The following is a 250,000-nucleotide window of genomic DNA, read 5'->3' on the forward strand; positions in this document are numbered from 1 at the left end:
CTGTACGCACGGAGGCCTTTAGAGTTAACTGGGATCTTGGATCTGGGGGGCTTGGATCCGACCACTTTAGAGTTAGCTGGGCTGGGCTTGGATCCGACCACTGAGCAGAGCATCTGTCGGAGGCTGAGGTGAAGTGATATGTATGGAAGCATATTTGTAGCATAATTCAAATGGCATTGCAATTTGCAATTCAATAAGACTTTGCTTTATGCGATTGACAATTCATTATGCAACTTAATAATGCAATAGATCACTCTATTCTCTCAATACTCAACACCTGCACACCAAAGGACCATCCTCCATCTGTGTAAGTCTAATGTGTGTGGACTTTACAAACACTGTCACTGGAGAAGATTTGAGACTGAACGAAAATATCTGACAAAAAGACAACTACCGTAATAACTCTCCGGGATGAGCATGCATTGTGCCATCTAGTGTGTAAAATTCAAGAATATTTCTTTTTACGTTGTCTTGCACAGGTAAGGAAAGACCATGGAAGAAGGTGTGATTGCAATAACAAAAGCCAAAAGGCACATTTACCCCAGCAAGATTTACAACAAGGCAAAAAACCAAACACAACCCTTTCTATATCATACATTTCTTATCCACTAACTTAAATTACGGAATTGCAATCAATACTGCCAATAACGGTCATTAGATATCATACAATCATGGAGGCTACAACAGTTTTACTAGCTGCAGTACATATAAATTCATAATAATGATGGATCTCCTGACAATTACATGCAACAATAATAAATACACAGTACCCAATGATACTCAGACACCCTGTAGTGATGGGAAAAATATCCATTAGGGAAACTCATTAACATAACAGTGCCCATGGCTAATTATTCTAATACAATGGTAGAATGAGACAAAAGAAGACTCACAGTATCTGCACTTCTCCGTCTGTGTTGACCAGGCAAGATCGTCTCAGTGATGCAGGTGTCTGTGATAGTGGTCCGCAGAATGTGTCAGCGATGCAGTCGTCGGTGATCCGGATCAGCTGAAAAGTCTCAGTGATGTTCCGTCTTTGATAGCAGTTAGCAGGATTGTGTCAGTAATGCAGGTGTCTGTGATAGTGGTTAGCAGGATTGTGTCAGCGATACAGGCGTCGGTGATCCCGATGGCTGAAAACTCTGAGCGATGCAGGAGTCTGTGATAGCGGTCTGGCTCGGTTCAGACTCAGAATGAGAGGGGGTCCCTGAGCTCTCAGAGGATGTGGAATATGCTTCACATTTACAGCAGTTGCCAAGGGACGGTTTCTACGGTGAGAGGGTGGGAGGGCCATTTGTGTCTCCTTGAGATCTTCAGCTGCCGTGGAAGCCTCTCAGAACGTGATACAGTACATCCCTACACTGTTCTTCTTATGTCTGCATCCTTATTTTATTTTGGAGGAAGAGTAGGCAGAGTATTGATGTCATCATTTCCACATTTTCATGCTTTTCCCCTTTAATTTGGATTGCAGGAAGTAAAATGTTAACAAAACAGGGATAAGGAGAAACTGGATAGAGAGAGAGAATAAGGGATGGAGAGGGAGAAGGAGAGAGAGAGGAGCACACAGAACCATGTCTGCTCGATACATACAGTAGGCCTATGTTCCTGTATCAAACAGGGCTTTACAGAACTGTCATACAAAAAGTAATGATATCACATAATAAATAAGCAATATGACATATATATGTTTTAGTTTTAGATCAGGTAGTGGTTCTGTAGTACGATGGACTCTGAGACATGAGAAACTACAAATTTGACTTGCTCCAATGTCGCAATAGAGTACATCATACTTTCATAAAATTATGCAATATACTCTACCTTGTCTGTGGATATAGTTATTTACTGGATAAACAAATAGCGTTCATGCGACAGAGGAAAAGTGCTTTATGTGTTGCTTTAATATGAAACAACTAAACCAAACCAATCAAATCACAAACAGCACTGATTGATGAGAGGATCACTCATTGGTTTCAGATAATATGCAATTATGTGTCTTTCCACTGCTTTTACCTTGGCAGTAATGACATTCACCGACAACCAACAATCAAAAATCAACTCTTGAGGTTAATCAGTTACCTTGAAGGAGGAGATGAGAAGGTCAGTTGATCACTCCTCTTAACTGAAGCACGGTTAGATTTGTTTTATAATTAATGTCAATGAAATTATTTGAAAAACAATTGTGTTGAACACAATTTGAATGTTGTCTACCGTACGTATTTCTAGGACTTTTAAAACACCTTTCAGTGTTAAAAGAACTGTATGTAAGAAATATGTTAAAATTAATCATAAAATGGCCCTGATATGTCACTAGAAGAAATCAAGATAATTTCAAATACTTAGGCCTACAGTATATCACTAACAGTAGTCTGGCCAGGACATTGTCATTTAAAAGTGAAGTTGCAGCCCTCACCTGATGATATTGTCATGTTATGTTTTGGTCTGATGCGCCGCCGCCCCATCAGTTTTATATGATAACCTCCTACACTTATCTACTAATCACGAGGTCAGTGTTTCGGCATCCGGGTTGCCAGCTCTGCTCTAGTTAGCACAGCTGCAGCTAGAAAGATGTCGTTTACGTAAAAAAAATGTCTGACGTTTTGAAAGTGATTGCAATACCAGTTTGGGCCACAATCTATGGTTCCTTTACAGTAATTGTTAGCATAAGTAGTAGCAATTGGATAATTGGTACCAGTGGAGGCTATTTATGTGGCCATCAATAGTAGGAAGAAGTACAGTGTCTGTTACTGTAAAAGTATTCACCACCGCCCCCCCAGGGATATTTCCAATTTTACTGTTTTTATAAATGAAATCTTGATCTCAATCTCAATTTGGTGTGCCATTTTTTACAATAATGTACAAATATTCCCTCTTTAATTTTACAGTTAAAGCAGATAATTAGCCTGACAAGCCCGACCCACATCAAGATGTAGGTCGCTGGGAACTCACCATAGGTAGGGGCTCAATCGGAGGGATGGGATAAATGATCATCTTGTTTTCAAGTAGCAGGATGGGGAATTCACGCTTAACAGTCACAACTATGGTCGCAGGTCAGTCGCCATTCACGATGTGATTGGCCTCATAAAAGTCTACTTTTTCCAGCTTGCAAGCCAACTGAGAGTTGCTAGACCATCCTGGCAGCATATTACTGTACATTTACTGCTGCAATAGGGTGCGTCTAGATTTCTAAGCTACAACATGGTAATTCGTTAGATAAGCGATTGCATAAATATTTACCCCCTTCAAGTCAGCGTTGAGTAGATACATTTGGCAGCAGTTAGCGTGGATACTGTAGGTCTCGTTTAGGCTTGCACATCTGCATTCTGCAGTTTTTCAGTGTGCAGGGGGCTGCACTGAAAACAATGTGATCTGATGTCTGTAAATGCTGAAAGGGGAGTGGGGAGCGTTCATCTCATGCCTACTGTACGCACGGAGGCCTTTAGAGTTAACTGGGATCTTGGATCTGGGGGGCTCGGATCTGACCACCAACTAGGCTAGTTAGTGCTGTCCAAATGTAGGTAGGGACGCATACTGAGGAGCAAGCTAACTCAGACGCTACTGGAAAGAAGGTAGCCTACTATCCAGCGTGCGTGCACGCTTGAATTTTGGACACAGCCAAAGTGTACTTTGATGCAGATTTGCAGACATTCTAGGGTGTCTGAAATTAAGCTTTATCGGATAAATAAATAAAACTAATTTGTAAAGTAAATGTAATTTATTAGCTAAATTCGATATATTAAGACATATTAAAACAACTGTCTATCTTTACCTGTCTTGAACAAGTCTCCCATGTCACAGGAGTTGCCCAACAGATGGCCCAGTCAGGTGGAAGCAGCTAACCAAGGACATTTAGGGCAAGAGAAACCCTACACTCAACAACTGAAAACCACCTGCCTGAACACACTTGTGTTCAGGAACTGCATATAGATTTGCGTATGCTAGCTAATGGACTTCTGAGTTCTGATCTATTAGACTTGTCAAATTACTGAGATATGGTTTGTAAATTGTGCATACATCCCCCTAGTTGATTAACATAATGCATTGCACTAGAGAGATGCAAACTCGGGTAAGACACGGGAGGGTGGGTAGCTATATCAAGGACAGTTGGTGCGGTAACCTTGCTGTGAGAGATGAAATGTGCAACCCTGACCTGGAGCTGCTGTGTGTTACTCTGCGGACACATTATCTGCCAAGAGAATTGGCCAACATATCTGTTTGTGTTGTTAATATTCCTTCAAGTGAGAACGCCAGCAGAGCAACTAAGGCAATCACAGACTGTGACCATGGTCATCTACAGACCAAACCTGACGTTCCCATGCTGATACTTGGCGATTTCAACCACTGCTGCCTGAATAAAACTCTACCCAGCTTCCATCAATATCTGAAGTGATGAAAACCGGGTGGGTGTAGGCTACCACACTTGACATATTGACGAAAGCCGGGTAGAGTTTTAGAGATTTAGAGTTCTAGAAACAGCAACATCCTCGATAAATTGCTATGACAATATCTGACGATGGCATATCAACAATAATGCACCTCACTCTGAAGCACCGTGAAAGTCCTGTTGCATATACCAGACTGCTTTTAGTTGATTTAGGTTCACCTGAAAGAGGTGGTCTGGGGTCCGGTTCGCTAGAAGCATACGTTCTAAAGAATCTGAATAATTTGTACTTTTGTCTTCTTCATGGCACGATCAGAGCCATATAGCTACATGTATGTATCTATATGGCTCTGGGCACGACCTTCTGCTGTGTTGCCAAGTGATATTTGCAAACAGAACCCCCATATTCTGGAAGTTCGTGTCTATAGCAGCATAGAGCTTATGACGCAAACGGACCAGGGTGCGCTGACAAACATGTAGTGTGAACAGAGACCAACTGAGTAACCTCACTCGGGTCCGGTCCAGTTAAACGGACCCAGTGTGAAAGCAACCTATGTGTATATTTAGCACACATGTGATCATGAGTCAGATCAGATGGCATTACTGTTTGCCGTTTCTCTCAGGGTTAATTATGTTGCTTTGTGTCCAGCACTGTAACACTCTTGTGTCTCCCCTATGACTCCATAGCACTGAGGGGCCTCATGAGTGTGGCAGCCAAGGATCATGGGAGCAAAAAATCCACATTGAAGGCAAGAGTGAGCAAGCTCACCCTGGCTGGGGTAATTAATTGCCCCTGGGCCTAGGGACTGAGAGAGAGGAAAATAAAAACTTCCCACACCCTTATCAGTAGACGGAGATGAGCCACAAACCGCACAACAAAAGCCAGTGAGGCAAAAAAACAGCAGCTGAAGTACCCTTGGGGGTAATTAGGGCTCTCAGGGAGTAGGGGGAAGGGGGGCAGGAAGGTAGATTACACACCAGCAGAGGGGGAAGACCAGAGATGGCTTTCTGAGATCAAAGTCATTTCAATCTAACCACTGGGCTGATCAAACGGCTCTGCATTCAGTTGATTCGGTTACACTATCTCCTCAAATTTTCTGGCCCGCGGGTTACATTGTGCTTCAGATAATACAGAGCGGTTACTGAAGTTGCGCAACTTGCCAAACATGGGCCCATCATTAAGAGAAGAAAAACCAAAAGCTGATGCATTAGCTCACCTTGGGTAATCAAAGACGCATGGGCGCAATCAGAAGAACAAACGCAGGCTATAGGCGGGGGTGGGGTGGGGGGGTAATATTCTCAAGTATATTTCAATAATAAAAGACACGGAGGAGCCAGATCTGAGAGAGGCTGAGATGGAGACATTAGCTTGATAATAAGCCTGCGACCAAATGGGGACGTCTGGGGACGGAAGACTCAAGCGGCAGGGGCTTTCATCTCCCCCCTCTGCTACGTCCAGCCTTTGTGTGGTTGTGGCCCTCGGACACATTTGCTGCCCGCGCGCCTTTCATTCGCACAATGTTTGAGAATGGAGAATTTTCCTCACTCACGCCAGCCAAATGTTAATTTAGGCTGAAATGCTGTTTCAATTTGCTTGTGCCTGCATCTGTCCTTTAGTTTACAACTAAAAAGAAAGAGGTTTCATTTACCGTAGGCGACAACCTCTGGCTTTGTGAACAGACCATGAATAGGCCCACAGCAGAACTGAACAGAACAGAAACTCTTGCAGTTTCTTATTTGTAATAGAAAAAAGTATTGAAGGTTTCCTTTTATTCATATTCATATCATTATGATTATTGATCTAATGTGTTTTTATTTTTATTATTATTTCTCTTTTTAGTTACTTTGGTCAGTTTATGCTGTGTGTAAATGTGTTTCTAAATTAAATATAGGCCTACTTACCTGTACTAAATTAAAAATAAAATAAAATAAATAAATGGTTCTGGAAAAAAAATCCTCGAAGTTAAGTCCTCACTTGGGTATAAAAACGTGTAATTACACATTTCATGTAGGTGCTTGCAAGACAATTCTTCTGTCGCACGGCTGCAAGGGTTTTGCAAAGCATCAGCGCTGCATGGCTCCCTCTGGTGTTCAATATAATACTACAAGTACAACCAAGCAACCAATAGTAGCTAACCACAGAAGGGCCAAACACAAAATTACTGTCTCATCTCTGCACCTGCTCCTGCACCTCTCACTGGGCCTGCTCCTCTCTCATGGAATTAGTGGTTGGCCCAATTTTCCATCATAAATCAGCTGTGTGTCATTTATTCAATTGTTTGTTTATTATCAGTTGAGATATATTGTTTTTGAACTGACATCATTGCAGAAGCAGAGGTTATTATACTGTATCTAAGGTTTGGAATATTGTGTTTGCGGGATGTTGTCTGTTAACATTCGTAAATAATAGAAAAACGATCCATAATTGTGTTGAGAGGTAGGCTATAGCTTAAGAAAATGTACTGGTGGTAGGCATTACTATGGAACGAAATGCGGTCAAGGTGTGTGTTTATGTTGGATTTTACAACGGCATCTAACGCGATTCAGCCAATCATAATCAAGGACTACTTTCCATTTTAGAATGAAAGGTAACACTCTGAAGTGTCATGTTTCAATTTTGATTGTACAGTATGTCAAGGGTTCTGATATGAAATGACTATACCAGAGACGGTTGAAATGTTGTATTTAAAGATCTTGACTTTGACTACACTAAATATGGAATAATTACACACAACAGGGCACCTTACAGGATATCCCTCATGTGTTCCCTGTGTTGCCAACACTGTTCAACATGCATCAAACCCCACCACCTCTTTTGGACAGATCTTCTGTGACTTGGACACCACAGCTACCCTGGCCCTGGGCATTAGTTTTATGGCCTTCTCACTGGTGTTCATAACCCTGACAGGGACTTTTCCACCTGCTGCCTTTCCGAGTGTGTTGGCAGCCAGAAGCCCCTTCTGGATGCTGATCTTTGGAGTGGCTTCCACCAGGAATGGCATTCCACTGTTGAAGGCACCAGCCTTCAATCACCTTCTCACTGTCAACACTGCCAACCAACGACGGACACTTGCCTCTGGTGGAGCAGCATTTTAATCCTCTTTGCATCCACACCCGGCAGAGAGGTCACTAGATCTTTGATGATGTTCATCCCCATAATGCCAGGGAGCCCATGTTTACATCTTTGCAACATCCAGATGGGTGTCTCTCAGTATGAAGATGCACCGCCGCTAAAGAGTGGTTCCAAAACACTCGGCATCTGCTTCAAGACAACCAAGGACCAGCATGTTCAGTCCATTGGCTCCACCCAATGGGTGGACTGTTCCTCCCCAAAGTGTTCTCTAAAGTGAGACTCTTTGATGGTGGTGACCTCAAACCCAGTGTCCCAAAGGCAGCTTGTCTTCACTCCAGAGATCATCAGGTCAACAGTCCAGCAGTGACCAAATGCATTTTGTTTCAGGAACTGGTCAGTCTGCCAGCCCACTCCTGACCATCGATTAACCAGGGGGCCTTGGTTCGCTCTCTGGTGGAGTATTCTGTGCACTGTCTGCCTCTCCTGGAGCATGTCTTTGCCGGGTGACTTGGCCATGACTGTTGACTGGTGTGACTCTCCACATGTGTAGCAGATGTACTGCCCTTCCTGGTCTCTTAATGGCTCTCTCTTTGGGTCACAAGGTGGTCGTCTGCTTCAGGGATCCATTGCAAAGGTGATGAGCAGTGTGCAAATAAAAATTCAACTTTCAGTGGAGGATACTGATGACAGCGAGGGAGAAATGTCTGATTGAATGAATGTTCTTTGGAGGAGACATTTGATGTTTGTGATGTGTACAAGGCCAGCCTGGCAACATGTTCTTGATATAATTTAGTTGCTTTCAGAAATCTGTGATAAAGTATTAACTTTGTCTATTTGATTAATTGGTGAGGGTTGATACAATTTGTTGCTCAGCCTACCATTTCAGCGGTGTGACCGTACCAGATTTTACAGTTATTATGTTCTCTGGAGGGATAATTTTTAGTATTTTTTAAATTGACATCATTGATTTGTATTTGAGAAGAGCTTTCATTTGATACCATACATGATGGGTTTTACACAGTAATGTGAGTCTAGTTCTTCTTTTATGGTCAACAAAAGGGGGCGTGGCAGATTATGTCATTAAAAACTTTTTTCTTTTTCATCTTTTTGATGGTCAAAGCTGATTCCTGCATGAGAAGAGCTTTAATTTGATACCATACATGATGGGTTTATATGTTAATGTATATTTAGACGACTTTCTATGATCAAAAAGGGGTGTGGCAGATGATGTCATTTTAAGGAAAATGCTAAAGGGTGCCGGAGCAGCACCCGTCAGATTCCGAAAGGACACCCCCTAAACTATCAATTTATGCAAAAAAATTGCATTAGTACCTTATGTCACACCTATCCTGGGGTTCTACCTGACTTATCACAATACTTTTATAAAATTAGCTCCCTAACATTATATCTAACATGACCTGTCACATAAACATTGTCTATGTCCATGCCATGGCAATGGCTGACATAGGCTACGAATACATTTTTATCAAAATAACGGGCCAATGATAGATCTGATCAGGTAGCATTTTAAATTGGCGATTTTTTATTTCTTTTTAGCCACAAGCTCCGTGACCCATCACTAAGATCAGTACCACAACCCACTTTTGGGTTCCAACCCACCAGTTAAGAAACACTGGCCTAAGCTATAAACTTTCCACAATGTCAATATTACATTAGGGTAGTAGACTATTTACAATACAACATAACAATACAACAGTGTCGGCTGAGTAGGTAGAATAGGCAGATATAAAAATGTGCCTATTACGTGATTCTACAATTGCAATAGGCTACTGGGTTTTGTGTGTGTAATAAGATAAATGGGCACTGGCAGATGCGATAGGTATATGTTTTCGTGTTAGCGCAAGCAGTAGCCTGTAGGGCTATTGTAAACTCACATGCTAAAAACAATAAGCCATGTAGCCTATACCTGCAAGCATGTTTGCTAGATTGCTTATATTTCTGAACCCTGATATTTCAAACTAGTGTGCTGCAAGTGCATCAAGAAATTTCTCGCCTTTTTCTCGGATTTTGGAGTGGCACCTGGGGTGGCAAATTGAATCTCAAGGGTGGCCTGTGCCACCCGGAGCCACCCCTCTGGCTACGCCCCTGCGAGACGCCTTTGTCCAAAGCAACGGTTGCCATCCTGATGTAGCCTAGGCCTACTGTGAAAACTCAAACCAGAGACGTTTGAATAAGGAAAGAGTATTTAAGGATCTTTGCTCAAATTTACCGGTAGGCCTACCAAAAAATTCAGGAAAACCAACAACATAGTGAGAATGTGGAAAATGAGGAGCCAATACCTTAGAAAAGGATTATTCATAAGAACATGTGCAGGTTTCATCTGTGTCTTGCACTCTTGCTGCATGATTCATGAATAGAATCTGAAGATGAGTGTTGCATTGTTCAGGCATCAGCCAAAGCAGAACAGGTAAATAACTTGAATGGTGTCGTCCCAAACATCCATTTCGAACAGTATAACAGAAATACAGTATTTCACTAACTTAACTTACAACTGGGTTTGCTTTATTTCATTTTCCATACATAACCACCCACCCCTTTACTGATACAACATAAATGAAGACAACAACCGAACACAGGAGAGGAATCTATATCATAGCCTTGTGGAGAGGGGTGGATTCTAAAGTTTAGAGGTCAGTTGCAACAGATCTATAGAGTTCAGGTGGTGAGATGGAGGTTCAGGTGGTGTGTGTAAGCTCTTGAACTGTAAAAGAAATGGACCATTTCACCATTTTGATTAGATCAGTTAATTTATTCCTCAACTTGACCAGCATGGAAATACAGAACAGAGAAGTCTTGTAGGAGAAAATCCTGAAAAGTCTTCAATTTCTTTATTGGAATTGAGACCATAGGTGCTACTTAACCCACCCCTTTGCTGTGAGAACATAGATGCATAAGGTCATGAAGACAAGAACCACACACAGGAGAGGAATCCATATCACAGGCTTGCAGAGAGGAGTGGAAGTCTTGAGGTCATCATCATACACTGTATTAAATAATCAGAAAGGGAAAATAAATGTCCCAGATTTAGAATTTTAGAACTCTTAACATAGCAATCTTTGTTAACAAAATATATTTGACCATTCCAACAGCAAATGGAATTTAGTGACGCCTGCCACACAATTTGGGAACCACTAAACTGGTGATATGACTGTAGTTCTTTTCAATTACTTGCCAATGTGGTCATTCTTTTTCATTCATGATGCAAAATATAAACATTAACTGTATCTGTATGGAACACAAACAAATTCAGATGTACTGTACCTCTAGTAGAGCTTCTCTGTGGAGATGTCAGTCTTGTGCAGTTAAAATGTAGCATGTAATTAGTGCAGCAGTAGAGCAGCAGATCAGCTTGTGTGATGCTCTTCAGCAGCAGAGCATGTGTATTGGCTACAGTGACCACAGGTGTCAGGCGCCCCTCATAGTCCTCTTTGGTGTAGTCACTCAGCAGTACCAGAACTTTGTCTTTGGCTTTAAACTTTAAATACAGTATTTTGACAGGGGTTTGGTGTGATTGCTGAGTAAACCATACAACCTCTTGAGTAGTTGGAATACCACATGGCAAAGTCACATGTTGTCCCATTTCAACAGCAGTTTCAGCTGCCTCAGCATGGGCAGTCACTGCAGCTATAGCACCTTTGAAATGGACAGTATAAAAATGAAACAAACATTATTTAGACTTACACTTTCACCTTCACCTCCACGTTCTAGCACTTTGTTAGCTCTTTGCAGTCTTATATTCCTCTACTCTCATCCTCTGGTAGTATTTACAGCATTGATGTAGAATATATTGAAGACCTCCTTTGCATGTAGGCCTATTGTTTCGTACCTAAGATCTCTGCTATTTAGCGTAAATGTTATTTTTTTGTAGGTCTGGATAAAAGATGGAGAAGTCTGCAGGATGAATAAATGTAAATGTGAAAGTATCTGGCAAAATATCCATTCCAATTCTGACTAATTGTCAAGATTTAGTGCAACTGCTTTTTTGTGTGGTTTGATTTAAGACCAGGATGCAGTAGCTGGAGGACCACGGCCATAGGTGGGGTTCCAATGGAGGAGATTATGGCAGATCAGATGCTGTATACTCGCTCCCTTTGGGAGAGGCTGCAACACTCTTCTCTCACTCATTACACATACAATTGCTTATCAAAGTTGAATTTTATCAATTTATTTCTTACACCAACTTTCCAAACTAATACCATAAGACATTACTTATCATTACAAAAAAATGCACTTACATATGATGGCAATAAGTAGCATTCTGCAGACCATCTCTTCATTCTGACAGCCAGTCCGGCTGTTGTCGTCATAAGTCAGTGTTCATTTCCTGTTCACAGTGGCAAGAGGAAAAGACACATTTAGACCACCATGCTCTCATAGACCATATATCCTCTGTGTGTACTTCACTTTTGATATCTCAAACCCATGGGATCTCAACATGCCCTCTTGGCATCTTTGGTTGTATTTTTTAATGTGTGGCGATGAATATATAGCCGAAATTTCTCATAAATACTTTTCTTTCTGTCAACAATGAATGCATGCATCCTTTTGCTTCTTAGTAGTAACTGTTCTGAATGGGGGACAATATCATGCAACACAATTTATGATCTTTAATCATTATTTATAATTTACATGGACAATGAAAAGGCAGCTAAATATAATTCATGCTGTCACCATTATGAACACCTTTATCTCCTTTTGTCCACTGTGCACTGTGAATAGGATATATTCTGCATTCCTCATGATTTAGCAAATTATTTTTTAACAAATGTGTACTTGTTGCATCATCCTCCTCCAATGTGTCTGTATTTTTTTCTCTCTTAATTCAAAGTGAAAAATAATAACAAGATAAGATAAATAAGATTCAAGCACTTCCTGGAACCTATTTGTGGGTTACATCTGTCACGCTAACCAGTGGCCACTGTGAAATAGAGAGTTGATGGTTTGGTGTTGGTTTGGTGGGTGTGGTCTTCATGTGCTTATAAGAAGGCAAGGTACTTTGTACAAGAACAAATTGTTGTGGTTTGATAGTTTGATGTCAATTCCTTTGTCATGTTTAATTATTTTTAATTGCAAAAACAGCAAGTCTGTCTTCTGTGAATTGTTCACAACAAACATGTAAATCAATTGCTACCTCTGATGTTCTTTGTGGTTTCAGCCCTTTTGTTTTTAAGTCTACTTGCTAACAGTATAGCTCTTATTGCATTACTTTTGGACATGTGAGGATGGAGAAAATGTTTTTTTCCCTTCACCACATAGTGACTCGTGAAACACAAACACTTCCTGGAACATGTTTGCCATGCAGGCCCATCACAATAACCTCAGTGGTCACTGAGAGCAGATAGCTGGTGGCCTGGCTGGTGAGTGTGGTCTACTGTGTGTACATAAATAGTTGCAAGACACTGTTGTGATGTATAATGCAAAACTTTATATGCACAATAGCTGTTGATGTTCAAGTAGCTGGAGTTGAAATGTAATTTGGCTAAACCAGTGTAAATAAACAGGTAAGTAAGTAAGTAGGTATCTACAGTATTTATATAGCGCATTTCTCATGCAACACAAAGTGCTCCACATACAAAACATAGACACACAAGACAAAAGATTCCGGATGGAGCAGAGTAAGCGTAACAAACAAATGAAAAACTAATAAAAGTACCAAATGAAATAAAAGAATAAAATACATTTAAATAAAATTAAAAAATAAAATGTGTCTAAAAAAATCAAGACATAACGTTCAACTTTATTAATTAAGTTGGAATCTTGCAGTCAACAACAAATAGTGGGTCTGGGCCCTTTTCCCATTTCTTTGTTCTGTGTGTAATGTGTTTGTGAGTGTAGCTTACACAGTGCAGAGACATAACATGGAATAAAAGGGGGACCACCGAATTCAGTCTAATGAAGGACCGACTAATAACACACTGTCAGTTATTTGATGATTAATTACATACCCCCTATAGTTGCTGGACAATATTTCGTATGCAATGTGATCAATGTTATAGTTGTCAGATCAACAACTTGTGACTCATTTGCACTCTAACTTCAATTGACATATCTCCCTATCCCACTCTCCACACACCCTCATGTCTCCTCCAGGCCAGCAGCACTTACACCTTCTACTCTGGCGCAGAACACATCGTTGCCCCACCAGAGAGTTGGTGAGTGCCACAAGGCTGTGACTTCAGGCATTGTTAAAGGGATGTTGCCCTTTTCAACAGTGGAAGCGTGGTTTAGGTAAATTATATCACAAAGTTGATAGAACATTTATCCCCATGCTCCATTCACCTGAGAGTTATTTTCATGATTTGTTTGCTTTGAAAATGGTGGATGGAATGGTACTCAATACCATACATTTAGTCAAAAGTGGATAAATGCTGTCCTCTGGTGGTGTTTCTTGTCCCGAACCATTCATGCAAAAATATTTATGGAGTCAATTTGAGAAATTGTTCAATAATGATAGAACTATTTACACTGTGTTCTATTTGAAAACACACCAGTTTTAGCATATCCATCTGACAGAAGTAGCTTTATAAACTTTATCAATAAGCACAGACAATATATCATACTGCATGCAAATGTAAAACAAATCTTTATTTGGGATTAGGTCACTCAAAAAATATTGTCACTCATTTAGTGAAAGTGTGATGTCAGGCCTGTAGTTACTCATAATAAATTAATAAATGAATGAGTTAGTGAGTGAGTGAATCAAGCTAGAAATCCAATTGATCGATGAATCATCATCATCAAGAAAATGAATAAATCAATGCAGTCAAAAGGGTGGCATGCCCAAATGCTGAACATCACAGTATGGCTGCATGAGATGACGGGTGGTGGTCCACAGGACATCCATACTGTCCAGGCCAGGGATGATGGAGCAGGAGGGTGTGGCCAAACTGAGGAGACTCAGGGGCAGCAGAACACCCAGTCCGACAGCAGCACCAACCCAGGCCCCTCTTTTAAAGCACCCCCAGGCCTCACCCAGCCAGCTGACACTTCAGTGAGGAGGCGGGGAGATGGACAAGGGAAAGACAAACAGAGGAACTACAACATCAATACGGACAGAACACTTTGGACACGTTTCAGAACAGTGTTTTAGATGGATGTCCACAACAGGAATCGCTACAGATGATGTCTACACCAAATTAAGACAATATTGTTCCTATATGAAATGTTAATGAAGTGTAAATAAATACATTGAATGTCACTGTTTACATTGACCCTAAAATGTACCTGTTCTCGCTGTGCTGTGCTCGCTCCACCTCCAAGGCCTTCAGTTCTGCCACATCTTCCAGATTGTCTAGGTTCTGAGGTGCATCCATGCTCTCCTAAGGATAAAAACGTAACTGGTATTTAGCAAATACTTTTATCCTAAGCGACACAGACTCAATTTAGTTGTTTTACAACTCACCAATCCAGGCATCATGCTGAACTCTTCGGCAAGAGAGAGAGGGTTTGCTGGGGCCAGAAAGAAAGTGCCGTCCAGGTTCAGGAAACTCCCCCCTGCAGCACTGATCACATAATAAAGATATTTGAGTTTATGTTTTATTGGCAGAGGTCAGGACATGTTAATGTGAACAACACTAAACGATACATACACAACTGCAGATTCCTTCTCGCTCTCCAGGTCCTTAATGTTACTTTTTAGTTGCTGAAAGTCAGAACAGAAATACAACAATATGAATTAGCATAGATGTTTTCATCGGTGTGATTTTAAAAAAAAGAAATAAAAAAAATGGTAGGAACAATAATAAGAATTTGAAAATAAGTAGTGAATACTTCTCCAGTTGTGTTGAGCTCCATTAAGGACGCTTTCTGCCGGTCAATCATGCAGTCTCTCTGAAATATAAACAACATGATGAGATTGAATGTAATTCTATTTATTTAACCATGCATGTAACTTCATCTACTGAACAACTATCATCAGAAATACCATGTTAGCTGTCAACGCTTACTTGCTGAATTATTTTATCTTTTTCGGCGACCTCCAATCTTGTCTCCTGCAGTTTTTCCTACACACAAAACATACACAATATGATTTACTTTACTTGACACTTCGGCAACATATTTCAATAACATGCATTCATATTGCCTTTCATGTCAACTGGTGGTGGTTTTCTTTTTTCAGTAAGTTTATCGCTTTTATATGTCAAATATGTGTAATATAATACAACATCTGAATAGCCATGATGAGAACAACAGTACCTCTAAAGTCTGCACGATCTTACTCAGATCTGTTACTTTTTTCTTGTCCGTTTCACTCTTAGGCAAAATAACAGATATCTGTTGCAGGAACATGGGAAGGGGTCAAGCATGTGGGAGGAGATGTAATGAAATTAAATAAAGAGCAAATTACTTACAAAAAAAAAAAAAACACAGAAAAAAATATTCCTTCGTGATACCTCATCGTTAATGGCTGCAATTTGGTCATTCGTGGTTTTGTTCTCCTTCTCCTGGTGGCAAAAAAAGAAGGGAAAAAAATACAGGTGTATTAATTCCACAGGTTCTAGCCAACGTGTTAGACAGATACAAAGATACAGTCTGTAGCAGTCCTCGCTGTAGATGGTTATGTAGTTTCTCACCAGCTCTCTGATACTGGCCATGAGGCTACGTGTGGCCCTCTCCTTCTCAGCAAGTGCAGCATGAATATCGTCCACGTCGTGCACTAACTTTTTTCCATCCAGAATGGACTGCTTCATACTGCACGTACCAGACAAATAATGGAAATCATTAGTGTTACTTTTCGTCATTACAAACATTCATGTTAAATGTTCAAATCAGTTTCACAGGAGTTTTCCGAAAGTATGACATTGCCATCACTGTCAATGGAGAAACATCTATGGTTTTGATGTAAGTGCACTGATTACCTTTTAATCTGGTCTTTCAGGGATTCATTTTCCAACTCCAGATGAGCATTAGAGTCCTCACTGGCATAAAGAGCCTTCTTCAGATCTCCATTAATCTGTATCTGGCGTGTCTTCCAGTGTAGGAGATCCACCAAGCGCACTTTCTCATCCACGTTCCTACAAATCCAAAGAATTTATAACAATAGTCATATGAACTTGTATTAACATTGGAATATATGTTTGAAAACATGTTTTTCATTAAACAGGCATACAGAATCCTACAGTTTCAAACTCACAGGTCTAGGGAGTTCCAGATGTCCTCCTCTTCACCATCCAGACTAGAAGAAAGGGCACCCTGGTCTTGAACAGGGCAGGCAGACATACTGTATTCCAAGGAATGTGTGTTAAAATGAAATAAGAATCTGAAGTATTCGAATAATTCTCAATTAAAGATCAAAAACTGAACTGATCTAAACGACCTCATCAATTTCTTAAATGATCTTAACGTTGTAGCCAAACAATGACAACCAGAGCCATATATATATCTGCCACTCCAAAATCCTAGTCATCTCTTTATATGGCTCTGATGACAACCATTAGACGTCATAGTACCAACCATTATGACGTTGGATGAGACGATTCGACCGGGAGTGAAAGTGACCATAGCCTGCACGACATCCCATAGACTATTTCTACATAAATAAATACACAACAAAATAAAATGAACCTACTACCAAGCCATATTGTGATTACAATATATCTATTACAACTTAATCTTAGCGGTACGCTGCCAACTGTCTTCTCTGAATAGCGTAGGGGAATTTTCTGTAGCCTAATAGCCCTAAACATAACAAAATACCTTAGGCTACATTTCAACCAGCGTTAAGTAGGCCTATCCTATAGCCACCAGGGAGCGTCAGGAGACTACTTTCCACCTTGCACGGTCAAGCAGTCGGATGACTTCATAACATTAGTGTAGGTATAGGCTAGTCTACACCTCGACTGCTACGTCTCCCTGAAAAACTGTAAACCATAGCCTATAGCGTTGGCTTCAGCGATGTAGATGATTTTTGAAGATATCTTCTCAATTAAATATTTTACCAAAAGTCCAGGCGTACAACACAGCTCCCGTTTTCTCTAAGTCTGTGAATGAGACTATAGGCGTATAGGGCCTACTCTTATTCTTAAATAGGCTTTGACAATTATAACCGCAACAACTAAAATGGAAAATTGGAGTGAATTAAGATCTTTCACCCAGCTAACAGGATCAACTTCACAATTTCCTTTTCTATTATTTGGCTTCATTCTCTCTTGAGCACTGCGCTCCTCTGATGATGGTTATGGGATTTTGCAGACGCCTTTGTCTAAAGCAACGGTTGCCATGATGTAGCCTACTGTGAAAACTCAAACCAGAGACGTTTGAAAAAGGAAAGAGTATTTAAGGATCTTTGCTCAAATTAACCGGTAGGCCTACCAAAAAATTCAGGAAAACCAACAACATGGTGAGAATGTGGAAAATGAGGAGCCAATACCTTAAAAAAGGATTGTTCATTAGAACATGTTGCATTGTTCAGGCCATCAGCCAATTGCCAAAGCAGAACAGATAAATAACTTGAATGGTGTCGTCCCAAACATCCATTTTGAACAGTATAACAGAAATACAGTAGGCCTATTTCACTAACTTACAACTGGGTTTGCTTTGTTATTTCATTCTCCATACATCACCCACCGCTTTACTGATACAACATAGATACATGAAGACAACAACCGAACACAGGAGAGGAATCCATATCACCTTGTGGAGAGGAGTGGATTCTAAAGTTTAGAGGTCTAAAGGTGCAACAGATCTATAGAGTTCAGGTGGTGAGGTGGAGGTTCAGGTGGTGTGTGTGAGCTCTTGAATTGTAAAAGAAATGGACCATTTCACCATTTTGATTAGATCAGTTCATTTATTCCTCAACTTGACCAACATGGAAATACAGAATAGAGAAGTCTTGTACAAGAAACTCCTGAGAAGTCTTCAATTTCTTTATTAGAATTAAGGCCATAGATGCTACTTAACCACCCAGCCCTTTGCCGAGAGAACATAGATGCACAAGGTCATGAAGACAAGAACCACACACAGGAGGGGAATCCATATCACAGGCTTGCAGAGAGGAGTGAACTCCAAAGTCTTGAGGTCATCATCCACTGTATAAAATAATCAGAAAGGGAAAATAAATGTCCCAGATTTAGAATTTTAGAACTCTTAACATAGCAATCTTTGATAACAAAATATATTTGACCATTCCAACAGCAAATGGAATTTAGTGACGCCTGCCACACAATTTGGGAACCACTGAACTGGTGATACAGTATGACTGCTGTTATGTTCAATTAGCCTACTTGACAGTGTGTTCATACTTTTTCATTCATAAAGCATAGGCCTAATGGAAGCAATATGGGAACCACTTCCCATTAATACACTGGTGATATGACTGTAGTTATTTTCAATTACTTGCCAATGTGGTCATACTTTTTCATTCATGATGCAAAATATAAACATTTATTTATGGAACACAAACAAATTCAGATGTTCTGTACCTGTAGAGCTTCTCTGTGGAGGTGTCAGCCTTGTGCAGTTTCCAAAATGTAGCATCTGATTAATGCAGCAGTAGAGCAGCAGATCAGCTTGTGTGATGTTCTTCAGCAGCAGAGCGTGTGTATTGGCTACAGTGACCACAGGTGTCAGGCGCCCCTCATAGTCCTCTTTGGTGTAGTCACTCAGCAGTACGGTAGCGTCGTCTTTGACTTTAAATGTTAAATTCAGTATTTTGACAGGGCTTTTGTATGATTGCTGAATAAACCACATAACCTCTTCTTCAGTTGAAATACCACAAGGTAAAGTCACATTTTGTCCCATCTCAACAGCAGTTTCAGCTGCCTCAGCTTGGGCAGACACTTGAATAGTACCTTTGAAATGGACAGAATAAAAAAAAACACTTTCACCTTCACCTCCTCTTTCTAGCACTTTGTTAGCTCTTTGTAGTCTTATATTCCTTTACTCTCATCCTCTGGTAGTATTTAGACCTTCTTTGCATTTTGTTTCGTACCTAAGATCTCCTCTACTCTAGCGTAAATGTTATTAACACATTTTGTAAGTCGCTTTGGATAAAAGTCCGCAGGACGAGTAAATGTAAATGTAAAAGTATCTTGCAAGATATGCAATTCTGGCTAATTGTCAAGATTTAGAGCAAATGCCTTGTAGTGTGGTTTGATTTAAGACCAGGATGCAGTAGCTGGAGGACCACGGCCATAGGTGGTGTTCCAATGGAGATTATGGCAGATCAGATGCTGTATACTCGCTCCCTTTGGGAGAGGCTGCAACACTTCATGACTATAATTAACTACAACTGCACTGTTTTGGAGGAATCCAAGGCTAAAACTATTCAGACATTTATTTTGAGGAAAGTACACATACGATTGCTTATCAAAGTTTAATTTTGTCTTATTATTTATAAAAGTATATGAAAAAAACTTCAGATACATCTTCAGCCATCAACTTCCCAAATGAATACCATAAGACATTACTTATCATTGTAAAAAAATGAACTTACATATGATGGCAATGAGTAGCATTCTGCAGACCATCTCTTCATTCTGACAGCCAGCCAGCCAGTCATATTTATCAAGTCAGTGTTCATTTCCTGTTCACAGTGGCAAGAGGAAAAGAAACATTTAGACCACCATGGCATACAGCATATGCTCTCTAGACCTATATCCTCTGTGTACTTCACTTTTGATATCTCAAACCCATGGGATCTCAGCATGCCCTCTTGGCATCTTTGGTTGTATTTTTTAATGTGTGAAGATGAATGTATAGCCGAAATTTCTTTTAAATACTTAGATATATTCACATGCTGTCACCATTATGAACACCTTTATCACCTTTTGTCCATGTGCACTGGTGAATAGGAAACGGAAACTAATTAATGGCAAAAGTTTAAACACTTATTAATGGGGTTTTCTTTTGATTTTTGGCTATTTTTCACATCACAGAACAGTTAGGAAGGTCAAAAGATATGAAATAACATATGGAGTTATGTAACTAAAAAAGTTGAAACAAAAGTAACATTTCATACATATCAGATTCTTCAAAGTTGCCACATTTTGCTTTGATGACAACATTGCACACCTTTGATCCTCTAACCAGCTTCAGTAATAATTGTTGTTGTCGTCCTCTTAGTTGTTGTGCAGTAAACAGCAGTTTTCTTGAAAAATCTAAAATATGTAGGCTAAATCTATTCTGTCATAGTGTGATGTCTTCAATGGTGATCTACACTGGAAGAAGTCAAAACAAAGAAAAACACAATGGATTTGTAGGTGTGTTCAAACTTTTAACTGGCACTGTACAGTATACCTCAAAACACTGTAGCCACATCATAGTCAAAATATCACTATATTCAATGTAAACACTTTTATAAAACAGAGCTATAGGCTACAGTACCTACTGTACTAGAAGAATGAGTTCCTGAAACATGTTGCTCCACCACAGGTAAACCACAGTGACTGCCTGCCTATACAAGCATTATTTTCATGTCAAGTAAAAAAAAACCCTTCTTAAACCTTCTTAGGACGTTAGTAAAATAATATACAGTCTACAGGATACAGTCTATTTCTTTCACTTGAATAGATAGCAATGTTCTACCTTTTCATTTACCAAAGAGCATACCTTTCTGAATTTAATTATATTGCTCAATGCAACCATCTTGCCTCAGCACGAGTTTCAGCTAATGACAGTCTGACTGATGATACAGATACAGTATACTGTATGTACAATGACTGGGTAGAAAATCTTAAAATCTCCGTCTGAATAATACAAAATGGTCTATCTGTAACTGGTTCCATATTTTATTAATTTAGCAATTAATATTAGTTTTCTATAGTTCTATAGTTCTTCTATATTCTGCATTCCTCATGATTTAGCAAATTATTTTTTAACAAATGTGTACTTGTTGCATCATCTTCCTCCAATGTGTCTGTATTTTTTTCTCTCTTAATTCAAAGTGAAAAATAATAATAAGATAAGATAAATAAGATTCAAGCACTTCCTGGAACCTATTTATGGGTTATATCTGTCACGCTAATCTAGTGGCCACTGTGAAATAGAGAGTTGATGGTTTGGTGGGTGTGGTTTTCATGTGCTTATAAAGAAGGCAAGGTACTTTTTGCAAGAACAAATTGTTGTGATTTGATAGTTTGATGTCAATTCCTTTGTCATGTTTAATTATTTTGAATTGCAAATAAGGGAAAGTCTGTCTTGAATTGTTCACAACAAACATGTAAATCAATTGCTACCTCTGATGTTCTTTGTGGTTTCAGCCCTTTTGTTTTTAAGTCTATTTGCTAACAGTAGCCTATAGCTCAGTCTTATTGCATTACTTATGGACATGTGAGGATGGAGGAAATGTTTCCCCTTCACCTCATAGTGAATCGTGAAACACAAACACTTCCTGGAACATGTTTGCATGCAGGCCCATCACAATAACCTCAGTGGTCACTGAGAGCAGATAGCTGGTGGCCTGGCTGGTGAGTGCGGTCTACTGTGTGTACAAAAATAGTTGCAAGACACTGTTGTGATGTATAATGCAAAACTTTATATGCACGATATCTGATGTTCAAGTAGCTGGAGTTGAAATGCCATTTGGCTAAACCAGTGTATATAAACAGGTAAGTAAGTAAGTAGGTATCTACAGTATTTATATAGCACATTTCTCATGCAACACAAAGTGCTCCACATACAAAACGTAGACACACAAGACAAAAGATTCCGGATGGAGCAGAGTAAGCGTAACAAACAAATGAAAAACGAATAAAAGTACAAAATAAAATAAAATAATAAAATACATTTAAATAAATAAAAAATAAAATATGTCTAAAAAAAATCAAGACATAACGTTCAACGTTATTAATTAAGTTAGAATCTTGCAGTCAACAACAAATAGTGGGTCTGGGCCCTTTTCCCATTTCTTTGTTCTGTGTGTAATGTGTTTGTGAGTGTAGCTACATAATGCAGAGACATAACATGGAATAAAAGGGGGGCCACTGAATTCAGTCTAATGAAGGACTGACTAATAACACACTGTCAGTTATTTGATGATTAATTACATACCCCCTAGTAGTTGCTGGACAGTATTTCATATGAAATGTGATCAATGTTATACTGTAGTTGTCCGATCAACAACTTGTGACTCATTTGCACTCTAACTTCAATTGACATATCTCCCTATCCCACTCTCCACACACCCTCATGTCTCCTCCAGGCCAGCAGCACTTACACCTTCTACTCTGGCGCAGAACACATCGTTGCCCCACCAGAGAGTTGGTGAGTGCCACAAGGCTGTGACTTCAGGCATTGTTAAAGGGATGTTGCCCTTTTCAACAGTGGAAGCGTGGTTTAGGTAAATTATATCACAAAGTTGATAGAACATTTATCCCCATGCTCCATTCACCTGAGAGTTATTTTCATGATTTGTTTGTTTTGAAAATGGTGGATGGAATGGTACTCAATGCCATACCTTTCTAGTCAAAAGTGGATAAATGCTGTCCTCTGGTGGTGTTTCTTGTCCCTGACCATTCATAAAAAAATATTTATGGAGATCTACTTTGAGAAATTGTTCAATAATGATAGAACTATTTACATTGTGTTCTATTTGAAAAGACACCAGTTTTAGCATATCCATCTGACAGAAGTAGCGTTTTAAACTTTATCAATAAGCACAGACAATATATCATACTGCATGCAAATGTAAAACAAACCTTTATTTGGGATTATGTCACTCAAAAAATATTGTCACTCATTTAGTCAAAGTATGATGTCAGGCCTGTAGTTACTCATAATAAATGAATTAATGAATGAGTTAGTGAGTGAGTGAATCAAGCTAGAAATCCATCAATTGATCGATGAATCATCATCATCAAGAAAATGAATAAATCAATGCAGTCAAAAGGGTGGCATGCCCAAATGCTGAACATCACAGTATGGCTGCATGATATGGCGGGTGGTGGTCCACAGGACATCCATACTGTCCAGGCCGGGGATGATGGAGCAGGAGGGTGTGGCCAAACTGAGGAGACTCAGGGGCAGCAGAACACCCAGTCCGACAGCAGCACCAACCCAGGCCCCTCTTTTAAAGCACCCCCAGGCCTCATCCAGCCAGCTGACACATCAGTGAGGAGCCGGGGAGATGGACAAGGGAAAGACAAACAGAGGAACGACAACATCAATACGGACAGAACACTTTGGACACGTTTCAGAACAGTGTTTTAGATGGATGTCAACAACAGGAATCTCTACAGAAGACGTCTATAGACAATATTGTTCCTATATGAAATGTCAATAAAATGAAAATACATCAATCTAATCTCACTGTTTGAGCTGACCCTAAAATGTACCTGTTCTCGCAGTGCTGTGCTCGCTCCACCTCCAAGGCCTTGAGCTCTGCAAGGTCTTTTTCTACCTCCTGCCGACTGATGTCTCCTGCCTCATCTTCCAGATTGTCTGGGTTCTGAGGTGCATCCATGCTCTCCTACGGATAAGAAAGTAACTGGTAGCAAATGCTTTTATTTTAAGCGACACAGACTCGTAAGGGGCCAACCAATTGTCAGGAGGTGAAACTATTGCTGCCTTTGCTCTGATGTTCAGATTCTGTTGTCATATACTTCCTCCTGTTGAATTAAACTGGCCCCTGCTTAAAAATGCACTCATGTCTTTATAGGGCTAGTAATGTGTTCTAAAGGTCCTGATGTCTGATATAAGACAGAAAGGATAAATTGTTGAAATCCATGATAATTATTACAATGAAACAAATACACAATTCATACACATTTGTGTAAAAAAACACCACTCCACTACAACTCACCAATCCAGGCACCATGCTGAACTCTTCGGCAAGAGAGAGAGGGTTTGCTGGAGCCAGGGAGAAAGTGCCGTCCAGGTTAAGGAAACTTCCCCCTGCGGCACTGATCACAAAATAAAGATATTTGAGTTTATTTTTATTGGTAGAGGTCAGGACATGTCAGGACAACACTAAAAAATACATACACAACTGCTAATTCCTTCTGGCTCTCCAGGTCCTTGATGTTATTTTTTAGTTGCTGAAAGTCAGAACAGAAATACAACAATATGAATTAGCATATGCTTTCATCGGAACAATAATTAGAATTTGAAAATAAGCAGTGAATACTTCTCCAGTTGTGTTGAGCTCCATTAAGGAAGCTTTCTGCCGGTCAATCATGCAGTCTCTCTGAAATATAAACAACAACATGATGAGATTGAATGTAATATTTATTTAACCATGCATGTAACTTAATCTACTGAACAACTATCATCAGGAATACCATGTTAGCTGTCAACGCTTACTTGTTGAATTATTTTATCTTTTTCGGCGACCTCCAATCTTGTCTCCTGCAGTTTTTCCTACACACAAAACATACACAATATGATTTACTTTACTTGACACTTTGGCAACATAATTCAATAACATGCATTCATATTGCCTTCCATGTCAACTGGTGGTGGTTTTCTTTTTTCAGTAAGTTTATCGCTTTTATATGTCAAATATGTGTAATATAATACAACATCTGAATAGCCAAGATGATGAGAACAACAGTACCTCTAAAGTCTGCACGATTTTACTCAGATCTGTTACTTTTTTCTTGTCCGTTTCACTCTTAGGCAAAATAACAGATATCTGTTGCAGGAACATGGGAAGGGGTCAAGCACGTGGGAGGAGATGTAATGAAATTAAATAAAGAGTAAATTACTTAAAAAAAAAAAAAAAAAAAACAGAAAAAAATATTCCTTCCTGATACCTCATCGTTAATGGCTGCAACTTGGTCATTCGTGGTTTTGTTCTCCTTCTCCTGGTGGCAAAAAAAGAAGGAAAAAAAATACTGGTGTATCAATTCCACAGGTTCTCACCAACGTGTTAGACAGATACAAAGATACAGTCTGTAGCAGTCCTCACTGTAGATGTTTATATAGTTTCTCACCAGCTCTCTGATACTGGCCATGAGGCTACGTGTGGCCCTCTCCTTCTCAGCAAGTGCAGCATGAATATCGTCCACGTCGTGCACTAACTTTTTTCCATCCAGAATGGACTGCTTCATACTGCACATACCAGACAAATAATGGAAATCATTAGTGCTACTTTTTGTCATCACAAACATTCATGTAAAATGTTCAAATCAGTTTCACAGGAGTTTTCCGAAAGCATGACATTGCCATCACTGTCAATGGTGAAACATCTATGGTTTTGATGTAAGTGAACTGATTACCTTTTAATCTGGTCTTTCAGGGATTCATTTTCCAACTCCAGATGAGCATTAGAGTCCTCACTAGCATAGAGAGCCTTCTTCAGATCTCCATTAATCTGTATCTGGCGAGTCTTCCATTGTAGAAGATCCACCAAGCGCATTTTTTCATCCACATTCCTACAAATCCAAAGAATTTATAACAATAGTCTTATGAACTTGTATTAACATTGGAATATATGTTTGAAAACATGTTCTTCATTGAACAGGCATACCAAATCCTACAGTTTCAAACTCACAGGTCTAGGGAGTTCCAGATGTCCTCCTCTTCACCATCCAGACTAGAAGAAAGGGCACCCTGGTCTTGAACAGGGCAGGCAGACATTATTCCAAGGACCAGATACTCTTTCAACAAATTAAAATGAAATCAGAATCTAAAGTATTAGAATAATTATCAACTAAAGATCAATCACTGAACTGATCTAAACGACCTCAACAATTTCTTAAATGATCTCAACAATGTAGCCAAACAATGACAACCATAGACTGTATAGTCTATGATGACGACCATTAGACGTCATAGTACCTACCATTATGACGTTGGATGAGACGATTTGACCGGGAGTGAAAGTGACCACAGCCTGCACAACATGACCACATACGGCCTACTGTAGCACATGACATCCCAGACTATTTCTACATAAATAAATACACAACAAAATGAACCAACTACCAAGCCATATTGTGATTATAATAGCCTATATATATTTTACAACTTCATTTCAGTGGTAGGCTGCCAATTGTCTTCTCTGAATAGCGAAGGGGAGTTTTCTATATGCTAAAAGCCCTAGCCTATAAACATAACCGGAAAATCCCTTACATTTTAACCAGCATTAAGTATCGCCACCAGGGAGCGTCAGGAGACTACTTTCCACCTTGCACGGTCTAGTAGTCGGATGACTTCATAACTACGTCTCCCTGAAAAATTGTAAACCATATGTAGCATTGGCTTCAGCGATGTAGATCATTTTTGAAGATATCCTCTCAGACATTTTTTTTGCATAGATTATTATATATATTACCATCGACTTTCAAAGGCTCTGCGAGACTTTAGTCTGACCAACAGCCTGTGCTATCACGGTTTCTTGCCAGCGTTGGTTGACCCGCCTCCTTTAAGTGCCTCGATTTGCTACTGGTAGATGTCAGAAAGCGGATTGCCGAGTTTAAACCAATAACAACACTCTTTCCTCTGCCTTGAACACGCCTCTACCCAGAGCCGTTGGAGCTGCTCAAAGTTAATTGGTTCTCGACCAAAGGGGGCAGTTCCGCAGATTTCGGGAACTCAGAAATCCTTCTCAATGAGCAGTTGACCAGACCAGCAGCAAAGCCTGAAGGCGTTGCGTCACTGGGAGGGCGTGCCAGGCTAATATAGGCCTATAATAAATTACCAAAAGTCCAGTCGTACAACACAGCTCCCGTTTCTCAAAGTCTGTGAATGAGATTCTTCATTCTTATCATAAGTAGCCTATGACAATTATAACAGCAACACTATAATGGAAAATTGGAGTGAATTAAAAGATCTTTCACCCAGCTAACAGGATCAACATCACAATTTCCTTTTCTATTATTTCGCTTCATTATCTTTTGAGCACTGCGCTCCTCTGATGATGGTTATGGGATTTTGCAGACGACTTTGTCCAAAGCAGGACGGTGATGATGTTGCCATCCTGATGTAGGCTAGGCTACTGTGAAAACTCAAACTAACCTATGAAGGCCTACCAAAAAAAACAGGAAAACCAACAACATGGTGAGAATGTGGAAAATGAGGAGCCAACACCTTGAAATAGGCATTTGCAGACATTTGCAGGTTTCATCTGTGTCTTGCGCTCTTGCTGCATGAATAGAATCTGAAGATGAGTGTTGCATTGTTCAGGCCATCAGCCAATTGCCAAAGCAGGACAGGTAAATAACTTGAATTGGTGTCGTCCCAAACATCCATTTTGAACAGTATAATAGAAATACAGTATTTCTTACAAATGGGTTTGCTAGTTTTGTTATTTCATTCTCCATACATAACCACCTACCCCTTTACTGATGCATCATAGATGCAGTACATGAAGACAACAACCGAACACAGGAGAGGAATCCATATCACAGCCTTGTGGAGAGGAGTGGATTCTAAAGTTTAGAGGTCTAAAGTTGCAACAGATCTATAGAGTTCAGGTGGTGAGGTGGAGGCTCAGGTGGTGTGTGTGAGCTCTTGAATTGTAAAAGAAATGGACCATTACACCATTTTGATTAGATCAGTTAATTTATTCCTCAACTTGACCAACATGGAAATACAGAATAGAGAAGTCTTGTAGGAGAAACTCCTGAGAAGTCTTCAATTTCTTTATTAGAATTGAGGCCATAGATGCTACTTAACCACCCAGCCCTTTGCCGAGAGAACATAGATGCATAAGGTCATGAAGACAAGAACCACACACAGGAGAGGAATCCATATCACAGGCTGGCAGAGGGAAGTGGACTCCAAAGTCTTGAGGTCATCATACACTGTATAAAATAATCAAGAAGGGAAAATAAAGGTCCCAGATTTAGAATTTGAATAATAAGAACTCTTTTTTTTTTTTTTTTTTAATGATAGTGAAGAGAGACAGGAAGTGAATGGGAGAGAGCGTTCGGGTGGGATCCGGAAAGGACCACGGGGCGGGAATTGAATCTGGGTCGCCGGCGTGCGGTGCAGGTGCCCCAGTCAGTCGCGCCACTGCCGGGGCTGAATGATAAGAACTCTTAACATAGCAATCTTTGATAACAAAATATATTGACCATTCCAACAGCAAATGGAATTTAGTGACGCCTGCAACAAAATTTGGTAACCACTAAACTGGTGATATGACTGCTGTTATGTTCAATTACTTGACAGTGTGTTCATACTTTTTCATTCATAAAGCAAAATGGAAGCAATGGGAACCACTCTGATAATACACTGGTGATATGACTGCAGTTATTCTCAATTGCTTACCAATGTGTTCATATTTTTCATTCATGATGCAAAATATAAACATTTATTTATGGAACACAAACAAATTCAGATGTTCTGTACCTGTAGAGCTTCTCTGTGGAGATGTCAGCCTTGTGCAGTTCCCAAAATGTAGCTTATGATTAATGCAGCAGTAGAGCAGCAGATCAGCTTGTGTGATGTTCTTCAGCAGCAGAGTGTGTGTATTGGCAGTGACCACAGGTGTCAGGCGCCCCTCATAGTCCTCTTTGGTGTAGTCACTCAGCAGTACCGGAACGTTGTCTTTGGCTTTAAACTTTAAATACAGTATTTTGACAGGGGTTTGGTGTGATTGCTGAGTAAACCACATAACCTCTTGAGTAGCTGGAATACCACATGGCAAAGTCACATTTTGTCCCATTTCAACAGCAGTTTCAGCTGCCTCAGCATGGGCAGTCACTGCAGCTATAGCACCTTTGAAATGGACAGTAGTAAAAAAAAAAAGAAAAACATTATTTAGGAGGTACACTTTCACCTTCACCTCCTCTTTCTAGCACTTTGTTAGCTCTTTGTAGTCTTATATTGCTGCACTCTCATCCTCTGGTATTTATAGCATTGATTTAGAAGAACTCCTTTGCATGTAGGCCTATTGTAAATACTAGCCTATAACACATTTTGTAAGTCGCTTTGGATAAAAGTCTGCAGGATGAATAAATATAAATGTAAAAGTATCTTGCAAGATATCCAATTCTGACTAATTGTCAAGATTTAGTGCAACTGCTTTTTTGTGTGGTTTGATTTAAGACCAGGATGCAGTAGCTGGAGGACCACGGCCATAAGGTGGGGTTCCAATGGACGAGATTATGGCAGATCAGATGCTGTATATACTCACTCCCTTTGGGAGAGGCTGCAACACTCTTCTCTCACTCATTACACATACGATTGCTTATCAAAGTTGAATTTTGTCAATTTGGAAAGTTGGTGTAAGAAATAAATGAATACCATAAGACATTACTTATCGTTACAAAAAAATGCACTTACATATGATGGCAATGAGTAGCATTCTGCAGACCATCTCTTCATTCTGACAGCCAGTCCGGCTGTTGTCGTCATAAGTCAGTGTTCATTTCCTGTTCACAGTGGCAAGAGGAAAAGACACATTTAGACCACCATGCTCTCATAGACCATATATCCTCTGTGTACTTCACTTTTGATATCTCAAACCCATGGGATCTCAGCATGCCCTCTTGGCATCTTTGGTTGTATTTTTTAATGTGTGACGATGAATATATAGCCGAAATTTCTCATAAATACTTTTCTTTCTGTCAACAATGAATGCATGCATCCTTTTGCTTCTCAGTAGTAACTGTTCTGAATGGGGGGCAACATCATGCAACAACATTTTTGATTATTTATAATTTACATGGACAATGAAAAGGCAAAGATAATTCATGCTGTCACCATTATGAACACCTTTATCACCTTTTGTCCATGTGCACTGGTGAATAGGAAACTGAAACTAATTCATGACAAAAGTTTGAACACCTATGAGTTTTCTTTTGAGTTTTGACAATTTTTCAGAACAGTAGGCCTAAGGAAGGTCAAAATATAACTATGAAATAACATGGAGTTATGTAAAGTAACTAAAAAATAGTAACTAAAAAAGTTGAAACAAAAGTAACATTTCATACATATCAGATTCTTCAAAGTTGCCACATTTTGCTTTGATGATAAGTTGCACACCGTTGATCTTATAACCAGCTTCAGTAATAATTGTTGTCGTCGTCCTCTTAGTAGTTGTTCAGTAAACAGTAGCTTGAAAAATCTAAAATATGTAGGCTAAATCTATTCTGTGTCATAGTGTGTAGTATTCTACACTGGAGGAAGTCAAAACAAAGAAAAAACAATGCATGTGTAGGTGTGTTCAAACTTTTAACTGGTACTAGCTCAAAACACTGTACATCATAGTCAATATATCAATGTACTATGTTCAATGTAAACACTTTAATAAAACAGAGCTATACCTACTAAGAATGAGTTCCTGTAACATGTTGCTCCACCACCCACAGTGACTGCCTGCCTATACAAGCGTTAATCTCATGTCAAGTCGAAAAGAAAAAAAACTAATGTCTTCTTCAAACCTTATCAGGAACTACATGGATATAGTAAAATGATATACAGTCTACAGTATACAGATTTCTTTCGCTTGAATAGATAGCAGTGTTCTACCTTTTCATGTACCAAAGAGCATGCCTTTATAAATGTAATTATCTTGCCCCCTTAAAAACAGCATGAGTTTCAACTTATGACACAGTCTGATGATCCTTGCAGATACAGTATATGTACTGTACAATGACTGGGTAACTGGTTCATATTTTATTAATTGTTTTTTTTTTTCTTCTTCTATATCCTGCAATCCTCACGATTTAGCGAATCAATGTTAACAAATGTGTAGGCCTACTTGTTGCATCATCTACTAATTCTATTAAAGACTGGCTAACAACAGCTACTCTTATTGCATTACTTATGGACATGTGAGGATGGAGAAAATGTTTCCCCTTCACCTCATAGTGAATCGTGAAACACAAACACTTCCTGGAACATGTTTGCCATGCAGGCCCATCACAGTAACCTCAGTGGTCACTGAGAGCAGATAGCTGGTGGCCTGGCTGGTGAGTGCGGTCTACTGTGTGTACAAAAATAGTTGCAAGACACTTGTGATGTATAATGCAAAACTTTTTATGCATGCACAATATCTGATGTTCAAGTAGCTGGAGTTAAAATGTCATTTGTAAACAGGTAAATCAGTGCCAGTGCCAATGCCAGTGTAAACAGGAAGTCAGTAAGTAGGTAAATCTTGTTTATAAAGCGCATTTCTCATTGGACGCAATACAAAGTGCTCCACGTACAAAACATTAACACACAAGACAAATGATGCTGGACGGAGCAGCGTGATCACCATGTGACACCAAGACATACAAGATAGGCAACAAACAAATGAAAAAATTATTAAAGTCAGTTATTTGATGATTAATTATTTGTACATATACGTATACCCCCTATCAATTGCTGGATAATATTTCATACAAGATGAAAATGTGATCATTGTTATTGTTGTCAGATCAACAACTTGTGACTCATTTACACTCTTGCTTCAATTGACAGATCTCCCTCCAGTCTCCACATGCCCTCATGTCTCCTCCAGACCTGCAGAACACCTTGTTGCCCCACCAGAGAGTTGGTGAGTGCCACAGGGCTGTGACTTCAGGCATTGTTAAAGGGATGTTGCCCTTTTCAACAGTGCAGCCCCATGGTTTAGGTAAATTATATAATTATATATATTATTTTAATTATTAGCCTGAGTGTTCCCATCCTGCCTTGTGCGGTGATTTCATTCACGCTGCTAAGGCAGTCTGGAAACTAACACCCAAATTATGGACAGACGCATTTGATAGACACCCATGGCGCCCAATGAATGGCATTTTTTCAGATACGAGAAAATCTCTCATTTGAGAAGTGGTAGGCGCTAGCCAGGCTATGAAGGAGAGGTGCAAACGCACACCAAAAATCGAGGTGCAGGAAACTGATATAAACTTATGGAGAGAGAGATGCCGCACACTCCGAGTTTCAACAGACTATTTATTATAAAAGCGGTAACGTTTCGGCCTACGGCCTTCTTCAGGTCGCATACGCGCTAGCCAGGCTAACAAATTATATGAAAAGTTGATAGAACATTCATCCCCATGCTCCATTCACCTGAGAGTTATTTTCATGTTTCGTCACACCTCCCAAAAAGAAAAAGGTGGATGGAATGGTATGGTACTCAATACTATACATTTGTGCTGTCAGTCAAAAACAGATAAATGCTGCCCTCCTGTGGTGAAATATGTAAATACAAAAAGAGCAGATATATATTAGTGCTGTCAAAAATAAAAAAAATATATTAACGCGTTAACGCAAAACAATTTTTAACGCCGTTATTTTTTTTTATCGCGAGATTAACGCTCTTCCTGACCTGTGAGAAGTTTTTTCATAAACTGCTGCGGCCGCGTTAGAAAAACAACAGGACCCGGCTGTAAACCAGAAGCAAAACAGTAAGCGCCCCCCACAATGCCACTGTTTAGATGTCCAGCTGAAGACGTTAAAATGGGCTGCTAACAAACTAATAAATGGAAAGTTAAGTTTTAAAACATTGCCAGGGTCAGTTGATAAGAGCAAAGTTATCTGCATGTACTGTCGCTGTGAACTTAGTTACTATCATAGCACGACTACTGTAGTTATTATTAGCCGCATTGAGAATTTGCACGAAACTTAGAAGACTAAGGTAGAGCAGGCGTTGGCAGACGCAGTTAGAATAGAATAGAATAGAATATATACTTCTTTGATGCCGTGAGGGAAATTCAGTTCTCTGCATTTAACCCAATTTAACCGAAATAGTGAACACACAGTGTCAGTGAGGTGAATCACACAACCCAGAGCAGTGAGCTGACAGTTGCGTTAACAGGAGATTAGCCTACTGGACTCGGTTATGAGAACTATCTCGAGGTAACGTGAGTGTATGTATAGAGACATATGTGTGTGTATGTGCGACATCCCTCTGGCTTCTCTCCTCTTCCTACTGCTGCGTTATCTGTCTTGTGCCTGTGTGTGCGCGCACGCATTCATGCACATTCGGTGTGTGTGTGTGTGTGTGTGTGTGTGTGTGTGAGAGTGAGTGTGTGTGCATTCGTGCACATTCGGTGTGTGTGTGTGTGTGTGTGTGTGTGTGTGTGTCAGAGATAGAGAGAGAGAGAGAAGAACTATGTTTGAATTAGGCTTGAATTAGGCTACAACAATTCAGAGCTTTGTTAACTATCTTGGGGTAACGTTAATGTGAGTGTATGTGTTTGTCTGTGTGCGACATCCCTCTGGCGCTTCTCTCCCCTTCCTACTGTAACTTTAGGCTAACGTTACCTGTCTTGTGCCTGCGTGCGTGCGTGTGAGTGTGTGTGTGTGTGTGTGTGAGAGAGAGAGAGAGAGAGAGAGAAGAACTATGTTTGAATTAGGCTTGAATTAGGTACAACAATTAAGAGCTAGCTTTTTTATGTTATTGCAGTATCTGAAGTTCTAGGAGGAGAGATGTTTGTTTCTTGCTCAGTGGTGCTGCCAGCATTGTGTCATCTGTCCCAATAGCCTACTTATTGACAGTATTACTACAGACATGAATGGCTGTAACACTATACTGTGGTTTGCAATAAAAAATAAAATAAAAAAATAAACATTTGCACAAAGCAAGCCTATCCACTTAAGTTTGATATGAGTATTAAAATGATAAATCAAGGGACATTTTGAACAGATAAAAATGTGCGATTAATCGCGAGTCTAGGACATTCATGAGATTAATCACGATTAATTTTTTTAATCGATTGACAGCACTAATATATATATTCTGAGAGAGTGAGACACAAAGAAACAAACATGACGACAAATAGAAAGACAAAGCATGCCAACAACCAGAGACAGAGGAACAGACACAGAGACACAAAAAGACATAATACGTGTATGGTTGACAGCCTATCGCTTAACTGAAATTCTAAAATATTTGTATTTTTAATAATCACAAAAGCCTATGGCTTGATAGTAGATTAATGTTATTTTGTAGTATGTAGGCCTATTTACTTATTTACAAAAAAAGGTCTTCATGTTGAGCTAGGATTTGTGGTCACTTTCGCTCGGTTTGTCTCAATTAACATCATAATGGTTGGTAGGCGACTACTTATGATGTCTAGGCCTAATTGTTGTCCTAGTTTGGAGATCATTTAAGAGATCGTTTAGATCAGTTCAGTTTTTTATTGTTACTTTACAATTCTTCTAGTTTTCCGATTAGATTAGATTTCATTTCAATTTGTTCTGAACCCTCTATGGTACGGTGTTGCCTGTAGGCAACATAGCCTATTTTGCCTTGTTGTAATAAAATGAGGCATCCCTTAAATAAGTTAATACCACTTTAAGAACTGGACAACTCAATACTAACCAATGGAAATGCAAAATAATGGTCACATGACTCACAGGCTGCTAGTTTGACACTTCTTTCAGCACATGCACACGTTTGGCTGGGTGTCATATTTTCACCCGAGAAAAGTGTGAATTTCACTTATTTCCCTCAAGTTTGCATCCTTCAAAAAAATGTACAGCCTTAATTGACAAGCATAGATGTATTTTCAATATTTTTTTTGTACATAAAATAATGTATATTTTAGAAAATAGCAAAAATCTGTATGTTGCCCACAGGCAACATCGTACCGTAATGGAATCACAGTAGGCCATACTTTATATAATTTAGGGGTTGGAGGGTGTTTTTTACTCATTGTAATGCTTTTTTCTACTTGTAATTTCAATAAATAGTCATTTAAAATAATATACATGATGATTTGAACATATTATAGTTTGATTATGATAGTGTTCCACAGTGGTACAATGTTGCCTGTGGGCAACGGGTGAAAATGATATGATACTTTTTTGCAAGAAATAGATAATATTATGGTGTAAAAACTACATAATTCTGCTTTTTATGTCTCTGGCTATATAAAAGTATGTTCTAAACAAATATGCCATATTCTTTTGTATAAGAAAACATTAATGTTTTCCATTATGGTACAATGTTGCCTACAGACAACATTTTTATAAAAACAAAATAAAAAATATTTTTAAAAAAATCTTCATTAATTTTGTTAAAGGTACATTATGTAGGATTTTAAGTGTTTTAGTACCTCAAGTCAACGTCTTCATTCATAAATAGATCCTCTTTGGTGTAAAATAACATATGCCAATGATCTGACTTGTCCTGCTGGCCGAAGAATTACTTCCCGGCATTTACATTGAAAGGGACGTTCACAGGAAGTCTTCCATGTCTTTCCGGTGTGCGAATTTACGAATCCTACCAGAGCCCCTTTAGGGAGAGCCGGTCCACTTCCTATTAACTCCATTGTACCGGATTGTTCCTGCAATCTGTTGAAATTCCGCTAGGGACGTTGCCGAGCAAGTGATAAATGAATTGTGGTCTATGGGGCTAAGCGGCTAGAACTCGTTTTTTTCACAGTTGACAACTTCATTTCTTAATGTACATTGTCGTAGTAGCTACCTGAGTATAGGTTTTCCACTGGAAATGAAATAAAAAGTCACTCATGTCCTTTCTGCTTTTCATAGGATGGGCCGTTTTCCCTGTAACATGCTAGCATTTAGCTCATGGATGCTCGCGACACTCGCGACCGATTACGACCGTCGTGAAGCTGAACCTTCTTTTAGGTCTATGGCCGTAAAGTGGTTCGCTTGTGTCACGTGACATGAAAACTTTGAAAGGGTTTTTAGGAATAACAACACATATTAAAAATTTTATTGGTCAGCTGATTGTCAAGTCAAGTTATCCTGCATCGCATGCATTAATGCAATTTTAGGAGAAAAAATAATATAACGACAAATGTGGTACTGGGGGGTTCAGCTCCATTGCTACCGATTCATTCATCACTTGCTCGCGATCGCCCTCTAGTTGCAGTACCATGCGGAAGTATTTCGCTAGTGGTCCTTCTCCCCTTATAGGCCAGTCAATCTAGCTCAAAAAAGGGCCAAACCTGTAACTAATTGCAATAGTAATGGTTCATACTTTTTATTGATCCTTAAACCCTCCTGCATCACATATTAAAAATCTACCCATTTATATTTAGTGGAACATGCTTTTATTCAAGGTCAAAGGTAGCAATTTCCAATGCATTTTGCCATTGGGATTTACTACAGGTGAAATGGGTAAAATTTTAAACTATAGATATCAAATTGAAAATGTCACAGTTGTTTACTCACATTAAGGCAAATATTTTTTGTATTGCAAGTTTTCTGAAATGTGATGTTTAGATATGCAAATGAGACCAGTTTTACCTAAATATGCAATAATTTGCATATATTTCTAGAAAACTAAATCTGAACAATAGGTACAGTCAGCTTCAAAATAATTGCTGCATTTTGCTTCTATATTGGATACCAAAAGCCTATGCAAAGGGAATATTAGATATTACTTCATTTCACCTCAGAAATGAGGAAATCAAGTCAAGTCAAAATCAATGCGTTTCAATGGAAGTACATTATAGAACAAATGATTGTCAATGATATGGTATGATGAAAGTATCTCAATGCATGCCTGCAAGCAGACCTGAGAGCCCGGCTCGAAAATTACAACAGTGAGCATGGCCGTGTCTGCGCAGACATGGAAGAGACCATGGATGGTCAAGTGGTTGTGGCCATCTGCACACCCCTAATGCAGCGAGTCCACACCAGAGTGCAGCAGAGTGGGGAGCTAATTTTTGTCGACTCCTCTGGGAACTGTGACCGGCAGAATCATCGCCTTTTCTTGGTCATCACCCATTCAGCTGCAGGGGGCCTGCCTCTTGGTGTGGTAATGACGACCTCGGAGAGCACAACCACCATAGCCACCGGGATGACACTGCTCAAAAATCTGCTCCCCCCTGGATCCTTCTTTGGGCATGTGGATGGTCCTCAGGCAGTTATGACCGATGACTGCTCAGCTCTTCGGCAGGCATTGCAGTCGGTCTTCCCGGGAGCTAGCCTAATCCTCTGCACGTTCCACCTCTTACAGGCTATGTGGAGATGGCTGTGGAACAGCCACCATCAAATCAAGAAAGAGCACCGCCAAGAGCTCATGAATGGCTTTCGAGATCTTGTGTACGCAAGTACAAAGGAAGACCTCTCTGCTGCATACACAAAGCTCACATCAAGTCCTGTGGCTGTGCTTTACAGAGGATTTTTGGCTCACCTGACTGGCATCTATGGGAGGCGTGCTGAGTGGGCACTATGCTTACGCTCCCACTTGCTGACCCGGGGCAACAACACGAACAATTATGTCGAGAGCGCGATGCGGATTGTCAAAGACAAGGTCCTGTACAGGTTGAAGGCCTACAACCTTACGCAGTTGGTGGATTTCATCACCAGTCGGTTTGAGGCCTACTACATCCGCCGCCTCACCGACTTCGCCAACAACAGGCTGGTCAAGCTTCAACCCAAGCCTCCCAGTCATGGTGACGTGGACTGCCAGAGGATTGTTCAGGTAATCATGGTTTCCTTCAGCACATGTTAACACTCCTTAATCACTCCTTAAGTAACATTTGATGTATTTTTGTCCTTGTCACCATGCTGTCATTTTTAGGAGGACGAGACCAATTTTTTGGTGCCAAGTGCCCAGGGTCCCAGCAACCTCTGGTACACCGTCAATACAGCACTTAACTGCTGTACCTGCCCTGTTGGTGTGACTGGTGCACCATGCAAGCACCAAAGTGCAGTTGCATCGACTTTTGGCTCAACTGAGACTTTCAATCTTCAGCGCACGCCACAGCTGAGGAGACTGTTTTATGAAATTGCATCAGGTAAGTGACAAGTGATCAAGACACATAATTGATTGTATAAATAAATATGTATGATAACGGACTGTGACGGAACTTAGAGAGCTACATTTATGCAATGTGTATCAACACATGTTGATGTCAAAATATGTGGTTGTATAAGTTGACAGGTCTTCATTATTTGTTTTAATATGTTCATGCAGGAGGGACTGTACCAGAGGACTGGTTTGAGACTTTGATATTTCAGCCTTCAGAGCCTTCTGTGGTAGGGTGCAGTGGTGCATCAACTGTGCCAAAGATCATGTCAGGTACAGTGGAATTATGTTTCACATAAAAATATGATGTACATAACAAATATCTAACAAATATCTAAGATATATGTTTTTTCCTGTTTGTCCCATAGATGATGAATCCAGCGAAGAGGAGGAAACAGCTCTCAACTCTTCAGCGGGACAAAGTAAATGTTAATCCCTCAACAGTGTCTTTTTTTTAATACTCATCAAATAATATAAATTCCATTGTACGAATTGCATACTTAACCCATTTAAACCCAATTTTTTCCCAGACATGTATGTATGTGTCTGTGTGTGTGTGTGTATGTATGTATGTATGTATGTGTGTGCATGTATGTATGTGTATGTATGTGTACTGTATGTGTGTTTAGGTATGTGTGTGTGAGTGAGTGTGTGTGTGTGTGTGTGTGTGTGTGTGTGTGTGTGTGTGTGTGTGTGTGCATGTCTGTGTATGTATGTGTGTGTATGTACTGTATGTGTGTGTGTGTGTGTGTGTGTGTGAGTGTGTATATCTGTGTGTGCATGTCTGTGTGTGTGTGCATGTATGTATGTGTGTGTATGTACAGTACTGTATGTGTGTGTAGGTGTGTGTGAGTGTGTATGACTGTGTGCATGTCTGTGTGTGTATGTATGTGTGTGTATGTACTGTGTGTGTCAAGTTGTTAGCTGCTTCTATGCTAATATTACGATAGTACGCTAATGTAAAAACAATATAAGCATGACAACGTAAGTCACTATGTTGCTCGAGGAGTAATTACTCATACATGATCATACAAATTATTCAAAGAACTTTAGAATAGCTTACATCATCACTGGAAAGAAAACTCGATGAAATGGTAGAGGACATCTTGAATGAATCTCGACCCATTCAACTTCCCGTAGATCTAGCCATCTTGCAACGCACATTTAAAAACGCGTGGCGCTAGAGCGTGCATGCAAAATCAAATTTAACCACTAGATGGGAGCAAAAACTACATAGTGTACGTTTAAAGTGACTATTTCTAAGGAGGAAAAACATAACAAAAAAAATCTTACCCCCCCAGATCATAATGCGTACCATAGAGGGTTAAAGAGCATCTGGTCAGTGACAGTTCCAGTTGGACACATGGGAAACATGTCTGCATGCTCTGTTCAAGACCAGGGTGCCCTTTCTTATGCCAGCAGCTCAAATCTGCTGTTTGATGAGAAGAAGTCTGCATCTAGCTCTGCTAAGATAGCTGAGGCGTGCTTTGGAGATGGAAGTGAAGGTAAGTATAGCACAAAGTAGCTCTTCAATACACAGTAATCTGTGAAAATGCTGTGTTTCTTTCTAAACTAAATATAGGCCTGTATGACACTTACTATGTTGACATACCGTTAGCTAAACTGTTTATGACAGTAATACATTGCTGTATTTACAGATATGAAATCCTCCATGGAAGATAGTCTGGATGGTGAAGAGGAGGACATCTGGAACTCCTCAGACCTGTGAGTTTGAAACTGTGGCATTCTATATTTATAAGCCACATTGTTCAAGTTCATGTGACAATTGTTAAAAAAAATATTTGAATTTGTAGGAATGTGGACGAGAAAGTTCGCTTGGTGGACCTTCTACACTTGAAGACTCACCAGGTAAAGGTGAATGCTGATCTGCAGAAGGCTCGGTATGCTAGTGAGGACTCAAATGCTCATCTGTAATTGGAAAACGAATCCCTGAAAGACCAGATTGAAAGGTAATCAGTGTACTTACATCAAAACCATAGATGGATAAAACTGTGGCATATTATATTTATAAGCCACATTGTTCAAGTTCATGTGACAATTGTTTAAAACATATTTGAATTTGTAGGAATGTGGACGAGAAAGTTTGCTTGGTGGACCTTCTACACTTGAAGACTCGCCAGGTAAAGGTGAATGCTGATCTGCAGAAGGCTCGGTATGCTAGTGAGGACTCAAATGCTCATCTGGAATTGGAAAACGAATCCCTGAAAGACCAGATTGAAAGGTAATCAGTGTACTTACATCAAAACCATAGATGTTTCACCATTGACAGTGATGGCAATGTCATGCTTTCTGAAAACTCCTGTGAAACTGATTTGAACATTTTACATTGAATGTAATGACAAAAGGTTATACTGATGATTTCCATTATTTGTCTGGTTCATGCCGTATGAAGCAGTCTGTTCTGGATGGAGAGAAGTTAGTGCACGACGTGGATGATATTCATGCTGCACTTGCTGAGAAGGAGAGGGCCACACGTAGCCTTATGGCCAGCATCAGAAAGCTGGTGAGAAACTACATGACCATCTACAGTGAGGACTGCTACAGACTAGGCTATATATCTTTGTATCTGTCTAGCAAGTTGGCTATAACCTATGGAATTAATACACTAGTATTTATTTTCTTTTTTGCCACCAGGAGGAGAACAAAACCATGAATGGCCAGATTGCAACCGTCAATGATGAGGTATCAGGAAGGAATATATTTTACTGTATTTAACTGTTATTTACTGTTTGTTTAATTTCATAACATCTCCTCCTGACCCCACATATCTGTTATTTTGCCCAAAAGAGAAATGGACAAGAAGAAAATAACAGATCTGAGTAAAATCGTGCAGACTTTAGAGGTATTGCTGTTGTTCTCATCATCTTGGCTATTCAGATGTTTTATTATATTATTTGACATATAAAAGCGATAAACTTACTGAAAGAAAAACCACCACCAGTTGGCATGGAAGGCAAGACTGTATGAATGCATCTTATTGAAATAGGTCACCGAAGTGTCAAGTAAAGTCAATTATATTGTGTTTGTTTTGAGTGTAGGAAAAACTGCAGGAGACGATATTGCAGGTCGCTGAAAAAAATGAAATAATTCAGCAAGTAAGCATTGACAGCTAACATATTCCTGATGATAGTTGTTCAGTAGTTACATGCATGGTTAAATAATTATATTCAGTCTAATGTTGTTTATATTTCAGAGAGACTGCATGATTGACAGTCATCATTGACATTCCTTAATGGAGCTCAACACAACTGGAGAAGTATTTCACTGTTTCTTTTTCTGTATTCACTGTATTAAAATTCTAATTATTATTCCTACAATTTCCTTCTTCTTTTTTTTTTTTTTTTTTAAATCACACTGATGAAAACATATAGGCTACTGTAATTCATATTGTTGTATTTCTGTTCTGACTTTCAGCAACTAAAAAGTAACATTACGTAAGGAACTGGAGAGCCAGAAGGAATTTGCAGTTGTGTATGTATCGTTTAGTGTTGAGTGTTGTTCACATTAACATGTCCTGACCACTGCTAATAAAAATAAACTCAAATATCTCTATTTTGTGATTAGTGCCGCAGGGGGAAGTTTCCTAAACCTGGACGGCACTTTCTTTCTGGCCCCAGAGAATCCTCTCTCTCTTGCCGAAAAGTTCAGCATGATGCCTGGTGAGTTGGAAAATAACTAAATCGTTTTTGTCAACAGGAAATGTGTATGAATTGTGTATTTGTTTCATTTTCATAATTGGCATGCATTTTATAAATTTATCTTTTCTGGCTTTAGAACACATTACTAGCCCTATAAAGACATGAGTGCATTTTAATCAGTAATAGGCCAGTTTAATTCAGCAGGAGGAAGTAGATGTCACGACAGAATCTGAGCATCAGAGCAAAGGCAGCAATAGCTTCACCTCCTGATAATTGGTCGGCCCATTGTGAGTCTGTGTCGCTTAGGATAAAAGCATTTGCTAAATACCAGTTACTTTTATATCCTTAGGAGAGCATGGATGCACCTCAGAACCCAGACAATCTGGAAGGTGAGGCAGAACTCAAGGCCTTGGAGGTGGAACAGGTACATTTTAGGGTCAGTGTAAACAGTGTCATCATGATATTACTGTAGATATAATGGGGTTGCATCTGTCTTACAAACCTAGGTGCTAGATTTGGTGGTCCCGTCTCTTACTGTTATATATTTGCTTTGAATTGATCGACTGTCTATCATAATTTGATAAGTTATTGAATTATTGCCCAGGCCTAACATAGGCTAACACACACACACTATTATTCTGAACCTGCTAATTGTAGACAGTCACCAAATACCATTCAGTAAAACGGAGTAGATGGAGTGTTGTAATGAGGCTTAAACACTTCTAACAAAATATAAATTACAACACCTTTTGTTATTACATGTGTTAGCACATAGGTGTCAAACTCAAGGCCCGCACTCGGTTTAGCCTGCCTGTGAAACGCATGATTGTTTGAAGTGCGTGTGCCTCTTTGAGAGGGGAATCGATGTAAGTTACTTTGATTTCAATTGATAGTTGTAAACTATGTGATACGTTTATGTCTACGTTTTAAAAGCATGTATAATTGTGTCCTATTATCCAAAAAAATTATCCAAATCCTTGCTAATCGAGCAAGTGATTGTTTGGCCAAAAGTGAAAGTACTGTAAGCCTATTCCGACCGAGAAGAGGTGCATTCAGATCAGGCAAGCAGAGGTAGGCTAGAAGTTTGTAGTAATTGCCCTGTTGCTTTGCATTTTCATTTCTATCTGCCGTTCCGCTCAGTTGATCGTCTTGGTCCGGATCTTTGTCCTTTTCTCTTTGTGGAATGTGAAGAACAGTTGTATGTAGGAGACCACATTTTGCGAAGGAAATCCGTTTTCTGCCAACTTTGCTCATGTGTCCAATACACAAACAGCCAAAACAGACGCCCTTCTCTCTTAAGAAGCCTATCTTCTCCACAACAGATGCATGTCCTCCTTGCAGACTCTACATGCTCCTTTCCTTTAGTTCCAGACTGAGTTTTGTGCATCACAGGAGCTACAGTGGTGGCAAAGCTGGTTCCCTTAATTCCAGAACGAGCTTGTGAATTAGGCTTGTTCACTCCTCTATTAGTCGTCAGTGATGGAGCGTCCTGTATGTTCCCAAGCACTGAGTTAGTTAGAACCCGCACTTGTTTCTCTATGAAAGTTGTGAGGTCAATGAACGTAGCTCTCCGCCACTTGTCTCGGAATTTGTAGGGTAACTTCGGTAACTTCATGGTTAGCATGTTAGCAGGTATGTCCAGCTCTTCCATAATCAGTGGCGCCTGCAGGCGTACGGCCGTACGCACTGTGCGTACCTTGAGACTACTCATCAAGGAGAGAAAATCACCCTTGTGCGTGTGTATTCACATCAAATTGGCCTACCATAACTTCCCAACTATGCACAGTATCCCATTAGCCGCATGCCATCAGGCTATTTACAATTTTCTATATGAGATTACGCACGCAGGCGCGCAACTAGGCTACTTGTTTTATTTTACTCGGCTATCTATTATGGTTATCAGAACACAATGTGACGCTAAATCACTAACTCAAATGCTCATCATGGATATCGCAAGTTCTTTTAAACAACGAAAAGAGAAAGAATGGAAGATGGAGGCAGGACAGAGGAGATTCCAGATGGGCAATAACAAGCTAGGTAGACAATTTGTGTGCTTGTCGGAACGTTAGACTAGCATTACAACACTGTTTAACACCAGACGTTAATGCTTGAACAAAACTAAACGTAACTTAGCAGTAACTTAGCTGTGTAACATTGTCCAAATGAGTATTGTATTGTATTATTGCATGTGGATGTTATACTATGTAGGCTACTTTTTTGCCGACCAATGCACATACCTAAAACCGAGAAACGGACAAATATTGTACAATATCAGAAAAATATTTTCGGGGGGGGGGGGGGGGGGGGGGGTTGATTGGTGTGCGTACCATAGCATTAATTCCTGCAGGCGCCCCTGTCCATAATATTACAACAACCACTGAGAAAAAGGCTAATCACAAAGAGCTTTTGAATCTTCATTCTTGATTGACAGCCATGATAGAGCTTTTTCCATGTATGCAATACTTTTGCTAGCATATCCTCTCTCAGACTCCATATGCTGGCAACATCTGATCAATTCTTTGGGGTGACCCCTTGTGTGCTGTTCCAAGAAACACAGTCTATCACTGTGGTTAGCGGTGTTCCTCTCCACACTGTTCTTGAAGGCCTTCACAAATGCATGATATTTTAATGGATCACCGTCAAAGGATTCCTCTCAGGTCTTCAATTTGCTTAGTAGGACCAAACGTTGTATAACGTAGTGCGTTACATAACTTGTTACCCCAAAAAGTTGTTCTGTTGTTCTTTGTAACGTATTACACACAACATTGATTATAATATGATTGGTGATTTGTAATGGATATAACATATTTATTGCATGTTCTGATTATTTCACAGTACCACAGCCAGCTGTCTCCACCAACATTGCACCTGCTCCCACCCTCCCTCCACTCCCAGCCTCATTACCCTCACCACTCCCACCCTACCCATCTAAGCAGGTGAGCCAATAATTTTGGCAATATAATGTTTAAACATGCATGAATGAAATCCAAAATAGAAAGAACACACAATATTAAATCATGACACTAGTGAATTGAAACAAATCTGAAATCATAACTTTGACATTATGTATGAATGATTTATAAATGAATTGTGTACAAATAGGGTACTTTGTACGTACAGACACATCAATTAATTTTTTTTTTCCTGACATGTTTAATTTACTCCTCAAATATTGCCTGAAGTGTGAACAATTTACATGCAGAATGGACTCCAAGCTGAAGAGACTGTCCTATACGAGGCAGTGGAAGAGGGCAAGGCGTGAACTGGCACAGATTACCAATGACCGCCTCCAGCTCAGCAGGTGTTGATACTGTGGCTGTTGCAGAGCCCGAGGTTCTGGGGTACCTATTGATGTGACCATGAGTGACATAACCGCAGATGAGGAAAATACGCTGAAGAGGTTTCTGCAGCAATGGGCCTTGACGCACCAAATTTCCCACATTGCCTCCTTGTAGGACTGAAGGCAAGGGGACGCCCAGAGCTGCCGTCAACAACCACAACCCGTTTGGCAACCCCAAAGGAGGTCGTATCTACACATACAGTGGGTACGGGTTGAGAATGCACCTTCTCCCGCGGGACTCCCGAAGAGATCCCGCAGGCCGTCAAGCCGATTTTTTTCGAGGCTAAGGCAATGTACCCAAACAACCACCAGGTGGCAGAAAGTTTCATCCCGCATTTCAAAATGATGAAGACCGCATATCCGTCAATAGTCGACTCCTTAATCTCATTTAATCATTACAATGAAGGTGATGACTGGCGAAATTATTCAAACGACGTTTCAATGAACCATTGTTGAAATGAATGAAAATGGTTATAGAAAATCGCCTACAGCCTAACGCCGACACAGCTGATTCTTTGATTGATTCTAAGCTGTTTTGATGTAGGGGATGGGTAAACTGGCGCGCTACAAACATGCTACCAATCAAATGTAATATTAGTAGGACTAGCCTACTTAGACACTTTAGTCATAGGCAACGTTGCCATGTTAATTTGGGCTAGAAGTGCTTGCTTGTGGTGGCGCTCCTGTCCGCTGCTTCTCCCGAATTGTGTGGCAAATTTTGCGCAATTGACCAAGCAACCGCGGACCGACAGAAAAAGAAAGCAAACGTTGCTGCGGAAATGCTTGCTAATTTGATGTGTTTAAACGTAGAGCCATACAATTAGGTGTGTCTGTTATTATGATAATTTTTGAGCATAACTGGTTGTCCATAGCTCAGTGACAGGTGTTAATAGCCTTGCCATAAGCACTGCTGCAGGTGCTTCTTTTATTATGCGGTTAGAGCATAAGCGCTTACTCATATAGACTATAACTCAGGGACAGGTGCAAAACCACCAACTGGGATGGATCGAAGGGCAAGCAAGCACTGCCACACAACGTGAAGGCCTTTGTGTTGTCAACACTAAGCAGAAAGTTTCCTACGATGGGGAGAAGTGGCCGCAAGGACTGCATCGATAAGATCAACGAATAGCCTACAGTAATGTTTTACAACCCAGCTGGTATCCGCTGTTCATTCCGACATATCCCCACTAGGCGGTAGGCCTAGGCCTATTTAACTTTTTTTTTTTTTCAAACAACGTGCCATTCCGACATGAGGTCATTAATAGGCTATTAATGTCATAACTATTAGGCTATCATTAGGCTTACTATGCATGGCTGTAGGCAGCTATGAGGACACTGAGATCTGGACCTCATCGGTTTTGAGAGCTGGAAATACATGTGTTTGCTAAATATCGGTTGTTGTGCATGTTGCGTTCGCGACTCGGAGAAGTGAAAGCAGTTCTGTAAAGACATTGCAAGTTTTCATGGCGATCATCTGCGCCGCGCCGCGCAGCTGTATCTGATTGTGAAAGCCGATTGGAAATACATAAGTTTAGAGCGAACGTTTCAACTATGTTTGCCATGGTAGACAAAAACACTCAAATAAAACAATAGCCTAACAAATAACTGCATGCGTAATGGACACGGCTCTATATCCTAAATAATTTTCGAGGTTCGCCATTTGGTAATATGACCTATCCTTACTGACAATATTTGGATTGGACAATTTAGATTGAGCACAACTAAAGTTGCACGAAGGCAAAATACAGTCCTAAAAGCCTATTCTATATAGCCTGGCCAATATTGTAGATGTGCAAAAGCAGCATTTGCGTGCGTGCTTGCCGGTGAGGTGTAGCCTACAAAAATGAGCATAACATCTGATTATTAAAGTATGGCTATAGGATATAGGCTAGAGAAGAGTTGGTTTAAAATTCAAGTGTAGTAAAAAAGTTTGTCCACATCCCCGGTCAAGGTGCAGAACAAGAGTAGGCTAAATCATAAAAAAATGGAAAAAGGTTCGCACACTTGAAATCCTTCTTTTTTGATTTGATTTTATTTTCTTTATCACAAAGGAATGACGTTTCGACCGTGTGGTCTTCTTCAGATTAAAATTCAAGTACGTGCGCTATTTAACCCCTCGAGACCGACTGCAGTCTGCTGACACAGCCAGCCGACTCTCCCAACCCATTCATTCGTTTTGGCCGATATAACCCATTCATTCGTTTTGTGCGTATATAGATTCCTGCATGCTGCATTACCGTGACCCTTAGCCTTGTGGATGATTTTTTCTCATTGGAATACAGCAGGACAGAATGCCTTTTATCTAACAAACGCAAAAGCTGAGATTGTTGGAAGGACTAGGCTACTCAACAAACTTGTTTTTCGTTTCTGGGAGATCTCGTTATCGTTTTGGATTGTCGGATTTTTACCTACTTATTGTTTGGACTTATGGACAATGAACTTTGAGGGGTGGTTGTTAGTGCTTTACAAAGCTTTGTGTTAATAAGTGTCGGTCCTCCTATCCTTCAGCTCACTGCGCGATGCAGTTGCGCATAGTGGCCAGCCACGAAGTCATTAACTGTTTACGACACAATACATGATATTTGTGTTTTTCGTTTCTTAGATTTAATGCATGTTTGACATGTAAACAGGCCTTCAGTCCGTTAACTTAAGGCCTTCTTTTGCATGGGGTAATAACCTAGGCTATTATGTGCGTAGTGGCTGCATACTCTTGATTATAATAAGAGGCAAATTGTTACAGGACAATTTAAACTGACTTCCCCAATGCTTCCCCGCAGCACATTACATTTTAATATAGGCGAATAAAGGATGAACAAAGTCTATGGACTTGCTATATTAAATCCAGTAGCCTAATAATTCTATGTGCCACGTCTTTTCACGATTTCGCAAGTGATGTAGTAGGCTACGTTTAAACATCGACAAACGTCTGTGAGACTACCCATTTCATGAAGAGCAATTGTCTTGTGCGATCATTCCCCCTCCCCCACACTTGTCTAACCAGTTCACTAGACATTATAGCCTACCTATATGTGGCATTGAGGACGATTGCCTCCCTTCCCCCTCTCTCTCGACAGACACTTCCTGACACTAGGGCTCGGGATCAAGACATCAAAACTTCGCGGGCACAGCCACATTGGCAGCTTCACTCCTTAGTTTAGCCTACTATGGATTACTATGGATTTACTCCCGCCTTTTAGTGTGTTCCTGTTACTTAGTTTTTGCCTTCTTGGTAGTATGTTGCTGTGTAGTGGGGTGTAACAGTGCAACCCACGATCGCAAGAGGAAAAGAATAAATCGCTACTATATTTCTGCTTCTTGTCTTGTGCATCTGAATGAATGGATATTACGTTCAGTGCGCTACCAAATGGCGGCGATATTCCTAGAATGCAAGGCGTGTGCCCGAGCCCTATTATGTAAATGTAAAAAATGTGTGTGTGTGTGTGTGTGTGTGTGTGTGCGCGCGCGCTGAACCACGAATTCACATATTAACTTTTCTTTTCAGCAGACATCGCAATCATAAAAAAATCGCAAAACTTTTTAATAAAATAATGCCTCTTGTCTTAATGGGTTCCGGAGGTTCGTAGAGTACGTTTTGAACCCCGGTCGCTGACGTATGATTAAGATGCCGCAACCAGTTACGCCACAGTTCGAGTGTCAATCTCTTCGCACTTAGCCAAGAAATATAAAGGATTCAGTCAGTCGAGTTCATTTATTCGCGGCATGCACTTGAAACGCCGATCAAAAGTTCTGACATGTTAAACTGACGAGTCATTAATTCACCACATGATAAAATGCTGTTATATTCAGTGCTTGAAGTGGGCCGGAACGCAGCGGAACGCAGTTCCGGAACTTCTGTATTTTCGTCTTTTGGGTTCCGCCACTTTTTTCAGCGTTCCGGTACTTACTGAAACTGATCCGACGCAGTGACAGTCACAGTGGCCCGAGAATAGACAATATCACAAGACCGATGAAAGACTACATTACCCACGAGCCACAACAGTGCCCTATCACAGTGTTTCTCAATCTACCGGGCCGCGAGAAGATTACCATCGGGCCGCCGGCAGACCCTCTCTGCCCTCTTCGAGACGCACCATGCGGCCGCGGCCGCACTCATTCTTCTCGGTCATATTGCTGCGCGAGAAAATCGCACAGAAATAACATGCATATCATATGAAACTGCAGAACCTGGCCTTTCCAATGGTACTAGCCGCTAGTTTCTATGATGAACGGTTCGCGAGATAATTAGCGTTGAAAATTACAGTTACCTACAAAAATGAATGGCACATTCAGTTCTGCGTCATACCCATTCTTCTCTGTGAAATATCTGACGATTTCGTTACTGCCCTATGGCAAACTACATATCAAAATAAACAGGAGATCCTACTGATTCCAACGGCGTATAGAATGCCTCTGTGTAATTAGCTATAATCACGAGAAATCCTTTTTGGAAATCACATCAAATTTCTGCATTTTTTCATACCTCTCCATATCCCCCACTTCAAAATAATTTCTTTTTCATATCAGAAGTTGTATTCAGACCCCTGTTTGTCATATAGCCATGGCAGATGCTTGAAATGCCATTTCAGGACCCAAAATAGCAATAGAAAGAACACTTACAGTCACACTTACCCACTTGTTCTGACTTTTGGCCAGTTATTGTTAATTAAATCAATGTAACAAGTAGGCCTATAGCCTATTTCACAGTTTTCTTCATCTGGGCCTTTAGCCCAAATGTTTCTGGTTCTAGGGCCCTTAGCCCAGTCTATTGTTAGGCCTACAAGTGGCTATACTGCACTGGTCTGGTTCGTGTTGTTTTAATGGTTTTCCATATTCCATTTGTTAATTAGAAAAAAGTAACCTAGGCCTAGGCTATAGGTTAGTCCTTGAGACTTGATTTTTTTTTTCACCGTGTCGGAAAATTAGAGTTCCTGCACTTATTTTTTCCCACTTCAAGCACTGGTTATATTGACGCACAGTAGCCCACGGTAGTCTATGTCTATCTCTGAATCAACATGAACATGCATAACGATATCCATATATTCTAAGTTGCTAGAAACTTCTTTTGCGGAGCTAGGCCTACTAGTCGATGGTTACAATGAATCACCCTCACTGCCCTATCGCATATCTGACCATTCATTGTTACAATGTTACAAAATGCGCGATCTTCTCCATGCATGTAGCCTACGGTTATAAGTAAAGTGACATGATAGGCATGTAGCCTAGGCCTATTAAAGATATTTCTGTTAAATACATTTTATTTTCAGTTGTCAAAAGTGGTGGGGACAAAATCTGTGATAAAGTGCTGGGTAAGCTATACCCTACGTCGCCGGTTAAAATGAACATGCATGCCTCCGTTTTAAAATAGCCTATAGGCCTACACATTTCTAAGTATTCCTAGCATAAATGTAGCCTAAATGTCCATCTTGTCCATCTCTTTCGTCTTCGCCTTGACAATAATAGCCTATTCACGGAAATGCGGTCTTGTAACCGTAATGAATTAATGAATTAATCTAAGGTTGTCTATCGAGTCTTTCAGGTTGAATTGAAGGCTTCTAAAACCATTTTCATTAATTTCAACAATGGTTTATTGAAACGTCGTTTGATTAGGCCTATAATTTCGCCAGTCATCACCTTCATTTTAATGATTAAATGAGACGGATTAAATGAGACGGATATGCGGAGCATTTCTCTCCCTCTCCATTGACCAAAACGTTGCTCTGGCATCTCTGCTGGACTGACTGAGTTATAGGCTACGTCGAGTGAGAGAGCCAGCTGTGAGGTACGCTGTAAAACATTCGAAAACTCTGCAATCTGACATGCCGAGCGTGATGTCTCTTTTCTCTGCTTGTCACCAGCGCGGTGTCTTCGGGTTTTTCCGTGTTTTCCGGTATGAGCCGAACCTTCATTTTATTAGGGCGGTCTTATGTTGCCCCCTTGCGGTTGCACTTTTAATTAAAGTCCCGATGCTTCGGGAGTCCCGATGTGCGGGAAAGAAAGGAGCATTCTCAACCCGTACCATCTGTACGTCGGGGATGGAGTAAATCCATTTTGGTTTCCGGAGTGGTCTCTAAGACCAACTTCAACACTATCCGGAAGATGTCCTAAGTGCCGCAACAACACTTGAGCTGTCCCTAAACACTGATGGATTGCCACTGTTTAAAAGCAGCAAGACCACTCTCTGGCCAGTTCTATGTGCAATCAACCTCACCCCAACCCGTGTCTTTCCTGTGACTGACAGCTGGTTCCTCCAAGTCAGCTGATCTGAACTTTTTAGAAGAAGGGGATATGGGTTGATGGTAGGGTAACTTACCCTGAGGTGAAAAACGTCATTCCAAGAGGCAATGGAACCAGAGAAGATGAGGGCCTTGCTGTTTCCCTATTCATTACAGTGCATGAAAATGCACTGTACTGTTCTTCCAAGGCTTCTTCTTCTTATTACAGTGCATGAAAATGCACTGTACTGTTCTTCCTAGACTTCTTATTATTATTCTGCTTACCACTTTTTCTGCCCGCAATTCCTCTTCAACCGTTTAACTTAGAAACTTCATTCAAACTCTGTAACGTAGGTCTTCTAATGGATCGGGTTGCTATAATTTTTAAACTTTGTAACTTTTATACTTTTTAAACTATAAATTAAAAACTATTAAAAATTACCCCATAGACTTAACATTGGCCTCTATGACATCACAATCGGGTCGTTGAGCAATTAGAATCTTATGCCAGGTGGCCAGCCCCACCTGCAGCAGCCCTCTCTCTCTCAGGCTATTAAGCAGACAATCTCTCTGTGAAGACTACATATCCTGTTAACTGTTTCCTCTGTCCACAACTGTTTCAAAATAAAAGTCCTCGCTGCAATAATACACTATTAAATCATTTTACCATTGAAACTACTCATCTATTGAACTGTTCAACGATTCCAACTGTCAGTTATCATCAACTATGCTTCCATTCAACTACATGAAACCTCCATGTACCTAGCAACCAACATAGCAACCATTAAAATTAAGCGTTTTTGACAGTTTCCATAGCAACCAACATGATTATACTTTCGTAACTTCTTTATTCCTGATAGTGGGCACCATGGATACCCTAGCAACTACTGTTTCAAAATAAAAGTCCTCACTAGCAAGTTAGCATTGTTAGCATTGTTAGCATAGTTAGCATTTTTAGCATAACTGCTAAAAATGATTAGCTAAGTTAGCTAATCAACCTGGTTAGCATTGTTAGCATAGTTAACATTGTTAGCATAGTTAGCATGTTTAGCACAACTGCTAAAATGATTAGCTAAGTTAGCTAATCAACCTGGTTAGCATTGTTAACATAGTTAGCAATGTTAGCATAGTTAGCATTTTTAGCATTACTGCTAGAAATTATCAGCTAAGTTAACTTATCAACCTGGTTAGCATTGTTAGCATAGTTAACATTTTAGAATACCTGTTAGAAATTATTAGTTAAGTTAGAACAGGAATGTTTAAGCTTTAAAATGTCTACCTTAACACTATCAACTCTCTTTAAACTATGCAACCACCATGTTTACCCTAGCTACACCTTAGTAGCCATATCTACATTTTTTGCATTTTCATGCACTGGTAATTCCTTGGAATTGCATTTCTAGTTAAACTTCTTCTTCTAACGCTCGCAATTCAGCTTCAACCGTTTAACGTAGAAACTTAATTCAAACTTTGTTGCGTAGGTCTTGCTTATGCCATATGTGCTTTATATTTTTCAACTTTGTAACTTTTATACTTTTTAAACTATTAGTTAAAAACTATTACCATTTCCCCCATAGACTTAACATTGCTCATTATGACATCACGGCAGCAATTAGAATGTTACGCCAGGTGGCCAGTCCAGGTGCAGCAGCTCTCTCTCTCTCTCTCAGGCTTAAATTGATTACACCTGTATCAACTGTCAGTTTCTCTGGCTTTAAGCATACAATCTCTCTGAAGACTACACATATCCTGTTAAACTGTTTCCTCTGTCCACAACTGTTTCAAAATAAAAGTCCTCACTGCAATAATACACTATTAAATCATTTAACCATTGAAACTACTCAACTATTGAACTATTCAACCATTCCAACTGTCAGTTATCATCAACTATGCCTCCAGTCAACTACATGAAACCTCCATGTACCTAGCAACCAACATAGCAACCATTAAAATTAAGCGTTTATGACCGTTTCCATAGCAACCAACATGATTATACTGCAGTAACTTCTTGTTTCCTGATAGTGGCCACAATGGATACCCTTGCAACAAATGTTTAAAAATAAAAGTCCTCACTAGCAAGTTAGCTAGTCAGCATGGTTAGCATAGTTAGCATAGTTAGCATTTTTTGCATAACTGCTAGAAATGATTGGCTAAGTTAGCTAATCAACCTGGTTAGCATTTTTAGCATATTTAGCATTGTTATCATAGTTAGCATTTTAACATAACTGCAAAAAATCATCAACTAAGTAAGCTAATCAACCTGGTTAGCATTGTTAGCAAATCTAACATTGTTAGCATTTTTGGCATTACTGCTAGAAATCATCGGTTAAGTTAGCTAATCAACCTGGTTAGCATTGTTAGTAAAGTTAGCATTGCTAGCATAATTAGCATTTTTAGCACAACTGCTAGAAATCATTAGCTAAGTTAGCTAATCAACATTTTAACATGAATAGAAATCATTAGTTAAGTTAGAACTGGAATGTTTCAGCTTTAAACTGTCTACCTTCATACTATCAACTCTCTGTAAACTACGCAACCACCATGTTTACCCTAGCTACACATTAGTAACCATATCTACATTATCTATCTTTTTTTGCATTTTCATGCACTGGTAATTCCTTGGAATTGCATTTCTAGTTATTATTATTCCGCTGATCAAATTCATTTTTTCTATTCAGCTTGAACCGTTTAACTTAGAAACTTCATTCAAACGTCGCAACGTAGGTCTTAAATAGGGGAAGGCTGCTAAGTATTTTTCAACTTTGTAACTTTTATACTTTTTAAACTATAAATTAAAAACTATTACAAATTTCCCCATAGACTTAACATTGGCCTCTATGACATCACAATCGGATCATTAAGCAATTAGAATCTTATGCCAGGTGGCCAGCCCCACCTGCAGCAGCTCTCTCTCTCTCTCAGGCTACATACGCTGGCTCTCTTAAGACTAGACAGTTAAATTGATTACACCTGTATCTGTATCCACTACTCTCAGTAGAGAGCTGTGTCTCTCCAGTCTACAAGAATATAAGGCACATTCCATCCAACTTTCTATCCATTCATCTTCTTCAGACCATTCACTCATCCACCCATTAAACTGTCTATCACCATCTATTAAACAATCTGCCTATCAACATCCATTAAACTCTCTGTCTATCAACATTAATTAGACTATCTACATTCAACTTTTAAATGATTTACTCTGTCTCAGGCTTTAAGCACACTCTCTCTTAAGACTAGCCAGTTAAATTGATTACACCTGTATCAACTACTCTCAGAGAGCTGTATCAGTGTCTCTCTTAACAAGAATATAAGGCACATTCCATCCAACCTTCTATCCATTCATCTTCTTCAGACCATTCACTCATCCACCCATTAAACTGTCAATCAATATCTATTAAACAATCTGCCTATCAACATCCATTAAACATTCTGTCTATCAACATTAATTAGACTATCTACATACGACTTTCAAAGTATTTACTGTGGGTGCCTCTCAAGCAGCGTTTATATGTCCTCCCTCGCTCCTCGATCCTCAATGATCTACATAAAGAAAGATAGAAGAAGGGCTAGACTATCCCATTGTTGCCGCTCCATCATTCTTTATGTAGATCAGTGAGGATCGAGGAGCGAGAGAGGACGCGTAAACGCTATATGAGAGGCACCTTCTGTCTCAGGCTTTAAGCATACAATCTTATTTAGACTACAGATTCTGTTTCACTACTTCCTCTGTCCACAACTGTTTCAAAATAAAGGTCCTCACTGCAATAATACACTATTAAATCATTTAACCATTGTAACTACTCAACTATTTAACTGTTCAACCATTCCAACTGTCAGTTATCAACTATGCCTCCAGTCAACTACACGAAACCTCCATGTACCTAGCAATCAACATACCAACCATTAAAATTAAGCGTTTATGACCGTTTCCATAGCAACCAACATGATTATGCTGCAGTAACTTCTTGCTTCCTGATAGTGGCCACCATGGATACCCTAGCAACAAATGTTTCAAAATAAAAGTCCTCACTAGCAAGTTAGCTGGTTAGCATGGTTAGCATAGTTAACATTGTTAGCATAGTTAGCATTTTTAGCATAACTGCAAAAAACATCTAACTAAGTTAGCTAATCAACCTGGTTAGCATTGTTAGCAATTTTAGCATTGTTAGCATTTTTAGCATTATTGCTAGAAATCATCAGTCAAGTTAGCTAATCAACCTGGTTAGCATTGTTAGTTTAAGTTAGCATTGTTACCATAGTTAGCATTGCTAGCATAGTTAACATTTTTAGCATAACTGCTAGAAATCATTAGCTAAGTTAGCTAATCAACCTGGTTAACACTGTGAGCATAGTTAGCATAGTTAACCTTTTTACCATTACTGCATGAAATCAGTAGCTAAGTTAACCAATCAACCTGGTTATCATTGTTACCATAGTTAACATTTTAACATGAATAGAAATCAGCAAATCAAAATGTTTCAGCTTTAAACTGTCTACCTTCACACTATCAACTCTCTGTAAACTATGCAACCACCATATTTACCCTAGCTACACCTTGGTAACCATATCTACATTATCTATCTATTTTTGCATTTCATGCACTGGTAATTCCTTGGAATTGCATTTCTAGTTAAACTTGATATTGACACGGTTAACAAGTTTCCAATGGATTACATGCATCAAGTCTGTTTAGAAATGATGCGGAAACTCCTAATTGCATGGTAGATGGGTCAGACTGTCAGCTATACAACTTCAAGAAGTGATTCAAAAACTGGATTCCATGAAGCAGAACATCAATAGGTGCTTCGTCAGGAAGCCACAGAGCCTGGAGGAGGGGGACAGGTGGAAGGCCACAGAATTACATCAATTTGCTCTTTACACATGCAAACTCGTCCTGAAAGGCATTCTGGACAATCAACTCTACAGCTATTTCATGTCTTTCATTGCGGTCCTCAGCATCTTCATATGTCCACAATTAGCTTTGACATACAATGGGTACAGCAAGCAGTTGATGACATTTTGTGATGAAGACGGCTGAGTTGTATGGCGCAAAGTTCATGGTATACAACATATATTTCATGGTCCACCTGGCAGATGAAGTAGCCCATTTTGGAAGCCTAGATAGTTGCAGTGCTTTCCCATTTGAAAGTTATTTGGGAAAACTGAAATGGCTCAGGACTGCAAGGAAACCACTTCATCAACTGGCGAAAAGGCTATCGGAAATGCAGCAGTAACAGCAGCAATTAATGTCAGAGCCAGCGCTGAGAAAAACGATAAGAAGGCCAAACAACTCATATGTTTTGGATGGGGACTAGGGGTGGGTGATATAGATATAAAATAATATCTAGACATTTTTTGTGATTTTGATGTGAACGATAATCAGTCGATATGTAGCGGCATCTGAGTGTACTTCACAGCCAGCCATTATGTGTTCGCTTGAATACTATTGTTAGTTGCACTGTTTACTGTATCGTTGTCTGATTATGTGCGCAGAGTAGCGCAAACTTTAATATAAATTACTTGACTTGTGAGTTAATGGTGAATAAAAGTTTTAAACCTATCCGTTGTGGGGGCGTTGTGGTGCGGCGGGCTGCAGCGCTTGTGCCGTGTACGGGTCCAGGTGCCCACGGAGACCTATCTGGGATCCGGCCAGCGGTCATGTCCCGATCCCACCCCATCTCTCTCTCCCACTTGTTTCCTGTCTGCCTTTTCACTGTCCTAGAAAGGCAAAAGGCCAAAAAACATACATTTCTCCCAATATTGTCAACTCTAAACTGGTGACCCCGACGACTGTTTGGACGGTAATCTTGAGTTTTTTTAAATGACGACTAACATCGGTGCACTTAAACTACCGGAGTTTTGGGAAGGACATGCCGCAGTGTGGTTCGCTCTAGTGTTGCTTTCGTCAACGAAAATTATGACTAAATATTGTCGTCAACAAACGAGACGAGACGCAACGTAAATGCTGGCCATGTGAGGATGACTATAATTAAATGTATAAGGCAATATCGTTGACGAATAAAAACGAGACTAAATGTGGTTTACAAAATAAAAACCATGCTAACATGTCTCTTCATTTTCGAAGACCAGAAGGACAGGAATTTTATAACATTATTTTGTGTCGTTTAGTCGTGTTATTATTTTGCAGTATTTTTGTTTCCTGCGTCTCACTTCAGGGGCGCATCAGGTTGCATGGTCTGATTATCATACCAGAGGACCAGCGTTTCTCGCGTGGGCCTGTTGGTCATATCCGGTGCTTCTGTCACTCATCTGATAATATTTGATCATGTAGCAAAGGAGCGGTAGATGTATAGCCTATCATTATCGCTAATAGAAGCTAAGAAATGCAGGCTACGTTCAGTCCGTTAGATTGGCAACTCTCAGTTCAACTTTGCACTAGGCTACTTATCTCACCTCCGCATGTAGATCTAATTCAGATGAAAATGTTAACAGGCAACTGCAGATTTGATTAGTGTGTAAGCTTCTGTCCAGCTGATGCTGTCATATAGCCTACAATAATAACATTATTCCACCGATCAGCAACGAAGTTCTAATCATAGACACATTTTTAATGGAACCTTGGCTTAGTAGGCTATCTAATGTTGTGTGGGAATTGCAAGAAAACTATTGAAAACAATTCCTTACCAACCACACAAGTGCACGTGTCGTTTATTTAAACGGTAGAAAAACTGTTAAAACGTAATTTAAAGTCCCACGCATTTAAAGGAATACGCCACCCAAAAATGAAATTAAGCTAGTCTCGGTCACCCCCAGAGTTAGAACAGTGAAAAAAACCCGGTTAAAATCCGTCCGGGCATTCTCCTGCTTTGGGAGCAGCGATTTTAGCTTTAGCTTAGCACAGTTGCTGTAGATGAAGGGTGTCAGTGAGCACGTCCTCCAAAAAAGTGACCGAGACGTCTACATTTTTTTCTAAATATATCTTGGGAGCCGTGTGTTCAAAACGAGTACAAATCATAATGCAAAATCGAATGAGACTATTACCTGGGCAGATCTTTACTTGGAACTATATTCAGCCTCATCGCCGGCGAAGCACCGCTAGCTAGGCGCAAAGTTCTCACGTAGCACCACTTGAATCCCATCCCGTGAAGTTCCAGTCGAATCTAGAAGTTGGGAATTTACAAGACTGCTACGTGAGAACTTTGCGCCTAGCTAGCGGTGCTTCGCCGGCGATGAGGCCATCTTAATGTGACAGTGCCTGTGCTGGCACTGTATTTTGATGGTGTGACCAACATGAGACCTGACTTTCGCCTTTCCCGAGCATCTTTCCATGCCCTGATGGGAGCCATAGGGAGGGACCAGGACCATGGATGGGGGGCCATCATCGAGGCCCTAGTTTTCCTCTTTTGGCTGGCGAGTGGCACCTCTTACCGGGTGGTGTCCAGGGCCTTCGACATGCCCCGGACCTCAGTGCACAGTGGGAAGATCATGGCCCTCTTCTCCACCGTCATCCACCACCCAACAACAGAAGAGCTTGTGGTCATCGGAGCAGGATTTGCTCGCCAGGCAGGGTCAGCAGTCTTCAGTCGGGTGGCTGGCAGCATCGACGGCTGCCACATCAGAGTGAAGCCCCCCTCCCAAGATGCAGCCTGTTACATCAACAGGAAGCTATTTTATTCTATACAGCTTCAGGCCGTTTGTGATCACACGGCAAAATACATAGACGTCTGTGTGGGGTTTACAGGCTCTGTGCATGATGCACGCGTGCTAAGAAACAGCCCGCTGTCCTACGAGAGGCAATACCCTCCACCCGGATACTGCCTAATAGGGGATGGTGGCTACCCCTGTCTCACACAACCCATTGCCCTCATGACACCTTACCGACAACCCCTCCGCAACCAAATGCAGGTGGCATTCAACAGCCGGCTGTCTAAGGTAGGGATGTTAACCAGTGACTGTTTGACCGATGGTTGACCGTATCCACGTCAACCGATCAAAGTTTTCGCTAGTCGGTTAAAAAGGGAAAAAAAACGATCTCTAAATTAGGCTATTATAGACAGTGGACTAAGTGCTACTACAGCTAGCCATCTCATCTTTTTTGTGTCAAGTTAACATACCTCACACTAAAATTGTCATAACTCGCCTGCTTGTAGGCTAGGCTACTTAATAAACCAATAAAAGCATTTGGCACGAGGTTTGAGCGCTCTGCCTTGGCTGACGCGTCTTTTGCAATCGAGGTGGGCTTAGATTTGGAAATACATTACATATACATTTCAGGAAGGGTCATCAATGGTAACAAATAAGGTAATGATGATGATCATTCTTTATTATTGTTAGCACTTCCTCAAACTAAGCGCCGTCTCTTCGGAGCTGTCATTTTCTTAAGTGAGCCGCGACAATTTCTTTTTCAAATTAGCTTCTAACGCTAGACAAACGTCTTTATTTGCAACACGATCACCTTGTACCCAAACCATTTCGAAACTATCTGTCCTCCACTTACTTGCAAGCTCCTTGGTTTGCGGGACTCATGATTCGCGCTGTAGGGGACTTTAAAAAAAGTGACGTGAGTGAAAGGACGGCGCCGCGGCTGTGTGTGAGCGGGGGACAGAGAGATGCGACAGAGTTGCGAAATTGCGTGGCTGTTATTTCAAATACAGCGTAGCATATTTTAAACGAATCGGTTAGCCGGTTTCAACCGGCTAATGGGGCTCGGTGGTCGGTCAAGAAAATTTGTAGTTTTCGCCATCCCTAGTCTAAGGCCAGGGTCGTCATCGAGAGGAGTTTTGGCATTATGAAGACCAGGTGGAGGGCCATCTTTTTGAAGGCCCTGGAGGTGGACATCCTCTTCGTCCCAGAAGTCATCACCTGCTGCACCATCCTCCATAACATTTGCCTCAGCAACGGCGACCTGCTGGAGCCAGAGGATGTGGATGGAGTGGCCGAGGACGAGGAAGAGGCAGCAGCAGGGGAGGAACCAGGGCCAAGAGGGGCAGCACCTCCAGGAGCCATCTGTGGTGCTGAGGAGAGGCAAAGAATGGCAACACAAATTTATGCGCCTGACCATTGACTAAGTGTGAATTAATTAAATTACATAGTCACTATAACCACCTTTTGTTGAGTATTTTCTTTGGGCATGGGTAAATTATAACAATAGAAATAAATTGAAGAAATTACTTACCAGCAACATTTAATGATTAATGATGATTTAATGATTCAATATGAAAGTATATAAAACATACTTAAAATGATATTTAAAACAATATTTATAAACAATATTTAAAATATTAGAAATGAATTAATATTAAACCATAGTAAAACAATATTTGTTAACCTCTCCAGGATGGCCAAGAACCTCTCCTCCCTGATGGCAGCCTCTCTGTCCCTCCTCTCATCCCTCTCTCTTAACTCGCACGCCAACCTCTGCTTCCTCTCAACAGCCTCGCTATGGCGTCTCTCTTCCCTCTTAAATAGCTCCTCAAAGCGTCCCTTCTCCCTTTCTTCTCTTTCAGCTGCCTCTCTCCTCTGTGCCTCCTCTCTCCTGTCTTCCCTCTCTCTCGCTTGTGCTACTTCTCTCCGGCGTGCCTCCTCTCTCCTGTCTTGTCTCTCTCTCTCTTCCTCCTGCATCCTCCTGAACTCCTCCTCGTCTCTGGCCTGCATCTCTCGAATAGTCTCCACAGCATCCACCCGCTTCCGCTTTGGGGTGGATGATGTGGAGACAGTTCCTGCTTCCTGTTCTTGCTGGGGAGGTACGGAGAGGGGTGTGACCACCACCGCATCATGGGAGGATGAGGCAATGAGGACACGGGGCGTAACTGAGGGCCTGGCCCCCAGTGCCTCATCCATCAGTGAATGCCACTTCCACGATGCGGCAGTGGCCTCACCCCCCTCCGTACTGACCCCAGTTGGGGGAGACTTCAGAAGCTGTGTACAAAGTACAGACAGGTAGTACAGACAGGAAGAAAACAGGGACAATGGTAAATCACTACAGCATCAGCAGAGCACTCTCTGCCAAAGTCATATGGGTCATTTACCCTATACACATTCCAGACAGTGTGACAGATCACACCAGATCACAACCAAAATGTAATCATTTGTTCCTTGTCCTAATTACCCATGTTGTCAGAAAGTTTCATCTAAATCAGTGCAGTGCTTTTTGAGTTATGTTGCTAATGCTACCAAACAAACAAATACAAGCAAAAACATAACCTACTTGACAGAAGTAATTACTATCGACCATTCTATGTGCTAATGGTGTTATAATAATAATAATAATAATAATAAAACGAACCATCAAGATAGATGGGCACACTAAACCAACCTTGTATTTCTGTTTCAAATTCTCCCACTTCTTGAGAAACAGGCCAGCCACCTTCCCCTGCAGCCCATTCTCTTCGATGAAGACTCTTTAAGAACAGTGATACAAAACTATTTAAATGCCAATGTAGAGGTCTTTTAAACATGTACAGGTTTGCCAAATTAATTTAAGGTAATCTGCAGCAACAATTTGTTTGATTCAACAGACAGGCTTACTCGTAACCAGTGACGGAGGAGTTTCGCCTCCCCGTGAAGAGGGCTTGGTTTGCAGGATCAGCTTCCTCGTATCCTCGTCTGTCACTAAAAAAAAATAATCGACATTGAAACGATGGAAACACACACACATGTGCGAGTACATTTCGGTGAAAAGATCGGGGTTTTTTTCGCAGGCTACCACTAACTAGTATCACTCGTAAACCGTGTAGGCTAACGTTACGTTTAACATTTACCACAGCGGTTGCATGACTTACAACGTGATCAAATTACTTGATAAAAAACAACAGTCACCTGACTGATCAAACTTTAAACCTTGGAAATATACTCACACACTTGCAAACCTATTAGTACAACTACATTCAGCGAAACGTTAACGTTACTTCATCACAGGTCACTAATATCATAGCTACCACTCGTTAGCCCTTTTCATTAGCGGTTGCATGTATCTTACAACACAGTCACATTAACGTCAAAGGTTAACAAACATGCATTAATCTACCTGCTTAGAGGACATTGTATGACAATGGGAAAATATCAAACAATTACTAGTAAATGTTTAATTAATCATCGCTGGTCGTTGTGCTAACCTATGCTGCTAACCGATACCATACACGGCAGTAGCAGTATCGGTCGTTGCACACAAATAAAACTAACAACATTTGCCAGCTGTGATCCACATTGCATTACTATGGTTTATTGTGGTTTGCAAATAAACTAGAGCAAAAACTTACATCTGTACGGTGCAGAAATAGCCGAAATAGCCGTCTCCATCTCTGTCGTTACACGGCTATCACTCGCCTCAGCCGCCATAGAGAGCCGAAGTCCCGCCCTTCTACTTCCGGTCTATGGGACCTATTTCACGATTTTTTATGCATGGGAGTCAATGGATAGCCTGGATGCCAGATCGAAGTTTAGCCCCGCCTCTATTTTTTTTCTGCAGGGAACTTCGGTCTGGCACTGCTCCGTTCAGCTGCTATTATTCGAGATACACTTCGGCTCGGACCAATCACATTTCACAGGGCGGGCTTTACGTGATGATTGACATATGAACAGCAGTGACGTTCACGGCTGCATGCGTCCTCGTTCAACGAGTTAGGTGTGAGACCATGTTCGCTTAGGTTGATTTTGATTGCAACAGAAACGCTATGGCTATGAATGCATAATTTGTTCATGCAGTTTGGCCTTTCGTTTATCTTAAGGCTGGCTTACATTGCACGATTTTGGTCTGTTTTAACAGTCGGCGACTAAATTTCCAAAATCGGGCGGAAATCTTGGGAGTTGTACTGAAATCGCAGCGCGCTCCCGTCATCTAAATCGTTTAGTGTAAGGTGCCAATCTTAGCGGTTTTAAGTCCGTCGGAGGCAGTCTTTTTCTAGTTTTGCCGTTACGACAATATCAAACATGTTTGATATTATCGGAAGTCTTTTCAGTCGTGGCTCATGCAAATAGTGACGTGAACATTAAAAACCAATAGTAACCTTGCGCGAACATGAAACAGGAAGGGGCAAAATAGGCGACAGCTGTAGCCTTTATGATTATTTGTTATTTCATTTCTTATAATTTATTAGTCGGTTGTTCTACGTGACAGAACAGCTCTATATCTGTTAGTGATGTCACACATCAAACAATGCTGCAGAAACGCGAAAAAATTACTTTGATATGAGTAGGCTATCATGTGATTTCCTGTGAATGATGACGTGTAGCCTATTGCACGATGGAAATAATTTGAAGGAATCTAGCAGCAGTCTTGTAAATAGTGACCCCAGTCTTTGCAAAATCCTAATCTGAGACTGGCCTGTGACTAGACTGTGACTAAAACCTCAATGAATTGTCTTTAGATGTGAGAGGGTCTGAGACTGTAGTTTTTCAAAAATCTTTACCAAATCTTTGCAAAGTCTGGCAATGTAAGGTAGGCTTTAGCTATTGAAACGGAGGTTTTATCACGGATTCGCACAACTATTTCTGAACACTTAGACCAACGAGGATATGTGGGAAAACTTCAGTTTCACTTTAACCCAGTTAAAACAGCATGTTTGGGTGATGTTGTTCCCGTTTGTTTAAAAATGTCTGTTTGCTCGTTGGGTTAACGACACACTTCCCCAGCTGTTCATTGCATATACAGTTTGAAGGAATTATTTTTAAAAACGAAGGAGGATGTTTTCAATAGCCTACCCTGCTACATATTTCTGTCTTAGATTTCGCAGATACTGACAGCCAATAACTTGTTCTGTTTGGTTTGGTCTATCCAATGAGTGCAGAGCTATCCCCCCGCACTGTATCGGTTGAATCACGCCCCATAATCGCAGCTGAATGGAGCAGTTTCAGACTCATATTCTGATAAGAATTGAGTATGACGTCGTCAGGCTAGTTAATGGAGAGATAACAATTATTTTTGGTCCCGTTCGAGTTGGACTGTGCATTTCACATATGATGTGTGGGAATTTAAAAGATAATTTTTCACATTAATAAAGTTCTGTTTTTCGTTAGACTTTAAAAGTTATGTAAGTTTTGTGCGAATCCCTTCAGTGGACTACATCTCTCGTCTCAAACGATGCACGTCACCAACTAGCAGACTAGCTGGCTAGTTAGCTAACTATTATGCTAGTTAACGGTTACATCTTGCTGCCAGCTAAGTCACTTAACAGTAGTGTTTGTACAGTCTATGAATGAAATACAACTTATCTGATGTGTTTAACCCTCTGACTCATGATATTTTCATCGGCAAGGGGGAAGCTCAAATAAGACCTGTTGCTGGCGCCCGTGGCTGTGAATTGGTCTAACGTCACTAACGCGACTGATGTGTTTGTAGTCGTTGGAAACACGATCTTTCACAATGTTGTAATTCACTAGTTCCGACATACTTTTCAAATGTCTTTACACGAAAAATTGTCATTAAAATTGACAAACATCATATGGGTAATTCAAGGCACAAGACAATCGGGACCAGAAAATAATTTATATTTCTCCATTGACTGCCATTAAAAAAAAATCCATAGATAGGTCCCATTGAGGCAAACGGAAGGGGCGGGACTTCGGCTCTCTATTATCGATGTTTTTGAAAAGTGGTGGTGGCTCCTCCTCTTCCGTTACGTTGCGAAAAACAGCGTCCACATCGTCCATGGAGTGCGAGAAGTGTCCATCACACCACACTTCGAATTTTGACCGTTAGAAGTGCACCATCCGGGTACTTGCGGCGCACTTCGTTTTGCTACTTTTGCTACTGGAACAGCACTACACACTCAACCGTTTTTTTGAAGTGCAGAAGTGCGGACATTGGAACACATTAGTTAATGGTGAAATAGCATCCACATTTACAGCATTCAATAGCCTAAGGAAAACTTGATCTTCAGTTAAATTGTTCTCAGAAAAGGAACAGCAGGTCTACAGAATATTCCAAATAGTCCTTTCATGGTGACAGGGGGAGACCAAACTCTGTAACATACCTGATTCCACTGTCAATGTTCAGTGCCTATGTAATATTTGTAATTTTTTAATCCATGAAAATTAACCAAAATGTATAATTTCCTATTAAAGGGTAGTTCAGAATTTTGGACATAGGACCTTTGGTTAGCCAGTGTGATATTTATCAGTGGAGACCGTTATCTGCACATTTCATCCAGTCCTATATAGGCGGTGGGCCGAGCCTCGATATTGTGCATTTCGTGATTTCCCATCCGCAGTGTACGATTTTTTTTGCTAATGACATTTTTAAAAATCCGCCAACCACTACGGACATTGTTTCCAACTTTGTTTCGCGCATATTTGATGAAGAAATCGTTTTAAATGCTCACCGTATTAAACAGGCAAATTCACTAGACTACTACAGAAATCCCATTGAAATCTGCTGCGTTCCCTTGACAACAGGAAGTAAACAACGTGGGATGGCACTTGCGTACCGCTCTCTTGAGATACTTCCATCATACCATATCATTGGCAATCATTTGTTCTATAATGTACTTCCATTGAAACGCATTGATTTTGACTTGACTTGATTTCCTCATTTCTGAGGTGATATGAAGTAATATCTAATATTCCCTTTGCATAGGCTTTTGGTATTCAATATAGAAGCAAAATGCAGCAATTATTTTGAAGCTGACTGTACCTATTGTTCAGATTTAGTTTTCTAGAAATATATGCAAATTATGGCATATTTAGGTAAAACTGGTCTCTAAATCTAAACATCACATTTCAGAAAACTTGCAATACAAAAAATCTTTGCCTTGTGAGTAAACAACTGTGAAAGTTTCAATTTGATATCTATAGTTTAAAATGTTACCCATTTCACCAGTAGTAAATCCCAATGGCAAAATGCATTGGAAATTGCTACCTTTGACCTTGAAAAAAATGTTCCACTAAATATAAATGGGTAGATTTTTTTATATGTTAATTAGATATACCTAGGGATCACAAAAAACTTGGAATGATTACTATTGCAATTAGTTATATGGGTCAAACGCTAGATTGACTGGCCTACTAGTCAGCCGCAGCTCATCGCAAACGAGCCTATGCTCTGCCATTGAACAGATGACGCATGCTGTTCTCAAATAGCATTGGGTGTAGGCCCTATTTGTTCCGCCTCTGTGCGAAACTGAAACTAAGGTGTTCAATTGCCTCAGTGGTAACCAAGAAGTAAGGGAGTAAAAAATTCAGCCTAGACTAACTCTTTATGGGTTAGATAGTCTACACCTAAAGAAGAAAAAGAAAAATGAAGCTGGCTGTGCTTATACTACTAGGCGTGTGTTGCTTCCACCAAACATCTGGAGGTTAGTTTGTTCTTTATGTCTCGTCTGTATAGCCTAAGGCAAAGTCTAGTTATCAAGATTAATCATAAAGGGATTTGCCAAAGGAACTAACGTACAGTAGTTTTTTTTTAAATCCAGTTTATTGAAACAATTAAGCTGATGGCAGAACCTATCTGGGCACATTTTCTGGTGATAGATAGGCTACATAGAAATTGATGCAGTGATATTAGGCTGTAGTAGAAATACAAAATGGCACGTAGGCTAGTCCTCGGCGTGTGGAAAGATTATTCTCTGAATAAGCAATACGAGAAGATGTGGTTTTTAATGTATAGGCCTACTAGCATTGTATTGTCATTGTGTGATGCCAATGGAAAACTTTCGGACACGGGATAAACAATTAGACTTACGGACTCCATATTCAGGAAATTAGGCTCTCTTCGTCTCGCTTTATCAATGGTATGGCTAACATTACGTGCTTGTTTGTTTGGTTAAGTTGGCCATGCCGAGGGGTATTTCACAAAAGCAGAATTAAGACATCCAAGTTGAGGGATAAAGCCAGGTTTGACATAGCGTTGTCATTCTTGCTAAACTCGTTTCACTAACGCCAATCCAGGATGAATAGGAGCGTCTATGACAAGCCAGGTGTAAGTTATTCGGGATGTGTGCGCGTTCTCGTTTCTCCCCCAAATAACTTACGGTTGGAATGAAAAAGACGTGAAAAATAGCGTGAACATCCGCGAATAAGTGAACATCCGCTTTTGATATAGACTAACAACGAGGTAAAGTTTTACTTTTTTGGAAGGGGAATCATGATTATTTCTGTTACATAGCGTGAGTAGTAGGCTAGGTAGGTGTGGCAGACCAACTGAATGCAAATGTACGTATGTACCCACGTGTGAGAGCAGGGGGGTATTTCACAAAACCATAGGTTATCCTGGATGAACATAGCCTTGACTTGGTTTCACAGAAGAGATCACATATAAGTTACCATGGGAATTTATACTTGGAAGCTAGCCTGCTCCCGACCAGGCTAACAGCCAAGCTAAGTTAATTCTAATGGTAATTGCATGATCTGATTGGTTCAGCTAGATGTCATTCAAATCAGACCTCCATGCGATTTTTTCAAAGAGCTGTATTCCATTTATATATTATTTGCTACTTGCATTTACTCGCAAAACACAGCAGAATGTCTGCCTAATACCATATGGATGTTATTTAAATTATGGTGGCCTTATAATTAATAACATACTCCTTGTTTGCTTATTTTTTGATGGACGTTTGATGAATAGCCTAGTAGTTTATTGGAAGTGGAGGGGACATTTTTCAAAGGTGTTTTCAACTAATTCGACAAATTAAGATATATAGTCATACTGTGTGCATCTTTGCGGTGGCAAAGCGCTTTCTTAATGACGTTGCGTGCCGAGACAAGGAAGCTCTCGCACGTGGGTGCATACGTACATTTGCATTCACTTGGTCTGCCACACCTACTCCCGCTATGTAACCAGTGTTGCCAACTATTTCAAATGGAAAGTAGCTAAAGCCAGCTCCAAAAGTCGCCAAATGTCGCTAGATGACGTCAAACGCTAATTTGCATATCAATTACGTCATTACGTCGTGCCCCCCCCCCCCCCCCCCCCCCAAAAAAAAAAAAAAAAAAAAACGTTGAGGGCCCTTTAATAATGTATGCCTGTTTGCTTTTCTCATAGGCTATACTCATACAGTAGACATTAGGCAACTTTAGAGCCCATTTCAAATATATTTTGTTTAATATGTTAATTGATAGGCTACACTTTACACTTCTGTAGGCTATAGGCTACTTTGCTATCTTGTCACATCAGAATGAAATTAAGCTACGTGGCTGAAAAGCAGTAATTTCCTACCTATTCCCTGCATCTGCTTTTCACTGATTGAAGCCTGATAACCTTCTGAGATTCACATAATGTTATAAAGTTATGGTTCCCGCTTCACTTATGGATACAATGTTTAATTGTGGCTCTATCACACGGTCAGCCTATCACTGAAAACAGATGTTGCGTGATCACTGTTTTATTTACTTTCATTTTGCGTCATATAGGCTATCACGCCAGTGAAGGCGCAATAATTAAATAAAATGGCAGGGGTTGGCCAGGATTAGCTGATAGATCTGTAGTCTAATGCTTGCTTGTAGTTCTTGGAAGGTATACTTTTGTCCGAGCTCAACTACTGCCTGCCGTTTGAGCGTCCAGAATCCAGACCGCTGTCTTGCATTTGTTGCCACTGAGCAGAGCAGCCACATACTCGTTTAAAGCACACGGCTGCGTGTAGAACGTCAGTCGTACCGAACGTGGTGGTGCACACAGCTGGGTATGGAGCGGGAGGGAGAGGCGGCCGGGGTCGGGAGAGGGAGGGAGGACGAGAGCTCAGAGCTACGTGAAGTGCAGTGACGACTCAGACAAGGAAGGGGAAAAGTCGCCAGACACACGAAAAAGTCGCCAGATTTGTTGTCAGTCGCTAGATAAGATTTTCAGTCGCCAGAGACGGCCAAAAGTCGCTAAATCTAGCGACAAAGTCGCTAAGTTGGCAACACTGTATGTAACAGAAATAATCATGATTCCCATCCAAAAAACTACAACTTTACCTCGTTGTTAGTCTATATCAAAAGCGGTTGTTCACTTTGTGTGCAAGACGCTATTTTTCGCGTCTTTTTTATTCCAACCGTGAGTTATTTGGAGGAGAAACGAGAACGCGCACACATACCGAATAACTTACACCTGGCTTGACCTAGCCGCCTCAACTCATCTGCGCTCAGCATTAGTGAAACGTGTTTTGCATGTTTACTTTGACCAGGCTTGGTCAACCGCGTGTGTCGTCACTTATCTTGGATCTACTTACTCTGGTTTTGTGAAATAGGCCCCTGATCCTTAGGTGCACTCGATATGTTAAGTCCTTAGACAACCCAGCTAACAATTTCTGGTTAGGAGAACGTTTTTAGAACGTTTTTTTCCTGGTTAGGAAAACGTTGCCTGAAAGTTGCGAAAGTTGCCACAAGGTTCCCCAGGAAAGTTTTCTTGACGAAAATACAACGTTTTTTTCTGGTTGTTTATTTTGGTTAGCAGAACGTTCTCCTACCCTTTAGGGAACTTTACTATATTTGGTTGCATTAATGTTCCCCTAACCTCCCAGCAACAAAGTGTAAAGGGGGAAAAAATATGTAGAATTATCGTGACATCGAGGCATGGCTCCGCCGTACACTTGCCGTCTGCGGCGACAGCCTATATGCAACCTGGGAGAGCGACCGTCTCTGATGACTAAGGCAATGACATTGGCTACCACACACATGTAAATTCACTCACCATTAGCTGCTTGCTGAACTGCGACGAATACGGCTTGTTACCATGAGTTTGTTTCAGCTAAGTATTTAAATGCGGTTAGGTCTAATACTTTCTTGTCTACGGTGTCTTTTCCTATAAGAAACGATTAGTCAGATCAAAACATAAGCAGAGCAGGCGCTAGCCTAACACACTGTTTCAACATTCAAAACAGGCTTTTTTTTATTGCATCGTATGCCATTAAAAGTCCTCGGTTCAGAATTATGATGGATTTTGGTTTATTTTGTTTTAAATTGGGACTGGGAATTGTGGGATAGGTTGAGTGAACAGCACAGTAACATCCTAGGCTATAACTTGGACTACGTGTTAATATAAAACAATTCTCCCCCGGGAACATTGTGCTGTTTAAGATGCAGTCTCAACGTTTGAGAAAGAATTCATTGGAGTCCTCATCATCATATTTTCATAACAAATAAAGCTTTAAAAACATGAATGCATTTCAGGTGCCACTCTAATCGATTATGGATTAATCCAAAACTATTCGTCAGATTAGTTAGCATGAAATCGTTGTGTGCCTGCCTGGGACTATGGCTAGCTAGCTCTTCCACCCGGTTTACCCTGTACAGTGTTTTTTAAAAGCCTGTTGGAACAAGTGCATGGAGAACGATGTGAAGAATGTGATTGATACCATACAGCCAGCCTACGTGAGTAACTTTATCTCTGTGTTATCCAAATGTCTTAAAGTTAGCGAGGTTGAGTCTGCTAAAACACCAACACCCCAGAACTCACGGACCCGAGATGGAAGTTTCTCAGCTTCTTCTCGCGCTGGCCCCTTTAGCTGACGGGCTGGCTCTGGTCGGCCGAATATCAATCCAACAGAGGGGGGAAGAATAGAATAGGGCTATATGTCGATTTTGCAACAAATTATTCCGACTTTGCAGTGTGGCTGCTGGCCGTGTTCAATTGGAAACTCATAGAAACTCTGGGGCGATTTTCATCAATCAACCCCACGCACATAACCAGAGAATACCGATATGGTTATACAAATAAGATACCTAAAAACAACTAAGTAGCAACGTTGTGTGAAAAGAGAAATGCAACCAGAATATAAAGTTTTTTTCTTTAGTTGTAATAACGTTCGGGAAACTTTGATAACCTGGAGCTAACGTTCTCTCCAGTGTATTAGATAGGGGTGCAACGGATCGAAAAAGTCACGGTTCGGATCGTTCCTCGGATCAAGAGTCACGGATCGGATCATTTTTCGGATCAGCAAAAAAAAAAAAAAAAAAACAAGACAAATAAACATAGTTTTATCTTTGACGGGATGTTGTAACGTGGCTCAAGCACTTTCAGCATGTGTTTAAAGTAGGCTAGTGTTGTCACGATACCAAAATTATTGTTTCGATACCGATACCAAGTCAAGAATGAGTTTTTTGATGCTTTTTCACAATTTTAGTTGATTTGGTGTTTAATCACCTTATATTGAATATTGTGTGCTCATTCACACCAGTGGCCATCCAAGATTCTGCTTGACCCTCCACACACAATCTGCATAATTACTAGTAGCTACAAATGTTTAGTCATTTGTGTACTGATTTAGCTATCTTTAATGTGGTGTGTAGGAGTGGGGCCGGACCATTGGTCCGACATCCCATTAGTCCGACATCCCATTCGTCCGAAAATGAACCATTCAATAGAGATACCATTAGTCCGACATCTCATTACTCCGAAAAAAAGAGAACCATTGGTCCGACGTCCCATTAGTCCGACCATACACAGTAGAGATGCATGGATACTGAAAGATGCAAAATTCGCGGAAAAGAGGAGACATCTTTTTTTGCAGCATTGTGTGTCTAACAACAGGTGGAAATGTGCTAGCCTGTTGTAACAATCAACCGTTTACCTTCGGCTGTGTTAATTAAACGCAGAAGGGCTTTTTTTAATGACTAAATATGAATGGCAATAAACAGATAATTCTGAGAATGAAGTAGGCTACAACGTAGACTACACATCTGAGTGCGTCTCTTGATTATAACAATGAAACAATGTCGCTTTCTTCGGTTTAACAGTAAAGGAAGACACACACCAAACAATAACCCAGGTCGTGCACAGCGGCGCTTTATATTCACACACAATTAAATGTCCCAAACAATCCCAAGCGTTGCAATTCCCCCTTTCATTCAGTCCCGAAAATAAACCTAAAAGTCCAAACTAAACGAAAGATGTCCTGTATTTTGCCAGGACCGCGCACAAGAGTCAATAATCCAATCCAGGAAAACTAAAGGGCCGCTGCCGACAAAACGTCCCGCAGCAATCAAAAAAATATAATGCTCAGAAAAAAGGGAAAACGCGATTGCTGTCTCTCTGCTAGACCAAGCAATATGAAAACACAGCAAAGCAATCGATCTCACCAAATCTGGTGAATGCACCAGCAGTAACCGAATTCGGCTTTTTCTCTTCGTGCGCCCTCTGTTTGGTAATGCAACGGTCCAAACTGCGCACAGCGTTTAACTAATGTGAAAGTACGTTTCCTCGGTATTGTTGTTAGTTTCAAACTCGAAGGAAAACATTTACAAACACTCGTTGCCGCAGCACTGAGTAGGCTAGGCCTACTGGCGCCACAGATTCAAAATCTCACACGCACTTGCTACCCTCTTCAGACCGCCCCCATCATAGCGCATTCGGGTAAGGTGCGCGGGTGCGCGTGCATATAAAAAAAATACATAGAAATAAGTAGGCTACATATACATACAATGATATTACATGAGAACAGAGTTATTATATGCAATTAAACAATGTAATATTTAAGAAATGGCACCTAAACCAATGTGGCAGTGTGTTGTGCGACATTTTGGGAAGCCAGGACTATGCACAAATTAAAACGAGTTTCTGGGGTGAAACTTTGAATTTAGTCAGACCTGTGTGATAGAAGAATATGGCAAGGCTCTATTTCTAGCTCATATCGAGAAGAACGCACGATGGAAATAACTGTGACTAACTGTGGATAACTTGTAGCCTAGAACATAAAGGTAAGAGTTCATTGTCCTATACGTTTAGCTATGTTGGAATGTAGGCTAATTTGTGGTTTTGTATACGACTGAAACACGTTTGCTTCGATGTTCGTTTGCAAAAATATAAAACACATCTCATGCTAGATGAAGTTCATCGCGGGATGTGAGCCTGGGTCACCTGCATGACAGTCACGCACCCATCCACTAGCCTATGTCCCTGCTATTGAAATCATACTACAAATAGCGTCACATCACTCTAACTGTAAACAGTGGTAGACGGAGTTTTTAGGAAATAGACCAAAGTCTGGATTTGTTTATGTATTGTATGGTCGGACTAATGAGATGTCGGACCAATGGGCTTCTTTTTTTCGGACCAATGGGATGTCGGACTAATGGGATCTCTGGTCAATGGTTCATTTTCGGACTAATGAGATGTCGGACTTATGGGATGTCGGACCAATGATACGGAACCGTAGGAGTGCGCATAGGAGGTGTGTGTAATTGAGTCCCTGTCGCTTTAAGAAATACGTGAGGGTAATTAGGCTTCAGTCTCTCACGGTTTTATTCTTGAGAAAATGAGTTGGATATAGTGCATGATGACAAGGATATGTCATTAGATAAAATACATGTTAATAAAACTAACAAGTCGAAGAAAATCTTTCTGGGATCATAAAAGAGATGAGTGTCTTGCAATGCTCCTTTATGATTTTAGTGAGCACAAGCTATCTCCAGATGTACAAGTTAGCCGAGGTTGCGTAGCTTATTGCTGACATTTAACCCAACAGTAGGCTAAGCCTAAATTACCTAAATATCATAGCATAGGTAGGTGCGCAACAAACTTGAGAAGTGTGCACAAACGAACTTGATATTAGGCTACTACTGTGTTGATGCTATGCAGCCACATCAGCACTTAAACTAACAGCCATGTATTGCTGGTTATGGCATGACCGCTAATAACGTGTGTGAGAGCAGAAAAGACGCGCAGGCAGGCTAGGGGAGCAGAGCAGGGAGGGACTAGAAGCATGCCTTGTGGACACGCATGTTACTTCAAAAGAACACACGGACATTATTATTAATAATAATTATACATCAATCCGCGGATCATGTGTGTGCCGAACCGAAGATACTGATCCGAACGGATCACGGATCAATGATGATCCGTTGCACCCCTAGTATTAGAAGGTTACTGATAAACTAACCACAGGAGAACCAGCGGCTAACGTTATTTGCTTGCTGGGATTCAACCAGAATATAAAGTTTTTTTTCTTTAGTTGTAAAAACGTTAGGGGAACGTTATTTGTTTTGACAACCTGGAGATAACGTTCTCTAAACGTTATTAGTAGGTTGCTGAAAAACGAACCATAGGGGAACCAAAAGCTAACGTTAGTGAAAGTTAGCAGAACGTTAATTGTTTGCTGGGAAGTCGGCTGCAAACGCATGCAGTCGAATGCAAACAGAAACGTAATTTGACTCATGTGCAGTGCATGCTGGTTAGACGTGTTGTTCGACTTGAAGAAAAGTTGTGAACATGTCACAAAAATGCGACCATGTCACGCCACTCAAAACTCGCGGGATGAAGACATATGGAGACGCCTGCAGTCAAATTCTGCATTTGCCTTTTCGTGTATGCAACCGGCTGCATCCATGACGTCAGTTCAAGAACTTGATAGGTCCGTTTGGAACAGGTTTGGAAGGAATCTCCCCATGACGATTATGATAGGGGTCTCGTTCTGCCTGCTTACCAAAGATTCTATAGCGGAGCAAAATGGATGCAGTTAACATTGTAGGATCAGCACAGCCAGCGTCTGGGATGACACCTGAGCTTGTCAAAAGTGATCCATCTTGTTCTGTTGCAGAATCTTTGCCCCTTACGTTAGAATGTACTGAAATGAACAGATATGGAAGGGATACCTTCTTATTTGTGATTTCTGGAACAGCGTAGGCTAGCCTACTGAAAAGGTTTTGATATTCTGCTATTTTATGCTGTTGGTTACATATACACGGAAAACACTTGATATTTAATTAATGTGCTACAATGCAGGCCTGTTAACTGTATGACAACAGTGTTTTATTTAAACTACTTCATATCAATTGATTTCGTCAGTCATCATGCTCATTTTAATGAGTAAGAATGAAAGTTAAATACTGTATTTAATGCACACAAATTCCGCGATATCTCCCGCGAGGTCTCATGCGAATCACGTCTGTCAAATTTGCAAAATCGTGTTCGGGACCATCTGCCTCTAAATCTTTCGCCCCTCCCGGTGACACTCAAGCTCTCGTTGACGTATGCAGCCAGCCGAAGTCAGCCGTTTCCGAACTCGAATGCACCTCTTGTCTCGGCACGCAACGTCATTAAGAAAGTGCTTGCCACCGCAAAGATGCACAAAGTACGCTTGAGAAGAATATCCTTAGGCTGGGATTATACTTGCCGTTAGACCAGCGTTTCTCAAACTGTGGGGCGCGCCCCACTAGTGGGGCGCAGAGACATGCCAGGTGGGGCGCGAGCTGACGTGAAAAACCGGAGATTTCCTTTTAATCTGTAGCCTGTGCCTTTCTTTATTGATAATTACGAGAATGCACCTCCATCTCACAAAACAAACACAAACAATGTAATCTAGACTCTTGTAGGCCTATCATTGACCAGATGAGAATGTCTGTCCTGGAACCATAGTCCGAAAAAAATGATTGATGTCGGATTTAATTGCAGCGGGAAAAAAAACCCTGTTTATGTTCGAGACGAGCGCAGTAAAATTGAAGGATATCTTGGCTATCTGTCCGACGACACAATTGCTGTTCTGCGATCTCGAAGAACAACTGCTTGACAAACGCAAACACTCATGTTTTGCCTTGCAAGTGGACAAGGCCACCACAAAGGTGGTTTAGTTATTGCTTATGTCCGCTTTGTTAACTTGACAGCGGGCGAAGATATTCTATTCTGCGAGTATGCCAAAAGTAGGGCCACTGCAGATGAACTATTCAACATTGATCTCAACAATTAGTCTACCTGGCAGAACAGGACATCAAATGGGAAAACTGTGAGGGACTTTGCTCGGTTGGCGCACAGACGATAGCAGGTAAAAGAAATGCTATCGTCGTGATAAAGAGGGTAGTGCCTGATGCGCCACAGACGGACTGTTTCATTCAGGGAAGCGCTCGCGTCAAGGCTTGACCTGAATAAGATTTTGAACGAGGTTGTGAGAGTGTTGAACTTCATTTATAACACAGTGGTAGCATATAGTTGGCCCTGTATTATTGGAAATCAGCTTTTTTTGAAGCAAGGATTGACACCTTGTCAATGACAAAAAATTGACGTTATTGGTCATTGATTTAGATTTTTATTTTCTCTATTTTTGAACTGATATTTATCTTTAGTAGCCTAACTGTTATTTGTTAGGCCTACTGATGTATATTTAGCAAGTGACGTTATAAATATGACAATTTTGAGCTTGACCTATACTTTCTATAGAGCGATGATGGACAGGTGGGGCTCGAGAAAGTCCCCTTGATCAAAGTGGAGAATGAAAGAAAAAGTTTGAGAACCACTGCGTTAGACCAAGAGTAGGCTAAGCGTATGCGCCCGTGTGCGACCTGCTGTGTCCTGTGTACAGACTCGCTGCAGCATTACGCACCCAACTGGAGGTCTTCACTAGGGGGAGACTATATAATAGTAATTCAGCTGTGGAAGTTGGCCATGTGCCATTGTTTACTCTCATGATTGCCCCCGTCGTTGATGTCGAGAATGCATCTTTCTTGCAGTCACTTTTTTGGCAATGATCGCCCCCTACTTTTTTGTCAGTATTGCATCTCGCGGATGCGTCATGTTCGCTTGCGACGACGTACACGACCGACGCACCAAACGACCGCAAAATAGACCTCTGAAGTTCGCCTACAATAAAGCCACCATTTTTGCCCAAATAAGGAGATCTGGTATCTTGAGATTTTTTCTATGGGAAAATAACATGGGGATTTTCAATTATCGCACCTGTTAAACTCTCGCGGGGATGATGACATTGGAAATGCAGACGATTTTCACTACACAGTTTTGTCCACTGCCGTCTAGTGGATACTGTGATCTTCAGTGGGTGAAGACGGCACACTTTGATCTTTGCTACCCCAGAGCTAACTTACCATGCAACTTGCCATAGGCAGTTAGCTTCAATTAACTCCCGGATCTCCTTATATGGGGAAAGATGGCAGCTTTGGCTCCTTTTTGTTGGCGAACTTCAGAGGTCTATACGCGAGGCAGCCATGATGCGAACACGAATGCGTTGTCTGCGGCAAGTCTAAACCTGCCTTAATTGTTCCAAATATAATATTTGTGAAGAGAGAAATTATGTTTGTAGATGAGGCACCATGAGACGGCCTGACGATGAAAGGAGGACATTTTGACAGGAATTTTATCAATATCATAGTTACATAAGAAGTTTAAGCCACCCAGATTTGAAAGAATATGGAACGGTATGATATGGAAGCATATGTGTTTCAAAATTCAAATGAGAATGCATTCTGCAATATGCAAAAGACATTACATTATGCAATTGCTAATTCATTATGCAATTGCTAATTCATTATGCAATTTAATATTACAATTTGCAATACTTTCTTTCAAAGTGCATTTTAATATACAAAGTGACAATGCAATCATGAAATCAATTTGATTTATTTTGGTTAAAAATGTGAATAAACATGGATTGAATTGCATTCCATTTTGCCATGGTACTTTAGTCTCAAAATTCAAATGGCAATTAATTTTGCATTTCAATTTTCAATATTCAGTTTCATAATTTAATTGTCAATTACTTTTGCAATTTAATGTTCAAAATTCAATGTAGAATTGAATTATTTATTTATTTATTTATTTTGAAAATGTTTTTTAAAAAATATTGAAAACATTTTGAATATTTTTTGGCAAAAAGTTTTGCCCGGTTTGCAGAAATAGCGCCCCTGTTATTGCATAGCACTTTGTTACGCTCTTTGTGTCTTAAAATTCAAATGGCAATGGCAAACGCGATTCCAAAACACATTGCAATCTGTCAGTCTCCCATCACCCATGGCGGGAACTACGTCACGTCCGTGTTTATCTCGCGTTTATCTCGTGTTTGTCTTCTCTTTAAGGCGGGTCTTGGGCAGGGCGGCTGACGGTCTCCAGGTAGATTAGAGAACGCAAAAGAGAAATTGGCGCTGACAGTAGTAAATTTGTAGCCTGGATGCCACTGGCACTGCTCCGTTCAGCTGCTACTATGTGAGATACAGATCTGTTCGGACCATGGAGGTATTATAAGAACTGGAGAAAGTGAACAAGTCCCGCCCCCATTCATTTCAATAGGAATGCTAGGCTAGTGAAAATTGCCAAAATTGAACGATTTTTTCAGGCTTCAACATGGCGTTTCAAGGGGCTTGTTTCCGGTGCCGTTTTACTTAGCCAATTAAGTGCCAGGTTACTGATTGATGTGGTGCAGAAGGAGAGCTCGTGCCCACACCAGAGAATGTCTAATAGGGGGAGAACGACCAATCGCTAAATACTTCCGCTTGGTACTGCAACTAGAGGGCGATCGCGAGCAAGTGGAGAATGAATGGAGTTTCTCCTAAAATCCACTTTTCTCTGGATATAATTTTTTGTGTAGAAATCGGAATATTGTATGCGAAAGGGGGGTCAAAGAAAATACACACAAAGAAAATAAGTCCCTTAATTGTTCTAAAAAGCCTTTCAAAGGTGTCAATGACGTCATTCATTAGCAGGATGCTAGTGTGTTATGGGCAACGACCAAGCCTGTGAGAAGCCAAAGGGCCATAAGTAATTGTTCATTCAACTTTCGACCTATAACCCATATTGAGCTTGCAGAAACTAAAATCCAATCTTCGATTTTTTAATGACAATCAGGTGAAACAGACCAATTTAGCCGTCTAGCCCCATAGACCCCCATTGTTTGATCACTTGCTTGTGATCGCCCCTAGTGGAACTGCAACAGGAACTGCAGGTACAATGGAGTTAATAGCGAGTGGACCGGCACTCCATAAATGGGCTCTGCCCACACTAAGCTTGTGCATGAGCTGAGAGTGGAACAGCCACCAATCAGCATGAGGAAAACGGCACCGGACATGATGTATTTCTGGAAAATGGCGACGAGGAAGTGCCTTGCTAATCGGTGAAGCTAATGAGTCAAATCCTGACCCCCTGGTGATTTCACACTAATGCTTGAATTGTGAAGTGTTTTGCAAGAGTGTGAAAAATTAGTGAATACAATGAAAAATAATGTATGCATTTGCAAGAGATCACTTAAGCTGTGCTTTTGAGGTGATGATGACAATGTGCATCCCCGTTTCATTAAGCAGGAAAAAGCAATTGAGGAGAACTGTAAATAGGCTTGAATAGGTCCTAATTGTGTTTATTATTTCAATGTTACCAAGGGGACAGACATGAGGAGTTATTTTATTCATGTGTATATCTATGTGACCCTGCAAAGTGAAACCAGTCGCTTTGGTAAAATTTACAAAATTAAGTTATTGTGCTCACATGAACGGCCATAAACTAAGCTTTCCAACAATATGTATATTGATGGTATTACACAAACTATCGCTAAGATAACCGCATCCAAAGTTGACCTGGTTCTTCCATCACAATATGCCACGAGGAGAAATCACCTTTTTAAGCGGCGTGGGCAATGGGAATGACTGCTAATGAATCTTCACCGGGTTTAGGAGTCGAAACGTATGTTTTTCTGTGAAATGAGTTCACGATATGAAACTGTAGACAGTATACTGTCAAATTATGCTACAAACGTGAAATTCAACATTTTAACCCGGAAGTTTGTTTATTGTGGATTTCCTAAAAATATCATTGAGCAAAGGCTGGCTGGTGAAGTGTTCTGATACCATTTTTCTTGTTTCTTCTTTAGCAATCCATTCCTTGAAATACTTCCTCACAGCTTCCCATGAAGTATCCAACTTTCCGGAGTTTGTAACTGTTGGGAAGGTGGATGAGGTTCAGTTTTATCGATATGACAGTATCCGTAAGCGAGGAGCAGGACTGGACTGGATTAGTAAAGACCCTCAGTACTGGGAACATGAGACTGCAACATCCCGGGACACAGAAGAGAGCTTCAAAAACAATGTCGCCGTAGCGATGAGTCGATTTAACCAAACTGGTGGTAAGTAATGAATAACTTAAAGTCTAAGTCCGGCAAAAAAAAAAAAAAAAAAATTCTGAAGAAGTATTTTTCATTGATCATGCAGTACAGAGCTAGCATGGGCAAGAGCTACAGCCCAAAATAGCAAAATACCTGGTTGGGTCAAAAATAAGGAAACTAGATGTTAGCATTAACACCATATTACATTACCACAGCAGACTACTGGGGCAGCCAATATCACACCTATTACTGACACACAGAGAGGAAGATAAGATAACATAAGCCACGCCTTGGGCAAGCAAAATAACAAAATAAAACAAATAGGCAAGAGCTACAAATTCATTAAATTCACAGGAGGCAAAGCAGATGAAGCGGCTGCAGAGTTCACGGAACTCAGGGATCTGAGTCAGTCTGTCACTTTATAGAAAATGGTATTGCTGCTAATGAATGACTAGCCACTTAGAAGCTAAATGGAGGGCGAAAGCAGAGAATGTCTAATAAGGGGAGAAGGACCACTAGCGAAATACTTCCGCATGGTACTGCAACTAGAGGGCGATCGCGAGCAAGTGATGAATTAATGGGTAGCAATGGAGCTGAACCCCCCAGTACCACATTTCTCGTTATACAATTTTTTCTCCTGAAATTGCATTAATGCATGCGATGCAGGATAACTTGACTTGACAATCAGCTGAACAATACAATTTTCAATATGTGTTGTTATTCCTAAAAACCCTTTCAAAGTTTTCATGTCACGTGACACAAGCGAACCACTTTACGGCCATACACCTAAAAGAAGGTTCAGCTTCACGACGGTCGTAATCGGTCGCGATTGTCGCGAGCATCCATGAGCTAAATGCTAGCATGTTACAGGGAAAACGGCCCATCCTATGAAAAGCAGAAAGGACATGAGTGACTTTTTATTTCATTTCCAGTGGAAAACCTATACTCAGGTAGCTACTACGACAATGTACATTAGGAAATGAAGTTGTCAACTGTGAAAAAAACGAGTTCTAGCCGCTTAGCCCCATAGACCACAATTCATGTATCACTTGCTCGGCAACGCCCCTAGCGGAATTTCAACAGATTGCATGAACAATCCGGTACAATGGAGTTAATAGGAAGTGGACCGGCTCTCCCTAAAGGGGCTCTGGCGAAAGGGAGAAGAGCTACGGTGGCAGCAGGGGGACAAACTTGATACAGCAGAGTCTGCCGGTTATTTGCATAGTTTTGTTTGATATTTTGTCATTCTAGAAAGGTAGCGGGAGGAATATTGTGGTCGTTGGCGCGCAAAACGGTGTAATTTACATCCAGGGAAAAGCTAGGATCAGTCAAATGGAAAACAATAAAGGAATAAATGAATATTACAAATAAAAAAACCATCGGAAATTTTGTACTACTATTTGAAGATGATTACACATTTTGAAAATAAAATACAGACATTTCCGCTTTTATTCTTTTAAAGGAACCGTATGTAGGACTTTGGCCAAAACGAGTACTGCAATTACTTTCAAAATACTGTAGAGCGGTGAATCGCCTCCCCCTCCCCTCTGAGTCACGGTTGCCAGCTAGCTGCAGCAGGAACGTATGGCTGCTAGCTTTCAATGGCAAGTGCTGTTTTCCTCAGCATAATGACAGAGAAATGAACTCACTCTGATAATATGCATTGCTAACGTTAGCAATGACTACTAGCTGCTTTTATTTCCCAAACAATTCCTTAGCCTACCTTTTCAATTCAATGACCCACCTCCTCCATATGGCCAACATAACGTTACTTTGCACGAACTTGCATAATTTGTTCAACTGCCATGAATAGGCTATTTAAAATGTCCATTTACAGTAGCCTACAAGTAAGTTAGCCAAACTGATGAATCTTTACCTGTCCAGGAGCAAATTAACAACACTGACGTCTGTCTTCAAATTCTTCTCCGTTTTCAGCCGTCTCAATCTCCTAAATCCTTGTTTTATTTAGACGTATTTCGGATTCATAACAAGGTCTTTTAGGTTCCATAACGGTAGACATTTTTTATCCAACACGTTTGTAGCTGCAGCAGTCTATGGTGGTAACTAGCATAGCTGGCAACCCGGATGGCGAAATAGTGATTCGTAGATACAGATGGTACGGGTTGAGAATGCTCCTTTCTTTCCCGCACATCGGGACTCCCGAAGCATCGGGAAAACTGCAACCGCAAGGGGGCAACATAGACCGCCCTAATAATATGAAGGTTCGGCTCATGGAAAAACCCGAGGACACCGCGCTGGTGACAAGCGGAGAAAAGAGACATGACGCTCGGCATGTTAGATTGCAGTTGCAGAGTTTTCTAATGTTTACAGCCTACCTCACAGCTCTCTCACTCGACGTAGCCTATAACTCAGTCAGTCCAGCAGAGATGCCAGAGCAACGTTTTGGTCAATGGAGAGGGAGAGAAATGCTCCGCATATCCGTCTCATTTAATCATTAAAATGAAAGTGATGACTGGCAAAATTAATCAAACAACGTTTCAATAAACCATTGTTGAAATGAATGAAAATGGTTTTAGAAACCTATAGGCCTATCAGAAGGAAATAGCCTTCAAATCAACCTGAAATAGGCTACTCGAAAGGCAACCTTAGATTAATTCATGAATTCATTAGGCTACGGTTACAAGACCACATTTCCGTGAATAGGCTATTATTGTCAATGTCAAGGCGAAGACGAAAGAGATGGACAAGATGGACATTTTGGCTACATTTACATGCTAGGAATACTTAGAAATGTGTATAGGCTATTTTAAAACGGAGGCATGTTCATTTTAACCGGCGACGCTGGGTAGCCTACATGTACCCAGCACTTGTTATCACAGATTTTGTCCCCACCACTTTTGACGACTGAAAATAAAATGTATTTAACAGAAATCTCTTTAATACATGCCTATGATTGTCACTTTACTTATAACCGTAGGCTACATGCATGGAGAAGATCGCGCATTTTGTAACATTGTAACAATGGATGGTCAGATATGCGATAGGGCAGTGAGGGTGATTCATTGTAACCATCGACTAGGAGGCCTAGCTCCGCAATATAAGTTTCTAGCAACGTATGTATCGTATGCATGTTCATGTTGATTCAGAGATAGGCATAGACTACCATAGGCTGCTGGGCGTCAAGCTATATGACAGCATTTTATCATGTGGTGAATTAATAACTAACGTCAGTTTAACATATCAGAACTTTTGATCGGCGTTTCAAGTCCATGGCGTGAATAAAGCGTGGCGGTGTTAACAATCGAGCTGTGGCGCAACTGGTTGGAGCATAAGCAAGGTACGTCAGCGACCGGGGTTCGAAACCCACTCGAAGAATCTCTCCGGAACTCATCAAGAGAAAAACTGTCGTTTTATTAAAAAAAGAAAGATTTTCTGTTTTGCGATTTTTTTTTCTGTTTGCGATGTCTGCTGAAAAGAAAAGTTAATAGCCTATGTGAATTCGTGGTTCAGCGCACACTCACGCACATTTTTACATTGACATAGTGTCGGGCTGTCTGTCGAGAGAGAAGAGGGAGAGGCAGTCGTCCTCAGTGCCACATATAGGTAGGCTATAATGTAGTGAACTGGTTAGACGAGTGTGGGGGAGGGGGCATGATCGCACAAGACAATTGCTCTTCAATGGATCTCACATACGGCTGTCGATTTTTAAATGTAGCCTAGGCCTACTACACCACTTGCGAAATCGGACGTGGCACATAGCCTAATTATTAGACTACTGGATTTAATATAGCAAATCCATGGACTTTGTTCATCCTATATATACAATAAGTATAAAATCCGACAATCCAAAACGATAACGAGATCTCCCAGAAACGAAAAACAAGTTTGTTGAGTAGCCTAGTCCTTCCAACAATCTCAGCTTTTGCGTTTGATAGATAAAAGGCATCCTGTCCTGCTGCATTCCAATGAGAAAAAAAACATCCAAGGTATAGGGTCACGGTAATGCTGAATGCATGAATCTCTCTTTCTCTCTCTCTCTCTCTCTCTCTCTCTCTCTCTCTCTCTCTCTCTCTCTCTCTCTCTCTCTCTCTCTCTCTCTCTCTCTCTCTCTCTCTCTCTCTCTCTCTCTATATATATATATATATATATATATATATATATATATACATATATATACATATAGACCTGGCTTAACAAAGTTTTGTGCGTTATAACTACATGATGTGCAAAAATCATAATCATAATCATAACTCAAATTCTTTTAAGATTCACTATGTAGTTTGAATGTAAAAGTCGTTCAGATTAATACAACGCACATGTCCACCAAATTTTGTTCATTTTCATGTATGTATGTGTCAACCACAACAGAAAACACACTAGGTGGCGCTATACTGTCCCTGAGCCACACCCTAGGCCAGAATTCTGTCTCTGAGTAGCCTTACCAATTCCACATGTAGCAGCCAAATTACAAGAGTTTTAGAGCATGCCAAGTTGGTTACATGGAGCGTAAGAGGATTCCACTATAATAATAATAATAATAATAATAATAATAATAAATATAGCTTCAAGCGGCGATGGTGGGCCCGAGCACCTGCGGTGCGGACCGGTTATATTTCGGAATCTAACAAAGCAACATGTACGTGTTGGTGGATATGTGCATGAGCAACACACATGCCCACCAGATTTGTTTAATTTTCGTGAATGTATGTGTCAACCACAACAGACAACACACTAGGTGGCGCTATAGAGTCCCTAAGCCACACCCTAGGCCAGAGCTCTGTCTCTGACTAGCAGTAGCAATAACACACAAGTCCACCAAATTTGGTTCATTTTCGTGAATGTATGTGTCAACCACAACAGACAATGCGCTGCTAGGTGGCGCTATAGAGTCCCGAAGCTACACCTTAGGCCAGAGTTCTGTCTCTGACTAGCAGTAGCCAAAACACACTAGTCCACCAAATTTGGTTCATTTTCGTGAATGTCTGTGTCAACCACAACAGACAACGCGCTGCTAGGTGGCACTATAGAGTCCCGAAGCCACACCTTAGGCCAGAGCTCTGTCTCTGAGTAGCGGTAGCAATTCCACATGTAGCTGCCAAATTACATCCAAATTATAACCTTTTTTCTGCCTATAACATCAACTTCCTGTTTCTTTAAAGGAATATGCCACCCCAAAATGAAATTAAGCCAGTCTCGGTCACCCCCAGAGTTAGAGCAGTGAAAAAAACCCGGTTAAAATCCGTCCGGGCATTGTCCTGCTTTGGGAGCAGCGTTTTTAGCTTTAGCTTAGCACAGTTGCAGTAAATGAAGGGTGTCAGTTAGCACGTCTTCCAAAAAAGTGACCAAAAACCAAGTACCAAAAGCCTATGCAAAGGGAATATTAGCTATCACTTCATATCACCTCAGAAATGAGGAAATCAAGTCAAGTCAAAATCAATGCGTTTCAATGGAAGTACATTATAGAACAAATGATTGTCAATGATATGGTATGATGGAAGTATCTCAATGCATGCCAAGTCACATAACTAAGATATTGACCTTTAGACAACATATCAAGTGAGTTGGCATGCACTAAGATACTTCCATCATACCATATCATTGACAATCATTTGTTCTATAATGTACTTCCATTGAAAAAATATTTGCCTTAATGTGAGTAAACAACTGTGAAAGTTTCAATTTGATATCTATAGTTTCAAATTTTACCCATTTCACCAGTAGTAAATCGCAATGGCAAAATGCATTGGAAATTGCTACCTTTGACCTTGAAAAAAAGTATGTTCCACTAAATATAAATGGGTAGATTTTTTATATGTTAATTAGATATACCTAGGGATCACAAAAAACTTGGAATGATTACATTGCAATTAGTTATGGGTCAAACGCTAGATTGACTGGCCTACATAACGTGTCGTGAACAATGATTTCTTTGGCTAATTATCACGTATTTGCCCACGTCTTTTACACTTATAAGACATTGAATTAAAAATTGCACTAAATTTGTGTGATTCTAATCGTTTAGCAGCATGAACCCCGCATGGCTCGCTCTCGCTTCCGCTTCCTTTGGTTGCGTGTCACAAGACAGTAATCAGCTGGAGCGAATTAATGACAAATTTCGCCACTAGACATGTGCAATCGATCAAAATGTTATTGTTGGCACATCAAGATTTGGACAGGTGTTCAGGAATTACATAAACTAAGGTTTATTATTGATGAAATGAAGCATACAGCTAAATTAGTCCGATGGGCTTAGGCCCACCTTGACATTCAACCGTAAAAAAATGTTTCGAGAGAAAAGCTTCTTTGGTCATATGAGAAACCCGGAAAGCATTCCAGCATTTTGCTGGGCGTAAATAGACACGCTGTTTCCCTACACACTGAAAGTAAATGGACGCTTAAGAGCGTGGCATTGTACACCAAAAGCATGAAATGCGTCAAATAACACGCCAAATGACTTAAGAAACCGGCATGACATTCTACGCCTTTTGGTGAGATCAGGCTGAATAAACAGTCCGTTGTTCCCCGGCGGCACCCCTCTACTGCTGGACAGTCAGAAGACAACAGAGAACACAGCAGCCACCAGTAACCAAACATACAAACACTTTACACAAAAGTTTGTGCACCAACTTTGTATAAATAAAATGCATAGTAAATAGTAAAGAACCAAGGTTCACCGGAGCAACTCAGATGTGAAGTTTAGATATTTATTTAATCAAGGTGCCAACATAGTGGACTAACGTTTCGACGTTTGCCACGTCTTCATCAGAGTCTAGACTGTTTGTCCTCTCCCGTTGACGCACCAGATAGTGATTCTCAGGAGTGCGGAGGACATTTTGTTTTTTCTGCATAGTAAATACTGTAGTCTTTGTATGCGTGTGTGTGAATGACATAATAGTCTGTGCCGACAGGGCGTTAGATATGTGCGGTCACACTCGGGACCGTCACAAGGCTCAAACTTCCATCTCAGAGTTTTGTGACTACACTGAGATTGTATGCATACAGGCGATGCAGACAGCATGAGCTGATGGTGGTTACACAGCGTCTGAATGAGAATTGGATCAGTGTGGAACTGTTGCAAATGATGAAGGTGGTGCTGATGTGTGATTGTTGATGAGTGTTCTAAAATCTTTCCTGCTATCCCATCTTAAGGTGTGCACACTGTCCAGAATATGTATGGCTGTCAGTGGAATGATGAGAGTGGCGTTACAGATGGATTTGATCAGTGGGGTTATGATGGCGAAGACTACGTCACTCTGGATCTGAAGAATGTGCAGTACATTGCTGTAACACCACAGGCTCTCATCGCAAAGCATCAGTTAGAGAATGACAGAGCTAGGATGGAATATGATAAAAACTACTTCACCCAGCAGTGCATTGAGTGGCTGAAGGATTATCTGCAGGATGGGAGCAGTATTCTGAAGAGGAAAGGTACAGCAGCACACAACACTGACAACTGCAGTTGCTGTACAGTGGGCAGGATTCCAATCATGTTGTTGGAACACATTACTCATTACCTCCACCAAGAGATGCCACCTTTTTAGAATCTAATCAAATATGTTTACTTTATTACAGTTTTTGCCCGTTGCTTGAACACTACAGACTAGAGATGCACCGATCGATCGGCCGCCGGTCGGAATCGGCCGATTTTCACGTGATCGGCCACGACCGGCGACCGGCCGGTCAGTCTGAGACATGCCGATTTTATGCCGGTCAAATGCACTCGCACGTACTTGTAACAACATCACACTCACACAGCTGAGTTTGCAAAGTTTGATGAAGCTAGGCCAACAGTCAGGGCTGGATAAAGCGCTAATACTGAGTTTTTCTATGCAGCGAACGCTGTGCTTTGCCATATTGCGTGGAATTTACTATACTAAGCTGTCACTTCAGGTTACAACGCTCATCAAAGCCTGTCCTTGCCGCTAATTGCGTGCCCACAGCTGAACCACAAGCGCTATCAATAGCGACATAGCCTTTACTCAACTTAAAGGGATAATCCGGAGTGAAATGCACTTTGGATCAATTTTTCGGACTATTGGGAGTACATACGTTGAGTTGACACCAAAATCATGTCATTCGGATGTATTTTGAGAAAGTTCGAGCTCACCGTTTTTAGCTAAAACTCGTTAGCCTGGAAGAGACTCGGGCATGTCCTTTCGCCGCTACAAAACGCTATTTTTATACCTCTTCTACTGTTCCAAACAACACTACACTTACGTGGTAGTGAGTAGAGGATCCCTAAAGCCAAACCGAAGTAGCCCCACGTCTTTATGTGGTCGGATAGAGAGTTCAGAATTAATTTAATCGAGTCCGTACCTTTCCGGAAATGTTAATAAAGTGTTGTTAAAACGTTGCTAGCTGCAGCTGCGACATTTCCGGAAAGGTACTGACTCGATTAAATTTATTCTGGACTCTCTATCCGACCACATAAAGACGTGGGGATACTTCGGTTTGGCTTTAGGGACCCTCTACTCACTACCACGTAAGTGTAGTGTTGTTTGGAACAGTAGAAGAGGTATAAAAATAGCGTTTTGTAGCGGCGAAAGGACATGCCCGAGTCACTTCCAGGCTAACGAGTTTTGGCTAAAAACGGTGAGCTCGAACTTTCTCAAAATACATCCGAATGACATGATTTTGGTGTCAACTCAACGTATGTACTCCCAATAGTCCGAAAAATTGATCTAAAGTGCATTTCACTCCGGATTATCCCTTTAAGGCGAGACACGGCAGGAATAAACATAGTTTTGCTTTGGTTTGCCAACTTATCATGTATTCTTTCACACTACTACAACAACTAAGTCCGATTTACACATTTAGAGGTTTATTTCATTACCTTTTGTCTGATCACGCCTATATATTTCTTCTAAATTCGCCAAAAGTTAGCATTCTAACGTGTCATAAACTACCGCGACCGTGATACAAAATATCATGCGTGGTGTCGTTGGAAAGCTGTGTTTCTCCTGCATGACGTTATGCCATCCAAATATGGACACTTCCTTAGTATCCGCAAGCAATCGCGAAAGTTCAAAGAAGAGTGTGGACTGAGAATGTGTCATTTGCTGTGTTTCAAGGCTTCTCAAAATTAGTTTTTTTTTGTTGTCATTTTCCAACATCTCAGCTAACTTCAGTTATCAGTATTCTGAAGATATTTACAGTTGGATATTGCATATGGATGTGAGAAGAAAATAAATAGTGTTCCTAGTGCATTTCTACATGTGTGAAATGAATGTCCCACACTGGGATTACTGCAGCTGAAGGAGACTTGAAGAAGAATATGTCTATTCACATTTTTCTACCAGCCATTGATAAGTTGATTACATTTCTAACATGTTGTATTAAAGAAAATATAGGCTAGAAAATAACTCTTTGTTTGTGCTGTAATGTGGTTAGAAGAAATTAAATCGGAATCGGCTAAAATCGGTATCGGCCGGTCAAAGTCGAGGAAAAATCGGAAATCGGAATCGGCCAAAAAATTGCAATCGGTGCATCTCTACTACAGACCCATGCTTAGACAAAAGTAACACAACTTGAAGTTTTGTTGCCATATCTCAAACACATGTACCTATACCTTAAACAAAAGTGCTGCTTTGCACTCTAGTTGCAATTCTGCAACACACTTACTCCTTTATGCAACACACTTGGTCCTGCATACTACTCTCTATGTCATACAAGACACTTAGTTCAAAAATTAAATCTCAGAGTACCATTTGTTAAACACATATATCCAAAATACAAAACACATTGGGTAATTGCAACCTCTCAAATAATAAAAATAATAATCTTTATTTATAGAGCGCTTTTCTAAACATAGTTTCAAAGTGCTTTACATATAAAATAAAAAACAGAACAAAAAAGAACACAAAAATGAAGTGACTAAAAACAATACAAACTAGATGTACCGCAAAGCGATACACAATATGACCGCCGCTCAGTCTTGCACATTCTCTCCGCAAATATCAATGCCGCTTTTGTTTCCATCGCCTACTCCATTCGCTATTGCAACTTTTATGTATGTAAATGTAGGGCTGAACGATTATGGAAAATAATCTAATTGCGATTTTTCTTGCCAATATTGCGATTGCGATGCGATATGGCATTATTTTTTAAGGTGTTTGTCTTGCGAATTTTTCAACAAAAACAAGCAGTAAATCATATAGTATGGGCAATAGGCTATATTAGATTAAAAATAAACAATTATTTCCTGGAAGTCATACCTCTGTTATGATGACAGGTGATGCATGAATTGATGGATGACATTTTTTTTAACTAGCTACTTCAATCACAATAGTAGGCCTATATTTTGAACTTTCAACCTTGTAGGCCTACACATCAGAACATAAACTACTAGCAACTAGTAGGCCTACAGGAAGCCTGGTGTAAAGATTAAAATGAAAGTCAGTAAGTCACACAAACATATGAAAATACTAATAGCCTAAATCTGTGGCTTATTATATAGTTTTTCAGATAATTCACTTTAATGAACGTGATCATGTTCTGCATACAGAAATTCCTGATATTCATGGCTGCACAGCACACTGAACTGACTATTCCAACTCCGTCTCTTTAATTCAGCTGTCTGGTTGAAGCCTCAAAATATTGTAAACAAAGTAGCATAGTTGGCTATCATAGTCTACTGGTTGGACGGGTCAGTTTCCCCACGTCTGTTTCAAGGTAGATAAATACTTTTTTCTCCTTGGGATAAGCCCTTTTGAGTCTTGAAGTTGGAAAACATCTGTATTGAGATGATCAGTCAATTTGAACGCAAGAGTTTTAGATGTCTGCAGCATGCTAATAATGATGCTAACCGGATTTTATATATAATTTAGCTAATCGTCTTCTATGCGTCATTGCTTTCACGATTGTGAATGTTTTATTTGGATTGAATGTGCATGTCGAGGGGCGGGTGTCCATTGAGCGCGAACGACAGAGAGAGAGAGGGAGGGAGAGGGAGAGAAAGCGGGCCAAGGAGAGGGGTTTGAATCTATACCGTTAGGTGAAGTTGCACGCAAAGTCTACAATGAACACTTGCGAAAGACATTCATGCTTTCACCTGAGCAGCGCAGGTGCACCAGCGCAACCTAGAATCTGTTTCAGTCGCACTCTTAAAAATGTTGGTTCAATGGTTCTATCGAGCAGCTTGCCGAGTTCACTCTCTGATAGACTGTTTCAAATAGTTGCTACTTTACGCTCTCATGTCACGTGACCAGAGGGTAATCGCAGCCTTTGCGGTTAGAAAATTGCACTTCATCATATCGCGATATTATCGCAAATGCAATATATCGTTCAGCCCTATAAATGAGTGTGTGCATGTGTGCGCTTGCTTTTGTGTATGAGTGCTTCTCTGTCTATGAGTGTGTGTGTCTGCTTGTGTGTGTGTTTTATGTGTTTCTATGTGTATATGTTCACGGTGTTCTCTGCTATCACTGTCACTCCAATATCAGATCACACACACACACGCTAGAGATGCGCGGATAGCAGTTACAGCCGCGGACTCCGCGGTTAAACCGCGGATCGGGCGGATGACCTTACGAAAAATAATATTTTAATTAGATTCGGGCGGGTGGCGGTTGAACCGATCAAATGAAAAAAATATATAGGCCTATAAGCTACATTGTTAAATACTGTTACTTACATCCGATAAAAACATGCACACTTTTCTCATCAGGCAGTAATTTGGTCTAGTTGTGTCAGTGCATGCTGCTTTGTTTACTATCAGAGATGGCAACGCCGCCAGTGAATGTGCGTGACAAACTCAGAGGTAACAACAAGTTTAAATTAAGTTGCCTATGGTAGCCTAGGCTATGTTTTCGTCTGCAGTGTGCAATAAGAAAGACGAAGTTTATAACTTGTATGTAAGGAAGGCCTGCTGATATGGATTGCACTGTCTGCCTGGAAAAGACGTGCACTCGTGCAATCAAAATTAACGGGAGTCTTCAGAACAGGCTCGTCCTTGTCGTCACCCTGACAAGCTGCATAGAGTTAATTGGCCTGTAATGCGAATGGCTTGTTGTTATTCTATTCGGACTTTCTTTCTTTTTGTATAAAGAATAAAGTGTAATTGCCATTAATAAGACTAAATAGCTGCATCTTTCTAGAACAAGAGCTTTCTCGCGTCGCATCAGCGTCTTGGATCACCCATAGACCTTTAAACAAATAGCGGATGGCGGGCGGGTGCGGTTCTGAAAAAAACATAAAAAACGTAGGTGCGGATGGATGGCGGACGGATGATGAGTTGTATGGTGCGGTTTCGGATAGAATAATAGTCCATCCGCGCATCTCTAACACACGCAGGCACACACTGACACACACACACACACGCATGTGTGCGAGTGCACACACACACATGCAGGCACACACTCAAACACACGCACACATACACACACACACACACACACACAGAATACACACAGAAAACACACAGACACAGAGAGAGAGAGAGAGAAAGAAAGAGAACACACACAGAATACACACAGAACATGCACATGCACACATATACACACATGCAAACACACACACGGGCACACAGAAACGCACCCATACACACACACAAACGCACACACGCACACACACACACACACACACTCACTTCTCAGCTCCGGTGGTCTTAGAAAACGTACTCAAAGATGTGTGTGTGTGTGTGTGTGCACTGTGTGAGTGTGTGTGTGTGCACACTGTGTGCATCTGTGTGTGTGTGTGTGTGACGGTGTGTGTGTGCATGCGTGTGGGCGTGTTTGTGCATGTGTTATGTACATGTGTGTGCTGGTGCGTGTGTGTGTAGGTATGTGTGTGTGTGTGTGTGACGGTGTGTGTGTGCATGCGTGTGGGCGTGTTTGTGCATGTGTTCTGTACATGTGTGTGCTGGTGCGTGTGTGTGTAGGTATGTGTCTGTGTGTGTGTGACGGTGTGTGTGTGCATGCGTGTGGGCGTGTTTGTGCACGTGTTATGTACATGTGTGTGCTGGTGCGTGTGTGTGTGTGTGTGCGTGTGTGTGTGCGCGTGCGTGTGTGTGTGTGTTCCTGCATGTTTGTGTGTGTGTGTGTGTGTGTGTGTGTGTGTGTGTGTGTATGACCGTAGCATCCAGCACCCAGAGCAACCATTCTCTTTTAAAACGTATATATTTGGAAACTAGTTCATTAAAGGTTTTTAATGGTGTCACTTATATATTTCTAGGACAAAAACTAGCAGAGATTGTGATGTGTGTTTGGAACAGTTTTTCAAATCCCCAGCAGGGGATTTAGACTCCAGAGGGTTAACACCACCATCTACAGGCCGATGGGTATACAGTCCTGAATGTACACATAAATCCATTTATTTTATAGCCCCCCATGTATGAAATTCCACAAAACTTGCCATATTCCCAGGGGGTGTCAGGTTAATCATACACATGAAATTTGGTGCAGTTCATAACATCTCATCTGAAGATAGGGGCAATTAAAGCAATATTACATTGCATTTTCAATTTTTACCATGGGGGTGCAAATCACAAATGACTGGTTATAAGCTAAGTTGATGCAAGCTCTTGAGACCAACATACCATAAACATTTTGTCATCCTCGGCGCCACGGTTCAGGTAGTTATGTAGGAAAAACTGTAATTTTTGGGCTTCGGGCGGGGGTGGAGTGACCCCCGGGGACGAAACGAAAATCGAGAAGTCTACTGGGGCTACATGCCCACCAAGTTTCATGTGCTCCGGTGTTACGGTGTCCCAGGAATCGTTGACGAAAAATGACGGGAAAAAAGAATAAAAAATGTAAAAATTAAAAACTTTGACAACAACTATATGACCGCTTCGCTAGCTATGCTAGCGGCGGTCATAATAATACCATATCAACATTGGCAAGAATAAAGAGAATGTTTTTTTTCTGCAATAATCAAAACACTACACAAGGCAAAACAAAACCAAACCAAAACTTAAATAAACTCCTCAAAAGCTTTACGGTACAGATGAGTTTTAAGGAGGGATTTAAAAGATGGAACAGTATCAGCTAACCTTATTTGCAAGCCGTGACTCAGGAATGGTCAATAAACCTTTGCCTGCAGACCTTAATGCGCGTGTAGGGCTATAGGGCACTAGCATATCAGAAATGTAAGATGTAAGATGGCCAGATGTGGCCCACACACAATAAGCGGACCCGTATTGCAGATCCGTACAACACAGAGCAAGCGGACCCGTGCCACACACAATAAACGGACCCGTATTGCAGATCCGTACCACACACAAGAAGCGGACCCATGCCACACACAATAAACGGAGCCGTATTGCAGATCCGTACCACACACAAGAAGCGGACCCGTACCACACACAAGAGGCGGACCCGTATTGCAGATCCGTACCACATATAAGAAGCGGACCCGTACCACACGCAATAAGCAGACCGGTATAGCAGATCCGTACCATACACAATAAGCGGACCCGTACCACACGCAATAAGCGGACCCGCATTGCAGATCCGTACCACCCACAATAAGCGGACCCGTACCACCCACAATAAGCGGATCCGTATTGCAAATCCGTACCACACACAATAAGCGGACCCGTATTGCAGATCTGTACCACACAAAAAAGCGGACCCATACAGGTTCACTTATTGTGTGTGGTACGGATCTGCTATACGGTTCCGCCTCTTGTGTGTGGTACGGGTCCGCTTATTGTGTGTGGTACGGATCTGCAATACGGTTCCGCCTCTTATGTGTGGCACGGGTCCGCTTATTGTGTGTGGTACGGATCTGCAATACGGTTCCGCCTCTTATGTGTGGCACGGGTCCGCTTATTGTGTATGGTACGGATCTGCAATACGGTTCCGCCTCTTGTGATGTGGTACGGGTCCGCTTATTGTGTGTGGTACGGATCTGCAATACAATATCATAAAAAGTAGACACTGATTAAAAGATGCACTTGCTTGTGCTACATTCTTATCAACGATCATTGAAAAACTACTTCCTCGTTTGGGGCAAAGCCATCGATATCTCAGCAAGTGACTACGCTTGCTCTCCGGTCCTGACAATGCAGCGGGCACAGAATGTAGCACAACTTAGCAAGTGCATCTTTTAATCAGTGTCTACGTTTTATTTTTTATAACGTAGCACAAATGTATTACATTCGTCAATGTCGACGTTTTTTCGGTTATAGTTTTGGATGTTAGTACAAACAACAATCCAGTGGGATGGGATCACGTCTCACCGAGTCTCGCAACAGAGTCCCTACCGGTGCAGCGAGAATATTTTCGCGGACCAAACGTTGATAAAACGCTGAGTAATCTTAAGTAAACAACTTTATTTGCTTAAAAATATGGTGTATTTGTGAAAAGAACGATGCACGTTCCTCGTTTGGGGCAAAGCCATCGATATCTCAGGACGTGATATACGCTTCGTTTCCGGTTCTGACAGTGAAGGGGCAAAGCCTCGAAGGCTTTGTGCAGGGGGTCTGACCGGTCTGACAGTGCAGGCTGCAGCTGGACGGTCGTGGTCAGACCAGGAGTGCCTGTGAGTGTGAATGAAACGATGTAGCCCTGTTAGTAGCCCTGTGTTAGCCCTGTCAGTAGCATATCTATGGTCGTTAATCTGGAGCAGTCCTCCGGCTGAGAGGAGCAAACGCTCCACCCAGATATGAGCTCCAAGGCCCTGGGCTGCCAGCTCCCTCAGCTCCCCTGGCTACCTGTGTGCTGTTTTTCACGCTTCACCCTGATACACGCTCCTGGAGTGGGTGGCGTACGGTCGGATCAAGGTCTCCGCACACACACACACACACACACGCGCGCCTGCCTCCCTCAGTAGCTGAGCGACTGTTTTTGTCCATCACCTCCAACAGTAGGCTACTGTCAGCGCCAATTTCTCTTTTGCGTTCTCTTCTCTACCTGGAGACCGTCACCCGCCCTGCCCAAGACCCGCCTTAAAGAGAAGACTGACCAATGAGAGATAAACACGGACGTGACGTAGTTCCCGCCATGGGTGATGGGAGACTGACAGATTGCAATGTGTTTTGGAATCGCGTTTGCCATTGCCATTTGAATTTTGAGACACAAAGAGCTTGACAAAGTGCTATGCAATAACGGGGGCGCTATTTCTGCAAACCGGGCAAAACTTTTTGCCAAAAAATATTCAAAATGTTTTCAATATTTAAAAAAAAAACTTTTTAAAAAAACAATTAATTAAAAATAAAACATAATTCAATTCTACATTGAATTTTGAACATTAAATTGCAAAAGTAATTGACAATTAAATGATGAAACTGAATATTGAAAATTGAAATGCAAAATGAATTGTCATTTGAATTTTGAGACTAAAGTACCATGGCAAAATGGAATGCAATTCAATCCATGTCTTTTCAAATTTTTAACCAAAATACATCAAATTGATGTGATGATTGCATTGCCACTTTGTATATTAAAATGCATTTTGAAAGAAAGTATTGCAAATTGTAATATTAAATTGCATAATGAATTGGCAATTGCTTAATGTAATGTCTTTTAGAATTGCATATTGCAGAATGCATTCTCATTTGAATTATGGAACTCATATGCTTCCCTAGGATCAGGTCCTTTATGCAGATCCGTGCCGAATGTTGTGGTAGATGTGGCCCTGTTCCGTCCCAGTGTAGTTTTGCTATCTGGGAAGATATGTCTTATTTTGGAGATATTCCTAAGTTGGTAAAAACAAGATTGCATAAGTTTTCTAATATGATGTTCAAAATTTAGATTGCCATCAAACCAGATGCGAAGATTTTTTGCAACAGTTCTGACTCTATCCTGTAGAGGACCTAAAAATGGCAAAATTTGATTCGCCATGTGCTGGGACCCAATGACTAGGATCTCTGTTTTGTTAGAATTTAGCTGGAGAAAGTTATTTGACATCCAGTTTTTGACATCACTAAAGCAGTCATTCAGTGAGCTAAGCCTACTAGGATCTGAGGGTCTAAGTGGAAGGTAAATTTGTGTATCGTCTGCAAAGAAGTGGAAAGACACTAGCCTGACTCTCGCCAGACCCTTGTAGTTCCGCCATGCTCCACCAGAGGCGTTTCGCTGAGCTCCACACAAGGGTCTGGACGCGAGGGCAATCCAAACCCCTGTGCCAGTGATCAAAAAATGAGCAACCAATCAGGAGCGCCGAAGCGAGTGTTTGATTCAAATAACAATGGCGGCACGCAGCGAGGAGTCTTGTGCTGACATTGATTCTGCTATTTCAACCGTTTTGTCGAATCTATCGAGTATTCATTCTTTAAAAGATTAACAGAGAATAGGTTTGAAGACATTTATTGGTGGCAAGGATGTTTTTACTCTTCTTCCGACCGGGTATGGCAAGAGCTTGAAGAAGCCTAGCACGTCATTCAAGATAACAGGCAAGTGGTTTATCAAATCACATGCGAGGATGTTTTACAAGGACCCGCCTTCAGAAATACATCTCCTATCGAGAAGTCCCAGATCCTTGTGTGAAGCAGACAGCGAACTACAGGATCTGGCGAAAGTCAGGTTAGAAAGACACACCATGTTTCAGGAAAATGTGACCAAGGGGGAGCATGTATAAGCTAAATAAAATAGGTCCCAAGACTGACCCCTGTGGTACACCATATTTACAGTTTTTCTCAAATGCTAAAACACATTTCACAAACGTTTCCTCCATGTTCCACAATGTCTAAACACAATACCCTTTTCTAAAGCTACATAAGCACAACCACACCTTCTCACTTCAAAACTCAAACTTTCACACCAAAAGAGCAGCTCGAAGTTTTCAAAAATGTAAACACTATACACATCATTACACACTACAGCAAAACAATTTAAAACACAATGCTCAGTTTGTGAGAAGGTTCTTTGTTTCATAACTGCCAATGCATATTTTTTAAAAAAAACTTTAGAGCAGGGGTCTCAAACTCAAATGAGCTGGGGGCCACTGTAACCAACATCAACTGGTTGGGGGGCCGCATAGGTTGCCCCTCCCCCCCCAAGTCTGTGGTTTACGAAGGTGTAAATACTGTATAGCCTACCTATCTAATCAGCATATGATGTCTGGATGACAACTACCTCGAATTATGCACATCACTGAATGTTGAACATATTTGAGCAGTTTTACTTTACTTTTTTGTCCTTTCCCCTACATAAGAAATTAACAGCTAAACAGTAAAATGCAACAACAGTAAACTATGGCTACGCCTACTAGGCTACTAACACAACGCTTTTGTATACAATGAAGTAGCCTGGTCAAATCAGTGCCTGTCAAGTGACTTTGTAGTTTTTCAGCTGTCTGTACGGGGTCCAGGACACTATCATCTCAATTACCACTGGCACCTCCATTATGTTGGGCAGAGGGTCGAAGCATGGTAGCCGCTAGAAAACACTGTTGTTCACTCAAAAGACGCACCTTCACAGACGCACCCAGATCACTGTCAATTACGATCGATCATAATCTCCAAAAGGCAGACATACTCCAGAATCAGATATGTGAATAACAGACCCAAGACCTCATGAAACGTGATTTTTTGTTTCAACATTTGATGTATTTCTGCTTCAGTTTGTGCAAAATTATGTCCTGCATGCATCGCTTTCGCGTCATTACAAACCGCACGTCTCCTGCGTGTAGTTTAATGAGGGGGCTAGTTCGTGAAAACGTTGCTTGAATCGAAACACTTGATGTCTAGCAGGTGGAGTCTAGGCTACAAATGAGACTTGTCACCGTACCTCCTGTCTGTTTTAACCCGTGTTGTTTATCGCATAAAAAAATACCCTCAAGGGGCGACTTAGGCATTATTATTTTGACAGAAAGTTGCGGGCTGGAACATGTTGCAAGTAAACAATTGCTAATTCGTGTTGTTGTCACGAGCCTGAGCTATGGTAGCGCAGCCATAGAGCCCAGCCCACGATTGTTACAAAATATAAAATGCCCAGATGCATGCGCGGGCCGCACTAACATTAAGCTTCGACTTCAGGCCGGGGGCCGCAAAATATCATCTCGCGGGCCGCGAGTTTGAGACCCCTGCTTTAGAGTAACGGATCTTTTCAGATCTCTGCAGAGGATTAGGCATTTGAAGAGTTCTTTTCCAAAACGCTATATCCACCATTTTAATGAATTTTCATAAATATATTTTTTCAATTTTGTTTTTCGAGTAATCTCAGTGAAACTGTATTGGTTATGTTTAGTTACAGTAATTTATCTTTACTCTATAAAAACAAAACAACTGCATTTTTATTGATATTACCTGAAACACACAATTACTGTAAATACAGTCACATGATTTGTTACTTTTTTCAAAAATGGATTTATAGCGTTTTGGAAAAGGGTTCTTCATTTAGAGTTGTGAGTTTCATATGAGTACAGAAAATTCTGCAAGTACACTACTGTAACACAACTCAATGCAAAAAACAGAATCTATTGCACACGACAGTACTCTTGAAAACATGATCAGGGTGTGAAGTTCTTTTATTTTCTTCATTCACACCACACACACACACACCACAGTCACTGTGCGCATTAGCAACAAGTGTCTTACATTTTGAGTCGTTGTGTGTAATAAATGACGCTAGGAGTGTTCATTGTGTTCAGTTATTGCTGACTGTGGCAAGCATTTTGCACCACATGAGCTTTCATTTGAGAATATGTTTTGCAACATGTGTTTTAGCAAGGAAAAATGTGCTTAGATTTATGAGAACGGAGGATTGTGTTTTGTGAATTGTGTCTTCATGTGAAATGTGTTTATGGTATTGAAAAATGATGGCTAGATTTAGTAAATGTGTTTAGACAACTGGTCATTTGGTTTAGAGGATTGGCTTTTGTGTTTTAGCATTTGAGAAAATATTGACAATTTTTTTTGACAAATAGGATGTGAACCATTGCAAAGCAGTACCAGATAATCCCACCCAATGCCTCAGCCTGTCTAACAGTATGCAGTGATCAATTGTGTCAAAGGCCGCACTAAGGTCCAGAAGTATTAGGACAGAGCCCAAGCCATCCTCAGCTATTCTTAAAAGGTCATTGGTAACTTTCAGTAGTGCAGTACAAATACACACCTTAACGCACTTACTTGCAAAACTGAACACCAATCGGCCATCTACAAAAAGCCCCCAGTTTTGCCATTGGAAATGGTGATGTGAATGGTATATTTCCCAGTGTTGTGTCATGTTTACGTGTGTTTAGAGCTTTGGCACAATGAGCAAAGTTTTGCAAAAGGTATTCAAGCAACGGGCAAAAACTGTAATGTACACATATGTATTCAAATAGTTCTTATATGTTGACAAACAGTATACCACTTCTTTTTCCTGCATTGCCACCATTTTTACGACTGTTCTCGATTCTCTTTATTTTTTTCAATCCTCTTTTCTTACTACCTTGTCTTCCCAGTCCCCCCTGAGGCCAGTCTCCTGCAAAAGGAGTCTGGAGTTATATGCCATGCCACAGGTTTCTACCCTGAGGGCGTGATGATCACCTGGAAGAGAGATGGAGAGGAGATGCTGGATGATGTGGATGTGGGGGAGACACTGCCCAATGAGGATGGAACCTTCCAGAAGAGAGTTGTGCTCACTGTGTCACCTGAAGAGTTGGAGAACAGGGAGTACACCTGTGAGGTGGCTCACAAGAGTGGAGAGACCATCATCTTGGTTGAATCTGAGATACAGCGCTACAGTAAGATCATTTCTGTTTTGATACAGAGATCAAAATTTCACATAAGCTAGTCACAACAAAGAAAGATAGAAACAGACATTACTATGGGTGCACCTATATATTTTTTTCAAAGTTCAAGTATTTACATTTATGTATCATGACCAGCATCTCACAAAATGTCACTTTGGTATGATATCACCATTTTAATTGCAGTCATAAACCTCCCATGAATGATGATCATAACTCACGATAAGCCTGTCCTCCTAAGTAAAGCAGCAAAAAAAACCCTTCAAACTCAACAAAATAACATTCACATATCATGTGTGTTGTTATAAAAGTGATGTGGCTCCTTTAAACAACTCCGTGCATAGAGCTGGGGTAGAAAGAAGGGAAGCATTTAGTGAAGCCAGGCTTTGAACTATTGGTCATCAAACAATAAAGTGAAGTGGGCGCAGATAATGCTGAGTACTTCGGTCTTGGAGCATCCTATTGTCATTCAACTATGGTCTGAAGCTGGAGAAGGAAAGGCTAAAATATTTCTTGCTCAAATGTACAAAATATAAACAAACATAACACTTGAGAACTTAACAGTCCCACCCTATCTGATTCCGGAACTAAGAATCCAGTTACAGTTTTTGCCCGTTGCTTGAACACTATAGACCCATGCTTAGACTAAAGTGTCACAACTTGAAGTTTTGTTGCAATATCTCAAACACATGTACCTATACCTTAAACAAAAGTGCTGCTTTGCACTCTAGTTTCAATTCTGCAACACACTTACTCCTTTATGCAACACACTTGGTCCTGCATACTACTCTCTATGTCATACATAGACACTTTGTTCAAAAATGAAATCTCAGAGTACCATTTGTTAAACACATATATCCAAAATACAAAACACATCGGGTAATTGCAACCTCTCAAATACACACCTGAACGCACTTACTTGCAAAACTGAACACCAATCAGCCATCTACAAAAAGCCCTCAGTTTTGCCATTGGAAATGGTGTTGTGAATGGTATATTTCCCAGTGTTGTGTCATGTTTACGTGTGTTTAGAGCGAAGTTTGGCGAAATGTATTCAAGCAAGGTGTTTTTAGTGTGTTCCTCCTGATCTGAAAGTGTATGCTTAATGATGCAAGTGTGTTCACTTTGTCACCAGAGTTACATTTTGACAAAGGATTGTTAGGTTTTGATAGCAGAGTTTAGGTACTGATAGTAGAGTTTCAATTTGACATAGATGTGAAAGGTATATTTCCTAGTGTTGCATTATGTTTACTTGTGTGTAGAGTTTTGCAAAATGTGTTCAAGCAACGGGCAAAAACTGTAATATAAATTCTTGATCGAAATCCTGTGGTACTGTTGTATTTATACAGAATGATCATGTCATTGTGTCCTTAAGGTCTCATTCTTGTTTTTCTTGCTATTCACAGACCTAGAATCATCTGTTCCTCTCGGTGCCATCATTGGTGTGGTTGTTGTGCTCATTGTCTTGATTGCCATTGTCTTGATTGCTGGGTTTGTGCTGAGAAAGAAAGAGAAGGGTGGTAAGTTTGATGATTTGTGGAGTTAGTTTAGGTACGAGTACAAGAGTACAACTTTACCCTGTAACATGTGAGCATGTGTAATGCAGGATTGTGTTTGTATTTAACAGTTTGTATGTAATTCGATTTATTAACATTTATTTTGTCTTTGTTTTGTTCTCTAGGCTTTATTCGTGCTAACAGTAAGTACCCCACAACTTTTATGGCTGTGAAGATATGGTAGCCTATTTGATACAGCCTTTTCAAAAGCCTTTGATTTTCCATTGATAAGATTGAGAACCTGCTTATCTTCTGTTAGGTCTGTCAGTGTGGCTCTTGTAGAGTTGCGTATCTCCTCTCAATTTACTCATTTCTAGTGTTATTATGAACACATGTCCACATTTCCCATTTTTATTTCTCAGATAATTTGCTAGCTTTGTGTTTTGTGTATGGGGGAAAAAAATAGTTATTTGAACTAAGGCAGACTTTTTCTGTTTGTAGCTGCTGACAGCCAGTCCCAGTTCTCAAATGAAAAAGCGTAAGGATCCAAACTGCTGGAGTTTGTCTTAATTTTTATTATAATAATTACTATTTATTTATTTTTAATTGTCTGTTGCCTGTCCTTATGTTAATTCCTTACATTTACTGTTATGTTCATATTTGCAGGAGATGAAGGGCAGATGGCAAAAGTAAAATGTTTTTGATCTGCTGATCAACATCCAAATCTTCAAAAACATTTAAAAAAAACAACTGCTGTACAGTTGCTATACAAAAAGATACTGGTATTTACCATTTATGTGGGATGTGGTATAATTTCTTTCCTCAGATGTGAATTTGCTGATCTGCACCTGATCAAGCCCTGATTATTAATATACAAATTCTTTGTCATGTAGTAGTTCATCATTCTGGATTTTGATCAATGTAAATGTAAGTTTTTGCTATTTGCTTTAAGCTTCTAATCATTACCAAATTGCATAATGCAAATTACTATGGGACATTTTGGCGGTTTCTGTTTGACTCTTGCTAGTTCACATCATGTGAATTATTTCTGATTTGTTCACTGACTTGGTTTATAAAGATAATTAAAGAAAGACGTGTCCTAAAAAAAGGCTGAAAATTCCTGTATTTAATGAGCACCACTTTTTTTAAACCCCTCTCCTCTCTTAAGGCTACCATATTATTTTCTAAAAAATGTAACACTGGGGCAGTACCCTGTGTTGTTGTCCGAAATTACAAAGGAATTACATTCCTTCCCACCATTGGAGACTTATTCATCGAAACAAACATATTTTTTTTGAAAGCAATGAAAAGAAAAACTGTTTTTGTTCTCTTATGGTCATGAATGGCTAGCACTCACATTTTTAAAACTCTACATATATATAATCCATGAGTAAGAGAACATGTTGAAAAAAAAATTGAGAAATTGGGTAAGTTTTAGTATTTCGAGGCTATGAGCCTTCAAAGTTGGCCAAAATGGCGTTTTTTCCTAATAATGCCACTTGTATTGCCTTTTTCCAAGGACAAGATGAAATGCAAATCCAACATTTCTTTTTTTCTGCAATAGTGTGGCACTTCGTAGACCATGTGAATGTGGTAGATCTGACCTGTCCATTTTAATATCCCCTCAGCACATGTCTGAAGAAAAAAGAAGAAAAAATGAAAAATTGTCTTGGCTGAAGAAGGTGTTGGTTTGGTTTTTATGAACCTCTTAGAAGGACAATATGGGGTGTAAACCCATTTTTCTGTTGGAGGGATCGGAATCCCATCCTGTAAACAGGATACAAATGTTATATCCCATTTTACTCTTTAGTGATCCCTTAAAATATGTCCAAAAGTTGTCAAAAATGGCCAAATGGATCAAGTCACACAAGGCTAAAAATGTAATATAAGACAGATGAGATACTAAGGGAGAACACTGAAATGTTTAACCCTGTTACGATGGCCTTTGAACCCACTGTGCCCCTAATATCCTGTGATAACCGGAAGTTGGTTTAAAATAGGAAATCAACTTTAAAAGGCTATATCTAGAGAACTGAAGGTAATAGAAATAAACATTAATTTCTTGCTTGATCCTCATGGTCGAATTATGTCTGCCGGAGCAAATCAGATTCAGTCTACGACCTTCCGTTCAAGAGTTATTCGCAAAAAAACTATTTCCCATTGAAACGAATGGGAAAAAACAAAAAACTGAAATTTGCTTGTGCAATAATTGCTCAGACAAGATTCAGTCATTCAGTGATTCTGCTGACAACAACCAAGTTTCAGTACAGCAGTGTTAAGGATATACACACACACAGAGAGAGAGGGAGAGAGTGATGGTTGTCATAGGTTTATTCTTTCATATTCATAACTTTATATATTTTGTTAATTATATAGCGGTATATATAGATCTGCATAATGTATTTGGAGGACAAACTCATTGTTGTGTTCCTCCAGTAAGGAGGACCAGGAGACAGGACAAGGCCAGTACTTAAAGGATGGCATTGTCTCTGACATTGGCCTTGCAGTATAAACGCCTCTAGCATGGGCATGATTACCAAACCTGTGGTGCATCAACCATCACTGAACTAGATGTCAAGTTCTTGAAGGAAATACCAGTGGATAACCAGTTTCTAACCGGTTCAAGGAACTAAAGTGAAAGCCAGAAACGATTATCATTTTGCTAGAAACATAAGCGAAACCAGAATTTTTCTGCCTAATGTCACTTGTGTTTGCATAGTGGATATAAATGAACAGGTAGAATTTACACCAATCACCAAAACCATAACATTATGTCTGTCTTCCTTAATACTGTGTAGGTGTCCCTTTTGCCATCAAAACCGGCCTGACTGGTCGAGGCATGGACTCCTACGACCTCTAAGGGGTGTGTCTACGTTGGACTCTATTTGCATTTCTTGAACCGGTTGAACACCTTGCTTTGCATGTACTAATATATCCAATTCCAGGAACAAATGAAGAGTTCTTTTCCAAAACGCTATATCCACCATTTTAATGCAAATAATTTTATTACATTTTGTTTTCTAATTTCAGTGGAACTTTAAATGGTTATGTTTAGTCGATTTATCTTTACTCAATCAAAACAAAACAACTGTATTTTTCTTGATATTACCTGAAATACACAATTAAATAACATGATTTTTTTATGTTTTAAAAAATGGATTTATAGCGTTTTGGAAAAGAGCTCTTCAAATATTTTGGTATAGCCTGAACAAAACCAAAAACAGAATCTTTTGTCATTTGAAATAATTATGACCCATTAATACTCATAATAATTTCCCCCTATTCTTTAACGCATCACAACAATTTTCTCCTTTGGTACGAAATGCACTTTTTGTATTCCTCTAAAAAGTCAAATATACAAATATACAAGTCAAAATATACCAGTCAAATAACTGGTATAGCCTACAACAAGCACACATACCGATATATAAAATATTATATATTATAATTCAGTTGTGCAAACTATGTATTCATGCCCAGTGTGTCATGTCCAGTTCTATGATTGACAGCAATGATAAACCGCTTATTTGTAGTATTTTCATCAAAAGTGCACTTTGTTCATTCTCAGTTACATTAATCTACAAAAGAGAATGAAGTACAACTACATCCAATAAGAGAGTACGAAGCACAACTACATCCAAGCTATGTTGGGTCTGGAACGTTGACTACCTTGTTCAGATGCAGGAAGAACAACTACTTACAAAAAGGACCACAGCATGGACTAACTTCAACCTCAATGTTCACTGCAGTAGCTCCCTCTGCAGGCCATACCCACTATTAGCAGCCTATACAAGTCAAATGTAATAATGTACTTACTACATAGTCTGTGATTTCAATAACAGAGGGCTTAATATTCAAACGTTGATATTCAAGTGAAGCAAATTAGTGAAGTTAAGTAGATCTATAGCACGCTGATAGCATGGTGCCTTTATTTACATATTTCCTATTTTCTTTGTTTTTTTGTTTGTTGGTTGTTGATTTGTTTTTTTGGGAGGGTGCCTCTAATTAAAATAGACAGTACACTGACAGGTAATGAGTGGGGGAGAGATAGGAGTGGTATCGGAAATGATCACAGGTTCTGGTAAAACTCAGGATCTATTTTTGAATAACACCCTAGTAGCATAGGTGTTAAATATGAGTTAATGGCTTAAAAAAGCTATTGGATAGCACTGTTTGCGCAACTAGCTAGTACACCTGCTCCACGATTGGGCCCAAGTGCCCATGGGACCCGGGTTCAAGCCATTTCCATGTCAAGTCCCACACCATTTCCCACTCTCTTCCTGTCTGTCTTTTCACTGCCCTATACAATAAAGGCAAAAAAAGAAAAAAGGAAGAAAAGTTGTAAATGCATATTCTGGTCTTATTCAAAACGATATATATTTGGTCCTAAACAAAACATTTACACTTGTTATCACCAACAGATACACCCTAGGTCAGGGATTCCCAAATGTTAAGACCCTGCTGGTCAGTCCTGGGGTTGCGCCCTCTGGTCTAATGCCTGTGTGGGCTCTGCACCTTGAATCTGTTTCCCTGATTTGCAGAGCAAGGACCCCATTGGTGTTTGGAGTAATGGGTGGTGCTATATAACGACCAGGAGGAATGGACGCGTTCTCTCTGGTCTTGGCTCTGCTCTTCGCTTGGGCCTGCTCTCTGCGCTCGATGGCTGCTCCTCTGGGGAGAGCCGCAACCCGTTGCCAGCTTGCACCTAGACGTCGCGTTTTTACACTCTTTGTTTGTTTTGTTTGATTACCCCTAGACACTTTGCATTACACTTTTCTTTATCATATACTGACTTTACCCTTTTAATGTTTCAATAAATATATTCTATTTAAACCTTTAGCTACAGTGTGGTCCCCATCCTTAATGTCACGGCTACCTTGAGCCCGGTGGTTGTGACACAAACTTTTTTGGCAGGTGACCCTATTTTGTTATCACAAAACGTTGGCAACTCCAATCATTGTTGTGAGAGATCATCTCATCTCTGCTGTTACATCCAGTTGAGAGCGGTATTTCAAATGTCCTAGGCTAAATGTTTGACTAACTCACCTGGTTGTTTTCCTTTGTTGTGAATGATGATCAAGCATTATTACCCATGATGATCTCATGCAAGATATCTAAGTTTATTTTTTACTTACCTAAATTGTAATGAAGGATCCCATTAGTTAACTTCTGTGTATAGTAATATCCCGTGAGGGAACTTTGGTCTCTGCAATTAGTGACACACACACACACACACCAGAGCAGTGAGCTGCCTGCCACAGCGATGCTCGGGGAGCAGTGAGGTGCCTTGTTCAAGGGTACTTCAGCCGTGGATGTGGATTTTCCCTTCTGGTCAGGGATCAAACCAGCAACCCTTTGGTTACAAGTCTGAATCCCTAACCAGTAGGCCATGGTTGCCCCTTACTTGGACATCTAACGTGTATACCTCATATGTAGATAGAGGGGTGGTGTAGGGATCCGCTATCTCACCCAAACCCTTGGATTTGCCTTCTATACTAAATAGGGCTTGATGGCTGTAGTGCCTTGTCAAATTCTACACTCGCACGTGCAACAGGATGTACCACAAATAGGAGAGTTCTTCTAACTTCTTTTTTTCTAGAAGAACAAGTGGCGGGCGTGATAACAAGAAAGCATTTACATACCCACAGAGCTCGGAGCAACTTCCTCTTTTTGGACTCTAGTAAGGTAAGAGCTCCAATTCTGCATATTGATACTCAAGCAACAAAACAAGGCTACTTTATTCAACTATCTTTTCAAATCTGTCTGTACTTAATTCAATTGTCTTTTAGGAACAGTATTTATATTGAAATGATCTAAATATAATTCTGATCGTGTAATGAAAGCAAATTAACTTACAAAGGGAAAGGAAAAATATGAAACATGATGAGCAGAAATCTACCATTTGTACTTTTGATTACATTGGACCAAAGTGTTGAAGACATTGCTTTCCTTTTTTTGATTAAAAAAAATCGTTCTTTCATTCTGAGATTATACTCAGTGGGTTAGCTCTGTAAATCAACAGGTAATAAATTGATACAGTTTATGCAACGTATAGGATTGTCAGTGGCCTGATATCCAATGTAGTGTGATGTACAGTGCAGTATTGGAACACATGCTAAAGTTGACTATAAAGAGGAATATAAAATCATCTCTTGGAAATTTATCTTAATGCCTTAATGAAAACTTGAGGGAAAAATCTATCCTTTAAGGACATCAATTTTCTTTGTGAATGAATAATGCATTGCAAATAAATAGATGTTTTCCTTAAAATACAGGGATCATAAGTATTGGAACCCCTGTTAGCCCTATGTGTTAAAATTCCCAAAGAAGCCGGCAGATTTTGATTTGCTTTATTATTTATCTGCTTTGAGGAAAGTCTGAAATATTAAGACAGCGGTCTGTTTTTCCCTATTTTTCTGCAAGTTGTGCATAGTTAGCAACATTGCTTTAGTGTGTTGACGATGTACATAATCTTCCTGCACTTGATAATATATTCATGACTTTTTGCATTTTGTCTTTGTCTGTGATTACTGTATACATTTTTACATGGGTTTCTTGTTAGAGCAGTGAATTTAAAGACTAAGTGATGATCTTCATCAAGACCTTCTTTTTCTTTCATCTCCTGCTCTTTGCAGTAGGTCAGTTGATATCCATTTATTTGTTTATTTGTTTTTCCTGAAATGTATGTGATTAGTATAACCTTTGACCAGCTAAGTTATTTTAAAAACTGATGTAAATATGCGAGTGGTCTTCGTGGACCACTTTGGACCACTGTCTTCATGGACCACTTTGGGGGAAATATTAAGTAATTCATATAAAAGGCCATGTAGACCTTTGTCTACTCTAATGAAGTCCATACCAGGTGAGAGAAGACTTGATATTATAAACATGATTGTACTTGGTGTGTTTTTCAGGCCAGCAGTTATACTCGGCATCACTGCCAGAGAGACTCTATGGCTTAGGGGGATTCTGTGTGGTGATTCCCTGTTCATTTGATATCCATGATTTTGAGAGCAAGCTGAACAACTCTGGGTCAATTCATGGATTGTGGATTAAAGGAGGACACCAAATTGATCAGTTCCCAGTGGTTTTCAATGGCACTGCTAACATAACCAGGTTGTTTGAGATAATAGAGATCACTGGAGATCTACATCAGAAGGATTGCACATCTATCTTCTACAGTACAACGTGAATCAAAGCCATGCAAATCAATACCACTTCAGAATGGAGACCATTGATGTATACTTTTAAGGAGTCATTTCATCTGATTGTCAGAGGTACCATAGGAGGTTCACCTATTGGGTTTTCTCAGTTATTGCTGCACTATTATATCATAACTTCAGAGTAACATACCTTGTAAGATAGAATGGTTGTATATGTAAGAGACCTGTTGAGTTGAACCAGCTGTGTAATCTGACTCGTTTTAATGCCAAAATGCAGTTGAATTTAAAGCCCCTCTCCCCAACAGATGCTCCAGGGCGTCCACAGCCATCAGAGTTGTCTGAGGTGTCAGAGGGGACATCAGTGAATGTGACCTGCACTGCTGCTGCTCCCTGTCCCTCTCAGCCTCCTACCATCACCTGGTCTCTTCCCACTGGGAACACACACACTCACATACAGCATAAGAAGAATGGCAAAAGATCCCTTTTGTCTCTTTTGAACTTCACTGCTTCCCGTAGTCACCACAAGAGAGGAATCTACTGTATGGCGTCTTACCCCAGACAGAACGGCGGCACTGTGAAAGTAAACAGTGTTGTGCAGATACTCACAGTCTTCTGTAAGATTTTGTTTTGTCACAGGCTCAGTATGTCTCAATTTTTCTGACATTAGAAGATGATTTTCTTCCAGACCCTTCAAGTGTTTCTGATATCATGTTTTTCTTTCCCCCAGTCTCTCCTGTGGAGGTCGTGGTCTCTGTGAGTCCTCCAGGCCCACCAGCAGAGGGCAGTAGTGTGACTCTGACCTGTAACAGCAGTGAGTGCAACCCTCCAGTGCAGAACTACACCTGGTTTAGAGGGGGCCAGCAGGGCCAGCACACACCTATAGGATCTGGACAAACCCTCACCTTCAATCTCAGCTCCAGTGATGAAGGACTGTACTACTGCAGGGCAGAGCACCCACAGGGGGGGAAGGACTCTGCTGCAGTGAGACTGGTGAATAAAGGTAAAGGTCTTTTCACTTAATTACTTTGACATATTAATGACATGAGTTCTGGTCAATGTCCAAAGAATCACATTTCCTGGTTCTTTTGAAAATATAATTTTTAAGGTTTTTTTACTTTACGTTTTACTTTTTTACTTTACGTTTTACTTTTTTACTTTACGTTTTACTTTTTTACTTTTTCATATTCTGTATTACCACCCTTTGATTAAATCAATGTTATTTCATTGTTAATCTTATCTGAAGTATTACTTAAATAAATGTTCTTTAAGAATCGTATGGTCTGCTGTATTTCCAAAGGTTTCCTGGCCGGAATCACTATAAAGTGTTTGGCAGCATTTCTGCTAACTGTCTTGGTTATTGGTTTTCAGAGGTAATTTTCTGCTGTTTTGTCATTATGGAATGGTTAAGACATGTTTTCAGAATATTACACAATTATCATTTTGCGAAAGGTTTTTTTTAGGGCAGTTATCATTTCATTGTGCAAATAAAAGAAAGTAATTGTTCATGAAAAATAGTCACTGTCTTTTTGAGTTTGCTCAGATATTGTTATAGCATGCTGGAATTTATATTGAAATACAATTTTGAACTGGAAAGACAGTATTAAAAACCGTTCAAAGTTTTTGCTTCCCTATGTCTTACTTACCAATTAACCTTTTATGTGTGTTTTTTAAGGTGGAAAAAGTCACATCAGGAAATAGAACCCGGTGATCATCGTCAGGTTGCTTAGCCTACTTTCTTTACTGAAAATAAGACCCTCTAAAATATAAGTCCTTATGGAGTTTTCAGGACTAATGACTGAGAGTGCAATATTTGCAGTCATTTTTCTGTTTCTGTGATAATGTGGCACACAAAACATTGTGACAGTCCCACAAACTGCAGTTCTTCTCAGTAAAAATGATGACATTTTAAATAATGATCCTAATGATTTTTAGCTTTTTCTTAAAACAGATCCAAGACCCAGGTGATCAACATGGATCCATTCATGTCTATGTTCCTCAACCTCCATCTGATCCCAATGAGGTTGACTATGAGGATCCAGAGAGGCCCTCATAACGGACACTGAGTCAGCGCAAAGAGCACCAACTGCACTGCAGGCCACTGAAGGTTGTCATCTCAGTTTTACAGTGCCACAGCATCAATGTCAAACTGGGTTTGACAGCTCTACTGCTTTTTAAGTACTCTATGCCTGGCTGTTGATTAATGATGAAGATACCTACAGTATAATTATCATAATATGTAGGCCTAACGACAATCATCCAAAGATCTAGATTAGTTCCGTGTAACACCAGCATCTGAGCATAATGTCACGCAGTGTCGTACAGGGTGATGTTTTAGAACACACCGTCAAAATGTGAAATTAGCCAGCGTTGATGTAGCACTTATCTTGTGTGCTTTTGCCTTTATTCAGATAGGACTTTGAAGAGTGACTGGAAGTGAGTGGGAGAGAGAGATGGGTTGGGAAAGGGAAAAGAGAGCAGCTCAGGTTTGAATCTTGGTTCCGGTGGGCACTTGGACCAGATTGTTGTATGGATGCTGTCGCCACTTTTATGTGCAGTGACGGGAGCCATACTGGCAGTAGCCAAGAAAGTTCCCAGGTGCCATCGTTGTGGCCTTGAGCAAGCCCCTTAACCCTTAGCTGCACCAGGGAGACCAGCCCTATAACTAATATCTGTAAGTCACCTTGAATTAAAGTGTGAGACAAAGTAAATAATGCATGACTGCATTTGCCAATTAGAATTCTTCTATGGCTTTCTATAAATTGCACTTATGCTGAGCAACTATAGCAACTGTTAGCAATTCATTGTATTATCCATTTGCTACTATTTGCAGTCTAGTTACTGTAGTAGGGTTGCCACTTGCCAGACAAGGCGCTTAGTTGACGCACTTATAGCCACTTGTGTTTACATTTGTGTCTAATGAAATAAAGTTTAAGCATAATGCTGTCTATGGTATTTATTTTTCACCACTGGTTTGTATTTCCAGTGTCCATGCATCTACAGATTGTCCTTCATAACACAACTACACAGAGTATCACTAGCAACACCTGTCACCTGCATGACTATTCCCTTTCAGTGCACCCACAACATAATAAAGTGACATCTAGTGGACCAATTAAACACTCACAAAATTAGACTAAAACGGCTCCTATGCTATCCTTACAGAGTACACTGATATGAAAATATGAGCATTTTAATGAAGTAGGCTACTTCTTCATGTGAAATACTTAATCAAAGTCCACATTGACTAGAATTTAACGACAAAGTGATAACTTCCTGGTATCCCCAGTGTCAGTGTGTCAGAGTCTGTGCTGTCAAAGCTAAAGTCTGCGTCATCACACAAGTCAAAGTCGAGTCCCGAAGACCAGGCCTCAAATCAGTCTGAGTCCGGCACTCAAGTATGCACTGTCCAAAGGGGCGTTAAACATAACACTCCCACGGGAGGCTTAAAAATATCTAAATGTAACAAGTTCACAGTCTTGACCGGGGGAAAAAATACCTTGAGAAAACTGACAGTTTAGATTGCGTTAGATTAGAAAAAAGGAAGTGAGTGAGGCTCTCAGCTTCGACTCTTGTGTGCTGCTGCAGCACCACTGGCGAAAGTCAGGTTAGGAAATGAGTAGGACAACTTGAAAAACAAACTTCAGTTAATGAAATGTGAGTAACACACTCTCCTAAATAAAACTAAAAGAGAAATTAGCATTTTAATGCACATGCAGACATGTTTGGAAACAAATACAGAGTTTGTTATCTTGCCTCTGCTCAAAAAGTACATATTACATTCAGACTTTTGGATGGACTGAACTTTATTATTTACACAGTGGATTGTTGGGACATCTTCCAATTGAGATGGTATAATCAGAAATTGTGTCAAAGAGCAAAAAAACAAGACCAAAATGTTTAGAATATGCTGAATCATCTCTGTGATTGTGAGGTGGAAGTGATTTGGCATTCTGCATTTTTTTAGTTCAGTGAAATTCCAGCTGATTTGGTTCTATATAGTTCCCCTTCAGGGAAACCTTAGGCAGAGGACAGCTGTGAGACTAGATATTTTAATATAGGCCTATGTTTTATGGGAGATTTTGTTATGTACCTTGCTTCTTTTTCTTTTTTTGAGAATGTTTGTGTGTTTATGTTTCCTTATAAATAATATGACGGCAAATGATTACCCAGCTGCATTCTACAGCCGTCGCTGCCGAAAAACATTTTGATGGTGAACCTCATGAAAGACCATGTTTAACTGCACTGTATTATTAAATGGGCCTTAAGGCCTTAATCACAGAAATGCATTAGTTAGAAAAGTTATGGTGCCAATGGTGATGGTGTTGAGATTTGCACATATTCATATCAGGCACATATTGTCATCTACTGTAGGGTTGCGTTTTAGGAAGTTTGCGAGTGCTTTTTGAGGAAACAAAATTGCCTTTTCTGTAAGCATTACAAAGAGGGAAACTTGTCTGCTGTGAAGTGATGGTGAGCATAGTCAGAAGAAAATCTGTTTGTCTGTAACTGATTTTTGCCATTTCTCCACAAGCTGTGTCCTGTTCAGATATGGGGATTCTTGAATTAATGCACATTATCTTTTTGGTATCAATTTATACACTCAGTATGTGTGTATCATTTGATGACTATATGTGTGTTTTTATCAATTTACAGATAAAAACAGATACAATGATTTTCTTCAATATCTTCTTTGTCTATAATCTCCTGTTAATAGCAGTAGGTGGGCAATTCATTTTTTATATTTGTGAAATTGTGATACATGCCATGTCATGTCCATGTGATCCATGTCCTGTCAGATTATTATTTTTTATAATATTTGTGATTCATGTCATGTTAGTACTGTTACTGTGACCATTCAAGTGATGGAAGAAGGCTTTTCAAATGAGACACTACTTTTGTCATTTCAGGAGAAGACGATACATACTCAGTGTCACTGCAAGACAAACTATATGTTTTTGCAGGATCTTGCGCACTGATTCCATGTACATTTAACATATCTGATTTTGAAAGTAAACTGAACAGATCTGGATCAATTTATGCCGCATGGATTAAAGGAGGGAGTCATTTCGGTAAGAATGGAAACCCTGTGGTTTTCAATGGTACTGACAACACCACCAGGTTGTTGGAGAGAATAGAAATCCTTGGAAATCTACGTCTGAAAGACTGCGCAACTGTTTTTTACAATGTCGATCGGAATCATGCGGACATATCAGAACTGAGATGGTCACATGGTAACATTCCTTATAGAGCCATTCAATCTGATTGTTGAAGGTAAGAGACATGTTAAGTTGTTTTCATACTGTATGATGCAGCTGATGTGATATTATATTATAGGCCTATTAGTTTATACAGCTCTTGAGAATACATGCAGAAAATTTCATTCATTTGAATGGACCTTCTCAACGTTCAGGGTCCAATAATCTTGAAAATTGCTGCAGCAAAGAAAGTTATGACTGCTGTCATTGGTGTTCTGTGCTTCCGCAAGTTGCTTGTTCAGTAATTGCAACTTCTTAAGTAAAAGTTAAAGCCAATTTTGGGAAAAAAAACTAGTGGGCCTTATATAATTCACAATCATGACACATTAAAAAAGAAACAGTTTAATGTATAAAGTGAGAAAACAATCAACCGGGGAAAAAAAATGTGCTATGCATTTGAATCCTCCAGATACTCCAGGGAGTCCACGGATATCAAAGTTGTCTGAGGTGTCAGAGGGTGCATCAGTGAATGTGACCTGCACTGCTGCTGCTCCCTGTCCCTCTCAGCCTCCTACCATCACCTGGTCTCTTCCCACTGGGAACACTCATACTCACATACAGCATGAGGAGAATGGTAAAAGATCCCTTGTGTCTTTTATTACCTTCACTGCTTCCCGTAGTCACTATGGGTGACAAATCTACTGCGCGGCTTCTTACCCCAGACAGAACCGGAGTAATGTGGAAGCAAACAGCACTGTGCAGTTACTCAGAGTCCAGTGTAAGGATTTTTTGCAATGTTCTCCTAAAGTAACATCGAATTGTTTCAACTTCTTGTTTGTAAACTATTATGCAGCTGTACTGTTATGAAAAGTGTTTTGAATGTATCGGAATGTTTTTCTTTCCCCCAGTCGCTCCTGTGGAGGTTGTGGCCTCTGTGAGTCCTCCAGGCCCACCAGCAGAGGGCAGTAGTGTGACTCTGACCTGTAACAGCAGTGAGTGCAACCCTCCAGTGCAGAGCTACACCTGGTTTAGAGGGGGCCAGCAGGGCCAGCACACACCTATAGCATCTGGACAAACCCTCACCTTCAATCTCAGCTCCAGTGATGAAGGACTGTACTACTGCAGAGCAGAACACCCACAGGGGGGAAAAGAGTCTGCTGCAGTGAGACTGATTACACAAGGTATTCCTGTTTAAACATTACACTGAACACAAATGTTAAACATTAAAATTCAATTTAAGAAAAAAAAAAGTATGTGAGCAGTATAGGAAGAGGAGGGGGAGAGATACTGATTGATACTGATTTTAGATGTAGGGTCTTTTTGAGAAGTCAATAGATTTGAAGTTGGTGGAGGAGCACTCATGGGGAGATTGAGGGGGGAGTTTGGGGGCATTGCTGTGAAGGTCCAGTCTCACAGGGTAGTCAGTCTACGAGGTGCGTTGGACAGTTGGTGATGGACTTAAAAGATAAAAACAAAAAAATAGAAAAGCACTCAGAGAACGCAGACCTCCGCCCGTAGTGTTCTTCCTAGGTTGTCATACATTTGAACCTAAACTATTCAGATCACCACCACGTGGCCATACCATGCCATTACATCACTAACCGAAAAACATAAACGGCTCAAGAATCCCGATATTGTTACGAATCACTCCCAAAATGTAATCGTCTCTTCCTTGGGTCATTTCTGACATTCCCTGAAAATGTCATCGAAATCTATCCATTACTTTTTGAGTTATCTTGCTAACAAACAGACAGACAGACAAACAAACGCCGGTCCCCGATGAAAACATAACCTCCTTGGCGGAAAAAACACTCAAGATTTCTGGTAACAGGTGAGGGCTGGACAAGTATGTATACAAATCAGTTGTAGGATATATTGCTTATAGTATAGTGCTTGCTTTAGATGTACCAAAACGTAAGAAATACAATGTACGCAAGTCATAATGTCCGTGCGGCTCAAGTCATTATAAAAGGGATGTTAACTTCACCTTTTTCCAGTGTCTGCACAAAATAAGGAGGAGAGGATTTTCGGTGTCTGAGCACATGTTTTGGTACAACTGAAGCGCTCATCTTCAGATGCATGTTGACATCGATGTCAATAAATAGGAAACTGATTTGCTGACTTGAGGTCAAGAATGGTTACAATTTCCTGTGTATTAGCCACATTGTGTATAAGCCGCAGGACAGTGTTATATGCAAGTTAAAAGAAACAAAACCATATACCACATTAACTGCCCTCGTGTATTAACCTCATAGCTGAAGAAATTTTGGTAAATCATTGTATAAGCTGCGGCTAGTTGGGAAATTATGGTACTGCACAGAGCCTGTTAGTGGATATTGGAGGATAAGCCAAAATGTACAGTGTGTTTAGTTGCTATGACCTGGATTGTAGTCTGCATCATAAAATGAAAACTACTACTGTACATGTATGTTGCTTTTATCTCTGTATCAAGGACTCACTTGAGAGTCAAGCGTTACATCCTAATATCCTTAACTTGACAGGTGTGGACAATGATAATAACGATCATGCCTGTGCACCACTCTTGGGATGTTGCACTTATAGTCATTCTGTGTTTATGTTCATGTACTATGTTTCAGAGGGAGGGAAGACACCTTTTATCCTAATCATTGGAGCAACAACAGGTGGATCCCTGGTAGTACTCTATTTGTTGTGATCGGTGTTATGAGGTGAATATTTTTAAAAGTCTGTATACTATTCCAATATCAGGTACTCTTTAAAGATAATATGCTGCAGTGGAATTGAATGGGTGAGGTTGTAATCATTATCAGTAAAGGAAATGTGTGATCAAATATGCAAAAAATGATGGTGAACATACAGTACATACTGTACCATTTTCTGTCACAACAGAACTATTGCTCTATGACTGACAGGGCCACAAGCAGTTGTTACAGTATCTACCATAATCTTCCCAATTAGCCGCGGCTTATACATTTATTTTACTAAATTTTTCCAGGTATGAGGTTACAGTTTTTTACGATTGTTTACACACTAAAATAATTTTTTTCACACAATTAGCAAAATGTTACTCCAAGGAGCAAAACACCTCCACAGATTTGCACAACATTACACACAATGTCTGCTTCACCCTTTTTGCAAAACATTACACACAGTGATTTGTAAAACTCTACACACATATCCACACCTTAGACACAGATAAGGATTGTGAGGTTACTTCCTTGTCATTACAAAGCCCCGGATTGCCAATGACTACACTAATGAATGAATTGGATAATCACATCCACCAGGTGTGTAAGCACACATGTGCAAAATTGAAAACGCAACACTCAGGTGTGCTATACAGTCTTGTTGCTTTTGCAGTAGTTGCTCTTCAGAGTCAAAGTGTATGTACTTTATGCAGTAGTTTTTGTTTGTCTACAGATTTTATTTGTTCAATTGATTTCATTGTTGGTTGATTACTGTAACTGCTTATGGTTAGAAATACTGTAAGTATTGAAAGAAATACTTGAAATATTCAGTCTACAGCAGTCTTCAGTGTTGTACAGTGCAAGTGCAAGTTTATAGACCTATTTATGTACACTTTCCCTATACTGTATGTCGAACTAATCATGAAGAATGTTGTGGGTTTGTCACACTATTTTTTGGACATCTAAATGATCCCTTACATAACAATGTCTGGGCAAAAATGTAGCACATGCTATTTCCAAATTTTTCTTTTTAGAAATGTGTTTTGCATTTATCACTGCAGTGTGAAACTGGCTGCAATAATGTCTGATCATTGAGGACTGTGTTTGTTAAATGACAACTAATAGCATTTTTACAAATATGTGTATATGTTTTGACTGAAGTGTGTATGTTTTGACTGAAGTGTGTATGTTTTGACTGAAGTGTTTCATTTTGCAAATAATCTAGGAATTATGCAAAATGAGTGTGGCGTTTGGATAGCTGTGCTTAAATTTTGTTAAAAAGAACTTGGTTTGAAAAATTGTGTGTAAACAATTGGAAAAAAACTGTAATACACAGGGACAGTTAATATATGGTATCAATATGGTTTTGTTTATTTCAAATTGCAGACAACACTGCCGAGGCTTACACAATGGCTAATACACAGGAAATTACTGTAGTAAACAAAACTACAAACCAGATAAGGGATTAATCTGGGATTATTGGTTATCATTGGTTATTGTATTATTAGTGGGCTTGCTGTAAAGCAAGGCCCACTATTGTTCTTCTTAAATTTTATAGGCCTACTTATTTATCCCCGTCCCATTTTTTTAAGACGCCTCTTCTCCTAGAGCGTTTGAGCTATCGACGCCGTTCCAACACTAAATAATCAGGCCCGATCCGGTGTAGCTTGGTTGTTAATGTCGGATGGCTGCTTTTTGTTTTTTTTTTTGGGGGGGGGGGGTTTGCAGCCTTATTTTTTAAGCATTGTTGACATAATAGACGTCATTAGCTAAGTTAGCTTATCAACCTGGTTAGCATAGCTAGCATGGTTAGCATAGTTAGCATTTTTTACAAAACTATTAGAAATCATCAGCAAAGTTAGCTGATGGGGCAGCCGTGGTGTACTGGTTAGCGCACCGGGCTTGTAGGCCCCGGTACAGTCCACGCACCCGACTTGTCGTGCGACATGTTGACGTCACGGGGAACGTTGTAACCACGTATACTTGCGCGTGGTAGTCGCGACACATTTTGCAGTATTCTCCTGAACAGAGGCACTGTAGCGACCACACTCAGGGTTTAAGTAATTAGTAATAATGTCTTTATTAGACAACCGTACAACATGTGGGCTACATACAGATGTATACTTCCTGGTAATCTCAAGTCTCGCGTGATCGCGGTATTTTAAAGTATCAACTTAAAACACTACATCTTCCCTCTTTTTAATATTGAAATTCCTACTAAAGTAAATCCATTAGAAAACATATGTGCATTTAAATTATTGCATTCTGACAGCATTAAAATATTCACTATCTAACAGTTGCATAACACATCAACCTTAATCATTTCAACATCATTTTAAAGATGCTTGACTTGAACTTCAAATAACAGAACATGTCTATTTCAAACAATACTATAATTTCCTTTTCCCTCTTTTTAAAGAAAAAACTTCAAGTAAACTGAATAAACAGTTCATTTAGACATGACATAATCCTTCTGCCAGACTGGTGGGGATCTGACTCTGGTCGAATGTGTTGGTGCAGGAATCACTTCAGGTTGAGCGGGTATTGGGCCAGTGTTCATGGGGCCTGGAGAGGATGCACAAGTGGGATTGGGGGGAGTGACTGGGACGGAATCTGCAATGGGAAGGGCTGAATCCGGGGTGGAATCAGGCGCAGCAGGGGCACTGTGGTGTGCAGACTTGCATGGAGCGGCACCATCAAACTTCTTCAGGTGAGCAGCATTTCTCATCCTGGGCGGGCCATTAGGTTGTTGGACTATGACTGCGTTTCCGTGCTTTCCAATCACTTCATAAGGTTGGGTTTCAAAGTTTGGATCCAATTTGTTAGTCTTGTGTAGATTCTTACAGAAAACTGTGTCTCCTGTTTCTATTCCTTGATCTTTGGCTCCTCTTCTCTGATTTGCAGCTATGTTACGTTTCAGCTTGTAAAGAGCGTCTTTGTCCTGAATTCCTTCAAACTCAGTAGACAATCCAGTGAAGCTGGGTAACTTGTCTCCAAGTTCTCGGTTCATGAGCAGCTTTGCGGGGGACACTCCTGTGGCTGTGTGGGGAGTGGTACGGTAGTGGAACAGAAAATTCTTCAATACTGTCTTCCAATCTTTCTGTTCAACCTTGGCTATTTTGACTGACTTCAGAATTGTTCTGTTGAAACGTTCAACTTCTCCGTTTGACTGAGGCCAATATGGTATTCCTTTCAGCTGTGTGATGCCATGAGTGGTGAGATATTCATGGAACTCTCTGGATGCGAACGGTTGTCCATTGTCGCTTCTCAAGTACTTTGGATATCCATGGGTCTGGAACATCATTTCAAGGGCATCAATGACATTTTTAGCACTTGTGACTCTCATGTACGCAACCTCAGGCCATCTGGAGAAGTAATCAATTACAGCAAGTAGGTAGTTCCCTTCAGAGATGCTTAGTAGATCGATAGCAAGGTACATCCAGGGTTGATCCGGTAGTAGTGTGCCCTCCAACTCTTCTGGTGGAGCGTTCTTTCCAACTACCTGACATGGATAACACTTCTTTACTCTCTTTTCTATCGTTTTGTCAATCTCGGGCCACCAGACCTTGGAACGCAGACGATTTTTAGTTCGCACGATTCCTTGGTGTCCTTCATGTCCTAACTCAAGTACCTGTTCTTGCAGCGCTTCGGGAATCACAATCCTACTGCCACGCATGACCATCTGTCCGGCTGTCCAGAGTTCATCCTTGACTGCTTGAAACACAGTGCCTTTGAAGTAGGTCCAGTCATTGGTGAGTATGGCATGACGAAGTTTAGAGATTGTTGGATCATCTTTTGAAGCGTGCTCGACTTCACGAGGAGTCAGTGCCTGAGGCACGGAGTCTTTGACGATGCTGTAGATGTAATCTTCAGTTTCCTTTTCTTCAGCTTTGTCCGAGTCACCAACGGGTTGACGGCTCAGGGGATCTGCCTTGTTGGTTTTGCCAGGAATATGAATGAGCTCGTATGTGAACTGCTGCAAATACAACAGCCACCTTTCCACTCTCGCTGAGGGAGGGTTTGAGTTAGACGACAACACCTTGATCAGAGCTTTGTGATCTGTCTGGATTTTGAATTCACATCCAATGAGGTATAGACTGAACTTGCGGCATGCCCAGAATACTCCAAGAGCTTCTCTTTCGAACTGAGAGTAGCGGGACTCAGTGGGTGTGAGTTTCCTACTGGCATAGTACACCGGCTTCCAGACACCATCAAGCTGTTGCTGTTCCAGTATTGCACCTAGGCCAACAGGTGAGGCATCGCACGTGATTCTGGTTGGTCTACCAAGGGTGTAATATACCATGACTGGAGCTTTAATTAATGCTTTCTTGAGCAGTTCAAATGCCTGTTGTTCATCTTCTCCCCATTTCCATTCAGCATCTTGCTTTGTAAGATCCCAGAGGGGAGCGGTTATGGTAGCAAACTGAGAGACGAATTTTGCACAGAACTGAGCCAAGCCGAGGAAACTGCGCATTTGTGAGGCGTCTGCTGGTGGAGGCGTGTGGACTATAGCCTTGACCTTCTCACCTGAGACCTTCAGGCCATCTTGCGACAGGATATGACCCATGTAGTTGATGGAGGTCATTTTGATCTGACACTTCTTTGCATTAATGGTCAGCCCTCGTTCAGCTAAGCGTTGCATCACTGTGGCTAGTCTTGAGTCGTGCTCTGCTTCTGTGCTACCAACCACTACTATGTCATCTGACATGTTGTATGCACCTGGGCAATCTTTGATGACTTGACTGATTATTTGTTGGAATTTCTCTGAGGCCATGTTCACCCCGAACACAAGTCTTTTGTATCTGTAGAGTCCTCCTGGTGCAGCAAATGTTGTGATTTCTCTGGAGTCTGGATGGAGTTCTACTTGATGATACGCCATGTTGAGGTCAACTTTTGTGAAGAATTTCCCTCCGGCCATTTCCTGAATGGTCTCTTCGATTGTAGGCACTGGGTGGCGCTCACGGATGATGGCTGCATTGGCTCTTCGCATATCAATGCATATTCTGACATCTCCAAGCCTACCGTCACCTTCTGGTCTTTTCTCAACAGCGACTAGCGGATTCACCCAATGAGCTGGTTCCGTTACTCGCTCAATGTTATCAAGTTCCACTAGCTCTTGTAATTTCTTCATAACAAGCTGTCTTCGATTGAATGGAATTCGACGTACTGGCTGGATGACTGGAGTGACGTTTGGATCTATTTTGAGTTTGAGCTGATAATTTTTAAGTTTTCCCAGCCCAGTGAAGACTTGTGGGTGCTTTGTGCGTAGATGTGACCATGTGTCAACTCCAGAACAACACAGAACATCCGCGTTAACGCCAACCCTCAAAAGTCCTAGCTCTTTGCTGGTTTTGCTACTTAATAGTGATGCCTGGGCTCGTGGCACTACGAAGAATGAAGCAGTGACGCGCCGTTCCGTACTAGGGACCTGTACCTCTAGCATGCAGTCACCCAAGAGTGAGAGAGGTTCTTTGCTGGCATATGGATACAGTTTAGCAGACGCAGGTTGAAGTTTAATTTCAGGTTTGGCCTCCTGTAGCCTTTTGAAGTCATCCTCTGACAGTGTGTTGTGTTGGGCGCCAGAGTCTATCACTAAGGGCAGAGTGACACCGTTCAGATGAAGGTTTATGGTGTCTTCTGTTTTTGATATTCTGAATAGGTAGAGATTGTCATTGGGGTCATCATCAGAGTCATCATTTTCCCTTTCTTCTACCCTACGTTGAGCTCCTCTACCTCTACCCTTACTTGCGCTCCGACCATCCTCACTGCGGCCTTGAGCTCTACCACGGCCCCTGTGGCTGTATGTGTCATTTTGCTTTGTCTTTGGTTTATCTCCATCTTTACGGAAGCAGAGATCATCAAAATGTCCTATTTTCCCACAGTGGCTGCATTGATGATTTTTAGATCGGATGCATTCACGGCCTATGTGTCCTTGGGCTCCGCATTTGTAACAGCCAGACAGTGATGTCGGTTGGAATTTTGCTTTTTGACTGATTTTATTGTGGATGCGGTTTGTATTTGACGTAGAGCCAAGAATGAGCGCTTCTTTGTGATGATACGTTCCAATAACTTGGATAAGGCGATCCAGTGTGAGATTATCGTCACGATACAGTTTCGCCTTCAGGTCTGAGTTTTCAATGTGTAGCAACACTTTATCTCTAACATGGTTATCAGACTCAGCTTCAAAGTTGCATGTCTTGACCACTACTTTAAGTCGAGTAATGAAATTGTTTACTGTTTCTCCAGCATTTGGCTCGGTTTCCCAGAATTTTGTGCGAGCTTTTGGTATATTTTCTTTCAATGCAAAAGTTTCGTCAAGAAGTTGAATGGCTACCTGATATACATCTCTTTCAGGCTCTTGGTCAGTACCCCTCTGATGGGCTTTTTTCTCATCGGTGAAATTTTTCCATATCTCACGCAGACCTTCTCCTCCTGTCAGTAAAAGCACAGCTCTCTTTTGAGCAGCATTCGTGACACCTGAGGCTATGATGTATATTTCTAACTCTGTCTTCCAGTTTTTCCATCTCTGATGCAGAGTTTCAGGTTCGCCAACAGTATCTAATGGTTTGGGTGGTGTTAATCCACCTAGCGCGACAGCCATTTTACTGTTAATAGAGTGCTAACGACCTTTTCAGTGGAGGCTATATTTAGAATGAATGACCGCTATCGTATTGGCTTGAAAGTCCGGGATATACATAACCTGACTTTCGCCAGATCCTGTAGTTCGCTGTCTGCTTCACACAAGGATCTGGGAGTTCTCAATAGGAGATGTATTTCTGAAGGCGGGTCCTTGTAAAACATCCTCGCATGTGATTTGATAAACCACTTGCCTGTTATCTTGAATGACGTGCTAGGCTTCTTCAAGTTCTTGCCAAACCCGGTCGGAAGAAGAGTAAAAACATCCTTGCCACCAATAAATGTCTTCAAAACTATTCTCTGAAAGAATGAATACTCGATAGATTCGACAAAACGGTTGAAATAGCAGAATCAATGTCAGCACAAGACTCCTCGCTGCGTGCCGCCATTGTTATTTGAATCAAACACTCGCTTCGGCGCTCCTGATTGGCTGCTCACTTTTTGATCACTGGCACAGGGGTTTGGATTGCCCTCGCGTCCAGACCCTTGTGTGGAGCTCAGCCTCTGGTGGAGCATGGCGGAACTACAAGGGTCTGGCGAGAGTCAGGCTAGGATATACACGCTCAACTTTAAATATTAAACGTTTTTGGTATATCACAGGAGAATAACAGTCACTTCCCTGAATGAGTGGCATCGGATTTCCAGCAAAGTTGTGAGTTTAGACGTCCTTTCTTTCCGAGGGAATTCTCACTGATTCACAGCTCCGACGTCTAATGATGCACGCTCCGGTCAACACTTGTTCTTTTCTTCTCACTCGGTTCGCCCACAGCTGAAAATGTCTCGTTTCCTTTTAAGTAGGTCTATGATTATTCAACTGTCGGGAACATCCTCGTCACCAGTTGTAGCGACCACACTCAGGGTTTAAGTAATTAGTAATAATGTCTTTATTAGACAACCGTACAACATGTGGGCTACATACAGATGTATACTTCCTGGTAATCTCAAGTCTCGCGTGATCGCGGTATTTTAAAGTATCAACTTAAAACACTACAGGCACCGTATCCATTGACGTTAATGGCAGTAGCAACTAGCTTCTTTGCTGATATTTCACTTAGCTTGCACAACTGAAGGATTAGCCGATTAGCCTACCATCTCGTTTATGAGATGAGTTTGTGTAATCTCCCTAAATGGAAAGAGAATTTTTTTTTTTAGGTCTAGCAGATATCCTTTGGTTGAAAATAAATCTCTTCCTTACCTTTTTCTGGAATGCTTATGTGCCTCGGTCCTAGTCATTTCCCCTAATTCCTCCTGTTGCAACTCTCACTGGTAACTTCGTTAACTTATCCAACGTAGTTCACGACTGTAAACAAATCAGTCATCCAAACGGCAACTCTCGCTGCAGCCTAGCCAAGTTAACTTCCCACTTCTCAAACTATTATTCAAACTTCATGACTACAGTCGTTTTAAAAATGAATGGGCTTATTTAAGATGTTGGATAGGCTATATGATAATGCCTGAATGTGGTTTATGTGGTTGATGACTGTAGAAGGACACTGGCTCCGTGAGCTTGGCTTCAATCTCTTCCTAGTTGTCGTGCGAGGTTGGCGCGCGCGGCTGATATCAAATGTTCGTTGCGCGACACGTCGCGCGCGGCTGAAATGTGGCTTGCGACACAGGAAATTACGTCATTTTGACGTCACATTGTCGCGCGACAGGTCGGGCGCGTCGAGTATACTTCTAGCTTAACCGGAGGGTTGCCGGTTCGATCCCCGACCAGTCCACCATGGCTGAAGTGCCCTTGAGCAAGGCACCTAACCCCTCACTGCTCCCCGAGCGCCGCTGGTTGGGCAGGCAGCTCACTGCTCTGGGTTGTGTGATTCACCTCACTGTGTGTTCACTGTGTGCTGTGTGTTCACTAATTCGGTTAAATTGGGTTAAATGCAGAGAACTGAATTTCCCTCACGGGATCAAAAAAGTATATATTCTATTCTATTCTATTCTATTCTATTCTAATCAACCTGGTTACCATTGTTATCTTAGATAGCATTGTTAACATAATTAACATTTTTAGCATAACTGCTAGAAATCATTAGCCAAGTTCGCTGATCAACCTGGTTAGCATAGTTAGCATTGTTAGCACAGTTAGCATTTTTGCAAGCCCACTCTTGCAGGTCCTCGGATATGCACATTTCTAGTTGGTTATTGGTCTTATTTATTCCAACCATGTAGCCTAGAAATCTAGACGCCCCTAGCGGCAGCAAATGTAATTTGGCTGGCGGGGCAGTCTAGGCACGATCCATTGAGGCAGGGAGCTGAGAACCCCCAGCACCAGCGGGCCAATCACAGGGCTTAACATAATGCGACCAGAAGTTGCGACGGTAACGCATCCTGTTATTTGAAAACAAGAAGATGATTCGTTTAGCGTTATCCTATTGCGTGGAGAGGGATGGTTACGCACCCTGCTGCTACTTGAAAACAAGAAGATGATTCGTTTAGCATTATCCTATTGCGGGGAGGGAATTTGAAAGACAACTGTTTATCCCACCCCTCCGATTGAGCACAGTCTACGGTGAGTGTCCAGACCCTACATCTTGATGTGGGTCTGGCTCGTCAGGCTACCAACCATGGGTCCTTTTGAGGAAAAACGAGAGCACTTACGTATCATGAACTGGACTGGTGTGAAACGTGTTCAGCTGGAATGACTAACTCTAGGACAATCCTTGCTATATCACTTATCTTAGATTTATTAATTCTACCTTTGTGAAATACCACTCAGATTGACAGTTGTTGTGTTGAATGTTATTTCAGATGGACCAAATCTACACGACCTCAAGAAGATGAACATAATTCTGAGTGTGAGGTATGTGCATATGATTTTGAATGCAAGTGAATAATGATGGAATAATTATAAATGAAGATCATTGTGTGTGTGTGATAAGTGATCATGACATGGTATATTGGTTTCTCTGGCACTTAGACCTCAGTTACATGTGATGAGGAAGGGCCTGCCCACACCAATGGACCCAAACCCTCAGAGGACCAGCAAGTGGAGATCCACTATGGCGAAATCAACCTCTCCAAACTGCCCCTCAGAGACACTCCCGAGGGGCAGAAGCAGGGACCAGGGCAGGAGACGGAGTACGCAGAGGTCCATTTGTCCAGCAGAGACGCCCCGGCTACTGGTCAGATAGGTCCAGACGACGCAGAAGAGCTTTATGCCAAAGTACAGAAGTAACTGCTATCACTCTATCTTGTTGATATCAATGACAAAGATTTAACCTTTCAGCTGGGGAGTTTGAGAGTTGAGCAGTCTATGAAAATTTTATTCCATGTTGAATCTGATTAACTCTACATTTACAACATTATTTTTACATCACACCTCTGTGACCATCGGTGGAATAGGATTTTGACAAATTTTGCAACCTGCTCTTCATGATCTTCTATCTGTCCATTCTGTAACCAGCCTGGACCATCCATTCCTCTCAACCTATTGCTTCAGATAATGTTGACCAAGATATCAACAATCTTTTGCAAGGGTTGCAAACTGTACCTTTATTTATATATTTCCTGTTTTCTGTGACTGATGGTTTGTTTTTTGGGGGTGCCTTTAATTAAAATAGAACTGAGGTCACTGACAGGAAATGGGTGAGAGAGATAAGAGTGGTATTGGAAATGATCACAGGTCACACAAACCAGGGTCTATTTTTGGATGACGCCTTTAGCATAGATGTTTTAGTTGCTTTAGATGCTTAGTTAATGGCTTTAAAAGCCATTGGACTGTGCTGTTGTGCAACTAGCTACAGCACCTGTTCCACAACTGGGACACATGGGGACCAGGTTCAAGCCATTTCCGGTCCCACACCGTGTCCCACTCAATTCCTGTCTGTCGTTTCACTGTCCTACAAAATAAAGGCAAAAAAAGACGAAAAGGAAAAAAAAGTTGTCAGTGTATATTCTGGTCTTCAAAACTTTACTGATTGATGTCACTTTGGTCACTAACTCAGAGGTTCTCAACCTTATTTTGGCATGGTGACCCTGTTTTGATGTCACAAAACGTTGGCAACCCAAATCATTCACAACATGTTGTGAGAGAGAGCGCATCTCTGTTATGTTGAGAACAGAATTTTCTCCAAATGTCCAGCAAGCGAAATGTTTGACTAACTCGCTTGGTTGTTTTACTTTGTTTTGAACGTTGATCAAGCATTATTGCCCATGATGATCTCAAGTGGGATGTCTGAGTTTATTTTTTCATAGCTAGATTGAAATGAATTCGATGAAAATGAAAATGGATCCGATTAGTCACTTATAGTCTTATCATGGAGTTTTCATATATTCTTTATTTATACACATATATATGTGTGTGTGTGTGTGTGTGTGTGTGTGTGTGTGAGAGAGAGAGAGAGAGAGTGTGTGTGTGTGTGTGTGTGTGTGTGTGTGTGTGTGTGTATGTGTGATGTACTGTCAATTGTAAGATACCAGTATCTTACCAATATCTCAGACTGAAACAACTAAGCTTTTATTGATGTCATTAGTTTTGTTGCTCTGATGTGACAAATGTTCTGTAATATGTTGTCATGAATTTTATGAACAAATTAAAGGTTGCTAAACATTTATGTGAAAATCCTTTATTGGTCATGCTGTCAACAGATGCATTCCTCATTATGTAGGTAGAGTGGTTGTGAAGGGATCAGCTAACTCACCCAAACCCTTGGGTTCGCCTACTGCAGAGCTAAGTACTCCTCTTGTCCTCCCCTGTACACCACCGCTCTCACCACTCAGCACTAAAAGATCTCACTTTTAGAATCTCATACCTGTTTGTGCCCCCTACGCCTAAATAGGGCTTGGGCCACACATCACTGGCGGCTTTAGCGCCTTGTCAAATTCTACAACCACATACAACAGAATATACCACTAATAGGGGAAGAGTTCTTCTTCTTTTTTTCTCGAACAAGTGACAGATGTGATGACTAGAAAGCTCATTTACATTCCCACAGAGCTAGGAGCAACTTCCTCTTTTTGGGCTCTAGTAAGGTAGGAGCTCCAATTCTGCATATTGATGATACTTAAGCAACAAAACAAGGCTACTTTACTCAACCATCTTTTAAAATCTGTCTGTTCTTTACTACTGCAATGAAGTCTATTCAATTTTAGGAACAAATTGTTCATTCAAATCATTCAAATATAACTTTTATCATATAAAGGCAAATTAACTTAGAAAGGGGATATTAAACAAGATAAGCAGAAATCTGTCGTGTACTTTTTCATTTGGATTCAAGCGTTGAAAACATTGTTTGCCTTTTTTAGAACAGAGAAAAATTGTTTCACTCTGAACTTATACTCAGTGGGTCAGCTCTGTAAATCATCAAGAAATAAGAAAAAAGGCATTATATATTATGTACGCATACTGTAGGATTGTCAGTGGCCTTATATCCGGTGTAGTGTGATGTACTATATATCCCCAGGGAAGAGGGTATTGCAGTTCCATTTGTGTGTGTGTGCATTTGTGTAGACTCATCTTCAAACATACTGGTCCCATCAACAGAATCATCCATTGGGGATAGTTAAAGTAGTCTATCAATTATCTACTTCTCACTTTCATACACTAGAGGGTCACCATATCTCAGTCTTTCATACACTTACTAACTACATGGGCATTGGTCTGCAGTCACTGCTCTTGTATGGTTTGACCTGGGGACAGGCTAGCACTTTTGCAATAAACTCAACTATGAGGCATTTTTTGGATATGTTGCAATATTTTGTTATAATTTCGTTCCACATGTAGATTGTCATTCAGTAGCCTTCCCAGTAATGATTACTTTAGTACTATGGTGTGACAAGGACAACTGGCAGGAAACTGAAAAGCACATCAACAGCTCAATCAAACACACAGAGAGAGAGAGAGAGGGAGAGAGAGAGAGAGGGAAAGAAGACCTTCACTGTCAGTAGCAAGCCCACTAAATAGATACTGTCAGCGTAATATACTGTATACTACTAACAAAAACGTAGGGATATCAGCTTTCAGGTCAAATTTATGGGAAATTTAAAGAGTTCAAGCTACAGTGGTATTACATCATGAAAGAAGGGCATTTACTGTAAGTAGAAGCATGCCATGATTTCCCCCATTTCAAACAATTTATTGAAACAAAGGCCACTATATCAGTGCCCTAAGCGAGTTGCTTTGTGGTGGCTGAAATTTAGAGGATGCAAAAAGTATCCTTGCTTGTAAACATGGTGTTGGTTGTAAACGTTTTCGTGGAAAAGAGAAAAGCAGTTTGCAGTAAAATAACTCATTTATTGGGTAAATATGGGTGCTCACAAATGTGGGTGGGATGTGCACAAACTTTTTTACTATAACTAAATTGTGTTACCTGAAAGTCGAATATCCCTGACTCTTTTGTGAGTATGTGTAAGTACTTTTTTCAGGGGACTGCACTATGGACTTGTTACATTTTTTCTAATTTGTAAACATGATGTGTGGCACAGTGTGCATGCCATGTTTGAAGTAGGAAGTGGCAGATCAGCACTGAAACCAGTCTACTGTTTGTGTGAGGAGAGGCTGAAATGTTCAGAGATCATGTTGTCTGTTTTTTCCCCGTTGCGCTGCAAGTTGTGCATAGTTATCAAAATCACTTTAGTGTGTTGGAATAAAAGGATGAAGTAGGCTACATGATATTCATGCTCTTAGTATGTTCATGACGACAGCATTTTGTCTTTGTCTGTGATTACTAATGCATTTTACATGGGTTTCCTGATAGAGTGCTGAAGTTAAAGACTAAGTGATGATTTTCCTCAAGACCTTCTTTTTCTTTCATCTCCTGTTCTTCGCAGTAGGTCAGTTTATATTTATTTATTTATTTATTTTCAATTTCCTGAAATGTTTGTAATTGACCTTTGACCAGTTAAATTCATTTAAAACCCGATGCCAATATGCAAGTGGTCTTCAACACTTTGGTGGAAATATTAATATAAAAGGCCATATAAAAATATAAATGTCTACTCAAATTAAGTCCATGTCAATTGTTTCGTTAGTGGAAAACTTAAGTATCTTAAGTAGTGGTTTTAAAAAAGGTGAAAGAAGATTTAATACTGACTTAATATTAAATCAATATTAAATATAAACATGACTGTACTTAATGTGTTTTTCAGGCCAGCACTCGGCATCACTGCCAGAGAGACTCTATGGCTTAGGGGGATTCTGTGTGTTGATTCCCTGTTCATTTGATACCCCTGATTTTGAAAGCAAACTGAACAACTCTGGGTCAGTTAATGGATTGTGGATTCAAGGAGGAACACAATTTGATAGGCTCCCAGTGGTTTTCAATGGCACTGCTAACAAAACCAGGTTGTTTGAGAGAATAGAGATCACTGGAGATCTACATCAGAAGGATTGCACAACTATCTTCTACAACGTGAATCAAAGCCATTCAGATAAATACCACTTCAGAATTGAGACCATTGAACTATATACGTTCCAGGAGTCATTTCATCTGATTGTTAAAGGTACTGAGGTTCACCTCTTGGGTTTTCTCAGTTATTGCTTAATAAGTAATCTTAATGACTTCAGAGTAACATTCACTCATGTAAGATGGAATAGTAGTGTTCAATGTAAGAGACCTCTTGAGTTGAGCCAACTGTGTAATCTTTCTCGTTTTACTGCCAAAATGAAAGTTACATTTAAAGCCCCTCTCCCCAACAGATACTCCAGGGAGTCCAAAGCTATCAGAGTTGTCTGAGGTGTCAGAGGGGACATCAGTGACTCTGACCTGCACTGCTCCTGCTCCCTGTCCCTCTCAGCCTCCCACCATCACCTGGTCTCTTCCCACTGGGAACACACACACTCACATACAGGATAAGAAGAATGGCAACAGATCCCTTGTGTCTTATTGGAACTTCACTGCTTCCCGTAGTCACCATGGGAGAGAAATCTACTGCACGGCTTCTTACACTAGACAGAACAGCAGCACTGTGGAAGCAAATAGCACTGTGCAGATACTCACAGTCTTGTGTAAGAATTTGTTTAGCCACTGGCTCAGTATGGTTAATAGTTTCGTAAGATGTCTCAAATGTTCTGATATACTAGAAGTTACATTTCTTCCATATAGGGCCTTCAAGTGTTTCTGATTTCTGATATATGTTATGCTCTCTCCCGCAGTCTCTCCTGTGGAGGTCGTGGTCTCTGTGAGTCCTCCAGCTCCACCAGCAGAGGGCAGTAGTGTGACTCTGACCTGTAACAGCAGTGAGTGCAACCCTCCAGTGCAGAGCTACACCTGGTTTAGAGGGGGCCAGCAGGGCCAGCACACACTTATAGCATCTGGACAAACCCTCACCTTCAATCTCAGCTCCAGTGATGAAGGACTGTACTACTGCAGGGCAGAACACCCACAGGGGGGAAAAGAGTCTGCTGCAGTGAGACTGGTGATTAAAGGTATCCTAAACACACACACAAACACATACACACACACACATTAAAGTGGGTTACCATTCACATATGCACACAAAGGACAATTTGCATCAACAACAGTTCAATAACAAAAGGTGACACAGACAAAAGCTAGGCTAAGAATCATACTCCACAGGGTTTTTTTGCATGAATATATGGCGGTAAATGCGGCAAAAACAACACGTAGCTACTCTCAAATGCCCAGTGAGTATATTAACAGGACAATGTAAACAAACTGTATTCTTAGTCTATGCTCAGAAACAATAAATTCTCTTCATTTCAGAGGATAAAAGGGATTTTTTCTTAACCATCGGATTGTCCGGAGGATCTCTGGCAATAGTAGTCCTGATGGCTGCGCTGATCATTTGTGCTAAGAGGTAGATCTTTCCCATCATATTTCTGTTGCTCTTGTTTAAAGTGCCTCCATGTTTTTAGATGTTTACCTTTGTCAAAGTATGTTGTTATTGCGATACATGTGTGTTTATGGGACACAATAATCAATATGGTACAGGTATTTGTTGTTGTTTGACATTTTTGTTTCATATTCTGTTCACATTCTGGTCACTGTCTGGGATATGCAAAAGTACATCAAAAATGTATTTTAGAATACAATATCAAAAACCCTGATTTTAAGTGTATCAAAATAAACTACAAAATATAGTGGCCTGATTTGATTAAGTAGAGTTTGAAAGCAACACCTTTGTCAACAGATCAACTGTGCTAACCTGAGTCTACGCAAATACTGTATCAGATGCACTCAAAAAGTCACAACTGAACTTGTCAAGCGGTATAAGCATGTATTGATACGTTCCTGACATTGTTAAATGCATGCCCATATTGTTTGATATTGCACTGTTTAACGCTTTGTATCAGAAAGAATCACAACCCTCTTAGTTGTAAGCGCTAAATGGTGTTATATTGACACCAAGGGGGATAAACATGCATTTTTCATCATGTTGCTTTAGGACATGTTGCTTTTGGGGCTGCAGGGCAATCACATAATCAGTTCCCTGTTCTCAAGAAACTGATGATTAAACTTATCAAGAAACTTGAGGTGTGGTTAGTGTGAGAGAGTGTGCCAGAGCAACCGCACGTTACTCATCCTGCACTGGATCATCTTCCTGAACCTCAATATTCTGATTACAACAAGTCTAAGCAAATTGCTAAGTCAGCAGCAGAGGCATTGTTTTGTACTTTAATGATCACCAAAAGTATTGGTTTTGCCAAAAATATTTGCCAGAATTTGTAAATTACGAAAATACCCATCTATACAGTATTTCGATACAAAATACAGAGCCATTTTCTTCAACCCAATAAAATTCAATTTATGAAATGCTATTTTGAACACGTGTATCCTAAATAGGCCCTACTGCACATCCCCGGTCACAGTTACAATGACTAAAATGCGCAGTTAAGTTAAATGATGACTTGCATAATAATGCATAATTACTGATGATAACCAAATTAAACATTGTGCTTGTGTATGTTTTCAGACATAACAAGTCAACATCAACTGAGGAGCAGACTTCTGAGAGCGAGGTGCAGTTGGTTATGCGTATATTTCCCATATAAATTAATAACAAAGGTCAAATAGTTGTTAATGTGGTTAGGCTGTATACAATTTGATATGAGAGCATCACTTTCCCTCCCTAAAGGACTTTTGGTAACACTTTACTTGAAGGTATCTACATAAGAGTGACATGATACTGTCATAACACATGAACCCTAACCCTAGCCCTAACTTGTCATGACAAAAACCGAATGACACTTAATGACAGCAGGGTTATGTCATAAATGTATATGACTTGTTTATAATGTTTATTATAATGTGGTTCTTGACAGTGTCAGGTCACTGTTATTTAGATACCTTCTAGTAAAGTGTAACTGGACTTTTCGTCATTACCCTTTTTTGTTTATGCACAAATACAAATGAAAGAGAAATGAACAACTTCAGCATTACAATGAGAAATGGACATACATGGTTCTACATAACATGCTATATTGGCCTCTCTTAGACCTCAGCTACGTGTGATAAGGAAGGGCCTGCACCCACTAACGGACCCAAACCCTCAGAGGAACAAGTGGAGATCCACTATGGGGAGATTGACTTCTCCAAACTGCCCCTCAGAGACACCTCCGAGGGGCAGAAACAGGGACCAGGGCAGGAGACGGAGTACGCAGAGGTCCATTTGTCCAGCAGAGACGCCACGGCTACTGGTCAAACAGGTCCAGACAAAGAAGAGCTTTATGCCAAAGTACAGAAGTAACTGAGAGTGCTCCAAATGAATGAATTAATCAACAGAAACTAGTTTGAGAAAATGCCATGTGTGCAGTAGAGCATGGAAACCCGACCGAAGCCCGACGGGAGCCGTCGGAACCCGACGGGTTCGGTCAGAGTCGGACAAATATTTAGAATTTATGTTCGGGCTCGGGTCGGACCCGGACACATCAGCGCGATAAGACATTTGAAATGTAAAATGAGAAACAACTTATTTCACTTGATGTTCGTTTTTGTGATAGGTTTGTAATAGATTATCCTGATTATCCTGATTCCTGATCCTAACAGCATAACATATTTCCTCTTGTGCGCAAGATTTTTCTATTGCATGCGACAACGAAACACGTAGGCTACAGTAAGTGCAGTTGTGAGCCGTGCTAAGATGGAAGACTGGATGGACTGTGCCCGGCCTCTTGTTAAACGTGTGCACTTCATGCTCATGGCTCCCCTTATATGTGCCGACGTTTCCGAATGTCTTTCAATTGATTGATACAATGAATCAGACTTTCCACACAAGCAATATCCACGTGTGTCATAGTAGGCTATGACTGTGAAAATAGTGTGAATTGAACTGTGTCGGGCCCGGTCGGACTCGGACACAAATATCTTAATGCTTGTCGGGTTCGGGTCGGATTCGATCACTGCGCTGTCGGGCTCGGGTCGGTCGCGGACAAAAAAAATCGGCCCGATCCACACTCTAGTGTGCAGGCCTTTGCCTTCTGCCATCTCCAGACTTTATATTTATGTTTTAAATTCTATCTCTGTGTAAAAATATATATATATACCATGAATTTAATATTTATATTTATATTTATTAATTGTGGGTATGTACAGCACATATATCCCCAATCCACACACACAGGTACAAATATCCAGCAGGATTCAGATAACCCACCCCAAACCATGTGTAACCATGGAACAGCTTTCATCCTCCTGATCAAACAACCAGTCACACAGCTCAAGGCATAATGCTTTTAGGCAAAGGAACAAATAAAACCCTGACAGAGATACCACCATGAACACTTGCACACAAGTCCACACTCATACAACTCAGTGAAATGAAGAGATGGCTGTCCATTCTTCAGTGAACAAAACATGAAATGCATCCTCCTATCCTGAGCATTCTGTGGAACCCCACAGTCTCATTGGATCAAGAGAACAGACCTATGTGGGACCATGGCTAGAATGGACACAGGGTTCCTTTCATTGTTTTAGCACTCACAGGGCTGCTTGGTTGGCAAGTGCTACAGTAAATTCCTTCACAACTGCCTCTTATGTGCAATATGTGTAGCCACACAGATAGCAGCAAACCAAGAATTCCACCACAAATGTTACTGGTAATGTTACTGGTAATCGTGCCATTATAGAGCTGCTTAACGTGTTTAAAAAAAGATTGAAAAAAATGTTAGTAGGCCTTACTACTAGGGCTGCACAACTTCGGGAAAATATTTACTGTAATAAGCTATTTTGCATTTACATTTACATTTACATATCAAACATATATTGAATTTATTGTGATGTGATTCGCAACATAATTTTTGAAGGACGAGCTGTGGTCAGATTTAAGAATTTCGCTTTAAATTTCGCTGCTTCTGATGGTGAGCATCCCTAGTGCATGAGAAGCTCAGTGCTCCTGCTAGGTTTTTTTGTTGTTGTTTGTTTGTATGATTGCTTCAAACATGTATTTGTACTCCGCTGACCAATGCGGATCCATGTGTTGGTAAGGGATTGTGTGGGATGGGGAGGTGGAGGGGGGGAGGGGGTTCAGGGAAAATTGGACCATTATTGACAAATGCTTTGTACACTTCCCTACGTTGAAAAATCAATAAACATTTTGCATTACAAAAGCACCTCGTAAACACACCAGCAAGACAAATAAGAGAAACATTTGCAATCTGGAAAAGACACGCTCAGAAATGTATGTATGTTTTTTTTTTTTATTAAATCAGTTTTGATAAAACAGTTCAGCATTTTCTTTGGTCCAGACACGTCAGTGTAGAATATGTGTAAACTTGCCATGCATTACTGATTCATTGAGAAATAGCTTTGGCTTAAAATAGTTTTAGTTTCTTGATTTTTAAAAACATTTAAAACTTCAACTAGGAATCATTTCATAGTGTGTGTGTTTCTTTATAAAGTGACTGATTCGCTCCCTGAGCCATCACAATGTGTTTCCTTTGCTTGCTGGCAACCCAGCAGACAAGGACAGACAGTCCAACAGCCCATAACCTCCAGCTAAACGCTCCCAGTCGTATGCGCTGCGCTGCTACAACCTTGTTACTCTTCCAAAGCCAAAAAACCCCACTTCAAAAACACTGTGGTTCTGACCTATTTGAGGATTTCAAGAGAATCCACTGATGAGAAATGACACGAGTAATTATTTAAAAGACTACGAGGTGGTAGATCCATGGAACACTTGTTTTCCCACAGATGTAGTGGGGCTGTGTTTGTAAACACCGGATGTCTCTTCTCTGTTAAGCTATGGTGAGGTGTCAGTAAGGCACTGCTCGGTTGCATTGGCTCTGCTTGATGAAATCCTCTTTGAGGGAATGACGGCCCAAACTTCTGCTCTCAGAATGAAGAGGTGGCTTAGCTTCTTTGGTCAGGAGCACAGGACGTTAGGTTATTTTTTTCTGCCACTCCATGACACTGTTACTCACACGCACAATTCACATTTTCGCCTCGGTCACGGAATGTCAAATTCACAGCCTCACATGTTCCTATTAGCCCCCCCCCCCCCCCCCAAAAAAAGATAAAAAAACTGATCATGTAGTAGCTTTTTCATTAACTTTAGTGTCCATTGTCTTGGCATTAGCCCACCCCCGACCCCCACCCCCACCCCCAACTCTGTATGATCTCAGTTAAACCATCTCATCCCTCCCTCTCCTCCACTTGTGCATCACTATCTATCTATCTATCTATCTATCTATCTTTCTATCTATCCCTCTCTCTCTCCTTCCCTGCTCAATCCCTCACCCTCTCCTCCAGTGCGTTGAGCTCCTCGCCCACCTGCGCGGGCAGGTCGGCGCCCACCTGCTGGGTGAAGTACGCCCGCAGCTCGTGCACCTCGCGCTGCCAGAAGGGCTTGGGCAGGTCGAACAGCGCGCCCATGTCCACCTTCCCGCCGAGCCCCTCCGTGCTGATGCCGCCGTCCTGGGGCACCCAGCCCACCATGCTCCGCTTGGCCGCCTCGTCGTCGCTCTGGCGCCCGCAGCGGCGGAAGATCCACTCCAGCACGCGGGCGTTCTCGCCGAATCCGGGCCACAGGAAGGCTCCGCTGGCCGGGTCCTTGCGGAACCAGTTGACGTGGAAGATCTTGGGCAGCTGCGTGGGGGCCTTGCGCGACTCCATGCTCAGCCAGTGGGCCAGGTAGTCGCCGAAGTTGTAGCCGAAGAAGGGGCGCATGGCGAAGGGGTCGTGCATGATGGACTTTCCTACAGGACAAGTAAGAAATGACACTGTAATTAACTTCAGTTCAATTATGTTATGTATACAGAAGCGTTAACCACGCATACTGGCATGGTGTGTGAATATATGGAATCATTTTTATAGGAAACACCTACAAGCATTTCTATCTCACACTGGCTATCTGTACAGCATATCTGGTAAACAGATGTAACAGACTGTGTTGTGCAGCAACAGTTCTAGCACAACCTACCACCCTCACAAAGTTGCCATGGCAAGAAGTAGTGCCCAAACCTTTATGCTCTGCTGCAGCTGTTGCCTCAGACCTCATAGCTGCCCCTACGAACACGCCATGGCGCCAGTTGAAGGACTCATAGACCAGGGGCACACCTACGGAGAGGGAGCAGCAATGATAAATAAAACATAAGAAATATCTTTGTGTGTGTGTGTGTGTGTGTGTGTGTGTGTGTGTGTGTGTGTGTGTGTGTGGGTGTGTGTGGGTGTGTGTGTGTGCGTGTGATCGCTTGTGTGTGTGTTAAAAGGGATACGACAGAAGGAGAATGACAGGAGTCACACATTCATGCTCAAGAGGAAGTTCAGAGAGATGACGGGGAAATTTCTCATCCTTCTGTTTCCCCATTCTATCTCATGCGATCAGAGGTCACAGAACATTTGCGGTACTGCTTTATCATAAAGAAACACTTTCAAGTTATATTTCGGGTGTATTGAAGGGAAAGGCTTTTGACACAAGTCTTCCAACCTGCTCTCCCTTTTCACATTTATTCTATTCAACGCCTCCATGGTCCCTAACGCCCACCTTCTGGTCTGCGGCCTCCAAAGATGATGGCATCGATGGGCACACCCTCGGCGCTCTCCCACAGGGGGTCGATGATGGGGCACTGACCAGCGGGGGCACAGAACCGGGAGTTGGGGTGGGCGCAGGGAGTGCCATCTCCTGTGGACGCGTGAGAGATGGGGGGGTCAGAGAAGAGGAGTACTACACAGAGAGTAACGAGTACTACTGAGCTGGGACACATAGTAGTGTAGAATAAACATGGCCGACACGTTTCAAATACACTGAACGAAAAAAAAAATCAAGTTCAACAACTGATTACAATTTGATTAATTGATTGATTAATGATATTTGGTGGTAAGAACACTGGTCATTTGTAGTTACAGATAAACTATTTTTTTTATGAACCATTTTATTGCACATTATTAAAACTATACCAATACGTAAACCTAAAATATATTACCCCGAGTACCCCAAAAATGCATTTGATTAAACAGTCAATTAGTTAGAGATAACAGAAAAAGTAGTCTTTTCATCAAAATGGAATCGAGATTTTTACACAGACAAATGAATGTTTCAATTACAGCTGATGCATGAAGGGTGTAGGGAAGAATGGTGAACTAGAGAGTTCCTGAGTCAATAGTCTAGTTAGATCAGCTTGCTCTCAATAAGCTTTTGTGTTTTTCAACTGAATCACTTCTTCCCTGAAACTGAACACTGAAAATGAAGAGTTCTGTGGGATGTGTAATGATTTTATAACATAACCATGTCCATTGTCTCACTTCTGCAAAATCTTTAGAGATATGACATTTGGAGAATTTCAACATCCAGTTTATGCATTTATGGGATGTGACTCTATGTGAAGTAAGACACATGTTGATGATTACCACTGGATATCCCATGGTTTATTGACATCAAAACGTTTAAAGCCTATCTGTGTAACTCATGTAAATGTAATCTATGTAAAAAAGGGTTAAATCTAGCACTCTTCAGATTCAATGTAGATTCATTACAAGGCTAATAAAAAGGCACAGATCCCAAACAAAGTAACCAAAAAGCCAAAGAAAGCTTTAGAGGCAGAGAAGGGCTATAACCTTTGTGGTGACAGACAGGGAAGTATGTATGTCAATAACTTCACCATATAAGTGCCAAATGTTGGTCCCCTAACTCTTGGGCACTGGTTACAGGTTTATGATAGCAATGTCTTACCGAACTTCCACGACTTCCCGTGCCAGTCTGTAACGCCGATACCAGGGGCAGGGGCGTCCAGGCCTTCCCACCAGACCCCTCCGTCACTGGTCTCACCCACATTGGTGAAGACCGTGTTTTTGGCAATGGTTGCCATGGCGTGGGGGTTGGTCTTCATGGAGGTGCCCGGAGCTACTCCAAAGAAACCGTTCTCTGGGTTAATGGCTCGGAGTTTTCCTGCGTGAGATGGCGGGAAAGATAATGGGGGAGAGACAGAGAAATGTAAACAGAAATTATGAAAAGGAAGTAGAAAAGGACGTCAATATGTCTGATAACCCCAAATCCCCCCCTCCCCCTCAAAAAAAGGAAGTGTTCTATTTCACTCAGAATTCATTTACTGAATATCCAGTAAGTTAGCATTAACTAAAATGTAAAGAAAGCCGGCTGGCAGTGCTTCTATTACTGACATTGAGCTGGCCAGAGCAGTTCATAGTTCAAAGGTCAGGCCTCAGATATATGTTTCTCGCTCCTCTGCTCACCTTGGCTGTCGAACTTCATCCAGGCAATGTCGTCCCCAACACACTCCACGGTCCATCCCGGCAGCGCCGGCTTCATCATGGCCAGATTGGTCTTCCCACAAGCGCTCGGGAACGCCGCCGCCACGTAGCGCTTCACTCCCTGAGGGTTGGTGATGCCCAGAATCTACAGGGACACGCAGGGGAAAACCAGAGAGAAGACGAGGTCATGAGCTCCCAACACAAGGTCACAGTCAAAGTCCCAATGAGTCATGGAGTACTGAGAGGGTTTCTCCCAGGGTAAGACATAACTAAACAGTCAGTAAGACATAACTAAAAAGGTCATGACCATGGCTCTGTCCTGTAATTTGCATCAGAGGAGATGACTGAATGGGACGTCATCCTGAACACTTCAATGTAACATTTTTCAAGAGCATCTTAACTGTAGACCAAAAAAGACAAAGTACTGAGAGCGCTACTAGGAGTAGTAAATAAATCTGTAGTATGTTCAAAACTGGTGCTCTTTTGAGGCCGGGCAAAAATTGAAGAAAGAAAAAGAAGGTCGGTCAAAGGCACTCAGTTAAGGAAAAATAAAGCCTTTAATAGTACATGGCAAGGACTAAAACATTGTTTTTAAACATGTTTTTAGTCCTTGCCATGTACTATTAAAGGCTTTATTTTTCCTTAACTGAGTGCCCTTGACCGACCTTCTTTTTCTTACAGCATCTTAACTGTCCTTAGCAAAGCTTTATAAACAACAGTGAACTTATATGATTCAATGGTTCAACGTTCTTTAAATAGCCAGTTTTTGAGAAGGCTGAAATCAGTTAAGCTCTTTCTTCTGGAAAGCCATGATTGTTACGTTCACTAGCTGCACAGAGACATTGGTGGCTGTTGTCACTGTTAGTCTCTCATTTAGCTGGCACTAAAATCTCTGTAACACTCTGGACTGTGCGAGGATGTGCTATTTTAGCTTGTGTTTCTGTCTGTGCTATTTAGCAAGCTCATTGTTGGCACAACACGGATATGAACTGGATCCCTTTGGACAGCAAAGTATTACATTTCTTCACAGCTGGTATATTTCCATAAAGTGAAATAGAAGCAATAGTGTTTCATCTATTCTTCCCAGGCTGTTTGTTAAGACACCTCCTGACAACAGAGCACAAGGCATTTCCTCTTCCAAAGACAGAAAGAAGTCTCCTGTGTTTGTTAACTTCTCTCACAGAATATTGTATGACTCACATTCTCATTATGATCACGGTATTCATACTGGTGATTATGTCTGTGCTCTTATGTTCTGTGCACAACATTCAAAAGTCTAATGTGCAAAGTCTATGAGCACATTCACTAAGAGATATCAAATCCCTGATCTAATCGTCAGAACAAGTTTCCAACCAAATATAAGGACACAACATAAAATATCAACAGCATATTCTGTATGGTTTAAATAAGACATGGAAATTCTGGATACGGCATAAACCGTTATTTTAAATATATAAATCTGATGTAACAGGAATAGGCAACTTCGCAATCGTGCATTTCCAGAATGTCATCATTAATCTTGCCCAACATTCAACTGCTATGGCATTTTCCAGGCATGTTCTCCCTCTAGTGGTCTACTGACAGAACTGCGCTTCAACCTTTGTTTTCAGCTTTCAAAAAACAACAAGAAGAGGGAGGTGTATGTACTGTATGACCGTCATATCTTCAGCTGGCAACCCCTTATCTCTGATGTCTGAGGCGATGTAGAGAACAAAGTGTGTATGTCTGCGTGAGCGTGGACGTGTGATAGGGCGCGTTCTCACTGGCATGTGCTCGACTGCTCTTTGTTCTATGGCTGTATGAGTACAATGCAAAATATGTCGCCATTTGTGTGTGTGTGTGTGTGTGTGTTTATGTGTGTGTGTGTGTGTGTGTGTGTGTGTGTGTGTGTGTGTGTGTGTGTGTGTGTGTGTGTGTGTGTGTGTGTGTGTGTTTGGGTGTGTTTCTCACCAACATGTGTTCGGCAAGCCAGCCCTCGTCTTTGGCGATGCGTGAGGCGATACGCAGGGCGAAGCACTTCTTCCCCAGCAGGGAATTTCCTCCGTAGCCACTTCCGAAGGACAGGATCTGCCTGGTGTCTGGGAGGTGGGAGATGAGCACCTTCTCGGGGTTACAAGGCCACGAGTTCACCAGTGGAGCTGAGACGGAAAGAGGATAAGAGAGGGGAGGGGGGGCAGTATGAGGTATATTGTTTATATATTCGTATGAAATGTAAACACTCACATCATCCTTGAGTCATTCACATCTCTTACTCTTCTCCTAGCATATTACAAGATTCTACAGCTGTAACTAAAATCATATAATAGGCAGACCTATAAATGATATATTATGGCCATTATATAGTATTGACTTTATTTCAGAGCATAGCAAGAATGTTGTAACAACCTACTGACTTTTTTATTATTATTAATTTATTTAAATGACATACAAAGATAAACAGTGACACAATCTACTGACTGCCATCCAATTCCCAGAAGAGAACAAACTGACGTCAGTACCTGTCAGAGGTAGGGGTCTGCCAAGTGAGTGCTGGCACCGCACAAACTCTGCCCCATCTGCCAACTTCTGCATGACGGGACTGCCCATGCGGGTCATGATACCCATGCTAGCTACCACGTACGGGGAGTCTGTGACCTGGACGCCAACCTTGGACAGCGAGGAGTTCACCGGACCCATGCTGAAGGGGATGACGTACATGGTCCTCCCTGCACACAGACAGACAGACAGACAGACAGACAAAAACAAGAAAGAGAGAAAGACAGGTTAGAAACACAGCAAGGCAGAGAAGCATCAGAGAATCATCAGAGAATTTAACTGTGGCATTATGTGTGTGAATGTGTGTGTGTGTGTCTGTGTATCTGTGTGTGTGCGTACATGCTATGAGTCTGACTGTATTGTGTATGTGTGTATGCTTTTGTGTGCTTGTGTGTGTGTGTTATTTACACCTACCTGAATGAATGTGTGTGAGGCTGACAGTAGAGTGTGTGAGTGTGTGTGTGTGTGTGTGTGTGTGTGTGTGTGTGTGTGTGTGTGAGCGTGAGCATCTCATTTGCACCCACCCGCCATGCAGCCAGGGAAGCGGTCCTTCCTGGCCTTCTGGAAGTCGCTCTCACTCATCCAGCTGCCCAGCTGGCTCTTGACCCCTCCACTGGGGATGGGGATGGTGTCGCGCTCCTGCTTAGTGACGATCACCGTCTTACTCTCCACACGAGCCACGTCGCGCGGGTCTGTGCGTGCCAGCCAGCTACACACACATAACGCACATATAACACACACATAACACACACATTACACACACATGACACACACATACCACACACATGACACACACATACACAAACACATGATGATGGGAAGTGCAAGGTGTAACTGTTGTAATGGACATAGACAGTATTTACTGACCATCACAAAACAAGCAGTTTAGTGTTTACAAAACAAAACGAAAACCAAATGACTACAACAAATTATGCATTATGAAAAACCTGGAATGACATACACATGCAAAATACCTTTATCCTATCTGAAAAGTGCAGCTGACATGCAGCGCCCCCTTGTGTTGGAAAACACGGATCATGTCATGACTCACCAGTTCTCATACTTGGGCAGCTTCTTGACCATGCCCTCTTTTTCCAGGCCTGCGTAAATGTCCTGAAGCTCCTCAGGCGACCCCGTCACCACATGAACCCTGGAGGGCTTGCACTCATCCACTGCCCCCTTCACAAACTCAGCCACCGCAGGGGGGAGGGAGGGGACGGAGGCCAGGGAGCGCACCCCCACGGCTGTCCCCGATCTGACAACAAACAAATGAATGAATTCATGAGTGAGTGAGTAAGTGAAGGAAGGAAGGAAGGAGGGAAGGAACGAATGAATGAATGAATGAATGAATGAACTAATGAACTAATGACTGACTGACTGACTGAATGAATGAATGAATGAATGAATGAACAAACAATATCATAACAATGCAATTGCTATTGTTATTATCGCGTGCATTGTGTGATTACACATTTTACATGTCTTGCTCAAGTAACAACATGGTGTTACTAACCTCATACCTAACCCAACACCTAAATAACCAAGACAGTGTGTGTTTCACTGCTGAAAAGGATACTAGAGAATATTTGAAATGTGGAGAAAATATAGTCGGCAATCGGTGAGAAAGGATGATTTTAGAGGAGGGTAAACTGCATCCTATGGGGAGGTTTATGTCATACAGACCAGGAAATGAATCAATATTTTTGTAAATCTCTTGAACGAAGACTTATAAGCTATGCCTTGAATGCATTATGCCCAGTCTCCAGAATGAGGCTTTTCAAGAGACACAGCATTCGAGGACAGGTGTTATTGAGACAATGACCTGAAGCTCACTCTGAACATGAGAGGTCTGGGGTCATTTTCTGACCTAATTCCCCTAAAAGGCCCGAAGGAAAGCCAGTCAAACTGGTATTTTAAGCAAATGTATGACAATTCTGCTAAAAGAAATTATCTGCTGGAAAGCCACATTAAAGCAAATGGCACACTTGAGACTTTGAGCTTGTTGAACTACACATTCTGCACTCTGAACCCTGAGGTATATGCTGGAGGGCTTAACCAGGAACTGAACAGAGTGATTCCAGGATCAGCTGAAATAGGATGCTGCTCCTTGAATGGACATGGTTTTCTTAAGGCTACAAAAGACTTAAGATGTTAAGAACTCTGGGAAAAGAGATCATTGAAGCTCCACTTAAGATGATTGATTTTAGGTTAGTATGTTGAACATTAACAAGCAATCAGCCCAGAGTGTTAAAACATAAGGGCCAAATTGTTCAGGGCAGTATTTAATATTTCAAATACAGTATTACATTTAAAGGCACTAACAATAAGTTGTCTCTATTGTCTATCGTCCAAATTGTTCAGTATGACCTGATATCCTCTAGCAGCTGTAAACTATATCCTGTTTGCTTTGTCCTGCAGTCAACACAGGCTACCAGGATCTGACTTGCCAACTACAGTACACTAACCCAACGTTCACTATCAACTCCGACATCCAGGCATTTGGAAAACTGGTTTGGTTGGTGTCATTCTTAGCTGCATTCTAAGTCAAAGGGTTTATTCATAAACAAATTTCAGAAAGAAAAAGAAAAAAACAAATAATTGAAAACACGTTTCCCTGTTCAGCTGGTCGTGTGGCAAATGTGTGACCACCAGTACTCCAGTAATATAGGGCAGCAAGATGTTCATTAAACGTTTTGGAAAGAAAGGTTGGCTCTGTGATGTGGCCATAGGTGGTCCTGTATGTGTTTTGCTGCCAAGAACAATTCTTGCATCACCTCTCGGATCACTAACAATGTAACCATGAGGTGAAATTGCTAAATCAACATATTTAATCATAAACCCACTGTAACAGAGGTCAGATTCATATCTAAATGATTAAAGCCAATGTCTTCCGCGCTCTTTCTAATAAACTGAAGCATTGAAAGGTAAAGGAGTGAAAACTTTCTCCCAACTTTCCTGGAAGTAGCCTATAGAAAAAGCAGAGAACAAAGTCCACACTAAAGAGTGGCCAGTCCTTTTTGTTTAGGTACTGAACAATCAGTCCAAAGCTTCAAAAAGTGCAGACAGGGTCATAAATTGGGCTGTGGCTCTCCACTAAGTAGCCCAGCACAGCACAGCATTATTGGTTAGGTGGTCAGTCATTTGACTTGACAGAGAATGTCTTCAATTACACAAAACGTGACTCGTATCCACAGTGGCTTGTGAGTAAAATTAGGGAGATATTTGAAAGGCGTGGGGGAGATGTATTTTCTCCTTTTTTAACTCTGCTATTGGTTGTTGTGTCTCACTGCTTTAATCCCTGACCTTTGACCTGTTCTTTTACCATCCTCCTATCTCATCATTCCTGTCTCGCCCATCCCCCCCAGCTCTTCACCACCCAGCCCAGTTCTATTATGAACCCTCTGACCACTGAGCTCAAAGCATGGACTTGGATGCAGTCTGTTGAACAACTCCATACCCTCAAGAATATATATATTTTCTTCTTCTGCATATCACTAGAATACCCTCTGATCCAATCATCTTGTCCATGAAACTGATGGCCCATACGGAATTTGTATCTACTTGCACATGCATGCTCACATTTCAGGAGATTTGTTCCAATATAGCTTGCAATTCCCTTGTGGCAATTCCCTGTGGAGTTTGGGGAACAGTATGGATATGCAGTAACAGAATGTTGCAGACAGAAGCACATAGCGTGAGAGCAGAGATAAGTCTGTAAATGTATCAACCATTCAACCCTTCTCTTTCTCTCTCTATTTCTCTCACTCTCTATTTCTCTCTCGAGTTTTGCTCCATTCCATCTCTCTTCAGTGTCCAAACACACCTCCAGATGGGCTGGCCAATCACGAGGTACAAAGCGCAAGCACACCCACTTGTCCCAAAATTGTACAAGTTCACAGTCTCTGTGGGCATATTGCAGAGATGTGTGCAACACTTGAACGCACACAGGTCTTGACAAGGCCATCACAAATTATGTGTACACCGCAGCTTAACCAATGTGTAATGAGAGTGGTTAGACATAATCATTTAGCAAGAATGCACTAAAAAACAAATACAGATTAAAAAACTCACAAGCACACACACAGAGGCTGTGTGAGGTTGTTGTCAGGAAAAAAAGAGGAGGAACTTGAGAGTGAATCAAAGTTTGCTTTTCATTACACATAATGTTATGGGGTTTCTGTGCTGACCCCACAAACAGACGTCACCATTGTGCAAACAAACTCACTAGCACGCGCGCACACACACACCAATCACACAACAAACACAATAGCAGAATGCAGTCAGAACATAGTCAGACCCCGACACCCCTCCCCAATACAGACAGCAGAATATTACTCTTTCCCAACTTTCATGACAACAAGTACAATGCACTGGCTTTGATTACATTACATTACATTAACCCATTTAGCTATTCAGATTTAATCTGAGTCTAATGGATGCCTCAGTCAGATAGAGTGCTCATCTACGCAGATCTCCTTTAAGAGATTGCACAGCTTCTTTCCAGCAACCAGAGCACTTGTGTGCTTGGTCATATCTATTGGCTATCAAATACAAGTCAGGGAAAAGGGCACAGAGGTTAACACTTGTTCCATTTTCCCTATTGGATTACCACAAGGTATCAGGTTGCAAAATTATATGCTATACAACACAGTATTCATTTCACGGTTGTTTGTGCTGCATCTGTGTCTTACTTTAAGGAATTAAGCACCCGGTGTAAAGCTTTAATACCAATGTCATACCAGAGTTTATGGTAAATACAGTATACAGTATATGGAAAACTAACTCAGATTCCACTATTGGTTTCCAGGCATCCACCCTCTCCAATGCAAACATACAAAGGAGCAATGTTCAACCCTGAGGTAGATATTCAGTCAGTTAAGCGAGACTCTGCTGGAGGCACCCTACACAACTGGATTGGTTTCCTATAGAACAGGTTTTTGGAAAAACACAATCAGAATGGAATGATAACGTGATAAAGCATATGACATGAACCTATTGCTGGCCAAGCTGCGCAAAGTGTACCAAATAATGTTATAGCGCCTATGAACACGAAGACCCATAATATGTCATTCAAAAAGTAAACAAAGAGAAGGATGTTTAACTAGGCCACATGCCAAGTGCAATCTCTTAAATAAGATAGTGTCTCGGAGTATTGTCTAGCACTGGAACAGTCTTTCAGGCTCCAAATTACCATTCAGGTTTGCAGGACAACAGTATTCCCAGCAGCAGCTTGTCTGAGCTTTGTAGTGACAGTCCCTACGTTCGTAGACAATGCAAACCTCTCAAGACTTATACGTTTACATCCTTACTGAGGCACTCTGGGTACGCCGTGTACATAAGGCTATGTACAATTTATTGCACGATCTGCTTGTACATCTCGTTCCACAGCCTACAATCCGGAAAAGAGCTGAGAAAAAGTTCAGTAACACATTTTGTATTTTAATACATACCTTCTCAGTACTCCAAATAGAAGGCACGACATCTTCGACGATGTGGTAGTAAACAAGATACCAAGAATCCAAAAGTATCCAGTGGTTATTAAAAAAACGGATGCTGCAATGTATTATGGAGTGCGTCGTCCAGAGCCAATCACTTCTCACATCTGATTGGTCTCGTGGACAGAGGTCTTAAGTTGAGGTAACTGATGTACGCGTAAAGAGAACCTTGCTCTTTCGTAGCAGCAACACGTGTAACTTATCTAGAGTACGCACACCTACTGTCTTAATTCTAGACAACAAGCGACCCTCTTCCCTCTTCCGTCAGCGCAAATGAAGATTCCAAACCAACAACGCCAACAGCTGTATTAATATACGCTAAATAATTCCACTCTATATTAATTTTACCGAGATTGGTGGATTACCACATTGGTGGATTGTTGTCTATGATTATAGCCTATTCACTGACACTGTCGGCACATCCGTTTAGGCTCAACAGGTCTGCAGAAACCTAACTAAACACAAAGCTAAGACAACCTCACGAATACCTGTAAGGCGAGAAATAAGTACAAACATTAAACTTATGCGCGCAAAATTCTAAATACTAATTTCGATCAGTTCCACATCTTACACCTTTCGCTCTCCTGCAACTAACAATACTGGCTTGCCACCGGCTGATGCAAGTCCTGTTCCTTTATTCACGGTAGAATACTCTGTAACATTGTCGCTGCATTGGTTGCTGTTGCAGCTGATGGTCCTGCCTCAGAAATCAATGAGGTCCTGTTAAAGTCCAAGATGGGATGGTTCGAAGGTTAGGATGGCATCCCCTGAGTAGTAGCCTACGGAGTATGACGACGCAGTGCCAAGTCAGCAGATGTGGTTGTGAAAAGTTAGAAGTTTGGCCAGGAAGTCAAGGAAGCTTCCAGTGACGTTATGACCATGGGGGCACTCCTCAACACCGCTGAGCCAAATTACTTGTTGCTACAGTATGTAGCCTACTTAGGTTATAGCCTAAATTAAATGATAGCCCACATAGTTGCTTTTAACGATCCGGTCTAACGTCAACTGTTTTTTTTACTGCTAACATACATGTTCACTGTGTTTCACGTGTTATTTCAAGGCAGTGGTGTCTAATGCATACAATACCAACCAAAACTCAACAGTAAAATCAATAGGCGGACTAGTTTATTGCGTTAAGCACAGACAGGGTTTGGGATCATTCATAGTCATATTGTAAACTGACTTCCATAACAAAGTGTGTATGTATGTAGGAGGAGCATGTGTGTGCAGTGTGTGTGTGTGTGTGTGTGTGTGTGTGTGTGTGTGTGTGTGTGTGTGTGTGTGTGTGTGTGTGTGTGTGAGTGTGTGTGTGAGTGTGTGTGTGTGTGTGTGTGTGTGTGTGTGTGTGTGTGTGTGTGTGTGTGTGTGTGTGTGTGTGTGTGTGTGTGTGTGTGTGTGTGTGTGGAGAGAGAGAGAGGGGGGAAGAAAAATAAAGGAGTAGGACATTGAAAGATAAGACTAGTACATCACACAACTGGTTAAACTTCAGCCTGTTGAAGATGATAAACCATGGTCTGAAACCATGCAATCCAGCCACGTGTTGGCACAGACATTTTCTGAAAACAAGCTGTAGCCTATATAGTTACTTTCCAGATCTGAAAACATTTTAAATACTCATGCATGTGTTTTATGCTGGAAAACCCTTATTTTCTGAAAACATTTCTGTTTTTATGATGTTCTGCAGAAATGGCCATAATAAGCCTATAGGCCACATAAAATATATCTTAATTGGGGCTGGCTGCATGAAGAATTCCAAGTCCTAATACTTGGCTCTGATTCTATTCTTTAGGCATTTGTGCGTTTAGGTTGAAATGAAATGTCCTATCACTTTGCCACCTCCTTGTTTGCCAGCTTTAGTACTGTTGAACATTTGCACAGTGTTCAGACCTATGTATCATTTTATTTAAAAAAAAAAACATTACATCTCTTTTGCATGTATAATTCTAAAGTTTTCTGCCCTAAGATTTTTTTAGATTTTTCTATTTGTTAGAATTTCCATATGTCTCCTGTTATGTTGCACCGCCTCACTTGTTTTTCGTTCTGCACAGCTATACTTTTGCAGAGCGGCCTTTGCCCCATGGACTTTGTTAGGAGACTAAAGCTCTATCAGTGCCACAATGTGATCGTCAGGAATACATTACCAAATCAATAAATAACTGATGGTCCAAGAACCTCGGGTTGACTTTTGAACAGTCGGTGCAAAGAAATGGAATAAAAGCACTACAGTGATCAACAAATAGTGTACAAGTACAGATTGTCAGACTGATTTTCATCCAAATAATCCAGTCAGTGTTAGAGCTACATGGGTAATTTTCCACGCTCTCCTCTGAGGAGGTTCAGAATGTGTCACTGAATTCCTCTGAGCAGTGCAAAATGTCACTTTAGTGTTTATCAAACAGCTAGTCCAACTGTCTAATTGGCCTAGTTCAATCTCCTTCTGTCTTGCAAGTAAAAAAATATGATCCTATTTCAACTCATGTTCCCAATGTCATGGCTCTGCAATAATTTGGGATAATTAGTCTAACCCCAAAATGGTCAGCCAAGTGTTAGACTTTAATATACAGACGTGCAATACAGATGATTACTAAACCCTTGTGTGTCTGACACATGGAGAGTGAGGGACCCTGCATACACTCAAACTTGAAACCAAGTATATCAAGCCCTTCCACAGTCTAAATAATGCTGGAGGTGTTACCCTGTGAGTAAAGTCATTGCACTGATTGAAGCTGAATCTGCTGTGTGATTAGATTATGCCACCTTAGTGGGACATTACTTGTCTTTTCCACTGATGTCCAAATAGCAGATGAAAACAAATAATCTGATATGCTGTGATTTGTTTGTTGACAGTTTAAGGAGGTTTCTTTGCTTGTTAGAGAGTTTGGAGTGTTTACTGTGAGTGATGCCAGTGCTCTTTGTGTCCCTGTTTGCCTTTGGTGGAACTTGTACCCATTCTATCAGAAGGGTTGATTGAAAGTTCAATCCATCAGCATCTATCTAACAATGCCACTGCTTGCAAAAATCATGGGAGGAGACGATTTTTCTTGAAGAGGCTGATATAGCCTGGAAATCCAGACCACATCTAGAAAGATTTAGGGGCTGGCTATGAGTAAATGAAAATGGCCCAGCTCGAGGGGTGGCACCAAGATTTGAAAATATCACTGCATGCAATTGGATAACACTACGACCATTGTTTACTGACTGATTCTGGACTTCGACGTAGTAGAGCTCTCATCTGTTTAGCTTGCTTCTGGCCCACCAGATACACCGATGTGATTGGTGCAGCTCAGTTCGAATGGCATGGGTTATGAGCATCATTGCTGATTGCCAGAGTGACTTGGTAAGCAAATTCAAATTGTGCTCTCACGAGAACTCTGGATTTTCAGGATAGATCATGCAATCTCGCATGTTTATTTTACCCAATGAAAGCTCTTCTACCACCTACTGGTTTTATTGGACATTGCACATGAATGACGGCGGTGTGGTTTGAGAAAGAGAATCATTCGATCCTATATAGAATAAGGCCGCAATCATATAGCCTACTTTGAGGCATATTTCCCACAGCAAGGACGTGGTGGTAATAACATCCATGATTACAAAACTGGTAAAAACAGGTTTTGTTTTTAGAGGGTTACAACCCACTTCTGTACACATTACTGTAGGTTTGGGTGTTGCCATTTCTGAAGAAATAAAGACACAATGACTAATTCTCAAACTCATTGACTCATCATCTCTGTCATGTCATCTACCAAACTAGATCCAACAACTGGCTCACTCTTAGGGTCCCTAGTGTGCACTCAGAGCTTGGCAAAGCTGCATTTCTTTTCGATGCCCCTAGTACCTGGAACGCTCTGCAACAAACCTTAAAGCTAGAAATATTGCCTTCTGCTACTGTTTTTAAGCAATTGGTTTCACATCTCTGTTCTACAAATTGCAACTGTTTTTAGTTTCTAGTTTATTTACTTATTTTACTTATTTTATTTTCATTTACATATTTGTTTTATTCATTTTTAAAATATGTATATATATGTATATATATATTTTGAAATGATATTTTTAGCATTTTTAAATGTGTTATGTTCCTTCTCTTTTATTATTATTATTATTATTATCAATGCACGACCTTTCCCTGTAAACTCGTCGTCATTGTAAATGAGGGAAACCTCAATGCCTTACGAGTATAAATAAAGGTTTGAAATGAAATGAAATGAAATGTGCATGAGTCAGTCATATAGAAGTGACAAATGTCAGACACAATTAAACACACCAAAAAAAAACCACACACACACACACACACACACACACACACACACACACACACACTTGGGAGGTAATAATATTGTAGCTGGAAAGGGATGTAATAACACCAAGCAAAACCCAATCAACGTTAACTGCTGTATATGCAACATTTAATTATAATTAACTTTCCTGCAAGTGCTTAGGTGTCATCATAAAGATAAAGATTGTTTGTAGCCTGTCTACGTTATATGTATTTGTCTCTTGTTCTTTGCGTCTTATTCATCAGCATTATTCATCACGGTGGTCACTGCAAGCAAAGTTGTGCTTTGAGAATCACGGAATGGAGCCTTTCTCATATCATTTGAGCTGTCATTTTTCCTTTGTAAGTCTTAACAAAGTTTTAAAAGCTTTTAAGAGAAAATGTTTAGTAAACAACGTTAAGTGTGATTATAGTGTTCAGTAACATAAAAAGCTTTGTGAATATGGGCACACACACGGACTCTGGCTTGAATGTGATGACACTGTTTCTGTCATAACTACACACATGCACACTTAAGGCCTTAAGTGTTGGCATTTCTGAGAAAAACCAACAAGAAATCAGCAGGTTTACTCATGGATAATCCAAGGTGATGCGCAGGTCCCAGTAAATGTTTTCATGCAGGTAGGGTGTGGTATATATAGATTGTGTAATGCCCTGTATGCTTGTAGTAATTCTACACTGGAACTGAAATTGTGGAGACAAATAATAGGCTATATTGCTAAATGTACCAAACAAGACTTAATTGGATGAAGACGGAACAAACATGTTTAGTGAAAGTCAATTTGCAAAATGCACTAGGGCTTTCAAAAGATTACCATTGATTGATTTGCCATTCAGGTCAGAAATGACTAGTTGTCCATTCCCATCATGCAAGAAACCTTTGTATTGATAATATTTCTAATGTAGGCCTATTCAGTTTGGTGCAGAGAAAGAACACACTCATGATGATGCCACTTGGGCAGTGATAGAGGCTAACTCCCAATCTCTCCCCTAAACCCTAACCCCTAAGCCATGAACCCTCATACTTAACTGACATCAGCGGTAAGTGATCAAGTTGGCAGGGGTGTAAGGGTTCAAAATAACAGGAATGGGGCAGCACCTGCAACCTATAAATTGACAACATAAAAACAATATGTTACAAACACGTTTCCATTTCCATTTTATGACGTTTACCGATTTTTTAAAGCTTCTAGACTCTCTCTATTATTAAATAACACAATGGCAACTTGCCTACACTTGGCACACAGAAGTCAATCAAAGGTGCTCCACACCAACACGACCAAAAGGGATGGGTTAGCAGTAGGCCTACTTCACTAAGAAAAGCACACAAGGAGGGGAGTAGCGACCACTAAAGGGAGTTCCCCCAAACGGACAGCCTGAACTGATACAAACATCCAGACAGGGATGCCACAAGCAGAAGCAGCAGGACCAAATGGGGAAAAACTGGAGCCACCCGAACCAGCTTCACCAGCACCCACTGGGATGTTGCCGGTAGAGGACACACATGGACACACAAACACACATGGAGACACACACGGACACGGACAGACACACACAGACATGGATGTGGACACACGCACGGATACAGACAAGCGGACACACACAGACGTGGATGTGGACACACACATGGACACGGACAGGTGGACACACGGTCGACCACACAGACACACACACATGGACACTGGACACACACACACACACACACACACACACACACACACACACACACACACACACACACACACACACACACACACACACACACACACATTAATTAGGCTAATTAGACATCAATTAGAATCACTTTTTCAATTATGGCTTGTTGTGCTGCCATTAAGCGACTGAATTTTTTTTTTCCATTGCAAGTCATCTTTTCCCATATACTGTAGGCTACCTTGCTACCTCCACTTTATTATTTAACTTCATATCATTTTCTTAAATAGTTGTTCGTGGATAAATGTTACTTCATAAGAATTCACTCTCTTTATGGGCCTCTCCCTTGGCTGTATGCCTTGACGTCCCCCCTCATAGACCCCTTCAATGTTTAATCATCCAGAGCCTAGGTTAGGTGCGCGCACAGCATGGCGCGCGCAGCTAAGAGACCGGCGGCATGTTAAGCTATTATGTTAACCTCGGATTCCAATAGCAACGTATAGGAAATTCATTTTTGTATTTCTTTAGAAGTCTCAGATATAAAGTTATTCTCTGTCAAAGTGACGCCAAAATGAATGAGGGTCAGTGGAATGCTAGAGGCAGGTGGTGCTTTCCAGATGTTCGCTTACCCCTTGGTGAATGTAGGTTGCACAGTGGGTTTGGCTTATTGAGTTGGACCAATCAACGTAGACCTATAGCATAGGAGAAAAGACCTTGCCCTGAGGTGGGAGCTGAAAGGAATTACGGTCATCTGTCTGGTGAGAATGCAAAAGAAGGGCTTTCTCTGCAAAAATCCCTTTGGTGCGAAACGGACTATTATCGCTAGGCTATGCGTGGCATTGCAACAAGTTGCTCTTTTCTCTTTCTCACAGCCTTGTTTTCAAAGTAGCCTACAACCTAAACATGTCTGAACATCCGACCGCAATGTGCAACATTGTAGCCTACATGTCTTACTAATGGCTGCAAGTAGCCTAAGTTGGATGCGAACGTATTTTGACAAGCAAGGTTTAACTGTTGATGGCATTTGAAATGATAAACAGGAGGCTATCCTACAATTCCCAGTGTGCTGTGCAATAGCCGGAATTAAAATAAAGACAGTCGGGAAGTCCCATAATCGTTTAGTTTACTTTCATTTTCGCTTCTTTTGCTGAGTAACTGCAGCGTATTTCGTAGCCTGTGCGAATAACGTGGTGATATAACTTGCAAGAAAGGTCTGTTGTATATTGCATGTCTATTAATGATCAAAAGTTTACATACTTTATCTACAACATATTTCTTGTGTAACCAAATTAGCCACACTTTCGCATTGTTACAATGACGTCCATGGACATGAGCCCCGCGTCGAAGAAACAGGTAAGACATTTTAGGAACGTGGATCCAAGTTTTAACAGCTCTATGATATTAAGTGTAACAAGTTAGAGAACTTTGTAAACTAAATAAAGTGAGTGGGGATAGCGTTTGCATGCAGAAACCTGACCCTGACTGACTCTGAACTCGGCCTAGGCCTAGTGACCGTACTAAAACATTGTGCCATCAAAAGGAAATGCTAAACATTCTATCTCATCCCAGGTTGACAGCTTTTGCAAGAAGCTCACCTCAGAGGTAAGTCAAGCTATTAGCCTGTGTAGCTATCTGCTCAAATGTTCTGTGTCTGTGCTGACGTCAGTCTGTTGTATTCATTTGTATTATATATATATATTCTAGGCAGAACAGCTGGTCACAACATTCTTCCCTCAAAAAATTGCAGAGATGGATGCCCTATTGAAGGTAAAAATGAAAGACCCATGCCACTGCAGTGTGTTTCCAAAGTAGCATGCATGTATTTGTACACTAATGCTACTTGAACTCATTTTTTTAAAAAATCTCTTCTGGAGGGAAAGTGCTGGGAACATTAAGGGATTAATAACCTCGAGTCTATACACATCTCCTAATGATAGCCTGTCAATTGTTGGTTCTTTTCAGTCTTCTCTCAGTCTGGAAGACATGACGGCGCTGAAGGCTCCCCTTGACATCCCAATTCCAGACCCAGCCAAGGAGGAACTCAAGAGAAAGAAGAAAGAGGAGGTCACTGAAACACAATTTCATTCAGATCCCTGTATTTAGTTCCATTCACTTTCATAAGCGAGTTGTGTAAACTCTAAAAGCGCTAACGTCCAGACATTCTAAACATTTAAGCACATTTTAGCATGTTTCCGTTCTCTATTTGTTACACACTCCATTCAATAGGTTTTATTGCATTTGCAGAAAGAGGCCAAGGAAGGCAAGAAAGACAAGGACAAGGACAGTGACAAAGAGGATGAAGATGGTATTTAAAATAGTGAAATACTCCAAGGCCCTTACAGACACAGATTGGCATAAATGAATAATTTCTAGATTTGCTTTTTTAGTATTCCTTAACCATATCGTCAGTGACTTGGAGATGGTTGTCATGTAATATAAACAACATCTGATTTCAAGTATTGTTCATCATTATCATCGATATCAACAAATGTTTCTTTGGCGCTGTACTTGACCTCTGACCTGTCTGTTGTAGCTGGTCCTACCTGTGGTCCCATTGGCTGCAATGAGAGGCTGGAGGCTCTGCTGAAGGAGATTAAGCCTCACATCCAGACCCTGAAGGAGAAACTGAACACGGTAACGTCACAACATGGCTCTGCCTTATTAGTATTAGAGGGCTGCAATGAACACACACACACACACACACACACACACACACACACACACAGCCTCTTATTCACACAGTTCTGTCATTCCCACTTACTATGTTTAGTTTGGGAACGTGGACGCATTCAAATTAAGGTGCAGGAGCCAAAAAGTCAACGATCCAACATGAAGAAGAAGGTCTGCACACTTGCTCTCCGTACATTGCATTTATTTGAGTTAAAATGACGTTAAAGAGCTGAAGAGTCGAAACGTCACTTTAACTCAAATCAATTAAATACACAGAGAGTAAGTGTGCAGGCCTTCCTCTTTATTTCCACCTAAACTATGCTCGTAATGTTTGTAGCTGAACATTTTACCTCTGTGGTCATCATGCCAATATTCCTCTCTGTTTCTCGTAGGTGTCAATGTGGGTACAACTTCAGATCCCCAGGATTGAGGATGGGAATAACTTTGGCGTGGCAGTTCAGGTTAGCCTATCATGTATTTATAGAAATGGCAGAATAATTCAGATACAGAACTGATTGCCATTGCCTTGATCAGTCTGAACATTGAACAGAATATTGCATTGCCTTGAGTCTGTGTGTACAGGCATGATACATTTATTGTGTTCCAAATCAGTTGATTTGATTGAAGTAAACTGAACTGTCATAGTTGGAAATTAGATTTAAATGTCATTAACATATATTTCTTATCATCCAAATGTTCTTGGTAGAGTCTAAAAAGCCACATATATTGATAAATGGTACAGATACATTATAGTTCATCATTTTCACTTGAAATATATTGCATTTTCCCTTCATATTAAGTCTATTTCATTATGGATGTTTGGTAAATGTGCAATGATTTCAGGAAAAAGTGTTTGAGCTGCTGACCAACACTCGGACCAAGATTGAGGGATTCCAGACACAGATTTCAAAGTAAGTCTGACAAAGCCACCCATTACCTCTGTGTAGAAAAATCTGAAATCTGATATCAATCTGAATCTGACATCTGAAATTGATCTAAATCTGAAGTAAATTACTGTAATTGAAAACTCTTCAGAGTGAATAAGCTCAATTCGGCCACCACAGACAGCATATATGGACATCATGTTGTCATGTTGTGAATGTATATGATGCAATGTTTTGTTCTCTATAGGTACTACAGTGAGAGGGGTGATGCAGTGGCCAAAGCCTCCAAACAAGCACATGTGGTGAGTTGTTCTATTACAAAAATATGTATGGCCTGAGAAAGTCTTGTTTCTAAGTAATTGTCGTGTTTTTTATTCTATTTAGTCTATAAGTAATATTGTTCAGCTTGTTTCATTTTACAATAAACGGTTAATTTAAATGTCAATGTAATGTTCCCTGATGTCACTGTAAGTCACTTTGACCAAAAATGTCATTTAAATGTTAGCAACTTAAACATGTGTGTATGTGGGATTCATGGATGTCAACACCATTACATGAACACCACACATGAAGCGGTTATAAACTAGCACAGCGACTAAGTTAATGAGTTGTAATGCTATCACATTGGAGAATAGAGGACAGCAAGCAACTTTAGGTGGGTTTACATGGACACAGTTAACCCGTTTAGAACCTGATTCATGCCATAATCAGAAGAAATCAGAGGAACTTCGATCTAACTGAGAAAAAAAGTGTGTATGCAGGGGAGGCTACTGAAAACATAAGAAGCGCCGTTGAATGCCATAGCCATGCCAATGAGTGTTCCACTACTCAACCCCTTTTTGTTCCATCTTCCCTGACAGGGAGACTACAGGCAGCTTGTTCATGACCTGGACCAGTACCAGTACGGCGAGCTTCGCATTGTTGTTCTGGAGATCCGCAACACATATGTGAGTTCAAATGAAGTAGCTTTGGCTTGTAGCCTAAGATCAGATGCATATTTGGATTGATTCTGTAATGAGTGCTGATTCTGATTGAGTTGTGTTCTGAACTCAGGCTGTGTTGTATGACATCATCAACAAGAACTACGACAAAATCAAGAAACCCAGGGGAGACTGCAAAGCTCTCATCTACTGAGGGAAGGAGAACAAGCCACACACACACCTTTTTACACTGGCAGTGAAACATACCTTCTTATGTGTCGTTTTGTGATGCCATTTGATCCTTTTAGCTGTGAGAAAGTGCTCATAGTCATTTTCAGTTTCAGAAACCACTGTGCTGTATTCGAATGCTTTAATGCCATTTACAAAATAAAACAGTTATTATATTACTCTTGGTTTTGTGATCTTATATTATTCTGTTGATTCTGTTAATAATATTGTTCTGTTGTCATGATCAGTTCAGTTTTATTGGTGCTGGGAATCTCCACAATCTTCCCTGTAAAGACTGATTCCTGTTTCACACTCATGTACAGTATGTACATCCTGGAGATTTTTCTCAGTGTCCCTGCCATTTTAAAAGTCTGTCAGGTATAGTAACCATTTTAAAAACCTAAGCTAAACAACTCCCATTAGTAAAACCTGTCTCCATGTCCATTCTTCACTTCTCCTTTTCGTTCTGTTGGAGCTACTAGTCCACTGGTGGGCCCTCCCGGACTGCACCAGCTTGGTTCCAATCGAAACCAACCCCGGTAGAGCACTCTCCAGGCCAGGCAGCCTAGAGCTCCCCCTATTAGCTGGGAGTGGAACTGCGAGAAGTGAGCCAGCAGGCAGAGGAGCAGAAAGACCCACAGTCCAAGCAGGGAGGCGCAGAGCAGGAAGAGCAGCCGGAGGGGGGCTCCCGGGGAGCGCACGCACCGGCCAAAGGCAGACGCCTCTTCCAGCAGCAGCAGGCTGCACAGGCACAGCAGAAGGGCCTCCTGGGATACATCGCAGCCGCGCCACTGGAACCCGGCGCGCAGGCAGCTCATCTTACTCTCCCCGTCCCGGAGCAGCAGTCTCGAGCCTTCCCCAGGAGATGTGGCCTCCGTGCAGGCTTTCAGAGCGGTGCCGAGAGGCTCGAAGCAGCTGCCAGAGGCGTCTTCCAGGGAGGTTAAGAGCCAGCGCAGGCCCAGCCACACAGCACTGGCTGCAGCCAGCCGACTGAGGTGACGGAGGGAGAGAGAGAGGGAACGGCGGAGAGAAAAGGAGAGCAGGAACGTGAAGGATCCAGCGAGCACGCAGGTCCAGCCCCAACCGGAACTCAGGAACATTCTAATTGGAGGCAATAAGGAGTCAAGTCAAGACAAGGGACTCGCTCTCACTCACAAAATATGAGGCCCAAAGGTATCAGTTTTTAGGCCCAAAGGTATCAGTTATTAACATGGTGGAAAGAACAGACAGACAGGGTCACAAATAATTGCAATCACTGTGACATAAAAAAACAAAGCATCTCTTTTTGTTTAATAAAGATCAGACTCATAAAACAGTCTTTCTACATCAAAACACACTGTCCCCCTCACACACACACTCACACTCACATGTCATCCACATCTCACCTGTAGAGGTAGTGGTTCTTGTTAGCGAACACACTGTACTTGGAGGCCCACATTCTCAGGGCAGGCCCAGACAGCAGCAGGAAGGAGAGCACCAGGTGGAAGTGGCGTCTGAAGGAGCCGTGGCTGAGGAATGCGGCCGTGAGGTCGCTCACCACCGTCAGGGTGGAGTGGGCGAACGAGACCGCCGGATGGTTCTGGAGGACATCCGCAGCCTTCCTGAGCCCACCGCGAGACATCTTTCCAGTGGTCTCCTCCCAGGTCCTCTCTTCTCAGAGGTCAATGATCCAGGGCCAGTGTCCAGTGAGAGAGAATCCACACTCTCTGTGTTACTGACAGTTTGGGTTGATGTGGTCCATCTAGAGGTCCTCTCAAAATAACTCCTCTACAGAGTCTTAATAGTAAAGCTGTGAGGTGTCAAATCAAATGGCTTGTTCTAAAGCGATTGGCTGGTAATACTGTGCTCCCTGTTTTTCCTGCTCTGTTTTCCTCTCTCGCTCTTCCTCTCTTCTCTGTCTGTTCAACTTCAACAGTCAACTGTGAGTGAGTGTGGTCTCATGCAGTGACACCCATCCCCACGTTTATGCGCCCCCCCCCCCTGCCTAAAGCCACACCCTCCACTGTGCCTCAGGCATGAAACCTTGGGGGGAACTGTTTCACTGTTTTTTGTTTTCTTCTGCCTGTCTATCAAGATGTTTCGAATTTTGTTTCGGCAGCATATCAGAACGTTTTTTCAATATCTTGCCTTCACTGTTAAGTCTCATTTCCATTTCTGGAAACATTCTAATCTGGATTGGTATGTGGGTTTTTTTTCAATTAGGGTACCAGCAGATGTGTACAGTATTTCATCACAGTCACTGAGCAAAACTAGGTCAAAGACAAAGCATGCTGTTTTATTTAACTCAGATTAGATCTCCCTTTTTTGGAATATTTTCTTTTGTTTTATTACAAGGCAAACAACTTCACTGATCATATATGATACCGATCAGCTGAGCCAGCTTTTCAACATCAACAATCAAGGCAGGCCGAACAGCCTATGAATTAATAGATCATTTAATCTTGCACAAGAGTGATTTCCACAGGCAACAAGCACAAGGACTGCATTGTTCTGTCTGTTGACAGGTAAGAATGCAGGCTTCAAGAAAAACATCCCAAACCAGTTTTGAGATTTTCTGTGGATGTCAGTGGCCAAACAAACTAGGTTAACGGCTCTACACTGCAGTTGACATGATGTAATGTTTTGTGAGCTTTGTGAATGCCTCTCTCAGTCAGCACTTCACTGAAATGAATAGGGGGGTGACAGAATACTGAATTAACACTCCGATGCCCCTTTTTAGTCTGGTCTCTGATGTTTTACAAACATTACACATTTCACTCGTTCTTAGTTGACTGGAGTTCAAAAGTGCTGATTTGGCACCCTTTTGCAACATTTTTATGGCTACAGATCTGTTGTTTCAGTTGGTTGAAAACTGTTACTCTGTGCACTCTTAAATACGTAACAGTGGCATCTTAAATTAGAATAGCATCTTATCTTTCCCACTGGAGTCAGAGTGCCGTAACTATCAACACAGTTTAGTTTACCTAATGTTTTGTGTCAGGGGAATTTACTTGTTCAAACTGTGCCAGGCACACAACAGGCCAGCCATTTCTCTGTCAGTAAGAAATCCTGTAGTTCATATTTCAGCCACTAGGGAGCAAACTAAATATTATGAAAAACGGCCAGAGGCCAAACAAACAAACAAACAAATAAACAAACAAACAATAGCAGCACGTCTATTCATCCGCTTCAAAAGAGGACTGGTTTGCTCGAACTCTGCAGGGTCCAGTCAAATGACAATGAGTCAGAGAGAGGCTGGCCTGACCCCCTAATCCTCCAGCTTTGTCTCTGGTGCTCTCATTCTCTCCCTACCCTGAGCAGCGGCAGATAGGCTGCGCTATCAGTGGCTAATTTTAGAGCGCTAACCACATTCCTCTCAGCGCCTTGCCCTTTGGTCTTCATGTGGTCACTCTCAGCCTGGCCGTTCGGGGGCGGATGGGGTGTTGGGGGCAGAAGCAGGGTAGGGGCTGTTCTGCCTAATGAAATGATTGGCTAGAGTCCATGCCTGAGCAAATGGCAACCAATCAGGAAATTACGCTCATGCTTGTTTGAGACTCTTACCACTAGACTAGAGTATCACAACCTGTCCTGGAAAGTGAGTGATGACGTATCATTATTTATTTTTCAGGTGATTTTTAACTCGGCCTAAAGGTTTTGTCCTAGCCCACCTCCAGCTTTGCCCACAACACCACAACATGATCTGCCCTGCATCTGTTATCTGCTACTGCTATTATGGGGATATTTCTCTGACCTGATGTAGTTGCACAGGTAATAAAATGACCAAGGAGTCTTAACCAGGAAAATATATCTACCTTCCATGTCTTTTACGGTCAGTTTCCCGTAAATTGAATAAACCTGGTCCTAAACTACAAAGAAACTTAAATGAACATCTCCATTTAAAACAATGTATAGTCTAGGACTAAGTGTAATCCATGTTTGAGAAATTAAACATTAAAGTCGGCTTCAGAATATTTCAGGATTCCAGTCACCAGAACCATGGGGTATGCATTTGAACTAGTTACACTGAAGCCATGCCATTAAACAAATTAAACAAGTTAACATTTTCATAAAATAGAATAGACACCAGATTTAGTTTATGTGGGATTTTAATAATTACTGAAAAAAAAAAGAATTTAGTGAGAATGACCCAAAACACACTGACAGACAGGCAGGCTCACCATATACACAAATTACTGTGTATATGCACATACATATGTTCTCTGATCCTTTCATTCACACACACACACACACACACACACACACACACACACACACACACACACGCACACACACGCACGCACACACACGCACACACACGCACACACACACACACACACACACACACACACACACACACACACACACACACATACAGACATTTCCCTGTGACCAGCTTATCTCTTCACAAAAAAAAAAGACAATCAAATCTTTTGGCTGAGAATGTGAATACTAGATTACAAATTTATCAACATTTCAACATTAATCCCAATAAAATATTTTACATGATCATAGAATTGACCCTAACACCCCAACCCCCTGCCATGTGATCATGTTTTTTTCTACCTTTTTAAAAACATCTTACTCTTGCTTTTTAACTGTTAATGCCTTTCTTCAAAAAGCACCTTGTTGGAACGCCCGAGCCCACCCCATGATCCCACCCTTCCTAAAGGAAAAGGAAACCTGAACAGCCAACAGACTCCGGCCATTAAAAAAAAAACAACCTTTGCATTAACTACACACTCAGTTGCGCTGACTGAGAAAGATCTACTAAAACAGAACTGAAAACACATCGCTCCTCAACTCCTACTGATAAACTACTCTGTGGTCCGTCCACAGCATGGCTGTTATTGATTTTGAAGTGACGTTCTTGTAAGAAATAACATGGAATAGTTGAACTTATGGATCTAACACTTGCCAGAAAACAAAACAGCAACAAGTAGAGTCCTGTATTGTGTTGGAGCTTATTCTTTCCGGGTCATGCTGCCTCGCGCTGGGGCGGCAGCTCAGACGCAACAAAAGCTTTGTCCTAAAACTCCTCTGCACCTCTGCATCTTCCCTCGTTTTTTTCTCTCCCTCTTTCTTTTCCTTTCTCTCTCTCTCTCTCTCTCTCTCTCTCTCTCTCTCTCTCTCTCTCTCTCTCTCTATCTCACTCTCGATCCCGGTCTCTTTCTCTCTCCTCGTCCAGAGGGTGTGTCTGCCTGTGCTCCCACAGCCGAACTGCTCCATCCCACTGCAGAGGGAAAAAGAGAGAGAGAGAGAGAGAAAGAAAGAGAAAAAGAGAGAATTAGGGGTGAAGGATAAGAGAGAGGGAGAGATTGAAGAATAAGACTCATAAAACACAACAAGGTTTAACGTTCTAAAAATGATCCCTGACAATAACGATCTTCATGTCGTCGTTATTGTAGTTTATGTGTGGACATTGTCATTCCTATTAGTTAGAGTGATATCTTTTTTGCTGTTGCCGTTATCTTTATATCTATAGTTATCATTCGTCATATAGATAAAAAGAGATGCAGAGGAACAGACAAAGAAACAACACAAAGATCAACAGAGACGAAGCAACTGTAAGGAGAGGACAAACAGACAGGCATTTGAATGGAGGCACACAAACCACATAAAACCACAGAGGGAGACATGCAGACAGACAGATGGAGGCAGGGAGAGACAGAGAGAGACTTACGGAGCTGCTGACGATGTTCTCCTGGTAGGGATGCCAGCTCACATCTCTCACACATGCGTCATGGCCTGAGAGTTTGGACACGATGGTGCCGGTCAGGACATCATAGACTGGGGGAGAAGGACACAGGGACAACAGAGGATATCAGCGTGCCATCAGCGTTCATACTTATGTTTATCTCTTCATCACCTCCACCAAGGATTTGATTGATTGTTTGTTTGTTTGCTTGTTTGTTTGCTTGTTTGTTTGTCTGTCTGTTTGTTAGCAAGATGACTCAAAAAGTTATGGATGGATTTCGATTAAATTTTCAGGAAAGCAAAGGTCTGAAATGACCCAAGGAAGAAACCATTAAATTCTGGGAGTGATCCGGATGACCATCTTGATCCAGGAGGTGGTTATGTTTTCAGTTGGCGGAGGTCTGCGCTCTTGGAGTACTTTTCTAATTCATTCATGCATTGCTTCCTTCAGCCATTTATTCACATGCTCATACTGTTCTGTTGATGTATTCATTTAATCGAATAGGGACCCTTACAAAGGCTGCTCCACACACATACACATGCACACACACAGGCGCCCTCACACACACACACACACGTGCACGCAAACAAGCGCGCGCGCGCACACACACACACACACACACACACACACACACGCATACACATGCGCACACACACAGAGTTCACTGCCCCTGTTGTTCTGTCATGAACAATGTGATGAGAGAAGGGCGGAGGCCCCCTAATTAGCTGCACCTGGGCCTCATTAATCTTTAGGACGAAGCAGGAGCGCTGCCTAATAGCCTTCATAGCATAATCACCAGCAGCTATGTGTGTGTGCGTGTGTGCTCGCCTGTGTGTGTGTGTGAGTGAGAGTATATATTTGAACATGCGCGCACGTTGTGTGTGTGTGTGTGTGTGTGTATGTGTGCGCGTGTGGTTAGGGCATTAGTGTGTGTTTCTGATTTCTGTTGGGTTAGTTGTTAAATTCCCCCTGGCTGTCTTTGGCCCCTGGTTCAGAAGCTGCACACGCTATGCTCTAAGGCTTGGAATAACAAGAAACAAACAGGCCATTTTGTGTTGGCCAGGGCCTCTACATTTAAAACATAGCAGTTGAAATGATAAATGCTTATTTACAAAGTTGAAAGTATAAGGTATTGTATTTTGGTCAAGGCTATTTCAACCAGTGCTTAAGCTTTGTCAAAGAGTCAAGCTTTATATAACTGAGGGCCATCAAGCAAGCATGTAGAAGTAAACTGCTGAATCAATTAAGGTCTTAAGCTTCATTAGATCGCAGACCATCTTGTACAGAACACACACACACACACTCTTTGATGGATTCTGTCAAACAGATGACCTTCCTGGTGGAGCAGCTGTACACACACAGACACACAGACACACACACACACACAGAGACACACACACAGACACACACACACACGTTCTTGCCTGTAAAGCAGCTGTATATAAACTACACACACAAACACATGGAGACTAACATCGACACAACAGAGTGATACACACACATGCTTACATGCACTCCCATACACAGACTTTCTTTATACACCACTACCCACCTACACTACCTAAAATGTATTTATGTTGTGCCAATAAAGCTCTATTGAACTAGCCCTTTTCAGAACAAACAGATTAATTAAAAATGCAGCACTTCGTCAAAAAATCTTTGTCAAGTTTCCTGAGGTTTAGGATAGAACATGTAGACAAAGCCACTCATATAACGGCACAGTCCACAGGAAGGACAGGAACAGGAAGACATTTTACCCTGCCAATTAAGGCCTCATTAACATCAACGAGGCCGGACACCTGGGCACTGTGAAATGGGCTTATTGAATTGAATCGAGAGTGAGGGAGAGCGAGAGTGAGGGAGAGCGAGAGAGAGAGAGAGAGAGAGAGAGAGAGAGAAAGAGAGAGAGCGCGAGAGACTCACTGATGATCTTGCCGGTGGAGCAGCCGGTGTAGATGTACTTCTGTCCGGTGCTGAACTCGGGCGAGAAGCGGCACCGGATGAGTGTGTGCAGCACGCCGTGGCCCCGGTACGTCATCACCGACGTGTCGCCCGACAGTTTGTGCCTCTTCAGGGCTGCGGCAGGAGCCAGGCAGGCAGACAGAGCGAAAGGAAGAGGGGAGGAGAGAGGGAATAAAGAAGAAGGATGAAGTGAAAAAAAGAAGAAAAGAAAGAATAGAGAAGAGGAGGGGAAGAGGGGAGAGGAGGAGACAAAGTGTGAAGAACAACAAGTCAGTTATAGAAAAGCACTGCTGGATTCAATTGACACATTGAATACTCCTACACCCAAACACTGATCAATTTCATATGAACAGCAACACATACATACAGGTAATTACACTCTAATTACCACACACACACACACAAAATAAATGTATAATATCCACCTTATTCATTAAACCGGAAATCCATCCAGTTTTCATCCTCTGTCCAATCTGTTTACATTATAACTTAGTGCACTCTCAGCAGGCTAACTAGAATATGCTTCAACTTACATTTCTTCCGAAATGTTGACAATTCTGTACTCAATATGTACATTCTAAATAATGTATGACTGACAGATTTTTTTTTCATTTCCTTTGACATGGCTTATAATATCTCACATTAAAATCAATACAAGGTAGATTCTGCCGGAAACAGAACACCGGATTTCTGAATACTGAGGTGTCACGGTGATGCTGATTGTTGGTTAAGGAATATCGTGGATAATAAATTATTAAAAAGGGGGGTGGTAAGCCACAGTCAGTTACCCCAAACAAGATGCACCTGGGCCTCCAAAGTAATTATGTTGCCCTGGCAACCTATTGAGGCCCAGGTGAGGATCATTTCAATTCCTGGGGGATTTTCAATTCAGAACACAGACAGGGTAAAAAAAGAGAGAGTGTGTGAAAGAGAACAGATCTAGAACCAGCCTCTTCTCTTGTGCTAGGGGGTTGTTTTATGTCTGCTGGAGGACTTGATGCTTCAAACTGGCAAGCTGAGGAGTTTTGTTTAATCTTTAACAGGATTCTGTTCTGCAGGCTTAAGTTCCCACTTGGCCCTGAACTGTGCCGTATTCTCTCCCTTGATTGTGCCACAATGCTTAATACATACTCAGACCCTTGTTGCAAACCAACATAATTCCATCCTCAGAGCTGCTAGTTGCTTACATGTTCTACACACACATACATACACACACATACACACACACACACACACACACACACACACACACACACACAGTCTTGTGGATGTTACCTTTTTGGGGGACCTGCTGCCAGCGGTAGTCCCAGTTCTGCTGTGTGACCGCCAGCCGAGAAGCAGCCAGACCCTCCTTAGGGGAGAACTTCCTTATATCCCAGAGCTTGATGGACTGGTCTTTAGAGTTACTGATCAGGTAGCGTGCATCGCCCTGAAGGGAAAAAAACACCACACACACACACACACACAGACAAGGATATATGTACATTTCATTAACAAGATTGATACATGGAAATAGTGTCAGATAACATCGCCCTGCCAACACATCTGAGAACATTCTCATTTCACAGATTAGATTAATGAATACAGACAGACAGACAGACAGACAGAGACAAAGAACAGCTATGATAGACTGGTCCTAAGAGTTACTGATTATATAACATGGAGCCCACCTGTAAACACACCTAAGAACACGGCCATGTCATAAACTACCCCACTACACTGAAACCAACACACAAGAAAATGACCGGTTCTAAATTATTCTTCGAGTTCCTTATCAGGCAAGGAACATCTGCTTCATAACCTCCAGTATGCCATATCTATGTTATGCATTACATAGACATATTCCTGGACATGCATTACACAGTAACAGGCATAAAAAGTCCGACCATATGGGTCAGTAGAGCTCCTGACCTAGTGTCAGGCATATCACCTACTGTACCAATCACTCAAGATAACACGCCATCATAACACTCCACAAAGGCCAACGTCAATGCAATAGCCTTGTAAGGTCAGACTGGTCCCTCGAGTGATGGATCACATTTATGAATACAACCGTTGAACACATGGGAGACTCTGTTCATTTAGCAGAGATATGGAATGAATAGAAAACGCTGTTCGACACTGGATCGGCCCCCAGGAGGAAACGGACCATTAATTTAACTGACATACCAGACAGCATGCTTGTCAAAAGGACACAATGTCATAACAGGCTAATTAGTCGCACTTTATTAATGGCATACATTAACTCAGCTGAATGGATAATATGGGATCTGCCTGTAGCTCTACACACACACACACACACACACACACACACACACACTCACATTGAGAAATGGCACGGCAAGTCGCAGCAAGCTAGCCAGAGGCCGCACACACACGATCCCTTAATTTCACACATTCATTTAATTAAGTGCAACGTAATGTAATGTAAGCGCCTGGAGTTGAGAGCAGGGCGTCGGTTACATAAAGCCACTTTGCCGACTCATTAAGGTTTTGAAATTCAATAGGAGTGATATGATGACGACGAGGGTTGCTCATTAGCCCGCTGCTAATAGGTGTGGACTTTACACCTCATTTTGTCTTTGTGTGTGTGCCATTGTCTCTGGGCCCTGGGCCTCTCAAGGCAGCTCAATCTGGGAGTGACTTGTAGAATATCCACTCACTTACAACAAAGTGCTCAATATAGTGGATAACTATATGGTGGGTACTCACTATGTGTTTATGTTTATGGTATTAAGTAGATGCTTCTGTCCAAGGTGATTTGGAATATCACTTCTTAAAGAGGTTGGTTTGAATGGGCTTGTAAAGCTTGAAAGCTTGAGTGTAGGCTATCTCTCGCCAAAAATCCCACAGTCACTGACAATTAAAAAGCCTTAAATTTAGGTAGGCTTTCGCGTTGCGACAGCAAGTGTCTTCATTGGAGCATTTGACTTAGAATATATACAGAAAACATTATTAGTTCAAAATTACACTAGTAACATTGGAGTGATAGAGTGCACTATATAGTGAATGAGTGGATGTTTTGAACACCGAGTGGATCTGACCCTACATGGGAAAAGAGGACACGGGAGGGCTGCCCCTGCTGATGCCTGCTCTGCTAGCCGCGTTCAGGAGGTGACCTGATGGAGATCCCATGTGGGAATCGGAGCACCAGGCCATGAGCCAGTCAATAGCTTTCAGTGTTTGAAGAGAGATTAAACAGAAGCAAGCTGAGCTCTGACTCTATCAATTCAACAGCTACAGGCTGCCCTGAGTTCAGTCCATGTATTAGTACATGGAGTACATGTACAGGTCAGTGTCAGTGTGTGAATATAAATTAGCTGCATATCAGATTTTATCCTTCGAGTTGTCATGGAATTTGCTTTGGGTGAAGGTCTTAATAATAGGTCTTAATATTTGGACAATTACAGACATGAACAACAGGAGGCCAGATATGGACAATTAGGAGTCCAGATATGGCATGTTGTGCATTCTTCACAACAGCTCCCACACAGTCCTACTCTTCAGCCTGGGTAATCCCAGCATACCCTGCTATTACCTTAGCTGCATGCGAGAGTGATCAGAGGTCTGTGTCCAGCCAGCTGGGCACACCGAGACTGAATCGGTGGGGGTCGGTTAGTCAATGATTTAACACGGGCCACAGAGACTTCAACACTGAGTACATGAGCTGTATTGAACGAGTGAGTATACTATGACTGTAGGGGGGGTTTCAAACTGAGTTTCGCAGCGGGGAGTGTCTATACAGTTCATTGTGTGATTAGCTGAGAAATCTATATGGTAAAAGAGAAAACCTCATCAGATGATGCGTGGAGAAATGTTAAGGGCTGTGTGTAGGGCATAAGGGAAGTGAAAAGATAACATTTCCTAACATTTTTGGCCACTGTGTGTACTTTATACTTTTAGCAAACATAGTCATTGTTGGCTTCTAAATCTTAGAAGGCTTGGTCTATGGCTGAATTCCGACACAGTGCCTAAGAACTCTAAGCCCTGTTTGCATGCGTGCGGCGTCACCTTGCTGTGGATGAAGGTGATCCCGTCGCGGTGTCCAGCCAGGTGACCCACGGGCTGAGGGCGGTCCTCGCGGAGCGTGCGCCTGTCCCACACCTTGCAGAGTGCGTCGTCGCTCCCTGAGAAGAGCAGCTGTGACGAGCTGTCGGCAAACGCCACCGCGTTCACATCGTCCTCGTGAGCGTCGATCTACGACGAGTAGGTGGGGAGTCGATGGTGAATGATGAGAGGTAGTAAAAGGTGGGATTGAGTAACTGAGTAATTTGGTATGCTACGGGTGACACATCGCCAGGAGAATCTTGCGGTCTTGCCAAGGAGGTTAATTAAAGACTTTTAACATTTCTAGCCTACATACAGAATAATAGCAAAAGTGTAGACCTAACATTAAAAATAAAACACATCAAATTAAATATTACATGCCTCTTAGTGAAAAAAAATCTAAGACTATTTGGTATTTATGGCTCTCCCAGCTAAAAAGGTTCCTTTCCCTACATTACACTGTCATGGGAAAGAGGAAATGGGACACAGTAGTAGTGTGGAAGTGACACTGAACGCACACACACACACACACACACACCAAAGTGTCTGTGCCCTGTGGAAACAGCAGACACACACACACATGCAACAAAAAAATGCATGCACACACTGACCTTCAACGTCCGTTTGTTCTGTTCACGGTCAAAAACATACAGGCACCCATCATTTGCCCTGAAGAAGAAGAGGGATACCGACAGAGAAGGGGTTATGACAGGGGGAAGAGAGAGAGAAAGAGAGAGAGAGGGAGAGAGAGACATATTTATATAATTAATATATATATATATATATATATATATTATATATATATATATATATATATATATATATAATTTATATAGCTTCATGTGCCTTAAAACAGATTAAAAAAGATAGCATCTGCATGATATGATAATGCTTTCAGCATTTTCACCCTACAGTTTTCATTGAACTGATTTGCGTGTAATTCTTGCAAGGAGGACGAAACCCTGGTTTGTCTGCACTTCTTTACGCCCCAGGGTATTCTTGGTGGGGCAAGGAGCCATTATGCAATACCCATCAAAAGAGGACAGTGATTGGTGACTATTAAAGCCACATAAATCTATTTGTGGCGGCAAAAATTATACTTGGGCTGGGGCGGGGCTTTTCTAGGTTCAAATTTGTGGGGAGCAGCCGTTCACATTTCAACAGAGATCAGCAGGAGCTGAGGTTGATCTGCTCACCCTCCGAGAATCTCCTTCCCATCTACAGATGCGGTGAGAGAAAAGACACAGAACCTCCTTTCGTCTGGACTGAGAGGGGAGAAAAAGAGAGAGAGAGACAGACAGAGAGAGACAGAGAAAGACAGACAGAGAGAGAGACAGAGAGAGAGACAGAGAAAGAGAGAGAGAGAGAAATAAGAGCATTAAGCCAACTCAGATTGATATCTTCACCTACAACAGTTTCCTCTATAGTTGAACTGGGGCAGAAAAAACAAACACACAAATGATCTGCGACTCAGATTCTTTTCTTGGCGCCTCAGCAGGGGTGTGGTCGGCATGGAATTGATCCAACTGCCAAATTAAAAACAGAGACTTTGGAGGGTAAAATAAAACCCTTCCATGACTGCCGACACAAGAGGACCAGCACTACACAGTACGCACACACAAAGCCTGTCTGTCTGCCGTGCTTGCACAACGACACACAGATAGTGTCCTGATTCACGAGCACAGGATGCATGAGGTGCCAAGAAAACTGACAGCTACAGATACAATTAATGGCGTTGAAAGGCTCGTCATCACTAAAACATGCGTGTGTGTGTCTAACAGACATGCCACTTATGGGGTACAGATGGAGGTTATGATGAGTGTGGAGATGGCTCTAAGCTATCACAGAACCACACACACACAGTGGAAACCAGAGAGGTAGCTGAGCTGGCAGTGTTGGGGGTTCTTTACCTGATCCGCAATGCTAAAATGTACTATGAGGGGGGGTAACACTAACTTGAGGTCCAGGGCGGTGTGAGATTCGCTGTCGCCATCTATACTGCACACGTGGACTGAAGGAGATAGAGACGAGAGAGAGAAACACAAGGCATGTCAGTCAGGTTCGGCAAGCACAGTCAGGGGTAGGTTTTTTTTGGCAGCACTGTGAAACAACAGGAAGCACATCAAATGGTAGCCAGTAGAATTGTAGACTCAAGACAGATGGACTGGGGTTGAACAGTTGGTAGAAGACACCAGTCAGCTGTTTGTGGTTACTCCGGGGTTGCTGCAATGTAGTCGAAACAGCAGTGATAGAATAAAACACACACACACACACACACACACAGAGCAACATATGGCTTGGGATTCTGCTGTGTCTCAATGCAACCTTGATGCCTGAAAATTTGCACACCTGCATACACATGGCATTGAGGTGAGGAAACTAAACATATGAAGTTGAGGAATACACTTGCACGCACAGCGCACGCACACACACACGTACCTGTCTTACTGTAGTCAGACCAGTAGACTATACAAACACACGCAGACACACACATACACACAGGCATACACATTCACCTACACAAGTGCAGCTGTAGTGACAGTTCGATACAGTTGTCAGACCACTGGAATAGAGCGCAGCACACACACACAAACTCACAGATATACATGCACACACATGCATACGCATTCACACACACACACACACACACACGTGCATGCACAAATGCCACGCGCACACACGGCGTGTACGCACACACACACACACACACACACACACACACGTCCTTTCTTACTGTAGTCGGACCAGCTGGAGTAGAGCACGCTGCGGGAGTCGGGGGTGAAGCAGACGTCCAGCACGCTCCAGCCCACGTCCCGCGCCTTGACCGTCCTCTTCAGAGAGAAACGCCCCCTACTGGTGTCGTACAGACGGATGTTCTGATCTGTGGCAGCCAGAGGTAAAAGGTCAGAGAGCTCAGAGGTCATAAACACGAGGACGTCCAACAGCTCGTTTATTTCATCTATCAAAATGAAGAAGGTAATGGCTTGATTAAGGCTAACAATACACCTCGTCATAAAAGGTGGGGCTTGTGTTGACAAACAGGTTCAAATGATTTGACTATCATGCAAGTCCAACAGGAAGTCAAAGTTATTTTTTCAGCTTCATAACAAATTCCCAGAAATGAGTGCTGGTCAGTGAAGCATGTGCAGGTGCGGTTGTTGAGTGCCCTGGCTCCCTGGTGAATCCAGTTTTCGTTGCAAATGGACATATTACCTTGACAAGCAGAGAGGAACATGTTTCCATCGTTGCTGTATAGCCCGCAGAAGGCTTTCTGCTGATATGTGTCCTTGAAGGCAACATGATTCGGCAGGAAACTGGAAAATAAAACAGAATGTTATGTCTGACCTTCGCCATACAGTACACTCAAGCAACTTTACTAACTTTTCAGTGATTACTCTCTGACAGTGTATTGATATATTGTTTATGAACGGCTTCTATGAGTTACTTATTGCATAATCTAACTTCAATAGAAATGACTGATCAGGTCATTTCTTTATCGGTGAAGGACCTAATAATTATTGGACAGATAAAGCAGGTCAGTTGCAGGGCGGTAACGGGCTACTTGCTCTAAAGGCTCTAAGTGCTGTTGTTTGTTTTCCCGTGGAGCGTTAACTACAGCAGTGTTTTTCAACCTTTTTCGAGCCAAGGCACACTTTTGTCATTGAAAAAATCCCGAGGCACACCACCAGCCGAAAATTTTCAATAAAATGAAATTTTATGGAAAATGAAATTAAATAAAAATCTGTAGCCCGCATTAACGATAACAAGTCATTCTTGTCAAAGTGTCTTGAATAGGAATCAAATGAACACAAAGAAAATGATGTCTATTCACTCTTTTTTAGACCACTTATAATAATATGATAAACTTATGATAATTTCCCACGGCACACCTAACAATGTGTCACGGCACACTAGTGTGCCACGGCACAGTGGTTGAAAAACACTGAACTACAGTATATTGTAACTGCATCTTTTGTTATATTTTGTTCCTTAAATCTTCACTCCGACACAGAGTATCTTGTCTGCCCAATAATAAAAATGTTAACGTGCACAAATCCTTCTTTATCATAATGTGCTGACTCACTAGGTGCAACACCCAACCGGGTCCGTGTAGACACTAATTACATTAGGAATAGCGGCAGGTTCAAACACACCTGGCTCCGCCGGAAATCATATGAGCGTATTAGAGCCTTTCATGCAAGCAGCCCACTAGTACACTCACTGTGATCGAATGCGACTGCACTCCCCATGAGAGAAACTGGAACCTCGACACCGGCCCTGTTCCCTCTGCAACCAGACAACACACCGTCAGACGGATGAGCAGTCCACAGACCAAAGAGAAAGATCACAACCAGTAAATAGAATAAGCAGGCAATGGTATAGTTTACTGTTTTAAGGGCAGTTCATACTGAAACCGTTCCTCACTGTTGAGCTCTAGGAGATGCCACCGCCAAGAAATGCAGTTGCCAAACTGTCAGCTCTAAATCATGTTTAGAAACCACCACAGTAATACAAAAAAAAAACAACAACAACAAAAAACAAGTCAAGACCTTTCTAAATATGGTGGAGCTCAAGAATGTGCCTTTAAGTACATACAAAAAGACAAAGTGGGACCCAGAATAGGTTTCTAAAAAAGGCGGGTTCCCAAGTGGTGGCTTTTTTTAATGAATTTGCACTTAGTCGTACTTGGACCCAGTCAAAGACTGCTTGTAAACTATTGTGGACTCCAGTGGACCAGATATTTTCATTAATCTGAAGCATGCCCATTATAGTGTGACAATGGTAGTCGTTTTGAGACCAACATATAAAACTTAAAGCATCACTGTCATCCAAGTTTCAATTTTGTAGTCCCGGCACTCTTGAGTTCTCCAATTTCCAGGTGTTTTCCATCACAGAAAAATCACAAAATTCCAGGTGTTCCAGGACGCACCGGAGCCCTCAAACATATACAGCTTGAAACACCATTGTTAACTTGTCAACATTAGACTGAGTTCGAACATACGCCAAAGGACACTACCAGTAAAAATTACATTTAAAAATCTTACTGTGAAGTAATTACAGTCATACTGCCCATCGTGTTTAGGCACTCCTTGGTACTCACCTGTGTCAGCATGTGCGTGAAGCTGTGTCTCCCTTTAAGGCTGGACGAGGCTGTGGCCAGCAGAATCTGAGTGCGAATCTCACTCCGGTCCACATCCTGGGTGTCAGGTTGGGAGTCCACTGATCAGGAAGAGAAACCATTTCGTTCAGTTGGCAAATCAGCAGCCATATATACTGGTATGCACAAAATATGTATGGGACACAAGAGCACAGCAGGTCATGTCTTTGTTTGTTGCTTGAGCAAAATCCAAACGTAGTAGAGCAACTGTGTTTGGATTCCACTCAACCATCAGTTATAACCCAGCCAGCTACTACTTTGGAAACTAATTAAAATGTTCTGAATTGGAGTAACAAAAAATCTATCCACAAGTTTATCAGACCCAGGATTTCTTAGTAAAAAAAGAAGAAAGAAATGTTATGCAACAAACAACGAGTATCACTGAATAAAATATCCTTCGAAACTCCTTCTCTGTCATCAGCACTGTTGTTAGTAGGTTATTACCAGGGGGATTGTAGCGGTCTCCGAGGCGACCTTCCCAGGCCCCGTCGCTGTCCTCATCCGAGTCGGAATAGGACTGGACAAGCTGCAGGCCTGTTGCTCCACTTCCATGGACCAGTCTGACCTGGCCCCTGAGGAGTGAAAACGGTGGTCAAAAGTCAGCCTCAGGTGACAAAGTTTCAACCACATCCATAAGAAAAAAAACATTAACTTTTTTTTATAAACAATGGGCTTTTTTTAGATTACAATGTAAATCAGTAGATGGTAAATTCAAGCAAATACTTAGTACCGTATGTATTTACTTATATGTTATTAACATTACAAGGACTATTACAAATGCTTGTATCTTCAGTTGAAAAACTGATCAATTAGGCCCTAGTGCATTTGTGCAGGCTGTACCTTCTCAGTAAGTAAGCCAGCACTTGAGCTAAGTCGACGTCCTCCTCAGCAGCTGACTGTCTTTCTGTCTGCCTTTCAGCTGGTCTGCGGTTCCTTTGATTCGAGTTCTGGTTAGATTCTGGTTCTGGTTCTGGTTCAGACTGGTCTGGGTTTCCGCTAGAACCCCGACCGGACATCCCAGAACTGGACTGCGAGCCCATAGGCCGATAGCCTGAAAAATGATATGAAACATGTTTTGACGTATGGTCACATTTGTTTTGACGCAAGACTCTAATGTCTTGCTTTGTGAAAAGTAACCGCCTTCATAATTATCCCAGGTGACCGTTTAATCGATAAACTGGGCATGACTTTGGCAAATAGGCCTATTGTCGTGCTTTTGTAAGGTAGGCTATGTTGATTGTGAGAGTCAACTACAACCACGCCTCCGCGTGTAGTCGTTTCATAAGTACATGATTTCAGACAAATCAGACAAATGCATTTTCATTAACTAATGGCGAAATACAACGGTGTCGAGCAATGGTAATAATATAACAATGTCAATGGATAGTGACAAAATGAAAAATCGCAGGGGTAAATCCCAGTTTCATGTGGTATGGACTATGGAGATGTCGACGAGTAGACTATTGCAACAACATTCGGGTTGTTTAGAGTAGCCTAATGAAACGGCATGCTTGTTTATCTACCACTGTCACAATGGAACATTTCATGGATGCCATATGCTTGGCAAGTATGCAAGTTATTTTGCTCGGATAGATTTATCAGGTGCAAACAAGGATTATTACTGTACGAATAACAAATCATAAACCAGCTAGCAGGAGAGCTAGCGTCAACGTACCTATCCTGTTCCAGTGGATAGAGGGGTTGACAGCTTGTTCGTTGTGACACAGTCTTTGTCGTCTGCAAGTAAATGCTGTACCCTGGTACTTTATCACTACAGCGAAAACTATGAAAATATGTATAATGTGTTTAGAGTGCTTGTCACAGCTGTATTTTCGATATGCCCCTAGTCCGTTCTGTGTTGGTAGTGCGCCATGTTGTTTACTATTCTGGACCCCTGTCTTTCGTTATCACATGATCCATTCCCGCGAGAACGGTCGATATTTGGGGGCAGAGTTGGGTAATGCCTGGCCAAGTAATTAGTAGCCAAATAAGTAGGCCTAGTTGTTGTTTTGCACTATAGACTCAACTTGTTTTTATCATATTTTATGAATTGTGTAGCCTAGTGTTCCGGTTATTAGCTTGCAAATGAGTTCAGTGTAGTACTGTAAATAGGCCAGGCCTAGCTATTTCCTTTCCCAGTTAATCTTGCATCAAAGGGTCAGTTTTGTGTAAACTGTAAAGTCAAGATTTTCGACTCAGACACTTGTGTTTTTGCTTTATTAGTTCATTAGCACAAATGAAAATGGCAGAATTAGTAGAATTCATGACTTATTAAACCGTATTCATGTTGGATGGCATATAGCCTATGCATTTACATTTCTTACAAGTATCCTCTCTGGACTAAATTGGTAGGCCTATCCTATTGATTTAAGTTTTCTATATGTGGAGAAAGTGCTCACCATAGGCCTTCTAATAGTGTGCTCACAGTATTGTGTTCCATAGCTTGCAACGCTGTGCATTTCAACAGAGGTAGTTGTAAATCAATGTTCAAACAATGCGTCTGTATATTTTACATCTCTTCAAACCAATTGGTTTGACAGCCAGTTGCAGAACAGTCTCAATGTAGTCCTTGAAAACGTCCCAGTTCTACAATATATGAGCAGCAAGTAGTTTAGTATAATGATCAGGGCTGTATCTCTGTAGATAGACATCCATTTTCCCTTGAACTCTCTGGTCACCACAAAGTCCTTCAGAGAGACACAATAAAAAAAACACATTATGGTTACAGACAACACATTATATACATCAACAACCATGGCAAACATGTAAATCAAGCAAGGATATAAATAAACACTGCTTACACACTACACTCCCCCATAACAATAGGTGGATTCGACTTGAGGTAGCCGCCTGCAGTTGTCTTAAGACTGCATTACATGGTTATTTCTCAGATTCTGATACGAAATTTCAACCATGACGTATGCACAATTCAGAATCTCAGAAAAAAACACCTTATGCAGTCATCTTAAGATGGCTGCAGCAGGCAGCTACATCAAGTCGATCCCACTAATAACTCATCAGAGAATCCTCACCAAGTTTGTCAGCAGTTCTTTCAATTCTCTGTAGAGCAGCCTGGGTGTCAACTCCATCTGGCACTAGTATCTCAATCTCGCCTACACAGTATCCAAAGTCAGCCTGGTCGAGATCAACACGTACTGCCCCCTCCTCTCCCTCCTCCTCCAGCGAAAATGAACATCTCTCAGTGGTGTACTTGGCAAAGCAAGTCAAACTCATCCCCTTCAGCCAGTCCTCCCATGGGTCACACGCACCCATTCCAGCATCACTCTCTGTGTTATCATTGGCCAGTCTCTCTGTCATAACCTTTGTCAGTTCAGCCTTTATTTCAGGTAAACTAGTTATCTCCCTATAGCGCGAACACAGTCCCTCTGCCTTACTGTCTTTCTGAATATTTGTGGTTTTCTTGGGCACAGGACATTTGAGTTCCCAGCAACCTTCCCTGCTTCGCAACCAGAAGTCCTTTAAGGTGAGGTCAAAGTCTGAGGAATCAAAATATTGGTCTTGAAATCGCCGTTGGCCAATGCACACAGCTGTAAGACAATAAATAAGGTTTAGAGAGGAAGTGCTTGACATGTCTGGTTTCAGAAATTGATCTAATCAGCATCTTAATTCTGATTGCAAAAGGCAAGCCATAGGCCTAGTTGATTCAATATATGTCCATTTTGTAGTACAGAATTAAAGTTCAAGAACATCACCACACCTCCAATGTCCTTTAACTTTTTCTGAATGTCTGGATCACACACAAATTTCCGTTCCACTTCCACGTTCATAATTACCTGGAATGTAAAGTCATATGTTTACAGTGAGACAGTCGGCAGAATATTTAATGAGACATTATCGCATAAAATGCATTAGCCTTGAAATGAGAAGTTAAGCTGCCGATAGCCTACCAAACAGGCTTGGTGAACAATGGCTCGGTTCTACTTCGACAGAACATCGATAAGAAATAGTTATGCCAGCTGGACTTTATTGCGATAGCTACAATGTTACATATCAATCGGTGGGGTGACAGCATAGACAGGGTGACAGCCACAGGAATCCGTGAAATTACATGCGCTCTGTCTCCTAAATCAAAGTATAATTTCTTAGATTTACTTGCCTCTGAAAAAGCACTAGACTGACTGTTTGAACGCGGGAGAAACTAGAATGATAGTGGAATGTAACCACACCGTTTTCCCAACTCGGCAGTCTGTTTTACTCAGGCACAGCTCTAGACAGCTTAGTGTCTGTATTTTACGCTTACTGTATGCGCAGCAAATTGCGCAGACTGTAATTAAGCTCTTTTCGCGAAAACGTTAGCCCATTAATGGTATCAGTGCGGACGTCTTTGTACTTAGAGCACATTATAACGCTCTGATGAAATGAGTAATGTAATTCTATATGTTTGTTTAACCCCGCATGAACACGGTTACAACTTGTAGCTTGGTAGGGTATGAGTTCCCTATTATATTTGATAGTTAATGCCCGACCTTGTTCGCATGTGCGCTTCTAAGGGCGGATATAAATACGTCCCTGTTAGCCTATAAAATTAATTAAAGTCGCTATGTCACGCGATTGGTGATATCAATTACCACTAATCTATGCCGTTAAGTGGAAGCGAAACGAATTAAATCGCAATCAAGATTTAGTTGCCGAAGAAGGAAATATTTTTAGATCATGGTCTCAATCATCGAAATAACACGTTATGGATTGCTCTTTTTCCTAATCTACTCTAGCTTTATGATAGCCCATGTGGTTCCTTTTTAATATTCTGAATGGCTCCTGATATAGCCTAATCCGTGATGAGTGGATACACTACACAAACTATTTGTTTTGAGTAAGACCATGAAGAACGGAGTAGGCCACAACCGGGTTATGGCATTTATTATTAGTATTCTTCTTTATATTCTTTTTAGATACGGTTTGGTGGCTTAATTGACTGTTAACGAGTGGATTCTGCAGCGTGTCAGCAGTCAGCTTACGGGGGAGCTGTCGTGTGTTTACTAGAGGGAAGCGAACGAACGAACGAGGGAGGGAGGGAGAGGGAGAGCAAGGGAGAGAGAGAGAGAAAACTTTTCAGTTTTAAAGAGCGAGAGGAAGCGTGCGCTGGAGTGGCGACCATGCAGGTAAACGCATTAGCTAATTGCACTGATCTTAATTAAACGATTTGGTGCTGTTCTTGTCTTCTTGTTGTGATTGTAATTACGATGCGGAGTTGATGGATTGATCCAGACGATGGTTTTCGAAGTGAACTTAATTGGAATGTTCGTTTTAGTTCGAATTCTGATCTTAAATTCCAAACTTTTCTGCCTCCGTCTCCCTTTCTCTTCACCCCACCACCCCTTTACCAGTATTGTGCACGTAGCGCATTTCAAGTAGCCTAGCTATTAATACTGTCGTTAATTGTTATGCGATGCTATGTAAAATGATTGTTAAGAGTGCCATTAATAGATTACAACTGTTTGTTGGTATGAAGTTTGACGGTAAAATACATTAATTAGGTCTGTTAAGTAACCCGGGAGGAGGGGTGGACGTGTTTTTTACACATCTGTAAAAGGCATCCAAATTCATTAATTAAATAGCTTAGTCGTTGTAGGCCTCAATTTCCGCTAGTATGCAGGCAGCGATCGGTGTAAAACTGGATACCCGTTCGACAGTACGCAAGCTTTGGGATAAGGGACGTACTCAAGGCCGAGGTTTTGTGGTAGATTACTAAACCTATTTCAGGAACAATTTTATTGCACGGTACATTCGTATTGAAACGTTATCCGGGTGCAGTGTCTGGGAGGCAACTAGCACGCCCGCTGCAGTTTAGATTGACAGCCGAATGTAGATTAAAACGTGATGTATGATCACTCAATGTTAGCTAGCCAATCTGTTCAGTGTTGTTAGCGCTCCAAGTGTAACGTTAGCTAAGTTAAGTGCCACGAATGTTATTTGGGTCTTTTGTTTAATGGTATAACGTCAATGAACAACAAGCCATTTCGGATTGTCGTCGATGTGAGTTACAAATGGGCTGTTATTTCTCTAGACTTGCCTAGTGAAGTACTTTGCCAGCTGTGTTTTAACATAGCAAATGATTTTTGTTATGCGAACCACACATACAACTATTAAAGACGTCGCTATTGAGGTTAGCAAGCTAGCCTGCTAATTGATCCACCACCGGTGGGTTTTGCTAATTAGACTGACGTTAATTAGCTGAATAATCAAGACTGTTGGTAGAGCACACGATCGTTTTCTTTCGGATAATTATGTATGATGGATTTCTACAATGATTGTATGGCCTCTACATAAACGGCATATGTTACCACATTAACAAGCTAGAATTTAGACGATATTTGTAGCAGTCAAGCTAATTGACTCGCCAACGCAGCTAACGTTAGCAGATAAGTGGACTGTGTTGGTATTTGGTGTTGGAATGTTCGTGGACAGTTACATGATAAAAGTCAACATTCGTCTGTCATATGTACTTTGTATGAAGTTGTTATTGTGTTACGTCAATAGCATTGGTCAATTATGCTGTTTATCATACGTGCCCTAAATTACAGTGCAGTCGACGACTTATTTATTTATTATGGTAAATCGTCAACACTGCAATGAGATTTCTCGTGGGGGGTTGCAACGTGTTGGCCATTTTTTTCCTTTCTTTGACAAGAAGCATGCATTTATGTATTTAAAGATCAGGATAATCTATTGCATGATCCCAACTGAAGTCAGCACACTTTGAAAAAAATCCTTCAAGGTCAATATTTAGGCCATATGTTTTCCTCTGTGACACTTATTATTCTGCAATTTGAAGTTTGTCTGAGAACTCATTAATTGAAAGAACCAGTGTTTAATATGTTAAATAGTAACTGCTGCATGTTAAACATAGAAACCACAATAACTACTTTGACCTGTACAACCGGTTTAATTGAGTTGATCTATTTGAAAAAATATATATTTATTTGCATTTTGTTCAGTTAACGAATGGGCTTATGATGACTTTGTAATCACTGTAGCCTACATTGAATTCTACCCTTTGCTGTACAGTATGTTTGGGATGTGATGCAATCATCATCATAATAAAATTGTCCACTATGTTCATACATAAGTCAAGATGGTTGATTATACAGAACATCATTTATAATTTGGAATATTTTACAAGTATATAACCCACTGAAATATTTAGCGGACATGTATGAATTACTTTTATAGTCCTTTATTGAGGTTTAGGTACATCTAAATTAAATGTGTGATTTATATGTTTACATAAGCAATAATAATGAGCTGTGTGAGATTAAAGTTAATGACATGATATCCATGAAGATACTCTACAGATCATACCAATGCATGATTTATCACTATCTTATAAAGTTGTAATAAATATGTGGGTTGTGGTTATTACCAACAATATAACATGTATGATGTAGTTTCAGTAACTGCATTTTCTTATATTATCTGTTCTTTCTTATTAATTGTAGGAGGAGGCAGGTGATACTGTAAGCAGTGACAGTAACGGGGTGTCAATGTGGTTGTGTCCACTTTGTCAGCAAGGGCAGCCCGACAGAGACGGACTCTCTCTGCATCTGACAGGCAAACACAGTGTACTTCCTGCCTGCCTGGACAAATTACTGGATATTGTGAGTCACGTCACAAAATATTTCATATTTTTGTCTCGTGTAACAAAATTGTATAATGAAAAGAGTGAATAAATAAATTATAAATAAATATTTGAATGCATCTATAAATAGCCATATTTGGAGCACAATCTTTTTCAATAGTCTTATTATAGCACAGAATGTAGTGGGTTTTGTATTTCCGAGCAGTTTAATGTAAATCCTTCAGCTCAAGTTTGTTCTTGTCATCAGACTACTGTCTACTAGTCTGCTGTGGACTAAGTTTGTTAAGTCATTGACTGATGTGTCTCCTTTCTGCACCCCTTGATAAGGCTGTCCAAACGCACTCCTCGGGTGAGGATGCTGAAGCCAGAGGCCAGACAGGAGCTGCAGGTGACTTTAACCCTTTCTCTGCCACGGCACTCCCAACACCATGCATAGCTCTGATATCTGTCATACACAAAACAGTGATGGAACACTGAAAGTGTTTGTTTATGTTTCTGTTTTTAGATCCCTGTTTGGAACCCACCCTGGATGAAGAGTATTCCAAAAAAATTGCTGACGGTTCCCAAATGAGCGCAGGGGACAAAGACGCTGCCACCCTGGAAAGGGACATGGATGATGAGGTGGAGGCGATGCAAGACTCAGAGGCTGACGTGGGTGGTTTGGAGACGGATCAGGAGAGTGCTGCTCAGTCCTCAAAAGCCCCTGGAGGTTCTGTGAGCAACGACAAGTCCACGGGTAAAAATGAAGCTGGAACAGAAAGCAACAGCAACCGTCCATTCAAGTGCAACGCATGTTTGGAGTCGTTTCCCACCAAAACAGCACTTAGTGTACATTACAACTCCACCACCCACATTCAGAGGATGAGAACTGGGTCTTCTAAGCAGGCTGGGGAAAATGATGCTTCAGGACCATATCCCTCCCGCCCTTACATCTCTAACAAGCCCTACCAGTGTGCTGTGTGTCGAGTCTCATACAATCACGCCATCACGCTTGAGAGTCATTTGAAATCTGTGTTGCACCAAACGCGAAGCAGAAATGCTAGCAATTCAGCCAACAAGACTGCTAGCAGTTCAAGCAGCAGCAGCAGCAACAACAACAGCAGCAGCAGCATAGTGCCCAATTTAGTTGTTGCTACCACGGGCAATGCCACACAGTTAGTAAACACTACCACCAGCAATTGCATCACCCAGCCCAGTCTGACTGTGTCTGCAGCCACAACCAAAGATGGAGAGCAAATTCAGCCAGCACCTTCGCTCCTCACCTCTCCCGTGGCCTCGGCTCAGGCAGTCTCTGCCTTCCTTACTCTCCTGACCTCCAGTCCCAACTCCATCCCGCATTCCATCCTCCCCTCTCTGTTCGCCACCGGAGCGGGTGCCACACCCGGGACGGCGGCAGGTCCCCAGCTCGTCCCCCAGGCACAGGTGCTTATGCCGCTGATTCTGAACGGGCTGCAGACCCAGAACCCACAGAGTCCGAGCCCCGAACTGTCCCAGTCTCTCCCTGTGCTGGGTCTCTCGGCCGCACAGCAAGCTCTTCTCGCCCAAAGACTCAGTGGTTTACAAAGTCAGTGGCCATCTGTTGGACTTCAGGCCTCGGTACAGCCTGATGCAGAGGATTCAGAGGGAGCAGAGAAAACGAGTGGCTTACAAAGACCCTGTGAGCAGATCAAAATAGAGCCAAAAGAGGAGCCGTTGGCACTAAAGCTGGACATTAAATGTGAGGTGAAGTCAGAAAGGGTAGCGGAAAGTGAGGGTCTGAAAAAAGAGTGTAAAGAGGAGGAGCAGGGTAAAGTGAGCGCCACTGAACTGAGCAGCGCCTTAAAAACCGAGGACGACAGGGTCGAGGATGGTGTGGAGCACATGGAAAAAGGTCAGGAGAGCGACACTGATGAAGAGAGCACAATGGAACGGGAGAGTGCAGAGTCTGATACAAAGAAGTTGCCTTGCACAAATGTAACAAATTCTCTGGCAGCTCCCAGCCAGTCTCTCCTTAGTGATGGCACATTGTCTGACCTTGAGCAGACCCAGTGCTATACTTCTAAACACAGACAGACAGTAAACAGCACTGAGATCAAGTCACGCTCCTTAAATGCCTCCCTTGCCTTAGGCCGGTCAGGCCGCGGTTGCTCCAAGTCCAGGCCTCCCTTTTCTCCAGGAGCCCCTGTGCTTTCCGAGTTCCAGTACCAGGTTTTGTTGGCCTTTCTGGAGTCTAGAAGTGAAGCAGATGCCGCGAGCCCCCCACGAGAGGACTGTGAAGCACTTGGTAGGGAGGTTGGGCTCACAGAGGAGGAAGTCCGCAAGTGGTTAGAAGACGCCCATCAAGCCAAAGAGAGGCAGAAAGCTGGAGGACTTAGGAGAACGGATGGGAGAGATTATGACCAAGACGATGATGAAGAAAGCGCACTTACAATTGATGAGAGTCCAGTCCGGACTGCAGGCCATGCCATCGACTTGTCCAGTGGGGGAGACAGACGGAGGGAGAAGGAGCGGGAAAGTCAGGGGGACTCCTGCTTGACCTCTGATTCTGAGAACGAGGAGGTTTACACCTCTGTCATTGTGACAGATGAGGAAAGCCAGGGTAGCTCCATGAGAGAGGAGCCAAGCAGTCCCGCAAAAGAAGCACCACAGAGGGAGCAAGTTGGGGAGAAGAGCTCAGGTGGGGGAAAGGTACTCCGGTCCACTACGGTTTTCCTCTCTGATGCTGAAGAGGATGATGAGGAGGAAGAAGGTGGGGGCCACATGGGGAAGAGGAAAAGGAGGAAAAGAGATCCTGATGGAGAGGATGTGGAGGCCAAGAGGGATCGACCGGATCCCGACCTGGATTTGGAGTTGGAAGCTCAGGCTGACCCCCCCACTCCCCTCGCGGTTGCCATTGACCAGAGAGGCCTCCCCAGTAGTATTCTCCATTCGCTGCCTCTCTCCCTCTCTCTCGCCCCATTCTCCACGCAGTTGTTCAGCCCGTATGTTCTCTCACTGCCCTCGTCCGTGGTGGGGGTTGGAGTGGCAGAGGGCGAAGGTGGCAAGGTAGCTGCCTTTCCAAATGCCCAGACCATCGCTCACTGCTCAGCCGCATTCTCAGAAGCTCTCAATGCACATTCTTTGTCCTCTCACTCACATGCTCAGTATATGTCTAATGGCGGGGACTGTGAGACCGCATTGGACCTCAGCATGGGAAAGAACCATGGCTCCACAAAGGCTTCCACATCTGTCAGTGCGGCTGATAAGACCGCGGCACAAAAAGGACGCTTGTTGGATGGGCTCGGGCTCAGACCGGCAGCGGTTGGGGTTCCAAGCGAAGGCGGTCTTATCGTTCTCCAAGTGAAGCCAGACTCTGCTATCGCTATTCCGACTGCCAACAACAGCAACTTCATCAACCACAATAACTTGGCGAAGACCAACACTGTGCTAATGAGGGCCGCCGAGAGAGAGCCGACGTCCACAATTGACAGAGAGAAAGAGAAGGACAGAGAGAAGGAGAAAGAGCAGAGGAGGCCCAAGGCGAGACGGTTTAAAGACATGAGGAGATCCAGAACCATTATTCAGGCGGAGCAGCTCGATGTGCTTTACGGCTGCTACTTCAAAGACCCAAACCCGGGAAAGCACGAATTTGAGCAGATCTCTGAGTGGGTACATCTTCCAAAGAAAGTGGTACAGATCTGGTTTCAGAACATGCGCGCCAGAGAAAGGAAAGGGGAGGTGCGGTTCATTAGCGATGGCACTCTGGCAGCAGTGGGCAAGCCACTCATTAAGTTCACATGGCCCCTAACGCAGCCCATCTTCTCGAGCTCCCCTAAAAATAGCACCAACTCCAACTCCACTGCTGGAGCCACATCTGTAAATATTCACCCTAAAGCAATACCAGGTAAAGAGGATAAGGTGTCTGTGAACCAGGGGGCTAACAGACCAAAAGAAGGTGCTTCTGCTTCAGCCGTTACTAGTGGCGGAACATTAATAGTACCCAAGACGAAAACTGACCCACAAACACCTGTTACAATGGTCAAAATTGCCCCCAAAGCCATTCATCCTGCAATCCAAATGTCAGCCAAGGATAGCACTCCTACTTCATCCTCTCCATCTCTGAAACCCAACCCTGAAGAGGAACATGACAATCCAGAACAGGGGGAGGAAACCGATCGGGACAGCCCCGGACCCGGGCCAGGAACCGCGACCCGCACGGCAGCACCCAAGTCATCCACAGCACCTGCCAGCACTGGGTCTGAGAAAGCCATAGGTGAGTCTCAGCAACACAATGGGCTCAATTATTGGACCCCCAAAAGCCCCTTCAAGATCAACACTTTGTCACGCGAGCAGTTGGGACTCTCTACATTTTGTACTCGCAATCTCACCCCCACCACACCACGGAACCCCACTCCCACCCCCGCACCACGGAACCCCACCCCTACCACCACCACCACAACCACCACCCCACCACAACGAAACCCCCCCTCTACCCCAGCACGGATCTCCCCGTCTACCACAGCAATCGTCACTTCCACCTCCACGCCCACCGTTGCAAAATCCAGCCAAAGGGATGTTGGGTTTCTGACACACTCCACACCAAGGCGACCACGCACGCACCTTACTTGTCTCCAGCTGTCCATTCTGCAGTCGTGCTACGAGACGTGCGCTCATCCCAACGCACTCGAATGCGAGGCTGTTGGAACTGAGCTGGGGCTGCCCCTCAAAGTTGTGCAGATCTGGTTCCAAAATACACGGGCCAAGGAAAAGAGATGGAGGCTTCAGCAGGAAAAGCTGGTAAGTGTATCCCTATATTGTGCTATGTGTGTAATGTATGTGGGCACAATTTGCACATGTGATCTCTGATTCATACGTGTAACTGTTACTGTATACTCGTTTATAATGTTGTGAACTGTGTTTAACTGTGAAAAATAACATTGTTTATATCACCTTAATTGTCTTATGTATCCTACTATTTATAGTCTCCAAGTTCAGACCCCTCTAAGAAGGTGGAAATCAGCGCAGCCAGCTACCTGCAGTATAATGCTCTAAGAGCCAACCGTCCCATCCTCCCCAAACCGGTTCAGCTGACAGTCGTGGAGCCCTCACAGCCGCCAGGCGTGGGACAGCCAGCAGGTCGCGAGACCCTTCGGGGGCGCTGCGAGGCCTGCAGCGCGACGTTCGAGTCCAGAGCGGCAGCACGCGCACACGTTTTCTCCCCGCGCCATCTCGCCACACTTAGAACCACTAACTTTGGCCAACCAGCAGCGCTTCTCAACAATGGCTCTAGCACCGGGGGAGCGGGTTCTAACGCGAGTGTTGCAGCCGTGTCTTCGACCCCATCGCCAGCCAGCAGCACCACCAGCTAAGGTCTAGACCTAGTCTAAGCAAAAAGACATTGGACGCATTAAGACCTTGAGCTTTTAATAGACTTGAAATGGGTGCTGGTCTTTCAAGCAAACCTTCTTTGTGTCTCCAATACCGAAGGGGCCCCCAAATTGCTCACCATCCTTTTTCTCTCTCTTTCTGGTCTTCTGCTGGGTGTGAATTCAAGATGATTTTAATCCAACAGGGCTCATTCGGGTTACGTTTTTCCCCACATGACTTTACCTAAAGTAATTACATGACCACATCATCTTGAACTTAGCTCATGATTTTGTGGTTGTGGTTATTACCCATCCGTGTTTAGAGATGTGTTGATTCTGAATTTCACAGTTGTAACGTGTGTTCATGGACCATATATTTAGGCAGGTGTGCCTCTTAATGGGATGTGTTCTCATTTCAAAGAGTTGAAATATGAACTTGGTACTACCAACTTTTGAGACGGCATCCTCAACTTATTACAGCTTTTACTTTTGTCAAAGTATGCCTCCACATGTCCCTTCGTGTGTATGTTTTCCTGCCAATGTCTACAGTCTCCATTCAAGTGGTTTTCCCATAAGTAGGTGGTGTGGTTAGATGGGGATTTTCTTTTCCCAGTCAAATGATCAGAAACCTGTGATGAGGTACGTGTTGGACAGGTGATTCCATTTTAGTGGTAGGGTGAGGAAGGAAAGCAAGGGATGGATTGAACACTGGTTGACTGATATGAAGGTTCATTCAGAATTTCAGGAGAAATTAGAGAGACTCTGTTTGGAAATCTGGAGGTGCTGTTACAATGGCTTCCATCAGGAAGCAGACATTTTGAATCGGAGTCACAATGACAATCTGAGAGAGAGAATAGATATAGACTAATAAAATCAGATACTTTTTCATATAGCACTTTGGTTGTGTTTAAGTGTGAGAGACTAAGCTTTTAAAATGAAATTGCTGCGCAAAATACATGTTGCATAACAAATATTTTACTGTAATCAGATACTATACCTGCTTTGTGGTCCTCCTAATGACCGAAATCACCAGTAATAAACAGGAATACATTTTTAAGATCAGCTAAAAAGACTATATACGGTATAACGGTCATCCAGTTTCACTTTTTTATTTGCTCTTAAGATAAGGAAAACGTTTTTAATGAAGTTAATATACGGAAATTGAGTTAATGTACAATAATGTATCCCAAATAAGATCACACTCAGAAATCAGTTGGTATGGACAAGAAAGTACAGGTCTGTCATTTGAGTAGGTATATATTATTTTTCATTCATTTGTCTTGATGCATTGTATGCTCTTGCAAAGTTTTCTGTTTTCTGCATAGCCATGCAGTTCTGGATAACCAGCAAGAAGAGGGTATGGTGTTAATGTTAAGGTGTCCCATTACTGTTATGGACTTTCACAAATCAGTATATTGTTATTTGGATGGATGGAGCAAAAAAGGAAGTGCCGTTTGAAGGACATAAAATACTAAAGATGTTTTTTCCTTTTTAAGTTGTATATTGTTATTATTAATAATGCTATTAATAGTTTAACAAAATGCAAAGTTAAAAATTAAAACTTTTTTAAAGAATTCTATTATGAAAAAAAAAAGATATTCCAAAGTTATTCTTCCTTTGCTGTCTGTCTTTAAAAAACCAAAAAGCAATCTTGAGGTTGACAGAGAGCGGGAGAGACACTCTTAATGCAAACTGTACAGGAACTCTCAAAACCTTGACACTTTGAGCTAGTCCAAGATTTTACGCATGAGCTACAGATGATGAATGCATTTCAGCCAACACAACATGGGGCACTTGATTGTGTATTCAACGACTAGATGCTTTTAATATACTCTTGTTAATTGCTAATACTTTTGTAACACGCTGTGTTGAGCTGTAGCTCATGCACACAAAACATGGACTGGGTTGCAGTGCTATACGCTACAGAAATGGGAACACACAGTGTTGCACTGTTCAAAGTAGATAGGTGTTTTGTTTCTTTTTTTTTATTCTAATCATTTTTCATCACTTGATTATCACTTGTTAACTGTACTACTATTGCCATTTATTCATCACTGTTTTGATTACTATTGATTCATGACGGTTTTAATTGCATCTCTTAACCAGTGAGATGGCATTGGTATGAATATTGAACAATAATGGTGGCAGTGTTGTTTAAAATATTAGATTTTTTGATTAAGCTTGTTTTCTTTTCTTTCCTCACTCTTGTACCTTCATTTTGTGTTGATTCCCATTCTGTTTTCTTATACAGAAGTGAAATAAAAAAAAAAAAACAATTGAACTTATGTTGGATATCTGTTGATATCTCCATTACCATGGAGTAGTTTTACTACTAGTGATGTATAAACCACAGTACTGGTCATTTAGTTTTACCAGATGTTCGTGCACCTTCCTGTCTAAAAATGATCTGTTATCTGATGTCCCCATACATGTGCTGGCTCTTTACTGCAGCTAAAGTAATGCATTGATATCATGATCCCGGGGTCCTGCTGTTTCTGACATCGTCTCTAGTCTGCTGATGCCTGCCTGTCTGTCTGGCACAGTTTGTCTATGCCGGCGTCACCTCGGACACCTGATACAGTAGCATCAGCGCAGTAGCGTCTCAGTGACCTGCCCCATTTCAGCAGGGCCTGGATAGGGATGGTTGCTATGTTGTAGGAGGATATCGCATAGCAAACGTGTTACTTGGGTATGTAAGGACAAGCATTAAATGGTTATTTTTTGTTTATCTTTATAGAGTTACATTTAAAGATGTTTTTTTTATTTTCCCTTCCAACCACATGAGGGGACATTTAAGGATATGGGGAACCTTAATCGTCTGACACAGTGGGGGGCTGGTAGTTTCTGATGGATTTCTTCCCCAGAAATTATGGTTCTGGAACCATATGGAAATTAAAATAATCTTCAAAATTACTGTTTTAAGCATGCCCTCAGTGACATTTAGTGACATTGAGGACATGATCATAATTTTCTACCAAATAATGAGTAATAACATCTGTTAAGCACATTAGTCCATGGATACAGATGCTCTGCAACCCAGGAACCATGCAGAGAACTGATGGGGCTTTTTTCATACATAAGTTGCAGGGCAATGAGATTCATAAGATGCTTACTACACAGCACATATGTATGCTGCATGCTGATAGAGAGAGATATATTGGTTAGTCTTCTGTTTAATTTTTCTGCATGGGTATCATATTGTTGTCTGATGATATACTCCTTTACTACACACACTTATGAGCAAACAAGACATAAAGCTTTATCCTGCACCAGCACTGCAATTTCTTTACTGAAATACAGTGTCAGACTTTTTTTTTTCTTTTTCACCAGCATAGAGAGTATATGGCTGTGCCAACATTTAATGTAATTGTCGGTGCAGCAAACCGTATTTTTCCTTATCTACATCATCCTTTCTGAGAATGGTTTCTAACGCAAGATTCATCATATCATAGAAGTATTGCTTATACACAGTCAGTGACAACTGGATGTGAATATAGTGTTTTGGGTTTTTTTTGGAGGGGGGGGGGGGGTTCTTTTCTTTACAATTTTCCCTTCCCACCTAAAACATCTGGGAGGGCCTTATGAACCCTTCTTTGGCCAGATCTGAGCCCTACAACTCACTTCCCTACTTATACGACATTACCCCACTGATAGGGCCTACAGATGCTCTGCAGTTCAACAAGGTCAGGGCAGGGCATGACATCTACTTGCGTTGTGATTGAAGCAAATACAATCTTGTCTCTGCAACTAATCAAACTTCTGTTCCTGAACACACTTCAAAGTTGTAGGTTACATTGATTTCATAATGTATCAACCAAACAAGAGTGCTTCTTCAAATTGCAGCAAATAAGAATGAGAGTGGGTCTTAGTCGTGGTGTGTCCGTTTCCCCCTCAAATAATTAAAACACTTCCTATTTTCTACTCAGGTTTGAGTAATAAACCTTGTCATAGGCCTTATTCAGTAGGCTATTCAACAGCATTCATACGGTTTAATATTTCAGTTTCATAAAAGTCACAAATAAATGTATTTTTTTGTGTCCGGTCTCATCAATCTTTAATAATTAATTAACCTATATTCCAATCCATACCAATTTTTATTGTAGTGTCTGGGAGTAGAGATGAAGTGCTGACACTCTCCCATCCACATTAGGCCAAATTTACGACATACACGTAGACGGGCTTCTACTCTGCGCCCATTTGAATGGCGATGACTATCCGGATGAATGACGCTACCATCGTCGAATTGTAGTTTGAATTGTGAAACCTCATTAGCCAGAGGACACAAATGCCTTGCCTTAGACCCAATCGTTACCCTCAAATCATGGTGGAGGCGTGTCTTTAATGTGCAAGTGACGAATAAGCAATCAATGTGTCGCCCGCAGTGATCTGAAACTCCACCCCCGGCATCCATTTCTGTTCTGGAAGACACGGTGCTCGCGAAGAAAATCGTTGCTTTTAAATTTTTATTTTAATGTAATTCTCCGACAATCTGGACTCTGCCTTACGAGCATTATTTAGAAAAACCAGCCGGTCTGAGTCGTCACATTTTTCTGTCTGAGAAATCGTACAGGCTTTTGAATCGAGGCGGGCCTTTATTCCCCATTTTAACTTTCCTGAGCGGCGTTTTCCGCCGTTTTTTTTTCTCGCTAGCCCCACTCACTATCCCCTCCGTGTGAGTAGGGGCCTGTAGTGTAGCCACGAGGCGCGTTGGACCAGCGGGAATCGGGCGATGGCGGAGTTTGGTAATGGATTGGCGGAGGAATCTCTGCTGGACTCAGATCCAGGGCACCCAGAACTTGAAGACCCAGGTGTCGGCGACGAAGAGCCAGGATTAGAAGAGGGAGAGGCCGCTATTGAGGACCCGGTGAGTGAAGGACACATAACGTTAACGTTAAATACGCCTAGCTGTATGGCGTGTCTGTTGTTGGAAGTCAGTGTATCGTAATTAAACATACTATTCGGTTTTTTTCAATGTGAGTTAGTGCTAAAGTATACACACAATTAAACGCGTGCTACACACCATGTAACTGCTACCGCCGGGTAGCGTTATCCGCCATTGTGGCTCACGCAGTGCAGCAGAATCGGATGGTGACATGCGTGCTGTTGGCGGCCATGTTGGCGCAGCGTTGGTTGTGGTTCCCTGCGCCAGAGCTGTCGACCTAGTGGGGAAAAAAATCTTCGTCGCAAAAATGCGAGACGGAGATGTAAGAGACAGGGGCGAGGATAGGACAGGCCGCCATTAGCAGCAGTGTGAGTCTATCCGCAGAGAAGGAGAGAGTTGACGGTAAACACGCCTCCTTTCTTATTCGAATTGGGTCTGTTTACAGCAGCTTTTCAGTGTGGTGCTAGCAAAGACTTGTTCTTACGTTGTCAACTTTATGGAAAGATATGGCCATTGTCAGTCGTTAGCAAGGTAGCTAACAGGTTTTGCAAAGCGAATGTAAACGGTATGCGGCACTGACATCACTGAACAGACTTACTGTTGAGCTTTGCAAGCGGGTTAATAGTTATGGTGATGGACCATCACTGGTAACGTTAACGTTAACATTAGCCACAAATGGCCTTGTTAGCTGCTAAGGGACATTGTGAGATGGCCGGCAAGTTGTATAAAGTGGCTTAATCTCTGAGGTGGAATGGCAGATTTAAAGCTATTAAATAATTGTGATGCTGGATAGCGAGACAAGTTGCTACTTAATGTAACGTTAGCTGTTTCCAGCAAAGGGTAAGTCATAGAAACTCTTATCATCCTGACGTTAGACCACTAGATAATGCAATGAATGTGTGTATATACTCACACGCACACACACACACACACACATATATATACATATACACACACACCCATGTATTTTATGTTTGTATAGAATACTTTTGATGCATCTTACGATGCATTTACGCAGCCTGCAAGCTAATATCATTTGAAGCATCTTTTTAATCCACGAAGGTGGTTGGCGTGTGCATGATGTAGCTAGCTCAAGACCTGAGCTCACAAGACATGGGGTGCGGTACTCCAGAGGATGCATGTCTTTCTCTTGCAGAACGTTGTCTTTTTCTTCGGAAGGTGTTTGTCAAACAAATTTGGTATGATTTCGTCGTGTTTCAGGTGCTGACAAAGGCAGACGATATAGTAATTTTAGGGTATTGGTTTGAAGCTAAGCGCATAATATCTTCCTTAAAAATCAGCTGTGAACTGAATTAGTAACTGCTTTATGTGGCATCGTGAAGACCTGGACTGGATTAAATTGTGATAAGTGAGGGCATCACATTGAGTCAATTTAGGATGGAGCTGGAGCGGGTCTCGTTGCCCTGCAATGCAGCAGAGATGGGAGGGCAGACTCGAACTTGTGTGTGTGTGTGTGAGGGTGTGCGCGCGTGCATGCGCCCTTGTGTGTGTGTGTGTATGTGAGAGAGAGGAGAGACTGTATGCGCTCGTGTGAGAAGATGCCACTGTGCATGCAGACATGTCGGTAGCGTCCACGACAGTGGCACTGCAGCAGCGACGGGGGCGTCTTTGCTGAGTGGACAGTCTGAAGTTGAATGGTTAATGGACATGCCACTGAAAGACCTCGGCCCATCGTGTCTGTGTACGTGCATGCCTTCGGTTTGCCTGTGGTAGCTGCTGGAACGGGGTCAAACGGGGCTGCAGCCGCTTGTGGCGTAATGCCCCGACATTACTGAGATGAATGTGCCAGCATCCAGCTAGTTTTCCCAGCTCCACTATGGAGAATCGTCTTTAGCGTGATGTGATGTGTTAGTTTTATGCACTATTACGATTTAGAAATGATATACAAAATACAGTTTGAATTTATGTAATCTGGATAGGGTGGTAATCCATCAGTGGTTGACATTGGTGTGTAGTGCACTATGTGTGTGTGTGTGTGTGTGTGTTTAATTTGTTTTTTGCGTCCCTTTCATCTTCTTTTCTGTTTACCCCACTATGGACTGTAGGAACTGGAGGCGATCAAAGCCCGGGTGCGAGAGATGGAGGAGGAAGCGGAGAAGTTGAAGGAGCTACAGAACGAGGTGGAGAAACAGATGAACCTGAGCCCTCCACCCAGTGAGTTTGTGTCTCTGTCTGTGTGTGTGTGTGTGTGTGTGGGGGGGGGGGGGGGGGGGATGTGTAAGTGTGTATGTGTGATGGCAAGAAACGAGCAAGAGAACAGCGTGTGTCGTGCAGCTCAAGGAGAGCACTGCAGTCAAGTCACTGCACTGACAAACAGCGCTGCATCAGAGACTGTATCATGTACCAGTTGCATCTAGCAGAGGGAGACAGAGACCACTATGTCCTGTTTGGGATCCTGGGCATCTGTGCAGCCTTATAAGCTCTTATGCCAAGCAGACTTGTGGTCACTTAGCAGGTGTTTGTGTTTAAAATATGAACCTTTGCATTTGTTCAGCTCTCCTAATGTAACTCAAAAGATAAACACATGGCTATGGCATGTCAGCTAATCTGAGACATGAGAGTTCCTCCTCAACTTGGCTGCCTGACGCTTGTCGTTCTTTTTACTCTGTTCTTTGATGCTGAACAGAATTTTATGGTCTTAGTACCTTTGCAATCACTGCCGAGCCCAACTTGGTGTATGTGTGTAGTGTATCTTGTAGATGGATTTTTTTTCTTGAATTGCGTCTACAAGTATTCTCGAGTGTTCAGATGCCAGGTGTAAAATGAAGATGCATGGTGGGTGTGAGTGGCTAAATGACGATGTGGTCCTTTCTACAGCTGGTCCTGTCATCATGTCCATTGAAGAGAAGATGGAGGCAGATGGAAGGTCAATCTACGTCGGAAACGTAAGTCTGTATTTTGTGCTTTCAGTCCTGTTGGGGGCATATGGGGGACGTTTGACTGGTTCTCAAGCCGTTTTTGCAGGTTATTCATAATCCATAACCAATGAACACAATACATTGCCAACCCACCCTGGTGATGCTAACTCAATTGTTTGGGTCCATTGATAAAAAGACTGCGGGTATTTTTTATTTTCATTTGTGATGCGATCTGGAAAAACCCATCAAATGGTGCAATTTGACCAATTCTGATTCTGATACCATCCTAGCAACATCCAAGATTTTGGGAGGATGGTATCCAGGATTTTGTTAGGGGACAGCGTCAAGAACGATATCAGGATGATATCAGAATCTTAAAATGGTCAAATTTCACCAGGGAGGGTTGAAATGGAGCAAAAATCAAAGATTTTTGAGTTTACCATGTGATGGGTTTTCGCAGATTGCATCACATTTGTCTACAATCAAATATGAAATGCATTAAAACTATTCTACTTCCTGTGCGGGTTTGGTTTGAGTGACCTCACTTCCTCTCTCTCTCCACCAGGTGGACTATGGTGCCACTGCAGAGGAGCTTGAGGCTCACTTCCACGGCTGCGGCTCCGTAAACAGAGTCACTATCCTGTGTGACAAGTACACAGGCCACCCCAAAGGGTATTGCGCCACTACTGTTCTTTCTCTGCTGTTTTCTCACAAAGGATGTGGGAATGTTTGAGATCCAAGCGTAAATCCGAATGTTATTCACAAGGCACTGTATGTTCTCAAAGTTACAAAGGAATTTGCTACCTGTGTAAAGCTGGCCTTTATGTAGATATCAGTGTTGTCAGCTGTGAGAGAATGTGACCAGTCCTACATTAGGAAGGGAATGACTAATCAGACGCATGCATTTAATTAAATGATCATCTAAAATCTATTTGAGCTATAATCACGTCTGGACATGCAAGGACATCATATTGATTGACTTCCATCGCTGCCAAATCACTGCCAAACGGTGTCTTTTTTATCATTTAATCTAGTTGGGCAGATTGGTCCTAGCATGTAGATTCACAGTGGATTAATGGCAATCCATTGATGTAGATTTACATTTCATATGTGACTTTGATTTCTTGATCCATTCCTGAGACCTTATTTTAAGACGGCTGAGTGGGCTGACCTTTCTTCCGTAGAGTTTTGCGGTAGTCAGTCATGTGGTGTAGCTGTTCTCTTGTCCTACTTGAATAATGCAAAGCTTCCTCCTTTGGGCTAGTTTGGCTTCTAATTGTAACAGTTTTTGTCTAAAGCAGACAGACGGTGTCAGGAAGGCTAGTTGTACCCTGGAGTTGTCCTAAAAAGCAGGAGGAGTAGCTATGTAGGTCAGCACTGGGCCCGATGGCCTTTGGACATCTCTCTTTATTACAGTTCAGTGAGTTTTCGGGGTAGCCTATCTGACGTTGGCAGAAATGCACACGGGTTGAGGAAGCTGTGGCGCAGGAGGACCCCATTTGGGTCCCAGTCCCCGTGGGGGACATGGGTGAAGGTCTGACCCATGGTCGTCTCCCTGCTCTGGTCCCATCTCTCTTGCACTTGCTTCCTTGTCAGTCATCGCTGTCCTATCTGAATAAAGAGATATACTTTTATATTACAGTATGTATCCCTCCAGTTAAGCTGGTGGAAAAACTGATGATGTGTGTATCATGCGGCATTATGCATCTGTTTCATTACTTGAGATATTGACTTTATAAAGAGACTTTCAATGAGTATTGATTTTTGTGTATGTGCGTGTGGTCTGGTTACACAGGTTTGCGTACATCGAGTTTGCAGATAAGGAGTCTGTGAGGACAGCCATGGCGCTAGACGAATCCCTCTTCAGAGGACGACAGATTAAGGTGAGTGTTGAGTGCTTGGTCTTCTGTTGTAAGTGTTTTCGCCTACTTAAACATCAGGGACAAGTAAATTATCTTCATACACAATCATATTATCGGACTGCCTGAAGGATGACTGCCTTTTCAATGACCCCATGCTTGTGTGCACACTGCACGGTATCAGTGATGACCGTGGATGAAAGGTTGGCTTCATTGCAATTCCTATGGAAATAAAAACGAGGCCTGTTGACCAGTTTAGGTCATTATAAATCCTTTGCTATTGAATTTGCAATCAATCATTCTTGAGATGTAACGCAGAAACCAAATTAACCAAATTAATTTCAGTCGACCCCATTTTCATTCAGTCGGCCCCAATAGCGATACCTCGCTCAATTGACAGAATGCATATTGTTGTTTTAATGTACAGACATAAGAAAATCAGCGTGTGTGTGGGTGTATCTGTAATAGTAGGCATACTGGTGTGTCCTAGTGTGAGTCTAGCTCTCTTGCTGTATTTAAGGTAGTGTCAAGAATATTTTTAGGTTCATCCTTTGAAGGGCTTATTTTAGCAGTGGCTCACAGTCTCTCTTCCGTCGGGCAGGTTGGCGCCAAGAGAACAAACCGGCCAGGAATCAGCACCACAGACCGCGGGTTCCCCCGCGCTCGGTTCCGCTCGCGGGTCAACTTCTCATCCCGGTCGCGCTACTACAGCGGCTACACGCCACCCAGAGGCAGAGGACGGGCCTTCAGGTGAGAGCGGACGGCCAGTTACACTTTCTCTGTCACACACACACACACATACATATACACACACACACACACACACACACACACACACACACACACACACAGCAAAGAGTGGGTATGTTCAAAGGGTAGGGAGATGAAGGTTGAGTTGTCTGAGCATCGCTCAAGGAAAGGGTAAAAGATGATTCAGGTCATATGAACCCTAGGGATGAAAATGTGGTCTTTGAGCGAGTAGAGAGTGAGCATTTTTAAGGGGATGGCGTGTCTGGAGTAGGCGTTGTGACTGCAGTGGGCCCTGATCTTTAGTCAGACTCCAGAGACAGAGGAGGGAACAGGTAGGAGGGATTCAAACCAGGGTTCATGAGTTCTGTTAAATCCACACCCTTTTTACAGAACAGGGAAGGTAGAAGCCAGTGTGTCTGGTTGTGGTTTTGGCTAAACTCTTTTGGTGGGTAGAAATTTAGAAGATGTGTGTTAAACTCTGTAACTAGGGTAGAGTAGTGTAGTGTACACACAGCAGGACCTGCTCTAGATTTCTACTCCAGCCTGGCAGGTGCTTGCTTAATATAGGGGCTTGCATGTGATGGCTGTATAAAAGTCTGGTCATTGAGGAGGACTATTATAGGGCAGGGCAGTTCTATTCTCTTCCAGCTAACCGCTGACCAGTTGCACTTTCCCCAAAAATTGTTATGAAGGACTGTTTTTGTTGAACAGTAAGTCCCTTAGTTACTCTAAGTCAGACAAGTAGGCTGAAGTTGACTGGCAGTGGAAAGGATGCCCTGTAATGACGATACGATGGTTGTGTTTGGCAGGTCTTGTAGTTTCAGTGTTTTTGCTGGTAAATAGCGTTGATGTAGTTCTAATTGTACTCCGCTGTGATCTGAGCTGCCGTGTTCTCTGAGCTGGTGCGGTTCACCAGTGGCAGGTGTAGTCAGGTAGTTAGCAGGAGGGTTAGGAGACTACTTATAACAGTTGTGGTTGAGCACAGTCGTAAAGTCAGTTGCTTGCACAAGGATGACTGGGCAATCTAAAGATTTACATGCAAGTGTTTTCTCCAACTGAAATATTAGGGGCAAATAAAGCATTGCGAAAGTGGAAGCTTCACCGGTATGGTGATTGTTCTCTAAGCTGAATGCCCAGGTTGTTACTACTGTTGAATCCACTTGGCTAAGTTGGGATCCAACAGTAGTGTAGTGGTGTATACTGTTTAGTTCTGCAGCCTGTCTCACCTGAAGCATTGACCTGTCATGAGTAGGAATGCACCGATATATCGGCCAACATCAATGCTGCATTTGGTAATTTAGTGCTATGAAGGTTCGGAAGATTTGAAAATGGTTCAGGATCAATATTTTTGTTTCTACTCCACTAAAGGCATAACTAACAAAAACAAAGAAAAATATCTGTATCGGTCATTGACATGGGTATTGATATGAGCCCAGAATTTCACAATCGGTGCATCCCTAGTCATGGGGGGTGGCGAGGCCCTTCACTCGTAATGCTTATTGGTTGACCCGGCCCTGTTGAGTGCTTGTGTGATTGACAGGCCATTGGTGTGGGATTGCCAAAATGAGCTGAGTGCAAGCCTTGTTTGTCAGTGGTTGCCTTTTCCTTGGCTGTTGGCTGTTGAATACTGAAAAATGTTTATTTAACAGTATTTTCATTACTTGTGTTCTATTCAGTGAATGCTTTTGTGCTTAGTGGAGTTAAAACATCATTGTATGAAAATGGCGTTAGTAGTGTGTGTGGATTTTGTAAATACTGTGTCTGGATCTGTGGTAGTTGTTTTGCCTAAGTAAGAGTAAGATCAGACCCTGTGCTGTTATGATCATGTGTCAGTCTGTACAAAAGTGTGCTTCCTACTGAGGTGGTTTGGACTAAAATGTGGCTGAGACTTAGTCACTTAACACCCCCTAGCTGTTAGTGCGAAGTGAGGAAGACATGCTCACAATACAAATACCCAAGACGTGTACATGTATGCACACAAACTTGAGATCTGTCACCTCCTGCCTTCCCTTCCCCCACCCATGCGTGCTCTCCTGTTTTTATTTACTGCTGCTTTTGTTTGTTTGTTTATTTATTTATTTATTTATTTATGAATTAATTTAGTTTGGTTGAAAGAAATACTTCAACGAAGGTGTTTGCACGCATGCCACACACACACACATAGACCGCATACGTTGCAAACACCATCACCATACAGATCATATCCTAGTAATCACCTCATGTGTTCCGAACCCTGGCATGGGTGTGAGGTACTGAGCTGGCCGGTGAGTCTCTGTTTTTGCCTAGAGTAAGTGGGAACATTTCTTGAAAAACCCACAGAAATCTGGCCTTTCAACTGGAAAACTCTCTAAGCTTGGACATAAAGTAAGCTTTGCTGAGCTAAAATGTGGTTTTCACCCAGCTGTTATTGATTACACTGGGTGGTTAAAGATCCAGTGTTCATTCACTGCATTTAATGAATGGAAGAAAAAAAAACCTCTGACATCACAAATTGATTCAAGCTCGAGTGTCACATTCAGTGCCTGGTTGCACTGCTGGCATCCGAAGTCTGGAACGATCGATTCTCAGACCTTTTTGAAATCAAGCACTCTGGATGGTGACGAGCATTCATCGGCCCCCAACGACCGCTCACTCAACCCTGCTTTTTAGTTCATTTTTGGTTTTATTTCTTCATTTTAATTGCAGCCATTAAAGACACACACGCTCATTGAACATGCAATTCTGTGCCCAGAGTTTATACTGCAAGCTGCAGCCTCGGGCAAGCAGGGGCTCACCAGAGGACACGCCAAGTCCATTAAAGTCCACGTGACTTTCATCCGACCAATCACAAACAGAACGGAGGGTTCATTTCTGCAGCCTGATGTTGACCTCTGACACTGATTTATTTGACCTATCTGACCTCTGGTGTCAGCTCCAGCTTTGAGCCCTGGCATTTTAGGGAGCGCTGGAGTGTTATACTTGAACAGTAGAGGGTTGGGGTGGACAGGGGTTGTGAATGCCAAGCAAGCTGTGTTGGTTTTGTGTTGTATGTTTGAATGGATGTCCATGTAGTATTCTATTATATGTGTTTGTATGTGTGTTTGTGGAGCCAGCAAGCTGTTTGAAGTTGTCAGGCTAGTTGAATGCATGCAGATGTGTGTGTATGTTAAAAATGGGGTGTGCTTGGGTCTTGGCTGTATTCTTCCATGATCTGTCAAGAGTCTGGCACATGACGCGTGTATGTGAGTGTGCGTGTGTGTTTACACATGGGGCAGTGATGTGATTCGCAATAAGTAGCATTTGTGTATGGACATGTGGAACATGAGTGCTTTATGTTGAGGTTGTTAAGGTTTCTCTTGTGTGGTTTGTGTTTGCTGTTTTTGCCCAAAAGTCTTGGCTGTGTAGCGTGCGAGTGTGTGTATGTGTGTGCATGCGCGCGTGCGTGTGTGTGTGTGTGTCTACTTGTGGGGCAGTTGATGTCTGTTCCAGGGATTTCTCCCTACAGAGACCACAGGAGCCGCCCTTACACAGAGAGAGAGAAAGAGGGAGAGAGAGTGCCTTCATTGCCCCCCCCCTTCCCTATCCCCAACACAGGCGCACACTCTAATCCGTTGTAGCTGCGCGCACACACACACACACACATACACACACACCCACATCACATAGTTTTAATGTTGGGAGAAACTCTTTCAGTGTCTCCAGCCACTTTAATTATTTTGCACACAGTTGATCATTGTGATTGTGTATGCCTGTAAGGGCCTTAATCACAACAATGGTATACATTTTACAGATGAGAAATATGTGTATACCTTTTCACAGATGAAATTATGCACTATTTATACTGTATTTGATCCCCTCCCCCTTTTTTTCAAGTATTGATGACCAACCTCTCTGACCATAGACATTACCCAAACACTACCTGACACGCATAATAACCGCACCATACATGAAAATTGGTGTCCTTTTTTCCTTTTTTTTTTTTTACTCTCAAATCAAACCAACCAAATATTTTAAAGAAATAATTAAGAAAAAAAACTCACCCTCTTTTTCTCTCTCTTTTCCAGGGGCCGAGGGCGATCAACATCGTGGTATTCCCCTTACTAATAACCCCCCCCCCTCCCCACTCTTCTTTACTATCATCTCCCCCCTATTCCCTTAACAAAAAAAAAAAGAAAAGAAAAAAAAGTACCCCCCAATAAAGGAAGAAAAAAAATCTCAGAAGAAAAAAAGACAAAAAAAGAGGAGAAAAAAAAAAGACCCTCTCCTGGACAGACAGACTGACTGGCTGGCTGGATGCAGTGTGCGATTGTGTGTGCGCGTGCGTGTGCGGACGTGGTGCGGTCATCCTGGTAAGGTATCAAGTGGCCGTTTTGGGGGAGCTTGGGTGGCATTTTCTTTCTTGATCTGTTGATTATTTTTTGTTTTTGTTTTTGTTTTTGAAAAAAAAAAAAAAAAAAAAAAAAAAGAAAGAAAAAAAGATGTTATCTCAGGCTGCAGATGTCTCCTTGGTCTGGTTGTGAACCTCCCTCACCCCCACTTCTTTCTTTCACACCAAGTACAGGCTTTCTCCTGTTTTGTGTTCAGTACATCAAAAATGCAAAGTTGAAAGAAAACCTTAAGAAAAAAGATTACTGTATTGAATATGTGAACCTCGAACGAATAGCAAAGAATGTTGTTTAATTTTTTAAGTTGTGATATTGGAGTATCATATATTACTTTCTTTTGTTTTTCTTTCTCCTCCCTTCCTCCTCCCCCTTCCTTTTTTGTACTCTAAGAAGCAGTTGCCACTCATCCTCTGTCTCTCCTTTCCCTCCCGTCGCTGTTTTTGGTTTGCGTTCCTTTCTTCCCACTGGTTCATCCCTTGCTCGCCTGCGTTCAGTCCCCCCCTCCTCTCCAGTGGTCACATGGTGGCCCTTTCAGTGTTAAGTGGATCATGCTCGTTTGGTTGTTTCCACACTCATCTGTCGTTCGCCTCTCTCTCGGGCCGCGCCTGCGTAGCGTTCATCATTCTTTCTGCAGAAAAGCATGGCCAGAAACACGTTTGCCATCTTCACTGTTTTGGATTTTTTTTTTTTACCCTTTTTTTTCCTGCCCTGCATAATAACCCTCCCTTTCTTTTTATCTTCCCCCTCATGGAGTCCCGCTTCCTGTGTCTAAACCACTCTCCCCATGGATCTCTTACTGTCACCCACTCAACCCCCCTGTCTTTTCAACCTCTGTCCTTCACTCTCATTCTATCCTTTATCTCTCTATCTTTCTCTGTATATTAGACCACTTCTTGTCGTTTCAGGTTTCAGGACCAGTGGAGGCTGACCACTCCTCCTCAAGTGGCGGCGGCGCCCCCCACTGTCTCGGCGGCGTCTCTCTCTCTCTCCGCTCCTGCTATGCACACTCACCCCATTCTGTCCGTGTGGGGGGGCGGGGGTGGGGGGCAGGGCGACCACAGGCCCACTGCTGCTGGTATTTACTACAACAACAAGCGTTGAGCTCTCACACAAACAAACAAACAAACACACGAAAAAAGACCCACACATATTACACATGCACACAAAACACACAGGACACATGCACGCACACATACGTACACAAACACTAGGCCAACGGCACGGCATACATCCCACCACATATATTAATATATATAAATCTAGAGAGAGAGGATGAGCAAGGCTAAGAGAACTAAGCCCCACTAGCGGCAGCGGCGGAGTTTGGATGAGTGAGGAAGACCCAGCAGGGGGAGCGGAGAGAGGTGGGGAGGGTTCCAGGGCCCGGGCCCCTGTCTCTCTCTCTGTTTCTGTCTATCTCTCTCACTTTTCTCTTTCAGTGCGCAGGGCAGTCATGGCATGGCAGGAGATCTTAGTGAGGGGGTTTGGGGCTCTAGGCATCAATTTATTTAACGGTGGAGAGCAGGACAGGGCTTTTATTTCCTTGGGGATTGGGGTGGGTCGGGGTGGGGTTTGTGTGGAAAGGTTTGGTTTTTTTGAGACGGGGGAGCGGGTTTGAACACAAAAAGAGAAAAGATGTTTTGCTTTTTTTATTTTATTTTTAACCCATGAGTCTGTAATTAGAAAAAAAAATAAAATAAAAAGAACATTGTGTAAAAACAAATGGAGGTTGTCAGTGTTTTCTATCCTTAACAACGTTTGATCTTGTGATTTGTTGAGTGAAATTGTAATAGTAATTTAACTATTATTTACAAATTATTTGATTAAGGGCAAGTTAGGTGAAAGGATGGCATTGGCTAAAATGAATCACATAATTGACAATGCACAAACAAATTATTTGATGTGTAAAATGTATTCGATAACAAAGTCTAAAATGTCTTCTAGTACATGTATGTCTGAGTAAAGAAAGAGGCCAATTCAGTGACCCTTTTACAACATTTATTTCCTTGAAATACAAAAAAAAAAGTTTTTTTAAACAGATTTTAATTAATTTGCTGCATATACATTTATGAAACCAAATGACAACAGTGAAGCGTGATATATTTATGCACCAAGTTGAAAGTGAGCTGGTATGTAGTGGAATTTCAGCTGTTGGCCTTGTCCCAGCTCGCTCTATCGACGTTTCTTGAAAGCTGTTAAAAGAACACCAAAAATATAATGACTTAAAGTATAGACATCACGTTTGGAACAATATTTCATAACTCCCATACCATTAAGACCTATGTCTATAATGTGGTATATTCAATGTGCTTGCCAGACCAATGGCTATCCTATCTACTAAATAACTGCTAAGGAGACCTGGGTAAAGGGAAGTTGTCAGTGGGCTAGTCCACTCTGGTATTGTTTTGTGACCAATGTGCCAGTGCAGTGGTGGGGACACTAGCCACATTTAAATGAACACTTTTTTTTGGTTTTGTCATTCTAACTGAAAAATGTGTCATTGAGTACATTATATTCAAGTGGTCTCAAGCGCTTTAGAATCTTTGATTGGAATAGCCGTTCAGCAGGCTATCCGGTTGGAATCAAAATAGGAACAGACTACACCACTTTTATTCCGATGGAACCACCATTCCATTTTTAATCAAATGTCTATGTAACAAGTGTATTAGGAAATGTGGGAAGCGAGAGCAGGAGCTGTTAAACTAAGGCCATAAAGAGTTGGGGATTCCCCAGTGTCCTGGATGTTCATTTGAATTCACACACTTGGTTTAAATTATCAAACATACCCTTTCTTTTTGTGTTCTTCTTCATCAGCTTCTTCTTTTTGGTTCGTGGTTTTTCCATCTCCTACATTGAAGACAGTCAGAGAGACCAATATCCTCATTAGAGATTGTAATGTAACAAAGCAGTTATAAACTACAAGAGAACAACAAAATAACAGTGTACAGAGGAAGTGGCAAACATACCTGTCCTTCCCCACCAATCAATCCTGTGATGTCACCAAAACGTGTGATGTTGTTCAGCTGGGAGGTCATTCCCACCAGCCCTCTCTTCCGGACCTTCTGGTCCCGGGTCATGCCAAGACGAACCATCATCGTCTCCTCATAGTTCTTCCTGTGGACCAAAAAACTCTTCACTCACAAAGTGCAATGACAGGGGTCATGGAATGGAGCACTCCACACATACTTAAAGAATGTAAATGTTTCAAAAAGTAAGGTTTTAAGCGATTTGTTTCCGATATCCCACCCACTGGAGTATCATACAAGGATCCTGACCATAGAACTTCAGTTGTGTCTCATTTGAGATAACTGAGTACACTTAAAATAATTTTGTATACATTCGGCAGAAGTATATAAATATTCATAAGTCCAGGGACGCTTGTCTGAAAGGCAAAGTCTTGGGTCTGAAAGTCAAATGCATGGATCAAACTTCATTCTCATTGCTGGACAACTAGAAAAAAGTATTTGTCCAGCAAAGAGAATGTTTGGTCTCGGTGTTTGACAGTAAATCACTTGGCCCGTCTTTCAAATTAGGGATTTGGTGCCCAAGACCTATGCTGTTCACTGACCTATGCTGCTCTTCTCGACTCTCGCGGTCGGTCTGGAAATCCTGCCGATCCCGGATCTCCTCTGGTGCATCGCTATACTGCTGCCGTAGCTCCTGAATCACAGAGCTACGCAGGGCGGCACGTCTGTGCTTGTCGGTCAGGTCCTTCTGCCGGTCGGCCTCTGTCAGATCACCATCTAAAGGGAAGGTCACAAGACAAAAGTAAAGATACAACAACCTAACCGAACACAAGTATATTATTCATTTGTATCTGTATAAAGACATAAACATTTGAGACATTTTACTCTATAAAAACGTAATGCTATCAGCAGCAGATTTCACTTGATACATTAATGTTAAGATGTTAGATTAAGAGGTATAAGCCATTCTATACCATAATGCATTGGGGCAATTCGAGGAGGCACATATTTCTTTGCAGAGGAGCCATCCTTCTTAGAATCTCCAGCATTCATGTCGTCGTCCTCATCAGAACCCTCAGACTCATCCAGCTGAATAATCAAGAATAATTGTTTTTAATAATGAATCATGCACACTACTACTGTCAATAGGGGTGGAGAGATTACTTACTTTGCTGACAAGATTGTCAGGATTTGGACGAAAATGTAGTGGATCATTTTTTGCTGAAAACAATGGGGGGAAAACACAGGTCACTGTGTGCCAATACTATATACACTATACCCATAACAGCCACATCTATTGTATTAGTATCTTACCAAGACTTCCTGTTACTGCTGTGCGGACCAATTTATCAATCTGATATTTCAACTTCTGGTCCAAGGGGCGCATCTTCTCTAAGATCTAAAGGAAATGAACAAATTACAATATATACAACGGGTACAACTCCAAGGCAAGGAGACATACACTTAGTTGTATGTAAACAAGCTTCAGTACACACCGTTCTGACAGTGACAAGTCTGTGGATGGCATCGTTGTCTTTCAAGCTCTTCCCCTCTGATTTGACACTGATCAGGTGTGTGACATCTTGGAGGTAGAACAACAGTAACTGGTACCTCAGATCGAGGTAGGACAATCCCTAAAACAGAGAAGAATTTTGTTTATTACAGAGATACATTTTAAATTCATCAAATAATAAGAGTTATTGTCGATATAAAAGATTTAGCAAGGATTGTCTCGTTACCTTGGACGTTTGAAATGCTTTATCCTTTACTTTCTTGATCAAGTTCTGGACGTGACTTGTGACTGACACTACCTTCAAAAATAATAATGATAATAATGCAAACATCCAAACAAATGCTAGTAGGATGTCTTACGTCTTATGTCTTTCGTATTGTAAAACCTTACTTGTTCTGTGAGAGTGTTCATTAGTTTAACAGCAGAGGGCAAATCACTGTCCACCAAATCCTGGCACACGCAAAATGATGTTACATGAAATGTCTTCCCAAATCAAACCAAATACATAGGTAACAATAACATTAACCGGCACATGTATGGAGAGTAAACAACATTTCCATAAGCTAAAACCGGCTAGCACGCTAAACCTCATCTCCTATCACTTAAAATGGAATTGTGTTACGATATTCTGTTAGCCTACAGGGTGCAATGTATTGTACACCACTACTCTAGTAACAGTTGTATGCCAAAACAACGAAGGAGAACTTAAACCGTTTATAATTTGTAATTGCCTGATACTCACGTTGCCATCCTGGGACGCCGCCATTTTGATTTTGAGACCGGAAGTGTTGACTACGGAAAGTGAAATGGGACATGGGCCTTCGACTTTCTAATGTCAATGCCCTTTGTTCAAACTTTAATGTGACTTTTTCAGATTCTAGTTTAATCAATCCGTTTGTAATTCTAACAATCAGTTTTTTAGAGCATTACTATTCCAATATCAACTTGTTGAAGACAATCCGAATGAGACACTGCATTAGATAAAGCAGGCGCAAACTAGACCTCAATGACAGGTTTGTGCAGTTTTAATTTGTATAGGCCTATAATTTGTTTGATCTTTATTCTCAATGAAGAAAGGCATTGATAAGGATAGGCACAAAGAAAGAAATTCCTCTATTATGGCCCACCTGTCATGTCTCTATTCCCCACTAGTGGGGCCCACACTTTGAGAATTGCTGACATGAGTGCCACATTAGGCTATTTAGGGTTGCAAGTTGAGCATCACATTTGATTGTCTGTTGAGATGTGAGTTACGGTATGCACATGGAACTTGAATGTAGAAATAAACTCAGACCTTGCCTTGCCTTGAGTATACAAGTGATGAAATGCAGGTGGTTTCCTGAGCCTTAATCTCTTAATTTGGTTCAGTAAATACAGCAACAATCATGGGAAACACTGCTGACTTAATAGTTGTCCAGAAGACACTCCGTGGCATGCTCCACAAAGATGGTAAGCCACAGAGGGTCATTGCTGAAAGAGCAGGGTGTACATAGAGTGCTGTGTCAAAGCATATTCATGGAAAGTTGACTGGAAGGGAAAAGTGTGGTAGGAAAAAGTTTGCAAGCAATGACTGCAGCCCTGAGAGAATTGTCAAGCAAAGCACATTCAAGAACTTGGGGGAACATCACAAGGAGGGGAGCCGCCATGCAGAGGTGTCCAATAAATGGACTACAGGTGGCACATCTCTAGTGTTAAGCCACTCTGGAATCAGAGACAAGAGGTTAGAGTGTCTTACCTGGGCTAAGGAGAGACAGAGTTGGACAGGGGTGGAGCTAATGGTTCACTCGGGGTGCGACGACCTGTAGTGGGCCCCTATATTGCAGCTACGATGCAAACTGACAGCTGTTGTCATGGAAAGGCTGTTTAAAAAAACATTTAAAAAAATGTTTTAAAAAAATGCTATCAGCAGGGGGCCCCCTAGTGGCGGGGCCCGGAGTTGTTCGCACCGCAGCACTCCCCAGATCTCCACTACTGAAGCTGGACCATTGCTCAGTGGTCCAAACTCCTCTTTCCACATAAAACAAATGTTTTAATCTATTGCATTTCATTTGAATATCAAGGTCCAATCAATGTCCCTTGAGTCTGAAGGAAGAGTGGGGAGGCACAAAATCCAAGTTGCTTACACTCCTGTTTGATGTTTCCAGTCAATGATGATTTGGGGTGCCATATCATCAGCTGATCTGGGTTTTTTTTTTTATCAAGTCCAGAGTCAATGCAGCCTTTTTACCAAGGATATTTTAGAGCACTTCGTGCCTCCCTCTGCTGAAAAGATTTATTGAGATGCTGATTTCCTTTTCCAGGACTCGGCACCTGCCCACAGTGCTGAAACTGCTAGTAACTGGTTTGCTTACCATGGTATTATACTGTAGGCCTAGATTGATTGGCCAGACAACTTGTCTGACCTGAACCATATAGAGAATTATTGTCAAGAGAAAAATGAGTACCAGACCAAGCAATACAAATGACAAAGTAACAAAGCAACCTGCGCTTCCATGACACCTCAGCAGTGCCACAGGCTGATGCCACGCCACATTAATGCAGTAATTTATGCAAAATTATTGAAAAAAAGTATTGAATTGAATGAACAACTTCAACAACTTTAAATTAGTTTGATTAGTGGAATTAGTTCATTTATTTTCAAAAGGTCGACATTTCTGATTCTGATATTTTCCGATACTCATTTTTTGGTTTACATGAGCTGTAAATCGTAATTATCAACATTAAAACAAACAATGGTGTGAAATATTTCTCCTAGGGTTAGGGTTATTTCTCCTATGCATGAAAGATGCACTTTTTGAGATCAATTAGGTGGAGTGTATAAACTTTTCCATGATTTTCTATTTTTTTTAAGACCCACCTGTATGCCCCAAACACATTACAGTATAAGCAGCAGGCCTACCTCACATCTTGACCTTTGACCCTGTCAGCATTATTACCCAACCAGGCCATAGTCTATTATTAACTATGGTAGGTTTGATGAAGATCCCTCAAGAGACTTGGAGGATATTGGGCAAACACTGCAAAGGACCTTGATACTGTATTTGACCCCATGACCTTGATTACCCAACCTAATGCCCAGGGGCAGCCGTGGTGTACTGGTTAGGGCTTCGGGCTTGTAGCCGGAGGGTTGCCGGTTCGATCCCCGACCAGTCCACCACGGCTGAAGTGCCCTTGAGCAAGGCACCTAACCCCTCACTGCTCCCCGAGCGCCGCTGGTTGGGCAGGCAGCTCACTGCTCTGGGTTGTGTGATTCACCTCACTGTGTGTTCACTGTGTGCTGTGTGTTCACTAATTCGGTTAAAAATTGGGTTAAATGCAGCGAACTGAATTTCCCTCACGGGATCAATGAAGTATATATTCTATTCTTATTCTATGCATCAAGCCTTGTTATTAGCTATCCAAAATTTGAAGATCCGTCAATATGCAAACCATGAACACAGTTGCCACCAGTGCATGGTTTTGAGTGAAAGTTTGTGTACATATTTCTGTACTGTTCAATAGTGTGATACTGGTGAATAAAGAAGTACACTTCCCTTCATTTATGTTAAACGTTATTTTACAAAACATGGTCCAAACATACCCAGTTAACTGTAAGTGTCCCAGTACTGTATGTGAATACGTCATGTGCATTTCATTAAATAAATATTATGACAAAATATTACAAATAAACAAAAGAGTCAGAAGTCAGATAATTTAAGAAAAAAGCTGAACTTTTTTATTTGCAGGGACGAACTACTGTTGAATGATTTGAAATGAACAGCTTTAAACAGTTAAAGAGTGAAAATATAAAAAGCAGCATTGTTTGCTCTGTAGTACCACTGAAGCTGAAGAAATATGTACAACAAAAAAGGCAAACATAAGAAACACTTCAAAAAAGCAGTGTTGTTGAAAACGTACAATAATTCACGATCAAGAAATACCCATTGTTTTCATATCTTCATGGGAAAGTGTTTAAAAAATAATAATAAAAAACAAAGTCCACTTGGACATGAAATAGAATTCAAGAACAGCAAAGGAAAGCAAAAGGCAAATACTTTTCAGATTGTGCATTTTGCTCTTTGAAATTATGCCACTCAGACTAACATATGTATGGGTCCCACATGCATCTTCTCCCAATAAAGTCAGAACTTGTGGTTGGAACAGGACATATTTCTGATGGGATATGTACATTTGAATGGGAATATGTATTTGTCAAGTGATTTTTCAATCACACCTTATTGGGCAAATAGCTTTCCATCTGCCTTAAAGTCATCATGAAAACAAACACAGGCAACAGTTTTGCATAATATGGTACAAGTTGCATAATATATGCAGGCTTGATCCAAAAAGAAAAAGAGAGAAAATAATTTACAGCCACAGTTAGGTTGATCAGTTGCTTATATCTCAACATTCTGAGTACAATCAAATTTGGCTTAGCAAATTTACATAGTTTTTAGTTTAATAGGAGACCATCTACCCCTATAGAGAGGCTTTGTAAAAGGCCTTTCACCCAATAATGAAGGGTCTTCATATACTTCTTTTCTATATTAATATATTACAAATGTGTCAATATTTCAAGAAAATTGCAGATTTCATTTTTAATAAAATAATTTATCATTGATACAGATTAGAATTCTTTTTTTTTACATCTACACAAATTAGTTAGAAAATCTTAGTATAAGTTCCTAGCTACATGATAGGCTATAATGCAGACCCACAGTTCTGACTTCTTCAGATAGGTAGGTTTAGTCCAATCCAACTGCTAGAAAACAACCACTGTGTACAAGAGATGGGCAAACATGGCTCCTTTGATGAACAGGCACATAATAGTAAACTTTTCTTTTTCACATCCCTCTGTTATTGCCCCCAAAATGTAATAAATTAAATTACTGCTGAAATGATAAGTGATGAATAACTTAACAAAATGTTAAAAAATGTGAAATAGTATAGACTATTAAATAGGTATTCTATGCTCATCTTCCCCATTCACAGAAAAGAACAAAGTGTACAAGGATTAAAAAAAAAAAGAAAAAAAAGGACAAAATAGAAATGGTTGCATTTGCTGGTTATACAATGCTCCCATCTTTGAATCGGTGTTTAAAGAAATAAATAAAAAAAAAAGTAAAATAATAAAACTTAAGGAATAAATAAAAAGCGATATTGATAATAGATATTAGTTATACTATCCTTTTTGAACGATTTACAGCTGTAATATTCTTGGTTTGACAATAAATAAAAAATGCTCAGTAATTCTAGCTGGTAAACTTCTGAACTGTTGACCCATCATCAGAGGCAGTTTACAACAATCTCGACTTCAAAGACACAAAAGGAGATGAAGACACACTCCTCTGCCTTATACTTTTGTTTATTTCATGACTATCTTCAAAGATAAAGTGCTGATTGAGGAGCCTTTGGGGGAACTGTGTACCATATATCAGATTCTTAAGTTCGCCATCATAAGGGATCTGGAGCTCACCTCTAGCTTTGAGATTTAAAAAATAAATTAAAAAAGACTGTGGATTTTAACACCCACAAGCCAAAAGAAATGAACTAACAGGGACTACAAAACAAATCAAGGTGCCTTAAAATTAGGCCTTGAAAATGTTGGCATCGTTTCGGTGGTGAAAAGCCCCATTGAAGAGTCAAGCAAGAGTTCCCATCTAAAGGACGGGTCTCCAAACGCTTCTTTCGAAAGCTAGAACAATTCCCTGAGGTTCACATTCTGTGATATTGGTAGACGTCCTCCCCCGTGCCCCCTCTGAAGACAATATATATTAAATGTAGCTGACCAATTAAGCTCCGGGGGAAACCAACGGGGATACCCAGAGCCCTGATCCGTGGGCATAGAGCTTTCGAAAGCCAATTATTCTTTGTTTTACCTTGCTGGCTTCCCCCATGTCGATACAAATATTAGCTACCATTTGGATCATGACTTTAAACGTACTGCTCTGCTGAAGTTTCAAAAGGCAAACGAGAAATCTCAATACCAGGAGGGGGGCGAGTGACATCAAAGCCATCAAAATGGTTCACATCAAAGTAAATACATGTGCACATCCAGTCCCCAAAGTTTTTTTTCCTTAAATATGTACAATACTGTCCATTTCACAATCTTGGTTCACATTAGACTTTTACAGACTCCATCACAGACAACTTCATGGCTTCTTCCAACAATTGATTGTCTGTGAAAGTAGGCGGGGGCTCTGGAACCGATTCTGACAGGCCAATCAGAGACTCCAGGAGGCAGGTCCCTGGGTCGTTGCCCTGGGGCAGGCTGGGATAGCTAGGCAACTGGAACTGAAAAAAGTTGTCCATGTGTTCGTACTCCTTGAGGGAGTTGTACAGCGAGCTGGGGCCCAGGCAGGGGAAGCCATCGAAGAACTCCAGATCCGACTCCGAGGACAGACTCAGGTCCATGTAGCTGGACGAGTGGTCGAACGACGGTGAAGGCGTGTTGGGAACCGTGCAGCTGTGGAATAACCCGTTGCCCTGGTTGGCGTTCTCGTCTAAGAGTTCGGACATGGAGGAGGACCTGTTGTCGTCTAGGTCCGCGTGCCTGCCTGAGAGTGTGGCACACAAGTTGTCATTGTCCTCCGAACACGTTCCAAAGATGCTGAAGCCGGTTGTCGTCGTTGTCGATGACGACTGGGTTCTCTTCTGGCAGTTGTCGTTATCATTGGCGCAGTCGTGTCGGATGTCGCCGTTTCCGCAGTTGGCGTCCTCGCTGTCGGTGTCGGTGAAGCTGAGGATGCGCGTGAGGCCGTTCTCGTCCACGTCCAGCGGCGAGTGATTCCTGACCGCGGGGCTCTCCTCCGAGTACTCGCTCTGGCCCGACGAGCTCGACGTGTCGGTCATGTCGCTGCTGCAGCTGTTCTCGCCCACCGACGTCAGCTCCGAGCTGAAGTGGAACGTGGGCACGTCGGGCATGGCCGGCGCCGACTGCGTCTGCTGGTGCGGGTGGGGCTCCGGCGCGTGGCGCTCCTGGGCGGGCGGGGACCGGTCGCCCTGGTCCGAGTGCTCCTCCAGGCGCTTCTCCAGCTCCAGCTTCATGATGGTGTGGATGTAGTGCGTTTGCACGCGGCTCGAGTTGAACTCGATGCGGCCCTCCGTGTTCCCGCAGCCGTCCTTGGAGCAGCCACAGGGGAAGGACGAGTGGTCCATCTGAGACGAGAGAAAAAACAACAACCCAAACATTAAAGACTTAATAATTCAGCTCCACCATGTCCCTCTGAGGGCAGCTTTGAAATGTAAACAGTGGTGCATCTCATTAATACTAAATACCAGTCTCCCCTTCTAGGGTAAACAAAAGCAATCAAAAAGATTAAACAATGCCTCTGAATATATTATTACAGAGCATGTTTGTACCAGAAAATACAATATTATTACAACTACTTCACCGCTGTAATGAATTCTAGACACACCTGCAACATGAATAGCCTAATGAAAGAAAAAACCTTGGGTCTGTCTCGGGTCAGTGTAAATCAGGGGTCTCAAACTCGCGGCCCGCGGGCCAATTGCGGCCCGCGAGACGATATTTTGCGGCCCCCGGCCTGAAGTCGAAGCTTAATGTTAGTGCGGCCCGCGCAGATGCATCTGGGCATTTTATATTTTGTAACAATCGTGGGCTGGGCTCTATGGCTGCGCTACCATAGCTCAGGCTCGTGACAACAACACGAATTAGCAATTGTTTACTTGCAACATGTTCCAGCCCGCAACTTTCTGTCAAAATAATGTAGCCAAGTCGCCCCTTGAGAGTATTTTTTATGCGATAAACGACACGGGTTAAAACAGACGGGAGGTACGGTGACAAATCTCATTTGTAGCCTAGACTCCACCTGCTAGACATCAAGTGTTTCGATTCAAGCAACGTTTTCACGAACTAGCCCCCTCATTACAAACCACACGCAAGAGATGTGCGGTTTGTAATGACGCGAAAGCGATGCATGCAGGCCATAGTTTTGCACAAACTGAAGCAGAAATACATCAAATGTTGAAACAAAAAATCACGTTTGATGAGGTCTTGGGTATGTTAATCACATATCTGGTTCTGAAGTATGTCTGCCTTTTGGAGATTATGATCGATCGTAATTGACAGTGATCTGGGTGCGTCTGTGAAGGTGCGTCTTTTGAGTGAACGACAGTGTTTTCTAAGCGGCTACCATGCTTCGACCCTCTGCCCAACATAAATGGAGGTGCCAGTGGTAATTGAGATGATAGTGTCCTGGACCCCGTACAGACAGCTGAAAAACTACAAAGTCACTTGACAGGCACTGATTTGACCAGGCTACTTCATTGTATACAAAAGCTTTGTGTTAGTAGCCTAGTAGGCGTGGCCATATATTTTACTGTTGTTGGTTTACATTTTACTGTTTTGCTGTTAATTTCTTATGTAGGGGAAAGGACAAAAAAAGTCAAGTAAAACTGCTCAAATATGTTCAACATTCAGTATTTACTGAGAGGTGCATAATCAAATGCTGATTAGATAGGTAGGCTAATATTTACTCCTTCGGGGGGGGGGGGGGGGGGTGTAAATAGTTACAGTTCAATCTCTCAGGATCACATGGCTACAGGTGTGCCATTTGTCCTGATTTTAGGGCACAGGTGGGCTCCTCACCTGGCACTTGATGCCTGCCAGGCTGCAGCTGCAGGTCTCCGGCTCGCAGAACACTTGGCAGTCGCAGCCGCAGTTCTCCCGCGAGAGCCGGAGCTCGTGGAGCTGCCGCTTCTCCTCCTTGTCGATCTTCTTGACGCCGGCGGACTTGAGCAGGGCGTGGCGCCGCTTGGACGGGAACGGCTGCAGGAAGGAGCCGTCGTCCACGTTCACGCCGCTCAGGTCGACCTCGTCCTCGGGAATGTCGTCCAGCGTCAGCTGGTCGGCCTCCTCCGACTCCTGAGTACCGTTCTTCGTCAGCTGGGGGCAAGGAAAGTCGAGGAGACATTTTAACAAAAGTCTCTACGCTTAACAGCAAGAGAAGTTACAACAGTCCTCAGACTGATAAGTTTGAAAAATATGTAATTTCATTATATCATATTATATTATACATATTATATATATAATATATAATATTATATTATAACATATTATATCATTATATTATATTATATTATATTACATTATATGTTATATTATACAGCTTTCCTATTAAGTAAGATAATAAAAAATGTAAAACTACCAACAATAAATACTACTTAAAACCATGTGTTAACATGTATGAAGAAGCACAAAAAAAAAAAAAAATCTAGCATGAAATGGGAATTTGATCCCTAGAGTGAGCAGCTGTGTCCCAACTCACTTTGTGCCTGAGGGCCTCCAGCTTCTCCTCGCGCATGCGGTTCTTCATCTTCTCCCGCCGCAGGAGGCGCTGTTCCACCGCAAACTCGGCCAGCGTGTAGCTGCGCTGGGCGCTGTGCCGCTGCATCATGCCCAGGGAGCAGCCGCCGCGGCTGGGCACGCTGGTGAAGCCTTGGCACCGCGGGAAGAAGTACACCTCCACCTGGTCAAATTGCACGTTGCCCCTCCGCGCCCGCTTCGACTTCTTAAGGATGGACGTGGCTGGAAGAGAGAAAGAGAGATAAATGTTTAATGCCTTGACAATAGAGAGAAAATTACCTCAGTCAAACAAAAGTAATTCTATTAAATGATCTAGACTTAAATACAGATCCAGATGTGCAAGGCTTAGAGACAGTGAGTGAGCTGCTCTCCAGAAATCATGCAGGTGAGTATTTGATGTGGAAGTTTACCAGTGCTGAGGGAGAAGAGACCGTGTCTCTGAAGTAAATGCACTCCAAATACTGAGACTTTTAAAATTGTGATTTCTCAGAGGACCACTAGATGGCAGACTGCACACAGGAGAACGATCCACCACCACCACACTATTTACAGTCCACAGAGAGTACTAGCACAACTGAGGCAATAGTAATAAGCCTATTAGGTCATGATGTTAGACACCACAAATCTTGTAAAAACATTCCTCTGTAGACAATGAAAAGATATTTAAGGGTGACGTTCTCAGAATTCACCCACAAAGGTGATCTGGGTTAACCAGCGCAGTCGTAGCTAAGCTTCTCCTCACACAAAACAGCCCAGCCAGGAATTTCCCTTTGGCAGCCGCCGACTGTTGGGAGCATCGGAAGCAGAACCGCCAGAATATCAAACCAGTGTGTAAACGTTTGTAAGAGCACAGCAGAGCAGAGTAGGGAAGGCCAATTCTGGCTTGCAAATGCAAGTGCACACACACACACACACACAGTTCTCCAGGCTGGGGATAAGCGGCCACTCTGTCCAACTTTATATGCCTCGACAACCCTGACAAACAACCCCCCACCCTCGCAGCACAACAGGCCCACCAGTCATTGTCAACAGGCAGGCAACACACTTCTCCCACAGATGCATTCACCCATCAGACACCGGAAGGCCATTTTTTATGCGAGACACAGTCAACATAAAAGCTCTATGGAGATCAAAGCACGGAAGCAGCACAACGTTTGAGCGGCAGCAGCAAAACGGTTTGTCCCTTTCGCTCTATGAATTCCAGCTCCAGCAGAACTACAACCAGAGCACCAGCTTATTGGTTTGTCTGCTGACAGATTAGATTATTCCATTCGACTCCAGCGCAGCTTTTTGACATGCTACTCCAAATCTCTCGCTGGGAATTCTACTTCCTGCTCTCTGCCCTTGACTGTACTCTTAAGAACCCTGGCCTCCTCTCAGTCTAGCTCAGTAAGGAAAAAAAACGTGTTTCAAAAGCCTCCACGTCTGTCACTTTAATTAAAAATCTGCCAAAAGACAACCACGTCTTTGACTCGACTTCAAAGGCAACCAGAGACAAGCGTGATAATTAATATAATAAATCTGTAAAATTAGCTGGCTTCTGCAGCTGGAGACTACTGGTGTGAATATACAACATGGACCGGTGGACATGTCTGAACCTGATTCTTGATCACGCAGACAGAAGAACTGAGCAGGAATATCTTCCCTTTCTCAGAGACGGGCGTTCTCTCTAGTGCTATTCAGTGGAAATGACTCTTGGGCTGAGCAGCTCTGCAGGGTCTTGACCACATCCCACATCTGACATATGCTCAGCAACAAACACACACACACACACACCTCTGCAGACTAACCGCTTTTTATCTATCAGTCTACCCCCCCCCTCCTGACCTCCTGTAGCACCTGTGCCGAGTGTGTGTGCCCAGGGCTCTCAGACAAGGCCCTGTGTGTGTGTGTGTGTGTGTGTGCTGGGCCGACTGGCTCGTTGCCACACTGACGCTCGCTGGCTCTGTGCCCCATCATCCTGGGAACGTCACAACTGCTTGCCCTCGCTCCCCCGGCCCCTCCTCCTCCCACAAACTCTTAGGACGGCAGACGTACGCATGTGTGTGAGCATGTGTGTGTGTGTGTGTGTGTGTGTGTGTCTGTACAGTGGGGGCAGAAAAAGCAGGCCACAGAGGCAATAATCTTTACACAAAGCCACACTGGAGAAACCAGGAAGCGTTTTTCCTGCCAAGCCTTTCCAAAAGGAATGCTACTGCTAAAAAAAAAAATTTATGGGTCCTTGAACTCCCTTGTTACCAATAGAACTGGCCTGTGTGTTATTTTGTTAGGCTGTGAGCACAGAGGCAGTGGGCTGCATTTGCAAAGTGTAGGTTTAACTACTGCACGGCAATCAGCTGCCAATCTAACCCAGGCCTTATCAGTTGGGACATTCAGAGAGATAAGGAGCAGTGTGCCTTCTGTGTGTGTGTGTGTGTGTGTGTGTGTGTGTGTGTGTGTGTGTGGGCAGAGACTGAAGTACCGGGGGGAAAAACCTGCGCATTATTTGAAATGATGTAAATGAGAAGTGGGAAAAGGACGGACGGGACACTTACTGGTTGGGGCTGTTGCCGGGGAACTAGGGGAGTCCAGCGTGTCGGAGAAGCAGCTCTCGCCGTCCGAGTCCCACCCCGCGGAGGAGGTGAGGGACGACGGGGAGGACGAGGAGTAGCACTGGTCATCTTCGACCTCGTCAAACTTCCTCTTCAGAAGCCCACTCATGGCGCTAAGATAGCGGTAGATGATCTGCAGCAGAGAGAGGAGACCGAGATGGAGGGAGAGAGAGAGAGAGAGGGAGGAAGAGAGAAAATACATTAATTATCAATGTTATTTGAGGCTAATGTCATTAGCATAGTAATTACCTTGTTTCTCATTACATACAAACATGCTAATTTGACATCATCAGCAAAAAATATGTCATGCCTCAGGGGCGCTGTGTGTGTGTGTGTGTGTGTGTGTGTGTGTGTGTGTGTGTGTGTGTGTGTGTGTGTAATTGGTATGTCCACAGTATGTTCCTCCACAATATGCTTGGTCATCAACTATGTCCATTCCTATAACAAAGACTCAACTTTAAACACATTTCAAGGCTAATAAACACAACAGCTGCTGGGAACAGGGCCAAACCAAACCCAACCCAACCCAACCTATACAGCCGACAGCCTCCAGCAGCGACCTCTGATCAAATCAAACATGTCCAGCAGACCTCCGCGCACGCACGCCATGCCTGTTAAACATTTCCAACAATGGCACTTCCGAGGAACCAAAGCGGGAGTGCTCTCTCTCTCTCTCTCTCTCTCTCTCTCTCTCGCTCGCTCGCTCTTAGCCCTTTCCGATTGGGCACCGCCGAGTGCATGCTCAGTAGCCCCTTGGAGGCCTCGAGGGGAACAGGAAGCAATCAATCAGGCCAAGTCAACAATTACCAGACCCTTCACCTGCTTACAAATCCAATCAGCCAAACGAAAGCATTGATCAGCAGCGAAGAAGTGCACACACAGAGGTGGCGGCCTAACACAAGCACCCTCGAGAAGGATGTAGCCTCTTGCTCGCCTCCTCACTATTAACACACCAGTTTTACACCAGGTATGTTTGAAGGATTCTGTGACTTTTACAGGTATGGGGGAAGTGAGCGTGTGGATGTGTTTCTCTTGTGAGGCCCCCAGAAGGTAACTATGTGTGTAGATTCTGGCATAATAAACATGTTTGTTATGCAACGCCACTGAACGCAGTTTTCTTCCCTCCCCCCTCCAGCTGCAGAAGGAGAAGCCGCTTGTTCAGCAGTAAAAACAATCAATCCTTTGAGGGGAAGGAGAAGGGCTCGGTCACTAGGCGGTCACCCCTCTCTCTCTCTCTCTCTCTCTGAGCAAAGCCTCCTGACGAGCGAGCAAGAGCGCAAGAGAGAGAGGGGGGAGAGAGAGAGAGGGGGAGAGAGAGAGAGAGGGAGAGAGCACATCAGCAGCATCTGCCGCTGAATAATCTGTTGATTTTTCCACCGGAGGTCACTACACTGCTGTCTGCTCACTCCCTCGTACATACTCCACCTCCCCCCACATAGAGAGAGATGGAGGGAGAGAGAGAGAGAGAGGGATCAATTTGTTCACAAGCTCTGTCTTTTTTTTTGTCCTAAGACGACTGCACCTGCTGACCCAGCCAGTGTCTGGACTCTGGAGAGGGCAGGAGTCCAGAGGCTCGGATACAGAACACTCAGACGATCATGTGTATTAAGACTGGGAAGAACTCAGGATTAGGCACTGTGTGTACAAAAACACACAACAGGGGCACACACACACACAGAGTTTCCTTTTGACCTCGTCTCCTGGGCTCAAGTTGTTGTTATTGCCTCTTTAGAGCTTGTAAGCCTGTCTTCTCAGTCACACAAACACAGGCACTCATTCATACACACACACACACACCACACACACACACACCTCCCTCCAGTGTCCCAATTAACCGCATAGCCCTGTGTCTTTGAAGCACTCTCGTGTTCAACAGCCTCATAAACAGACATGACGTCTGTTGTTAGGCCATCAAGGCGATGAAATCACGTTTGTTTCCAGGGACCACAACCGAAGAACGCATGTTCCTGAAAGGCGTACAGCGCTTTGTGGAATCTGGGTGATAAATAAAGCCTGCACCAATGATGCAGTCTGTCATGTGAGCGCATGACTGACTGGCTCCCTGGCGGGACCGTCTACTCCGCCGCACTTCCAGGAAAAAAAAAAAAACGAGACAGTCGAGACTGCAAGATGAGATCTGTCATCGGTAAGGTCTGTACACAACGACTCACCACCTCCATGCCAAACCCCTCCCAGACGAGAAGGTACACTCTACTGAAGATGACTCACGCCAATGAAGATTCTCAGACAAGTGACTCACTTTGCCACACACAAACATACTGGTGGGCACAGACTAGAGAACATTTATGGAAATAAATAAACCAACCGCACACTTTGGAACAAGAGACCCCTTCTGTTGAATTTCCCTCTAAATGTGTTTTTTTTTTGTCACTAAGTAGCAGGGAAACAGCAGGAGGGCACAGGGGGTGGCATGTCACCAATGTGTCAGACGGCGAGACACTGTCAGTGTCATCTGTGCCCCAGGGCTGCGATGCCACGCTCTCGCGCACAGACGCCGTGCGGGAGGTGCCAGGGCCAAGGTGTTCCTATCCGGCAGCCAAATCCCTCCCCCGGCCCCCTCCCACCCCGGTGTCTTTCAAGGAACTGTAAATCCACATGGGACTCCTTGCCTGAGTGGCCTTATCTGCCTGCGTTACGTAAGCGTCCCCACAGCAAACAATAAAATAATGCCCCGCTACTTCAAAGTCCCTCGCCACGCGCCACGGCGTCCCTGCCGCAGTCAATGTGAGTCGTTACGCAAGGCCAGCGGCGGCAGCGGCGGCGCACGGCCGCGGCACAAGACTCAGCTGCGCGGGGCGCGCACACGGAGTCCAGAGAGACGCACACACGTGGGGCACCTTTCGCTCGTGATGCTGAGCGTGCGCCGATTCAGCACTACGGGGGAGCCTGGTTTAGAGAACCACCGGCTTTATAGAGTCACTATTAGTGATCTGTGGAGAGTGAGCGCCCACCTGTCAAGGAGATGGGGACAAGGACCTTCCTCTGAGAAATTGCAAGAGATGACCTTGACACCTAGAGAGATCTCCCTCTCTCTCTCTCTCTCTCTCTCCCCCCATCTCTCTTTCATTCCCTCTCACACTCAGGGTGCAAGGAAACAGACTTCGATGGCATGCTATTATTTTTGTTTCGCTTCATATAGCTACAGCAAAAAGACCGATCGGCATCTTCTCATTTGACTAAGAAATTGCACCCGTATATATTTTTCCAACCGCAGACTAATCTCCAGGCATTTGCATTCAGCCTTATCAGGGCTCCAGAGCCTGGAGTGTACGGATCGCCAGGCCTCTCCCAAAACAAAAACTTAAGAGACACAAACTGGTTCTGCAGCCCTTCCATTCAATGAAACATCGACCCACCGGCACACACATTTTGTTAAAGAGGAGAGACAAGAACTGCAAGGATGCCCCGGAGGACAGAAGACAGCGAGAGAGAGAGAGAGAGAGAGAAAGACAGACAGAAAGAAAAAGAGAGAAAGAGAGAGAGCGCTGAGGAGTTTTAATTAAAGGCTGTGGCCATAGAGGGAGGGGCGAGGGAGAATGAAAGGAGGAGGAGGAGGAGGAGAGAGAGAGTGTGGGGGGCATCCATGGTGTCAGAACTGGGTCATTGTCTTTTGACTGCAGCCTACCTGACACATTGATTTGTTAATCTTGTTCAACGGGCAGAAACAATGAAGAGGAGCTAATCCCAGGGAGCGAGAGAGAGAGAGAGAGAGAGAGAGAGAGAGAGGGAGGGAGGGAGAGGTGAAGAGAGGAGGGGCAGGGGGCTTGAGGACATAACCTTACAGCCTGAGAGAGTCACGTCTGGGGTCCCTCTCCCCCCAGCACAACCAGCATGGATTGACGAGGATGCAGAACGAGATGCAACATAATGAAATGAATAAAATAAAACAGGGACGCGGCCCCCGTTCCGTCCACCTCTGGTGGACCTAGTGTGGAGGCTGCGGAGGACGAGGCCTGTTGGCCGCCCGTCGCCGGGCCCTGGAGATGAGGGGGATCTGATCAGACAGGCGAGATGGGGGAACAGCACGCGATTTCGCTACTCCATAAATTATGCAGCGCTGTCATTCCATCAAGCTGCTAAGAAAGACCAATAAAAAGGCAGGGCCAACACAGACACACACTTACACACACACACACAAGCATGCACATACACACACACACACCCTAAGATGAGGTATTCCCAGCTGTCACCCAGTCTGAAAAAGATAAATCTCACGCAGGGGCAATAAAAGGAAAAGGGTTGTCTACTTGAGGGGCTCCACAACCACACACACACACACACTTCTGATCAGGTCAGCAGGGTAGGTTAAGATGACTCTACCTAGATGTTACCAACAGAGGCTGGCAGTAAAGCTTTCACAAACTCTCTGTTCTGCGGAACAAAAGAACACGGGGGAACTGTGAAAACCTTTTGGCAGTGATCCAGAGTATAAAAATATCCCCTCTCTCCACACACACACACACCCCCATCAAAACCCACAGGTGGGAGTTCTCTATTGAAGCACTCTTGAAGAGCATTAACTCTCTTCACAGGATCACCGGATGATACTCATTTTCATTAATAGCATCATCACTTATTTTATCTACTAAATGAGGCACACAAAAAAAACAAGACCAGATAGTTCAGGCGAATAGTCATGGGAGTTGCACGCCCACATCCCCAAAATCGTTTTACAACAAGTTTCCACGCAGAATACTAAACCGTTCTCCAAAGCCGCATACAAATCCTGAAACAAATACTAGTTAAAATGGCTGGACTCACCAACTGTTTGTGCAAATCCAGCACCGAGGTGGATCAAGCCAGAGTGAACCCAGCCAAGCAGCCTGCTTGAGCTATACTGAGTCTCTGCACACACACACACTCGCTCGGACACACAGAATCGGGGCTGGAAAGTTGACTTTGCCCCAGCAGCTGGTTACACAGCAGCACGTCCACAGCTGATAACAGAGAGCTCTTCTGCACTGAACGTACGCTAACCTGATCTGCATGCCGCATTTGCATGCCATTCACAAAAAGAGTTGATAGCCAGCTATTACAGCTGTGGGTGTGTGTTTGAGAGAGAGAGTGTGTGTGTGTGTGTGTGTGTGTGTGTAGGGGGGGTGGAAGCCTTGCAATCATCTGTGGCAAATCAACTTGTCGAAGCACGCAACACCCCTTTGTGCTATTGTACCCCATTCTGTACCCCTTTCTCTCGTCATGTGTACTGTTGTACTCGAACAGCACTTAAAGTGCAATCTAATGGGTGGGGTGGGTGATATCCAGACACATCTCATGAGGAACAGTCATGACATTTCACAACTGCCAGAGGAATCCAGGCATGATGACGTTGGGGGAAAAAAAAAAAGAAAAGCGATAAAAAAAGACAGAAAAACTCCACCTGGTGGCTCAACAGCACCAAACACCCCAGTGTGCGCTCTCTCTCTCTCTCTCTCACTCTCTCTCTCTCCAGAGATGGCCGCTTCAAATCCCAGTCAAGAGCCCATCCGAAAAAAAAGTCCACTTTTGCCAGAGAAACATTCTGTTCCTGTGTCTCTCAGTTTCTCTCCCTCTCTCACACACACAAACATACACATACACACACACACTTTCTCTCACACACACACAAACCTTGTGTGCATATCCTTCCCAGATAGTAGAGCTGGTGCGGCGAGGGACTTTAAACAAACAAATAATCCGATGCCTCCAAGCCACAGGCATTCCATTCTGGCAGGGCGAGCCCCTCTGTAATGTGGGATGGAAGGGACTCGATTGAACCCAGATGTGCTCCCTCCGCTCTCTGGTGCACGAGTGTCCCCGGCGGGACACACGCGAGAGCCACAGATGCCTTTTAAGGGCACACCTGTTGGGGCTTGATGCAGACCTGATGCTGCGGGATTGCTTTTGGGCCTGTTTGCCGCATTCTTGCCTGACCACCACATTACTGCACAAGCCCGGGTGGGTGACGCTGGCTGTACGGAGTTCGTAAATTCCACAAGCACCCCCCGCCCCCCCGCCCCTTACCTCCCCACTGATGGTGGGCATGAAAGACTGCCATGGCTAATGGATTTTCACTGAGGAGGAACCAAACACACCAAAATTCCTCCAGATTCCCGAACGCATCCCTGAATAGCACTGAAATAACAAATCCAGCTCGATTGCCGGCAGCACGAGTTGGGCTTTATAGCTTCCAGAGACTCGGCAGCGTGATAAGAGCTCTGTGCATGACAGCCCTTCAGCACACACATGGGCTACAACATAAAAGAGTTGGCGCGCTCGCTCGCTCGCTTCACACCAGATCAGGGCCGGAGCAGAGCCAGCGCAAACTGCTGTCTGGGGAGCGTGTCAGCTTGTCATTAACTGCATGAACCAAGTCCCAATTGGCCCCTGCGCTGACTGTATCAGCTGAACCAAATTAAATTACACAAAGAAATGTTGCATTTGTGTGTGTACACATCAAATATAGATGAGCAGCATGGATATTATATTATTGGACTAGAAATGGCAAAGATATTGGCTAACTAGCTTACTCATAGAAAATGAGTCAGACAATAGTGTCTAATGCTTGGAGACTCCCTAGGGAGATAGGTCAGTCTCTCTCTGAGTTTCCCCCCTCTCTCTCTGTGTGTGTGTGTGTGTGTGTGTGTGTGTGTGTGGTAGAGGGGTCACCCCTTGTCTGGGCCACTCGCTGGTACCTCACAAGCTGTGAGGAATGCTGGAGAATGACAAAACAGATGGGACCCCTCTGCTAGCCTACCCCTCTCACCCCCCCATCCCAGGACACAAAAGCCCCAGCACAGCCAGTGAACATGCAAATACATGGGACGGTGGAGCAAGCATAGCAGACAAACAGACAGTGGCAAGGAACCACTGATTAACCCCCACCGCCGGCTCTGTTTTACAAGAGGAGACGCAAAGGGAAAAGAAAACAGACAGAGTGGCTCAGCAAAAGCATGTGGTTTCCAGTAAAACACTACTACTTCCTGTTCGGGTGAAAACAAGCGACTTGAGGGCCAGGGCGATTCTGGCCGCCACTCGTCTGTCTGAAGGAGGAGGAGGCTATATGTCGACTTAGCCTATGTGAGACTGTGAGGTGGCATTGGGCAGGATATCACTGAGACATCTTAATCCCATAACCTTGCAGACACACCTGTCTGACCTACAGTCGGTGTATTCTCACTGATCTATTCCAATAAAGAGGATTCCATCACATTGCACTTCCAACATGATTAATTAGTTTGTTCACTGCTTTAAAAAAAGAAAAATCAGTTCAAATGTAGGCTAGATCACAACGATAACAACATCTACAAAAATCTAAATATCAAGCTCTTTAAATAGTCGCATATCTTTAAAGGAGAAGTTGTAGTTTAACAGGCACGCAACAACAGTTAATTGAAGCCCATGACTTGCTCAATAGCCATGATAAGAGGAAAGATTGTAAAGTCATTTTACATGAAAAAAATAATGGCCAGGCAAACGACGAACCAACAAGCCGCACAGCAGCCTCTTAGAGCAGAGTCTAAACAAAGACTCATTCAAGCGACCATAATCTGAAAGAACATGATTCCCACAAACAAGCGAGTGAGGTCGCGCTAGAGACAGCAACACAGCATACCATCAGAGTTCCGTGTTAAAATCGCCCGCACAGTGGAATCTTTTTGTCAATAAGCGATACAGCCTCTGAGAGGGGAAAATAATTTCGCTGCTGTGAAAAAATAAATCGAACTTTTCAGGAATTCCTGAGCATTTAAACTGGGCTATCCTACTGCTATGTTTGCGGTCAATAAAACAAAACAATCCCAACAGGTAATCTATAATGTAACCGAGCGCCTAGGCTATTTGGTAGGCAGGAATAAACACATACCTGAATGAACATGGCAAGGCTACACAACTAATGTGAAATCACCTGCTCATTAAACAGGCGACACATTGTAACGCAATCAGTGTCTTCATCAAAGGCGACTAATAGGCTACAGCTGATGGATGAAATCACTGGCAATCAATCACGCCATTTACAACACGTCTGTCTGGCTAACCTGCCGGTGGCAAACTGGCAAGCATACTATCGCTCATAGAAGCCCGATGATCCCAATGATTAATGCTAATTACAACACTCACTCCCTGAAAAGTCCTGTAGTACCTTCAGGAGTCGCTCTAGTTACGAGAGACGCGCCACCGCTGAGAACTACATGGAATCAATTTACTTTGGCTCTCATACAACTAACAGGAGCAGTTCTCATACCAAATCCAAACTATTGGATAACAAGGTCTAGGCTATCGCAATCGGCATTGTGAGCGCATCCACCTCTCGCGAATAAAATCTGATCTGTGGGGAAATAAAACAGCCTGGAAGAAGCCAGTCATCCCAGATGTAACAGGCTACACTAGCGGACAACTGCAAGACAACATAACGTTATCAGTTTATTATGTTAGGCGACATGCTCCTTACAGCGCTTGAAAGCGTAAGCCTAATTACATGGTTTATGGTCAAATATAGGCTATAATTATTGAATGACAAATATATCGTAACGGGTCTAGTAACTTAACGCAAATCTGACAAGAGATAAAATTAACGTGTTAGGTTTTAATATTTTACCAGCCGCTATATACATAGTGCCCTTTAGCGCAGACAGACCTGCTACATTGCATAAAAAGTGTAATAACAGCACAAAGTTTTACATTGTCAAACAAATGGTTCACATATCACAGACCAACAAACTTCCCCACGAAAAAAATCATTACCACGACAGCGTATCTGTTCCAGTGACATAGGAAAAGGAACATTCAAACTATTTGGCTACCCTACACCCAGAGACATAAATTACAAGTGTATTGGATCCCGACACTCACCAAGGACCAACGTATCCGATCACCATTAGTAACAATAGAAGAAATCAGCAGATGAAATAATAGTAATCCAGGCGACACGATCTTGCTTTATCCGTGCACAGAGCCTTCGGTTTTTGTCTCGCTATTGTATGGACACCGTACCAGCTGAAGCGTTTCCCTTGTCTGAACCAGTCTGCTCGGCAGCGCAACCTTTTTCGTCAGTGGAAAACTCCCTCCTGGCGTCTGACGCAGGCGGTGACACAGAGGGAGAGACTGCCCACGCCGCTTCCTGCCTTCCGACTGAACTGGCAGTCCTGTCGCAGAAGCACCCTGATAGCGATCACTTTTATTACATATCCATTTTAGATGTCATAGCAATGTTATGTCTAAATACTTAAAACGCTAAGGTAGCATAGCCTACGACAATAAAAGCGTGACCGCCCCCTGGTCTGTCACCTCTGAAATTCACGTAGACTTTCAGGTTGTAGGCTAGCCCATTGAGCCTACAGTGTTACTGTAGAAATTCTGTATTATGGTGATAATGTTATAGTAGGCTATTAACGCAGATAGGCCTAATATTTCTTTATCGTCTTTCCTGTAAAAATGTGTTCACAATATTCCTCTTCTCTCCATCACGATTTAACGTCAAAATACGCCATTGAGTCAGCTTCATTAGAAATGATGAGTCAGATTACTGTAACAGCCAGTGTTTGGATCCCATTTTAGCTGTGACGACACAACAACGTTTCAACACAACGCATTCAAGACCATTTGATTTAGTGATAAGTCATTTATTTGATTATAACTCCAGGCTGTAAAGTGAAACATTTTTTAATAGTTTATGTAGGCTATTAAAAGAGCAAAGTAATGAACTTCGCCCTTATAAGAACTTGAGTTTTTTAGGCTACACACAGCTGTGAAATTGGTCTATAATTAGGCCTGTAATGCTATGTACTATCTAATACAAATTAATCACAATCTAGGCAGCTGTTGTACTGGAAGTTGCCATGGTGTTTATACCCCGGACCACATAGATACCACACCTAGGCCACACCTAGTGACATCACGTTGTGTGGGAACAGTTATTTGCTTGACAAGGACACAAGGCTACCTTTCACTCCTTGCGATGAAACTCCTCTCTTTTGGCATATAGGCTGGTTCAAAGTGAGCAGGGTGTCCTGCCCATGTCAACACAGTTGGAGACATTAGCTGCATAGCTAAGGTGGTGGGGGAGCAATACCGGTGAAGTTGTACTGTCGTGTGTCATCACTGTTGCCTTCATTCCCAGCAACCAAACACACCCAATTCACTTTAAGGTCCGACACCCAGTTCCATTGTAATTGTTGTGTAACACATTAGACTTTCTGGTGAAGAGACGGATGTCTGGCGACGTAGAAAGAGACACCCCTGGAAATGTGGCACACTCGTAATTAACTTAAGTAGTGTTGTAATGAGTAGAGCTTCACCTGAAGTGTGCCTGAAGGGTGTGTTTGTGTGTGTGTGTGTGTGTGTGAGAGAGAGAGAGAGAGAGGGAGAGAGTTCATAATGTTTGTTTTGTAGGTATATCTGTGTGTGTTTCATGTTAGAAGGTCAATGCAAATGAGTGTGTCTGTATAAGTGGGTAGTGTGTATGTGTCAATGCAAGTCAGTGTGTCTGTATAAGTGGGTAGAGTATGTGTGTATTGTGTATTTGTCTGTATATGTGTAGGCCTGTGTCTAGAGCGTGACTAACAGACGTTCCCCAACTCTATGATTAGCTGGGCTGTCGCCTCGGCACATTTAGACACAAATAATGTCCCGTCTGAGAGTCCTGAGTGGCCCTGTCGTATGACATTGCCCCCCACCCCCACCTCCGCCCCATCATTACTGAGGAATTCAGCCCCATTGGCTCAACTCAACGCTGCACTCGGTACTAACACAACCACAACACTAATCAACATCCACCTCGCCGCCTCAAACCGCAGAAGGGCTGACTAGCGCTTAGGGGGTTTATGCTGGGCGCAAGCAGCACGGTCCACCTGAAACGTGTCATTACAGGGATTTCGTTCACTGGCCGGCGCACGTTCACAAACAAGCCGTTTGATTCGTCACGAAAAGGGACTACATTAAATGGCCTTGTTATGTAATGAAATAATGATGATGGCGTGCTGAAATGGAAAAGACCAAAATTGCACTTATGTTGACAGAGTATGACTGGCAAATGCTGATATGTTTCCATTTTAATAACTGAACAACTGAGAGAGAGAGAGAGAGTGAGAGAAGGAGAGAGAGAGAGAGAGAGAGAGCCCCATTTAATGAAGAGGAAAAGTTTTGGCAAACACTGACACTCACAAATGTTTGTCTTCTCTTCCAAGGAGAGAACCCCTACCATCACCGCCACCTCCTCCTCCTCCTCCGTCAGTGAGCAGGGAGGGGGAGGGGCACCCTGTTGCCAGCGACACCAAATTGGCCTTGAATACATTACCGGCTCACTCTTTAAAAGTGTGCCAGAGACTTCACTGGAAGATGGCCCCACAAAGAGCACAATGATGGCCCTCAATGCTTTCCATCTGCGGACGGAACAAAAAAAAGAGAGAGAGAGAGAGAGAGACGACCACAGCTGCACGTGCTGTGTGTGGACCACCTCAACAACACATCTATTCACACATATTGATGTGTTACATCTTCATATGCCGGCAGGGCTTGTTTATTCTACCTACAATGTTATAATCATCACTATTGTGAAATGAATCTCTCTCACTTATACATACATACAAACATGTACTGTATGTCTACACGCGTTACAGAAACACAAACACACAATGTATGGAATATTTGTGCACACGCAAATTATAAACAAATGTAGTCATAAATGCTTAAATACACACATGTATGATAGATACAGAATTATGCAAAATGTGTAGGAATATATACCATGGTAAGACTAGACATGCAAAGTTATTCTGTCCCCACTGAAAAAATCACATTACGATACTCTCACACAGTCTGGACTGGGGTGTCAGTCAGTCAGGGTGAAGTGCAAAGTGCTGTGTGTGATTGTGAGTGAGTGTGTGTGTGTGTGTGTGATTGTGATTGTGAGTGAGTGAGTGAGTGAGTGTGTGTGTGTGTGTGTGTGTGTGTGTGTGTGTGTGTGTGTGTGTGTGTTTGTGTGTGTGTGTGTGATTGTGAGTGTGTGTGTGTGTGTGTGTGTGTGTGTGTGTGTGTGTGTGTGTGTGTGTGTGTGTGTGTGTGTGTGTGTGTGTGTGTGTGTGTGTGTGTGTGTGATGGTGATTGTGAGTGTGTGTGTGTGTATGTGTGTGTGTGTGTGTGTGTGTGTGAGAAAGAGATAGACAGGGAGAGAGACGCACACTCACGCCAGATTGATGGCTCCAGCTGTCCCTGAGGCGAGGGTAAGAGAGCTGGCCAGCTGGTCACCTGTGGCTGCAGCCTGCTCTGCCGCCACGTTCGGGGGCATTGTTATTCAGTGGGAGGCCAATCACCGCACGCCGCCTCCCTACTGCCTGCCTGTCTACCACTGGGAGCTGATAGTCAAAACAAACCCATAATGAATTAATCACACAGTTTAGGCCTCCGCCACAAAAATCATACCAGAATACAGTTAAATAGAAATGCTTAATGGCTCAACTATAGTGTGTATTTGTTTAATATAGCTGGAGTTTTTAGAACACGTTCTTGAACAATTGACGATATTTACTTCACATATTCTGTCATTTTAGTATGTGATTTCAGCGTGTGACTCAAAATTCTGAAGATAAGTCAATGTTTTAGGAAACAGAAGTGGTCAGATCACAACATGTTATTGTAAAGTGCTAGAGAACTGTGTCAAAAGGACTGTTCAGTCCTTTTGTTTTCTAAGAAGTTCTAAGTTTCTAAGAGGAAAAAACAACATGGCTGTAATTGGAGAATGACTGAGTGAGGCAAAGGGTTAATGAACAGGCAGTGAGTGAGAGAGAGAGAGAGAGAGAGAGAGAGAAAGAGAGAAAGAGAGCGAGCGAGAGAGAGTCAGAGAAACGGACACCCTCCCCCTCCAGTACACCCTCCAGCCAATCACCGACCAGAGGAATAGCTTTGCTTGGAGACCGAAGAATCCAACCAGCGATATGACATCATCAGCTACCCATGAAAGGAGAGGTTACCCCCCCACCCCCACACCGTTCCCTCTTCACAATTCTTTTGAAGAAGAGTTGGGGAAATGTGAGGTTTTTTCCTTCGTCTTCTCTCCCTGGTAACTCTGTCATTGGAGGTTTGGAAACAAAGACCTGTTTGTTAAACTTGCGAGCCCATGCCTTTGTTGAGTGTACTAGGACAGATAATATATATCCTTTTGATTAGAACCAGTGTGTAGGAAGGTTTAAGGCCAAAGCCCATATGGAAATACAGTCTGAGCAGAAATAGTTATTTATCTAACCTGATTTCCTGTGCAAGGCTGAGAGAATATATAGCATAATAACAAAACTTAGGTGCGGGTTTTTTCCAATTTAATATAAAATCCTTCAAATATGTTCCCATTTAATCATATAAATAAATATGCTAAAAAATAAGTGCAAACAGTAGTGATAATGAGGTGTGTTCGTTGTCAGATGCACCATATTTGTTTACAACGGGCCACACAGCAACCTTCTCACTGGAGAAAACGGCCTTTTTCTTGGTTTCATTTGCATGTCGAGGCGGCACACTCACTGTGTGCAAAAAAAAAGGCTCCCTTTCAGAGCCCCAACAAACAGTCATTCTGTGCGCCCTGCCCTCCATGTGTATATGTGTTTTTCCCCTTCACAGACTCTCTGTGCACGTCTTTGGCAGAGGGAGGGGAAGGCAGAGGGGACAAAAAAAAGAAAAAAGAGGGGCGACTTGACTTGTTTTGTTTACTTGGCAGAGAGGCAAGGTGGGAAGAGAGCTGCATTCACGCGTCCCTCTTAGAGAGTTATATTCCATTTTCATGCATTGATTTACAGTTTATCATAGATACCTTTCCGACTCGGCGTAATTGATTGCACAATTAAGACTTCGAGAAGGTTTCCATGCATCAGAAATGAGTTCAGTCGTGAGTGGAAAATGGGTGGGCACAACCCTATTCAAAGCGGAAAGGACACCAACTTTTAATCAGTCTGATTGCTCGTTGGTGTGAACCTGAACATATTAATATGGCCTAAATTATCCTGTGAATTAACTCCTGCCTTGCCACCTTGTTCTTAAGTATACCCTTGGTAAGATCGAATGGAAAGTGAGCTTGGGTCACGAATCTGGAGCTGCAAAGGTTAATGATGAGTGACAAGGGGATTAAAATGGCCTCCACAGCCCAGATATGTAGCACCCCCAACCTCAACAAGCCTCTCTCTCTCTCTCTCTCTCTCTCGCTGCTTTTCTCTTTCAATTTCTCTCTCTCCCAACCCCCAAGGGTCTTTCGTCTCCTGATTTCTCCCTGCACCAATCATGCATCAATGTTTGCCTCACTTTGTTGCGATTACCAAGCAAATCCTGCTCTCAACACACAACACCAATCTAACCAACCTTTAGACTCGGTTCACTATTAATATTCACTTCTGTAATCAGTATGTAAAACCAAATTGACATTGTTATCAGAGGCTCTACAAACATGTTTTAAATAGGTTAAGTCAATTGTATTTGGTCAAGCAACTAGCATTCAATGTCACCACTCACCAGGATAAATCAATTCATCACAAATTTCATACTCAGAGATATGGAATAAAACCAGATCCAAATGTTTTAGGAGACAAAACTAGAAGAAAAACATCATGTTGAATGACTGACTGCAGCTAATGAACCATCTTTTCCAGGCTGAAAGCTAATAGAGTGGTACAACACCTGCCTACACACATGTCTGCAATCTTATAATGGAGATAATTGCCCTACCGCACGTCACCGGGGTCGATGCTCCTGTTGGGTGTATGTCAGGTCATTTCTTGAAAACAGCGAGAGCACTTCCTCATCTGGGCTTGTTTACATGCGCTGCACGTGTCTCCAACCACTCTTCTGCGCTGAGACTTCACAGTGTTCTCACAAGGCAGAACACACACACGCACACACACACACACACACACACACACACACACACACACACACACACACACACACACACACACACACACACACACACACACACACACACACACACACATTCATGCACACATTATAACATGTTTCATGGTAATACGAATCACTCAAACACCTGGCATGGGCACTTTGTGTAAAATGAAACTTAAGTACTGGCCTTGCATCCGTGCATTGATTGTTAAACACTGTTTCATGCTTACTTGGGTGTCAAAACCAGCCTGGAATGTAGTTTAGTTTGGATTAGTTTGACCTGGTTTGTGTGTTTGAATCAATGCCATTTAGTCAGTGATTGGTAACAAAACAGCTCTCTTTGATGACATTACATAATTTGAGGGAAAACTGCCAAAACAACAAACGTATCAATGATGTAAAAGGGTTTTCCCCGCCAAAAAAAGTGTATTAAAAAACAGAAAAACAAAGTAATAAAAAACTATCATCACTGAGGCATAAATTAAAGCAGTGTTTTGATTGATCAGTGTTATGGACAGCATTGCCCCCCTATTGCCAGTAATTAGTCTCTCAGCTTTTTCTCAACAAGGTTTTCCTGCAATGTGTCTGTTTCCAGCGAAGAGAGCATGGGAATCCCTCTGAGTGTCAGTCACAGTAAGAGAGAAAAGCAAATAAGCCAACCGGTTTCCTGTAAAAGCCTTCTACTTCCTTATTTCCTCTGAGTTGACACATTTTCAAGCATGTGCTTAGCACGTACCGCCTACAATAACAGCCTCCCTAGCATCCAAACATAGCACAGCTATAATACATTGATAATTCGATATACATAATATAATATTAAGGCAAATAGATCAGGCTGTGTAAAATAGTAAAGATTTACAGTATACTGTATATTTATAAATTTTCATAATAATAAAAAATAAAAAACTTTTTTAACAATTAACAATTTAATTTTCCTTAACTCTCATGTCATCTTATAGAAATAAGATGGCTGAGAAACTCTAAAAGAACAGAAGCAATAGAAAAATCAGACGAGCCTACAAACCTCTGGGTGAAAAATACCAGCACAGCCCATATAAACAAAGACCACAATACGGCTGCCAAGCCTGATAGGTATCAGAGCAAGAACAAGACTGAGCAAACCACATTAAGCACTTTTTTTTCATATGCAAATCTGCACAAGAGATACTGGGAGAAACACAGATAAATCACAAGGCTGACTTGTTTATGTGTTTGCAGGTGTTACATCTTGTAGAAACAGTGAGAGAAAGAGAAAGAGAAAGAGAAAGAGAGAGAGGAATGATCGAAATGCTTGCAGCCCCTCAAAAACGCGCTTGACTTGAGTTTCAGAGAATGCTGGCCAGTTCATGTACAACAAATACAAGATGTCAGTAGGGGCTTTGGGCAACAGGAGATGTTGTCTTATGCCATTCCTAATTTAGGTTTGCAGTTCAGCCATTTGCATTCAAACATGATGACTTGTGTTGATGATATTTTTTACAGCAAGATAGCGAATTAATTTTTGTTTTCCTTTATCTAATCAAACTCAGATCCCTACAGTATTCTCAGTTATGATGCTATTAATACTATGGCTGGATGTTGTCTTGTCCAGTCCCCATATAGACATACAGTATATAAAAGGATGTGCAATCACATAGGCATGTGGAGACATCAGAGATAAAGATGTGGCCTCGCTCCTACAGTCTCCAGCCTCATCATTTATAACCGTGATATTCCACTGGCATGACATCAACAGTGGTTTGGCCAGGAGTCATCGACATATTTAAGACAGCGATGTCACCTCGAGCGCATCCCCTTCTCCCCAAAATATTTTAATTAGTTAAATATGCCCTGATTTAGCGCTGACTGACGGCTCAGCGACATGTCACGCTTGTGTATTTCGAGACGGCCATTACCCAAAAATGGGCAAGCCGTGATTACAGGAACGGCGCGAGCGCGCGTTAGCAGTTCACCTCGTCTCTGTCGCCTTTGTCGCTAGAGTCTATTGGCTTTGGACTGAGCCTGCGGGAAGCTACCCTCAGCAGCGACTCGCCACACACAAGAGAGAGGAGACAATGGCACAAGGGCCCATTCATGGGAATAAGCAGAGTGTGTGTATGTGTATGTGTGTGTGTGTGTGTGTGTGGTGGTGGGGGTGGGGGTTGGCTGAATTGGACTGAAGAGTCCCAGCGTGCTGCTGTTTCCAGGGCTACAAAGAAGCACAAGGCCAACCGCAGGTGTCGCGGCGACAACAGTGATTCCCAATTAGGGACCCTGGGAGAGGGGAGATAATGAAATCTGCCCCCGGGCTGCGGCAGGTTAACTAAATGGATCCACAGTCATTTAGGGGCCAACAAAAGGGCCGGCTCTGGAGAAGAAGGAGCCGAGGAGGAGGAGGAGGAGGAGGAGGAGGAGGAGGAGGAGGAGGACCACCGCTGGCCATGAAGGAGGTGGTTACAACAACCCCTCCACCACCCCCCTCAAAAAAAAAAGAGCACAACCAGCACCACTGTATCCACCCGCCCCATGTAATTTACATTTGGGCTTTTTATGCAGGGAGGCAGAGGTGAGAGGAGCTGCAATGTCATGGTGAGATTATTGTGCCCTTGTGCATAATCTATTAATAAAGCTATGACAAATTGAAAGGGAACATAAGGGCCGTGAAGCGCTAAGATCTGGCCATTAAACGCAGCCAAAGGCACAACAAGAAGATGGCCAATAGACACACACCTATATGCTCAGCAGACTTATAAACACATGCCTATATACACAAATATGTCACATAGATGTACATGTGTATAATGACATTGATATAGATATAACCTGAAAATGTCCGACTGGCCCCAACCTAATACCACACAAAAACACATTCACATACCACAGTGGCATACACGCATGTGCACGCACACACACACGTACACACATACACACACAGTCACACACACACATCCAAAGTGGCAAATACACAGATGTTCAAAACAGTACACAAACCAACAAACATGCACACACACAGACGCATGCACACACAAACACACACACACACACACACACACACACACACACACACACACACAGTGACACACACACAAACATCCAAATGGCACATCTAAAGTAGTACACACACATACGCACACACACACACACACACACACACACACACACACACTATACTTCACAATCAGCGGTGCTTGCCAACAAGCCTGCCCGTTTTCTTCGCGGGTCTTGAGAAAAAGCAATGAGGCCGCCCTGTTTGCTGAGGGCCAGTGTCCACACATCCGTTCCCACAAAGGCCCCATTGAGAGGGTGGCCAGGTTAAAGCCTTTTTAAAAACCTTGTTTAATACTGGAGCAAAAGAGGAGCACAGCCTCTCACTCACAGAGAGAGCATGGGGGGTTGCTGCCTGGGGTGGAGGGTGGGGGCACGGGTGGTATGGGGCAGATTTGAAATTCCAAAATTAAACTCTGATGTGCTGACACACTCTTTTCCCTCCTTCTCTCTCTCTCTCTCTCTTTCTCTCTCACCCCCCCTCTCTCTCCTTCTCTCCTCCTTCCCACTCTCCCTCCTCTCCCTTTTTTCCCTCTGCCTCTCTTCCCTCACTGTTGCAGTCTGTAACTCACTCCCTCACTCACTCTCTCTCTCTCTCTCACACACACACACACACACACTCACACACACGCTGACATACATTTTCGCCCTTTTTTCTTCCTGGGGAACAATGCGAGGGGAGTTAACAGGAAGGGAAGTTTTGGTGGCTCCTCACTGAGAGGGCGGGGGTGCAGAGGCAGGGCGACGGAGAGGAGTCCAGGCAGCGGGTGGTGCTGGTGGGGGCTGGTGGGGGTGGTGGGGGGGGGGGGGGGGCAGGCGTCTCTTTCCCATGCGAGAGAGACGGCACTGCTGGGCCCACCAGTCCTGGCCAGCGATTGTGAGTGGCGCCTGGCGGAGTCTCACACAGGACCCCCATTAATCACTTGGGAGGGACACACCTCCCCCACAACACATACACACACATGCACACACACACATGCACACGTGTGCACAAATCCGCATAGACACAGACAGAATTACACAGACATAGACACAGACACAGACACACACACAGACACACACACACACGCACACACGTACATAGACAAGTGCAAAGAAACACATTTTCTCCTGTTACACCATCCAACCAGACACATAGACAATACGCACACAGACAACAAAGTCAACCCCCCCACTCCCCTCCCACACACAACCCCCAAACACACACACGCAGCCCCCGCCGACACCGTTCATGCACCCTTTCACCCAAACAAAAGTGTGTGTGTGTATGTGTTAGTTTGTGTGGCGTGTGTGTGTGTGTGTGTGTGTGCGTATGCGTGTGTGTGTGTGTGTGTGTGTGTGTGTGTGTGATAGCACACACAGTCCCATAAATGAATTGGGAGTGACATGCATGAACATCATCTTTATTTCGAAGGGTTGGTGTGGTGTCCTTATTCAGGAAACATGGCTCCAGTGATAAGACCTTTGGGTGGAGTTAGCAATGATACCACCTACTGCAAAGATCTTCAGAACACACACACACACACACACATGCACACACACACACACACACACACGCACACACACACTTCTGGCTTAGACTGATCTGCAGGAGGTAGGCCAATACGTCTATGCATAATAAACCCCACTTGTCCTGCCTCTAAGTCATGTACGAACTTAAACAAATGCAATGTAACATTAATATGCTCGTATGCATTATATATAGCACGTTTATATGGCAGACTGAGGTGCAGACACTGTTAAACACGGGCATTTGAATTATAGAGAGCCTCGCACATAATAACTTTATTTTTGCATAACATGCAAAGTGACACCAGACATAGATCACAGAGCATGAAATGCAGGAAAAAGAGGGAGTGGAGCATCAAGACTGGAATGCTGAGAATGGAGGCTGGGATTGAAGGGGGGGGATCATCAAAGCCTCGCTAAATTGTCACGTTGCGTAAACTGGCAACGCTCCAGCGGCGAATATGCAACAACTCCAACCTCTCCTGTCTCCCTGTCGGATGCGCCTCTCCGCCCTCCAACCCCGGAGCAGAGAGAGAGAGAGAGAGAGAGAGAGAGAGAGAGAGAGAGAGAGAGAGAGAGGAGAGCAGGAGATACTCCGCAGAGGGAGATACGGAGAGATACGGAGCATGGCGAACACGGACAGCATCAAGCCAAGCAGTGTGTTTTCCAGGTCATTTGGTGGAGAAGTCCCTACAGCCATCCCCCCCTCCTCTCTTCTCCTCTCCTCTCCCCTCCCCTCCTCTCCTCTCCTCTCCTCACCCCCTCAGCCCCTCAGCCATCCACCCCCTCTTCAGCTGGCTCGAGCAGGAGTCCCTGTGCAAAGGCAGCTCACTCGCTCGCTCGCCTATAGGAGAGGACACCGGCTGAGGTCATTGGCTATATTAAGACAGCAGGCTTCTTTTCACTGCAGGCACCCACAGAAGCCTCGCTGCGAAGGAACCAAAGCCAATAAAAACGACAGTGATCATACCAATGCACCACTAACAACACAACACCAACACAAACAACAACAACCAACACCAACACCAACACCACCACCACCACACCACCAACAGCAACAACAAAAACAGCAACAATGCCAACAACAATTATCTTTGTGTGATAATACACCTCCCCCCCCCCCCCCCCATCACAGCAAATCCCTGTTTCACTGAAGAATGTTGTCACACGTGCCAGTAATGCAATTCAATCTGCAGGTCTGTAATCCAGTCAGGGGGAGCAGAGACGTCATGTTAAAAAATGACTTCACACACGTGCTGCCGAGCGTGTTCTCTCTGTGTCTGCGGCTGACCCCCCTGTGTGTGTGTGTACTGAGCGCAACTTACTGTGTCACCAGACCAGGTAGGGTCATGAGTGTTGAGTGTGGTGTGTGTGTGTGTGTGTGTGTGTGTGTATGTGTCTGGTATACGTTTGAGTGTATAAGTGTGCCAACTGTGTGAGCTTGTACCTTTGAGTGAACAAGGTCTGGCAACTAAACAACAAGATTGCTATTATTACGCATTATAAAGCACATGAGTTATACAAGTACAATGGGTTTATGTCATTCCAATTGCAGTACTGTATTAGTCTCATTATTTCACAGTCACACATTTGCCCATTATATAATGGCTATATGCAATGTATATGTGCATGTATACATTTATCTGTGTGTGTGTGTGTGTGTGTGTGTGTGTGTAGGTCACAGGGTTAATGGCTATATCAGGCACATAAACCCTTCAGTAATGAGCAATATTTGTGTGTGAGGGGGAAGGTTGCTCAAGGGTGACATGTGGAATTGCATGTCACATGATGACACAGGTCCCTTCCATTAACACGAGTGCAGTGGTTTGGTTGGGGTGGGGGGGCTCTGTTTATATATATATATACATGTGTGTGTGTGTGTGTGTGTGTGTGTGTGTGTGTGTGTGTGCGTGCGTGCATGCATGTTTCTGTAGATTTAAAGTGCTGCCGTCCACTCATCAAGCACATGGGCCCTACGGTTTGTCATGCCTCACGGCCATTAGGATTCACTTAATGGCGAACATATTAGATTTAGAAACCTGCCGGGGAAAATGGCACGCCACGCATTCATGGATTTACAAGGTCATTTCTCTTATTTTGAATGACATTTATCTTATGTGGTTACAACTCAAAAGAAAACGAGTCCATCAATCAACCTTGTGCTCAGATCATTCTCATTTTGAGCTCCTGACTGCCATTTGGCAATCCTGATATTGTAGCCTAAAATATGCTACACGGAATACTTGTCAATTAACAAGGGTATTGCTGGGGACTTCAAATACGCTTCAAATTAGAATATTAAAAAATCTCACGTTTGAATGAATGAATGAATGAATGAATATATACTTTTTTGATCCCGTGAGGGAAATTCAGTTCTCTGCATTTAACCCAATTTAACCGAATTAGTGAACACACAGCACACAGTGAACACACAGTGAGGTGAATCACACAACCCAGAGCAGTGAGCTGCCTGCCCAACCAGCGGCGCTCGGGCAGCAGTGAGGGGTTAGGTGCCTTGCTCAAGGGCACTTCAGCCGTGGTGGACTGGTCGGGGATCGAACCGGCAACCCTCCGGTCACAAGCCCGATGCGCTAACCAGTACACCACGGCTGCCTCTTGTTTGGTTTGGTTGTTTGGTTGCTGAAATATCAGCTTGGACTTTTGGTTGATAATTTCAGTTTCCAACTCTCAAAGTAAACAGTAGATCAGATACTGTATGTAGGTAAGACACAGCAGCTCAGCCTGTGTCCCTGGACTGGACTGTTCAGATGTCGGAGCTGACCAAATGCAACAGGGCCTGCGAAGCTAATGAGTGTTATGGTCAGCTGCCACGAGGGCTACTGTTAGTCATGCTTCTTGGCCTCATGGATCCACTTAACAGCAAATACATCACATATCCTTCCCCCGGCATCATCAAGCTACTGACCCCCCACCCTCGAGGCTAGCGTTCCACGCCAACTCCCGGCAGCCAGGAAGCACCAATTACGCAATATGAGCTTATACAATAACTCTCAAACAGAGTTAAATATAAAAAAACAATCTGTGCACTGTGCTTACCAGAGAAGACCAAAAACAATTTGTGAATGTGATGTATTGTGACATTGTGAATGTCAGCTGGTGCTGCCGTACTTGATAGTGCACGCGTGACTGTTACAGTGGGTCTACTCAGTGTCTTCAGCTGCGCAGAGCAAGGAAGAAAAGAGGAGCCCCTCAACAAGTCAATAAAAGCAGGAGGGTGTGTGCCAGCCTCCAGCTGCATTCACACACACACATACACACACACACACAGACACACACACACACACACACACACACACACACACACACACACACACACACAACACACAAACACACACACACACACACACACACACACACACACACACACACACACACACACACACACACACACACACACACACACACACACACACACAGAAACACGCACACACACACACACACACACACACACAGAAACACGCACACACACACAGACACAGACACACACACACACACAGATACAGTACTCTCTCTGAACAGCAGCAACTAAAACCCACTCAAGATTAGATAAGGGGCGAACATGGCAAACAAAGCACATTTTCATAAAAAAGAAAAAGGGGGAAAATGCTCAGAATCTCTAAGCTGATTCGCTCACCCATCCTCCACTCCCTGTGTGTGTGTGTGTGTGTGTGTGTGTGTGTGTGTGTATGCGCATGTGAGAGTGTGTGTGTGTGTGTATGTGTGTGTCTCTATCTGTCTGCAATAAACACGTTTGCATGTCCTGGGGAGAGAATAAGCTCCACTCCCAGCCTGTTTACTATGAGGGTGATGGTGACGATGGGCGTGTGGGGTTTATTTTCTGGGCAGATTAGGAGACTATCTGTTGATAGGTTTCAGAATTAACAGGGCATCAGCATAATACAGGCATCCATCCATGGTTGGGCTATAAGCTCGCCTGGGCCCACCTTCTGTGTGGGGGATGGCATGTTGAGATGTACACAAATATGGCTCAAAACGAAAATTAAAACACAGCATAAATCTCACATAGGAATCGGCTGCTTTGCTTTGACAGCACCAAACCTACAGGCAGCAGGTCGGGACGCAGGAATGCCGTTTGTCACCATGACGACAGCGTGTCTAGGAACGTGCCCTCGTGTTATTTATCGTCTGATCTACGCATAACAGTCTCTCTGGCAGACTGGCGTTAATCATTAAAACAACACCTTCATCAGTGACAGGCGTAAACGAGCAGCATGTCTACATCATGCTCAGCACAATACAGCCCAGCAGTTGATTTGAGAGTCATCTGGAGAGTGTTGCATGACAAAGCAACTGAACTGATGTGAAAATAAACGGATCGAGTAAATAAAAGGCCGGGGCTGAAACCCCTCATCTAAATGCTAACATGCTGATAAGCGGCTAGCCTGTTGTTGGAAGTGATTTTGTCGCCACATTAGTCATTTGTGATTAGCATGTGGCCAGGTGTCGATTAACTCTCTAACACCTGCCGAGTGTTAATTCACCGCTGGTTTTACAAGAGGAACACACAGACACAGACACGGACACACACACACACACACACACACACACACACACACACACACACACAAATAAAAACTTGGCTAATGCTTAATGAATCCACAAAGACTTAATACTGAGCATACCCATTAGGGCACTTAAAAGAAATCCCGGGATTCGGAAAAAGAACCTCAGAGAAAAGATTAGCAATAAGACATGCAATTCCTGCCCTCACAAACCATTAAAAATGTATGAAGGGAATCAAACAGTAGTTATGCAGTATGGGCAAATGAGCATGTGCAAGAGAGAAAGAGAGAGAAAGAGAGGGAGAGAGAGAGAGAGAGAGGGAGAGACAGTGTGTGTGTGTGTGTGTGTGTGTGTGTGTGAGAGAGAGAGAGAGACATTGTGTGTGTGTGTGTGTGTGTGTGTGTGTGTGTGTGAGTGTGAGACAGAGAGAGAGAGAGAGAGAGAGAGAGAGAGAGAGTTGCTCCGGCAGCAATCAGCATGTCTCTGGTCCTGAAGTGAGCTGTAACTGAATAACATGCTTCTTTCTCATCTGATTAATGCCCCATCAACAGATGCTGGGTGGATTACAGCTAGATTAGAGCCCCTTTCTTCTGTCTGTCGCTCCCTATCTCCTCCCACCCAAAAAAGAGAGAAAAAAAACATCCAGCAGAGCTCTCTTTAATAAACAAATAACAACAACGACAGCAAAACAAGAACAGCCAAGCTGTGTCTGTGTCACCAGCTCTGATGTTGTCAATATGTTGTTCACAATCTTGATGTGTGTGTGTGTGTGTGTGTGTGTGTGTGTGTGTGTGTGTGTGTGTTTGCTTAAAGATAGATTACATCTACATCTACATCAGCATAGTTGATAGTTGATAGATGGGTGTGCACACTCTCACACACACACACACACACACACACACACAAACAAAACACAATGTACTGCTAATGATATTGCTGTCCATTGTTGCTGCAGTAGCACCTACAACCCCCACACAATAGAGACTGTCTTTTAGAAGTTATTAGGCACAGTGCTGGCTGGCGTCCAACAGGGACGGGATTCTAGAATGTGAGTGGACTCCTCCTTTTCCGCTCGCTTCCTCTGGCTGAGCATTCCCTGTACACTACACATGTTCTCTCTAAAAAGATGACTCATCAGTTTTTTTTTTTTTTACTAGCCTGACTCATCCTTTTGCTGTGCACGTCAAACCAGTATATTGTGAATTTTATTTTTCCGCTGAGATCGACACGCACACACCTATCTCTCTTTGCACTCTTGCTCCGTAACTGCCCCGTCTACCCCTGCCAAAGAGGGTGCCAGAATAACACACTTGGCCGGCCGTTCTTTTCCACTGCGGCTAGGAGACGCGCTAATGTAGCCGATGTTGTTGATAGCGAAGCCAGGGCCTGTCCCCACCCCTCATAACTGTCACTGCGTGTTCACAGCCTCTGAAAAACCACACTCTGCAGCAGATGTCTGCTTACAGCAGAGCGAGATAATGACAAAGGATTAAACGTCTGCTTCCCCCCCCCCCCGCCTCTTCGTGTGTGCATGTGTGCGTGTGTGTGTGTGTGCACCTTCGTGTGCGCACACGCGTGTGCATGTGTGTGTGTACCTACTTTGGTTGGATATGTATACACTCTGTTATAGGCAAAGATGGATCGACTGCAAAAAAAGAAGAAGAAAAATCACCCTCTAAGGAAAAAAACATTAATCTTTGTGAGATAATTCCCATTCAATCAAGTGATTTGGGATTAATAAAAATGCTAATTCATAAAGATGTGGTGGAATGGCTTCCAAGTGAGGCACAGTGTGTGTGTGTGCGTGTGTGTGTGTGTGTGTGTGTGTGTGTGTGTGTGTGTGTGTGTGCTCTGACATGGTGGAACGAGAGCATACCAGGATCACAGGCGAGTTTATTTTGCTCCAATTGTTGAGTTGGACACACTGTTTTTTTGTGTGGCCCCTGTCCATTCAGCTCAGCCTTGCCTCTGTAACTCACTTCAGACAGTGGGCAGCGGTGAGCACGGCAGGCAGGTCGCAGATGAAGGGCAGGAAACAGAGGCCATAAAAAAACACACATTCTTGGGCATGAATGGAAGGATTTATGCATCAGCAGCACAGACTGGAAAACACAGCCTCATGGAGACGTAATAACTGGACGTCAATACTGGTCTCATTCTGACAATAACACCATGAAAATATACAACAAAAACAACAACAGTCACTACATCAGTAAGTGAAATAAATATCATATGAATCTATCAGGCCTTAAAAAAGGTCAGCATAACATGTTGTTTTTTACCCTTGTGGTCTGGCAGTAGATTAGCAGTGAATGACACCTTCGCTCCTATTTGTTTAGACAGGTGCTGCGCAATGCATTTGGCCATGACGGGAAAGAGAAGATGAAGAAGACAGTCCATTGTGCTTACTTTATTATAACCTTAGGCAAGAGAGAGAGAGAGGGGGGGGGAGAGAGAGAGGGAGAGAGAGAGAGAGGGAGGGAGAGAGAGGGAGAGACAGAGAGAGAAAGAGAGAAGGAGAGAGAGGGAGAGAGAGAGAGAGGGAGGGAGAGAGATCGAGAGAGTTATCCAAGTGTCACACAAGCACACAGTGAAAACAATTCAGTTGGAACACGCTCGCAAAAATAATACGTTTAGCCAAGTGGAACTGGATCATCATGGTGGATCCGGATCTTTCTGTGACCTCTCGTAAACTCCCACCTTTGCCCCTTAAAGTCTGAAAAGCCAATTGACCATGACGTTTCATTTTCACCACCAAACTTGTTTCTTTCACTGTTACACAGCCTGACCAAGGGACAGTTCTTATAAAAAAAGAAGTTCATTGGACCCCCCCCCCCTCCCTGTCATAAAATGGACACTTCTTGGAAATAATTACAACAAGGACTTGATGTCATTGGCAAAAGGGTCTGTTTCTAATCCCAGCCATGTTCTGCTTCAATTAATCTGACCGTGGGTTTTAAAATAGTATGTTTTTATTTATAGCTGTGCTGAAGTGTTTGTCCCCTCCACATCTACTTAATTTGGAGACAGACTGACTCGGGGAATGAAGTGATCATCTAAAATAACACTTACAGCATGGCCTGTAATTTAGGGATCGTGTAGCTTGACCGTGCATCAAAACACACACTAGGGGCAACTGCTGTGTTTTTCCTACTCACTGTTAATGTCTCTGCAGCAACAGCTCATGCATCTAGATGGGCTTTTACCTCACCACTTTGTTTGGCTACGATTTATGCAATCATTTGTCTTTTTGTACACAGTTGCCTTTTGCCTGAGCCAAATCAATGCATTGCAAAGGGAGTTTAAATGAGGACAGTTTGTGTGTATGTGTGTGTGTGTGTGTGTGTGTGTGTGTGCCTGCGTGAGAGAGAGAGTGTTTTCAGCTTCCTAGACATACTCTCCTGATGCATTGAGTGTGTGTGTGTGTATGTGTGGCTGTGTGTGTGTGTGTGTGTGTGTGTGTGTGTCTGTGTGTCTGTGTGTGTGTGTGTGTGCGTCTTTGGAGAGCATCATTACATGAATGAAAGGTGTGCCCCTGCAACCGCTGCATTTGTTTTGGAGGAAGCGTTTCTATCTCCACTTAATCCTAACTATGACACACAGGTAAAGCGATCCTTAGAGGAGGAGGGGTGGCCTGGGAGAGAGAGAGAGAGGGAGAGAGTGATGGAGAGAGAGGGAGAGAGAGAAGGGGATGAAGGGGGGAGAAAGAGCCCTGCACAGTCCCTCTCTTTGTTTCCCGTAAAAAGCACCGCCCTCACCTGCGACTCACACAAAACTTTGGCCATCGTCCAGGACCTGGTTTGGCCTTGAACGGAATGGATGTGGTGTGTGTGTGTGTGTGTGTGTGTGTGTATGTGTGTGTGAGGGGGTGGAAGCTACGTCCGGCATTGCACTGCCTGACTCCAAGGAGGGCTCTCCAGAGAGGATTGACAGAGGTTGGGGCTGGGAGCGTGTCCATGTGTGTGCTTTGGGGGGGAAAGGGTGGGGGGGGGGGGGGGTTGTGGTGGTGATAGGATTAGTCTCCTTTTCTTTACACAACATTGATGAAGATAAGGAGGCTATAGTGGAGCATTGGAGCCTCCACGAAGCCTTTCCCTAAAACACAGCCATGCCCAGATACCTCTCCACCACCCACCACGCCTACAGCCTGCAAACGCCCAGCCCTGGAAGACACACCTCGGAAATACACCAACATCTGGTCGGCTGTTGATTGTTAGCCTACACTGAAGCCTTGTCTCATATCATAAAGGAAGTCTTGTAAGCCTATTATGCTCTTAAAAGCGAGGAGTCAATTCTGTCATGCAAAGTGCCTTTTTTGTTTACTAAATGACTCTGTGCAAATCAAACAGGTTCAATGCTGTCATAGTAGATCAACATCAGCTTTCAATAATGTAAACTGTTTCTTATTATGTTTAGCTGAGGACATGGCTGTTCATAGGCCTAGCTTTGACACCTCGCTCTCACTCTGTAATGTTACTGGGGTTTGGGACAGTTCAGTCAACGTTTAATTTGCCCTCTAATCCACTTTAATACGGAAAACAACTCCTTGCTTGCCTATTGTTGGGAGCAGACCGATCCAATCCCGGTTTAACAAGGTAATTTGATCAGGGAGGGTTTACCCCATTGCTTCAAAAACTCATAACTCCTTTAAACGTTTAATTTCCCTCAGGGACTTTAGAGGGGCAATTTACTCAAGGGTATTTCATCAGTAATCCAATTAATAGGAAACGTTCGGAACAAATGTCTACTTCCTGAAGACTTGGATACTAGGTCTTTATGTCTCACATAGAAGATAAACAGACAATAAAATGCATCTCTTCCGTGAGAGCGCGTAAGAAAAGTCAGTCATGGTTAAACCACAGCCGAGGTGATAATGCGATAGCTTTCCTTAACAGCTAAAGGCCATTTAAACAACAGGACGAGCCACAGCAGCAGGAGAAGCATACGGCACGTGTTCACACATAAACACACATGCTCCAGAGTTATGCAAAAGAGCCCGCTGCCTCGCCGCTGTCTTTCATCAGTCAAATTACATCGGGCCCCCTCAGCCCGGCTCCTGAGTGACTCAGCCGGCCCCTGGGAGGGGCCCTAATCAGGTCAAGAGGGGCCACTGGAGACCGAGACCGCTGCCCCTGGCATCCAGAACTTGGGTCAGAGAGAGAAAGAGAGAGAGAGGAGAGGGAGGGGGAGAAGGAGAGAGAGAGAGAGGAGAAGGAGGGAGAGGGAACAGGGGAAGAAAGGGCGGGAGAGTTGGAGGGAAGCAGGGAGAGAGGGAGGGAGAGATGGATGGAGAGAAGGTGAAACAGGGAGAGAGAGGGAGCGTGTGGAGAGAGGGAGGGAGGGAGAGAGAGAGGGAGCGGGAGGGAGGGAAAGAGAGGGTGAGGGAAGGAGAGAGAGGGGTAGACTGAGAATGAGAGAAAGAGGGTAGAAACATTACAGCAAAGACAGAGAGAGGAAGGGAGAAAGAGAGATTAAACACTCATTTATTTAAACAATATTTAGGAATTGAAATAGTGCAAACGGGAAGAAAGATGGAGGAGAAAGAGAGGCAAGAGAAAGAGAGCAGGAGATAGAGACAGGGAGAGAGAGAAAGATAAAGAGGGGGAGATAGAGCGAGGGAGAGGAAGCTGTGATCTGTAGCATGCGGCCATTTAAGACAGTTATGCTCTCCTGTCGAATGAACTCCCTGTTCCCCTTTGATCTTGTTGTGAGGCTTTGATCAGCTGTCCTTTTGAACGTGAGTGCAGGTCCCCAATTGTGCAATTAGTGGCCGAGGTGCACCCAGATCATCTGTGGTGACCAAGGAGAGAGGAGAGCAGAGGAGAGGAGAGGAGAGGACATGAAATTATGGTCGCTTTGGTGTGTTGTGCTGGAGGATGAAGAGGCAAGCAACGCAGAGAGGAGCGAGAGAGGGACAAAGGGAGCAAAGGAAAGATGGGGTTGGGGGAGGGGGGGGGGGTGTATTACTGTGTATGTTCAAAAGCGAACCTAATAACTGTCATAATTCAGACGTTCAGTCATTTACACTTGCAGGATGACTATCCATATCAGACCTATGCAACATGTTTGATGTCTATAGGATGAGGCAGGCTATAGGATGCACAGTGCAGTCCAAAGCCCATAAGCAGGATGTACACCGAATCATTTACCAGGTCGCCATCTAACCACGCAGCTGAAGATCGCTAACCCATCACTGCAGCTCAGGACCAGATGAATCAGACATCTGCACAAAAAGAGTGACAGCTAGACATCATAAGCCTCTAAAATATGAAAA

General features: G+C 42.3%; 12 protein-coding genes across 21 annotated transcripts; 6 read left to right on the top strand and 6 right to left on the bottom strand.

Annotated features, from left to right (window-relative positions):
* The first annotated feature begins 66,328 nt into the window (after positions 1-66,328).
* LOC134065621 (BOLA class I histocompatibility antigen, alpha chain BL3-7-like) lies at positions 66,329-103,094 on the top strand. 2 transcript variants are annotated; one of them, XM_062520578.1, is made up of 8 exons: positions 66,329-66,484; positions 79,682-79,933; positions 87,023-87,301; positions 100,202-100,483; positions 101,896-102,009; positions 102,171-102,188; positions 102,487-102,523; positions 102,652-103,094. In XM_062520578.1, exons 1-8 carry the CDS (start codon positions 66,427-66,429, stop codon positions 102,656-102,658), a joined length of 1,047 nt encoding a protein of 348 aa, XP_062376562.1. In that variant the 5' UTR covers positions 66,329-66,426; the 3' UTR covers positions 102,659-103,094. The 2 variants fall into 2 exon arrangements, with proteins under 2 accessions (XP_062376562.1, XP_062376563.1); XM_062520579.1 differs by lacking the exon at positions 87,023-87,301.
* Positions 103,095-109,147: 6,053 nt separating this feature from the next.
* Positions 109,148-112,037, top strand: LOC134066450 (B-cell receptor CD22-like). The gene is made up of 6 exons (XM_062521796.1): positions 109,148-109,262; positions 109,454-109,762; positions 109,876-110,148; positions 110,446-110,518; positions 110,821-110,866; positions 111,097-112,037. Exons 1-6 carry the CDS (start codon positions 109,187-109,189, stop codon positions 111,199-111,201), a joined length of 882 nt encoding a protein of 293 aa, XP_062377780.1. The 5' UTR covers positions 109,148-109,186; the 3' UTR covers positions 111,202-112,037.
* Positions 112,038-131,149: 19,112 nt separating this feature from the next.
* LOC134066040 (B-cell receptor CD22-like) lies at positions 131,150-134,292 on the top strand. The gene is made up of 4 exons (XM_062521211.1): positions 131,150-132,010; positions 132,309-132,402; positions 133,519-133,564; positions 134,041-134,292. The coding sequence occupies exons 1-4, from the start codon at positions 131,722-131,724 to the stop codon at positions 134,290-134,292; spliced, it is 681 nt and encodes a 226-aa protein (XP_062377195.1). The 5' UTR covers positions 131,150-131,721.
* Positions 134,293-137,189: 2,897 nt separating this feature from the next.
* On the bottom strand, positions 137,190-149,053 carry pck2 (phosphoenolpyruvate carboxykinase 2 (mitochondrial)). The gene is made up of 10 exons (XM_062520951.1): positions 148,232-149,053; positions 143,833-144,036; positions 143,306-143,490; positions 142,745-142,951; positions 142,197-142,384; positions 140,229-140,391; positions 139,711-139,926; positions 138,526-138,663; positions 138,003-138,098; positions 137,190-137,737 (listed from the first exon to the last, which is right to left on the bottom strand). The coding sequence occupies exons 1-10, from the start codon at positions 148,261-148,263 to the stop codon at positions 137,268-137,270; spliced, it is 1,899 nt and encodes a 632-aa protein (XP_062376935.1). The 5' UTR covers positions 148,264-149,053; the 3' UTR covers positions 137,190-137,267.
* A 5,847-nt stretch (positions 149,054-154,900) lies between these two features.
* psme1 (proteasome activator subunit 1) lies at positions 154,901-159,086 on the top strand. Of its 3 annotated transcripts, none has more exons than XM_062521960.1 (12): positions 154,901-154,963; positions 155,499-155,558; positions 155,775-155,807; positions 155,910-155,972; positions 156,168-156,269; positions 156,450-156,510; positions 156,739-156,839; positions 157,268-157,336; positions 157,719-157,786; positions 158,007-158,061; positions 158,620-158,706; positions 158,813-159,086. In XM_062521960.1, the coding sequence occupies exons 2-12, from the start codon at positions 155,520-155,522 to the stop codon at positions 158,891-158,893; spliced, it is 759 nt and encodes a 252-aa protein (XP_062377944.1). In that variant the 5' UTR covers positions 154,901-154,963; positions 155,499-155,519; the 3' UTR covers positions 158,894-159,086. The 3 variants fall into 3 exon arrangements, with proteins under 3 accessions (XP_062377944.1, XP_062377945.1, XP_062377943.1); XM_062521961.1 differs by lacking the exon at positions 154,901-154,963 and adding an exon at positions 155,055-155,416; XM_062521959.1 differs by lacking the exon at positions 154,901-154,963 and having other exon boundaries at positions 155,057-155,558.
* On the bottom strand, positions 159,036-160,822 carry LOC134066592 (fat storage-inducing transmembrane protein 1-like). The gene is made up of 2 exons (XM_062521958.1): positions 160,293-160,822; positions 159,036-160,008 (listed from the first exon to the last, which is right to left on the bottom strand). Exons 1-2 carry the CDS (start codon positions 160,526-160,528, stop codon positions 159,327-159,329), a joined length of 918 nt encoding a protein of 305 aa, XP_062377942.1. The 5' UTR covers positions 160,529-160,822; the 3' UTR covers positions 159,036-159,326.
* A 2,152-nt stretch (positions 160,823-162,974) lies between these two features.
* dcaf11 (ddb1 and cul4 associated factor 11) lies at positions 162,975-177,638 on the bottom strand. Its single transcript, XM_062521957.1, has 15 exons — positions 177,424-177,638; positions 176,589-176,799; positions 176,193-176,320; positions 175,692-175,810; positions 174,813-174,877; positions 173,804-173,904; positions 173,325-173,471; positions 172,547-172,601; positions 171,787-171,855; positions 171,202-171,259; positions 170,555-170,740; positions 167,819-167,972; positions 166,505-166,657; positions 164,567-164,673; positions 162,975-164,116 (listed from the first exon to the last, which is right to left on the bottom strand). Exons 2-15 carry the CDS (start codon positions 176,786-176,788, stop codon positions 164,033-164,035), a joined length of 1,626 nt encoding a protein of 541 aa, XP_062377941.1. The 5' UTR covers positions 176,789-176,799; positions 177,424-177,638; the 3' UTR covers positions 162,975-164,032.
* A 313-nt stretch (positions 177,639-177,951) lies between these two features.
* On the bottom strand, positions 177,952-179,977 carry thtpa (thiamine triphosphatase). Of its 4 annotated transcripts, none has more exons than XM_062520662.1 (4): positions 179,866-179,977; positions 179,467-179,542; positions 178,781-179,245; positions 177,952-178,435 (listed from the first exon to the last, which is right to left on the bottom strand). In XM_062520662.1, exons 2-4 carry the CDS (start codon positions 179,534-179,536, stop codon positions 178,335-178,337), a joined length of 636 nt encoding a protein of 211 aa, XP_062376646.1. In that variant the 5' UTR covers positions 179,537-179,542; positions 179,866-179,977; the 3' UTR covers positions 177,952-178,334. The 4 variants fall into 4 exon arrangements, with proteins under 4 accessions (XP_062376646.1, XP_062376642.1, XP_062376644.1 ...); XM_062520658.1 differs by having other exon boundaries at positions 178,781-179,296; XM_062520660.1 differs by having other exon boundaries at positions 179,657-179,971.
* A 786-nt stretch (positions 179,978-180,763) lies between these two features.
* Positions 180,764-190,953, top strand: zfhx2 (zinc finger homeobox 2). Its single transcript, XM_062520663.1, has 5 exons — positions 180,764-180,871; positions 183,209-183,367; positions 183,676-183,736; positions 183,854-188,103; positions 188,289-190,953. Exons 1-5 carry the CDS (start codon positions 180,866-180,868, stop codon positions 188,673-188,675), a joined length of 4,863 nt encoding a protein of 1,620 aa, XP_062376647.1. The 5' UTR covers positions 180,764-180,865; the 3' UTR covers positions 188,676-190,953.
* Positions 190,954-193,062: 2,109 nt separating this feature from the next.
* On the top strand, positions 193,063-205,126 carry pabpn1 (poly(A) binding protein, nuclear 1). Of its 4 annotated transcripts, XR_009936313.1 has the most exons (8): positions 193,064-193,536; positions 195,621-195,729; positions 196,393-196,460; positions 196,999-197,105; positions 198,229-198,316; positions 198,894-199,042; positions 203,086-203,370; positions 204,312-204,437. XR_009936313.1 is itself a non-coding variant. In XM_062520590.1 (7 exons), exons 1-7 carry the CDS (start codon positions 193,402-193,404, stop codon positions 204,505-204,507), a joined length of 852 nt encoding a protein of 283 aa, XP_062376574.1. In that variant the 5' UTR covers positions 193,063-193,401; the 3' UTR covers positions 204,508-205,126. The 4 variants fall into 4 exon arrangements, 3 of the variants coding, with proteins under 3 accessions (XP_062376574.1, XP_062376575.1, XP_062376576.1); XM_062520590.1 differs by lacking the exon at positions 203,086-203,370 and having other exon boundaries at positions 193,063-193,536; positions 204,312-205,126; XM_062520591.1 differs by having other exon boundaries at positions 203,086-204,446.
* A 261-nt stretch (positions 205,127-205,387) lies between these two features.
* ngdn (neuroguidin, EIF4E binding protein) lies at positions 205,388-208,689 on the bottom strand. Its single transcript, XM_062520588.1, has 11 exons — positions 208,625-208,689; positions 208,273-208,332; positions 208,109-208,180; positions 207,866-208,003; positions 207,684-207,768; positions 207,538-207,590; positions 207,344-207,458; positions 206,972-207,146; positions 206,370-206,517; positions 206,190-206,250; positions 205,388-205,595 (listed from the first exon to the last, which is right to left on the bottom strand). Exons 1-11 carry the CDS (start codon positions 208,646-208,648, stop codon positions 205,576-205,578), a joined length of 951 nt encoding a protein of 316 aa, XP_062376572.1. The 5' UTR covers positions 208,649-208,689; the 3' UTR covers positions 205,388-205,575.
* Positions 208,690-211,574: 2,885 nt separating this feature from the next.
* csrnp1b (cysteine-serine-rich nuclear protein 1b) lies at positions 211,575-228,576 on the bottom strand. Its single transcript, XM_062521038.1, has 5 exons — positions 228,520-228,576; positions 219,724-219,913; positions 217,152-217,411; positions 216,473-216,769; positions 211,575-215,019 (listed from the first exon to the last, which is right to left on the bottom strand). The coding sequence occupies exons 1-5, from the start codon at positions 228,559-228,561 to the stop codon at positions 213,982-213,984; spliced, it is 1,827 nt and encodes a 608-aa protein (XP_062377022.1). The 5' UTR covers positions 228,562-228,576; the 3' UTR covers positions 211,575-213,981.
* Between the last annotated feature and the right edge of the window lie 21,424 nt (positions 228,577-250,000).

This window comes from Sardina pilchardus, chromosome 19 (genome assembly GCF_963854185.1).
Source record: "Sardina pilchardus chromosome 19, fSarPil1.1, whole genome shotgun sequence".
Classification (NCBI taxonomy): domain Eukaryota; kingdom Metazoa; phylum Chordata; class Actinopteri; order Clupeiformes; family Clupeidae; genus Sardina; species Sardina pilchardus.

Excerpts from the sequence above, each read along its gene's own strand:
- csrnp1b (XM_062521038.1), bottom strand. The coding sequence starts at position 228,561 with ATGTTCCTTTTCCTATGTCACTGGAACAGATACGCTGTCGTG. Across the intron at positions 219,914-228,519 it reads GGAACAGATACGCTGTCGTG|ATCATCTACCGCTATCTTAG; the intron begins GTAATGATTTTT and ends TCTCTGCTGCAG. Across the intron at positions 216,770-217,151 it reads TGGAGGCCCTCAGGCACAAA|CTGACGAAGAACGGTACTCA; the intron begins GTGAGTTGGGAC and ends CCTTGCCCCCAG.
- LOC134065621 (XM_062520578.1), top strand. The coding sequence starts at position 66,427 with ATGAAGCTGGCTGTGCTTATACTACTAGGCGTGTGTTGCTTCCACCAA. Across the intron at positions 79,934-87,022 it reads TCGATTTAACCAAACTGGTG|GTGTGCACACTGTCCAGAAT; the intron begins GTAAGTAATGAA and ends TCCCATCTTAAG. Across the intron at positions 100,484-101,895 it reads ATCTGAGATACAGCGCTACA|ACCTAGAATCATCTGTTCCT; the intron begins GTAAGATCATTT and ends TGCTATTCACAG.
- LOC134066450 (XM_062521796.1), top strand. The coding sequence starts at position 109,187 with ATGCAAATCAATACCACTTCAGAATGGAGACCATTGATGTATACTTTT. Across the intron at positions 110,149-110,445 it reads AGTGAGACTGGTGAATAAAG|GTTTCCTGGCCGGAATCACT; the intron begins GTAAAGGTCTTT and ends GTATTTCCAAAG. Across the intron at positions 110,519-110,820 it reads TTGGTTATTGGTTTTCAGAG|GTGGAAAAAGTCACATCAGG; the intron begins GTAATTTTCTGC and ends GTGTTTTTTAAG.
- LOC134066040 (XM_062521211.1), top strand. The coding sequence starts at position 131,722 with ATGCTCTCTCCCGCAGTCTCTCCTGTGGAGGTCGTGGTCTCTGTGAGT. Across the intron at positions 132,403-133,518 it reads CTGATCATTTGTGCTAAGAG|ACATAACAAGTCAACATCAA; the intron begins GTAGATCTTTCC and ends GTATGTTTTCAG. Across the intron at positions 133,565-134,040 it reads AGCAGACTTCTGAGAGCGAG|ACCTCAGCTACGTGTGATAA; the intron begins GTGCAGTTGGTT and ends GGCCTCTCTTAG.
- zfhx2 (XM_062520663.1), top strand. Across the intron at positions 183,737-183,853 it reads AGGCCAGACAGGAGCTGCAG|ATCCCTGTTTGGAACCCACC; the intron begins GTGACTTTAACC and ends TTCTGTTTTTAG. Across the intron at positions 188,104-188,288 it reads GGCTTCAGCAGGAAAAGCTG|TCTCCAAGTTCAGACCCCTC; the intron begins GTAAGTGTATCC and ends TACTATTTATAG.
- pabpn1 (XM_062520590.1), top strand. The coding sequence starts at position 193,402 with ATGGCGGAGTTTGGTAATGGATTGGCGGAGGAATCTCTGCTGGACTCA. Across the intron at positions 195,730-196,392 it reads GAACCTGAGCCCTCCACCCA|CTGGTCCTGTCATCATGTCC; the intron begins GTGAGTTTGTGT and ends TCCTTTCTACAG. Across the intron at positions 196,461-196,998 it reads GGTCAATCTACGTCGGAAAC|GTGGACTATGGTGCCACTGC; the intron begins GTAAGTCTGTAT and ends TCTCTCCACCAG.
- thtpa (XM_062520658.1), bottom strand. The coding sequence starts at position 179,536 with ATGAACGTGGAAGTGGAACGGAAATTTGTGTGTGATCCAGACATTCAG. Across the intron at positions 179,297-179,466 it reads AAAGTTAAAGGACATTGGAG|CTGTGTGCATTGGCCAACGG; the intron begins GTGTGGTGATGT and ends ATTGTCTTACAG. Across the intron at positions 178,436-178,780 it reads AAGAACTGCTGACAAACTTG|GACTTTGTGGTGACCAGAGA; the intron begins GTGAGGATTCTC and ends GTCTCTCTGAAG.
- LOC134066592 (XM_062521958.1), bottom strand. The coding sequence starts at position 160,528 with ATGTCTCGCGGTGGGCTCAGGAAGGCTGCGGATGTCCTCCAGAACCAT. Across the intron at positions 160,009-160,292 it reads AAGAACCACTACCTCTACAG|AATGTTCCTGAGTTCCGGTT; the intron begins GTGAGATGTGGA and ends GCCTCCAATTAG.
- pck2 (XM_062520951.1), bottom strand. The coding sequence starts at position 148,263 with ATGTCGTGCCTTCTATTTGGAGTACTGAGAAG. Across the intron at positions 144,037-148,231 it reads CTATTTGGAGTACTGAGAAG|ATCGGGGACAGCCGTGGGGG; the intron begins GTATGTATTAAA and ends GTTTGTTGTCAG. Across the intron at positions 139,927-140,228 it reads GATGAAGTTCGACAGCCAAG|GAAAACTCCGAGCCATTAAC; the intron begins GTGAGCAGAGGA and ends CATCTCACGCAG.
- psme1 (XM_062521960.1), top strand. The coding sequence starts at position 155,520 with ATGACGTCCATGGACATGAGCCCCGCGTCGAAGAAACAG. Across the intron at positions 157,787-158,006 it reads TTCCAGACACAGATTTCAAA|GTACTACAGTGAGAGGGGTG; the intron begins GTAAGTCTGACA and ends TGTTCTCTATAG. Across the intron at positions 158,707-158,812 it reads TGGAGATCCGCAACACATAT|GCTGTGTTGTATGACATCAT; the intron begins GTGAGTTCAAAT and ends TTCTGAACTCAG.
- ngdn (XM_062520588.1), bottom strand. The coding sequence starts at position 208,648 with ATGGCGGCGTCCCAGGATGGCAAC. Across the intron at positions 207,769-207,865 it reads GACTTGTCACTGTCAGAACG|ATCTTAGAGAAGATGCGCCC; the intron begins GTGTGTACTGAA and ends CATTTCCTTTAG. Across the intron at positions 205,596-206,189 it reads GAAGAACACAAAAAGAAAGG|CTTTCAAGAAACGTCGATAG; the intron begins GTATGTTTGATA and ends TTCTTTTAACAG.
- dcaf11 (XM_062521957.1), bottom strand. The coding sequence starts at position 176,788 with ATGGGCTCGCAGTCCAGTTCTGGGATGTCCGGTCGGGGTTCTAGCGGA. Across the intron at positions 176,321-176,588 it reads CTGGCTTACTTACTGAGAAG|GGGCCAGGTCAGACTGGTCC; the intron begins GTACAGCCTGCA and ends TTCACTCCTCAG. Across the intron at positions 172,602-173,324 it reads CTCCAGCTGGTCCGACTACA|TCCACGTGTGCAGTATAGAT; the intron begins GTAAGAAAGGAC and ends TATCTCCTTCAG.